The sequence below is a fragment of the Phymastichus coffea genome, unplaced genomic scaffold (assembly GCF_024137745.1).
Source record: "Phymastichus coffea isolate CEN01 unplaced genomic scaffold, Cenicafe_Pcof_1.1 PCOF00024, whole genome shotgun sequence".
Lineage (NCBI taxonomy): Eukaryota > Metazoa > Arthropoda > Insecta > Hymenoptera > Eulophidae > Phymastichus > Phymastichus coffea.
The window spans coordinates 3708054-3951846 of NW_026706835.1; the positions used below are offsets into that span (position 1 = coordinate 3708054).

General features: G+C 38.7%; 5 protein-coding genes and 1 long non-coding RNA gene across 6 annotated transcripts; 3 read left to right on the plus strand and 3 right to left on the minus strand.

The window, feature by feature from the left end:
• Positions 1 to 77000: 77000 nt before the first annotated feature.
• LOC131675496 (frizzled-5-like) lies at positions 77001 to 235625 on the minus strand. Its single transcript, XM_058954496.1, has 2 exons — positions 235216 to 235625; positions 77001 to 79328 (listed from the first exon to the last, which is right to left on the minus strand). Exon 2 carries the CDS (start codon positions 79249 to 79251, stop codon positions 77203 to 77205), a length of 2049 nt encoding a protein of 682 aa, XP_058810479.1. The 5' UTR covers positions 79252 to 79328; positions 235216 to 235625; the 3' UTR covers positions 77001 to 77202.
• LOC131675527 (piggyBac transposable element-derived protein 3-like) lies at positions 87080 to 87589 on the minus strand. Its single transcript, XM_058954540.1, has one exon. It carries the CDS (start codon positions 87587 to 87589, stop codon positions 87080 to 87082), a length of 510 nt encoding a protein of 169 aa, XP_058810523.1.
• On the plus strand, positions 155287 to 155733 carry LOC131675528 (uncharacterized). The gene has a single exon (XM_058954542.1). The coding sequence runs from the start codon at positions 155287 to 155289 to the stop codon at positions 155731 to 155733; it is 447 nt and encodes a 148-aa protein (XP_058810525.1).
• LOC131675529 (piggyBac transposable element-derived protein 4-like) lies at positions 173993 to 175679 on the plus strand. Its single transcript, XM_058954543.1, has 2 exons — positions 173993 to 174431; positions 174571 to 175679. Exons 1-2 carry the CDS (start codon positions 173993 to 173995, stop codon positions 175677 to 175679), a joined length of 1548 nt encoding a protein of 515 aa, XP_058810526.1.
• On the plus strand, positions 178015 to 178503 carry LOC131675530 (uncharacterized). The gene has a single exon (XM_058954544.1). It carries the CDS (start codon positions 178015 to 178017, stop codon positions 178501 to 178503), a length of 489 nt encoding a protein of 162 aa, XP_058810527.1.
• A 354-nt stretch (positions 235626 to 235979) lies between the features above and the next one.
• LOC131675508 (uncharacterized) lies at positions 235980 to 237003 on the minus strand. Its single transcript, XR_009303061.1, has 3 exons — positions 236543 to 237003; positions 236396 to 236452; positions 235980 to 236315 (listed from the first exon to the last, which is right to left on the minus strand). It is a non-coding gene; the product is annotated as an uncharacterized LOC131675508 (long non-coding RNA).
• Between the last annotated feature and the right edge of the window lie 6790 nt (positions 237004 to 243793).

The window sequence follows — 243793 nt, forward strand, 5'->3', positions numbered from 1 at the left end:
TGGAAACCCCGGAAATTTCGGAAAATCGCATGAGGTTATTCATGAAACAAAGGTCATAGCCTATGTAATATTCAACGAGGAACACAAAGATGACTTCTCATTCGACCTTGAACCTCATATTCAAGGTTATTTCAAGGTCAACCTTATTTTTTCATATGGGATTCCCTATTTTTTATACTAAAATCAAAAAGAGCGATCAATTTTAAGGGAAAGAACGATTCAAAGATAGCGTGACCCCTAATCCTCCTTGAAATCATGTATTTTCAAAATCATCTAGTCTTAAAGCCTGGATAGCTGAAACAGTCTGATTTCACAAAAGTTACAGTGTTTAAATTTCCTGTGATAAAAAAGGAAACTATTATTTTATCGCCTACCATTTATGCCCACACGTTTAATTTTTGAGGATAATGAGTGTGACTTTCTTTCATCCAATAAGGATTTTGTCGTACCAATATCTAAGGTTATGGCGATTGACTTCGGCAGTTAATTGACATGTAGCTTCGTCTGAGAAAACAATATTTCTTAACAAATACAAAAACAGGGTTGATTTTCACTAGAAAACAAATAAAAAGCAATTTGAAAATTTGTCTTTCTCGTATTTTTTTAGAATTTTAAAAAAAGAAGACAATTCTTTTTTCACACTACACAGTTCATCTGGATCTCATTTTTTTCGCAGTCTTCATCTTTGATTTTAGAAAATAGAAAGTCACTACTTTGAGCATAAAATATCATTAAAATTGTCAAAAACTGGAAAGTCACGTTTTTTTTCGTTAAAAGTTACGTTTTCTCCTCTTTCATGGACTGTAAAGCTAATTGTTTATTAGAAATATAAAATTATTTTGAAGGTATTTGAAAGAAGTGAAAATTTAAAAATAAAATAGAAGTGCTTTTACAAATAATAATTTAAAAAATGTTATCATTTAGATTTTTAAATCTTATTTGTTCTTGACTTCTACTGATTGGAAGTTGGAACCATATTTTACTGTTTTCATAGTAAATAGGCTCTAAGAAAAAAAATACTTGACTAATAAAAAAAAAAAAAATAAATTTGACAAATTCGTCAAATATTTCATAGTTGTTAATCTCTTTAATAGAACGTTTCGAAACGGCGATGGCGAAACTCTTTTGTCTAAATCCACAGTTTTAAAAACCTTAAGACGTTTTCAAGAAATGGGGTCTAATAAAAATCGTTCTGTTACTGGAAGACCACAAACGGCAACAAATGACGAAAAATCTTTAAACGTTTTACTGTCTTTTGTGGAAAATCCACATGAATCATCTCGATCAGTGGCTTATAACGAATCGTTTGTATATTCGTCATGTCTCTCTCTCCCCAAGAAGTCAGTAACTAATATATTTAATAATCATTATAAATTACCATATTGTTTGAATAGTTACAGCATTACGGACGTCAGCGATCTGGTAAGCGACGCGACTTGCGTACGATAATCGATGTCGACTCGCGGCGCGGACCTCGCGGAGAGACGCTTCCTTGCGAGGAGAGAGAGAGAGAGTTTCGAAAATTGATATAGTCCGTTTTCGACGATCGACGGGTTAACGTTCCTCGCGCGAGTCGTCAGGAGTATTTTCGACTTCCTTCTGGCGAGCCGAGGCCTACTGCGAACATCCAGCCTTACACGCGCCTACGTACGCTGCATACACCAGAAGAGAGGCGTTATTGCGAGTCAGCCGACCAGCGGAAGCGAATACGCAGCAGAAGCGAGCCCGCTATCGTGTGCCTTCGGTTTGCGGGTTAGAATAGGCGTACAAGCGGCTATACTGTAAGTACCAGATCTAGTGCCTGGCTTCTCTCTCTATACCGCTCTCTCCCTTTTTGCGTTAACTAAGCCGCGCGTTTACGCTCGCCTTTTCTTTTGTACACGTTGCGCCGCGGCCACGGTTGGTACCGGCAATTCCTCTCTCTCCGCGAACGTGCTGTCGCTTTTGTATACTCGTCGTGCCTGAGACGAATAAGTGCGGTTTGCCGTTCGCGAGCACCCGGCTCCTACGAGGCAATTTCGCTGTTACTTGCTTCGACGAGGTTAAGCGCTGTCGCTTCCACGTTCGAACGGTGCGCGCCGGTTCGCTGTCGCCAGTGTGCACAGCTCACAACAGAGCGAGTGCTTGGGTGACCTTAACCGCGTAGCGCGTGCGCAGTTCCGTTCGCTTCACTGTAAAACTATTGCTAGTTTGTTGCGTTGCGATTAACATTGTTTATATCGACGCGTTTCGATACTATGTATTCCTTTGTTGCTGATTAAAATTTATACGCCTCTACTTTTAATTCTATTCGAGTGCTTATTGTCCGCCGACTCCCCGTTCCTTGAATTGCGATCGTGTATGCGACTGTACACGCGCGAATCTCTCTCTTTGGACGTCGCGCATCTTCACGCGTAGCCTACGACACTCTCCGCGGGCCAAGCTTTCTGACTGAAAAGGAGGCAACTGAGCTGCTGGACCCAGGACACCCGGTGCAGGAGCACCGCGTCGCTCTGGAGAGCAACCTAATTTATTTCCCGCGATTTAGATATTATATAACTGTTCCTGTCCAGGCGAAGCTGAGCAGAAACCCCGTTATAGGCTTTACAACAGAAGATCGATCAAAAATCTGTTCTTAAAATTTTAAAGGTAAACAAGTTTCATCCTTATAAAATGAAACTTAAGCAGGAATTGAATGAGGATGATCCTGATCGTCAAGTAGAATTTTGTGAGACAATGATGCAAATGATTACTGAAAATCCAATATTTTTACAAAATATTGTTTATGCAGACGAAGCGACATTTCAATTAAATGGCGAAGTCAATCGTCACAACTTTAGTTATTGGTCCAACACCAAACCTCATTGGATGAAAGAACGTCACACTCAATATTCTAAGAAATTAAACCTTCTACATCCGCGTCGTTGTTCCTGGATATCGCTAAAAGGAGGATTAGGAGTTACGATACTTCGGACTTGAATCGTTTTCACCCGTAAATTTATCGCTCATTTGATTCTAGTATAAAAAATAGGGGTTCCCATATGAAAAAATAAGGTTGACCTTGAAATAACCTTGAAAATGAGTATCAAGGTCAAATCAGAGGTCACCGTTGAGTTCCTCGTTGAAAGTTACATAGGCTATGTCCTTTGTTTCATGACTAACCTCATGCGGTTTTCCGAATTTTCTAGTGTTTCCATACTTTTTCCTCACTCTGTATAATAGGTCCGATTCAGCTCAAAACATCGAAACTCCACATCGCACGATTATTTACCAAACGACAAGGCGCGGGAAGCGATTAGTCCAGGTAATTTGTGTGTGGCGCTTAGCTCGTCCAGGAAGTGTCTAGCGAGGCAAAATGAATTGCCATCGTTGCACATGAGCACAAGAGAGTTCGGTTTAAGTATTTCGTCCATGATTGGGCAGGCATCGGCAAGGCCGTTGCTTTTGAAAATAAGGACGAACCTGCGATAGAGTTTGTATGTGAGAAAGCGAGCTCAAGCGCTGCTCTCCCATCGGAGCGGACCGCGACAAAGGTCACGGTCACGCGCGATAAAGGTGAGCTTGTTGATGATAAGGTTTTGTTTCTTCGACGTTCGGTTGACGGTGCCAACGTACCTTCCGTTATGGTGAGGGGAGGGTCTGTGAGTAACTCACAAGGAAGGTACCCCAACCCGAACTCATCGATTTTTATATTACTTGTATATGTTGTAGTACATTAAAAAAGCAAGAGATTGGTATTTTTTATGGTCGGAAAAACATATTTAAGGGGTTAAATCCACCCTCAAAGATCACCCCTAATAACAGGTTTTTTAAATAGATTTTTTTCTAATCAATATTTTTTAGTAAAACCAAGTAGGTAATATTCCTTATCGAAAGTATAACAAATTCTGGTGATATTGACTTTTGGGGGTTGCAACCCCTATTTTTGATAGGTGACAAATTGAAAAATTGACATGAATTTTCGCAGTGGAAAAATACGAGGGGGGGGTCAATAAGTCTTTACAAATTCCAAGAGATGGCGATCATCACGCTTAAATTATGATGTTTTTGGCAAGCAATACCACTAACTAGATATCGTACAAAGTTTCAGCTCGATTCGTTAAGTCTTTTTTTTGTGGGCGATGGTTCGATGATTGAACAAAAAGTTATTGGTTTATTTGAAAAATGGAAAAAACAGAGTTTCGAGCGGTGATAAATCATTTTCATTTGAAAGGCCTTACACCAAAAGAAATACAGTTGATTTGAACGCCGTTCATGGCAAGTCTGCCCCTGTGTTTAAGACTGTTTATAACTGGGTAAATGAATTTAAACCCGGCCGTACAACAACAAAAGATGAACCTCGTTCAGGACGCCTCGTAGAAGTGAGTACTCCCGAAATGGTCAACAAAATCCACGATATGGTGTTGAGTGATGAAAGATTAAAATTGCGAGAATTAATTGAGGCCACAGGGATATCAAAGGGTACAATCATTTCAATTTTTTGTGAAAAATTGGGGATGAAAAAAATATCAGCAAGATGGGTGCCGCGTTTGCTCACTGTTGAAAAGAAACGAACCCGCGTGGTCACCTCTGAGGCATTTTTTGGCACGCATACGTCGTCATCCGGAAGACTTTTGGTGTCGACTCATAACTGTAGACGAAACATGGGTACACCACTACACTCCTGAAACCAAAGAACAGTCCAAACAATGGATTACCGCAGGAGAGCCAGCCCCAAAGAAGGCAAAGATAGTAAAGTCAGCTGGCAAGATTATGGCCACGGTTTTCTGGGATGCTTATGGAATCATTTGCATCGACTACTTGGAAAAGAGCTAGACGATCACTGGACAATATTATGCGTCATTATTAGGTTAGCTGAAAGAAAAAATCAGAAAAAAACGTCCTCACTTGAACAAAAAAAAATGCCTCTTTCTTCAAGACAATGCTCGAGTTCACACGTGTGCAGTTTCGATGGCAAAAATTAACGATTTAAAGTTCGAATTAATTGACCATCCACCATATTCGCCTAATTTGGCTTCCAGTGACTTTTTCTTATTTCCTAACCTCAAAAAATGTCTTGCCGAACAACGATTCACGTCGAATGAAGAAGTCATCGCCAAACAAATGACTATTTTGAGGGTTTTCAGAAATCATATTTTTCTGATGGCTTAGAAAAACTGGAAGGCCATTTAATAAAATGTATCGACCTCCAAGGAGATTATGTTGAAAAATAAAAAAAAACTACATACGCAAAACTTTCTTTTCTTTCTTATTGTAAAGACTTTTTGACCCCCCCTCGTAGTTTAGTTTTGAGCAGATGTTTATGTTTTGAATGAAAATAGAGGTTAATAGTTTCTTTGTTTTTAATTAAATTATAGGCATTGCAACTCCCGTTCCTTATGAAAGTAAACTGGAAAAATTTATATGAATTCCTTCTATGTTATAACTCTTTATGGTGAAAATCTTATTTTTATACAGAATCGATAAAAAGAGAAAATTATATTTAATCTATATTATTTTACATGATACTACTTTTACCTCATTTGTCTATGTACCAATTTTTTGATAGACTGCTACACACTTGCTAATATAAACTTTTCCAAAATTTAATACAATTTAGAAGGAACGGTTTTTATTTGTTAAAGTCTGAATAGTAATGATAATTATCAAAAAAATGTTTGAAATATAGGGACTTTTTACACCAGCCACAACGTATAATTGTAGCATTTTGGCAGCATTTCGCATTTTGAACTACAAGAATCCCCGAAAATGAAATCAATCAGATTATCAAGTTTTTCTGGTTTATATTTCGAGATATCCACTTTTAAACCAAGAATATTTAAAAAGATCTTAATATCTTGTTGACGAAAATTGGTTATGAATCAATAATTGAAGCTTAATAACATTATTTCTCGAATGTAAATTCATATCGTAATCCATTAAAATAACGTTATCTGAAAAACATCGAACAAAGTTTTTCCACAATGGAAATCCGTATACATCTAATGCATGGATTTTTCCTGTAGTTCCAGTTGGAATTTTCATAACATTAACGATCTCATTTTCTGGTCTAGTTTCTTCAATTACTTTCTCGCAGTGATCACTCCAAGAATCTAGCAGCAATATACTAGTAAGACCAACATTTGAATGAAAAATGTTCTTCAACCAAATTTTAAAAAGATTTTTCGTCCCTTTAGACCGTAAAACGTCATTTTTAGTTTTCCGACGATATCTCGGTCAATTTTTGAGCTAGAAAAAAATTTTTTTTTCAAATTGTATACAGTTTTTCAAACCCTACCAAGTGGTGTGATACAAAAATTGTTTGGCGCGAAATTCAAATTTTTACAGGCGTTCGAAATTTTTAAAACTCGATATTTTAAAAATAAAAAAATAATCATTTCTGGAAAAAATATATATAATGTATTTGCAGCTCAGAAATGTCTGTGAATTTTTCTAGATTTTTAAAAGTGGTGGAACGACCTCAAAAAAAAATAAAAACTAATAAAACATACATCTTTTTAACTCTAGAGCCTTGTAGGTTGAACCTACGGTAAAATAAATATCACCATTGTATTCTACGGGAAAAAATACATTAAAAACATATATAATATATTTCAATAATGATAGTGACCTATAACAAACTTATTATGCGCGTTAGGCACACTATGCACTGTAACGGGGTAGGACCGTTTAATTATTTAATTCACGCTATTATTCTAAAAGGGAGCGCGAAACTATCGATGCTCAATACGTATTCGGGAGAGCACGAGAAAGTAAGCCTCAGTCAACCAGTAATGGAAATTAACCTGTACTAGAATGAGTGGAAGCTATGAGGTATAAGCGAATCGAAGAACACTCGTTAATAATACGAATTGAATCCTTTATTATTATACCTCAAAATCTACAGCAAGTCGGCCCGCGCGTTTGTTTACATTCGCGCTCGCTCATCGGCAACACGCTTTGCCGGTACACTCGCTGCTCTTTGTTACTAGAGCCGTCACATGCACGCATTAAATGTTAGAATCGAGTTATTATTTGTATAATCGCGATCGCGAAATCAAGCTGGCCAGCTTACCTTATTTTCGCAGACGGTTGGAGAAAAACAAAGAGTAGTTGCACTGCACGAAACAGTCTATTATTGTTTTGTTCGCGGGTCACGGACGCGCGCACGGAGTGGTTTCGCCCTCGATGGCGAAACCTCACACACACACACTGCTTGGCTCTAAGCTGTTGGCAGGATGGCTCCTTGGAGGCTGCGATCCCGGGTCACTGGCTGCTGCTGCTCTGTCGCATTGTATTCGTCGAGGATGCGTAACTTGGCGGAGATAATAGCGATAGCGGGCAGACACTGTGATGGTCTATGCTTTACTGGTTCGAATTCTACCGCGTGCGTCCCGTCTGCTCGCGTGCCGAATTCCTTCGTTACGTATTTTGTCCCCCCGGGGGGTGCTGCCCTCACAGACAGCAATAAAGTTAAATGGTTAGCGCTAACTTGACGTTTACCGTCACAGCACTAAGATAAAGTTTAATAATTTTTATTCATATTTATCATTTGGTTCGAGTGAAGCTACCTTCTAGGGGCCCTAAAAAATTTTTGGAAGGTTTAGAAGCCTTAGAATTGATTTAACACGTACCTCAATAACGCACTTGAAGTTTCCCTGATCCTCCACTATTGAGGATTTCGATCGTTATTGGGTCGCTGCATATTGTTAATCAGTTTTCTTGTTCAAAAAAACCTTCTATCACTTGTATCTGATTTTTAAAATAAAAAATTATTTACTAATAATTATAATTTATCAAAAATATCTACGATTCTTCGGAAAATATTGATGAGTAGTTGTAGAATTTCAGTGAAAGAAATTTCCACACCGTTTTGTCTGTAATAATAATACGAGGTCTGTCCGAAAAGTATCAGGCCTGCGTTTATATCTTCGCGCCATAGTGTTCGAGCGACCTCTACCGGACAGAAATGTCAACAGTAAAGCCTCACGAATCTATTGGTTACTTACTGACACCTGCCGGATGTATAGTTCATGCGCAGCGAGTCTTTGTTTACAGTGCCTTTTTCGCGTTTGTCGGATTTTGATATTGTCAAAAATGACTGAAAAACAAGATCAACGCATTTGCATCAAATTTTGCTTTCAACTCGGAAAAACGAGTTCGGCAACTATTGAAATAATGCAAAAGGCCTTGGGAAGCGAGTGTACGGCAAAATACGAATAAAAGAGTGGTATAAACGGTTCAAGGATGGTCGCACTTCTGTCGATAGTGATTCTCGTTTCGGCCGACTTTCGACGACAAAAACTGCAGATAATATTGAGCGGGTGCGATTTGCAATCGAATAAGATCGTCGTATGACTGTGCGAGAACTAGAAGAAGACCTTGGGATACCAAAAACTATTATTTCAGAAATTTTAACCGAAAATTTAGAAATGAAACGCGTGTGTGCGAAATTCATCCCAAAACTGCTCACAGCAGAGTAGAAGAACATTCGCTTAGAAATCGCTCTGGACAATCTGGAAATGGTCAATAATGATGATTATGTGTTTAGAAATGTTATTACAGGTGATGAATCATGGGTTTATGGTTATGATCCTGCAACAAAACAACAATCTTCACAGTGGAAGCATTCTGAATCGCCAAGACCAAAAAAAGCATGTCAAAGTCGGAGCAATGTTAAGTCAATGTTGATTGTTTTTTTCGATTGTGAAGGTATTGTACATCATAAATATGCACCAACAGGTCAGACAATCATTAAAGAATACTACGTTCAAATTTTGAAACGTTTGCGTTATGCAGTAAGAAGAAAACGACCGCACTTTTGAGAAAGTGATGACTGGCTTCTCCATCACGATAATACGCCAGCGCATTCATCCAAACTTGTGCAGCAGTTTTTAAGCAAACACAGTATCGCATTGCTTCGACAACCTCCATACAGTCCCGACATAGCCCTTTTTGACTTTTGGCTGTTTCCAAAACTAAAAATACCACTCAAAGGACACCGATTCGATGACAAAACAACGGTTGAAAACAATGCGACGAGTGTATTTAAGGCTATCCCTAAAAGTGAGTTCCAGGACTGCTTTGAAAAGTAGAAACATCGATGGAACCGTGTTATTAAATCAAGTGGGGATTACTTTGAAGGATGCCGCCCTCCAGATGATAAAGAATAACGCTAGCACGAAAATATAAAGGTAGGCCCGATACTTTCCGGACAGACCTCGTATACGTTAACCGGTTCATCTGGGACTTGATATCGACTTTGCATTTCCCTCAACAGTCGCTGTTGCTGTTGCACGCTGGTTCCAAACCATTCCCGTGCATCTGCTTCAAATTCAGTATAGGTGAGCCACTCTTCCTTCATTACCTCGTACCAGGTAAGGGCTGGACCGACGAGCAGCTCTGATACTGATAACAGCATTTTATCCTCCGTGAGCCCGGCATCGTTCCTCAAATTGTCAAGCCTGGACAGGAAAGTGTCCACAGTCGCGTTTCCCTCTTCGGAAAACTTGCGTTTCCATCCCCGGACAATACGACCAACATCCCTTGTAGTCGACCAAGGGTTTGTGGCCTGTTGAGGTGACCACGTGCTCGGCGTATGTTATCCATTTCAGCATTAACCTCATTAGGTTGATGCTGTCCACCCTCTCCGAAAGGGAGCGTCCGACGGGGGGTCCTACCGGTGGCCCCCATGGGCCTCTGTCCGGGTCCAGCTGGGGTACTTTGAGGTAATTGCGTATCGTAATGGTAGGTGAAGGTATCTTGAAACGCAACGCTCCTACCCGTGTTTTCTTGTTGCCTTAATTCATTTGAATGACTCGCATCATCTTGCTGTGCATTCTTTTTTTCGGCATTTTCTAATATACTTATTCTAGCGCATAAGTCATCTAGCTGGCTTTTAACATTGCTGCTATTACTATATATTCTGTCTAACACCTTTGTTAGACTTGATACGTTGTCGCTTAGCGAGTCTAGCAGCTCGAGCTTCCTCTCATTCTCTCGGGAGCGGAAAATGAGGTCCTGAATCATTACGGCGAACGCAGGGGGAAGTTGAAACTGACTGCCATTATTAGCTGTTATTGTAATATTTTTATTACTATTACCGTTTCCGCCATTGTCTAATTCATCTGCAACATTTATCGCTGTTTCTTGTACCCGCGATATAACTTCTGCGTTTTGCATCAATTGAGTTAATGGGTGCTCTCTTTCCTCTTCAGATGCTGTATGCTCAGCGCAGATGAACGGTATCAGCTCTGAGCGTAGGGCTCCCCTTCTTACTGGATTGCTGTTTTGGTTGCCAACTTCGACGAAATCTGCTGCTGAGTAGTCTCCTAGCAACCAATTTTGCAATTGCCCTGCTCTCGAAAGCTTACTCCCGTTTTTTCTTAGCTCCAATCGTTCGAGATACTCGTTGATTTCCTTGTCTTGGAGCGACAATATCCAGTTTTCAATTTTCTTCTGAGTGCTGTCCATTTTTATTCATTTACAATGTCGCGCTTCGTTTTATTATTGCCAAGATTAATTTTATTTATAAATTACACAATTCCTTGAAGGACAATGCAAGTGCGAGTGCTACAATCAATGTTTCATAAACAAAAATTTAGTTTCTACTAGCCAACGATAGGCTCAATATAAGTTATTTGCTATTGCGCTGGCCGAAAAACTCTTGCTCGCTATTGCGTAATACAATAATCCTGCCTATCAGGCACACTAACTGTTTGTTAACGCGACTGTGTTGGTTAATTTCTAAATTAATACGGCGAGCTTATCTCCGCGCAATCACCAATAATCAGAGTTAGCAACTCTTGAAAGATATAACTACACTGAGACCAAAACGAAAGAAAACATTTGTGTTGTGTTTATTTCGTTTTGAATGTTGCCGGTGTTAGTCTTTTCCCTGGGTCAACGGATACAATGTTGTTATTCTTCAACAACCTTCAAAACCTATTGGTGATTGCGAGGTGACTTACAGAGAGTCGTTCGGTCGCACTCGCACACGCTTACACTAATTGTTTACAAACTATCGGCGCGGCGGGTCTTCATAAGTTAGATTACAATTTATTTCATTCCTATGTGGCATGCGTTTAAAGTGTGCACAACAACACTTTAATTGACACCTGGGTCGTTGGTTGACTGAGCGCAAGGTCAGTGTCTAATGAACGTTTAATAATAATAATATTTTTATTAATAATAATAATATTTTTATTAATAATAATGTTTTTATTAATAATAATAATATTATTATTTAATAAATAATAATAATGGATGTATAATTACGTTTATACGATGTGCACGACAATATTACGCACCGCCATTTCGTGTTATTCGCATGCATGCTCGCTTGCTACCGATTTCTTTAGATTTGCAGACGTGAGGGGAGAGCTAAGATAATACGCGTGGTCGCTTATCAAAAGCCAAAACGCGAAGCTGGCCAGCTTACCTTATACGATTGGTCGCGCTGTCAAGGGGAGCAATTCTTCAACATCGTCTCTTAGCGCGTGGCTCAGATTGCCACTTTTCCAAATTATAAACGAGGCTCTCTCTGTCATCCGGCGGCTTCCGTCGGATAGATTCAGCGGCCTTGTGGCTGGCCTCCGATGGCGTCTCGGCTAGCCACTCGAAATCGCAGCAACAACAAAAACTAAATGCCTCCTAATGTTCACGCTCCTTGCGACGTTCACACGCACACACGCCGTTAGCGATGCTAGAGGCACTCCTAGACGCTCTCACGTTGTACGCTGTTGATAAAGCTAGCGGTATTCCTCAACTTCGCGTTATTCTTCGACTCCTACACCCTGTTACTGGTGTCAAAGGCGCTCTCCCACTGGTCCTTTTCTCTTCGCGCGCGTTCCTTCCCATTTCGGACCGAGTTCCCGTTTTCGACTTCCCCGGGCCGATAGGTGCTGCTCTCGCAGGCAGTCACGCCATCGAGATGGTAGCGCAAACCGGACGTTTACCGTCACAGTGAATAGACTGTGTTGATGGAATTAAAAATAAACATTCGAAATTTCTTACCTTTTCGATAAAACAGAAATTAAGAATAAATTATTTTATGAATTTAAATTTAAAAATATTGAAGAAATTATTTAACTCCGCGAATCACGTCCGTCCAGTAAAGAAATGGAATTCAAACTGATATCTTATGTTTACAATAACTTGTACGATATATATAGAATAGATTTCATTTGATAGTATTTTTATCTTGTTTTCTTAATTGTAAGTATTCTCAACTCTTACTTTCAACGTATGAATAAAATTAAAGAATTTAATAACATAATTTCATTTGGTTCAGTGTTGATATTTATTTTCCATGCGTTAAATTAAATTTGATAATTGAAAGACCTTACTATTTAGTACACAAACGTTTTATCACACCATAATATTTTACATTACTAATAAACAAATAAATTTTATTTCCTTCATTATTATTCTATTATTATTATGATTATTCAAAATCTAATATTATGACCACTCGCGTTTGAAAAAGTTAAAATAATATTATAATAATAATTAAATTATCTACTTCTAACATTTTTAGTATAGCGACGGCCATCGAGTACTGAAAATTAGAAAATTTATTTAAAACTTTCGCATTATCTACTAATTAGATATTAATTTTTATTAATAAGAGTAGGTTTACCCTTTACAATTATTTTTTATTGATAATTTCAAAATTAAAGGATTCTATTTTTCTATTTTCTTTCAAAACATAAACATCTGCTCAAAAATAAACTATTTTTCCACTGCGAAAATTCATGTCAAGTTTTCAATTTTTTACCTATCAAAAATAGGGATTGCAACCGCCGAAAGTCACTGTCACCAAAATTTGTTATACTTTTGATAAGAAAAATTACCTACTTGGTTTTACTATATATATTGATTAGGAAAAAAGCTATTTACAAAAACCTGTTTTTGAGGGTGAACTTTGAGAGTAGATTTCACCCTTTAAATGTGTCTTTAGAATATTTTTATTATAATAATATCTATAAAGCAGTAAAAATTAAAAAATCCGCTTTTAAATAATTTTAATATCGAAAGTTCTAATTTTCATTCATAGGGATGGCTTTACCCTCTAAAAAAATTTTTTATGAAAAATGCTGGAAAACCTAAACTTATTTTTTCTATTTTCTTTATAAATACAAATATTTGGTTATAATTACACTATTTTAATAGTTTTCATTGCAGAATATGATGTCAATTTTTCAATTTTGGATGTATTAAAAATAGGGGTTGCAACCCCCAAAAGTGAAATACACCAGAGTTTATTTTACTTTATATAAGGTGTGACGGTAAACGTCAAATTAGCGCTGATAATATAACTTAATTGTTGCCTGTGAGGGCAGCACCTGCCGGGGGGACGAAATTCGTAACGAAGGAATTCGGCACGCGAGCAGACGGAACGCGCGCGATTGAAACCGAACGAGTGAAGCTTCGACTATCGTTGAGTCCGCCCGCTTTCGCTATCTCTATCGCCAATCTACGAGCCATCAACATCAACACGCTAGAGCAGCAACAGCCAGTCGTCCGTGATCGTAGCCGCCCAGGTGCCATCCAGCTACCAGTTCGAGGCCAGGACGAGAGTGTGTGTGAGGTTTCGCCATCGAGGGCGAAACCATATCCGTGCGCGCGTGTTCGCGACCGGCGACAAACAATTAAAAACTGTTCCGCGCTGTGCGGTTTGTCTGTGCTTTCTTCGATCGCCTGCAATAATAAGGTAAGCTGGCCAGCTTAATTTCGCGATCGCGGTTGCATGATTAATTATTAGTTTCCGACATTCGAAGCGTGCATGCGGCGACTCTAATAACAAAGAGCAGTGAGCGTCCCGGCAAAACGTGTTGTCGATGAGCGAGCGTCAATGTAAATAAACGCGCGGGCCGACTTTGTGTAGTATTTGAATGGTAATAAAAGGCTCCGTCCGTGTTATTAACAAGTATTTTTTGACTCGCTCTTTTCATATAGCTTCCACTCACTTTTCTCAGATTAGAGGACTTACTGGTCGACTGACGCACGTTTCCACATGCTCTCCGATTTATGTATTGAGCATAAATAATTACGCGCGTCCTTTTAGTATAATTGCGCGAATAAAATAATTAAACGGTTTTATCCCGTTACAAAGGACTATTACCCACTTTGTTTTACTAAAAAATATTGACTAGAAGTAAAGGTATTTGAAAAAAATGTTTTTGAGGGGGATCTTGGAGGGTGGATTTAACTTCTTAAATATGTTTTTCCGACCATAAAAAAATACTAATCTCTTGCTTTTTTAATGTACTACAACATATACAAGAATTATCAAAATCGGTGAGTTCGGGTTGGGGTACCTTCCTTGTCCGAAATCCCTAATAAAACGGCGGATGAATCGGACGCAGCGTTAGTCGCAGTAGAAGATAATAGATTCTTTATTAAGATCGACATAGGCGGGGAGGTCTATACAGCACTGTTAGATTCAAGTGCTCAGGTATCAGTGTTAGGGCCGAAGCACGGCTTACGGTTTAGGGACTGATTAAGGCCGCCCATGATATTCGTACAGAGCATCTCGGGTGAGAAGCCGCGAACGTGAAACGAGTTAAAGTTGAGCTTGGAAATTGGCGTTAGGACGGACTGGTTGATTACGATGGTTGTACCTACACTTAAGCATGACTTGATTTTAGGTGAGGACTTCTAGAATACATGGGACATAAATATTAGCTACGGTAATCGCGCTTGGCGAGCAGGTGATCAAGGCGATTGGTATCCGCTAGCAGAACAGGGTAATAATGAAGTAGTTGTTTTCGCAGAATGCGCAGGTTTAGGTAGGTACAAAAAGGCCCAGCGAGAGACAATCATGGCATTAGTTCGCCCGATTGTCCCTGAGCTTGGTGAATCTTCGGTAGTTACGAGAGTTATCAAGCACATCATCGACATAGGTGATGCGCGCCAGATCAATACCCTGATGCGCCGAATGTCGCCTTCTATATTAGCGTTCACGCAAGAAGAAACTATGCGGCTATGGAAGGCGAAAATAATTAGGCCTTGGAATAGTCAGTGGAGTAGCGCGCCGGTAATAGTACGTAAACAGGACGGCGGCTATAGATTTTGTCTCAATTTTAGACCGGTAAATAAGGTTAGATAGACCAATAATGACTATTATGGCGATTGAGTTGCCTATTACTATGAAATGTAGCTTCGTCCGAAAACATTACTTATCTGAAAAATTCAGGATCTTCACGAATCCTTGCTTGTGCCCAATTACGGAATTCGAGTCTGCGGCGTAGATCATCTGGCATCAAAGCTTGAGTCAAAGTTATATGATACGGATGAAATCTATGAAGCCGCAAAATTCTACCGGCTGTTGTTCTTGGGATTCCAGTACGTCTCTGAATTTCACGCAAAGGAATATGATGATCCAAATCAACCATTGCCAAAACAATGAGAATTCGTGGATCATCGTTCTTCTATCTCATAATGCGAAGACGATTTCTGCGTATTCGTGGTTGACGTCTCTCTCTTCGTTCAATGATTCGGATTCTTACGTGGTTTGGGTACCGAAGCCTCCCTGGGTAATTTTGACGGTAATACGTATCTTGCTGTAGCACGATATCGGCCTTGATATGCCCCGAGAGATAACAGAATGTCAACAATTTCGTTTCTCGAATAATCTGGCATATTTGGCCCTTTTGAGTCGCTAGACACTAAGAAATTTCCACGTGAACTATCCTGTGAAGGACTGTTCATGAGTCATCTCTTTCATAAATAATACTAAAGAAGTGTTATTTTCTGATTTAGTTGAAACTCTGTAGGCTTGTCTGGAATCATACCAGAAAAGAGAATGAAAATAATTTGTTTTCCTGCAAAATTATTTTCAAAAATTGATTCTACGGGAAAAAATATGAAAGAAACGTATGTAACGTTTTTTTGTCAGACTTCAAATGATTACCTTTCGATAGTTTGTTTAAATAACTTTTGATAAATAATTGTAAATATATGTTATATATATATACATATATATGTATTATTGTATAAATTTTCAAATTCAATACTTTAAAATTCAAACGAATTCTTACTCATTTACGCAACAACAACGAGAGTACGGACTAATTGAAAAGTATAGTAAAGTATAGTACTAAAGAATTTTCAAAAAATATAAAAATCAGATGCGTCCCTTCAAATTCTACTAGAACGAGCATCTATACACTGTTTAGATGAAGCAAACGTTACATTGTAAAATACTTGTATAACTTCGGTAATTGCAGATAAATCAATCATGTTCTGTATCCATGTGGCAAGTACAGAATCACTCACACCTCTTCCTCGCTTAAACTTAAAAAAAACTTAAATAATAACTAATAAAATTAATATAAAAGATAACTCACTTAATCCTCCCCGAGTTTTCATGCAACGCATTAAAATCTGCTTAATTGCCATATCAGACTATATTCTACATTAATATTTTTCAGACCGACGAACCGTAAAATATCCTTAGTCACGAACTTTTCATATTCTGAGGGATTCATTTTGTATTTCGATGATGCATATTTTGGAGGTAAATATGTGCTGATTCGACGTATTTAAAATGGCCGGTTACATGAAAAAACGGTAATATTTTACATGTTATTCCACATACAATTGCCAGTTTTCAGATCTCTTAGCTTCAATAAACTGTTTCACTAAACTTACGAGACCGTAATAAAGTCCCCAAAGTTTCTTAGTGGCCCTCTTACTTTCAAAATTGTAAGATTGTTTATAAATTTATTATGTACTCGTATTTTAATAAAATCTTCATTTTCTGTCATATTCAAAACATTGTTTAAACATTGTTTCTGCCAACATTTCAGGTAATAATGTATCTTCATCTGGCGTTAAGTTTAAAGTAGAATTAATTATTCACGCTAACGCTAAGTGAGCTAATGTATGTCCTCTTACGGATTGACTATAGACGTGACAAAGTAGTACTTTATCTATTGAGTTTTCTGTATAAATTTAACAAAATAAATATCAGAGGCCACTACTATTCATTTTATAACCGATTGATTTTAAAAATGAAAATAGTAAGTGTAAGCCCTCTAATCGAGTGCGTACGTGCAAAAGCTCACCCCTTTCAGAATAAACTTGCAAAATTTGCTTAGCTATCCAAAATGGCAGTTCATAAAAAGCATATGTAAAAAGCACGCAACGATCGATTTTTAGCTAGCCAAACCAATTTTTTGTCGTAGCGAAGATATCCCTGCCACTGTTCTTTTCACGCCAGACTGGATTTTACGTGCGATTGCTCCTTTTTTAAAACAATTTGTGTAATAACCATGAATCTAACACATTTCCCTTAACCATTTATAAATAATATTTAAATAACTGATTACAATGATGCTATTATTTATAATAAATAGCTACCCCATTGCTTTGTACAGGTCATTGACTTTAACATTTAATAACTTTTAAAAAAATTATTAAAATGGATCGTTTTATACAAGAAAATATTTTTTGTTTTCGGCACTTTTCATAAGTTTTTGAAAATTAAATTTTTAACAAAAACTCGTAGAGATATTAAATTAGTTATATAAAAAAAATCGAATAGTTGAGGAAAAAAAAACCATTTAGATGTGTTAATGTTATAAAATTGTCATTTTAATCACGACATATGATAGGTGAAGCCTTGTAGTATATGTAGAAAAATCGCGTATAATTTCAGATCCGTATCTGGACCTACAAATTATAGCAAAAAAATACAATTTTTTTAATTAATTAATACAATATCCAAACGACAATAAAATCTATAGTCCAAATTTATGTAAGCGTGCATTCCTGTTTTTATTACATTCTTCCGCCCCTCACACCCTCGCACTTACATACAAAGTGCATGCAGCTTCCGAACACGTAGACGCCGAGATGCCGATAAGAGAAGAGGGCCATAAAATCGCGTCTGCATTCTGTTCACATCATGACTAACGAATTTTTCCCTTTCCAACTAGAAACTAGGCATTAGAAATTATGAAATAATTTTTTTTTAATTTGAATATTTTGACTTCAACAATATATCAGAAATAATTTTGGCCTCTCAAAACCTCTTATCGAGTTTTCGCTCCGGAGCTTCTTAGTTTTAAGCAGAAAATAGGAAAATACCAAAAAAAATACGTTAATTTTAATGAATATAATTTTACCTAATAAACTTTTATTATAAGAAATTAATCTACACAGCGTAGCGTGCGAGACAATAAGCATCGCTCTATTTTTATAAAATTTTATTATTACATAATTATTAATAACTATATTTTGCGGCGAATTTAAATATAATGTTGATTGTTAATATTAAGTAGTGTATAAGCTATGTGTTGGTCGATTGTATTTATTCCGACTTCATTTAATTAATAATTACAAAATTTTAAACTAATCTTGGGTGCGAATGATACTCGAAGAGCCATCTCACGAGTTAAGACCTGTACTCTTGCGTCCGCGCCCCCGCTCCAATCAGGGCCCAAAAATCCAGCGAGGAAAATTAGAAGAAAAAAACGGACCAATTAACACATTATTGCCTACTTCACTCCTCTCGAAACCGGGAGGCTGAGAGAGGGACTCACCACCCAACCACCCACCTGATATAAAAAGGGCTGCACAAGACCCAAAGTTTCAATACCAGTGCTGAAGGAAACACAAGAATCAGCATCAGGAAGCTAAGAAGTGGATCAAACAGTCAAGCCAAAAAAAGTGAATCAAAAAAAGTCAAGCAGCTAGAAGTGAAACAAATAAAATCGACGAATTCAAAATTAAGACTCGCAAGCTTGAAAGTGTCAAACTTCAATAAAAAAGAGTAAGCAAATAAAACTTTTAATTTTTTTCGTAATTTATCTATCTCTCCTCTCTTAGAAATAGCTTGAAATTCAAACATTCTTCGGCTGGTTCGGCCTCACTCGGTAATCTCAAGTGGCTGAAACAAAGGCCTTTGTTAGACGCATTACTATAGTGTGTCTAACGCCGGCCACTATGCCTTGTCGACAGAAGAGGAGGAGGGAAAGAGGCAGACGAAGGGTAAGCATACTGCTTGCTCTCGTCACAAACTAATAACTCAAAAATTATTAATTTAAATAAAAAACATAAGCAAAATATTAAAATACATAAATACTTTGGTATATTAAGGTATATCTAGTCATTTTTGACTACTGTATTATTGTTAACATGTTAAAATTAGAATAAAATTAATTTTAATTACAGTGTTAAAATTAATAATTAAATCAAAAAGTGAAAAGAAAACATTGAAAAATTATTAAAAAAACTCAAAAAATTAAAAAAAAAAAACTTTTTTATAAGTTATTATAATTGTATTGATTTTTGATTATTGCTGTTATTAGATAAAAGAAATGTTGAATATTGAAGTTAGAAATATTACATAAAACAAAAAATATAAAAATTAAATACATAATATAATATTATATATAATATAATAATATAATTATAACAGGAGGAGGGGGAAATACGGTACAATTAGTGGAAATAGTCGCACAAAATCCCTCGATGCAGACCTAACCGCCGCCCTGTTAAGCACGTATGTGTATGTACGTGTATTTGCCTTTACATTGATACTTCGTTCCAATTTCAACTAGCTCTCTAGGATGAACTTCTACCTTTAATCATCTAACCATGCAGACTGTATACAGGAGGCGAGACAGGCCTATACCGCCCGTGTTAAAATGTTCGGCAAACCCAAGTAACAATCCCAATGTAATTAGCCGATTTTAGCGCTGCGTACGGTAGTTAGTGAACTACTAGAAGACTTATCATATGAGCGCAATTTATCGACCATGGGTTACTATAGGTGACGAAGATAACCCGCACGCGAATATCTTTTTATAAAAAGAGATAAATTAATTTTATAGAAAATGAATACTATTTTACAATAAAAAGTCTTGCAATTTTGTTCGTAAATGTACATTTTCAAAGTTATATATATATATATATATATATATATATATAAAATAAAATATATAATATATATATATATTGTAACGGGTTAAAACCGCTTAATTATTATATTCGCGCGATTATATTAAAAGGACATGCGTAATTGTCAATGCTCACTACTTATCCGGGAGAGCACGAGAAAGTATGCGTCAGTCAACCGATAATTGTTAATAACCTATACTAAAATGGGAGTGAGTGGAAGCTATAAGATATGAGAGACTCAAAGAAAACACTTGTTAGTAATATAAATTGGATCTTTTATTATCCCTCAAAATCTACAAAAGGTCGGCCCGCGCGTTTGTTTACATGAACGCTCGCTCGTCGACAACACGCTTTGCCGGTACGCTCGCTGCTCTTTGTTATTAGAGCCGTTGCATGCACGCATCGAATGTTAGCGTCAAATTATTATTCTACGCTCGCGATCGCGAAATTAAGCTGGCCAGCTTACCTTCTACTTGCAGGCGATCGGAGAAAACCACGACAAGTCGCACAGCACGGAACAGTTGTTTATTGTTTTTATTGTTCGCGGGTCGCGGATGCGCGCACGGAGTGGTTTCGCCCTCGATGGCGAAACCTCACACACACACGCACACTGCTTGGCCTTAAGCTGGTGGCTAGATGGCTCCTTGGAGGCAGCTGTCACGGCTATCTGGCACTCAGGTTACTGCTGATCTGGCGTACGGTTGGCAAGGACACGTGAATCGGCAAATGCGGTAGCGTAAGCGGACGGACACTATGGTGGTCTAGGCTTCACTGGTTCAAATTCTGTCGCGCGCGTTCCGTCTGCTCGCGTGCCGAATTCCTTCGTTACCTATTTCGTCCCCCCGGGAGGTGCTGCCCTCACAGGCAGCAATTAAACTAAATAGTCAGCGCTAATTTGACGTTTACCGTCACAATATATTATAAAATATATAATATATATATATATATATATATATATATATATATTATAAAATATATAATATATATATATATATATATATTATAAAATATATAATTTATATATATATTATAAAATATATAATTTATATATATATTATAAAATATATAATTTATATATATATTATAAAATATATAATTTATATATATATTATAAAATATATAATTTATATATATAATATATTTTGCAACGGTAGTCGATTTAATTAATCGACTCGTTCGCGATTCTGCTTCTCGCGCGTTAGTTCGAACTATTGAGAGAGAGAGGGGGCGCGCGATCTTTTGAATAAGCAGTTACGCCTCAGCTGTTTACGCGAGTTTACCGCCGATTTGTGTTTTGCACTTTGATTCGCAAAAATAATTAGTTTTCCGAACAAATACTTGCGTAGGTGCAACAGTAGTATTGCAACAGCAAGCAGCGGTGCAGAAGTAGCAGATTTGCTGCATATAAAGGCGAATTGAGGCAGTGCAGCTGATTAAGCGAGGTGCAGCGGTAGTTGATAATTTTGCAACAACAATTACGGCTGATCACCGTAATTGCACCGCATGGTAGGTGCACCTTCCGTCATATTAAGCGAAACAAAATACATTTGGTATTTTGTCTATCCGTGATAGCGTTATATTTTTTGTATTCGCGTCGTGCGTTAGTTCGCGGTAGAATTCAAATCTACTCTCTCTCTCTTTCTCACCGAACATAATTAAATTGTAAAATCCTATTTTCGTGCGTCAGTCTTTCAGCCCAACAAAGACTGTAGTGATTTTTTTATTAATTAAAGTCTGTTAAATTTATTCGCCGTTTTGGTCATTTGATTTTCCTGGTAGCTTAAGTATTTGAAACAGGCTTAGGTTTTAATCCAATTACATCTAGGGGATTAAGAAGATTAGGAGTAAAGTCGCTCACACTTAAAACTCATCAAGTGTAACAAGACACGTGACTTAAGGTGAGTTCAACTCCGATCGATAGAAGACAACTAAGATAAATCATCTGACGTTAAGGCGAATACACGTATTATCATACGTGTTTAACGGAGCGGCGGTTTGCTCTGCATTGTGGGAGTTTGTTCTTAAATAAATTTCCCATTTTCAGATAACCTCCCCCGTTACAATTTATATACAGGGTGTCCCATTTTAATTTACCACCCCCTAAAACAGGTTAATAATTTGCTCTGAGAAAAAAATGTTTCAAATAAAATTTGTTGGGTTCGAAGGGGGGCATCTTTTGGCTATTTCAGCTACGACCTTGAACATGACCTTCAAGGTCATTTGAAAGTCAAGACCAAATTTTCATATGAAATGTGCATATTTTATGGCGGATTCGGATTCTACTAAAAAAGAAAAATACTTTTTGAATGAATCATTTTTTGAAAAAATCCCAAATTTTTGTTGTAAACGGCTTTAAAAAAGGAGAAAAAATCACTCGATATCTCTACCTTAAACTGAGGTTAGAATTTTTCCCACAGTTAAGAATGATTTTGATGAATATTACTAGATTCAATGAGGGACATACTGAAGTGACCTTCACCACGAACTTGCTTAAGAGCCATCAATGTCATTTGAAGGTCATCAAGATTTTTTGAATGTCAAATGTTTATTTACAGGTAACCATTACATTTTATCCGAGGAATTTCCGTGACTAGCTGAACGAAGGGGTCTTGCCTTAAGTGGTTGGACGTGAAGGTCTTGCCTTAAGTGATCCAAAGGATACCTCTGTCTTTGTTTGAAGCTAGTAACATTCATCTAAAACATCTTATTTCTAGAACAAATTCTCTTTTCAGTTAAAGGGAGAGCTACCTACCTATTGATGATCAAAAAATGATTCAGACAAAAAGTGTTTCTCTTTTTTAGTAGAATCCGAATCCGCCATAAAATATGCACATTTCATATGAAAATTTGGTCTTGACTTTCAAATGACCTTGAAGGTCATGTTCAAGGTCGCAGCTGAAATAGCCAAAAGATGCCCCCCTTCGAACCCAACAAATTTTATTTGAAACATTTTTTTCTTAGAGCAAATTATTAACCTGTTTTAGGGGGTGATAAATTAAAATGGGACACCCTGTATATAATAACTAAATTTTTCGAAAAAGTTTTAGAAGTTTGTTTAAGTGAGATTGTTACACTCACACACAGACACACACATTGAAAGTTTGGATGAAGATATATTATTACACTTATTCTCAACTATCTACGATAAAAATTTCGTGGATAGTTGACAATGACCACATTAATCATCGTAACTATCATAAAATTTAAATATATCGAATGTTATTTATTATTACAGATTATATTCTTTAATAAAAAATCCGAAAAAAAGAGAAAGTTACCTAGAGAAAACGTCGCTGCCTCGCCTCCTGTATACAGTCTCCATGCATCTGACCAACGACACTAGTATTTAGTACGTAATCCTATTGGATTAAGTAGTAGTCTGAATCCGGGCCGAGATACATACGTTCATGTGTAAGTTTACAAATTTATCTGTAGAGAGGGAGAGAGAGAGAAAAAAAAAGATAGGGAAATATCCAAATACGCGAATTAAACGCATGGTGCGATCACATAGGTAGGATGAACGAACTCATGCACGAATATTTATGCGTGATATTTTTTATACGATCGACGCGAGTATGAATAAGTGCACCTACCCTTTGGTGCGGTTATACGGTGATCTTGGAGTTGTCCTCGCTGGCAGTTCTTCTTCGCTCTTTCTCTCTTTCTCACTCGCAACAAAACAAACTGTTTCAGTAACACAGCCGCACCTGCTGACGGTTCAGATGATACTGTTCGCGCGCGCCTCCTCTCTCTCCTAATCATTCGCTCTCGCACCTCTAGTGTTGTTGAATAGCGAACGTATCCATAGCTATAATTGATAACCATTTCATGATATAATAATATAATATTATAATAATAAAATAATAAAAGTTTTTTTCATTCAGGAAGGTAAGACCAGTGAATGTCGCGAATAACTAAGGTTGATACTTGAAGGTGCCCAGAAATTTAAGGTAAAACAAGTAAATATCTTGGTCAGTTAAGGCAAGATGAGTGAATATTCCGGTCAGCTAAGGCAAGAAATTGAGCGTGTTGACCATTAAATGACTTTCAGATGTTCTTAACGATAAAAATAATATTGAATTTAAATCTAAAAACTCTAAAGATATATAGATTTTTCAGATTTTTTAACAAAATTACAGCAAATAGCAAATCTTAATTCAGTTACCCTAAAAATATACGTATACATTTTATTATATTTTTTAGACCGGGTTAGATTTCACTCGAGGGGAGTGTGGACGTGTCTTGGATGTGAGCGCGAGTTTCGGTGATAAAGTCAAAGAGGAAAAGTGTTTGAGGAGAGAAATAGAGGTGAAAAGAGCGTGGAGGTGGAGGAGGAGTAGAGAAGAGAGAGAGAGAAGCCTGGAGAAGAGCAGGAAAAAACAGAAAGAAAGGAATAAAGAAAAAAATAAAAGTTGAGGTTAAGAGAGAAAATCAGAAAGCGGGAAAGCCAGGCAGAGAGGAGGGGCGGTAAGAAGTAAAGGCAGAGACAGAAAAGGTAAGACAGGGAATAAAGGTAGGATCACGGGTAGTTATAGAGAGACGAATTAAGGCGTACGGGATAGGATGGAAAGATTTGTGACAACAGAAAAATTAAGAGATAAAGGCGGAAGGTTGGATAAGAAAGGCCCAGAGGAGGAAAAGAAGAAAAGAGTAAAGGTGGTGAGGGGGAGAGAGAGCGGGGAGGGGCTTAGGGAGAATAATAGAGGAGAAATGAGAGAGGCAAAGAGAGGATGGGGAGGGGGGAGAAGGATTGGACAACACGTTAAGAGAAGTGGGAAAAAGTAGTGGTGCAGAAGAAATAATGGAAAGTTACGGACAGACATAAGGGAATTAAGAGAGGTATGGGAGGAGGAAAGGAAAGAATGGACAGAAATGTTTAAAGAAATAATGGGAAAAATGGAAAGAATGGAGGCAGAGGGGAAAAGAAGAGAAGAAAGGTGGGAGAAGGAAATAGGAAAAGTTAGGAAAGAACAAGAGAGAGAGAGAGAGAAGAAAGAAAGAAAGAGACGAAAGAAGAAAGGGAAAAAGCAGAACGTAGAGAAAAGAAACTGCAGGAAAAATGGGGAGAGAGGATGGACCAGTTGGAAGAGGAGTGCGTGAAACTAAAAGAAAGCATAGAAGGAGGAAACAAGAAGCAAAGAGGAACAGAAGTAGGCAATAAGGAAGAATTAGAGCATATGAGAGAAAAAATGGATAGAGAAAGTAGGATAAACAATATAATAGTAACAGACTTAGAGGGTGAGTTAAGATGGGAAAAGAAGGGAGAGACAGAGGTCTGGTTAAGGGAGGTACTAGAAAGGAAAGGAGAGATAGTGAATCTGAGAAGAATAGAAGGAACAGCGGAGAGAGATGATCGGAGAGAAAGAAGAAAAAACATGTGGCAAATTAGATGCGCGTCATGGGAACAAAAAGAAGGAATTATGAAGAGGAAAAAGAATCTGGCACAGAAAAAGATATACATAGATCAGGACTGGACGTGGAAGCAGAGAAAGATAAGAGAGGAAATAAGAAGGAAAGCGAAAGAAATAAGAAGTAAAGGTAAAGAGGTAAAGATGTGGCATAACGGGGTGAAATCAGAGGAAGAAGAATGGTGGTGGAGCGAGAGAGAGGGAAAAATGGTAGGAAAAAGGGTGGAAGGGTTTCGAAAACAATAGGGATAAAAGAGAGAGAGAGAAGAGAAGGGAGAGAGAGGGGAGAAAGGCAGGAAAAATTCTATTCTGGAACGTGGCAGGGGTGAGGAGCATGGAGAAAGACGACTGGGAATATGTTAGGGAATTCGACATAATAGGGCTAACGGAAACCTGGGTGAAGAGGCAAGGGGCAAGAACTGGTGTGGAGAAACAACTGAAAGGGTACAGTATAGAGTGGAGAGATTCAAGAAGAGAAGGAAGAAGAGGGAGAGAAATAGGGGGAGGAATAATGGCGGTAAGAGAGAGGAAAGGGATGAATAAGGTTGAATGGAAGAAAGAAAGGACAAGTGAGGTAATAGTAGGAGAAATAAAGATCGGAGGGAGGGAATACATGATAGCATCGGTGTATATGCAATATGAGAAGAAGGAAAACTATGAATACCTAAGTGAAGAGATAGAGGAGAATAGAGGAAAAACAATAATTATAGGAGGAGACTTCAACGCAAGAACAGGAAATGAAGGAAGGGAATGGGAGACAGAAGAAAACCTAGAAGAAATTAAGGCCAAGGATAAAGTGTTAAACGCAGAGGGAGAAGAAATGATAAAATGGCTAGGAGAAATGGGCTTAGTGATAACGAATGGGAGAAAAGAAGGAGATGAAGAGGGAGAAATAACATATATAGGAGCGAGAGGAATGTCAACGATAGACTATGTAGTAGGTAACGAGGAAGGTGATGAGGCGATAAAAAAGGTTCAAATAAAGGAGAGGGTAAAGTCGGACCACTTACCAATAGAGGTGGAACTGGGAGACAAAATAGCGAAATAAAGAAAAGAAGAGGAAGAAAGAATGATAGACGACTGGAGTGAAGGTATAAGGGAGTATCAGAGATGGATAGACGCAATAGAGGGAACAGATAAATGGAAAGAGATAAAAAATAGAGTGAAGAACACAGTTGTAAAAAAGAAGATAAGGAAAAAAAAGGATCAAAAAAAAGCTGGTGGAGAAAAGAATGTAAGGCAAAAAGGGACAGGGTGATGGCAGAGTTAAATAAGGTAAGAAAAGGGGAAGGAGACAGAGGCAAATACCTAGAAGCAGAGAGAGAATACAGAGAGGAAATAAGAAAAGCAAAAGAAGATGAAGGGAAAAGAGTGGCAGAAGAAATAGGAACAGATAAGATGAGAAGAAAATTCTGGGATAAAGTGAATGGCAATAGGAAGAAAAGAATTGGATTAGACGAAAATATAGGAAAAGAAGAATGGATAAAGCACTTCAAGGAACAATTGGGAGAGAAAGAACAGGAAGAAATTAAAGGGGAAGAAACTGAAGACAGCGAAGGAGAGGAAGGTGAAGAAATCAAAGAAAGAGAAGTAAAAGAGGTAATAAGAAAAATGAAAAAGAAAAAGGCGACAGGAGAAGATGGTATAGCAAATGAAGCGTGGGTGGAAGGCACGGTAGCTTGATAAAAGATATGACAAAATGCTTAAATGGAATATGGAACGGAGAAGGATATCCGGAAGAATGGAGGAAGGGAATAATAGTACCAATATATAAGAAAGGGAGGAAAGAAGAAGTAGGAAACTATAGAGGAATAACACTGATGGATACGGGATATAAAATATTTGCGGAAATACTGAGAAAAAAGCTGAAAAGAGAACTAGAAGCTAAAGAAACGCTAAGTGATAAGCAGATGGGATTTAGAAAGAAAAGAGGAACAATGGACGCGATTTTTATATTAAAAACAATAATAGGAAAGGAAATAAGGCAAAAAGGAGGAAAACTGTTCGTATTCTTTGCAGATATGAAAGCCGCTTTTGATAAAATAAGGAGGAAGAAAATATGGGAAACAATGAAAGAGAAAGGGATAAATAGAAAAATTAGGAAAAGAATAGAAGAAATATACAAGAAAACAGGGAGTAAGGTAAAAGTTGGAGGAGAAATAATCGGGGAGTTTGAGACTTACAAAGGCGTAAGGCAAGGGTGCCCTTTGAGCACTACGCTATTTAATCTTGCCTTCGCCGACCTGGAAGTGAAGATCAAGCAGGTGCAGGAAGGAGGGGTAGTGATAGGAAGGAAGAAAATATGGACATTAGGATACGCAGATGATATAGTGATGATGGCAAAGAGTAAAAGTGGAATGAAAGCAATGCTGAAAAAATTAAAAAGATACCTGGAAGAAAGGGGGTTAGAGCTAAATGTAGGAAAATCAAAGATTATGAAATGCAGGAGAGGAGGCGGAAGGGGGAAGGAAGAAGAATTCGAATGGGAAGATGAGAAGATAGAGATGGTAAAAGAGTACAACTACTTAGGATATGTGATAAGCAGAAATAACGGAAATAAAAAGCAGATAAAGAAGGTAGAAGGGAAAATAAATATGGGACTCGGAAAGTTATGGGGGCTAGGAGAAAGGCTATTTAGAGAAAACTGGGAGCTAAGGATGAACCTGTTCGATGCTCTGGCGAAAAGCGTGATTATGTATAGAGCAGAAATCTGGGGATGGAAGAGATATGAGGAAATAGAGAGACTACAATTAAAATACATAAAGTGGGTATTAAGATCAGATAGAAACACGCCAAGTTACTTAATACGATGGGAAAAAGGAAGACAAGAAATGAAAGAAACAGCATTAGAAAGAGCAATGAGGTATGAAAACAAAATAGGAGAAGAAAGAGATGGCTCAATAAAAAAAGAAGCATGGAGAGAACTAAAGAGAAGGGAAAGAAATGGAAAAGATAAAAAGGGTAAGAAGGAGGAGAGAGAGGAAAGGCTAGAAAAAAGTAAAATATACAGAGAGAGGGAAGAGGGAGATGAAATCCTCATTTCATCTCCCTCTTCCCTCTCTCTGTATATTTTTGAGGAGATTTGGGAAGATATTTGGGAAGAAATAAGAGATGAGCTAAAGAAAAAAGAAGAAAAAGAACTAGAAGAAAAACTAGAAAAATCAAGATACATAAACGAGTGGAAAGAGCTGAAAGAAGAAAAGAAAAGGTATAGGTTAAAGGAAATTCAAGGAGAGGGAAGAATAAAAGGCCTGCAAATAAGGGAAAGGTTTAGGTTAGGTAATGAAACGAGAGGAAGCAGGTATTGGGAAAAAGAAGAAAATAAGAGATGCAGAATGTGTATGAAAGAGGAAGAAAATTGGAAGCACATGGTAGAAAAATGTGAAAAAAGCAGAAAGGAAGGAAAAGAATGGGAAAAAATAATAATAGGAAGCAAAGAAAAGATAGCGTGAATGATGGAGATAAAATGGAAAAGAAGAAGAAATGAAGAGAAGAAAGAAAAAGAAAAGCAAGAAGACGAAGCTACAAGACCCTAAGGAGAGACGGAAACAGAAGACAGAGAAGCAAGAATCGTAGACACGTCTACACACACATACATACACACATATACACACAAAACACAAACATACGCGCAAACATAAACATACACATGCACACACATACACAAGACACAAGTAAAAGCAACTACACAAGCGAGAGGAAGCAGGTATTGGAGGATGGAGCAAAATGGAAAAGAAGAAGAATCGAAGAAGAGCAAGAAAAAGGTAAACTAGAAGGCAAATCATAAGATATTAAGGAAAAATAAGTGAGGTTGAGGAAAGGAAAGGCAGAGGGAGCAATAGGAAACAAGAAAAAGGTGTCAAAGCCTTAACAAGAAGAAAGATAGATGAAATGATTAGCAAGATAGAGAGCAAAAGCAAAGGAAAGGCAAATGTGAAAAGGCAAAAAAAAGTAATAAAGGAAAAGCTGAAAAGAAAACAGAAGAGCGGAAAAGGCAGATCTTGGAGAGAGAAAGAGGAAGAGACGATTAATCAGAAGAAAAATGAGAAGAAAAGAGGAACAGGCAGGAGCAGAAGACAGAGACACAAGTGTTGCAGACACACCTACAAAGGCACATATTTACACAACACATACATACACACACGCACGCGCGCACTCACACACACACACACATACACACCAAACACATACATAATCAACTACACAAACTGGATACGAGACACAAATAGAAATTTAAGAAATGTAAACCAAATGTAACATATAAGTTGTAAATAAATAAACTAACATATTTTTTAGACCGATTTTCCCAATGCAACCTTCAAGTAACTTTGATACGACCTTTAGATGACCATGTGTGATGAAACTGACAGCTGATTTTAACTGAGTTACTCCAAAAACATATGTATAATTGTTTCAAATTTTTTGGATCAATTAATCGATTTATCCTTCAAATATTTATTTAGCGATTCATGAATGAGTTGGTTGAAAATTGCATGTGTAGAGATAATAAAATATATATGCAGAAAAGTGACATCAATACATTTGAATATTAAAATTAAGAATATTAGAAAAAAATAAAATAAAAATTAAAATCGTTCGATTAAAATTAGCGCGTGCGTTGAATTTTTGCGATATTTCCCATTGTGTACCACTTAAAAGTTTAAGCTTACCCCAAACGAAAATTGCAAATTTAAAAAGCTTTTTATTTCAGGTTCCATTCATCATAGAAAACTTTTATACGGTTAGTTTTGAAGGTCTTGTAATACTTTTTTAATGTACTATGAAAAAGAATTGTTTACGATACCTGTATCTATTTTGCGCATGCGCGAAGTTGTAAAATTTTCAAAAAATAATCGGAGCAACTTTGATGGCTAGCATGATAGCCGGAAATAATAAAAATAATATCTGAGTAAACCTAAAGGCATTCGAAAGGCATTTGCTACAGCTTCAAAATGATTTATCGAATGTTATGCATAATATTTTTTTACAATACAGCAGGTGATAGTAAATTTTTAAATTTTTAAATTTAAATTTAAAAAAATTACTATTTTTTAAAAATGTATGGCTGTTAGAATGAAGATGCATACGTATAGGTGTGAATGAGAAGTATCGTGTAAAAAGTTGATCGTAGTGTGAGGTAGCCAGTCTTACACTCGAGAAAGGTCGGTAAGGTAGAAAGCGTTTTGTCCCGATGCTACAGGCTGGACTTGTTAGTGAGGCTCGACGGCCGGTAATATCTGCCTCATACGCTCGAAGTGCTGCTCGTACCGCTATGCGGACTTATATATATATATGTATATATATATATATATATTGTAACGGGGGGATAAATCTACAAAATGAGAAATTTATTTAAGAACAAACTCCCACGATGCAGAGCAAACCGCCGCTCCGTTAACACGTATGTTAATACGTGTATTCGCCTTAACGTCAGCTGATTTAACTTAGTTGTCTTCGATCAAGCAGAGTTGAACTCACCTTAAGTCACGTGCCTTGTGATACTCGATGAGTTTTAAGTGTAATCGACTTTGCTCCTAATCCACTTAATCCCCTAGCTATAATCGGATTAAAACTTAAGCCTTTTTCAATTGTTTAAACTATTAGGAAAAATTATATGACGAAATCGGCGAATAAGTTTAATAGATTTTATTAATAAAAAATCTCTACAGTCTTTGTCGGGCCGAAAGACTGACGCACGCGAATAGGATTTACAATTAAATAACTTTCGGTGAGAAAGAGAGAGAGAGAAGATACGAATATTGGCGCGATCTAACGCTCGACGCGAATACAAAAAATTAACGCTAACACAGTTGGACAAAATACCAAATGTATTTTGTCACGCGATAATTAAGGGAGGTGCACCTACCCTGCGGTGCAATTACGGAGATCAGCCGTAATTGTTGAAGCAAATTAAAGGTGCTCCTCAGATCAGAATCAGCTGTGCTGCCTCGATCGCAAATCTGCTATATAATAGCTGTTGCTTTTGCTGCTACTTCCGTGATGCTGCTACTGTCGCTGCTTCCTCGCTCACCCTTGCACACGTATCCAAAATCCAAGTAAACTTTTTATTGGCAAATCGATGAAACACTGTGCTAAACTATTTTGGTGGTACTACACAAGTAACAGCTGAGACGTAACTGCTAATTCAAAAGATCGCGCGCCCCCTCTCTCTCTCAATACTTAGAACTAACGCGCGAAAATCAGAATCGCGAACGGTTCGATAAATTGAATCGACTACCGTTGCAATATGTTCAGTGAGCGTATTTTTTGCCGCTCGTGGCTGGCCGATACCATCTACATGTGGATGGTCGAAGCATGAGACAGCCACAAATGTTTTGCATTTTGAATACCGTGTATCCTAAAAATGGTAAAAAAGCATGTTCTTAAGGAGGTTCAGGAGTGTCATGAAAATGCACAGATTTTCATGAAATTGAAAACTATGGTAGTGTATGACGTAACATTGATGTCTGATTTTTTTCAAAATTTTTGACCGCGTAGTTTTGGAGAAATTAATGCGTATAGTTAGCATTGTTTTAAATAGACTTCTCGTGTAAATGAGTAAATTGACTTCGTCTTATGGGAATAACTTGATTAGAAAAGCACATTTTGAATTTGTAAAGACGGTTTGAAAGAGAATTAATCGATGATTGTTTTTATGTGTTTAAACTCATGGCTTACCGTGATTCCGATTAAATAATAGTAATTTTAGTATAAAAATTGTCTAGCTTAATCCAAGCTCACGGTGCTAACTAATGAAGTGCGGCAACATCGCAAACACTATATAGATATATTTACCGTAGTCGGTATTGATAGGTGTTTCGATACAATCACAATATAAACAACTGGACGTTAGGATAGGTACACGCAGCTGCTCCAATCGCCTCGTGTCGTGTCACTCGCCTGCTCTGTACACGCATGCGCAGTGCAGACAACTTAAGAAAAATAAATTTCGAAGTATGCTATGTTTCCAGATCGTTACCTCCAATTCGTACTTTCATAATTCAAATAAAAACATAAAAATTGACGACTAACGCATATTAGGAGTAGATACTTCTGATGAATGTTCAATTCTCATCATTTTTACCAGTTCATACTCATCTAATTACAATAATATAGAACATTGAATTCAGTTATCTACAGTTTGCGCCACTGATTTCATCCTATGTTAAAGCATAGGCACTTTCCCCTTACCCCAACCCCCCTGGTGACTGTCCCGAACCTCTTTAAATAGAAAATAAAGTTAGAATAGTTTTGTTACAAAAAAATTTCTCGAATTTCTTTTTTTTATTTTTCTTAACAATTTAATTTGTACGAGATATATCGTATATGTGATGTGACGGTAAACGTCGAATTAGCGCTAATAATGTAACCTAATTACTGCTCGCGGGGGCAGCACCTACTGGGGAGATTAGGAACGTAACGAAGGAATTCGGCACGCGAGCAGACGGAACGCGCGCGCTTTAAATTGAACCAATGAAGCATTGTCCATCAAGGAGTTCGCCCGTGTAGAGAAGATCAACTATTGCTACCCGAGTTACCGGAGCCGAATTCCATTCGCAAAGCAGCCAGACGAGAGAGCCAGAGATTGTCGCAGCCGAGGAGCCGCGCAACTCACGAAAGTGAAAGCTTGAGCCAGCAGGCAAAAGCACCGTGCGCTGCGATAACGCTTGTGTGTGCGTGAGGTTTCGCCATCGAGGGCGAAACCACGTGTTTATAAGTTCGCGACTCGCGACACGAATATACAATAGACCTTTTCTCGAGTGCGACTTGTTGGTGTCATCTTCGAGCGCCCGCAAAACAAAGGTAAGCTGGCCAGCTTAATCTCGCGATCGCAGTTGCATGTTTAACAATTAATTTCTCGTGTTCGAAGCGTGCATGCAATAGCTCTATTAACAAAGAGCAGCGAGTGTCCCGACACTGCGTGTCGTCGATGAGCGAGCGCCGATGTCAACATAAACACGCGGGCCGATCCAATGTAACTTTTGATAGACAATAAAAGGTTCTGTTCGTGTTATTAACAAGTGCTTTCGACTCGCTTATTCCGTATCGCTTCCACTCACAGTTGTAGTTAGTTGGTTGACTGACATTTGTTTCCCTCTTGCTTTCCGACTAACGTATCGAGCATAGGCAATTACGCGTACCTTTCGGTGGAATTGCGCGGATAAAATAATTAAACGGTACCCACCCCGTTACAGTGAATAAGAAAGTATACAGGTGTAAAGTACATAAATTCAGTTTCTTATATTTATTTCTTATATATTCTTTTTAAAAATAAAAAAAGTTTAAAAAAAAAGTTTTTTATTTTATACAATTCATAGCTGTAAATTTTTTAACAGTGTTTACTTAAACAATAATTTTAAATGTCTACGAAATTTACATTTTAATATATTTGTGAACAAAACAGTACAAACATTCAAAAATCATTACTTCAACTCAATCCCTTAACAATTGCGCATTTCGAAATAATCAGTCTCAAATAATAATTTAAAAATTAAATTACTTCTACATAAGGTTTAATAAATTGCAATAAATCAGTTTTTTGCACTAATAAATATAACGTAATTTTTCTTAAATGGGAGTTTCGCCAAAATAGCCACCTCGCACTTTATTATTCCTGCGCAAATATAAGGTATGCGATTGATGAATTTTTGAAATACACTCTCTTCTATTGTTACCCATTTCTCTTGTAAAGTATACCACAACTCCCTTTTATTTCGCAACGACTTATCTCAAACGTTTCTATTTAAATAATCCCATAAATACTCCATGGGATTGTAGTCAGGGCTTTGAGAGGGCCATTCCATAACTTGAACACTATTTTGTCCTTTTTTTCTTGCAATAATTTACCTAATATTTCGACATATGTTTTGGGTCATTATCATTGCAATACAAAATTTTCTCAAATAAAACGATGACCTAATAGAATTACGTAGACTGGAGAATTTGATAGTAAACTTTTTATCCATGATCTCATCTATTTTAACTAAATCGCTTACCGATATTCCAGCAAAATAGTCTCAAACCATTGTTAAATCTCCTCTATGTTTAACTGTCGGAACTATACATAATTCACTCACTTTTTCACGAACTTTTTCCGCACATATTCGTGGCGTTTTGAAAAAAATAGTTCGAATTTAAATTCATCAGTAAAAAGAATAGCCTTTCAATTAGCAGGCATCCAATGCCTATATTTTTTTGCGCAGGCTAATCTTTTTAACTTATTCACTTTTGTTAAGAGTGGCTTTTTAGTTGATACTCTACCATTTAAGGCAGCTTCTTTAGACGTTTTATAATAAAAATAGATTATCAACATCAATAAATTCACTCCGTATCACTTCGGGATTTAGAAACTAGAAGGGAGAGTGAGCGTTTAATGTTGTTAAAATAATTTTTACAAAAGTTAAAAAAAAAATTTTTTTTGTGTTAAAACTATTCTAATTTTATTATCCATTCAAAACCACACTTTTTTCTCTTTACTATTTTTTTGTAGGCTGTATAGTATTTAAAATACAAAACATTTTAAAAAAATAGTAATTTTTTACAAAATCATCTGCCGTATCACAATAAAAATATTAAGCATAAATTATTCGATAAATTATTTTGAAGCTTTAGCAAATACCTTTCGAATGAATTTAAGTTTATTGAGATATTATTTCCAGCTGTCATGCAATCCGTTGAAATTGCTCCAAACATTTTTGAAAATTTTACAACTGCGCATGTGCAAAACAGACATACGTATCGCAAATAATTTTATTTTAAAGTACATTGAACGAGTGTTACGAGATCTTGGAAATTAGCCATACAAAAGTTTTCTGTGATTACTAACTTACTGTAAAATATAATTGCTAATGTATTTTGATCAGCAAAATTAAAATTTAAACCTAGATTAGTGCTCATTATTTTTTTTTCTATTATGCTTCCGAAAATAATGATAAAATCTCATGGAAATCTCATGAAAATTTATGATTATTTGCAACGATTACCGAAAATTGTTCGACTCGCGTAGGTTAATAAGCGGCTGAGCGGAATAGCCGCGATCGGTTCGAGAGAGAGAGAGAGGGCGCATAGGGGCAATGACCGGGAGGGGAGAGTTCGGTAGTCAGTATGACTGTGTCACTTAGTCCGGTAGCATCCAAGTTTGTGAGCGTGGAGCAGACATTGTGTTTGTTGTTTTGCGAGCGAGAGCAGAGGGTTCAGCAAACAATTGGCGATAGGTGAGCGAGTGGTGCGCGCACTGGTAAACGTGCGCGGCTGTAACAGCGGTTGGAGTTGCCTCAGCAGCAACAACGACAGCAGCGAGTCGCTCAACGGCGACAGCGGGAAAACCGGCTCATAGGCAGCGACAGCATCAAGCGTAATTGGATACGGTTGGCCACCGTATCCACAACAACTCCGCGGTAGGTGCACGTCATTACATCCATTGTTGTTAGGTGCGATCCCGCGCAGCGTGCGCGAGGAAAGTATTTACAGCGTGCGAGTGTTTAGTCCGCGACCATCGCGGAGACCTTCTCCCTCTCTCCCCGTGTATATTGTCACCTGAATTAGCGTGCGTGAGTCTCTCGGCAAATCCCCCGTGTATTTGGTTAATTTGAATAAAGCGATCAATAGTTGTTCTTAACCGAGATATTGTTTTGTCTTTCCTTTGTCCGGAGTGCATGTTATTGTTGACATTCGATTCGAATAAGCCGGTAGCATAGCACGGATCGCGCGGATACCGATAGAAGCGAATTGCAAACCGAGTTTCCAGCAGCGGCCGTAGGAGCGCTGCTAAGCAAGAGCGACAGCGCCGCCAAGTGGCGAGTTGGGGAACCCAACTCTGATTGGCGAGGGAACTCTGCGCAGGCGCACTCCCGGACAAGGTAGGTTAACGTGCTTACGGCACGTAGCTAACAAGGCGTCGTTTGACCGAAATAATACAATTAATAGGTCACAGGTTAAACGGCCGCCTGTTACATGGCGCCCAACAGATATTAGGACTCACACAAGGGGAGTTGATTTGCACGAAAGAGAGAGCGACGCACGGGAGAGAGAGACGTTTGCGCGCGTGCGTATTAAGGTGCGAGCGGGTAAAAGAACGCGTGGCTCGTTCGGCACGTGCTCTGCAGTGGGGAAAAGACGCCTCTCCGACCTAATAACATCTGCTTTTGTGAGCCGAGAGCACATAAACCCTAAGGGTCGAAGAGACGTCCAGAGTCGCCGAAACGAAATAAAAGGGGTGACAAATTGTTGTTTTTTTCGTTTTCTTTCAAGTGGTTATCCACACCTCACAACATTTAGGTGGGGGTTAGTCACCGAGCGACAATACCTGCAGAGCACGCAATTGGGGTGTGTGTAGGGTTAGATTTACTAACCCGGTGGAGCTAGCAAACAGTTAGTCTCCACCTATAGGCAGGTAGTTGCGAGTGGAAGTTCGTACTTCCTTAGGGTACGCGGCACCTGCACACACCCACGAGCCCCGTGGATTGTTGCCTTGTAAGTTAAGGCGTAGAGGAATAGTTGCCGATAAAAATCGCAACACCCCGCTCGCGCCTTGGGCGATAGGAGGCGGTAGTGGTCGAGTAGGTAAATTAACCTCAACCGTCACCTACGCCCCAGCATAGGCGATATGGAGGATACCGCCGACGCGATAACCCGTGGGCATCGGAGCTGCCTTCGACACAGCTGGATAGATACCTGACGCAACTGGAGTTGCGTACAGACGGTCCCAAGCTGATGCAGGCAGTTCGGCTAGCGTATTGGTTGTTAGGCGAATATATCGACCTGGACTTCCAAGGAGCAGCGTTGGATAGGGAGGCGGCGCAACGGAGACGAAGAAGCCGAGAGAGGTGGCTCGAGATCAGGCGACAAGAACTAGAGGCAGCTGATGCCGAAGACCTCGTCGCCAACCCGCTCATGCTGCTAGAGAGATACGAAGCAGGAGAGGCGAACTTGACACGGACTCACGCAGTCTTCGACAACCTTGAGGAAGACAGTCGGAGCGAAATGGGGGAGCGAGAGCCCGTTGAGGGAGGGAGGACCGGCGTGGCCAGAGGGCCTTCGGAGGGGGTTAGTAGTGAGCACCAGGGCTCCACCGGATCGCCAGATAGACGAAGAGCTCGACGCTTCGAAAATGAGGAGCTACAACCTCAAGAAGACGAGGAGGAACGGTGCGTGACAGAGCGATTAAAAGAAGAAATCGAGCGCAACCGTGTCGGGATCAACCGCATACTTGAGATGCTGGAAAGGCACGATCAGGTATGCGCGGTGGAGCGACCAGGTGACCGCCCTGCAAGTGGAAGTTCAGCAGTTGAGGAGCAGGGACCCAACCAATCGACGAACGGTCATACCGGAGCGGCCCAGGAGAACCGTAGACTTCCAGTCCACGTATACGTGCCACTACGATCCAGGGGTACCAGGAAGTACCCCCGAACCCCAGAGGGCGACCCCTGGCGGACCCCCAGAGGCTCCTCAAAGGCAGGCGCCTTTACGGACGGAGCAGCCTCCGCGCAGAGGACCAAGAGACGCCGACATATGTGAAGAGCAGGCGATCCCGGAAGGATTCGCCTGGTACGACGCCAATGCGGCGTCAGGGTACTATGCGACTCGGGATGCGGGTAGGATAGTTCGTGGATGGAAGCTGCGATACTCAGGTACGGCTTCAGAGTGCGTGGACACCTTCCTGTCAAGACTGGAAGATCTACGCGCGGGCTCCGGGCTAACCGACGGCGAAATTTTGTGCTCGGTATCAGAGCTCCACGAAGGTGTAGCGAGGATGTGGTACGAGCTCAATAAGTTTAAGTGGAGGAGTTACGCCGACTTCGTGGCTGGCGCTCGACGTTGGTTTGGGTCAAATGAGTTGCAGCAACAAAGATTGCTGCAAGAAGCCCAAGCCCGGTACCAGGAGAAATGAGAGTTGGTAAGAGAATATGCCTGCCACCTCCTCTTCATGTTAGCCCAACTACGCCCGCCGTTACTAGAGCAACGACAATTAGATTTGCTATACGCAAATCTCCTGCCCGCCATCCGAATGCAGCTGAGGAGGAACACGTTCTCCAACGTGGACGAATTTCACTCCCGGGCGACTGAAATCGAGACCGCTTTGCGGGACGACGAGCGCCCGAGGACCACGCTGGAGCCTACGTCTACGTTATATCCCGAGCATATGGGGGTGTCAGCAAAGGCACCACCGCCCCGGGCAGGACCCCGAACGGCGGCCATGTCCAACAAACCTCGGGGTAGGGAACAGCTGCAACCCGAGTCACCGGTCAAAACCCAGGCCAGGAAACCCGAGGACCGGTCCACAATCGCCGCAACGCAGGCGACAGACCGCATTGAAGATCTGTCGTCGCAGATTGCGACACTGCGACGCGAAATGGACCGGTACTTTAAGGAGAGGAAGGCTAACTCTCCCAAGCGGCCGAGGGGTCGGCCGCAAGAAAAGGGGAGGAATAAAACCCCCCCTGGGTCTCCTGGCCAGCGACGAGAGGGTCAGCGGAGAAAAATAGATTTCTCCCAACAAATAAAGTGCTCGTCTTGCGGCAAGCTGGGCTTTACCAGGAGGTACTGCCCGGATTGCAACAAGGGAAACGGGCAGGGAAACGGAGGACGGAGGTCTCCTCCGCGTCCCCAGTAAAGGTGACCTCTCGTCGCGGGTCGCTGGAACGTGGCAGGGGCCCGTCAGCGACCCCAGGGTTCAGGAAGGTCTCGCCAGGGATATCGGACCCCACGAGACCCGGCAGTGCGGTGGCGTTGGAAGCGACAGCGACCGTGCAGATGCCTGATCTGGGTAACCGGGCATTTTGTATCCTCGAAGGGTATGGAGGTTGAATTCAGGTGGTGGAGCATGGATATGAATGGGTCGGAGAGGAGACCGCCAGACCCAAAAGCTCCAGGAGACCACCTGACGCTCCAGAGGATGCGCCGGCGACCCAGAAACCAGCGGGTGAGAGCACGTCGACGCGAGTAGCGGCGACCCAAGGCAAGAGGAGCCGTGAAAGCCTCCGGACCAAGGAGGAAAAAGGGACGGAGAAAGCTCCCCGCAGGTATAATCCCAAGGATGAGACCAGATGGTGGCTTCAGGTGGACATAGGTGCCTACAAGTTGAGGGCACTCTACGATACCGGGGCCTCATCGACGGTAATGGGTCAACTCGTGCTTAGATTGGCATCGGACATGGGGCTGGGCCTGGATGTGACGCGTGCGGGAGAAGCAAAGCTCGCCGACGGTCGCCCATGTCCCATCTTGGGTCATGTGATTTTCCCCTTCACGGTAGGGGGAATCACGAATGATGTAAGGGTCGCTATAACGCCACTGCTGTCAGACGACTGCTATGTAGGCGCGAATTTCGTACAGGAATTCAGCGCCAACCTGAACCCTGACACGGACCAGCTGTACTTGGCGAAAGCCAAAGTGGCGGTGCCGTTGGAAGTGGCAAGTGTCACTGGTACGTCGTACCTCGCACCAGTAGGCCTGATAGAAGCCACGGAAGCACAGCGCCAAGAAGTGGCTAACCTCGTCGATGGATTAATTCCAGACGGAGGCGAGTGTTTAGGCTGTGCTGTGGGGGTCGAGCATGAGATAGACATCGGAGACGCTCGACCCTGTAAACAAAAATACTATCCGGTCTCCGACAGGGTGCGAGATGAGATGCACGCGCTGGTCAAGGCCATGCTGGACAATGACGTCATTGAGCCAGCAACCAGCGGGTGGTCAAGTCCAGTGATGATGGTGAAGAAGGCAGATGGCAAATATCGGTTCTGCGTAAACTACCAGAAGGTAAACGCGGTAACCAAGCCGGACGCTTATCCATTACCCTTCATGAGCGACATCCTGCGAAGGATCAGGGATGCTAAGTTCATCTCGACACTGGACTTGAGTAGCGCGTACCACCAGATCCCTCTAGAGAAATAGTCGCGCCCCATCACCGCGTTTACAGTCCCCGGCCTGGGGCATTTTCATTTTAAGAGAATGCCCTTCGGATTGTCATACGTGGGCGCGACCTTTCAGAGGTTGATGGACAAAGTGATCGGCCCGGACTTAGATCCTTTCGCTTTTGCTTACCTCGACGACGTAATCATTATTTCGTCGTCCATTGAGGAGCATAAGCGACACTTGGAATTGGTTTTACAACGAATCCTAGGTGCGGGCCTCACCGTGAATAAGACCAAAAGCCACTTCTGTAAGTCGGAAGTCAAGTACCTGGGGGTCCTAGTGAACCGTGATGGGGTAAGGCCAGATCCAGAGAAGATCAAGCCCATCATGGAGTACCCAATACCACGGACGATCAGACAGGTGAAGCGATTCATGGGGATGATGTCGTGGTATCGTCGCTTTATACCCGACTTCGCGACAATCGCTGAGCCGATAAACCGCCTGACGAAGAAGAGCATCCCGTTTGCTTGGCAGCAGGAACAGGAGCAGGCTTTCGAAAGGCTACGAGACGCAATGGTCTCGGCACCAATCTTGCAGTCACCAGATCCCAGCGCGCAGTTCGTGTTACAAACGGACGCGAGCGATAGTGGGATCGGCGCCGTATTGACGCAAGAAATCGATGGACAGGAGCGCGTAATCGAGTACGCAAGTCGCTCCCTAAACGGTGCGGAAAGGAATTATACAGTCTCCGAACGAGAGTGCCTGGCAGTAGTATGGGCTATCGGGAAGTTCCGGCCTTATGTTGAGGGGCACCACTTCAAGGTCATCACCGATCATAGTTGCCTTAGGTGGCTCCACAGTACGAGGAATCCTACAGGAAGGCTAGCGCGTTGGGCGTTAGCACTGTAAGGACATGTTTTCGATATAGAGTATCGAAAGGGAGACCTCAACGTGGTGCCAGACGCTTTGTCTAGGGCCTATGAGGAGGGGATGGTGGAAGTGGGTACCATGACTCGTAAGCCGGAGACTGCCGATGCCTGGTATCTACAAAAGTACAGAGAAGTATGCCAAGACCCGCATTCTCAACCTACCTGGAAGGTAGTAGGTGGGAGACTGTACCACTATAATCCGTCTGAGGAGAGCGAAGGGTCCATCGATAACGAGGAAGCCTGGAAGCTAGTGGTTCCTGCCGAGAAAAGGAATCAGGTACTCGAGGAGGTACACAATGCGCCAGCAGCGGGACATCAGGGGAGAGAACGAACGTTCTCCCGGGCTAGGCACCAGTATTTTTGGCCAAAAATGTATGAGCAGGTCAGAGAGTACGTTAGGAGTTGCCCGGTATGTCAGCAGTGCAAGGCGGAACAGAGGCCGCCTTGCGGACTGATGGGTCGTCGAGAGGTCTCGCGACCCTGGCAGGTGGTGGCCAGTGATATTACTGGCCCTTTGCCAAAGAGCACTAGAGGGTTTGAATATATTTTGGTCTTCCTAGACCTGTTCACTCGGTGGGTGGAGTGTGTACCCGTACGCAAGGCCAATGGAAGGACTATCGTGCGGGAATTGCATGAGAGGGTGGTAACCAGGTTCGGCGCGCCCGAGATATTTCTTTCGGACAACGGGACCGAATATAAAAATCAGGAGGTCGATGCCTACTTTCTGAGGAACGGCATCCGGCGCGCCCTTACTCCAGTTTACCACCCACAGGCAAACCCTACAGAGCGAGTGAACAAAACCCTCAAGGCCATGCTCATGTCTTACGTGGAGCGGGACCATAAGAGCTGGGATGAGCACCTGCCAGAGTTCAACTTCGCGTTGAACTCGGCAACTCATAGCGCGACAGGCTATAGCCCGGCTATGCTAGTCTTCGGTCAACAGCCCACTCTCCCCTCGACCTTTAGGAGAGCCCAGGATCAGTTGGCCCGGGAAGCTTCTGAGGGCCAAGAACTGACCGAATGGGGTGAGCACATGCGCCAGTTACCCAACTTATGGGAACGCGCTGGCTTTAAGTCCAGGGAGGAGGCGGACCGTCAGGCGGTCTACTATAACAGGAGGAGACGCCAAGCCGACTTTAGGGTTGGGGACTGGGTGTGGAAGCGGAACCGTATCTTATCTTCTGCAGCTCAGGGCGTTTCGGCGAAGTTGGTGCCGAAGTATGCTGGTCCATATGTTATAGAGGAGGTATGTGGGACTAATACCTACCGCCTCGGTAACCAGCAGGAAGAGTTGCCCGAGCTGGTCCACGCTAAGGATCTCAAGCCCTATTTCGGTCCATTCTCGGACCAGGACGACGAGGAACCGGAAGGCGGGGACTCAACACCATTGGAGGAAGAGGAAGGCGCAGGCGTCCCGCCAGCGAAGGTTGAGGATCCCAGCGGGGATCCAATATGCGAGCGCGTCGCGATTGCAGCCCCCGCGAACGAATGTGAGGAGTCCGTGGCGGCTCCAAAGACGCCGATCGAGGCGCCAGCTAAGCGAGGGCGTGGTAGGCCGCGCAAGAACCCTGCGAGCGAACTCCAGGCACCAGGCGGAGATGACCTGAATGGCAATGCGGCAAGGGGAAGAGGTAGGCCCCGTAGAACCACTCAGCACGTGCGGAAGGTGGTCCTACCAGCTACCCTCACAAATGGGCCATATTCGCGAGGAAAGCGCAGGGGACCGGGACGTCCTCGTAAGTTATAGCGTCGAGCGTGACGCAGCGACGGTTAGGTTAAGGGCTGAACCTGAGTTATTCCTTAACCCCCCTGTTCTCTTTTACAGATGGACAGGAAGCTGGTGATCAGCGAAGAGGCCTTCGAGACAGCCACCCGGATGCTGCTCGACCTTAGGCTGGGTCCGGACGCCGATCGGCTGATCGGCGACGTTCGCAACTTTGCCCGGGCCCAGGTCGAGGTGGCTGCCCGAGAGGGCCGCTCTCGCCAGCGGGTGGACGACTTTCTCCGGGAAGGATTGAGGCCGCAAGCAAGAAAAGCGGAAACCCGGGAATCGTCCACCCAGACCGACGGTCCGTCCGAAGAGGGCCGTCGGTCTTCGTCCACGACGGACCAGGGGGTGTAGACCCCAGAGCCGAGCAAGCCAGCGATGGCTGACGGCTCAACTCAGTGCCCCAGGTCAAAGGAGGCCTGTGGCCAGGGGCAGTGGATCTGCAACCACCCCCAGCAGCACGGGCTCGAAAATTCCTGGAGGAACGTGCGACTGGGCCTCCAGGAGGTCGAGAACGCTTGGGAGTTCATCGGGAACTCCAACACCAGGTGCATGCGCACCTGGAGGAGTTCCTCGACTTCCGAGGAGCCCGAAAGATGCTGGGGGAGTGGGCTCCGGTGGTCCGGCGGTAGAGAGCCTATGGTGAGGCCTTGCTGCGCGTTGACCGGGGGCAGGAGTCCCCAGAGGCCGCGGGCCCGCCGACGGTGTTACCACCGACGGCACCAGCGAGTAGGGCCGCGGCCAAGACTCCGGTCAAGCCCCCGACGCAGACTCAGGTCAAGAGAGTCTCGGGGGCTCCCGGTGCCGGGCAGGAGTTCACGGTCCGCGTGGACGGGTCGGTTTCCGACCCTACCGTGGTGGTGCGCACCCATGGGGGACGCACATCCGCCACGGTGGGCGGCGTGACTTTTACCGCCACCCCGGGAACCCCAGCCCAGCAGCCCCTTCCGCCGGCGGGCAACCAGGGCCAAGGATCTGTACCAGGTCCCAGCAGACAGCAGCGGAAGGGCTGCTACATTTGTGGCCATCCCGGGATTACCACCACGTCAAAGTGCTCAAACAAGGCGGAGCACTGGCGCTATCCACGTCACAAAGCGCCAGGAGGCTCCGGCAAGTGAGGAGGGAGTGTGGTGGCCCGGGCGGGGCGAATAAAGGTGTAATTTATAAGGATGGATTGTGTTAATTTCTCCCCTTCCCAATCCTGTCCGTAGGGTCGCGAGTCGGCGAAGTAGTTCGGTCCGGTAGTCCGAAGCTAGGAGGGGGCTGCAACGATTACCGAAAATCGTTCGACTCGCGTAGGTTAATAAGCGGCTGAGCGGAATAGCCGCGATCGGTTCGAGAGAGAGAGAGAGGGCGCGTAGGGGCAATGACCGGGAGGGGAGATTTCGGTAGTCAGTATGACTGTGTCACTCAGTCCGGTAGCATCCAAGTTTGTGAGCGTGAAGCAGACATTGTGTTTGTTGTTTTGCGAGCGAGAGCAGAGGGTTCAGCAAACAATTGGCGATAGGTGAGCGAGTGGTGCGCGCACTGGTAAACGTGCGCGGCTGTAACAGCGGTTGGAGTTACCTCAGCAGCAACAACGACAGCAGCGAGTCTCTCAACGGCGACAGCGGGAAAACCGGCTCATAGGCAGCGACAGCATCAAGCGTAATTGGATACGGTTGGCCACCGTATCCACAACTCCGCGGTAGGTGCACGTCATTGCATCCATTGTTGTTAGGTGCGATCCCGCGCAGCGTGCGTGAGGAAAGTATTTACAGCGTGCGAGTGTTTAGTCCGCGACCATCGCGGAGACCTTCTCCCTCTCTCCCCGTGTATATTGTCACCTGAATTAGCGTGCGTGAGTCTCTCGGCAAATCCCCCGTGTATTTGGTTAATTTGAATAAAGCGATCAATAGTTGTTCTTAACCGAGATATTGTTTTGTCTTTCCTTTGTCCGGAGTGCATGTTATTGTTGACATTCGATTCGAATAAGCCGGTAGCATAGCACGGATCGAGCGGATACCGATAGAAGCGAATTGCAAACCGAGTTTCCAGCAGCGGCCGTAGGAGCGCTGCTAAGCAAGAGCGACAGCGCCGCCAAGTGGTGAGTTGGGGAACCCAACTCGGATTGGCGAGGGAACTCTGCGTAGGCGCACTCCCGGACAAGGTAGGTTAACGTGCATACGGCACGTAGTTAACAAGGCGTCGTTTGACCGAAATAATACAATTAATAGGTCACAGGTTAAACGGCCGCCTGTTACATATTACATTATTCTTGAAATAAAATTATTTTAAAGGCTTTAAATTTACGCTCTAACACCTTCAATTGATAATAGATTTTAATTTTACATCGAAAAATTCACAAGTACACACTTGCTTTTCAAACTACAAATTACTTTTTTTATAAGTCTATTAGTTCGCAGTAATAAATTTTTTGTAAATATAAAATACTAATGATAAAATCAATATGGTATATGAATGGACATACCTTATAAAATAATTCAATATTTAAATTATTTAATTACACTACATTTTTTCATTAGTTAAGTTTACATTATGGCTATAAAATTTATTTATACGTGATCACGCTAATACAGGAATAAAAATTAAAAGAAATAAATATAATATAATATATTAACAAAAATTAATAAAAAAATCTGTGAAATTTTGAATTAGTCTTAATAGAAATCGAGTTGATAATGATCTATAGTTCGATTGTATGAAGATTGACCTGTTTTCCTGTTTCTTATATTCATACAAAAAGAACTGTCGTAAGATTTATAGTGGCGTGCATGAGCTTCTGGTAAAAAAAAATCATTTAAAATTAAAATTTTTGCAGCTCCGTTTAAAATGGTTGTAGAAGAACGCGCGCTGGCTCATTTCGAAGAGTAAAGTAATACCTTTCATATCGCACCGTTATTAAGTTAAAATTAAAAAACTGCATTTATTAAATTAAAAATTGTATTTATTAAATTAACAATTGTATTTATTAAATTAAAAATTGTATTTATTAAGTTAAAAACACATTACCATTTTTCTAATTTTTTTACATTAAATCGGTTATAACTTTTGGACGGCTTAACAAATTTTAAAAATTGAAAGTGTAAAAGTTGTACGTTTATTTCTGTTACATTTAAAATGAGTGGAACAGGATCCATTTTCATTGAGCAGATAAAAAGTTACAACTTTTTTTGTAAAACAATTCCCTTTATTCATCTTTGATTATCTCGAAAACTATGCACTGTAGAAAGAATCTCCAAAGAGAAGTAAAGGTTAATTTTCAATGTAGAATAATCATTCACTATCAAAATTGTATTTTATAAAAGAAAAATTCTTCCGTTTTTTCACCGTGGGTAAAATATTACTATCGAATGATTACAAATAAATAATATTATTTAAGTTCTATCAATTACAATTTATCAATCTTTTTTTATACACATATTTTCATAACATAGAGTTACAATAATATTTATCACAATACATCAAACTCGTGTATTTAACAGTAGTCAACGTAATTTTTTAAATACATCTGTGAAATGCATGAGTTTGATGTATTGTGATAAATATTATTGTAACTCTATGTTATGAAAATATGTGTATAAAAAGAATATTGATAAATTGTAATTCATAAAACTAAAATAATTTTATTTATTCGTAATCATTCGCTAGTCATATTTTACCCATGGTGAAAAAACGAAAAAAATTTTTTTTTACAAAATGCAATTTTGATAGTGAATGATTATTCTACATTAAAAAATAACCTTTTCTTCTCTTTGGAGTTTCTTTCTACAGTGTATAATTTCCGAGATAATCAAAGATGAATGTTAAGTGACAACTTTTAAATTCACTTAATGCTGATATATGTAATAATGTTTATGTATTAGTATTATGTATAATTGCGCCGCGCGTATTAGTCGTACGCATTTAGCGCGCGTGGGCGATTCGGCGGCCGCGTAGTAATGCAGTGACTGCGTAGTAACACTCTCGCGCTGCATTACTGTATCGCCCACGCCTAATAAAGCAGTCTCGTGCCAGAGTTAATCACGTCCAGTCGTGCCACAGTTCAATTCTCTTCAGAATTACGTACAGTTTTTATTCAGTTCTTTTGAAATTTTTGTCCTTCTTGTTTACTTTTTCTAGTTTCTTGTCAACCAGTTTTTATTATTATTTCCTAAAATCAGTATATTTATATTCTTTTTATCAGTGATTAACGTATACGCGTGACGAAATGGCGAATGCGTTAATAAACGTATTATTATATATATATATACGTATACAGCGTACGGACAGGCAAATTCCAGCAAATTACTTATTACAAGGACAACAGTTATTATAAGGACCAGCTAAAATAAAAGATTATATTTCTTGGACAAATATTCTAACAATATACACACATATATATAACTATATAAATTCAAGGACAAGTCTATTAATAATTATAACAAATAAACATTTAACAAGTAAGTAACTCAAGATTCATTATTATAAAACTGTCTTCTTCTTACTTATTTTTCTATATATTGAGTTTATTCAATTTAATGTTACAATGATTATTTACAGTATACATTTCAATTTTGTTGAGTGACGTGTCTTGTTTCTTGTTAGTGTTTTGTGTTGTATATGATGTGATTGTGTTTTGATGAGTTAGTGTTTTTTTTTTTTTGCGCTTCCTTTTCCTCTTCTTTCATCTGTCCGTATTAGGGCTTTTACACCTTTACTGCGATATCCTCCGCTCCCTCTGCTTTTACTCCTGCTTACTACGGTTCTCTCTTACCGTTTTCTTTCTTCTCTCTTTTCACTTTTCTTTTTCTTTCTCTTTTTCTTCTTCCTTTCTTCTTCTTTTCCACTTTAGTTCCCTCATCCATGCTATTTTTTCTTTGCTCCCAACCATTATTTCTTCCCACTTTTCTCCTTCTTTTCTTGTCATTTCGCATTTTTCTACTATGTGTTTCCAATCTTCCTCTTCTTTTTGGCATAATCTACATTTCCTATTTTCATCTTTTTCCCAGTATCTACACCCTCTTGTCTAGTTCCCTAACCTAAACCTCTCTCTTATCTGTAGCCCTCTTATTTTCCCTTCATTTTGTATTTCTATTAGTCTACTCTTCTTCATTTCCTCCCTTATCCCCTTCCACTCTCTTATATATCTTGATTCTTCCATCTTGTCTTCCATTTCTTTTTCTTCTTTTTTCTTCAATTCTTCTCTTACTTCTTCCCAGAACTCTTCTCTTTCATCGTCTCCTTCTTCTCTCTCTCTGTATTTTTTACTTTCCCCTAGTCTTTCTTCTCTCTCTCCTTTTTTTTCATTTCTTTCTTCTCTTTTCCTTTCGCTTCTCTTCATTTCTCTCCATGCTTCTTTCTTTATTGTTCCATCCCTCTCTTCTTTTATTTTATTTTCATATCTCATCGCTCTCTCTATTGCTTTTTCTTTTATTTCTTTTATTCCTGTTTCCCATTTTATCAGATAACTCGGTGTGTTTCTGTCCAAACCCAGTACCCATTTTATATATTTCATTTGTAGTCTTTCTATTTCCTCGTATCTTTTCCACCCCCATATTTCTGCTCCATACATTATCACGCTTTTCATTAACGCGTCAAATAACATCATCCTTAGCTTCCAATTTTCTTTAAATAATCTTTCTCCCAACCCCCATACTTTTCCTAGTCCCATATTTATTTTACCTTCTGTTTTCTTTATATGTCTCTTATTCCCATTATTTTTGTTTATTGTGAATCCCAGATAGTTATATTCTTTTACCATTTCAATTTTCTTTCCTATCCACTCAAAACTTTCTTCCTTTCCTCTTCCTCCTCCTTTCTTACATTTCATCATTTTTGACTTTTCTACATTTAATTCCAACCCTCTTTCCTCTAGGAATCTCCTTAGTTTTTTCAGCATCTCTTTCATCCCATTTTCACTTTTTGCCAACATTACTATATCATCCGCATATCCTATCGTCCAAATTTTCTTTCTTCCTATTACCACTCCTCCTTCCTGAATTTTACTCATTTTCTCTTCTAACTCCGCAAAGACAAGGTTAAATAGCGTGGTGGTCAGCGGGCACCCTTGCCTCACTTCCTTTTCTGTGTCGAATTCCCCTATTATCTCTCCTCTAATTTTTAATCTGCATCCTGTTTCTTTATATATTTCTTCTATACTTCTTATGATCCTTTTATCTATTTCTTTTTCCTTCATTATTTCCAATATCTTCTTTCTTCTTATCCTGTCAAACGCTGCTTTCATATTAGCGAAGAAGACAAACAATTTCCCACCTTTTTCCCTGATTTCTTTTCCTATTGCCGTTTTCAGCACGTATATTGCATCTGTTGTTCCTCTTTTTAGTCTGAATCCCATTTGCGTATCGCTTAGTATTCCTTTTTCTTCTATCTCTCTATCTAGTCTTTTCCTTACTATTTCTGCATATATCTTGTAACCTGTGTCCATCAGCGTTATACCCCTGTAATTGCTTACTTCTTCTTTTTTTCCTTTCTTGTAGACTGGTATTATTATTCCCTTTCTCCATTCCTTCGGGAATCCTTCTCCGTTCCATACTCCATTTAGACATTTTGTCAGGTCTTTTATTAGGCTTTCTGTCCCTGCCATCCACGCTTCATTTACAATCCCATCTTCTCCTGATGCTTTTTTCTTTTTCATTCTCTTTATCACTTCTACTACCTCCCCTACTTTTATTTCCCCTCCCTCCTCTTTTTCACCTTTTTCCCATTCTTCTCTTTCTTCTTTTTGATTGTAGTCCTTTTCTTTTTCTCCCAGCTGCTTCTTGAAGTGTTTTAGCCATTCCTCATTACTTATTTTTTTGTCTATTTTTGTTCTTTTTTTCTTTCCTCCGCTTACTTTTTCCCAAAATTTCCTTCTCGTTCTATCTTTGCTTATTTCCTCCACCACTTTCCTTCCTTCCTCTTCTTTTGCCTTTCTTATTTCCTCTCTGTATTCCCTCTTTGCTTCCAAGTATCTGCTTCTATCCCCAGTTCCTCTTCTTAGTTCTTTCAGAGCATTCATTACCTTGTCTCTTTTTACCTTATATTCTTCTCTCCACCAGCTTTTTCTTGTTCCTTTTTTACTTCTTATTTTCTTTTTTGTTACAGCGTTCTGCACTCTGATTTTTATCTCTTCCCATTTTTCCGTTCCTTCTACTGCTCCTATCCATCTGTGATACTCTTTTATTCCTTCTTCGCTCCAGTCTTCTCTTAACCTTTCTTCTTCACTGTTTTCTTCTTCTTTAACCCTGTTTTCTAGTTTCACTTCTACTGGTAGGTGATCCGATTTAGTTCTCTCTCCCATTTGCATTTTCTTCACTCTCTCTTCCCCTCCTATGTTTCCTATTATGTAGTCAATTGTTGACATCCCTCTCGCTCCTATATATGTAATTTCTGCTTCTTCATCTCCTTTTTTTTTCCCATTCATAATCACTAATCCCGTCTCTCCTAGCCATTTTACCATCTCTTCCCCTTCTGCGTTTATCATACTATCCTTTGTTTTTATTTTTCCTATCTGTCCTTCGCTGTCCCATTCTCTTCCTTCGCCTCCTGTTCTAGCGTTAAAGTCTCCTCCTATTATTAATATTTTTCCTCTATTTTTCTCTATTTCTTCGGTTAGGTACTCATAATTTTCTTTTTTCTTCTGCTGCATGTAGACTGATGCAATCGTGCATTTCTCTCTCTCTATCTCTATTTCCCCTACTATGACTTCTTCTGTCCTTTCTTCCTTCCATTTTACCTTTATTCTCCCTTGTCTTTCTCTTACTGCCATCAGTCCACCCCCTATCTCCCTACCCCCTTTTCCTTCCCTTCTCGAGTCCCTCCATTCAATGTTATACCCATTCAGATTTCTTCCTATTCCTATTTCTGCTTCTTCTCTTTTCACCCATGTCTCCGTAAGTCCTACTATATCAAAATTTCTAATATATTTCCAGTCCTCTTCTTCCAAGCTCTTTATTCCCACAACATTCCAAAATAGCATTTTTACTGTTTTCCTTCCCTTCAACTCTTCTCTCTTCTCTCCTCTCCCCCCTTTATTTCCGAAACCCCTCCCTTCCTTTCTTTGTCATTCTCTCTTCTCTCTCGTTCCACCTCCACTCTTCCTCCCCTGCTCTTAGCCCGTTGTGCCATATTTTAACTTCCTTACCCTTATTTTTCAATTCCCTTGCTTTTCTTCTTACCTCCTCTCTTATTTTCCTTTGTTTCCACGTCCAGTCGTGATCTATATATATTTTTTTCTCCCCTAATTCACTTTTATTCTTCATTATTCCCTTCTTTTGCTCCCATGAGGCACACTTTATTTGCCACATCCTCTTCCTTCTATACTCTATCCCTTCCTGTCTCTGTTTTATTTCTGGTCCGCCTATGCTCCTTAGGCTTATTATTTCCCCCTTTATTCCCATTCTATCCTTTAACCATTCCTCTGCGTCTCCTTTTTTTCCATTTTAGTTCTCTCTCCAGATCTGTAACAATTATATTATTTGCCCTACTTTCTCTATCCATCCTCTTCTTCATGTGATCTATTTCTCCCCTATTATCTACTCCTTTTACTTCTACCCTTGTCTCTCTTTCTTCCATGTATTTTTTCATCTTATTCATCTCTTCTTCCCATCCTTTCATTTTTTCTTCCCACTTCTCTTGTCTTCTTTTTTCTTCTCTTTTCTCTTTTTTCCTTTCCTCTCTATCCTTCTCTAATTCTTCTCTAAGTTTTTCCATACCTCTCTCCCATTTTGCCTCTCTTTTTTTCTCCGCCTCTTCCATTCGTCTCATCATTTCATTTAGCAGTTCCTCTTTCTCTTTCTTCCCCTCTCTTCTCAGCTCTCTCATTTCTGCTAGTACTCTTTCAAATGCATTGTCTTCTCCTTTACTCTCCCCCACCCCTATCAATGTTCTGTCCATTTCATTCCCTTCGTCCCCCTCTGTTTCACTCCCCTCGCTTTCACTTTTGTACCTTTTCGCCTGTCTCACTTCTTCCTTGTTTCCCCCTCTCATGCCCTCTTCGCTCTCTCTACCTCTCACCCTCTTTGCCTTCCTCTTATCCCCTTTACCGTCCCTCTCTCTTGCTGTTCCTAGCGTTGTAAACATCTCGTTCCTGTTTCCTATTCCTATTCCCCGCCTTGCTCCCGCCTTAACTTTCTCTCTTATTCCCTCTATCTTCGCCTTTATGCCCCTCTCCTACGCTCCTCTTTTCCCGCCTTCTGTCTTATCTAACCTAACCTATCCTTTCTCCCTTTATTTCTTTTTTCACCTTTCTTCCTTCACCCTTTATCTCGTTCTCTTTTTCTCTTCTCCGAACGCCCTTCCACTCCTCCTGCACCTTTTCTCCACTTTTCTCTTTACTTCCTGCTCTCCTTCTCTCCAGAATCGGCCTATATCCAGCACTCACACAAGACACGTCTACTCTCATCCAAGTCATAATATAACCTCTTATTTTTCTATAATGATAATAATTCTTGGAGTAATTACCATTTGACAAATTCCACGTATTCATTTTGCGTGTAACTACATATATATTGCAACGATTACCGAAAATCGTTCGACTCGCGCGAGGTTAATAAGCGGCTGAACGAGAGGAGCCGCGATCGGTTCGCGAGAGAGAGAGGGCGCGTAGGGGCAATGACCGGGAGGGGAGAGTTCAACAGGCAGTATGACTGTGTCACTCAGCCCTTCTGCATCGTAGCTAACCTTTTTCCGAGCCGTTTACGTTTTCGTTTGGTGGTGCGAAGTTAGAGGTGAGGACAGTAGTGCGGTGTGCTGGGTGCAGCAACATCAGCAATAGCAGTAACAGCAGCAGCAGCAACAGCAACAACAGCAATAGCAGCAATCGTAGCAGCAGCAACAACAGCAGTAATAACAGCGGAGTGCGGCGAGTGGCGGAGCAACAAGTTAGCGACGCGTATATCGGATACGGTTGGCCACCGTATCCTCATCGTTCTCGCGGTAGGTGCACCTTTCCTTTATTATTGTTAATAGCGTGCGATCCCGCGCAGCGTGCGCGAGGCAATTAATTGTTGCGTGCGAGCGGTTAGTTCGCGGCGATCGCGGATTTCTCTCTCTCTCCCATCTAGCGTGTGTTGTCATTCGCGCTAGCGTGCGCAAGTCTCTCGGCAAAACCCCCGTGTAATAGAATCGGTTAAATAAAGTGAACGATAGTCTTTACTTAATCTAGCCATCGTTATTTAGTCTTTCCTTTGTCCGGAGGTCGCGTCTGTTTACATTCGGTTCGAATTAGCCGGTAGTCTGTCACGGATCGCGCGGAGGTGATTAGTGGCGCCCTGCAAACCAAGTTTCCCGCAGCGGCCGCGCGAGCGCTACTAAGCAAGGGCGACAGCGCCGCCAAGCGGCGAGTTGGGGGAACCCAACTCGGAATAGCGAGGAGACTCTGCGCAGGCGCACTCCAAGACAAGGTAGGTTGATGTGCTTCGAGCATATAGATAACTAGGCGTCGTTTAGTCATCATATAGGTACGTTCCAGAGATATTATAGACTAAACGGCGGCCTGTTACATGGCGCCCAACTAATATTAGGACTCACACACTAGGGAATTTGCACAAAAAGAGAGAGCGACGCGCGGGAGAGAGAGACGTTTGCGCGCGTGCGTATTATCGTGCGAGCGGGTAAAATAACGCGTGGCTCGTTCGGTACGTGCTCTGCGGTAGGGAAAAGACGCCTCTGCGACCCAATAACACCTGCTTTTGTGAGCCGAGAGCACACTAACCCCAGGGGTCGAAGAGACGTCCGGAGTCGCTCTAACGTGAATAAAAGAGGTGACAAATCGTATTTTGGTTTACTTTTTGCTTTTTAGGTGGTTATATACACCTTAAAATATTTAAGTGGGGGTTAGTCACCGAGCGACAGTACCTGCAGAGCGCGCAATTGGGGTGTGTGTAGGGTTAGATTTACTAACCCGGTGGAGCTAGCAAACAGTTAACCTCCACGTATAGGCAGGTAGTTGCGAAGTGGAAGTTCGTACTTCCTTAGAGTACGCGGCACCTGCACACACCCACGAGCCACGTGTATTGTTGAATTGGAATTAAAGGCGTATTTGGGTAGTTGCCGATAAAAATCGCAACACCCCGCTCGCGCCTTGGGCGATAGGAGGCGGTAGTGATCGACTAGGTAAATTAACCTCAACCGTCACCTGCGCCCCAGCATAAGCGATATGGAGGATACCGCCGATGCGATAACCCGGTGGGCTTCGGAACTGCCTTCGACACAGCTGGATAGATACCTGACGCAACTGGAGTTGCGTACAGACGGTCCCAAGCTGATGCAGGCAGTTCGGCTAGCGTATTGGTTGTTAGGCGAATATATCGACCTGGACTTCTAAGGAGCGGCGTTGGATAGGGAGGCGACACAACGCAGGCGAAGGAGCCGAGAGAGGTGGCTGGAGTCCAGGCGACAGGAATTAGAAGCAGCCGATGCTGAGGATCTTGTCGCCCACCCACTCATGCTGCTATACAGGGATGAGGTGGTAGAGGCGAACCTGACGCGGACTCTCGCGGTCTACGATAACTTAGAGGAGGAGAGTCAGAGCGAGACGGGGGAGCGAGAGCCCGCAGAGGAAGGGGGGACCGGCGAGGTCAAGGGGCCCTCGGAGGGGGTCAGTAGTGAGCACAAGGGCTCCACCGGATCGCCAGATAGGCGAAGAGCTCGTCGTTTCGAGAACGCGGATCTACAACCTCAAGAAGAAGAGGAAGAGCGGTGCGTGACCGAACGACTAAAGGAAGAGATTGAGCGCAACCGAGTCGGGATTAACCGCATATTAGAGATGCTGGTAAGACACGACCAGGTATGCGCGCGGTGGAGTGACCAGGTGACCGCCCTGCAGGTGGAGGTCCAGCAGTTAAGGAACAGGGATCCCACCAATCGAGGAACGATCATACCAGAGCGGCCCAGGAGAACCGTGGACTTCCAATCCACGTACACGTGTCACTACGACCCGACGGTACCAGGAAGTACCCCGGAACCCCAGCGACCGACCCCTGGCGAACCTCGAGAGGCTCCCCAAAGGCAGGTGCCTTTACGGACGGAACAGCCACCAAGAAGAGGATCGATAGACGCCGACATAGCTGAAGAGCAGGCGATCCCGGAAGGATCCGCCTGGTACGACGCCAATGCGGCGTCGGGGTACTACGCGACTCGGGATGCGGGTAGGATAGTCCGAGGATGGAAGCTGCGATACTCAGGTACGGCTTCAGAGTGCGTAGACACCTTCTTGTCAAGACTGGAGGATCTACGCGCGGGCTCAGGGCTAACGGATGGCGAAATCTTGTGCTCGGTATCAGAGCTCCTCGAAGGTGTTGCGAGGACCTGGTACGAGCTTAACAAGTTCAAGTGGAGGAGTTACGCCTACTTCGTGGCTGGCGCACGACGTTGGTTTGGGTCAAGTGAGTTGCAGCAACAAAGATTGCTGCAAGAGGCCCAAGCCCGGTACCAGAAGAAAGGAGAGTTGGTACGGGAGTACGCCTGCCACCTCCTCTTCATGCTGGCCCAGCTACGCCCGCCGTTACCGGAGCAACGGCAATTGGATTTGTTGTACGCAACTCTCCTACCCGCCATCCGTATGCAGCTGCGGAGGAACGCGTTCTCCAACGTGGACGAATTCCACGCCCGGGCGACCGAAATCGAGACCGCTTTGCGGGACGACGAGCGCCCGAGGACCAGGCTGGAGCCTACGTCTACGTTATACCCCGAGCACATGGGGGTGTCAGCAAAAGCACCACCGCCCCGGGCAGGACCGCGAACGGCGGCCATGTCCAACAAGCCTCGGGGTAGGGAACAAGCGCAACCCGAGTCACCGGTCAAAACCCAGGCCAGGAAACCCGAGGACCGGCCCACAATTGCCGCAGCGCAGGCGACAGGCCGCATTGAAGATCTGTCGTCGCAGATTGCAACCCTGCGACGCGAGATGGACCGGTACTTCAAAGAGAGGAAGGCTAACTCTCCCAGGCGGCCGAGGGGTCGGCCGCAAGAAAAGGGGAGGAATAAAACCCCCCCTGGGTCTCCTGGCCAGCGACGAGAGGGTCAGCGGAGAAAAATAGATTTCTCCCAACCAATCAAGTGCTCGTCTTATGGCAAGCTGGGCTTTACCAGGAGGTACTGCCCGGATTGCAACAAGGGAAACGGGCAGGGAAACGGAGGACGGAGGTCCCCTCCGCGTCCCCAGTAAAGGTGACCTCTCGTCGCGGGTCGCTGGAACGTGGCAGGGGCCTGTCAGCGACCCCAGGGTTCAGGAAGGTCTCACCAGGGATATCGGACCCCACGAGACCCGGCAGTGCGGTGGCGTTGGAAGCGACAGCGACCGAGCAGATGCCTGATCTGGGTAACCGGGCATTTTGTATCCTCGAAGGGTACGGAGGCCGGGTTCAGGTGGTGGAGCAGGGGTTTGAATGGGTCGGAGAGGAGACCGTCAGACCCAAAAGCTCCAGGAGACCACCTGACACTCCAGAAGATACGCCGGCGACCTAGACACCTGCGGGGGAGAGCACGTCGATGCGAGTAGTGGCTGCCCAGGGCAAGAAGAGCCGTGAAAGTCTCCCGTCCACAGAGGAGAGAGGGACAGAGAAAGCTCCCCGTAGGTATAGACCCGAGGATGAGACCAGATGGTGGCCTCAGGTGGGGATAGGTGCCTACAAGTTGAGGGCACTCTACGATACCGGGGCCTCATCGACGGTAATGGGTCAACTCGGGCTTAGATTGGCATCGGACATGGGGCTGGGCCTGGATGTGACACGTACGGGAGAAGCAAAGCTCGCCGACGGCCGCCCATGTCCTATCTTGGGTTATGTGATTTTCCCCTTCACGGTAGAGGGAATCACGAGAGACGTAAGGGTCGCTATAACGCCACTGCTGTGTGATGACTGCTATGTGGGCGCGAATTTCGTGAGGGATATTCAGCGCCGACCTGAACCCTGACACGGACCAGCTGTACTTGGCGAAAGCCAAAGTGGCGGTACCGTTGGAAGTGGCAAGCGTCACTGGTACGTCGTGCCTCGCACCCGTAGGCCTGGTAGAAGCCACGGAAGCACAGCGTCAAGAAGTGGCTAGCCTCGTCGACGGATTAATTCCAGATGGAGGCGAGTGTTTAGGCTGTGCTGTGGGGGTCGAGCATGAGATAGACATCGGAGACGCTCGACCCTGTAAACAAAAATACTACCCGGTCTCCGACAGGGTGCGAGACGAAATGCACGCGCTGGTCAAGGCCATGCTGGACAACGACGTCATTACCAGCAACCAGCGGGTGGTCAAGTCCAGTGGTGATGGTTAAGAAGGCAGATGGCAAATATCGGTTCTGCGTAAATTACCAGAAGGTAAACGCAGTAACCAAGCCGGACGCCTATCCGTTACCCTTCATGAGCGACATCCTGCGAAGGATCAGGGATGCTAAGTTCATCTCGACACTGGACTTGAGTAGCGCGTACCACCAGATTCCTCTTAAAAAGGAGTCGCGCCCCATTACGGCGTTCACAGTCCCCGGCCTGGGGCATTTTCAGTTCAAGAGAATGCCCTTCGGATTGTCCTACGCCGGCGCGACCTTCCAGAGGTTGATGGACAGAGTGATTGGCCCGGATTTAGATCCTTTCGCTTTTGCTTACCTCGACGACGAGATTATTATCTCGCCGTCCTTTGAGGAGCATAAGCGGCACCTGGGATTGGTTTTACAACGAATCCTAGGTGCGGGCTTCACCGTGAATAAGACCAAAAGCCACTTCTGTAAGTCGGAAGTCAAGTACCTGGGGGTCCTAGTGAACCGTGATGGGGTAAGGCCAGATCCAGAGAATTTCAAGCCCATCATGGAGTGCCCAATACCACGGACGATCAGACAGGTGAAGCGATTCATGGGGATGATGTCGTGGTATCGTCGCTTTATACCCGACTTCGCGACAATCGCTGAGCCGATAAACCGCCTGACGAAGAAGAGCATCCCGTTTGCTTGGCAGCAGGAACAGGAGCAGGCTTTCGAAAGGCTACGAGACGCAATGGTCTCGGCACCAATCTTGCAGTCACCAGATCCCAGCGCGCAGTTCGTGTTACAAACGGACGCGAGCGATAGTGGGATAGGCGCGGTGTTGACGCAAGAAATCGATGGACAGAAGCGCGTAATTGAGTACGCCAGTCGCTCCCTAAACAGTGCGGAGAGGAATTATACGATCTCCGAACGAGAGTGCCTGGCAGTAGTATGGGCTATCGGGAAGTTCCGGCCATATGTTGAGGGGCACCACTTCAAAGTCATCACCGATCATAGTTGCCTTAGGTGGCTCCACAGTATGAGGAATCCTACAGGAAGGCTAGCGCGTTGGGCGTTAGCACTGCAAGGGCTTTTTTTCGATATAGAGTATCGAAAAGGAGACCTCAACGTGGTGCCAGACGCTTATCTAGGGCCTATGAGGAGGGGGTGGTAGAAGTGGGTGCCATGACTCATCAGCCGGAAACTGCCGATGCCTGGTACCTACAAAAATATAGAGAAGTATGCCAGGATCCACATTCTCAGCCTACCTCGAAGGTAGTTGGAGCGAGATTGTATCACTACAATCCGACTGAGGAGAGCGAAGGGTCCATCGACAATGAGGAAGCCTGGAAGCTAGTGGTTCCTGCCGAGAAAAGACCTCAAGTGCTCGAAGAGGTACACGATGCGCCAGCAGCGGGACACCAGGGTAGAGAACGAACGTTCTCCCGGGCTAGACACCTGTATTTCTGGCCAAGGATGTACGAGCAGGTCAGGGAGTACGTGAGGAGTTGCCCGGTATGTCAGCAGTGCAAGGCGGAACAGAGGCCGCCTTGCGGGCTGATGGGTCGTCAAGAAGTCTCGCGACCCTGGCAGGTGGTGGCCAGTGATATTACTGGTCCTTTCCCAAAGAGCTCGAGAGGGTTTGAGTACATTTTGGTCTTCTTAGACCTGTTCACTCGGTAGGTGGAGTGTGTATCCGTACGTAAGGCCAATGGAAGGACCATCGTACGGGAATTGCATGAGAGGGTGGTAACCAGGTTCGGCCCGCCCGAGATATTTCTTTCGGACAACGGGACCGAATTTAAAAACCAGGAGGTCGAATCCTACTTGTCGAGGAACGGCATCCGGCGCGCCCTTACTCCAATTTACCACCCACAGGCAAACCCTACAGAGCGAGTGAATAAAACCCTCAAGGCCATGCTCATGTCGTACGTGGAGCGGGACCATAAGAGCTGGGATGAGCACCTGCCAGAGTTCAACTTCGCGTTGAACTCGGCAACCCATAGCGCGACAGGTTATAGCCCGGCTATGCTGGTCTTCGGTAGACAGCCCACTCCCCCCTCGACCTTTAGGAGAGCCCAGGATCAGTTGGCTCGGGAAGCTTCTGAGGGCCAAGAACTGACCGAATGGGGTGAGAACATGCGCCAGTTACCCAATTTATGGGAACGCGCTGGCTCTAAGTCCAGGGAGGAGGCTGATCGTCAGGCGGTCTACTACAACCGGAGGAGACGCCAGGCCGATTTTAGGGTTGGGGACTGGGTGTGGAAGCGGAACCGTATCTTGTCTTCCGCAGCTCAGGGCGTTTCGGCGAAGTTGGCGCCGAAGTATGCTGGTCCATATGTCATTCAGGAGGTATGTGGAACTAATACCTACCGCCTCGGTAACCAGCAGGAAGAGTTGCCCGAGCTGATCCACGCCAAGGATCTCAAGCCCTATTTCGGTCCATTCTCGGATCAGGACAACGAGGAGCCAGGAGGAGGGGACTCAACACCGTTGGAGGAAGAGGAGGGCGTAGGCGACCCGCCAGCGAAGGTTGAGGAATCCAGCGAGGATCCGATATGCGAGCGCGTCGCGATTGCAGCCCCCGCGAACGAGTGTGAGGAATCCGTGGCGGCTCCAAAGATACCGATCGAGGCGCCGGCTAAGCGAGGCCGTGGTAGGCCGCGCAAGAACCCTGCGTGCGAATCTCAGGCACCAGGTGGAGATGACCTGAATGGCAATGCGGCAAGGGGAAGAGGCAGGCCCCGTAGAACCACTCAGCACGTGCGGAAGGTGGTCCTGCCAGCTACCCCCGCAAATGGGCCATATTCGCGAGGAAAGCGCAGGGGACCGGGACGTCCTCGTAAACAATAGCGTCGAGCGTGACGCAGCGACGGTTAGGTTAAGGGCTAAACCTGAGACATCCCTTAACTCCCCTCTTCTTCTTTTACAGATGGAGAGGAAGCTGGTAGTGAGTGAAGAGGCCTTCAAGACGGCCACCCAGATGTTGCTCGACCTAAGGCTGGGTCCGGACGCCGATCGGCTGATCGGCGACGTTAGAAGATTTATCCGGGCCCAGGTCGAGGTGGCCGCCAGAGAGGGCCGCTCGCGCCAGCGGGTGGACGTCTTCCTCCGGGAAGGTATGAAGGCCCAAACCAGGAGGCCTGAGACCCGGGAAGCGTCCACCTCTTCGGACGGACCGTCGGTCTAAGTCCACGACGGACCAGGGGGTGCAGACCCCAGAGCCGAACAAGCCGACGATGGCTGACGGCTCAACGCAGTGCCCCAGGCCGAAAGAGGCCTGTGGCCAGGGGCAGTGGGTCTGCAACCACCCCCGGGTCCCCCAGCAGGTTGGGCTCGAAAATTCCTGGAGGCACGTGAGGTTGGGCCTCCAGGAATTGGAAAACGCATGGGAGTTCGTCGGGGAACTTCAGCGCCGGGTGCACGCACACCTGGGGGAATTCCTCGACTTCCGCGGCGCCCAAGAGATGCTGGGGGAGTGGGCTCCTGTGGTCCGGCGGCAGAGGGTATATGGCGAGGCCCTGCTGCGCGTAGACCGGGGACCGGAGTCCCCAGCGGCCGCGGGCCCGCCGGCGGTATTACCACCGACGGCATCAGCTGATAGGGCCGCGGCCAGGACTCCGGACAGGCCCCCAACGCAGACTCAGGCCAAGAGAGTCTCGGGGGCCCCCGGCGCCGGGCAGGAGTTCACGGTCCGCGTGGACGGGTCGGTTTCCGACCCTACCGTGGTGGTGCGCACCCATGGGGGACGCACATCCGCCACGGTGGGCGGCGTGACTTTTACCGCCACCCCGGGAACCCCAGCCCAGCAACCCCTTCCGCCGGCGGGCAACCAGGGCCAAGGATCTGTACCAGGCCCCAGCAGACAGCAGCGGAAGGGCTGCTACATTTGTGGCCATCCCGGGAATACCACCACGTCAAAGTGCCCCAACAAGTCAGAGCACTGGCGCTATCCCAGGCATAAGGCGCCAGGAGGCTCCGGCAGATGAGGTAGGGGAGTGGTGGCCCGGGATGGGCGAATAAAACACCAGATTTACGAGGATGGATTGTGTCAGTTTCTCCCCTTTCCCAATCCTGTCCTTAGGGTCGCGAGTCGGGGAAGTAGTTCGGTCCGGTAGTCCGAAGCTAGGAGGGAGCTGCAACGATTACCGAAAATCGTTCGACTCGCGCGAGGTTAATAAGCGGCTGAACGAGAGGAGCCGCGATCGGTTCGCGAGAGAGAGAGGGCGCGTAGGGGCAATGACCGGGAGGGGAGAGTTCAACAGGCAGTATGACTGTGTCACTCAGTCCTCCTGCATCGTAGTTAACCTTTTTCCGAGCCGTTTACGCTTTCGTTTGGTGGTGCGAAGTTAGAGGTGAGGACAGTAGTGCGGTGTGCTGGGTGCAGCAACAGCAGCAATAGCAGTAACAGCAGCAGCAGCAACAGCAATAGCAGCAATCGTAGCAGCAGCAACAACAGCAGTAATAACAGCGGAGTGCGGCGAGTGGCGGAGCAACAAGTTAGCGACGCGTATATCGGATACGGTTGGCCACCGTATCCTCATCGTTCTCGCGGTAGGTGCACCTTCCCTTTGTTATTGTTAATAGCGTGCGATCCCGCGCAGCGTGCGCGAGGCAATTAATTGTTGCGTGCGAGCGGTTAGTTCGCGGCGATTGCGGATTTCTCTCTCTCTCCCATCTAGCGTATGTTGTCATTCGCGCTAGCGTGCGCAAGTCTCTCGGCAAAACCCCCGTGTAATAGAATCGGTTAAATAAAGTGAACGATAGTCTTTACTTAATCTAGTCATCGTTATTTAGTCTTTCCTTTGTCCGGAGGTCGCGTCTGTTTACATTCGGTTCGAATTAGCCGGTAGTCTGTCACGGATCGCGCGGAGGTGATTAGAGGCGCCCTGCAAACCAAGTTTCCCGCTGCGGCCGCGCGAGCGCTACTAAGCAAGGGCGACAGCGCCGCCAAGCGGCGAGTTGGGGGAACCCAACTCGGAGTAGCGAGGAGACTCTGCGCAGGCGCACTCCAAGACAAGGTAGGTTGATGTGCTTCGAGCACATAGATAACTAGGCGTCGTTTAGTCATCATATAGGTACGTTCCAGAGATATTATAGACTAAACGGCAGCCTGTTACAATATATATATATATATGTGAGATTAATAAATTCTTAATTATTTTGGCTTTGGCATTTTATTCTCGCGATTTATTTATTGTTATAAATACCGCTCGCGCCGACCGGTCGGATTAGCGTCATACGATCTCTACGAAAACGTCGTATAATAGCTTACGCTGACGAAGTGTTTAACAATTAAGCGCGTTGCCGGATAACATGATATGCATGTGTATAAGATAAATAGTACGTCTGCGATATTTTGATTATATTTAAAAGAACTTAATTTCAAATTGCTCGTCAAACGTAGCCACGAATATTACATGGAAAATAATTTTATTTTTTTTAGAGTTATGTAAACGTATTGATATCGAGTAATCACACGCAGTAATTTGTTTTACGGATATATAGTATATCGCCAAATTCACCATAATACCCTGTGAAGTAATCTTTACTAATTTACTTAATTACCATTTATGTCCTATAAATATACTAATGTATAAATTATATTCATCAAATAACTTGCGAGCGTTAAGTGAGCGGGACCTCATACATGCAGCAATTCACCACATCGAGTTGTAGTGTCACTCGTTTGCTAAAAGTACACTAACGACGTGTGTGTCTACCCGAAACCACGTCACAGATGGTAGCAGAGCGTGGTTGTTTGATGTTTTAACGCTCTTAATTAATTAATTATTAACATTTAATATAAAAAAAAATTTTAATTTTTGAAATAAAAAAAAAAATAAAAAAATATAATATTTACCAAATGGGTGTATAATTTATATCCATGATACCGTCCCCGAAATAAATAGTAACATTAAATAACGCGTAATAAACTACGTTACGTTAACGATTTATAAGAACGCACATTCAAAATATTAAGTTTTAGCTTATTAAGTATATATATCCTGAATCATATATATATATATATACATATATATATTTAACTATATATATCTATCTTAAATCTGTAAGCGATCCCTATGATAACGTTTTGAATACGTTAAAATATGAGGATAATATTATACGATTAGTGTAGAAATCAGGGATAAGATTGATAGTACACATTCGCATTATTTGAGAACGAAATGGCAGACCCTGCAACAATAGCAGCAGCGCAACAGCAGGCACAAGAGCAGCAACAAGCAACTCTCGTTATGCTGCAATCGGCATCAGCGAGTTTTGCTTTACAAAATTCCTTGTTAGAGATCCCAGAGTTCGATGGAAGGAATCTTCCATTAAAAGATTTTATTCAAGACATAAAAAATGGATCTGCCACAGTACCTGCTGACCAAAGACCAAACTGTGTAAAGGCCATCATAGCGAAATTAAGGGGGCCGGCTAGGGACAGTTTGTATGGCAAAACGGTTAATACTGCAGAAGAATTAACGAAAGCTTTAAAGGAAAGATTTGCACCGTGTAAGGATTTTGCTTATTATGATGCAAGATTACACGCGTTAAGAATGAAACAGGGCGACACTGTCGAAGATTTTCATGACCGAATAAATATATTGTTGAATTGTGCAGAACATGCATTAAAAGACGAATTGGGAGTACAATTTAATGAGATTATGTTGACACCATTGAACTCAGCTGTAGTAAAGATATTCGTAAACGGTTTACCTAAAGAAATAGGGGATTTAGTGGATGTCAAATGCCCTACTTCTTTGAGCGAAGCTTATAAAGAAGCCTTGAGAATTGAGGTTCGAAATAATATGAAACCTAAGTTTGAAGTTAACAAATGGACTGATTTTAACAAAAATTTGGACGTTGCTTACGTGCAAGAGCAGGGATTGGAATCAGAAGAACAGTTGCCCATTGAATTCGAAGAATTGCCTGCTGCATTTCAGCAACTCTATATTCAAAAGAGCCAGTACCAACAGAGGCAATTTCAACAAAATTCAGAGAACAGTAATAATTACCAAAATAATAATAATCAGTACTCCAATAACGGAGGATACTCTGGAAATAACTCTCAGAATAATAGATTTCAAGGTCAGAGACAATATCAGCCTAGGACTGGGAATTGGATTCCGAGATTTCAAGGCTCGCAAGGCCGCTCTTATGAACAAAATAATAGAAGATTATATAATCCGGATACAGACACATATCTGTATCCTACAGGAAGACGGTATGGTATGATTAGTTATGATCAACCAAGACTTGGATCGCCTCAAGGACAAAACGGCCAGTTGAAACAAGTTGGACAATATCAGCGAGAATTAAGACCTAATCCGCCATATAACCAACCGACAAATGCTGAGCCTTTAAACTCGCAAACGGCTCGTCCCGACATTAAGGTGACGAGCCTTGCAAAACCAACACAAGCATAGTTCTAGCACGACTGGCAGACCAGCCGAGTCAGAAAGAGGGAATGCCACCGGCACCTGTAATGACAGTGTTACAGAAACCCCTGGCTCCCAGTATGCAGGACCAGGCGTCTGCATTACCGCGAATCGGGGATCTGGCGATGGAGATTGTGAGGTCCATGAGCCGACGAGAGTAAGGTTTTGTATACCTGAAACTAATCAAAAATGGACAGTATTTATGGTAGACAATGGCGCTTCAGTAAATATAATTAAGTTTAAGACTTTAAGGTGGACAACAACTTTTAACCCGAAGAAAGCTACTTCGCTTAGTGGCATTACAGCTCATACAATACCGACATTGGGGCCGTTATGTTAAGTATAAATGGAAGAAGTACTAAATTTCATATTGTATGGGACAATTTTCCAATTCAAGAAGATAGAATGTTGGGAAGAGCATTTCTGAAAACTACAAGGGCTGTGATATCTTATCACAGCGATGCCTTAATGTTAAACAGCGATGTGATGAATCCAGTGCCGTTCTTGCCAGAGAATGTTCCAATAAACAATCTACGGAACGATCTTATCGCTATGTACCCCATCAAGTACCAAGAAATGCTGAAAGAAGGTAAAATACCTTCGCATGAAAGGGGGACCGATTCTTCTGAAAGTGATGTAAATGATGCTGACACCGACGGTGGCAAGGTGAAATATAAGATACCTGCAAGGTCACGGCAAGTTATTCAAATAAACTTGGTACGGACACATCTAGCGGAAGGTTATCTCCTCCGAATCAACGTAGGAGACGATCGAGTATATATGGGACAAGGAGTAGTGACAAATCAAAATGGAACTTGTAAAATTATGGCTGTTAATACTCATTTTGATAAGGACGTAACAATAGAAGTGGACCCAAGGGTCATACTGCCGTTCGAGCATATGAATCCCGAGGCTAGTTCGTCTTCGGAAAGTGAAGGCGAATGCACTAGTCCACAGAATGCTGAAATACAGCTCAATTAAAAATATAAGAGGTTACTTAAATTATTGAGAACAGGACATTTGGCAGCAAACAAATACAGAAGTATTAAGCGTTTGATAAAACAATACCCAAATGTATTTTTACTGCCAGGTGAGCCGCTACCATGTACAAATATTATTAAACATGAAATTCACCTGGAAAACAATGTGCCCATTAACACTAAACAATATCGACACCCGCCGGCGCATAAGCAGTTTATAGAGGAACAAATTACAAAACGACTTAAGGATGGAATTATAGAGGAGTCAAATTCTCCTTATAATTCGCCCTTATGGATTGTACCGAAGAAAGCCGGAAGCGATGGCAAACCGCGTTGGCGAATTGTGATAGACTTCCGTGAATTGAACAATAGAACTATTGGAGACGCTTTCCTCTCCCTAATATCGCAGATATCTTAGACCAGCTAGGAGGCTGTACCTATTTTTCAACTTTCGATCTTGCAAATGGCTTTCAACAAATTCCTTTGAAGGCCGAGGACAGAGCTAAAACTGCATTTTCTACTTTACGAGGATATTTTCAGTATATACGCATGCCCGAGGGTTTGGTGAACGCCCCGGCTACGTTTCAATGAATGATGGACCATTTAACGTTGACCGTTAAACGTTGAAATGTTAGTTTACCTTGATGATATAATAGTTTATGCAAAGGACCTGAACGACCACGAGGGAAAAGTCAGAAAACTATTCGAAAGATTGTCTAATGCAGGATTGGTCCTACAACCGGACAAGGTAGAATTCTTGCGTAGAGAAGTCAAATTCTTAGGACATATAATTAGCAAACGAGGCGTAGAACCGGATTCAAAATTGGTCTCTGCAGTCATGGACTTCCCATGTCCAACCGGTGTAAAAAGTATCCGATCCTTTTTGGGACTATCAGGCTACTATCGACGTTTTATTAAAGATTATTCGAAAATAGCAAAACCGCTGAGTGACCTAACTAAAAAGGACAGAGAATACGAATGGCGATCCGAACAAGAAGAAGCCTTCAATACACTAAAAGAACTCTTATGTAAAGCTCCCATACTGACGTTCCCCGATTTCGAGAAACCTTTCACTTTGACTACCGATGCTTCGGACTATGCTGTAGGAGCTATCCTATCGCAGGAAGTAGATGGTGTGGAGCGCCCGGTGGCATATTTATCGAGATTATTAAACAAATCAGAAAGAAATTATACGACGACAGAAAAGGAATGCATTTCGTGTCTATATGCCATGAATCAATTCCGCCCATACCTGATGTGCAAGAAATTCACCCTAATAGTCGATCACGAGCCATTGAATTATATGCACAATCGCAAGGACCCAGGACAAAGATTGATGAGGTGGATGTTCACCGATTTTCAGTATACCTTCAAATTTAAACCCGGTAAATTGAACTACAATGCCGATTCACTTTCCCGCAATCCAGTGGACCTGAATGTGTATTTAAAAGAAAAAGAAAAGTGTGAACAGGACCTCAATGACAATATACCTAATATACAGGTAATGATGTTCAAGAAATGGAAAGATAAATCAAAAGAACAAGAAGCCGCTAAAGAAAAGTTAGAGGAAGAAAAGAAAAGAATGCGCAAACGAGCAAACACGATTGCTGGCGAACCTAGACCGATAGATAGACCTTTAGGCTCTAAAACCAACAAACAAAGGCCGGAGTTAGAACATAGTGTGATAGCTGGGAGAACAAGGAGTAAGAATCCTGCTCCATTGACAACTGCCGCCGACCCACAGCCTAGTACATCCGGTCAAAGGTCAAAAGCAGGGACTAGATTGCCTACGAATAAAAAGGACCCTACGACACGACCTTCGGGAACTAGACCGAAGATACCGCAAGGTCAAAATTCGAGTAATATCTCGACTAACCGAGAAAGCGGAACTAGGACTGACATTTCACGGAGGCCGCTAGTGCGGAAAGATACGCCTCCAACGACGTCCAAAATAAAAAAAACATCCGAGAGTCCAAAAAATCCAGAGTCAGGTTGACACTGCAGGATCTTATGAGGCTCTAACGGACGAATCCAGTGTAGAAACCGATAGGATTACTGCTAAAAGCCCGACATTTTTTCGGAGGTCTATGATGTCGACGGGTATAGAGGAAACGGACGTTAACTCACGTAAACAAGGGAGTTCTGAAAGCGAGCCGTGGATTCCGGATTTTACTCGTACTGGAGAACAAGTTAAGGGAACAGGAGAAAACCGAAAAGTTAGAAGATTCAGCTCAAAGTATAAAGGATAAAACATTAGTTGAAAACGCTGAATCGGCTACACAACAAACGTCGCAATCCGACGAAAGTGATGGATCATTAGATATTGAAGTGACTGGTCCTCAAACGAGTGATAATACTGATAGTACCAATGACGACGACGTCTTTGAGAACAAACACGATTCTACCGAAAAGGAAATCGTGACCAACATAACTCAAAATGAACTTGCAGAATCGTGTGCTAGGTTCGAGGAGAGTTTGAGACGACACCGTAGTGCCGAAGACGTGACTTTTTATTGGGACAATAGAGATTTAGAACCGTACGAAATCAGCCACTGAATTACAGAATGTGTTAGGAGAAATGGATCCATACAGTGACGAAAACTCAGACGAAGAAATGGAAAGAAGAATAAAAAAATTAGTGGAATTGTCCCAACATGCTGTGGAATCCGAAATAGAACAAAGAAATTCTGAACCAAAGAGCGATACAATAACGTCGGACAACGACTCTGTTCATGTCAGTGAACATGAAAAATCTAACGAAAGGGACGAGCTAATCCCTTTGCAGAGACGAGAGTTATCGGTGACGCTTAATGTGAAAATTGGCGAACCTACAAGCCGAAGTACTCCATTAAATAAGGGACAAACGGGTATTAAATTTAAAGGACTCGAAAAAATACCGATATAAATAGTATAAATAGTATAAATAGCGAGACTACACAGTCCCCGGTCGAATTGAACTTTTCAAAGGCTCCAATAGATGATGATTTCTTTTTCATCCTGCCTCATGCAAAGGGACCCATAAATCAGTATAAAAGATCTAGCGATTATAAAAATCCTAGTTCCTCAAGTACAGAAGATAGCGAAACCCTTTTGGGTCCTAGGTATTTCACTTTACAAAATAACGTGAGAAACTCTCAGCAATGCTTGACTTACCAGAGAGACAATATAGTACATTTGATTTCACGGGATTGTGATAATACTACGGCAATAGCAAGATTATTAAGCGAGATAGGTGCTATTGACCTACGTAATATGAAAAATAAGAAACCTAAGATTGGACAAATTTTAACGACAAATTATAAAAAACATAAGATATATTCCATAGTGGTAAAAGACAAATATTATAACTCAACGAGCGTAGAAACTATAAAGGTCGGATTGGCCAATTTAAAGAAGCTCTTAATTCGTGATAAGGTTAATAGCTTCCGCATGTCTAGGAAAGGTGATTACACAGATGATTTGGGACCAGGTCTGTTAATGGAACTATTAATCGGAGCCTTTGAAGGTAGTCCGATAACAGTTACCGTATGTTACGGCAAAACGACTTTGCCTCCCAAAGAAGAGAGAACAAATATCGTCAAAACGTTGCATGATAGCTTAATAGGAGGACATAAGGGCGTAAACCAAACTTATCAGAAGATAAGGGCCCGATATTACTGGCAGGGCATGTTAGGAAATGTCCGAAATGTCTAGAAAAGAAAATAGACAGACATAAAACCCATGAACCGATGATTGTCACCGACACTCCTATAGAAGCTTTTGACAAAGTCTCAATAGACACGGTAGGCAAGCTGAGGACGACACCTCGTGGTAATTGTCATTTATTAACAATGCAATGCCACCTAACGAAATATGTAATCATTATACCCATAAAGGATTTAAAGGCGACTACTATAGCCGACGCACTCGCTAGACATCTGATTTGTCAATTTGGAGCCCCCAGGGCTATTTTTTCAGATCGAGGCATGAGCTTTTTGTCGGATATAGTTGAATCTTTGTTACACCTCTTTAAGGTAAATCACCTCACTACGTCCGCATATAGGCCTCAAACGAATGGCTCATTGGAACGTAGCCATGCCCCTCTTATGGACTTTATGAGGACTTATTCAGAAAACTTCGATGATTGGGATAGGTTGGTTCCATTTGCGGTTTTTACTTATAACACCAGCGTTCATGCTGCAGCGGGCTATACGCCTCATAAACTTGTATACGGACGAGTAGCCTGATTCCCAATGATGATACCACGGGAAGAAAAACTGCGTACTTATAACCAGTATTTAATAGACCTCATTAATAGATTATCGGAACTAAAATTAGCTGCCGGTACGAACCAAATAGCTGCGAAAGTACGATCTAAAAAATGATACGACAGTAAAGTAAACATGTTTAAGGGTAAGAAAGGCGATTATGCCTGGTTCTTAAATGAGCCCCGCGTAGGCAAGGCAGATAGTTATTATAAGAACCCTCTTAAAATTATTGAAATACTAGGACACAAAAATGTTATTTTGGAGTTGCCAAATGGTAAAAGAATTAGAAAGCATGTAGACAAGTTTAAGTTAAAACTATAGTATATATATATATATTTTGTTTTAATTTTTATTATTTATTTATTAATCACTATTATTTGCACTATTATTTTCATAACTGCTACTTTGTATATATTATCTTTGTATATGTTATACATGTTGAAATTCTTTTTCTTCTCTTCTTTTTGTTCCTATTTATTTATTTTTTTTTTACTTTTTTCTCCTTCTACGACGAATCTGTATTCTTGTTCTTTACATGTGATTACATCTATTTTCAGGACTATCCTACTATTTTTTTCTTCTTTCACATTAACCAATATGTGTATTCAATTCTATCTACTGTCGTTGCTATTTCTACCTTTCTTATGGACAAAAGGACAGGAAACATATACAATGGAAAAATTAGACAATAATCCTGGACTGTATTATGAACAATTGAGTCAGGTTAAAATGAAAAGAGCTGATTGGAAAGTTTATATAGCTCTCCATATCGCTTATTTAATAACGCAGTCGCGACAATCGGTAGATTTCCACTCATTTTATGACAAATGTGTTATTCACCTACACAAGGCGACCTGTGCCAATACTTTGGGAGAACAGGGACTGGACCTAAAAATGAAAACTTTAAATAGTTTGCACAAGGACGTCATTTATGCTTCTAAAACAATGGGCAGTATTGCTCCGCCCAAAATAAGGAGCCCACGTAGTATAAGAACTAAACGTCTAACGCCTTTTGGAGGCATTAGTACGCTTAGCCATAGCTTATTTGGACTAGTGACAGAGGACGAAACTAATGAGATAAATAAAAATATAGATCAGCTATTTGCAGATCAGAAAACTATGGCAAATCTAGTAGAAAAGAAAACTCATGTAATATTGACTGGCATGGACAAATTATATACTATGATGGACAAACATAGCGAAATTATAACACACCTAGAATCGCAAGTTGCGGATGTACTAAATAAAATGGAGGACGACCGGAAGCAATGGGACTACATTATGCTCTTGTATTCCTACGGAAGAGCACTAGAAGCACGTTTAGATCATTGTATCGATGAATCCAGAAGACTATTGGACATAATGTCAGAGAGGGTAGGATACATCCGGACCTACTTACTACCGATGTATTACATCAAATAACCTCTGATATCAAACACGCATATCACGACTTGGATTTTCCGATACCTTTAGAATATTTAAGAACAGAGGAGATTGTAAAAATTTCTAAGGTAGATACAATTCACAAATCAGGACGGACATTCATAGTTTTGCATCTGCCCTTAGTGGACAGAAATTCAAATAAACCTTTACAGATTGCATTCCATATTAGTTCCTCAACCACCCACATCTACCCGAAATTCAGCCTACATAAGATACAGATACCCATATCTAGCTCTGAACAATGATCTAAAACAATATATGCGTTTGGATTACGCCACTCTAAAGGAATGTATAAGTACACATTATGCATTCATTTGCCCGACCAAGGCACCGCTACTGGACATTAACCTCAACCAAGATTGTGATGCCCGAATGCTATTACAACCGTCGCAAAAAGAAATCTATAATTGCGACTTGGTAATTAGGACACAACAAACAACGCAGTGGAATTACATCGAATCTGACGGATCTTGGTTGTTTTCAGCGGTAAAACCCGAAAACTTACGTATCAGTTGTCCGGGTCTTAAAGATGAACCTGTTCGCCTGAAGGGCATTGGTATTATTAAATTAGCACCAGGGTGTATAGGACACACAATTGATGCAACGCTAATGACCGAAATGGATAGAAATGCTACAGAGCAATATATCTACAAACCGGACCTTACCCTCAATGTAACTTTCCTTTATCCTATACTAAACGAATTCCCTAATAACCCCCAAATAACATCATCTAAACGACAAGAAACAATAAAATGGGCACCTCAATTGGTCGCCTGGAAAAATAAAGAAAGAACATTAACCGAAATAATGGACAAAATGGAAACAGTGGGCGAACATAAACGTGTAACGTCTTATCATTCGAATCTAATTTACGGAGGGTTGGGAGTGAATGGAATTATATTCCTAGCTGCTACACTCTCGCTAGTTTATAAATGTTGCAAAACAAAAAAATGGGGAACATGTACTAACAATACTAATAAAAATAATAAATTGGACATGAAACAGAACCCTGCTACTATAATTACCTTCGCCAATACTCCGGAACCAACTAACGTCGCTCAACACGACTTTACTAATATGTTACCCGATTCCGAAATTCCCACCTCCTTACCCAGTCGAGAGACAAAATCGGTGCATCCGAAACAAAGTCCTGTAACAATCTAAACTACTAACTAACACAATTGGGACCATTAGTACTGGACTTTATCTCATGTATGGAAACATGACGGACGGAACTGTATTTTCTTTTTCAGCTCTAGTATTGTTCTTGGACATAATGAACAATCAGCCTGCTTCGAGTATTGAAGATCCAAGAGGCATTAGATTCTTGTACTCGGCCGACATAAAGCTGAGTGACTTACTCGTAAAACTAGAATCTGTAGGGACGATTATAGAATTCCATTCCATAGAAAGTATATCAGGACCGGATACAAAATTGGCTCTTTGCCGATATCAAGACACCAGACAGGCTGAAAAGGCTAGAAAGCTGGCGCAATATATTACTGGAACTTCTCGAGAAGAAGCCGTATATTCAGCTGACTTGAGATCTCGAATATACAAGAGGGTGATAATAAAACCAAAGACACCCATTAATAAGAAAAGATTATTTTGTAGATTGCCTTGGGCAGTCCCGGAACAAAATAGGGAGGTCGAATTTTTTGAACATTTTGTCGAATTTGGACGACTATTATATCATAGAGTAGTAAGAAACAATAGAGGACGACTTTCATTGGGGTATGTACAATACTATGATGAGAAAGATGCAACTAGAGCTTTACAATACAGTAACCCTGAGTATGGTGCACAATATGCTAAAGACCGTGAACAAGAGGTGAAGCGAACCGTATTTTGCTGGATATGTGACGATTATGTCGATGCAAAACTAGAAGATGAACACTTCTATACTTGTAAGTGGCAATACCAGAGGACATTGTGGTTAAACAAAAATAATTCTGCATCTAACGACAGATAACGTAAAGTTAACAAAAAACAACGTACATCGAACTCACTTGAACAACTGTCAGAAAGGCCTAGATACACGTCAAATATATTGGTACAAATAACAAACACCGGTGCCGCCAGCTCCTCTGATGCATCGACCGAATCACAAACAGGACACGGAAAGGACGTTGCTAAAATATACATGAAGAAACCAAATTCAGAATCTGACTGTCCAGAAGGAACGGCCACCGAACGAGATTTGGAAATGACTGATGGAGAAATCGAGACTGAGGTCAACTCAGAAGATCAAAAATACTTAGAAGATGCAGCTGCGTCATAAGAAAATATATTTTTTGAACTCCTCTCTTTTATAAACTATTTTATATATACAATTTTTATATAGTTTCGTGATCTTACGTACATTTTTATTTATCAAAATCTGTATTATTTCACTTTAAATTTTAGTATGTAAAGCGGGTAGAAGGACAATAACTATATAAACGGACTTCACGGACTGTCTTTATCACACATAATTCCATTCATTCATATACTCTCTTTAAAACTTTTATTAATGTCTCTCTCTTGTATATCTTTATCCTACTATTATTTTCTTCTACATAGACATAATCTTACAGGACATAGTCATGTCGGCGCCCAACAGGATGAACGCCTTAACAAAAGGGGTTACAGTAGCACCCTACCACCAAGAAGAAAACACCTTGGTGGTTATTTTCCCTTCGACTACCGTGGAATCTGATGTAGTCCAATACCTCCTAACCTATGGACCTATCGAACAACTTCGTCAATTTAGGTCTCGACTGGATGGACACAAATCCCTCCGTATACGCTACTGCGCCCATGCGGACTACCATTCGGCCTTAAACAACTACCTGAATGATAGTATCCAGTCCTTAAATCCGAACTCTTCCAGAGTTGTGATCAGGGAACAGGAATTCGGGCATCGGGTATTCCTCCGAATCCCGATGTACTGTTCGTGGGAACAGGTATTTAAGGACTTGGCAATCTGTGGGACTCTGGACTATATGTATTTTACGCCTATCACGACATATGGTTCGTATTTCCATTTTACCTGCAGTGTGCGATTTGTGACCAAGGGTTCTGCTGCTGAGGCTGTCCGACTATACCATAGGGTATATGGAGCCAAGTTAAAGCTAGAAAGGATTGTCCCCCTGTCCCTGCATAACAAGAACCAGTACATCTTTCATGCACAATGCAAAAGTATTGTCAAGAAGAAGGACTTCGAAGTCCATGAAATCCTATGTAACATGCAAATAGGTAGGGACTGGATAAAACATTGGCTATGCGACAAATCCTTCGAAAAACGAAGCTTTTACCTCTATCTACGTAAGTGTCAATGTGAGAACTAGATGGAACCAGAGCAGTCCGAAGAATCTGTGGGCCAAAACGTGGTATTCACCACCGTGCTGGAAAACATTTTGGACGAGCTGGCAGCAATGCCCATAAACACTACCAATCTTTAACTTTAATTTTCAGTCCTTGTAACTCTTTCCCTATCTTTATAAAAAAAAAAAATGTGTATAGTAACCATTTTAATAATACATATATATTATCCGTTCTTACCATCCTTAATCATTCATGTTTATTCATTCTTACTGGACATATGATTCCCGAGGACGGTAATCATTCTAAGGGGGGTAGGATGTTAAGTGACAACTTTTAAATTCACTTAATCCTGATATATGTCATAATGTATATGTATTAGTATTATGTATAATTACGCCGCGCGTATTAGTCGTACGCATTTAGCGCGCGTGGGCGGTTCGGCGGCCGCGTAGTAATGCAGTGACTACGTAGTAACACTCTCGCGCTGCATTACTGTATCGCCCACGCCTAATAAAGCAGTCTCGTGCCAGAGTTAATCACGTCCAGTCGTGCCACAGTTCAATTCTCTTCAGAATTACGTACAGTTTTCATTCAGTTCTTTTGAAATTTTTGTCCTTCTTGTTTACTTTTTCTAGTTTCTTGTCAACCAGTTTTTATTATTATTTCCTAAAATCAGTATATTTATATTCTTTTTATCAGTGATTAACGTATACGCGTGACGAAATGGCGAATGCGTTAATAAACGTATTATTATATATATATATACGTATACAGCGTACGGACAGGCAAATTCCAGCAAATTACTTATTGCAAGGACAACAGTTATTATAAGGACCAGCTAAAATAAAAGATTATATTTCTTGGACAAATATTCTAACAATATACACATATATATATAAATATAAATTCAAGGACAAGTCTATTAATAATTATAACAAATAAACATTTAACAAGTAAATAACTCAAGATTCATTATTATAAAACTGTCTTCTTCTTACTTATTTTTCTATAATAATAATAATTCTTGGAGTAATTACCATTTGACAAATTCCACGTATTCATTTTGCGTGTAACTACACACATATATATATATATATATATATGTAAGATTAATAAATTCTTAATTATTTTAGCTTTGGCATTTTATTCTCGCGATTCTTTTTATTTATTGTTATAAATACCGCTCGCGCCGACCGGTCAGATTAGCGTCATACGATCTCTACGAAAACGTCGTATAATAGCTTACGCTGACGAAGTGTTTAACAATTAAGCGCGTTGCCGGATAACATGATATGCATGTGTATAAGATAAATAGTACGTCTGCGATATTTTGATTATATTTAAAAGAACTTAATTTCAAATTGCTCGTCAAACGTAGCCACGAATATTACATGGAAAATAATTTTATTTTTTTTTTAGTGTTATGTAAACGTATTGATATCGAGTAATCACACGCAGTAATTTGTTTTACGGATATATAGTATATCGCCAAATTCACCATAATACCGTGTGAAGTAATCTTTACTAATTTACTTAATTACCATTTATGTCCCATAAATATACTAATGTATAAATTATATTCATCAAATAACTTGCGAGCGTTAAGTGAGCGGGGCCTCATACATGCAGCAATTCACCACATCGAGTTGTAGTGTCACTCGTTTGCTAAAAGTACACTAACGACGTGTGTGTCTACCCGAAACCACGTCACAATGAATAAACGGAATTGTTTTACAAAAAACGTTGTAACTTTTTATCCGCTCAATGAAAATGGATCCTGTTCCACTTGTCATTTTAAATGTAACAGAAATATACGTACAACTTTTACACTTTCGATTTTTAAAATTTGTTAAGCCATCTAAAAGTTATAACCTATTTAATGATAAAAAATTAGAAAAATAGTAATATGTTTTGAACTTAATAAATACAATTTTTAATTTAATAAATAAATACCGACGGGATATGACAGGTATTACTTTACTCTTCAAAATGTGCCTGCGTGCGTTCTTCTACAACCACTTTAGACGGACTTGTAAAATTTTTAATTTTAAATGATTTTTTTGGCCAGAAACTTATGTACGACACTGTATATCAATTTTCTTAGGTATTCTGATTAGTTTGGCTTAATATTCTCTAATGTATATTTTTTATAAAATAGATTACATAATACAGCGTTGTCGCTGAAAAAAATACTCCCAGAATCCCGAAATTATTTGAATAGGTAAATCGTATATTCTATCATTTCAAGATATTTTCTACAATTCAATAATAATAAAATAATAGTAATAAAAAGCTAACTAATAGTAATAAAAAATTGGTTAATATTTTCTCGGATTATGTTTTAGTTGTAAAATATATTTGAAATGAAGAAATGTTCACTTAAATTAGTTAAATGATTTTTAGATCCTAGATGCAATTATTCCAGCGGTAAAATCGATATTGAATTCGATCAAACTAGAATATTAATTTTATGATTTTTATTTGTAGAATATACTTTTATGATGATGCATTCATCGTAGAAAATAGATTATTGGTTAATGCAAATAAGATGTTTTATTACAAATGTTCAATGTCCAGATATATGATAATAATTAAAATGATTTGTAAAATGGATATTAAGTTAAAATTATAATTTAGAAACAATGTATCTATAGGTAATTAAATGGGTCCATAATTGCTTAAGGCGGAAGGTCTTTCTTGGTGCTCATAACCATTGTTACTTGAATCACCTTCCACCAGCTGGTGTCGTCATACATGTGATAATGGAGGTTGTTTTAAGACATGATGGTGAATATGATGTTGTGAGGTACTAGTAATACTGCTAGGCTGTAATAGGGTGCTCCCTGGTCCAGAAACTGTAGAATACTGTGCAACAATTGATCGATTCAAAAGTCCTTTGTTACTAGAAACATTTCCCAACCCATCACCGGTTACAGCTGCTACATTATTTGGAATATTTTGTGACTTTTGAAATAAGCGTCTCCATAATCGCCGCCACGAATCAATAGTTTTACCACTCCAAATCCATACCCCAGATGTGATTCCTACTGCTAATGCCATAAAGTATTTTAGCATTAAAATTGAGTATATAGGTTTTACGCGTTCTTCACAAGGACAAGTTAGCGAAGTGAGCCAATCTATTCTATATAATGTTTCATATAAATAGCAAGCTAGTACAGCACTTGCTGGAACCGTATATAAAACAGAAAAAATTCCAATTCTTATCATTAATTTTTCTAACTTATCTGCTTTTGCGCCTGGTTGACGTTTTATTACCGAACGTATGCGAAATAAACTAACAAATCCAGCAAATAGAAATGTTGTTCCTAATAAAAGATACACTAACAATGGCGCTATTATAAATACTTGAATGCCTTCTGATGATATTGTGCAAACACCAGCTATTGGATCACCGCCAATGTTACCAGATATAAGAGCCCATACTGTTTGAGCAGACGGCGCCATCCACGCAGCTAAATGAAAGTATTGGGAATACGATGCGATTGCCTCGTTTCCCCATTTTAAGCCTGCGGCAAGAAACCAAGTGAATGCTAGAATAACCCACCACACTGACGAAGCCATTCCAAAAAAGTAAATTAATAAAAAAATAGCTATGCACATGCCAGGTCCATGTGTACCATATCTGAGTATATTCCCATGGCATGCTATTACTTCGTGCCCGAATACACTTCTTGATAAATATCCAAGAGACACTAAAAAGTAACAAGCTGAAAGAAAAACGATAGGTCTTTCTGGGTATTTAAAACGCTGCGTATCTATTAAAAATGTGATGACTGTAGCAAGAGTACTTGTCGCACACAGGCCGCTCCACAACGTAAGCCATATTGCAGCAAAATCTTTTTCTTCGTTAGTTAAAAATGCTCCATGGCATGGTAGAGCACAATACTGAATTCCTACATCATCTAACTTCTGCGATAAAACTAAATTGGTATGTGCAGAAATTCCAAATGTATCGAAACTAGATATATCACTATTCTCTCGTATGGGTGATACAATCGATATTAGTGGAGGTCTGCATCTACATTTGCATTCACTCTCTTGACAATTTTTAAAATTTTTACTAGCTTGACATTTTGGCGACTGAATACTTTTCGATGATTTGGTAGGTTTGGGTAATGAAACTGGTGGCTGAGTGTGCATAGATATTTCAGTAGAAAGTAGTGTTTTATTATCTTGTTCCATGCAAAGATTTTCTGTATCTCCTTGATGGGGAAATCTTTCACAAGCCATTCGCTCAGGCCATGAAAATCCATACTGTTCCATTAAAGGAGAACATCCCAAGCGAGCTCGTTCACAGACACTTCGACAAGCTGGAAGTGGTTTACTATATTCAGGTAAACATATTGGAGTATACAGCGAGCATAAAAAAAACTTTAAATCTACAGAACATTTTATTTCAACAAGAGGCCAAAATTGATGAACTTCAAGTCCAGCTTCTTCTTGAGTGTCATGATTCAATTCATTAGGCATCGCCGTAAAATTATATCCTATTCCTCGACACATCGGTATAGTGATTTCTTCACATCGACTGTTCATAATATTTGATGATTCAACATGAATTATTGATTGTTCAAGGTTATTACTCGTTAATGCTAAATGAGTGTTACTATTTGCTACAATATTAGCTGTAGATGAAAACGATAACGAAGAAGTTGAAGGTAAAGATATCTGGGTATAAATATTATTAGATGATTCTGCAATGCCATTAGCACTTGTAGATGGAATTGTAATAAAAATTGAAAATAAAATAGATCTTATTTTTGTAAAAAAAAACATCTTATGTAATTAATTTATTTCTTGAAATCTTCTTTTTAATGAGCTGAATAATTACTTAGCGTACAATTTATAAATGCCTGCAACATAAAAATGAATACATAATTAAATAAGTTGAAATAATAGTATATGAAATATATTTTTGCATATTTTTAATTTTTTAATTGTAACATAATATTATTACTAAATTCAGTGCAGACTGGCAAGAAAAAACGAAACGTAATTTCTAAAAAATTATTACTAGGAATCAATCCAACAAACAAGAATTACCATATAAAATTCAAAAAATTAATTGCTGCTAGAGCAGAACAAAACATGAAAGTATTGTTAACCTTTTAAAGGGTATATCTAAACTTACAATCCTGGCGAATTATTTTAATCATACTCTTGTTTTTGGGATCGCTGATTACGAAACTAAAATTAAAATTAAATATTTGAAAATGACGATGACAATATGGCGAACCTTAAGCAAAAAAATTTTAATATATATATATATGTATATATTTTCGAATTTTCTATAAAATTCTAAATAATAAACTTCAATTATTTTAATCAAAACACTAATTGTTTGAGAAAAAAAAATATTGAAGTTTTTAAAAGACATAGTTGGTTTAAAAAATTTAATTCTCTGTCAGCATTGTTCAGAAGTAATTGTTGCCAAGTAAATTCACGACATAGAGAAAAAGAGAATTAGAATAAGTTTTACATAATTCCGCTTAAGAGTGACTTCGCTTTCGTTCGATTTTGCTTATGGTAAGTTACTTTCATTTCTAGACTTTCGTTATTTATGGTATCTAATGTTAGTTATCCGAATCGGATAAGCAAACATACGATGATAGCAGTGTTCATCGTAGTCTTGAATACATAAAAAGTATCGTGAACAATGTACACAAATTGAACAAAGTGAGACAAAAAGCATACATATAAAATTAGGAGTCTGTTACTTCAATGAAGCAAAATTAAAAAAACATACATACTTGTGTTTTGCAAGAACAGATACGCAACAATTGACAAACGAACTATCCAACGGTTGCACCGCACAGTATCGATGTCGGGTCATTCGTAGTTCGAAATTTTTACAGCACAGACGTCTGGGGAGCGTTATATCACACGAGATGGCATCGTGATGCGACCATGATGTAGAGAAGAAAGAAAGAGCTGAAAGCGGGTATCACAAATACATGGGAAGCAACTATCGCTAACGTCGAAGTGTGCTGAAATGACAATTGGTGCATGTCAAAGGCTGTCGGCTGAACGTCCGCAGATGTTAACTAGTACACGTTGAGATGGTGGTTAGTATGCAGCCCAACGGGACATTCGGTTGGTATTGACTGTGCGTGCGTTGGATTCGATGCATCTTTAAAATATAATCTTAAAAATACACTAGTGGAAAAAATTAAAGGATCAAAAAAAAATTCCAAATTTTTTGACGCTTTCAAACTGGCTGTATTTCCCTTGAAAATGGTCGTACTGGAATTAGAAAAAAAGCGTTTTCAAGTTTGAAGTTTCTAGTTTTGAGATCTCATAATCAAAAATTTTTTCAAGCAATATGTTCTGCTCAGTCCTTATGAATACCAAAAAAAATTTTTTTATGAAATTTTTTCAGTTTTTCTTTAGTCTACGAACTTGGAAAAAATTTTTCTAACTTAGCCACTCTATGGATCGGATAACTTGTTTATTCAGCTTTAATTTGCATTTTTGAAAAGTTCAATACCCCCACCTCTTGCTGAGATATTGAACTTTGAATGGAAAAGGATCTTTTTGTCTTTAACCATCAATATCTCAGCAACCGCTGATTGCACAAAAAAATGAAGGTAGGTTATGAAATCTTGAATAAATTTCCCAAAAAACTATACTACTGTTTGTGAAAAAAAAATTTTTTTTATTCTTTACATTTATTTGAAAAAAGGGTATTTTGTAACTTTTGGGATAATCAAGCGCTAAGTTGGAACTATCGAGAAAACCAGAAATGTTAAGCTTGTCTTTTACAGTTCAATATGCCCACAAAAACCCCACAAGGTTTCAATTCAATCGATCAAGCCATTTTTTTGTTTTATTCAATCAAATTTTTGATAAAAATTAAAGGATCACAATTTTGACATTAAATGATCATAATCTTGAAAAAAAGGCAAAATAAATTTTTTTTTTTAATTTTGAAACATTTTTTTTAATGACTCCAAAAAATTTTGAACTAAAACTACTGCCGGCATCAGCATTACCCGAAGCGTACCACATGGAGGTTGCCCGGTCGGATTTACGCTTCATGTGTATGTTTTTTTTAGGAGAAATGAGACCCGGAGGCTTGTCAGTTCCTCCGTAGTTAATGACTTCAAACTCATTCTCCTAAGAATGTGTGTTTGCGCGCGCGCGCGCGCGTGTGTATGTGTGTGTGTGATGAGGAAAAAAAATGTTTCAAAAAAAGCATTTCAATTCTCTTAATAACGGGTATTGCCACCCCTGTTCTCAATAACGGCTGCCAAGCGTTCAGTCATATTAATGGAGCGGGCAATCTGGGGTTGCGGAATGGTGTTCCAAATTTGCAGAAGTGCACGCTCTAATGCGGCCAAGTTGTACAAATTTGAATACTCTCTGCGCAAACGACGACCCATTATGTCCCAAACATGCTCGATGGGGTTGAGGTCTGGACTCATTGGTGGGTGCCGCAGCAATGTCATGTCATGTCGTTCTCAAAAGCGTCTGGTGATGTTGGCTATGTGTGGATGTGTGTTATCTTGCATTAGAATAATCGCCCTCTGATGTTGTCACCTGCGCAGTACAATCGGTCTCAAAATTTGGTTAATGTAGCGTTGAGCTGTTAAGTTTTCGCGTACAATCAGCAGAGATGTTCTCCAATTTCGTGAAACGCCGCCCCAGACCATGACGGATCCTGATGCCGCTGTCGATGTCTTTGTCGCTGTTGTACCCGATTTGGGAAATTACTTGCCACGATATTCGCATTGATGAAAGGTTCACGTCGAACTTGTCGGACAATCGCCCGATCATCGCGAACAGTCGTGACACGGTGGCGACCTTGTCCAAGGCGACGATTGTATTGGTTCGTCTCCCGGTATCGCGCATACGTTCGAGATATGATGGATTGACTAACACCCATCTGGATAGCAACATCACGTTGACTGTAACCTTTTTCAAGCAGAGTGATCAAACGAGAAACCTCCGGTTCTGATAAATGCTGTCTACCATGATCGAAAATCAAAATGAATTTTTGATTTTTGCAAATTTATGAATTTTTTTTCTAATGCAAAAGGAGTGGTTTTGAAAAAAAATTTTTTTTTTAGCGTTGTAAGAGTTCACGAAAATTAATGATAAGCAATTTTTAAAAAGCGTGTAGATCGAGTTCGAAATTCGATTGGGTATATCAACTTTATTTAAAATTAAATTAAAATTTTAATTCAGTTGAAGTTTATAAATTAGGAAAATCATGAAATATAATAACAGAATCGCGTTAAAAAAGGCAAAGATTATGATAATTTATGATCGTAAATCATATGTGGTGGTAGTTTTTGTTCAACATTTTTTGGAGTCATTAAAAAAATGTTTCAAAATTAAAAAAAAATTTTTTTTTGCCTTTTATTTCAAGATTATGATCATTTAATGTCAAAATTGTGATCCTTTAATTTGTTTCAAAAATTCGATTGAATAAAACAAAAAAACGGCTTGATCGATTGAATTGAAACCTTGTGGGGTTTTTGTGGGCATATTGAACTGTAAAAGACAAGCTTAACATTTCTGGTTTTCTCGATAGTTCCAACTTAGCGCTTGATTATCCCAAAAGCCACCAAATACCCTTTTTTCAAATAAATGTAAAGAATAAAAAAAATTTTTTTTTCACAAACAGTAGTATAGTTTTTTGGGAAATTTATTCAAGATTTCATAACCTACCTTCATTTTTTTGTGCAATCAGCGGTTGCTGAGATATTGATGGTTAAAGACAAAAAGATCCTTTTCCATTCAAAGTTCGATATCTCAGCAAGAGGTGGGGGTATTGAACTTTTCAAAAATGCAAATTAAAGCTGAATAAACAAGTTATCCGATCCATAGAGTGGCTGAGTTAGAAAATTTTTTTCCAAGTTCGTAGACTAAAAAAAATGGAAAAATTTCATAAAAAAATTTTTTTTGGTATTCATGAGGACTGAGCAGAACATGTTGCTTGAAAAATTTTTTGATTATGAGATCTCAAAACTAGAAACTTCAAACTTGAAAACGCTCTGTTTTAAATTCCAGTACGACCATTTTCAAGGGAAATACAGCCAGTTAAAAAGCGTCAAAAAATTTGGAATTTTTTTTTGATCCTTTAATTTTTTCCACTAGTGTATAAAGGCAGGCGCCGAACGATGATCATGACTCACACTATAAATGTCTTGCCATGCATCTACCTTCCACCCACTAATCACTCACTAAACTTTATGCTTGCTGTTCCTCTTTTATAGCGAAACTAAGTCTCCGGTGGTAAGTCTTACAACGAAGTCATTTTCAGCTTAAAATTTTTCGTTTTTGCTCTTGCGGTATCTGTGCGCTCACGGCCGAGCGGTTCGAACCCACGTGCTTTTGCTGCCACAAACGATATGCATATTATGTCCAAACTGGTCTCGTTGTTTCTCTTTATCGCTATTAAGCCTTCCTCTCTCTGGTAGGCATTAGAGTAATCCGTTCATCAACTCGCTCCTGTGATATTTTGGATTCTACGTTTGTTTTTCTACTGTGTTGAGTGAATTGTTTCAGGTCGGAGCAGCTCTTTACTATTTACTGAAATTCGTGCTTTTTACATGACCATTGGTAATATTAGTTGTCTGATGTGATTTTAATTACAATTGGCCTATTACCTCATTTTATTCAATATTAAAATTTTTTGCTTACTAACAACAATCGCACGCCTGCTACTAAAATCAAGTAGTAACATCGAGGATGAAGATAATTACTATACGTTTAACTCTTTCAAAACGCTGGACTTTTCTATAATATGGGATCGTATACTGTTGTAGCGGATGGTCTTTTTTCACCTTTTGACTTCGCTATTTTAGCTGCTTCATCATCTCAAACATCTTAAATTTAACAGGAAGTTCTTTAATTATTAGCTTGATTAAGATACTGTTGGTAGTAACTCGTTGTTGGAGTATAGTGCGTAAAAGTGTTGAACTAATTTTTATGTGGCTAATAGTTCTAGCGTAGTCATAAATTATTACTTATACATTATTAGTATTAGTAGTCATAAATTACACAGGCCGACAAAAAAGTCCTGAACCAGAAATTAAACCTTACGCTATATCCAAATCCAGCATCACAATTAACCCAACAGGTCAGGTTTTCAAGATATCCTAACTGATAAGGACAGAAAATACGATTTTAGCTATATTCGTGGTTATCTACTACCACCAATAATTTTCTTTACGGATAGCTTCGTTTTAAAGCAGAACTATCATTCGAAAAAACCCTGACTCCAAATCTTATGCATCTTTTTTTTCACTGACAAGGGGACCTTCCCTCAACCAGATCTCATCGATTTTAATAATTTTTTTATATGTTGCAGTATTCGGCAAAGTAAGAGACACATTTTTTTCTTTTTTATGCCGACATCCACTTTTAATGATAGAAAACCATCCCTAGATCTTACCCTTAAAATCATTTTCTTATTATATCTCAGTATCTAATGAATATTAATAAAGACTAAGCGTTTTAATAAAACTAAGTGGAGAATATTTGCTGTAGAAAGTCTAAGATATTAGGCGTATTAATGACCCAGGGGGTTGCAACCCTTATTTTATATTTTTTCAAAACTAGATTTTTATTCATTTTATTTCTTTGAAAATCAAGGTATGAACTCGAAACATTTGAGAAATGTATTTGAGTTTACTATATCGAATACTTAAATTAAAGTTTTTCAGAATTTTTTAAATTGCCATCCTCGAGTACCGTTAATCATCTTTACAAATGATATACTTTACGTAAGTGATAAAAAATTAATTTTTTCTTTAAAATATTTATACTTATTTAAAAATTAATGAATTATAAAGTTTATAATGTTTTTAAGGCAATATTAGAAACTTCCATAATTATTATTATCGCTGCTACAATTATTTATATAATAATAATACAGGCTGACAAAGATTGTGTGAATGTGTGTGTGAGTGTAAAGATTAATTCTTTAAAAGTAGTGAATTTATTGTTAGCATATTTCCCAAACCTCGCAAATTACCAATAATAAAAAAATATTAGCTTGACGAATTATAAAGAAATGGAGTTGTCATAAAAAAATGAAATAAATATTATTAACCCTTTAACGCTCAAATGGCCAAAATTTCAACGTCAACTTCAAGCTCGTGCCTTTCAATTATAACCCATGTGAAAAAAATATTCAGATACATATTCTTGTGTAAAAAAATCTCATTTTTCGAATAGCATTGTTAAATTTATTGAAAAATGAACGCAAACAGTTTATTTTAAACAATAAACAAAAAAAAATGCAAATTTTCAAAATTTTTTTCTTTAGAGGAATTTTTTCAACTATGTTCTCGGTACTCCAATATATCCTAACCCATCAGGATACGGGACCCGAAGGTTGTACTTCAAAAATATATCTTTAGATACTTCGATTTTGACTGTTAATCGATCCAAAATGGCGCCCGAATGCCCGAAATTATTGCAAAATCACAGAAATTTGTACTTTTGAAGTCGAATCTAAGTTTTAGCAAGCAAAGTGACTTTTGTGAGTTTTATGTCAAAAGATTGGATGCATATTAGCAAAATTAGCTCACGCAATTGATTTTCAAGATGGCGGCCACCAAGAGTCAGCTGAAATAACGTATTACATGTTTTTATAGCCACTGTATAGTCTCCAATCCTCTTTTTTTTTATCGTTTAGTAAACTCTCTGAATCATTAGATCTAAATTCATTATTAGATTATCAAAATTCAAAATGGCGTATCTAATATGGCGGACCGTAACCTGAAAAATAGCTATTTACGGAAAATAAAAAATATCGTATTCTACGTAAAATTTGAGATAAAATAACTTCAGTTCATTTTCTCGCTCAGAGTCGCCATTCTCGAGTGAAAAATTCCCAAAATATCAGAAATCGAAAATTCGCAATCGTGCTTCTAAGACGATTTAATGGCCTTACGATGGCGATCGCGCGTTCTTTGCCTCTGATTTATCAGTAATCACTAGAGTTGCCCGATTCTCACCACGAGGAGGTGAACGCTTTCGAGAATCATATTTTTTTGTTTTTTGTATATTTTTTGTATTTTTTTGTATTTTTTGTATATTTTTTGTATTTTTTGTATTTCTTTGTATTTTTTGTATATTTTTTGTATTTTTTTGTATTTTTTGTATTTTTCAAACATTTTCTTAGGTTTTTTTAATTTTTAGTTTCTTATCTTCCTTCCATTTAGGGATGAGCCGTCTTAAAGCATGTACCACAATAATACATAGAACATGTAGTGCAAAACTTTCGTGTACGAATTCCACAACCCTGATTGCCGCACAGCTTTCGGACCTCAAGTTGTTTGGTATCATGGAGTAATGATCCAGATTTCCTGCAAGACCTGCTCAAGTAATTCTTACCTATTCTCATAGCAAAATCTTTTGTACTCATTTTCACGCCATTACTCTGATTAGCAGTATTATATACAATCACAGCATTAGCTATGGAAGTTAGAATAAGTCGGATAAATATTATCCACGTCCATTTTTTAGATCGTATTATTGGTTCTATTTTATTGCAACGTTTATCATGTAAATCAACTCCACCCATGAATTTATTATAAATCAAAAAAGCTCTTGGGAAGTCAAGTTCTCTCTTTTCTTTTTGACCTTTTTAGCGACGTAGAACAGGGCCTAGTGGTGTTGCTCCAGCTGCAGTTGATAAAATAGAGACTGGTTTCGAGTCCATTACGGTCAAGAAATTCAAACCACTATTCTGATCATGTTTTACCTCATATTTTCCTCGATCGTCTTTCTTTTGGATACTATTTTGGACACAGACTCTATTTTCTCTAACTGTACCAGTAGCACACAATCCATATTTTTTCAAATGGATAAGTAAATCTGGGCTAGTGAACAAATTATCGAAGTAAATGTGCAATCGATCTCTGTTACGAAGAGTCACGGTACTGAAAACTACTTGCAGCATATTGACAACCACACGACTACCTAGAGCACATTTTGATAATACTCCATCCGTATCAGAATTTTTCCCACAGTAAATTTCAAAATCAAATAGATAGCCATTAGCACAGCAGAGGGCCCACATTTTGATTCCGAACCTCACGGGCTTACCTTTTATGAATTGTCTCAAAACTGTTCTTCCATAAAACTTTAGCATCATTTCGTCTATTGACAATGCTGTTGAAAAAATACCATAACGTATCAAATTTTTTCTAAATATATCTGTCAATTTTCTGACGTGATAGATCCTATCAGTATTATTTCTCTCTTCAGGCTTATGAAATTTGATTTTTGACTTGATCTGTTCAAATCTTTTACGGGATATTGCGGATACTACCGGTTCAGCTCTCAAATGTGAGTCCGTAGACTAGTAATCTCTCTGAAATAGTCTTTTATTGTAGGTGGTAAATATAATAATACCAATGAATACATCAAGTTCAGTCCTTGAGATTTCACAGCCATTTATTTTGTGTATTCAATGATGTGATCCTTCATTTCGAGAGTGAAGAAGCATTCAAATAAATTTGTTGGAGTACTTTTCAATATGCTTTCTTTATCCGAATTTCTGTGGAATATCTCATTTGTGAAAATCCTATTATGATTATGCTCTCCATTGAGACATTCGTACTGGTGATCATTCTCTAATTTCTTTTGTGAACTACTGTAACTTTTGTAAACATCATCGTAAAAATTGACAATAAACGTGGTCGTGGAATCATCAACTTGCTCCGAGCCTGAATCGCCTTCTGAACAATCATCAGAATTTCCATTTATTGAAATATCTGAATCAGATTCACCAGAATCTTCAGCGTTTGGTATTATATTAGCATTGATGAATTCTCCACGTTTGTCATATTCAATGGACCCTTGTGCAACTGGGTTCCGTTGACTGGATTATTCAAAATTTGCCGAACTACTATTCTCACGTCTACAATTAGATTTCCTTTTGGGTATTGTGCCTTGTGTATGAATGTAGATACAATTTTTTTAGGGAATGAAGTTATGCAAATCCATGCAGTTATCCAATCCAATGCAATCAAAAGCTATCCAATTGATTTCATGCCCAAATATTTTTCTGGAATCGATCCTCACAAACGTGGAAGAGATTGCAAATCGGAGAAAAATTCTATCACGACTATGCTTTCTGGGTCTGTGCAACTCCCATTATCGAGTCTAGGATGAGATTACCTATCAGGGACTGTGCGATACATGCGATCTTGAATACAGTTTTTTTAGGAATAAACTCATAAAAACAACATTGTCATTACAGACACTGAAGTAATTTCATGACCAGATATCTTCGATTTTCGGAATTCACAAACGTGAGATGGTTCGCGAATTTGAGAGGAAATTTATATAGGAATGACAGTCTTCAAGAGCTTTTACCTGCTTGCAGTGAGAATCGGAAAACTCCGATCGAAAACGCGTGATTGCGAAGTTTGGAGGCGAATTTTCGATTTCTGATAATTTGGGAATTTTTCACTCGAGAATGGCGACTCTGAGCGAGAAAATGAACTGAAGTTATTTTATCTCAAATTTTACGTAGAATACGATGATATTTTTTATTTTCCGTAAATAGCTATTTTTCAGGTTACGGTCCGCCATATTGGATCCGCCATTTTTAATTTTGATAAGTTAATAATGAATTTAGATCTAATGATTCAGAGAGTTTATTAAACGATCAAAAAAAGAGGATTGGAGACTATATAGTGGCTATAAAAACGTGTAAATACGTTATTTCAGCTAACTCTTGGTGGCCGCCATCTTGAAAATCAATTGCGTGAGCTAATTTTGCTAATATGCATCCAATCTTTTGATATAAAACTCAGAAAAGTCACTTTACCTGCTAAAACTTAGATTCGACTTCAAAAGTACAAATTTCTGTGATTTTGCAATAATTTCTGGCATTCGGGCGCCATTTTGGATCGATTAACAGTCAAAATCGAAGTATCTAAAGATATATTTTTAAAGTACAACCTTCGGGTCCCGTATTCTGATGGGTTAGGATACATTGGAGTACTGAGAACATTGTTGAAAAAATTCCTTAAAAGAAAAAAATTTTTTAAATTTGCATTTTATTTGGTTTATTGTTAAAAATAAACTGTTTGCGTTCATTTTTCAATAAATTTAATGATGCTATTCGAAAAATGAGATTTTTTTACACAAGAATATGTATCTGAATATTTTTTTCACATGGGTTATAATTGAAAGGCACGAGCTTGAAGTTGACGTTGAAATTGGCCATTTGAGCGTTAAAGGGTTAAATCGATGCAATAAATGACCTCAATGAAGTTAATATTTTCGAAAAGACGTTGGATTTTTATGAAGAATATAAAAATGGTGATGCTAAAATAATTGAGGACGAAGTTCAACATCATTTTCCTGATGTTGTACCAACTAATCAATGTACCAAAATTACGGAAGATATCAGTTTTGATTATAAACAGAAAACCGTAGTATATTTGAGAAGAGGAAAGGCGAAAAATTTAAATATTGAAACGGTACAAAAGATTAAAAAAAGTGTCATTGATGCATTTTGGAAGTACATTAGCAGTTGAAGGAAAAAAAGGCGCAATGTTTGGTACAGTCAGTTTCATCGAATCATATAGTTACATTATTGTAACAGTTCGGTCTAATCTGTTCTTTTTTCGATTTTCACTGCGCGATGGCAACCTGTTAAATATCCGAAAATGAGAAAAAATGCTATTAAAATTAAGGTACTCTTCACATACATGCGTAGATGTATTAAGGCACTTGATCAAAATCATTACCATATAAGAAGCGTGACGTCACACCTATATACGAAATCTGTTGTTAACTATGCAACATCTGTAATTTCAAGCTTTTACCATGAACAAAAGCACTTTTTCAGTTAAATTTAATTCACTGATCTCGAATTTAACTCTGTTATGAGTATTAATTGGGCAAGAATTAGCGAATTTAATTTACAAGTAAAAATTACATACAATGTTGCAATAACAAATGCAATGCGAATTTGAATATCACGCAGCGAAACTACCATTTTAAGAGAAGCAAGAATTTGACATGTTGATAACTAATTTTTAAAAAGTTATCAGTAATTAAAACTTAATAATTTATTTACACATTTAAAATTACTTAGCGAATTAGCGACCCAATGGTACATATAAGATTAGTGAAAACGATTGTTATCCGATCATCGATTTTATAGTTGCAAAAGAAATCATTTGCGCAGTCATTATTTAATTATTATTCAAATTCTGTTTGTTAAATTGGTAATCTTAATTTTAGATAATTTTCCGTGTATCATAAATAATTTTTTGGTGCAAAAAATTCCTATAGTTTTATTGTAAATTTTATTCTATTCGTTTAATTAACTTTACTTGTTTTTAACTTCGTAAGGCGACTTTTCCTTAAGAAGCGATTGATGTTATAAAATTCAGAGTAACTCAATTTTTTAAATTACAATATTTTCACTTCATATTTCGCGGTAAAGCTTATTTAAAGTTTGTGCAAATTTACGAAAACAGCGTTATAGGGGTAACCAAGCGTAGAAAAGAGCCTTTTTCGCAAGTATAAATTAGCTCGTCGTTGTGGTAAATGGGATTCCAATTCAACCTTGCTTATCAGTGCGAGCACTGTACTAATGAAATAAAGTCTCAGACATTTCCTGAGATCGGTATTAATTATTCAGTAGTTAGCGTTGCTTTCCTTTCCTACACGTTAGTATAAGAGCTCAAATTCTAAGACTTTCTCTTATGAGGAAAAAGCAGTCTTAAACTATCTTATCTCGAAATTATATCATTACAGCCTAGAAATTAGACTACTATATATTTTTGTTGCGACGCTGTCTGGTCTTTCCTAGATAGATGCGACAATACTTAACAGAATTTCAAACGGCTCATCGAAGTATCGAACTGTGTCAAATCAGACCATGTTCATTGCTTGATGATTGAATTTTCTTACTGTTTTCGAAATGCACTTACTCTCTATCGCAAACGACCGAGAATTGTTACCATTGTAGTTTCAACTTTGAGTAGTGAATTTCCGAAGTTTTTAGTAATGATTGTTGATGTTCGTGTATCTTTCAGGAACACCTCAATCAATACGAGTAAGCCACTGATAACTATCATTATGATTATTTCGAGTATACATAATTATATGTCACCTTCGTGCTTACTCTCGGAAATATAATTTGTAAATATATCTTAAAGTTCGAACTTAATTTATTATAAAGTAGAAAAGATTAAACGTTACACTATACAACCATATATCAGTACTAAACAACAACTTTCATCGCTTTGCTTTGTTTTAATAGAATAAACTGGTCAACTCGGCCCTGTTGTAAAAGAACAGTTATTTAGGCCAGAAAATGGGTATATAGAAACATGAAAATCTGGAAAGTGAGTAATATAAGTAATTTTTTGTTTACTATAATGAAAAAATAATGAAAATGAATTGATGACTATATTTTTTGATTATAGATCTCTATAAAATTTTATTAGAACAAGTATTTCATTCACACATAGGACCTCAGTCTATATTGTTAAGCTCACACACTCACAAAAGATAATAACAACTTTATTATAAAAGAATGATAACGAGTTTTATTTTCGAAACTCAGAAATAGGTTAACAGCAGGTATTATCAGAGTCAAGCATTAACACAACAACTGAAAAAATCATAACACCGACGAGAGAGAGGTTGCTTAGCAACGCAAACGTTCTTTTGCTCTTCAAATGAGCCACACATAACATTATCCCCCCGTCTTTCAGATTACCGTCCCGACAATCTCAAAAAAAAAGGGAACAAAAGACCGATGACGGCAAGTCTTAGTTTTCCTAACCAAAGGCCCGTCTCTTGAAAATCAGCACAGTCTTTTCAAAATCTTCTACTTCTCGAAAATGGCATCCTCATCAAGCGGGCTGTTCCTTCGCTCATGGCCAAAGGGTCCGTCTCTTGAATTGATCCATCTTGAAATTTCGATAGAATCATCTGGAATCAACTCATCCGGTCAAAGGATCCGTCTCTATCGTGATAAATTGCCAGTTGGTCAATGTGGACTATCTTTGTCTTGTGTTTTGTAGTCTTTTGGATGCAAAACACTACGTCGTTGATTTTCTTTATGATCTTGAATGGTCCCTCCCAGTTACTTTGGAGTTTTGGTGTTTTACCCTTGATGCGACGAGGATTGTAAAACCAAATTTTTTGACCATCTTGAAAATCAACTTTTCGAGCTGTTCTGTCGTAGGCTTTCTTTGTTCTTTGAGAAGAAATTCCAATGTTGAGCCTTGCAAAATGGTGAATTTTGTTGAGTGTGGTCTTGAGTTTGTGTATGTAGGTTCCGGGGGTCAATAGATCATCAGTGGGTGGAGATCCACGCATCAGGTCCAATGGAAGTCGTAAGTCAAATCCAGTAACCATCTCGGCTGGAGTAACTCCTGTTGTTGCATGTATCAAAGATCTGTAAGCTAAGAGGTATAATGAAACCCAAAGATCCCAATCTTTCTGATTATTTGTGATGTATTTAGACAAGTATTCAAGTATTGTTTTGTTTTGTCTTTTAACTTGACCATTCGATTGTGGATGTAACGATGTTGTTCTTGTTTTTCGGACACCAAGTAAGTGAGATAATTTAATTTAATAATATTCTTTAATTAATTTAGAGTCGAAATTACAACCTTGATCTGTATGAATTTCAAGAGGAACTCCATATCTACTTACGAATTCTCGAACAAATACATCCGCAATAGTTTTCGTTCTCGTATTGGAAAGAGGGAAAACTTCTACCCATTTAGTAAAACAATCTATCAAAACTAAAAGATATTTATTTCCTGAAGAAGAAATTGGGAAACGTCCTAAAATATCCATTTGAATTCTTTCAAAAGGTAAACCTACATCGTGAATTTTCATTTGACTGTGGCCTTTGTTAGAAGGACCTTTTTTGCGATACAGATGGAACAAGATCTACACCACTTTTCAACATCATTTTTATAAGAAGCCCAATAGAATCTTTTACGAATTTTTTTTAGTGTTTTATTAACTCTAAAATGACCACCAGAAGGAGAATCGTGAGCTTCTTCTAAAATCACGTCGATGTGGTTTCTGGGTACAATTAATTGAAGAATTTTGGTTTTTAAATCAGAAGAAATCCATTCTCTATATAAAACATCATCTTTAATTACTAGAGAATCCCATTGAGATATATAAATTTTTATATATTCATCTTTAGAAGAAACATCTTGCCATGATAATTTTACCCCATTCTTTTTACTTTCTAAAATAGCTCGAATAACATCGTCCTGATATTGACGATCTCTCCAAATAGTTTGAGGTATTTCTTCAAAAATAATACGTCTTACAGAATTATCTTTCTCATATTTTAACTCTACATTGAAGCAATATTTACAAGATGTATTAGGACAAGGTCGTCTAGAGAGTCCATCTGCATTGCCATGAGAAACGCCTTTGCGATGTAAAATTTTGAAATCATACTGGTCTAATCTTCCTATCCAGCGTGCTAATTGGCCATCTAAATTTTTGAAAGACAAAAGCCATGTCAATGCAGAGTGATCTGTTCTGACAAAAAAAGGTCTACCATATAAATAATAGTGAAAGTTTTGGACTGAGTCTACTACAGCTAGTAGCTCACGACGAGTAACACAATAATTTCTTTCAGCTTTAGACAAAACACGACTATAAAAACTGATCACCCTTTCTACCCCATCCTGAATTTGTGATAAAACCGCGCCTATACCATGATCAGAAACATCTGTATCCAAAATGAAAGGTAGCTCGGTACAAGGAAATGTTAGAATGGGTGGAGTTGATAAAACTTTCTTTAAATTTGAGAATGATTTCTTACAATCATCTGTCCATTCAAATTTAGTCTTCTTTTCGGTTAACCGATAAAGGGGTTTCGCAATCGACGAAAATCCCTTAATGAAACGTCTATAATAAAAACATAAACCTGTAAAAGCTTTTACTTGTTTTTTACAGACGGGTTCTGGCTAAGAAATCATAGCCTCTATCTTTTTAGGATCGGTCCTTTTTCCTTTTTCCGAAACAATATGCCCTAAATACTCGACTTTACGCTGAAAGAAAACACATTTTTTTCTATTCAGCTTCAAATTAGCATCTCGAATCCTTGTAAAGATTGTACGTAAGTTAACAAGCATATCATCGAACGTTTTTGTCATTACCATGACATCATCTAAGTAGATCAAGCAAATTTCATTTAAAAGATCACGGAGTAATTTTTCCATTAAACGTTCGAATGTAGCTGGAGCATTGCATAGTCCAAAAGCCATAACGATAAACTGCCAGAAACCATTACCTATCGAAAAAGCTGTCTTTTCTCTATCCTCTGGACGGATCTTAACCTAACAATATCCGCTCTTAAGATCCAAAGTCGAAAACCAAGAGTTACCAGCTAACTTATCTAAAGTTTGATCGATTCTAGGTAAAGGATATGAATCTTTGATTGTCTTATCGTTCAACTTTCTGAAATCAACACAAAATCTCCAAGGGCCATCTTTCTTTTGTTTTAACACTACTGGAGAACACCAAGAACTTGATGATTCCTCGATAACCCCTTGTTTGTGCATATCATTAATCATTTTATTAATTTCTACTCGTACATGAAAAGGAAGAGGACGAACCGGCTGTTTCACAGGATTGGAATCATTTAATTCAATTTTATGCTCAACCAAATTACATTTTCCGGTAACATCATTATCTTGAAAAATGTCTTGAAAATTTATTAAAAGCTGAGAGAATTTTTCTTTCTGTGAAGAATCCAAATTTCGGGAATTATCTTCAAAAACATCTTTCAAAAGATCTGGTAATTCCCCAGCCCACTCCATAATTCTGCAACACTTTTACCCATCCGTATCACTGTCGATTCTACTTGGGATACCTTTAAAAATTTTATACATCGACTCTGTAATTCCAGTCTTATTCAAAAAATCACATCCAAGTATGCAATCGTCAGTAATATCTGCAACAAAAACAATCATATAAACTGAATACTGACCTAAATCAATTCTAGCAAGTGTTTTAAACTTAAGAGGAACATTTTCACCAGTGAGATACTTCAAATTTTTTTTATTGAGAGAGATTTGATGGCAATTCGAAGTAATAAATTTAGAATTAAGAATAGTAACGTCTGAACCTGAATCAATTTTCAAAATACACGATTTTTTATTTATGCTACCTTCAAATTCAAAAGTTTCTAAATTCTGTAGAACCCTACAAACATGTAAACTCTTATAATCCGATTCACCAGTAAAATCAGTAGGGGTCTCTTTATCGGGTGTCAAACTTGCCCCTGAAAATTTGACACAAGCTAGTTTCCCTGTTCAGGACAACGAGAACGCGTGTGTCCTTTTTTATGACAACCCCAACATTCAAGATTTTTTAACCATTCTTGATGATCGAAAGATTGAGCCTGTTTGTCAGAACTTTTTGTGTCATCGTCAAATCTCTTTTGCAAAGAATTTTGATTATTATTTCAAGAATCTTGCAAACGTTGAGAAGCCAAATTCTTATTTTGTTCTTTAGTAACTTCCAAGGCTCGTGCAAGAGCTACTTTGAGAGAAGTAATACGTTCTAATTGTAGAGTTTCTCTGACCCCCGTGTGATAAATTCCATTGATGAATTGAAAACAAGCAATTTTATCCTGAACTTCTATCGAACATTCTAGGTAAGCTAATGCAGCTAATTTTTCTATATCGGATGCCAAAGTAGGTAGATCTTCACCGGGTTTTTGACGTCTATTTTGAAATAATGAATAGCTATTCGCTCCCAAATTTTCACCAAAACGTACTTCTAATTTTTCAAGAAGTAATTTTAAATTTAATGTTTCTGTATTCTTAAAGTTATTCAGCACGCTCGTTGCCGGTATTCGCAGAGAAGCGGCTAAAGCGACTACCTGTTTTTCATCACTCCAATTATTAGCTCTAGCAACCAAGTTGAATTGATTGGGATATTCAGACAAAGGGGTTGAGCCATCATAAGTGTCGGGCTTCAGACTGTAACCTAACCCTAAATCGACAGTCGTAACTGGATTTGGTGTGTGTAATTGTGTGCTCGGGTCATAACCATCTCTTGTATCGTTCACTTGTAACGTAGTGTTGTTGGTATTGTTTGGTGTCATTGTAGTATTTGGTTCGGTGTGTGACAGAGAGATCGTGTTTTGACTCATCTGGTTCAATCGCTGTTGAAGCTGGACAAACTGTTGTTTGAGGGATAGTTATTCCGACTGCAGTCCTTCGATAACGCGTCGACCCTCGATGACCTCATCGTCACGCACTTGTAGTTCTGCCGCAAGACTCTGTTCTTTCTCAATGCGTTGTTGTAATGTCGCTTTAAGTTGCTGACGATTTTGACGTTCGGTTTCTAGAATAGACTCCAACGTTTCAAGCCGTCGTCGGTATGCATCCAATTGCATCCTAGCTTCGTTGAGCTCTGAGAGCGCTTCGCGAAGGAGAGGTGGTTGGAGTACTGGCAGCGGTGGTGGGACGTCACGTACGAGCGGAGAAGCATCGGCCGCCGTCGATAAGATGTTGGGCACCATTAACGCGTCGTCAGCGGCTGCCAGCGAGGCAACAACTGCCGGCGGCGCAGCGCCACCCGTCGAGCGCACATCATCGCGCAAATCATCGGAGCACGAGTCATCAGCTGTTTGATGTTGTTGGTAATTAGCAACGGCAAAATCGGTGTCCGTGGCATTGATAGCAGTAACAGTAGAAGCTCCTTTGACATTAGCAGGAGTAGCGTCAGCAGCAGTTTGAGATCTCGTTTTTATTTGAAATGGTACTCGAGGCGGTGTTCGTGGCGTTTTTCCGGACATAGTAGTCTTCGAGAAAATCCCGGAGGGGCCCCCAAAATTGTTAAGCTCACACACTCACAAAAGATAATAACAACTTTATTATAAAAGAATGATAACGAGTTATATTTTCGAAACTCAGAAATAGGTTAACAGCAGGTATTATCAGAATTGAGCTATTAACACAACAACTGAAAAAATCATAACACCGACGACAGAGAGGTTGCTTAGCAACACAAACGTTCTTTTGCTCTTCAGATGAGCCACACATAACAATATTATTACTAGATTTCGGGAGTGGACATTGCGAAAAAAATGTAGACAAAACGATGTCAAAAAATAATATTGTTAACGTAAAAAACAATACCAACAGGAACAACAGGGAAGATTCAACCACTCGATGTGTATGGATTTCGCATCTGGATAAAATTTATACCTTTTTCAGATAAAGTGATTTTAATAGATTATGATTTAAATTTACATTTAAGAAACAACATCATAAAAATACAATCTATTGTTCATAATCAACTTTTTTCACCGAGATATAAAAATATGTTTCAATATTCCTGGTATAAAAGTGGTTACATTGAAGGAAAACCGGAAAAATTTGAAAATCCTGTTGAGTTTAGTTTTGGAGATTCTTGCGATATAAAATGCTGAATATAATGATGTAATAATATTGCTATTATACGATGTAGTTGATGTAAAAAATCATTATGTTTATAACATTTTTTGAAGATTACCATCATTGTCAACATTTTACGGAATAAGATACTTAACTATAAAAAGAAAATAATAATATAAAACTTATAAGAAATAATTTTTAATCAGTTTCATTGAAAAATATTCATCAAATATTGAATAATATTTGATGATTCACTTTCAGGAGTGACCGTTTAATTGGGGACCTGCAATGACTCGGTCGGTAGGGTGACAGACTCGCACTCGGTTGGCCCGGGTTCAATTCCCAGTCCCTGATTGAGACAACCACCACTGAAAAAAGTTTCAAGTACTTTGTTCTCAAACACATTGCAAGCCTTTGTCGCTGATTAGCACTGATTGAGCATAAATAGAGCAACGTTAAACAAAATAAACAACAATACTACTATAGTAAAAAATATATAATATGTTTAATTTTGGTATAAAGAATATTCTGTTCCGAATAAAGGACACCTGGAAAAGTGTATCAAGCTAAAAGAAGATTATGTTGAAAAATAAAAAAAATTTTTTTTCTATCTTTTTCTAAGAACTTATTGACCCACCCTCGTAATAATAAACTATTTGAAATACGGTAGTCTGGTCATTGTTAAAATAAAATGCTTGTGCAGTATTCTGTGCCACAAATTTATAATTATTAGAAAATTCTAAAACATGTAACAGTTCTCCAGGTTTCAAATTGCTTTTCTCCGACTCATGAAATTCCGCTTGTTTTTTTGGCAATAAATGAATGTTTTTAAAGTAATCAGTATTTCCATTAAAAGTTCCACGAAATCATCCGATGGAGAAATTTGAGTTAATAATGTACATCTATCGGTTGCTGTCCACGATACAAACTTCACCTCGAATATATATCTTTCACTTAATCTTACTTACAAATAATTTGTTAATTTTTCTACATTTCTGCATTTTTCGCAATCATTCAAATAACATTTTTCATCAGGACTTTGACAAGTCATTTTTTCTAAACAATCTTTATAATCCGATAATCCAAGTTCTGAATCAGCTGTTAATTTTTTTTGTCAATGACATCAATCATTAATTTATAATTTCCATGTATTGTGCATTGTAACGGGGTGGATTAGCTGATAAAATAGGGAATTTATTAACGCACAAACTCCCATAATGCAGAGCTAACTACCGCTCCATTAAAAACGTATATTCATCTCAAACCCCTACGCATCTCGATTAACATATGTGACATTCATGATAAATGTACTCAATACTTCGATAACCGAGATGGCTAATGCCCGTATCGTAATTATTTGTTTTTGCCATTTCTGGTTCGAGACTCGCCCGGAAATCTATTTTTTCTTTTTATAAAATTAATCATTTTTATTGAAATCAATTTTTAATTTTTTTTCACTCCTATTGATACTATTATTCCATTATAATCGAAATAATTGTAATATATTGTAACGGGGTGGATAGCTAGTACAATGGAAATTTATTGACGACCAAACTCCCACGATGCAGAGCTAACCGCTGCTCCGTTAAACACGTATACTTATACGTGCATTCGCCTTTATGTTTGATACTTTCGTTTTAGTGTTTTATTTCTAACTGAGTTAAACTCACCTTAAGTCACTTGACATGTGACACTCGATCTATCTTAGGTGTGAGTGACCTAATGCTTAATCCGACTAATCCCCTAAATGAAATCGGATTAAAACTTAATCTTTTATAGATCTGTAAAACTGTTAGGAAACGAAATAACGTAATACGGCGAATAAAATTAATAATGTTTAATTCAATTAAAGTACAGTCTATTACGGGCCGAAAGACTAACGCACGCGAATAGGATTTACAATGATTAATAGTAATTCTGTGAGAGAGAGAATTCGAACTTTTGCCGCGAAAACTAACACTCGGCGCGAATACAAAAAATAACGCTCGCAGTAGGCAAAATACTCTCGCTAGTATTTTGTCGCGCAATAAAAGAGAGTTGCACCTACTTTGCTGTGCAATTACGGTGATCAGACGTAATTGTTGAAGAAAAATGCAGAAGGTGTTTCTTGAATCAGAATCAGCTGTGCTGCCTCGCTCGCAAATCTACTGATTTCTCCAATGAATGTTGCTGCTGTAATGCTGCTGTTGTGATGCTGCTAATGTGATGATGCTAGCTATTACTCGCGCACGTTCAAAAATCCAGGAAAACTTTTTTAGCAAAACGGCAAAACATTATGCAAACTAATTGGCGGTACTCTCGCAAAAGCAGCTGAGGCTTAACTGACTATTTTCAAACTCTCGCGCGCCCTCTCTCACTTGGTCGTTCGAACTAACATCGTGAGTGTACCGAATCGCGAACGGATCGATTAATCGAATCGACTACCGTTGCAGCATACACAAACGGTGTGAGTACCGCTGGCACCGGCTAGAATGCTATGTTTAGGACGCAACTGAGCAAACTCACTAAAACTTACCGCTGCATCTTTGCTAAAACTTATCTCTGAATGTTTTACTGTATAAGTTAAATAAAAGTCTTTAAGGTCTAATAACAGAAGGTGTTTTTGTTTGAGTGCGACTATTGGCAGTTTTAACAGGTACGTCTTTTATTTCGGACATGACTCTATTAATAGAAGTATAGAAATCTAATTTTTTGTGTAACTTCTGCAAACCATGACCCTTCTTTTTAGAAGTTTCGGCTAAAATTCCACTCGGAAATTTGGAATCTTTTGAATTTTTCGAAATTTGAATTGCAATTAAACTCTTGGGTGATTTTATTTGTGCTCCGACTAACTAGAGTTACAGTGAGGGTACGTAAGTTTAAAAGATCATTAATTTCTAGTAAACTGAATTTATCTTTCAAATCCTGTAACATACTTTCAAGTTCTACTTCTCGTTCAGAAGAAATGGACGATGCAGTTGTTCTTGAAAAAGAAAAAGAATTATTACTATATTATCCTCATCACTTTTATATAAAGAACAATGTGGCGCATTATCATTTGCTGAAGTAGAACTGATGCTATTTTTATTAGGGATAATTTTTCTGCATATACCACATATTTTTGCAGATTCTGTAAGCAAAGGAAATGAACGTCGTATATTACCCGACAACGATCGCAAATTTTTACCTTTATGATTTTTGAAACCATAAGGATTATTACATCTATCGATATGTAATTTTTTTGTAAGTGATATTTTATAACTTATTCATATAAAGCATTAAACTCTAAACAAGATGGTTTGAATAATAATTTCGTATTTTAAGTTTTATAAACTTTTAAAGAAATTACAAGCATATAAGTTTAAATTTTCAAAATTCAATAAAGAATTGATTTTTATATAAGCTAGCATCAGTTAAAACTTGAATGTAATTAGGAATACGCCATCTGTTGAACATGAAAGGAAGTACTCGCTGATACTGTATATAGTTGAATGGTATTTTTATGTATTCAACGTGTGTAAACAACATATTTCTGCCAAATTTGGTGCATATAAGTTTCTAGGGTTATTGTTTACGAATTCAGGTTCATGTTTAAACAATTCAGAATGGTGGATGTAATATGGCGAATATTATATGGTAGATAATAATATTGAAAATTAATCATGTGTTTAGAGTTTAATTATTCCCTTTATATATTTAAGACTCAATTTTCAAAAATGAAACGAGATATTAGATCTACCACCTTGGGTTCAGCAAATCAATCCTTAGATTCATGATCAGTAACCAAAAAAGCCCCCGTATACCGAATACGATAAGAAACGATTGATTTTTCAGAAATCTTTGGTCACGTGGTTTTGGACGCCATATTGAATTTAACCCCGCACAGAAAAATATTGATATTCATATTGTTATGAAAAATAAGATTACAAATTATTGATTTTTCACATCATTTATTAAAATATTAACAGGAGACAAATATAATAATATAATATTTCTTAATCGAATCACATTGTATTGCGAAAATCAATATCTGTTCATTTTTAAAAGACGGCAATTCTCAATCAGATTGGCATTTGCTATAACTATCAATAAATCACAAGGTCAAACTTTAAATAAAATTGGTATCGATCTTCGAAGAGATATTTTTAATCATGGTCAATTATACTCGTATGTAGCTATATCTAAAGTGAGATCATGGAATTTGTTAACAATTTATCTTGGAAATCAAAGGGAAAACTCAATTGTTAAAAACTACGTATACACAGAATTATATCAATAAAAATAAGTTCATATCGATATCCGATCAAAAGAAATAAGGTTATTACAACGATACGTGTTTATTTCTTGATTTATATCCGAGATATATTAGTTTTTTTTTCAAGATTTGGAATCATTGGTCACTTTTTTGTATGAATATCAAACACTTGAATGTAGTTATTTTAATAGTGATTGTATTTATTTATAAAGTCGCTATGGTATTCTATAGATGTTAATCAAAAATATGTCTCAATGACGAATTATGGAAATAATTACAAATACTTGATTTTTCCATAACTAATCAAAATATCAACTTATAAAAATGTAAGATATTAACTGTAGACATATGCAATAACATTGTATTTCTTAAAATCGTAAATTCTTATTAAATGAATTACATTATTATAAATTTAATTTAGACGCGCGAAGCGCCCTGTGGTGTTCTAGTAGATTAGAGTTATGGTTATGGAAATGTAAATTGGACTACTTGGAAGACTAACGCTAACTTTTCGTTACAAAGAATTTAGGGACACTGTGCAAGATTTCTCCGCCATATTGGTACACAATGACGCCATCAAAGCTGTTACACAGGATTGTACCAATAGGTAGCTGCATTTTTAAACTCCCTTCATATAGCAATTAATATGGTAATTTAATATGGCATTTCAATAGATAATAACATTAAAGCAAAACTAACGTTAGGCGATGAGTGAATTATTTAACATACACATTCACATTACCTTTTGTAAAACATACAGCTGCCCTAGTAAATGGGTATGATTTTGTTCAAAATGATAAAATAATTTTAAGTTTAAAATTAGGTAGTTGGCGCAAAATTAGTAATTTTGTGCCAACGCTTATGTGTTTAATTAATGCTTTAACAAATTATTTCTTATGCATGTATCTAAGTATGTACGAGGTGTGATCAAAAAGTAAGGTGAATTTTTATTTTTCTCAAAAAATATTTATTTATTCATCAATTTTTATTTTATCTCCTTCAAAGTAATCCCCCTCGGATATAATGCACTTGTGCCAACGCTTTTTCCAATCCTCAAAGCATTTCAAAAAATCATTTTTTGTGATCTTGTTTAGTTCATCCTTCGATGCCGTCTTTATCTCCTCAATCGTGGCAAAACGCCGTCCTTTCATGGGCCTCTTCAGTTTTGGCATCGTTACTGTGTTGGTTTTAGCCAAAAATTCGCGCACAAGCAACGATGTGTGAGCAGGGGCGTTATCATGGTGCAAAAGCCAATTTTTATTTTTCCACAAATTCGGACGTTTCTGGCGGATTGCTTCGCGCAAATTGCACATAACTTGCAGGTAATATTCCTTATTTACTGTTCTACCCTGTGGCAAGAACTCATGATGCACCACGCCCCTGCAGTCAAAGAAAACTGTAAGCAAAACCTTTACATTTGATCGAACTTGGCGTGCTTTTTTTGGTCTTGGTGATCCAGAATGCCTCCACTGGGACGATTGAGTCTTAGTCTCGACGTCATAACCGTATACCCATGTTTCGTCACCTGTTATAACCCTGTTGAGTAAATCTGGATCATCGTTGACGTCATTCAGTAGCTCTTGGGCGATGCTCATGCGACGTTTCTTTTGGTCGAAATTGAGCAATTTCGGAACAAACTTCGCTGACACACGTCTCATGTCTAAAACACTCGTCAAAATTGATTGGCACGAACCAAATGAGATGCCAATATCATCAGCAATTTCTCTAATGGTAATTCGGCGATTTCCCAACACTATTTTCTTCACTTCTTCAACATTCTCATCAGTTGTTGATGTGCTGGGGCGTCCAGAACGAGGTTCGTCGTCGGTGTCTTCTCGGCCTTCTTGGAAGAGTTTATACCACTTGTAAACATTTTTTTGGCTTAAAGTAGACTCACCGTATGCCACTTTCAGCATTTCAAGTGTTTTGGAACATTTGATTCCATTTTTCACACAAAATTTAATGCAAACTCTTTGATCCATGTTTTTAGACAGCAGCAAATCGTGGAGCACGCAAAACACTTCTAACCTTGATGCCTCTCACAAACAAACCAAACATACTACAAAGCTGAAATTTGGAACGTATATTCTAGACATAACCAAATAAAAAAGTCGAAGATCGAACGGACGTAGCCCGCTAAATTTCGAAATTCACCTTACTTTTTGATCACATCTCGTATGTACATTTGTAAATGTGCATCACCTGTAGTTGAGACATTGTTCGATAATTTGTCGAACTTCAGAGCTTCGAAAAAATTGTAAAAACACCTTTAGCATTTAACAAAAATCCTCATGAGTAAAACTAAAAAAGAACGTCAATAAATATTACTTTCCTTGCGAGATATATGTCAAAACGTGAAGAAGGTAACGAAAAATATTTTTTTTTTTTTGCATTTGCCTCGATTCTAATGCATCTTAAGGGCTCAAAATCAATGTGAAAACGTTTCAAACCACTCCAAACAGGACCCCATAATTGCTTTTTAAAAACGGCTAAGAGTCCAAAGTTATACTATACAACGCAAAACTATACAAAGTTGGCTGTGGCTTTTCACTAGTAACTCGAAAACCCGGCTAATTAAGACATGAACTAATTTAGTATATTTGTGTTCGATGAAACGTAGAATCCATATTAAATGTTAAAACTACTTCAGAACTTCAAAGTTACAAAAAAAACATTATTCCAGAAAAGATGATATGAAGAGGAAAAAATCTTTATACCGGGTGTCTCATTTTAAAGGAACCACCCCGAAATTTTCTACGGATGACGTTCTACAAAAAAATTGTTCAGGCAAAAGTTGTTTGGGACAATGAGGAACACCTTTCCTAAAAAGCTGATTTGACTTTGAGATTTATTTTCAAGGGCATTTGAAGGTCAAAGTAATTTATTGAATAGGAACCTATAATTTTGATCCCGGATTCGGAAAGAGCGAGAAATTCTACGTTCAGATAAAGTATCATGTGTAGGGTACGGATAACCCCGCGTAAGGTCATGTAGGGGTCAAATTTATTATTTTCTTTATCTATGCACAGGGATGTTGGAGCAAGGGTAAGATTAATTTTTATAACCCAATAACTTGCTGGTAATATCTTGCCCCCCAACCCAATGACTGGACGGTAATATCTTGCTGCAGCACGTCAAAATTACCTAGGGAGGCTTCGGTACCCAAACCACGTGAGAATTCGAATCATTGAACGAAGAGAGAGACGTCAACCACGAATACACCCCGAGAGATAACAGAATGTCAATAATTAGGAAGTTTACACGGCGTCTAAGCTATAAAATGGAAAATAAGCTTTCGTTAATTAAATAAAAAAAATTATATGTAATCTTCAATAAATCTTGAATGAATCCTCGTATAAAGCGTTGAAAAATGGATAAAAAATGGAAAATAAGCTTCCGTTATTATTATCAAGTTTCCCTAACTTGGCTGGCTACCAAGTCGGCTACTCAAAACATCTCATTTTTTTATTTCGGATTTGGAATAAAAGTTAAACTGGTCACTCCCACATTGTCTTAATCCATTAAGGCCCTTGCCATACCTGGGCAAGATAGCGCCAAACTAACTATGCCAATCGTAAGTAAATCGAAAAAAATACCCGTGTTTTTTTTTCTGCCATTTACAATTATTTATCAAAAGTTATTTAAACAAATTATCGAAAGGTAATCATTTGAAGTCTGACAAAAAACGTTACATACGTTTCTTTCATATTTTTTCTCGTAGAATCAATTTTTGAAAATAATTTTGCAGGAAAACAAATTATTTTCATTCTCTTTTCTAGTATGATTCCAGACAAGCCTACAGAGTTTCAACTAAATCAGAAAATAACACTTCTTTAGTATTATTTATGAAAGAGGTGACTCATGAACAGTCCTTCTGAGGATAGTTCACGTGGAAATTTCTTAGTGTCTAGCTATTCAAAAAGGCCAAATACGCCAGATTATTCGAGAAACGAAATTGTTGACATTCTGTTATCTCTCGGGGCATGTCAAGGTCGATATTGTGCTGCAGCAAGATATTACCGTCAAAATTACCCAGGGAGGTTTTGGTACCTAAACCACATGAGAATTCGAATCATTGAACGAAGAGAGAGACGTCGACCACGAATACGCAGAAATCGTCGTCGCATTATGAGACAGAACAACGATGATCCACGAATTCTCGTTGTTATGGCAATGGTTGATTTGGATCATCATATTTCTTTGCGTGAAATTCAGAGACGTACTGGAATCCCAAGAACAACAGCCGGTAGAATTTTGCGGCTTCATAAATTTCATCCGTATCACATATCTTTGACTCAAGCTTTGGTGCCAGATGATCTTCACCGCAGACTCGAATTCTGTAATTGGGCACAAGCAAGGATTCGTGAAGATCCTGAATTTTTCAGATACGTAATGTTTTCGGATAAAGCTACATTTCATAGTAATGGGCAACTCAATCGCTATAATAGTCATTATCGGTCTATCCAGAACCCTCATTGGGTACGTCATATTGATAATCAGCATAGATGAAGCCTCGTAGTTTGGTGCGGTATAATAAATGGTTATCTGATAGGACCTTATTTTTCGATGGGAATGTCAACGGCGCAGCATATCTTAATTTCCTGCAGAATGAATTACCAGAATTATTGGAAGATGTGGACTTGGAAACAAGATGATGATTATGGCTTCAACAGGATGGTGCACCATATCATCGCTCACTAATAGTTCGTCACTTCTTGAACCAACGATAGCGAAGACGATGGATAAGCATTGGTAGTGACATTACTGAGTGGTGTTCAAAATCACCAGATCTAACAAGTCCAGATTTCTTTTTATAGGGCTATTTGAAAAGTGTTGTTTATGCATAGCAACCAACAACACGGCGAGATATGATGCAACGCATCATACAAGCTTGTAGAGCTATTCCGCGTCACGTTTTGTTGTCCAAAGTTGAAAACTTCGAGATAAATGTTTGTGTTACAACCTTGACCATAAATCTATCTGTAGTCATCGTCTAGTCTTCATTGGCTGGGCATTCCCACCTTGCCTTAATTGGCTGGGTAACACAGGCCGACAGAATTTGACAAAAATATTTTACCAAGAACCCGAGTATAGTTTTCCGAAGGTTTTTTGCGCGCTGAATCCGAATCCGAGGTCAGAATTACTCTGGTGGCTTCGGTTTTCGAGATATCCTAACCTTAAAGTGCAAAAAACGCGATTTTTGCCTATATTTGAGGTTATATAGCAAAGAAAAGAAATTTTTTTTCAAAAAACTGTATACATCAAATTAAAGTATGAGTTTTTTTTCTTTCAAATGCCGTTGAGTATGCTCGGATATCTTTTTTTTTTCACGAAGTTACACAAATTTGAAAATTTCAAATTTTATGAATTTAAAAAGCACCACATCATTCAGCCCAAGCTATCTAACAAGTAACCATATTAAAGAGCCACTCACCAATTTAAACCAAACTTGGAAATATGACAAAACACTAAAAAATATTGTGAGCATCGTGCTTCTATTTACAAAATGCTCTCTTACGGGTAGAAACCACCCCTGCCAACCCCTAAACAGGCTCACCCACATAACCCTGGGTAGAGCAAGTTTAATTAACTGCTTTTTGATAAAAAAAACTCATTTTCTAATCACAGGTATGCGTACTAATATGATCTAGATAGGCCTCATCCCCAAATACCTCCTCAACCCTTTAAAACCAGCCCTCCCAACCCCTAAGCAGGCACACCCACATGACGCTGGGTAGAGCAAGTTAGCCAAGTGCTTTTTATTTCAAATTTGTGTAACTTCGTGAAAAAAAAAGATATCCGAGCATACTCAACGGCATTTGAAAGAAGAAAACTCATACTTTAATTTGATGTATACAGTTTTTTGAAAAAAAAATTCTTTTCTTTGCTACATAACCTCAAATATAGGCAAAAATCGCGTTTTTTGCACTTTAAGGTTAGGATATCTCGAAAACCGGAGCCACCAGAGTAATTCTGACCTCGGATTCGGATTCAGCGCGCAAAAAACCTTCGGAAAACTATACTCGGGTTCTTGGTAAAATTTTTTGTCGGCCTGTGTAATTAATACCTTACCTTTATTGGCTGGGTTGCCAACGTCTTGTCTTGATCGGCTCAGCATTCTCACCTAGCCTAGATAGACTGGACACTCCCTCTTTGCATACATTGGTGAACGTTACTAAATGTGGCACGAACACACGTAATGATTAAATCAAAAATCTTGATAATCGAACTTTTATTTATCTTGGGTATTGGGTTATTATTATTATTATTATTATTATTATTTTTACAAGGAGATGCGGAATCGTTTTTGCGGATTCCCCTCAGTCTTTCTGACTGAGGGGTTATGTGGGATTTCCCGAAAAAAATAGGCCTACCCACTAAATTACCATCTCCTTCGTGTCCTTCCCCTAGCCAGGGACTATGTTGATATTACTTCTGACTGGAGGGTCTGTATGTGTTCATCCGTTCGTGTCGTTCCTCCATATCTCGTTACGTCCCGTCACTTCGTCTACTCAATCATCTGTCAGGCAGTTGTCCGCGTTCTTACGTCTCAGTATAGTTTCCGTATAGGTAGAGACTAAGTGCCACCATTCGGGTTCACGCAACATTACGGCCACAATGTTATCGGGGGTGATGCTGCCTACCGTTCCTTCCAGTTCCTGTCTGAGTCTTGTTCAGCGGTCACACGCGAAAAACATGTGTTCCGCGTCGTCTCGTTCATGTCAACAGTACTTACAGTTGGGTGTTCGTACTCTGTTCATATTATAAACGTACCGTCGGAAGTACCCGTGGCCCATCAAGAGCTGGGTGACGTAGAAATTTATATCATCGAATTTCCTTCCGAGCCACAGCCTCAAGTCCCGTATCAGTCGTCACGTCCAGTTACCACCTCGTTCTTCTGTCCACCGGCCTTGCCATATGTCAATTGTCCTGTCACGCTCGGCGATTGCCGCGTTCTTTCGTCCTATGTCCGCGCTGCTCCCGAAGATCCACGGGTATGACGCCAGCCAGGTAGAAGCAAGCGATTCGCAGTGCACCATGTCTCTGTACCATCATCATCGTCTTACAGTATTTCTTTGTCTTCAGGGAGTCTGCCCATATTTCCGCACCGTATAGAAGGATCGAGTGAGCTGTCGCCATTAACAGTCATCGTTTCCTCGATCTCGATTCCGTCGAATTTGCCATCAGGCGACTCAAGGATGCTATCTTCTCTGCCGCTTTCTGGGTTGTTTTCTGTATATGAGGCCAGGTCATCTTCGTATCGAGGGTTACCCCAAGGTACTTGACTTCCCTTTTGGTCTCCATCTCGCATGTCCCCACACTCATGTGCAGTATCATCTGTATACATCTTCTCGTGAGAAATATCAGTTCCTTTTTTTCTGTTGCGAGTTGTAGTCCGTGGTCTGTCATCCATCGTCCGACTGGTCTCATGGTCTGATTCAACGACAGCTGTGCCAGCTCGGGGGACCTCTCCGTAATCACCGCCGCCACGTCATCAGCGTAAGCGACAAGGGTCACTCCGAGCGGCATCCCAAGCCGAAGCAAGCTATCGTATAAGCTATTCCAGAAGTCAAGTCCCAGTATCGATCTCAGTGCCACCTCAGCGGTGACCTGTCTCGTTACTTGTCCTTCGATCGTCTCGTATGTTATCCGTCTGTTTTTTAGATAATCCCCCACAACCCGAAGCAGGTATGGCGGGATCCTCAAGTTGCTTTTCAGCGCCTCCAAGATATCCTTCCACTTGGCAGAGTTGAAAGCATTCCTAATATCGAGCGTCGCCAGCAACACTATAGGTCGCGTTGCGTGACAGTGTCTATCTAGTACCAGGAAAGTGTCGACCACCTTTTGGATCGCTCCAATCGTCGATCGACCCCTCCTGAAACCGAACTACAAATCTGATAAACCCCCTCTGGTCTGTATCGCGTCCATCAGTCTTGGTCTCAGTAATTGTTCAAAGAGTGTATCAGTCGTGTCAAGTAAATTCAACGGTTGGTAAGCCGAAGGCATGCCAGGATCGCTCCTACTTTATGGGATAAGAACGAATCTTGCCACTTTCCACCGGTCGCTGAACATTCCTATCGCCAAGCACATGTTATACAGGTCGAGGAGTATCTCCGGCCTTAGACGAGCCACAAGCCGGAGGATCTCGGACGGTACTCCGTCCGTTCCCGGTGCCTTACCCGTCTTCATCGCATTCGTTGCTCTGATGAGCTCGTCAGCGGCAAAGGCGGGGGGCATTTGTGACTCCACGTCGTCCATCACGTTTGTCTTAATCGGGTACATTGGAAACAATCCGTTAACAATCCGTCCTGCTGTTTCGGCATCTTTAAGTTCCGGTGAGACTCGGGCCCTAGTTTCCCGGTCACGATCTTGTAGCCGATTCCATAGGGATCCTCGTTCACCTCCTCGCAGAGCTTCCTCCAGCATCGCGTCTTGCTGTCCCGTATTGCTTTCGTCAGCGTCTTCCGTGCTGTTTTGTATATGACTTGGAGGTTTTCCCTTTCGAGTCCGTCCCCTTCCCTTGTCACTCGTCGCCGATTTGTCAGGCATATCTTGCGTAGCTCGGCTATCTTCACCAGTATTGTGGTTGTCTTTGTTGTATCTGCCGACGTTTCGGCATTGTGCTTCTGCACAAGATATCTATTAATTTGGCCGTCTCGTCTGTCAGTCTTTCCGCTCTTTGCCGGACCATTAGTTCGGGGGGAATTCTCTCCCCTGGAGCCGGTGCTGCCGTTAGCTCTTCCGAAAATTTTCGTCCGTCAAGTTTACGTAGATTCCATCGCGGAGGTTGGTGGGTTCTCGTTCGTCTCGTTTCCATCCGTCCCACCACTTCAAAGACGATGTACTGGTGATCGCTGGCTGTGTAGTCTTCGATCACCCGCCGTTCCCTCAGCCGTGGCAAGATTCTGTCCGACGTCATCGTGACGTCGGGGATGGAGTCGCCGACACTTGGTCGTCTGTACGTCGGCGTATGTCTCGTATTTACCACTGTTAGATCAAGCCTTGCGGCCATTTCCAGCAGTAATCGTTCGTGTCGATTCGTTTCTTTCATTCCCCACTCGATCGCCCTAGCGTTAAAATCTCCCGCAACGATGACATCCCCGGGCAGGTCCCTGATCCCGTCTTCTAAGAGTGCCGCCTTTCTTTCAAACCCCATCACGGTGCAGTTGAGTGACAGGTAGACGCTGAGATAAGTAAAAGCGCCAACTGTGACCCAGACGTAGTCGTCCTCGACACCGCGATTGGAGACTCTACATTGGGCGCCATCCCTAACCCAGATAGTAGTGGTCTTTGTCTCGTTCGTGATGTATGTCTGGGTCGTCCTTCTCTTATATGGTTCACTCAGGATCAGGATGTCTGCGTCATATTCGTCGGTTATCTGAGGTAGGAGAATATATGCAGTCCTACTTCGATTCAAGTTTCTCTGAATTATTTTGTTTGTCTTCCCGTCCGTCCTCTGCACTCCTCCAGCGCGACCCGGAACACGGCACATCTTCTGCTTCCGGCAAGGTGGACGTCCTTGTGCCCGGCCTCGGAGTACAATGAGAAGACTGGCTTGTTTTTACATTCCGTCACCTAGTGTCCGGATGTGCCACACTTGCGGCAGCATTTCGTCCTTTCCTATCCTGTGCATTCAGCTTTCACATGGCCAAAGCCCAGGCATCTGTAACATTTTGTCACCATTAGTCATTTCCGAACGCAGCAATGCACCCTGCCAATTCGGATCCGACCACACCGAAGCCACGCATCAGCTTCCCGCGATTCCAATTCGCAGACCACCATATACTGCTCAGTGCGGTTTAGACTGAAAATGTAGACTCGGAAGTCCGTGTCTCGTCCCATCTCTCGTCTGAACGCGTCCATCACGTCTTTCGGAGTCGCAGCGCAGTCCAGATCCATGATCTCCAATTGGACCTTGGAGGTCATGGCCCTGACACTGACCACTTCCCCGATCGCATCTTGGATCTGTCGTCCAAACATCTCGCGTTCGTCCGGCTTGTCTGCGCCTACCTGTAGCTTCAGAAGAAGCTCAGAGAGCTTTCGTCTTCCTCAGGGTTGTCATCTGCATGTGACTTTTCTTCGGGTCGATTGTCGTCCGTATTTTCCGTACTATATCGGAGTACGTCGTGTCTGTGCCCGACCTGATCAGAACAGCCAGTCCCCTTTTCCGGTGGGCCGGCTTACCTCTGTCAGACCGATTTCTAGCGTCCGTTTTCTTCTTTGTCTTGTCTGTTCTTTTTCGTGTTACCGTCTGCCAATCCTTGGTCGGTTCCGGCGTCGGTGGCCTCTTTTGTGGGGGCTCCGGCGTGGTTCCGGCTGGCGAACGTTTCCGTTTCGTCCGTAGCGTTTCTTCGTTATTCTCCGCTGTCGTGTCTGTATTGCTGTTGTCTTAGAGACATCTTCCCGAAATTGTATCCGATCGTTTGTGCAGCGCAATTTCTACAGTCTCGAGAATTCTCTTAATTCCCATGTACACTGTCATATTCATGTTCTTTTGTACGTTTGCTGCTATGACCATTTTAGTCGCCGTCTCTTGAATAAGCTACATCAGGGCTTTTACCCGATCGGAACCCGGGGTGGATTCCCCCTGAATAAACGTTACCACTTGAGGTATATCTATGTTTTTTTTTGTGCATATTCATATTTTTTGTTTTGTCCCGTTGTGCTATAGGTCCCTCGTGATCGCGACTCCACGATCCACGCTGGAACAACGCACGGCCCCTGAGGTCCCCCCTCCTCTACCCTGTGTGTTCAGTGTTCCCGTCTGTAGAGTGTGCGTGATTGTGAGTGCCCATAGTGGCAAATCCGGGCTTCGTTCACGGGGAAAGCCCGATTAGAGAGATCCCCTTCATTCGCTTTCGGGCGGCTCCGTTTATACGGGTCCCCGGCATTCACTCTTTCGGTAAGCCCCGTTTATAGGGTCATCGAGCATTCATTCATTCCGGTTTGCCAAGAGGTGTGTGTGTGTAAATGTTTGTGTAATGTGTGAGTGTAGGTGTGTGTAAGTAATTAAAGGTTGGGCACATCGGCAGAATACCATTATCTTTTGCGTCATTTGTGAGCCATATCTTCCTCTTGGCCGTGTCCGTTATAGCGTTGCTGCTCAGAGCATTGACGCGACGAACAACGTTTCCACCGGGCATGGTCGTAAACGTTGGAAGCTAGCATTTGACCAGTGGAGATGTAACCTCTCACTGGATCAGCCCGGCGCCTTATTATTATTATTATTATTATCCTCACTCTTGCCCCGGTGGCATAGGAGGGGGGGTTGACCGCACCCCATATATAATACCTTACCTGAACGTAGAATTTCCCGCTCTTTCCGAATCCGGAATCAAAATTATAGGTTCCTATTCAAAAAATGACTTTGACCTTCAAATGATCTTGAAAATAAATCTTAAGGGTAATCCGATTTCTGGTACAGGTGTCCCAAATAATTTTTGTCTGAGTAATTTTTTTGTAGAACGCCAACTGTAGAAAATTTCTGGGTGGTTCCTTTAAAATCGGAGACTCTGTATATCAAAGTATTCACTCAAATCTCGAATCCCCTAATCTCTAAGCGTATAACCCTGAAATTCAATTTCTTTAATCCTTAAACCTTGTGACCTGTAAATCTATAACCCAACCCAAGACCCCTCCCTAAATTCCAATTTCTTCAACTCTCGAACTCCATAATCTGCTATCCTATGACTTCAAATTCCTAAAACCAAATTTGCTCAACCCCCAAACCTTGTAAACTGCGAATCTATAACCCAAGACTCCAAAATTCCTATTTTTTAACCCTCAACCCTGTAACAGATTTCAATTTTCAATAACCCAATAGCCTAACTAGTTTCACGGTTCAAGTTTTTTAACTATTAAAACCCATACATTATGATTTTGTGAACTTATAAATTTTGTAACTGATTAGGCCGCAATAATCAAATTAGTTTCTGCGTAATTACTTAAAATATAATATTGAATATCTCTTTTTTAGTATTTAACTGGTTGCCCATTCACTCTGCATTGTTCTCATAAATTAATCGTCTTAAAAACGATACTATTATGGCGGCTTCATAGTTGGATGTATATAAATTATAAAATTTATTCAGTGATGCATATTTTTAATATTAAAGATTAGCTAGCTATAAGCGGAAGTTCCTACAATGATCCCTCGATATGAAGCGTCAATGGTTTCATAAGAAAAAAAAATGTTTATTTACATGAACGAACGGAATAACATACCGGGCTGGATTAGGAGATTAATAAATCTCGATTTAAGCGTTTGAAAAAAAAAATATGTACAAGATTTGGATGCAAGGTTTTGCAGAATAACAGTTCTGCTTTAAAGCTATTCTATCCATGTGAAAAAAATTATTAGTGATAGTACAAAATCACGAATATAACTATAAAACGTGTTTTTCGCACTTATAGATTATTTTGATAACTTAACTTGTTGGGTTAATTCTGATGTTATTAGCGTAGTCATAAGTGATATTAATTAGGTTAGGCACTACTGCGTGAATTTACTGCATCCTCTAGCTGCAGATACGTTTTACAGCACCGCCTTTTTTAAATTGTCTGAACGTTATTATTGACTTTATTGTCAGTCAACTTCTATAGTGTTGTGTCATTCACTGAAGGTCGCTGCTATTGCGTGAAAGATTACCTTACCATCTGAGGCGTGGCTTTCAATATTCTGTTGCAAATTTTTAATAGAATTTGAGGACGATTTCGATATTGATTTTTTTCTTTTAGTTGATGTGATATGAGCTTTGGTTTATGCGAATTGTATTATTGGAATAGTGTAGGTGATGTGCTATAGTTAATATTTAATTTCAATTTTCGTCGGTGGCGTTGTGTAGTATTTTATTAATCTGAACTGCTGCAATGGTCATACCATGCTGGGCTTTCTGTAAAACGACCATAAAGAGTAGAAAAGACAAATATAAAGGGCAATATATGTTTTCAAATGTAGAGATTATACCCTTATCTACATATGTGCTCTTTGACCCAAGTCTATTCATGATCTCTACATGGAGTCAGTAAAGACTTAGCAAGAAAATTAATTATGCCGGGCCCATATTGAAGAATTTGAATATTCATGTAAGTAAACCCCTCTAGTCCGAAATCATTCTTATTCTATCAGTTTTCGACGTCGTTGAGATTTATTTATCATTAATTTATTATTGAGGCAACTAACGTTAGTAACAGTGCTGGCTGGAATAACGCTGTTAATGATACTGACGTTGCTAGCACACTTATTCCAGATGGAAATAGACAAGGACCAAAAATTCAACAACCAGATTGTTACAACATAATATTGTTAGGTGTTGGCTATATTATTATACGAGAGTCGTTCAATAAATCCATGACTTCTCAGAAGATGGTGGTGTTATCGTAACGTATTTTACATTGTAAGAGAGTTCCATCTAGTATAAGTGCGTATACAAAATTGCAAGTCAGTACATTGGTTTCGATATTTTTTACAGTCATTTGAATTTAATTTTTCATTGTGTTTGTTAAAAAACAAAATCATGGAAAAAAAATTAGCTTCATGTGCTTATTAAACGTTATGGGATCCGAATAACCCACCACCCCACCCCTAAAATCATGAATTCAAACCTGCGACGAAAAATGAGGGTTCCCATTCAAAAAGTAAGGTTGACCTTGAAATGACTTCAAGAGTGGGGTGGGGGACTTTTCGGACCTCATAAATATCCTATCATCTGAACGTTCAATTTCACGTAGAATTCAAACCTGCGACGAAAAATGAAGAGTCCATTTAAAAAGTAAGATTGACCTCGAAATGACTTTGGGGGTGGGGTAGGGATCATTTGGACCTCACACATAGTACATGATTTAAATGTAAAATTTCCCGCTCTATCCGAATATGGTATAAAAAATAGCGGTTTACGTTTAAAAAAACAAACTTGATCTTCAAATAACCTTGAAAATCATTCTCAAGGTGAACACTGATCTGACAAATAGATAACCCCCACTATTCTAAACAACTTTTGTATGAACAATTTTTTCGTACAACGTGAACTTTTCGAGATATTCAGATCCGTCATTAAAAATGGGACATCCTGTATAAATTACAGTCATACATAAAAGATATCTACATTTTTGTATAACAATAATGATTTTATCAAATAATGAAAAACTGATTGTACAAGGAGTGGGTTTGTACGAATGACAAGTATCAATTCTGACTAATACACAATCGATAACTGATGCAATATCGATGGATTTAAAGAAATTTGAAAATTATATTGCAATTTATATTATTGTTCTAAAAACCAAATTAGTTCTAAAAACGCAAACCTATTCCAATTGAAAATGATTACATACAAATTTTATTTTCGCGAAATTTCGAAAAGTGATATTAGATTTTTTTATATAAAAACAATAATACTATTAATTTTTATGATAGCTTGAATAATGACGTATTGATGAGGGAACATAAAATATGTATGTATAAATTGTTTCAATATTATTTGAAATCTAAAATTGTATTCGAAAAATTACAATATCAAACTAATATGTACAGTTGTGGGGTTTTTAGAGTAACATTAACAGGTTCTATACTCCATAACATATAAGAATGTTTCCATTTGTTAATAATCATTTACATTAAAATATAAATAACAATCTTCCATTAAACTTAATGGAAAGAAATATTATTCAGAAAGACATTTTGAATGAATTATATCTAAAATTTCAATATTACAGAAACAAAACGTTTGGAGAAAACAATACACTGGCAATTGTAAATCGAAACAAAAAATATTATTAACACATATAACAAGCAGGCTAACGGTAATATTAAAAATATTAAGATGAAAATAAAGAAATAGGTGGTGAGACTAATACAATCAATTTATATGAAAATTGAAAAAATGTAAATACTGAGGAACCGATATTATCAAATATAAATACCTTTAAGCCATTACATTCGAAATAGTAGGAGTACAATATTTAAAATAATCAAAAATTAACCTTAAAATAGACGCTTTAGATAAGAGAATTACTCGTCATGAAAACAAAAACAACCTTGACAATGATAGAAAGCGAAAAAGGAAAGATCGTAAAAGTACCAAAATTAACTATGAAGCAGATGCTTTACATAAGTATGATGCTCGTTGATATTTAACAATAATATAATAGTTGAAGATAGAAAATTAGATCATTACGAAATCGAAAAATTACATGCCAATAATTTGAAAGTTAAAGAAATTACATATAACAAAATATAAAATATTGGATGAAATTGAAAAGAAACATGATGAATTAAAAAGAGATTTAAGAAAACGAAAGTAGTACAATCATTATGGTTTAAAATAATTTATCTATGATGTATCCCCCCCCCCCATATACCTTTCAAGAAAGGTGAAAATTGGCAGGTGAGTAGGCATTACACAATCGCTGCATATAATAAATATTTCAAAATATCATTTAACTAACTGCATCTGCTTTGTGATTTCGTAACAATGTATTTTTTGATAGTTGCAAATGTTATCTCTGTCCGAAGCTCTGTGTAATCAGTATTATTTCCACCTGATATAGTATACTTTTCTGTCAAATATACAAACTTTTCAATATTAATCAAGTTAATTAAATTATTGAAAAAAAATAATATTTAAATAATTATGCTTATTATTTGTTTCGTATAAATTGTTAAAAAATTTAATTAAAAATTGTTAAACACCATAGAACACCATAAAACACTAAAAAAGTTCATGGCTAACCATAGAGAGCCAGGTATTCATCGAAATCCATAAACCACTATAAAACCTATGGTGTACCATAGGAAAATTATGAATAAATCGAGATTCGTGAAACACCATATAACGCCTTAAAACAGCATGGAAGGTCATGGGAAACCACGGAGAACCAGAATTTCACCGAGATCCATAGAATACCATAAAGCTCATAGTGTACCATGGGAAACCATAGAGAACCATGAATCCATCGAGATCCGTAGAACACCATAGAACATCTAAAAACACCATGGAAACCCATGGAGTGCCATGGGGAACCATGGATCTATCAAGGATCTGGAATACTATAAAATACCATCGCGTACCATAACGAACACTAGAAAACCATGAATCCATCGACATCCGCGTAACGTAATATAATACTACAGAACCCCACAAAACATTATGGAAACCTATGGAGTATTATGCATATCTTTTATACTATAACGAGTGTGAATGATACTTGTTATGTCTCTCTCTCCCATATTCTAATTTATTAATATAAGCCAAAGGTATATTATGTCATTTTAATTTCAGTAGGCTGAAGCAAGGTAGGTGACAGAGGGAGGGAGGGAGAGAGAGAGAGACAGAGAGAGAGACAGAGAGAGAGAGAGAGAGAGAGACTATCGAACACGCGGACCGCGAGGAGGGCGCTTGATGCTCTTGGCGCGGCAGATTCGGCGATCGTTCTTCAACGCGAGCGCACGTGTTTATCTGACGATTCAATACTCGTGCCTTGAGTCTGTGAATCCTGGACAGTGCGATTTAGTGTGTGCAGTGTGATACTTTTTGAGCTAAATAATCGCGCGAGTGTGGAGTGTGTGAGCGACGGCCTCTTGCCTCCGGCGCCAGCCTACTCGGGCTTATTATTTATTTACAGTTTGTAATTCAAGCGCCTTTTGCGAGCTGACCTTCAAGGGGCAGCAATATGTAAGTACTGCTGCGTACCTCACTAATTACGGCTGATCACCGTAATTGCCCCGCAGGGTAGGTGCACCTCCCTTCATTATCGCGTGACAAAATACATTTAGTATTTTGTTAATCATAATAGCGTTATTTTTTTTGTATTCGTGCCGAACGTTAGTTCGCGGTAAAATTCGAATTTTCCCTCTCTCTGTCTCTCTCTCCGAATATTATTCATTGTAAAATCCTATTCGCTTGCGTTAGTCTTTCGGCCCAACAAAGACTGTAGTGATTTTTATTAATTAAAGTCAGTTGAATTTATTCGTTGATTGCATCATTTAATTTTCTATTTTAATAATTCCTATTAGCTTAAGTAATTGTAAAAGGATTAGGTTTTAATTCGATTACATCTAGGGGATTAAGCGCATTAGACGTAAAGTCGCTCACACTTGAAATTCATCGAGTGTCACAAGGCACTTGACTTAAGGTGAGTTCAACTCCGTTCAATAGAAGACAATTAAGCAAAATCATCTGACGTAAAGGCGAATACACGTACAATCATACGTGTTTAACGGAGCGGCGGTTCGCTCTGCATTGTGGGAGTTTGTTCGTAAATAAATTTCCCATTTTTCAGATAACCTCCCCGATACATGGCGCCCAACTGGTATTAAGACCCGTTTCCTGCGAATAGGATTGTGCATCGAAGGTAATCGACGCACGAGAGAGAGAGAGAGAGACGATTGCGCGAGCGCTTAGGAAGAATTGAGCGGGTGGTAGCGCGAGATCGTGAGTGGTACGCCCTCTGCTGGGGAAAAAACGAAATCACTTCGAACTTTTTACTTAAAAATTAAGTTGATTGTAAAAAGGGCCGAAAGCGATAATTATTAGTAGGTCGAAGTGATTTCAGGTCGTTCGGAGTAATCAGGTATTAACCCAACCCATTTCAGCCATAGTTTGGTGGATAAAGGGGGGTTGGAAGCACCTGAACGACGATAAAGGCAGAGAGCGCGACTCAAGCGTGCAGTCCAGAAAATATTAGCCAAGCGGAGCAAGCAAAGAGCAGGCTCCGACCTTAGGTAGGATATTTTTATATTAATACGTAGATAGTTTGTGGAGACTGCACGCGTTCATAATCTCGCGAGTGTGTGCCTTATAAAAAAGAGGTATTAAGGGTAGTTACACTAAATAGTGTATACCCCGCTCATACCTTGGGGGATAGGAAGCGGTAGTGATCGATTAGGTCGATAATTTCAAACCTCGACCGCATCCTACACCCGTGCGGAGGCAAGATGGCTCTGTTGTCAGCTCAAATCGACAGTTGGGGATTAGAGCTGACCTCCGCACAGCGCGAACGCTACTTGGCGGATTTAGAGCTGCGCAAGGATGAAAGTGTCATCCAGCAGGCGGCTAGGCTTGGGAGATGGTTGCTAGGAGAGTACACCGTCACAGATTTCGAAAAGACCACGCGCAGTAAAGAGGTGGCGGGGCGCAGGAGGCGCACCCGACAAGCGTGACTCGACACAGTCTGTGACGAGTTAAAAAACCACAGCGCAGATGAGAACAGCGACCATCCATCAATAGGGAGGGAATCATCAATAGGGAGGGAATATCTTTGACAGATATATCAAGACATTCGCCAGCCCAGATGAGAATTCTGAAGGTGAAGCCAGCCGCCAAGAAGAGGATGAACTCATCCACAAGGCCCTCCACACTCAGGAGCAAGAGGAGAGGGAGAGGAGACGGAGCAATCCGGATCTCCGGTTGCAGAAATCCTGCACCCGGAAGGAACCTCAGGAAGAATTATCTTTGAATGAAGCCTTCCGGGAAATAGAGTACCTGAAGGAGGGAGTCGACCGTAACCGCAAGCTGGTAGATCGAATCCTAGAAACCCTTCAGACTCTGCAAGGAATACAGGTGTGTGCGGAGCGCGAGGCACACGACATGCGCCTACGAATACGAGAGCTGGAAGACGCAATGCATGAGATGGCCAATGCTAGCCGTTCTTCTCAGCGCGACTCGGTTCAACTGCGCTCCAGACGTAATGTGGACTTTCAGGACACATTCACCTGTCACTACGATTCTGGGATTCCGGGAAGCACACCGACTCCTCTAAGACCACTACCCAGGAGAAGGGACGTCACCCCACCGGAAGCCCTCTAAAGAAGAGAAGGTGAAGAGGATCCGGAAGAGTATGGGAGATCCGCACCTGTTCGACAGAGGAGTCGAAGCGGATCATCTGGCACCGGTCCTCAACTATCCTCAGGGCTCTCCACAACCTAAGATGTTGGAAAAATTGTCCGCAGATGGAAATTGAGGTTTGCGGGCAGTAGGGCACAGAGCGTAGATACATTTCTTTCAAGGTTGGAAGATCTTCGCGTGGGCGTAGGGCTGACTGATGACGAAGTGCTTTGTTCCGTATCAGAGATCCTCGAAGGTAACGCGAGGACCTGGTACGATAACAACAAGTACCAGTGGCTTAGTTATGCAGAGTTCGTCGCTGACGCCCGGGATTGGTTCGGCACTAGTACGCAACAACAACAAAGGCTGTTGCAGGAAGCCCAGAACCGGTTCCAGGGTGAGGACGAACTAGTGTGAGACTACGTGTCCAACCTGGTGGCTCTTGTCAGTAGACTGGAACCACCAATGCCCTTTGAGAGGTTATTAGACCTACTCCATGCAAACCTCCTCCAAACACTCAAATTCAGCTGCGTCGGAGCAAGATGAAGTCGATACGCGAATTCAACAGGAGGGTGACCAAGGTACAGAACACCTTATCTTACAGTCGTCGTCCACGTGTGTTCGCCGACCCCAACTCGACGATCTTCCCTGAGCATGCTTACCAGCCAAGCAAAAGAACGGCTGGTAGTAAATCCTAAACACCTGCAATGGCCAGCGAAGGGAAGGCGCGTGCGAAGAAGAAGGGAGATCCGCAGCGTGAACAGGGCGTGAGAACCCTGTCAGGAGGCCTACCGAACAAGCGACGGTATCGGCCATGCAAGCTTCCACTTCTGATAAGAAGATGGAGGAACGTCTGGAGGGCATCGAGCGGATGCTACGGAAGTTTGCCAATGAAAAGCAAGGTAGCCTTCCAGAACAGCGTAAGAGCCGATGGCGGGGGGGGAAGGAAAAATTCTCCTTCTCCCAGGTTTCCTGGCGAGCGGCGAGAAGGACAGAGGCGAAAGATCGACTTCACCAAGCCTCTCCAGTGTTCCGCTTGTGGCAAACTGGGATTTAGTCGTAAATTCTGCCAGATTGCAACAAGGGAAACGGCAAGGAGAGCGGAGAGAAGAGGTCATCTTCGCGCCTCCAGTAGATTCGACCTCTCGCTGCGGGTCGCTGATGGGAAACAGCAAGTTGTCGGCGACCTCGAGATCCAAACAGGTCCTGGAAGGTCGTCAAGGGAGCCCGGGGCCTAGCGGTACGTTGGAGCAGAAGGCAATCGAACCCAATGCCAGCCCTCGGCAGAATAGAGGGGTGATCATTCTGGAAGGACCAGATAGCCACACATACAGGTTGTGGAGGAGGAGCAAGACTCCAGGGAAAGCCTTTCAACACAAAAAGCTCCTCTGCCGAAGGAATCCACGAGTGGAAGCAAGCCCACCATCGTTGTAGTAGCGGAAGTAAAAAAGCCGCTGAAAAGCACGACGAAGGGAGGCAAAGATACGACTCGTGGATATGATCCAGAGGATGAGACCAGGTGGTGGTTGCCAGTAGACATAGGTGACTTTAAAATTAGAGCACTCTATGATACCGGCGCCTCATTCACGGTCATGGTTCAATTAGGGCTAAGATTGGCATCGGAGATGGGACTCGGATTGAATGTGACCAGAGCGGGCAATACAAGGCTCGCTGATGGGCGCCCATACCCTATAATTGGTCACGTGATGTTTCCCTTTAAAGTAGCAGGAATTACGAAGGAAATCAAAGTCGCCATTACGCCACACAGTAGCCGATTTTGGATTCAGTCGGTCATAACTTCGGTGACAAGCCAATTCTCAACCGGATCGAATGAATCTCTTTTTAAAATACTTGTTAGTAATTGTAGTTGTCAAGTTTCTTGCTACTTTTCAGTTCTGATTCGTCGAATCGTCGTAAAACGCCAGGGAACGTCAAAAATCGTCGGAGGGTAACATCACCTTGAAGCATCTACTACACCTAGGTCATAGGTAGCACTAAAATAACTATTAGATACAAAAGTAAGTTCAAAATAAACATACCCGTATTTTTTTGTTTATCGATTTGAGCCATGAAAAAAATTATTTAAACAAATTATAAAAAAAAAAAAAAAATTTTTTTTACATAAAAAATAAATTGCAGCAATCGATTCTACGGGTAAAATCATGATAAAAACCTCCCTAACGCTTTTTCCTTAGAGCTTATTTAACCAGTGTAAAACGGCAATAAACAATTTCATGATAGAATGTGAATCTCATTCATCGCATCTCGGAACGAGTCTACGCTAACCATCTTTGACTTTGAATGAACTATTGCTTTCACATCAAAACTGAAGGAAAATAACAACACTGTTATTTTCCTACATGACTATCAATTATTTAAATGATTTTAAAAAAAATATTTCAAAAAGCAAAAGGCAACAATCTCTTTTTTAAAAAGACCAAATTGTAATCCAAAATTCACTTCGTAGAAATTTTCCGTAATAAAAATAAATGGCACTTATACGCATAGAAAAATAAATCGGAACAATTCTTTTCCTATTAAAAGGCGACTAATACACAGAGATAGGTATAAGTACAACAAGATATGAAAAGAGAAGGTGAGAGTGAGAATGAGAATGGGGGAGTGAGAGAGAAAGGCTAAGATAGAGTGAGGCAGACAGACGAAGAGAAATAGAGATTAGAGAAAGGATGAGGAAGAGGCGCATGCACAAATTGTCCGTGAATATGCAATAGCAGGTAAGTCAATAAAACCTGTATGAACATGAACAGCTTATTTTCCTCCAACCCGAAATTTCACTTGCTAATCTGGCAAGGTGTACCTGCTGATGCACTGAAAACTGTTAACCGTCATAAAAGTCGGCGACACTGAGACTAGACATCTGACTATTAACCTCCTTAGGCAGTCGCTGATTTACATGGCTTTTAATCCCTTTCGATCAACCTTCAGGTAGGCTTGCAGAGTGCAATCGTGCACCTGGAAAACACAGCTTCTGATTGGTTGCAAGTTTCGCCAATAATTACCCTCAATTTTCCACTCTTTATTTGATGATGTCTTTGCTCGTTGAGTGCCAGAAGTCGACTCTTTTCTTGTCCTTTCTCCGGAGAGAATAGTTCTATAGGAAATCAGTGTTCTGTAGCCCAGTTAATTTTAATGTACTATCATTTCAGTTTTTTAATTACAATTACACGACAGTTTAAGCTGCCATCCTCCATTAATTGAAGATCACAGACGTAAGTACGATATTTCATTAAATGTAACTAGTTTAATTATTTCATCAAATTTAATTAGTTTAAATCTTACATAATGTTCGAGTAGCTCTTATTCCAATTATTAGCGCATTAAGGCCCATGCCAAACCTGGGCAAGATAGCGCCAAACTAACTATGCCAATCGTAGCTAAATCGAAAAAAAAAATACCCGTGTTTTTTCCTTTGCCATTTGCAATTGTTTATAAAAATTTATTTTAAAAAATAAGTAAAAATTTATTTATTTTGAAAAACTGAAAGCACCATCTGATTCTACGAAGAAATTCAAGACGAAAACCTATATGACATTTTTTTGTCAGACTCTATTTTGTTAGTGTAAAATCGTTATAAACAATTGGAAATTTTTTTAAATTTCATTATTTTGAAAAACTAATTGCGCCAATCGATTCTATGGAAAAAATCACGACGAAAACCTATCGGATGTTTTTTCATCAGAATTCATTTTGCTGGTGTAAAATTGTTTTAAACATTCACTGCTCAAGAAGCAGTACTTGAGTGGAAATTTTTTTATAAGTTAGTTTGGCATGGGCCTTAATGGGTTAAATCGTAGACGTTGTACTAAAAAATATTAAAGTTATTTTAAATCGTCCTATCACTTCAGGACTTTGGAATATAACCGTAAGACTTTTCATACTTTTAATTTCGAAAGTTTTTCTACTTTTTTAAGGTTTTATGCGCATTTTTTGAGATTCGAGCAATTGATCAACATTAAAAAAAAAAAAATAATTGAATCAAATCAGTTCGCATTTTTAATGCCCTAAAACTAAAACCGCAAACACCTTGAAAACTCACCCTCCTAAAAAAAAGTTTATGTGTGGCCAGTGCACGCACGGCAGGTGTGAAACTCCGTTATTTGAATGATATTAATTTTTTCTTATCTGCTGTCCTTTGTTTGGTTTGATGTATAGTTATAAAAAATCAGTTTTTCATATATATTTCCATTGTTTAACCAATGTTTCCGTGGGCACGTCCGCGTAAAAACTACAAAAGCTGATCAGCATCGGTATTTAAACCGTTTCGTAAAAAAAGAAAGTATGAAACAGTCTCACGGATATGTTTTAAAGTCCTGAAGTTATCTGACGGTATAAATTAACTTTTAAATTTTTTTATTTTATATTTTTTTTATTTCATTTAACAGAATCATACTTAATATTTAATAGTTATAAGGCATATCATTTTATTATTTCAAGAGTTAATTATCATTTCAGGTGAAAATTTTGTTTCCTGGTGAAGATTTGTGGATCTGTATTTTCCGCAACATCATTTGAAAGTGCAGTACGAGAAAACATTCGGAGATTTGTGCGAACTGTTATGGAAGTATCCTGACAAGCAAAAGCCCGGAGAAGAGATCATAGCTGATGATGTTAGAGAAGAACTTCCTTTGATAGCTGATTTTCAACTTACTGCTAACAAAAACCACTTGAAATTATCTTTCCTAACGGAGTATAGTAAGAAGTGGCAAGAAGTTTGTCGTATTAAAGCTAAATTCATCAAAAAGTATCAGGTGACATTCATGTTCAGACCCTACAGTTTTGAGTTTCCAACTGTGCCTCCACCAGTTGAGATAAAAAACAAGGGTGGTCGCCCTAGAAAGGATTTGAAAGACCTGTCACAAAGAGGGAAGTGTAAGCGCCACGACGAAATATTTTCGCGATACAGTACCGAAGAATTGAAACGAGCTCTTGAGCGAAGAGACAAGCATTCGGAACGAGTAAATGCAACAGAGCCTGATTCTTCTCAAGATGAAAACAACAATAATGTTAAAGATTACCACCAGCCACTAGCATTGCTTCACGACGCACGACTATCGAATCTTGATTATAACAAGATAAGGGTGCACGTAAAAAAATCAACGAAGATCAAGTTCTACCTGGCTACGACAAAATAACAGAGATAAAAAAAAACCTGTTATCCGAAAGAAGAAGACATCGCGATCAATGCTGATGGAGCCAGTGTCAAATTGATTCCATTATTAGAACACACTGCGACCAGGATTATTTCAACTCTAGATGAAGAAAACTTGGAGAAGTTGACGGGTAAAAAGTTGACTCTTTTTGGCAAATGGATGGCGCGTCCGGCAGACAACGAGGCAGCGATGGTCTTCGGAAAGTAGTGATGATGGCGCGAAAAATGACAGTACAGTTTTTTTGGTAACATTTTGCCCTTTGCAACTGAAAGCTGAGTCGATTGTTGTTTGGCAAAACGATAGACCTAATTCGCCTTTTTACACTCGACCTATCGAGTTTCAGTTCACAAAAGAAACAACCGAATTAGTTCAGTCTACTTTAAAAAAGTACAACGATATATTTATTTCAAAAAAACCTCTTCGTGTAGATTTTCAAGGAAAAAAGTTACAAGTAAGCCTGAACATTAAATGCACCATGATTGATGGGAAAGAGTGTAATAGTATTGCCAAACAAAAATCTACCAGATCGTGCTACATATGCTTAGTGAAGCAAGGACAGATCAACGAACCGAAGGCGGGAGGATTAAGTAGAGAAGAAATCGCAGTTATAAAAAAAGCAAATGAAGAAAAAACATTGGAACGCAAGAAGAAAATTCAAAAAGAACTGAATGAACGTTTGTCGTTAATGGTTGATCGAGTAAAGCAAGGAGTTGGAACAACAAACACTGGCAATGTTGCGAAAGCTTTTTTTCAGAACGCTCAAACTGTTTCTGAAATCACGGGAGTGGACGAACGCGTGATAACTGTTGTTTGTGGAACTGAATTGGTGGTATACCATGCCGCCATCAGTTCATAAACTCCTGATACACGGAGGTGATATCATGCAACGGTTCGATCATCCCAGCGGTTGGTATTCTGAAAAGGCTCAGGAATCAATGAATAAATTCTTCCGTGAGGGTCGACAGCACAGAAGCCGAATGTCTGATAGACGCAAGACGAATGAGGATATTCTTCACTACTTAATGTGTGTTAAAAGCATGTGAAAAATAATGTGTGATATATTTTATAAGTTATGTTAAATATTATGAAATACATCTGTACAAATTCTTGTGATAAATAAATCTTTTTAATGGATAACCATTTTTTTGGTACGAAAATGAGATTCTTTTACTGTAAAACCTTAGATCATTTTTTTATAAAAATATCTTGTTTCTAAAAACATATTCTTTTTTCAACGTATAATCATTTTTTGTAAAAATCTTTCAAACAATTGATGACAAAATAGACTATCGTTGATTTTTAATTGATTTTACTTAATCATAACCTGTAACGGGGAAATACCGTTTAATTATATTTTTATTCGCGAGATTAAGTCGAAAGGGCGAACGTAATAATCTATGCTCAAAATGTAGTCCGGAGAGCATGCGGAGACAGGCGTCAGCCAACCAGTAATTCTAATTAACCTATAATAAAATGAGTGGAAGCTATAAGGAGTAAGCGAGTCGAAAAACACTTGTTAGTAACACGAACTGAATCTTTTATTATTACTCAAATACTACATACGGTCGGCCCGCGCGTTTGTTTACATCGACGCTCGCTCATCGACAACACGTATTGTCGGGACGCTCGCTGTTCTTTGTTATTAGAGCCGCTACATGCACGCTTCGAATGTCGGAAATTAGTTATTGAACATGCAATCGCGATCGCGAGATTAAGCTGGCCAGCTTACCTTATTATTTCAGGCGTACGGAGAAAATGACAGAGTCACACACTGCGCGGAATTGTTTTTGTTCGTTTGTCGCCGGTTGCGAATGCGCGCACACACGGCTTCGCCCTCGATGGCGAAACCTCACACACTCTCCTTCCCTCTGCAGGTGTGTGGCACCACGTCAACGACGGTCACTGTCCTGGATCACTGGCACGTATCTTTGTGTAGGCTTCCGGTATCGGCGGCACGTAAATCGGTTTTAGCGAAGCAAAAGCGAGCGAACGTGGTGATGGCTAGAGCTTCACTAGTTCGGTTTCAATCGCGCGCGTTCCGTCTGCTCGCGCGCCGAATTCCTTCGTTACGTATTTCGTCCCCCCGGTAGGTGCTGCCCTCCCAGGCAGCAATTAAGTTAGGTTATCAGCGCTAATTTGACGTTTACCGTCACAAACCATAATTATCAAATTGAAAATGATCTTGTCTTAATATTTAAGTAAAAATAAATTAATTTCAGTTACAACTGAAAGCTACAAAATTTAATTCAATGTCAAGGAGCATCATAAGTATTCATTTATTTCCTTCACGATTTTTCTATAAAATCAATCACTACAGGTTTGGTATTTCAAATAATAATTTTTCAAATAATAATAACGAATAAACTATTAATATAAATAAATTTTCTTATAGACACGTGAATTGTTGATAAGAAAAAAGGATTTTTTTCTCGGTTCACATTTTGAGAATTAATTAATTCAAAAAAGAATGAATTAATAAAATAATTGATAGTCATGTAGGAAAATAACAGTGTTGTTATTTTCCTTCAGTTTTGCTGTGAAAGCAATAGTTCATTCAAAGTCAAAAATGGTTAGACCAGACTCGTTCCGAGACGGGACGAATGAGATTCACATTCTATCGTGAAATTGTTTATTGCCATTTTACACTGGTTAAATAAGCTCTAAGGAAAAAGTGTTAGGAAGGTTTTTATCATGATTTTACCCGTAGAATCGATTGCTGCAATTTATTTTTTATATAAAAAAATTTTTTTTTTTTATAATTTGTTTAAATAATTTGTATTTTTATGGCTCAAATCAACAAACAAAAAAATACGGGTATGTTTATTTTGAACTTACTTTTGTATCTAATAGTTATGTTAGTGCTACCTATGACCTAGGTGATACATAACATGCTTCAAGGTGATGTTACCCTCCGACGATTTTTGACGTTCCCTGCGTGAATTACCAAAAGGTAAATGCGATTACCAAACCAGATGCCTACCCTTTACCATATATGAATGACATCCTAAGACGGATAAGGGATGCAAAGTTCATCTCTACTCTGGACTTGAGCAGTGCTTACCATCAAATTCCCCTAAAGGAAGAATCGCGTCCGATATCAGCGTTTACAGTACCTGGATTAGGGCACTTTCAATTCAAGAGAATGCCCTTCGGACTGTTATACGCAGGAGCGACATTCCAGAGGTTGATGGACAAGGTGATAAGCCCGGATATGGATCCATTCGCTTTTGCTTACCTTGACGATTGTGGTTTCGTCGTCTTTTGAGGAGCATAAGCGGCACGTAGAAATGGTATTAAAGAGAATTCTAGGTGTGGGCCTAACCATCAACAAAGACAAAAGTAACTTCTGCAAGACGGAAGTCAGGTACTTGGGAGTTCTTGTAAACTAGGATGGAATAAGACCGGATCCAGAGAAGATACGACCGATATTGGAATATCCAACACCCCGGACTGTCAAACAGGTGAAGCGATTCATGGGAATGACCTCGTGGTATAGCCGTTTTATAGCCGACTTTGCCATGATCGCTGAACCTATAAACCGCCTGACAAAGAAGAATGTACGTTTCTCTTGGGAGGAGGAGCAAGAACGAGCTTTCATGAAGTTGCACGAGGCGTTGACTTCCGCCCCAATACTGCAATCGCCCGATCCTAACGGTCAGTTTATACTGCAAACTGATGCCAGTGACAGTGGGATCGGGGCAGTCCTCACGCAAGATGTCGATGGAGAAGAGCGTGTGATAGAATACGCCAGCCGATCACTCAACAGCGCTGAGAGAAATTATACAGTTTCCGAAAAAGAGTGCTTGGTAGTGGTATGGGCTATTGGAAAGTTCCGGCCGTACATTGAAGGGCATCACTTCAGGGACATCACTGATCATAGTTGCCTGAAATGGCTCCACAATATGAGAAATCCTACGGGAAGACAAGCGCAATAGGCGCTAGCATTGCAAGGCAATGTCTTCGATATTGAATACCGAAGGGGGGATCTCACTGTGGTGCCAGACGCATTGTCTAGGGCCTGTGAGGAGTAAGGGTTTGAAGTAAGTGCCATAAATAGTCGTCCGGAGACTACTGACGCCTGGTATTTGCAACAATACCAGGAAGTATGCCAAGACCCACACTCTCACCCCACTTGGAAGGTAGTGGGAAGGAGGCTGTATCATTATCAGCCTGATGAGGACGGTGAAGGGTCCATCGATATCGACGAAGCGTGGAAGCTTGCGGTCCCTAGGGAGAAAAGGCACTAGGTGCTCCAGGAGGTCCATGATGCTCCTACAGCAGGACATCAAGGACGAGAGCGAACGTTCTCCAGGGGTAGGCGCTTATACTACTGGCCTAAGATGTATGATCAGGTCAGGGAATACATAAAGAGTTGCCTGGTATGTCTGTAGTGCAAGGTGGAACAAAGAGCACCTTGCGGGCTGATGGGTCGTAGACAAGTGTCACGACCCTGGCAGGTGGTGGCCGGTGATATCACTGGTCCATTTCCCAAAAGCTCTCGAGGTTTTGAGTACATCTTAGTCTTTGTAGACTTGTTTACTCGCTGGGTAGAGTGCGTTGCAATACGCAAAGTCAATAGGAGGACAATCGCAGGGGAATTACACGAGAGGATTGTCACTAGGTTTGGCGCGCCAGAGGTATTCTTGTCGGATAATGGAACCGAATTCAAGAATTAGGAGGTCGATTCATACCTCCAGATAAACGGCATCCAAAGCGCCTTCACTCCCGTGTATCATCTACAAGCAAATCCCACAGGGCGAGTAAACAGGACACTCAAAACCATGATCATGTCTTATGTAAGCCGTGATCATAAGAGCTGGGATAAACACGTGTCAGAGTTCAACTTCGCGTTGAACTCGGCAACTCATAGCGCCACTGGATATAGTCCTACGATGCTCATGTTTGGGCGTCAGCCGGTACCTCCTTTGACGTTCAGAAGAGCCCAAGATCAGCAGGCCCTTGAATGTTCGGAGGCTCAGGCTGTGGTAGATTGGACTGAAAATATGGAGAAGCTCCCTAATTTATGGGAGAGGCCAACTCCAAGTCAAAGGAGGAAGCTGCGCGTTAGGCGGCTTATTATGACAGGAAGAGAGGGCAACCCGAGTTTAAGGTCGGAGATTGGGTTTGGAAGAGGAATAGGATTCTCTCTTCGGCTGCTCAAGGCATTTCAGCCAAATTGGCGCCGAAATATGCCGGTCCGTACGTGATTGAAGAGGGTTGTGGTTCCAACACGTACAGACTAGGCAATCAGCTGGAGATCTCTTCCATGCCAAAGACTTTAAACCATACTACGGTCCGGATGAGGATGAGGAAGTCATCGATCCTCGCGGGCCGTAAAACGAGCAGTCATCGGAGGAGGCGAACGATTCCGCGAATGCGTGCGAAGATCCGGGAGGGGATTGACCAAGCGAGGGGATCGAATTATCAGCTCCCACGGTCGTAGATAATAATCCCACTGAGACGTCGGATTTGCCGGTATCTGCTCCAACCAAGAGAGGTCGAGGTCGACCTCGAAAGGTCCCAGAGACGGTCACCGGTCCAGTAAGAGGCAACAACTCTTCCATGAAGGAATCTAGAAGGAGAGGTAGGCCTTGGAGACCGTGCCCGTCGTGCAAAGGACGGTTGGGCCGATAAACCCGAACGGTAACCCACGAGGGCCAGGACGTTCCCGCAAAGAATCACGAGGGAACGCATAACTCGGTGGGATGCGGTGTTATTAGGGTTTTTCTTCGCGCAGGGAGTTTCATCCGAGATTTTTTGTTTTAGATGTTTCAGATGGACCGGAGAATCGTCGTAGAAGGGGAGACCTTCGAGGTGGTCACGCAGATGCTATTGGATCTGCAACTGGGCCCTGATGCGACGTAGTTGATAGAAGATCTGCGAAGCTTCGCCAGAGTCCAGTTGGAGGGGACCACCCGAAGGGAGCGCCACAACGCTTCGGTGGCAGACGTTTTCCAGGACTCATCGTGCGTCGCCCCGAAGAAGGCTTCCCGGAACGCTTCGACACAGTCGGAGGACCAGGACAATGTCGAGCGTCCCAAGTCCACAGTGAACCAGTGGGTGCAGATCCTCAAGTCCGGTGTACCCCAGACGTCGGACAGTGCGAGCCAGTGCCCAGGACCCAGAGAAACCTATGGGGCATCGCACTGGGTCTGCAACCACCCCTATATCCTGGAGCAGCCTACTCTCCTCCTCGACTTCAGACACGTACATCTGGGGATCAACGAGGTGGAGAGTGCCTGGCGGTTCACCCAAAATCTCCAGTGTTAGGTGCAGGAGCACCTGAGACGCTTTATGGACCGCTAGAGCGCAGAAGAACTGCTCTGGGAGTGGGCAGAGATGGCTCAGCGCCAGAGGGCCTACGGAGAGGCCCTGCTGCAGCTGGACAAGGGACAGGAGTTCCCCGCAGGGCTCCCGGCGCCGGCTCAGGAGAAGAGAGCCCCGGGAGCTACTGGCACTGGACCAATGCTCACGGTCCATGTGGACGGGCGTATGGCTCCAGATACCACAATCGTGGTCAGGTCGCAAGATGGTCGTGCGACCGCCACGGTGGGAGGCGTTACAATCACGGCCTCCCAAGGAGCCAACGTCCAGCAGCCCCCTCTGTCTGCTAAGCAGCCTATACAAGATCGGAAGGCTGCTCAATCCCGATCGCAGCTGAGGGGCTGCTACATATGTGGGGAGCCTGGGGTGACCAACTCCCAGCGATGCCCGAAGAAGGCTACACACTGGCGCTACCCGAAACATCGAGCGCCAGATGTAGCCAAGTGATGATGTAGGTCCCGGAGGGCAAATAAATTAGGCATTGAAGAAGGAAAGTTTGGGTTTATTTGGTTCCTTTCCTTCTTTACTTTTCAGGTTAATGATGGCGGCAAATCGCAGGTATTCGTCCTGCCCGGGTAGTCAGGACTTGGAGGGGGCTGCAACGGTAGTCGATTCAATTAATCGATCCGTTCGCGATTCTGCTTCTCGCGCGTTAGTTCGAACAATTAAGAGAGAGAAGGGGCGCGCGATCTTTTGAATAAGCAGTTACGCCTCAGCTGTTTACGTGTTGATACCGCCGATTTTGTTTTGCACCTGGTTTTGCCAAGTGATTATAATTTTTACTGGGACAATTACGTGCGTGTAACGAGGGCAGCGGGAGTTGATTCAGTATCTTCAACAATTACGGCTGATCACCGTAATTGCCCCGCAGGGTAGGTGCACCTCCCTTCATTATCGCGTGACAAAATACATTTAGTATTTTGTCAATCATAATAACGATATTTTTTTTTATTTTTTTTTATTCGCGCCGAGCGTTAGTTCGCGGTAAAATTCGAATTTTCTCTCTCTCTCTCTCTCTCTCTCTCTCTCCCTCTCTCTCTCGCCGAACATTATTCATTGTAAAATCCTATTCGCTTGCGTTAGTCTTTCGGCCCAACAAAGACTGTAGTGATTTTTATTAATTAAAGTCAGTTGAATTTATTCGTTGATTGCATCATTTAATTTTCTATTTTAATAATTCCTATTAGCTTAAGTAATTGTAAAAGGATTAGGTTTTAATTCGATTACATCTAGGGGATTAAGCGGATTAGACGTAAAGTTGCTCACACTTGAAATTCATCGAGTGTCACAAGGCACTTGACTTAAGGTGAGTTCAACTCCGTTCAATAGAAGACAATTAAGCAAAATCATCTGACGTAAAGGCGAATACACGTACAATCATATGTGTTTAACGGAGCGGCGGTTTGCTCTGAATTGTGGGAGTTTGTTCTTAAATAAATTTTCCTTTTTTCAGATAACCTCCCCCGTTACAGTTATTTTTTTCGAAATTTGGCGGGAGATCAAAGATAAACAAGAATTTTTAGAATTTTCAGTCTTCAATTATCGATTGAAAAAAATAGAAAAAAAATTTTATTATATTCATGATTTACACCATTTGAAAGCATTTTTAAGAGCTTTCAAATGCGCCCCCGTTCGACTCTATACGTTAATTTGCACCAAAAATGGACAATTTCAAAGTTTTAATAATTTTGTCCGAGGAGGCGGGGGTAATAGTAGGTGACCTGCAGGGTCCCAAACCCAAAGGTTGGGTATTGAATCATCGATTTATACTTGTATCATGGCACGGACGATGAAAGTATAATTTATCTTTTTGATGTTGTTTTGCAAGTAGAATTCGATGCTGCTATTTATTTTGCCATATAACTTATTCACAAATTGCTAAAAGCGATTGTTATAAAAAGTTAATCCTAAAAACCAATAGAAAATCTAGTTTTTAAATTCTAGCGTTTTGTTTACGCCTAAAAATGGCAGAGTCAATAAGGCTTTCTCTCAGCAAGAAACACGACTAATTTATGAATCGAAATCACGACTAGATGACCTAGAGAGAAAAATGAAAGTAAATAATTACTGACATATACATGAGTCAGGTAAATCAAATTGATTGAAGGATACACCAATGTCCAGTTGTCAATATTTTGCATACTTGAAAATACAAACTCTTATTAGAAGCTTTTCAGCGCAAATTTGATTGTGTATTTCACAAAAACCTAATTATAAAGTACACCTTATCCGGCCAGACCCTTTGCCAATTTACTGTATAATTATAAGGTGCGGCTTAATAGTTATTTCATGCTTACTCGCATGCGTAATGCTACCGTGAAACTTGATAAAAAGTTAAAAATTGATAATAATTCTAATAGTTCTAACAGTAATATTAAAACACAATAAGTCAACGATAGATAAAATTCAATATAAAGACGTTATAAAAAATCATGAAAGATAATAAAAAAATGAATCAAATATTCAAGGTCACATAGCAAACATAGCATTTGATGAAAACCTTTTCATTGAAAATTACTTGGGTTCTATGATTGAAATATGACAACATTGCAAACCGAAGCATTTTGGTTTCTAATATACCCAACAGAAAATCTTTTCCAACTGTTATTGTAAAGGTAAAATAAAATTATCTTAAAATTTACGAGGTTTGTCCCAAAATTATCCGAGCTACGTTCATATCTTCGTGCGGAGAAACTCAGGCGACCTCTGGAGAGTACAAACGTCACCAGTAACTCCTAACCTTCTCGTCAGTAGACCGAGATACCGATGAAACGCCTTAGTTCCCGCACGTGTATTTGCTTACAACGACTTCTTTTACGTTTGTTGCAATTCGTTTATTGCTAAAAATGACAGAACGAATCGTCAACGAATTAGCATAACATTTTACTTTAATCTTGATAAAAGTTTAGTTATGATCCTAAAACAAAACAATAATCTTCGCAGTGGAAGCTTTCGAGCCTCCGCCGAAAAAAGCTTGTCAAAGTCGAATCAACATCAAGTCAATGTTGATTGTTTTTTTGATTATAAGGGCGTTGGACTTCACGAATATCCTTCTGCAAGCCAGGCGATCAGCAAAGAGCACTACGTTGAAGTTTTCAAAAGATTGTGTGATACCCTCAGGAGTAAACGACCGCAACTTTGGGAAACCGGTGACTGGCTTCTTTATTACGACAATGCTCCAGCGCACGCATCAAGCCTTGTGTAGCATTGTTTATTAAAATACAGTGTTGCGCAGCTCCACAAGCTTTCATATAGTCTCGATATAGCTCCCTGCGACTTTTGGCTGTTTCTTCGATTGAAAATGTCGCTTAAGGGACATCCATTCGACGATAAAGAGATTGTTGAAACTAATGCAATGAATTCACTAAAGGCGATTTCGAAGTCTGACTTTCAAGAATGTTTTAGTAAGTGGAAACATTGAAATGAGGATCTTACACAGTCCTACAAAAATACCTTAACCCATTAATACCCAAGCCGAATCTGGTAGAGATAGCCTTGAAATAATTATTGGGTTCATGTTAAGCTCAAAAATAATTTACACGTGTTTTTTCTTTTTGCATTTTCAATTGTTTATAAACAGTTATTTAAACAAATTGACAAAAGTTTTAGTTTTTTGAAAAACTATTTACGGCAATCGATTCTACGGGAATAACCAAGGCGAAAACCTCTATAAGCTTTTCTTGTTAGATTCGATTTTGTTGGTGTATATTCGTTATAAATAATTTGAAACTGAGAAGTGATGCTGACAAAAACCTCTCTAACATTATTTTTTTCGACCCAACTATTTTTGTTAATCATTATGGGTAAAAGAACTACTTTCTTCAAAACAGATCCTTAAAAACAATTACGAATGATTTTCTCTGTGAGTTTTGCAAAAATAAATATCACATTTTGAACAACAATATTCAGTCAATACTGAACAATTTTCGTTGTCACACTTTCTACGTTTCCCAACCTTTATCTGATGTTCCTCTGTCGGAGTTTCAACTTTTTTCTGTCGTTTGGGTCGATGAGTATTTTCGAGTTTTTGAATTTAATATTCACAAACTTCCTCCACAATATCTTTTGAACCTTTTTTCTCATCTGGATGGAGTTTATTGTAAATAACAGTAGCATTAGCTAATAAAGCTTGAATAAGCATGAAGAGACACCACGTCTATTTTTTGCTTCGGATTGTAGGCATAAGTGCATTACAATGCTGGTCGTGTAAGTATATATACTCCACCCATGTGCCTATTATACATTGAGAAAGCTTGAGGAAAGAGAATTTTTTGTTTAATTTTATTATGCCATCTTTTCATTTCAACTTTCGGTTCATCTCCGTATTTAGTTGAGAGAACTGATACGGGTTTTGAGTCCATCACCGTTATGTAATTCAGTTTTGAATTGGCTTCATGAACTGAGGTAGTGGTTCCTTTATCAGCTTTCTTTGACATATCGATTTTTGCTTTGACGCGATTTTGACGAACAGTTCCTGTAGCCGATAATCCAATATTTCTTAAGTGAATCATGAGATCTGTAGATGTAAAGAAGTTATCAAAAAACAAATGATATTTTGCCAGATTTTCATTTTTAACCGTCTCCAGGAACCTTTGAAGTAATTTGATAACCACTCTCGATCCCAAACAAACAGAAGCTAAAGGATTTTCAGATTCAGTACCAAACTTGCCCGTATATATATCTAAATCATATATATATCCATCTGAAGAACATAGTGCCCATAGCTTTATCCCAAATCTTATAGGTTTGTTCCTAATGCATTGCTTGATGCTGAATCTTCCAAAATATTTGACCATAACTTCGTCAATTGACAAATTATAATAAAAAATCCATATCTCATACAATTTTCCCTAAATAATTCAAATAAATATCTGACTTTCCAGACTTTATCTTTTTCATCTTTGTCTTGAAATTTATAAAACCTAATGTTTTTTTTTATTTTTACAAATTTTTTCCTTGGCATAAGTTCTTTTATTATTAGACACTGCAAAAGTCGTTTGTTGAACCAATAGTCAGACTGCTTTTTCCTAGAATTGACTATAGTAATCATAATGATCACGATGAATCGGTCTAAATCATCATTGGTTAATTCAAAGTGGTTTTCGGAAGTAGCTTCTATAATAAAGTTTTTCATTGATTGAGAAAAAAAGAGTTCAAACAATTCCAAAGAACTTTTTGAGTAAAATGATGAAATAAATGAAAGATCATAGTCATCATCTGGAAGATCGTTATAATTCAAAGCGCTTATCACGCCAATCATACTTATGATTCGGATCTAGTAAATAGTTTTTCAAAAACCTAAACTTTTGTCAATTTGTTTAAATAACTTTTTATAAACAATTGGAAATGCAAAAAGAAAAAACACGTGTAAATTATTTTTGAGCTATAACATGAACTCAATAGTTATTTCAAGGCTTTCTCTACCAGATTCGGCTTGGGTATTAATGGGTTAATTTTTTGCACAAGCAAACCATATATGTTTTCCCAAAGAATTTTTGGCGCTGAAACCAAATCCGGCCTCAGAATTGCTCCAGCACGTCAGGATTTTGAGATATCTTAATCTAAAAGTGTGAAAATAGCAATTTTTACCTATATTTGAGGTTATGTAGCACGACGACATTATCTACACGTAAAAAACTACAAACGAAATATTAATGAAGAAGTCTAGTCCTTTTAAATGCCGTTGAGTTTGCTCAGTTTGCTTATTTTTTCTTTGAGATATTAAATTTCAAAGTTTTTCATTTCATGAATATTGTACCTTTCTGAACATATAACTTTAAACGTTTCGACGTCGAATTTTGTGTCAAGCGTCTTCAATCAATTACTATTCTACAACAAAATTAAGATATATACCATGGACAGGCTAACCCAACTTCAACCTAAATTACGTCATCCCCACGAACCCTTGAAGCCCTTATAAACCACCCCTGAGGAGGGGTATATCAGAGACAATGTCGATGAGATATTCATTTTTTTACAGAAAAGCAATTGATTAATCTCGTTCTAACCAGCGTTAGGTAGGTTAGCCTGCTTGGGGGTTGGTAGTGCGGTTTATGAGGGTTGTAAGGGTATCTGGAGATAGAGTACGTCAAGTAGAAAACAGATAAGCCTATATGTGGTTGAGATCTTAGGTTCCTCATACAAAAGCAGTCGATTAAACTCGCTCTACCCAGAGTTATCGTAGGTAGGTTAGCCTGTTTGAGGGTTGGCCGGAGTGGTTTTTAAGGGTTGTAAGGATTTGTGGGAATGATATAATTTAGGTTAAAGGTAGGTTAACCTGTCTATGGTATATATTTTAATTTTCTTGCAGAACAGTAGTTGATTGAAGTCGTTTGACATAAAATTCGACGTCGAAACTTTCAAAGCTGTACGTATTTTCTGAGAGGTACAATATTTATTAAATCGAAAAACTTTAAAATACAATATCTTAAAGAAAAAATAAGCTATTTAAGCAAACTCAACGGCATTTGAAAGGACTAGGCTGCTACTTTAAGATGTCGTTTATAGTTTTTTGTGTATAGAGAATGTCGTAGTGCTACATAACCTCAAATATAGGCAAAAATCGCTATTTTCACACTTTTAGGTTAGGATATCTCAAAATCCTGACGTGTTGGAGAAATTCTGAGGCCGGATTCGGTTTCAGCGCCAAAAATTCTTCGGGGAACAATGTATGGTTTGCTTGTGCAAAAATCTTGTCGGACTGTGTTATTCAATCAAATGGATACTACTTTAAAGGATGCCACCCACCGGATGAAAAAGATTAAATCAAGCGCCGAGAAATCGAGATAGGTTGGATACTTTTGGGACAGACCTCGTATAGTATCCATAAGAATTCCAAAATTTAATACCTGGAAAATTAAACGATAGTAGTGAGTTTTAGTAGTGCTTTAGCTTTTGCAAGCTTTAGAGCTAATTTTGATAGATTATCTGCAGTTAATCTGCAGTTTATTCGAATTTTCGGTTAACTATATCATAATGGATATGCATTACATACAAATGAGTAAAATAAACAATAGGGTTCAATTTGCTTAAATAAATAAAAAAAAACATACAAATGAGAAGGAATCACGAAAATATGGGCAGTTATATGTATCGGACAATGAAATGGCTGCTGTTAAACACAAAAATCTAAAAAATATCTGATATTAAAGTAGAAATCGTAAAATAGTTAAATAATATTATAAAAAATAATAATCCTAACGCTGAGGCATATAAAATGATGTACAAAGTAGAACAATCAGAATTAAAGAAATAATCAAAAATTGGCGTTGTTTCGAGAATTGTTACATTGCCGATACAATGACATGAAAAATTAGATGAGAACAGATACAATGAAGCTACTAGCAACGAAGTTGCAATGATTTTTGTTGGTGAAAATGAACAACTTTATCAAGAATGAGACGCCGTAGTCTACTTAAGATGCATTAAACTTATCATTATTCCCCATATTAGCAAACATACTAGCCAAATGATGCATCCACTAATACATCTAAACAGAATATACAGATGGATGGCATATATGAAGGCTAAGATCGGAAAATGTTATGTATCAAATATTCAATTTTATAACTATAGAATGAGTATAAGAAATGATTTCAATCCATATTTTCATCTAAGGAAAATTAGTCAACAAGCAATAATCGATGCATTTGTAAAAATGAAAAGTTCAAGATTATATTACATATAAAAAGTATTAAAATGCATTGAGAAGTGCATGTTAGAAAGGTTTGATGGATTATTTACGTAAAATAAAGAATAGGAAAATATAAAAATCTGAAAAATGATTATCTTATAGTCAAATTTTACGAAGAGACCATGATTGTTACAAGAAAATTACATCGATTTAATAACTATTGTAAGCCATTACGGCAAAACTAATTTATTCATAACAGTAACATGAAATCCAAAATGGTAAAAAATAAGTGAAAATATAGAAAAAATATGAAAATCCTATACATAGACCGGATATTGTAATAAAAGTGTTCCAACAAAAAATAGAAGAATGTTAAGATGAACTAATAAAAAAAGGAACTTTAAGATGTTTTTTTATAATAAAAACAAAATTCGGAAATGGAATAAAAGTAAACAGTATAGGCTTAAATGACAGTATCATTTTGACACCAACAAATGATTATATAACTGATATCAACAATGATATTTGAAGTATAACAGAAGGAGGTTATCAGGAATATCTGAGTTTAAATACGGCGGAAGAGAATAACAGCGAAAACTTAGATATTATACCGCGATTATGGCGTCGAGAAGCTCAGAACCTCCTAATGCCACTCTGATTAAGCATTACAAGTAACATGCTAACGTTAAAGTAGGTGCGATACTGTGTATAACATGTGAATATTTTTATCTCACGAATGAGTTAGTAACGAAATATAATTTGGTAAATTCAATTAAATTTTTAACAAATTCTTTTGTTGCTTACCAAGATCACCCGAATTCGGCCTTAACCTCTAATCTATCATATGGTAAGCTTAACGAAACTGCATACCAATTTATTGCACAATGAAAAATCGAAAAAAATAGCAAACAATAAGAAGGATAATGGCATGGACACTACATTATACGAAGAACACAGTGAAATAGGATTAAGAATTGAAAATAATCTTCTAAAATAATTACACAAAGAAACTGCCGAAACAAATAAATTATTATATGATCTGAAAATAATAGAATCACTAAACAACAGTAATAATAATATATAAATACATACGTATGCTAAAATTATTACAAAACCAAAACCAAAAGGTAAAAAAGGATCTAAACTTATTATTAAACAATACAATTATACTACTAACATAAAAAATACAGTTACCCATTACAATTATACCAATATGTACTACTATAAAACCATAAAAACAAAAAATTTATACTTTAATAAAGACATGGTATTATAAATTGTATGAATAGGAGTACACTAATACTAATATTATTATTAGTAAATAGAAAATATCTATAAACTAATAAAAAAAACAAAAGAAAATTATTTTGGGTTATTAGAATTGTAGAGTTTTTGATGTAATAAATATTAATTCACGTCTGAAGTGTACAACATGTAATAACAATAGTAAAAAATGTACCAACGAGGGTACGTGTATCAAATGTGCAGGAAATCACACAGTTGATGAGTGTTTGAATGAAAATTCGAAGTATCACAACTATGAATTTCATAATATGAAATATAGAATAAGTCATAACACAAATTATAGAACAAATGATACTGATAATTATGAAATAATAAAACATAAAATTAAAAAAATTATAGAGATGACAGACTATCCAACTCAGTCTACCTATCAACAGTATTTCACTACTAGAAATTCAAACATTATGAGTAGTTCATCAATCACTTCATTATTATCATTAAGTCCAACATCCTACAAATAAGAAATAATATGGAAGAACATATTCTCTCTAATAAACAAATTTTTGGTAACATGAACAAATGTAATAATTATACTGCACAGGATAACGAGATAACACTTTGTGTAATGCAACGATTGCCGAAAATCGTTAGGACTCGCGTGAACTGCTAAGCGTGGCTAAGCGTAATAGCCGTGATCGGTTTGGGTTAGAGAAAGATAGAGGACGCGTTAGGGGCAATGACCGGGAGGGGAGTGCTAGCGAGCCAGTATGACTGTGTCCTTAAGTCCGCCTACATCGTAGTTTAGCGAGTCAGAGGCAACAACGTGTTCTTGTCCTTCCGAGTGAGATCCAGGGAGTTTGCGTAGATAATTAGTGAGTGGCGAGGCGAGTGTGCACACTGCGAAGCGAGGTTAGTAAGTGTACTTGAAGCAAACAGCTAACAGAGCGCCGTTGAGCCGTCGTGATAAGTATATTTACTAGGGATAAGCGGCTATACGGCAGCCTGTTACAGTAAATATAAGAAGTTTGAAAGCTAATTATTACTATAAATAAAAAATATGAATGTTCGTCTATGTATTATTGTATGTACTGAATCGTAGAATGTTGAATATAAAGATTTCTTTAACGTTCAGGGTTACAAAATGTATTATAATAATAGTAAAATAAATAGATTGAATGATGTAGTTGTTTACATAAGCACTGACATCACGGAAATGTTTGAAATAATAGATACAAAAAATACAAAAATCATTAATACTGTCATTTCACTTTAAAAATTTAAAAAAATAGTTATATTAGCAGTTTATAGATCGAATCATGTACATAAAACAGAATTCTGAATTAAACGAAAAGAACTAATTAAAAATAATAAAAAATATAAAAATAATATAATAACACGTGATTTTAATTGTAACATATTAGGTGACGAAGTAATAGATCAGAAGCTCCTTCAAATATTATTTAAAAATAGTTATGGACCAGGTATTAATAATATTACGAAATTATCAATTAATAATAAAATTAGAGTTGTACAATTTTCTCTGAAAGCTCAACAAAATTGAATACAAAACACATTATTCAAAACACCTTTGAATGATCATTATCTACTAATGTTATTGTTGAGGAGTATAAAAAAATCAGTTAGCCATCAAAAGAATAAAAAAATTAATAAATACATAATACGTAGAAGAATATCAAAAAGAATAGAAGATATTAAAAAACTATGTATTTCTAAAAAGGTATGGTGGTTCGAAATTGAAAATATAAACGATCTAAATGATTCAATAAATAAATTAACTGAGACATTATAGAAGTGCATACAGAAAGTAGAAGAAAAATCGAATCCAATCAAAAAATCATGAAATCAAGAAAAAATTGGAAAAATTATACAAAATATGGAGAAATGATCCTGATAACAAGATAAAGAAAGATAATTACAAGAATTATGTTACATTACTCAATAAAGAAATAAATATAGTCAAGGTAACATATGATAAAAAGTTAATAAAAAAAACACAAACAATACTAGAAATTTATGGAGAGTAGAAAACTCGGCAAACAGAATAATAAAAATAAGTGTTTTGGTTATATCTCGATCGTCTCCGGCATGTGCGCGAGGGATTTATGATATAAGAACCGAGAAGCCTTTCGCGCAGATGTTGTGAGAGACCAGGGAAAGTATTTCACTGCGGGATTTTCTGCACGTGCCCTGGAGCCAACCGCCTAATTATGGTGGGGTCCAGCTGTGAAAGAGTCCGAGGAAATGGTTATACACTCGACGGGGCCAGTTTCGGATGACACTGACCTCGTTGGTCGCTTGCTAATGAGTAGGCGGACTTTCTGCCCTTTCTTCGGGTTTTTTTCTATTCGGTGCATTGTTCTGGCGCGGAGGCTCATTTCTCGGGAGTTAGTTGTTATCGCGTTGTAACCGGAATAACAATGGCATCTCCATCTCACTGTTAGTGCGATATACGTTTTATTCTAAGTTAGTGTTTACTCGGACGCGCCTTTACTTAAGTGTCCGTTGAAGTTTATATTTGCGTGCGCATGCGAGGATTGAGTAATCATTGAATTGTTTGAGGGCTGTACCCTCTTCTCTTCCACGAGATTCAGCCTCAGTTTCACTGTGTCATGTGCGACGTCTAGACGTAATAGTTTTGTAAGTGCATTAAGTTAAGTTCAATTATTGAAAACTTTAGTATTCGGCTTTTTCCCCACTCATCGAGTGGAGGTTTTTTATGCCTATCTTCCTTTGTTGAATAAACGTTCCCTAATTGTTTTTATCTAAATAGTTTTCTTTATTTATCCTCCAGTCCACACACTCTTACATACATATATTAATTTGTCGAGGTCAACTCACGAAACTTAATTTCAAGAACAATAAGAATATCAGCTTCATAATAAATAATAAGAAGAAAATTGCAATAATTATAATAGCCAAACGTACAACTAAATTAGCAATGTTACCGTGAAGGAATCATAATATAAATATGATCAGGGGTGATCACGACTATCAAAGAGTCTCAGGGAATTTCGGTAAAATTTTTAAACCACGCCAACAAAATGGTGGCCAAATAGAAAAAAAATTTTTTCGACTTTTTAATTTGGCTGCCATGATGTTGGAAGGAGTGGTTCAAAAATTCCACCAAAATTTCCCGAGATACTTTGATAGTCGTGATCACCCTTGAACATATTTATATTATGATTCCTTTACGGTAACATTGCAAAAAAAATCGTAAATTTGATTTTTTGCAAAAATTGTCACGTTTTCTTTTGTTTAATTGGATATAACTTTTTTATTACGCAGTCAATCATAATTTTGAACACAAATTCTGAAAGGGAATTAAAATTCACGTCGAAACACGTGTTTGCAAAATTTTTCTAAGGCCTACAACTACGAAAAAAATCGCGTCGAAAATAAAAAAAAATCAAGCTTTTTGATCGTTAATGGATTAATCTAGCTAAGGCCTTCAACACAGTGGAACATGAAATATTGTGATGCAATGCATCACTATTAAACTGGCTACCTCCTTTTACTCCGCCACGTGACCGCATAAATAATTTAGACCGCCTGCCCAAAAATCCGGTACACATTTTTTTATATAAATCGATCCACCCACGCCGGAGAAAAAGAAGTTACAAGTTAGCGACGCGGTCTGATGGCAGGTGAACACAATGAGAGTTGCCGACACGAGAGAGAAAATCAACGAGCGCACGCAGACTATTACGCATTGATATCGCCACGAAACGAAAAAACGGGGATATTCACGATCGCGCAAATGACATGCTCTGACCAATGGAAAACCGATGAGTTTTCTACTCACGAACCGATCATACGGCTGTAGAAAAACCCAAGCGAAACAATAGAAAATGCGATGAAAATGAGAGACGATCAAGCTTACACACACACGAACACACATGCTGACACTCGAGGAATACAGCGGAAAAACGAATAAAAAGACCAGGAAAACTGAGACGCCGGATTCTCACACATAACACGCATTTTCTTGTGGCACGGAGGGTTGCCTAGCCGACAGAGCCAAGCAGCCGGCAATCAGCTGTCGCTGTCTGCTCGTAGATGATGACAATGCACTGAGCGCCACGCTACTACTATGTGGTGAAAATGTTATCCACTTATACATACACAGGCATACTAGATCCGCGAGATTGGAGGGACGATCGAGCACTCCAGGAGGCGAATATAAAAATCGTTACCGAAAACCGAGCGGACGTGGACGACGGTCGCAATAGACTATATATATATATATATAGAGAGAGAGAGAGCGAAATAGAAAGAGAGGGCGAATAACTTAAGGCGTGGACTCGTAACTGACCGATACATTTTGAATTTATTGTACGCACATGCGATTGATGCGAATGATAAATCTAAATTGACACTTAATGACGAGCGAACTAGAAATTAAATGCAAATAATAATGTGAATGCAAATCCGATTGTGAGAGCGCTACAAATAGAAAATTGATCAATGATAATCACAAAAATAGCGAGATGAATGATGTATAATGTAAAACACACAGCGACGATAATTATTAACAATGACATCTTTACTATCATTAAATTTCATTGCTCAAATAAATTATTCTTTGAACATATTATATCACTTAAATAATTTACTCTTTCTACATTTAATTATGTCTAAACAATTTAATTTGAAGGTGAAATATAACATCGTTTAGTTACTAATGATCTTAATAATTATAAAACCGAGGTATATAAACTATTTGACAGCCAGCTCTGATAAAGATCAGGCTTACAAATAAAATGGTCTATATTTTATGTTATTATTTGTAGTAACTTCAAATTTTTCTGCAAATGTTCATATATATATATATATATATATATATACACACACATATATTTAAACGAATTGTATTTATTTCAAACAAAATTATGAATTGAATATTCAATAATAAATATTAATTTATTATGTTTCCGTCCTTTTTTCAAGGTAAGATTGAAACAAACATCATCTTGCATCCATTTGACAATTGCAAGCGCATTTTTAGATGCGTATGATGTTATTTTACACTTTTTGCAAATAGAACAAATTTAAATAGGCAAAATTTTGCAAAAGAAGTATAAAAATTACTTCGTATTTTGCAGGAGATAAAGTAGTTACTCTACCTTATCAAAATCTTTGATGAAAAAGTTGCTCAAAATAAAATCTTCGACAATGATGACTCAAGGTTGTTGTATGGTACATCGCTGGATTTCCATAAAATTCTATGCTAATCAGCAAGTTTTCGATTGCAGTAAAAAATGCCACGGCAGGACGGTTTAAACACGAAGTCTATTGAAGTTGCATTTTCAAGAGAAATAACAGTGATCTGTTTTGATATAAACTTATTAGGAAAGACTTTGAAATCTTATACATCAAAAACGAACTCTATCACCAGACTGCTCAAAATTATAATATGCGGCTTCAAAGATTTTCTTGCGTAACATTACGATTTCTTATTATCTAACAATAACAGTTTTCTTCTGTATATTAACGGGTTTTTCCCGTGTAAAATAAAAGTCTTTTTGTCAACCGTTTTTCCTATGTAAAATAACGGTTTTTTTTCTCAACGGTTCTTCCACGTAGTGGTTCTTATTCAACGATTTTGCCCGTGTAAAATAATGATTTCCTGTCAACAATTTTTCTTGTATAATATAACGATTTTCTTTGTTAACGGATTTTCCCGTGTACAATTGCAAGAGTGGTCAGCCTCCGTGCGCCATGGGCTGGTCTCTGCTAATTTTTCTGGGTTCTTTCTCGGTAAAGAAAGCCGGCGCTGACTTTCACAGGCCGAAGTTCGCGCTGGTTGGGGAAGGTTGATACAAAGAAACGGACACTCTAATTCAATGATATTACATATGGCGATCTCATTTATTGACGCCTTTTCACAAATATCGCTACAAGATTAAATTCGCCGCGGCGAGCGCGCTCGCTCAGCCTTTCCGCGACCAGAGTTCGCGGGATCACGCGAGCGAGATCGCTCAGCGTGCGCGATAAATCGAAATACGCAAATGTCCGTAATCGAGCGAGAGCGACAAACAGACTTTTGACCCACCGGATGCCGACGGTCCGTCGACAGAGAGGCGACGCCGGCGAAAGCGTAGGCCCGCTGGAAACGGCGCTCTGGCGACGACCGAGACTGCTGCAGGAGAGGCCGCAACACGGCCTTTGCCCCGGGGACGGCGAATGGTCGCTGCTTGTCCGGGCTCGGCTTGGACCTCCTGGCTCTCCTGACAAGTGGCAGTCGCACTCCTGGCAGCAGTTCCTCCCTGGCCGAAATGTCGTCTCGTCCAGTCTCTCCTTAGACGGCCCTAATTACTCGAGAGCTCGCGCCTAACTGCCCTTCTTCTCTCTTAATTTCTAAGCCTCGCGCCGCCGCGCTCCCACTTCTCTCGCCGTCAAAAATCAGTCAAAATCGCTCTCTCTCTCTCTCTCTCTCTCTCTCGCTCTTCTCGCTCTCACTCGCACTCACGGCGACACCTCGCCGATCGTCGCGCTCCTCTCTCCAGATCCTGCAACGACACAAGTATGTAGTCGCTATATAGCGTACACTTGATCGCTGCGTTCACGCGAGGAGAGTGCCGCACACAGGGCCAGCGAGCATCGCTATAGCCCTGTCACACAATAACGATTTTTTCTCAACGGGTTCCGTCATAAAATAACAGTTTAATCGTGTCAATGGTTTTTACAGCGTAAAATAACGGGTTTTCCTTGTATAATAATGGTTCTTCCTGAATAATTTTTCTCATGCTTTATCACAACGGTTCACTATCCGAACGGCTTTTCTTCCCACCACCACCATAATACAATCAATATAAGACAGTAGAAGCGACTGCTCCACTCAGAAGATTATCAGCTTTGAAATGACAAAATGTTTCAAGCAAACATCTTTATGAATCTTTCGTACGTATCGTATGCAAACAAAAAAGCTACAAGCTGCTATATGATTGATCGGAACTATTTTCTTTATTTTAGAAGAATTGTGTCCCACGTATAACCGAGGCTGGTGCTGATTTTGAACAGAAGACCGCATCAATTTTATATACATTCGATCATGCGATTATTGACTCAGCAGTTCACTGGAGTAATATAAGAAGACCATTCAAAAATATAATCAAAACTGCTATAATAATTAATAAGACACTAAAGAAGCATAATTCTTTTAAATTCAATGTTATATTCGAGATAGAGTATGCGATAACGAAGCATGAAGAATAGACGTTAGATCTATTTTAACGCAAAAATGGTTCTGAAATAGAAATTTTGAACAGTCGTTTGTCGATAACGTCATCAAAAGTCTCAGTACTAATATGAAGATATTCGAGAAGCAGGAATCTGGATGGATTCACCACGTTATACTAAATGTAGTTATCAATATCAGCAACTATAAGTCAATAAAGCCTGCTCTTATATTACATTACTCGAATACATTAAGAGAAAAAATGCTAAATAATTGTGCCTAATAATGACAAAAAATGATTCGACCGAGCCATATTTTTGGCATTACATCCAACGCAATCTACTCTAATCGCGTGAGTTCATACATTAAGCATCAAGACAAGTATCATTCAAAAAATGTAACGTTTATCCACTTGTTAAATTAAAAAAAAATGCTGTGTCGGTGAATGCATAGATCACGAACTTGCGAAACGGTATTTATGAAGTGTTGCCGCGACATTTGACTACTGAGAAAAAAGGATTAATATCAACCTTCTTCTAGTAGACAATTATTATATTGATTTGAATAGTTATATGAACGAAGAACATGTGCCAGGTCACCTTATTCCACATAAAATACATTACGTTCGCATAAAAAACTTATCCTGTTTCATGTATCGATAGCTGAAATTATTAGGTGTACAAATAAGTTTCCGCGGTTTTTTATAAAAAATTAGGAATTTATTGTGAAGGAAAAGTACATTACGTTTTATTCAAAGTATTTTCCATCATTTGCCACTACTTTGCCATCTTTCTGGCAACATTCGGATACCCCGTCGAAAAAACTCTTTATCTTTTGACGCTATCCACAAATCTACCCAATTTTTGGTGTCTTCATATGATGTGAAGCGCTGCTCAGACAGACCATGTGCCATCGACCGGAACAGGTGATAATCAGAAGGGGCTAAGTCTGGTGAATACGGCGGGTAGGGTAAAACTTCCCAGTTGAGTGTTTCCAAGTATGTTTTTACCGGCGCCGCAACATGTGGACGAGCATTATCGTGTAAAAGAATAATTTTGTCGTGTCTGGAGTAGTAATGGGCGCGTTTTTCCTTAAGTGCCCGACTCAATCTCATCAATTGTGTTCGGTAGAGAGTTCCAGTAATGATTTCGCTTGGTTTCAGCAATTCATAATACACAACACCAAGCTGATCCCACCAAATACACAGCATGAGTTTTTTTCCATGAATATTCGGCTTAGCTGTCGATGTTGATGGTTCGCCAGGCTTAACCCATGACTTTCTCTTCTTTGGATTATCGTAGTGAATCCATTTTTCGTCACCAGTGACTATACGGTGCAAAAAACTCTTTTTTTTATTCCTGGCAAGCAGCATTTCACTCATGTATAATCGGCGTTCAACGTCTCTCGGCTTTAGTTCATATGGAACCCAATTTCCTTGTTTTTGAATCATTCCTAACGATTTTAAACGATGTGAAATTGCTTGTTGAGTCACTTGTAGAGTAAGTGCAAGTTCTTTTTGCGTTTGGGACGAATCTTCCTCCAATAGTACTTCTAATTCCATGTCTTCGTACACTTTCGGCCTTCCACTGCGTTCTTTGTCCTTCACGTCAAACTCACCGTTCATAAACTTTTGAAATCATTCCTGACAACTTCTCTCACTTAAAGCAGCTTCACCATATGCTTCTAGAAGCAATCGATGCGCCTCAGCTGCAGATTTTTTCAAATTAAAGAAGTAAATCAAAAGTTCCCGCAAATGATGCTTATTCGGAATAAAACTTGACATTTTTGCACGAAAAAAATTACGTGATGCTGATACGGAATCACTAGTACTTTAAGGTTATGGTGTTGCCGGATGACAAAACTTGGGATATTACATTTTACATCTGACAATTTCTCCATAACCTTCTGGTGGAGCCATCTTTTGACAAACCGCAGAAACTTATTTGTACACCTAATATATCGATCGAAAACCTACATAGGCGAACATGATCTGTAATATTTTAAGAACGAAAAAATAAAAGTTCATGATGCTAATTATAAAGACATGAACATGTTTAAATTTACTTCTTGTGAAAAAGACAAGTTTTCATAGTTCAACAAATTCAAGAATGAATGTCCTGCGCCATATGGGATCACGGTGGCTTGGCGGGTAAGAGGCCAGGCTTCTGAGCAAGAGATTGTGGGTTCAAGCCCTGGATATATGAGGATTTTCAGGAATGCAATTTTCATATGTCAGTTATTGTGATTCCGGTGGTTCGGATTCCACCTTAAACTGTAAATCCAGTGGTGATGCGTCTAAAACTTTATCTTTTTATAGGGAACCAAGACTAATGCATACACGTACTTAGTTTATCTCTGCAGCGTTCCATGCAGCCGTAATTTGGAAGTTACAATAACAATAACAATAATAATATTTTGCATATGCTGATATTGAGAGTTTACTAGAACCTATACTCGATCAAGAGCGTATTTATCAGCGTCACAAATTATATTGTATTAGATTTTTGTAGTGCAGCTGTAATGAATTCTTTCATACTGTAAAAGTTACTGGCGAAAAGCCGTTGCCAATCTTAAGCCAGCTGCATGGTTTGTATGACATGATAACGACATCATAACACATCCGATTATGAGTATATCATTGGACGAGACACTCAATTATCATTTTGCCAAAATTTGTTATATATTTAAGAAGCGGTTCAATGATAAAGATATAAAAGTTCGAGATCACTGTTACTCTATAGGAAAGTATCGTGGGCTACTAATAAAACACGTACTATCGCTAATAAGGAACAATATTAATGTTCGAGCCGTTTACTCTCATAACAGACTATTGCCACTTTCACTTAGCTTTCTTCTCAAAATATGGTCCACAGATGCGCTCGCTCCGTAAAAACATCTAACTACCGATAGTAATATTTAATATCCTAACCTAACGGCCTGTAGCGCAGATGTAAATGCTCTTTTTATTGTCGAAGGACCACTTTCTCAAAAATAAATACGCCATGAAGCATATGGCTTAAGCCTCTCGATTTCCGGATTGGCATATCCTCGTCTCCAAAACTCATAAAAAAAGGGTTAGCGTAGCGTCTACCTCCAGGTAGCTCGGCCGCCTTTATTTTCATCAAGCTTTTCGCCAAAGACTTGGGACTGCAAGACACTTCCGCACGAGCAATCGACGCGATTCCTCTGCGGCTACATACCCCTGTACTTGCGATTCTTTTCTGTGTTGATTGAGCTCTGCAGCTAATCATTTCTGTCGTGCATTGGTGCGCTATTCGTACGTTACTTGTGTTATCTGTGCGCCCGTGTCTGAATCTAGCAGCGACTGTGACAAAGCTCAGTGCAGTTTCGTGGGGTGTCCTCGCTATCCGTATTCACATGAGATAGCAGCCGTCCCGAGAACCCATTACTTAGCGACGGTACCTCTCAAACCGAGTCACTCGTTCGTATCCGCCTTGGAGTAAGGGCTGTCCCCGTACTCGAGACGTTCAAGACACTAAGCAGTGTGTGTATTGGGTCTCTACACGGACAGGACCGACCTATTATAATTAAGGTAAAAGAGCTCTTAATGCGCGTGCGTAACTCAAATGCATTTGACTAGTAAATATCAATAGCGTTGCGTCTTAATCTAATTGTTTCCTGCTCACCAAATCATCATATTTTAGTATTGTCAATTTCTTAGCTTTAGTTAACTTACGGCTTTTTCCTTTCAGTTCAGAGGGGTTTTTATGCCAATTTTTCTTCTTGATTTAGAGTCACTTATTATCAAAATACCTGAATAAATCATAATATTGTTTAGCTTAACTCCGACTCATTAGTTCAACGTGCATCACATATCCAATCGCTCCTTTACTGAATTCACAAACCACACATATTGTAATCGATTTCTTATATCTAATCTCACCTTATCTTTGCTTACTAATTGCAACATAATATTTATTGATATTTGATTATAAATTAAACATGGTGCCCCGGGTAAGGATTGGATGTTAGTGCATAGGTATTGAAATAACTATAACGTCGCATATTAACAACTCTCAGAATTACTGTGAAAGTGGCAATAAACCGGCCGTCTGCGTATCTGTACGAGAGCGAGTTATCGCTTTCATTATTCATAAGTAAAGTTCCACGCTGTCTGATTATTAAAATGGCTGTGTCAATCGCACAACTTATCGAGCGAGATCGGGTTTCCGAGATTCTTGGTACGAGTGACCGATTGAGACAGAGAGAGCGCAAGACATACAATGCCAATATCGTGCATCAGTGTAATGACGAACTACAGTGAGTCTGGGATGAGTCGCGTGTGACTCACCAAAATATTATATCTAGCGAGGAGCCAAAGGTCGAGACATATCTGAACGAAAAAATCTTTCTTTCAACCCTGCTTGCAGAATTTGAAACCGCGCATTAAATCGTATATGAAACTGATAGAATCACATCGCGACCCGTAGTGAGCCTTGAGGAGGACTTCAGCTCTCTGCGCTCCAGCCAGGGGCTCACTCAAACCAATATATATGCGCCGTCGCCTGTACATGCAAAGTTTCCGCGAATTGAAATGTCGAAATTCTCCGAGAATTGTGATGATTGGGAACACTTTTGCGATTTATTCACCACGCTCGTATACGACCAGTTTAGCATGCCTGAATCGACAAAACTGATTTCGCTGCAATCGTACATGTAGGAACAAGCAGTACACATATTATAATGCATGTCACACTCTAAAGCCAAGTAGACGGATGTATGGAAGGCCTTGAATGATCGCTTTCAAAATCCGCGATTTATCGTGAATCATAAACTTTAAAATTTGATGGATATACCGAGCCTAAAAGAGGAGTCTTCTGAAGCCTTCCGATACTTCACTGATGAAGTCCAGCGTATCGTACATGTTTTATGTAATCGGAATATGCCAATTGAGTACTAGGATAAATGGATCGTGTTTTTCTTAACTTCACGACTAGACCCCGAGTCTCGGCGACTTTGAGAGTCAATGCTCAGCATTAAGGACGTAGCGATCCCACTTACTAACGATGTCGCCAATCCTCTCAAAATATTTAAAGAGTTCACCAAATTTTTGGAGCAACGGTCGCGAACACTCTGCATGCTCTTTCTTGATTCGAAACGTGCCAAAATAAAGCAGCAAACACTAAAAACCGGTGACTGGTACAAAACGTACGCATCACGTTGCATTCTCGTCAGACGTAACAGCCACGAGCGAGGTCATATGTTTTATGTGTAAAGGCCCCCATTTCCTGGCGGTGTCTGACCTTCTTACAAAAAAGGCCTTCGATCGTAGAACTGACGTGCGTACCTTCCGACTATGCTTCAATTGCCTTCAAAATCACCCCTTTAAACAATGCAAATCGAAAGGCCGCTGCCGCAACTGCCAACAAAAAACGCCACACTCTCATTATGACTCATCGCATAAACTTGGTAATCAAGGTGGTTTCGGTCAAACACAGACAGATGCTACGCCTAACTTAGGCCTGGCTCAACCTTCAAAGAATGTAAACGTGAACATTGCTAACGTCGGATTGATAAGCGGACGCTCAATCCATACTTGTCATCACTCGGACGCCCAACGCGTCATACTCTTGGCAACCGCTTAGATTGACGTTATCGGCAATAGTAGCTCGCGAGTACGTGCGTGTGCTCTTCTTGACAACGACTTCGAAGCGACCTTTATTTCTGAAGCATTATAGCAGCAATTGGGATTGCCTCAACATAAAGTCCAGACCACATTAACTGGTATCGGAGGATGCAAGGCTGGAATCGTACGCTCAGCCATTTACTTTACTTTGCAATCTCGCGCTTACCCAAGATTCCAACTCGAGATGGAAGCCTTCGTTTTACCAGACCTTAGGTCGCAGTTACCGGTTCGCAGTGTGGTTGAACTTGACTCTGCGACAATTCCAAACCTTACACTAACCGATCCACATTTTAACCTATCAGATTCAATTGATTTATTGATAGGACCAGACTTTTATGGTCAATTATTACGAGTTGGCCTTAGATATTTGCCCGATTTGAAACTAACTGCTCAAAACACTGCTCTCCATTGGGTAATTTCGAGCCCATTCGAACAGCAGACATCATCGCGGGCAGAGAACGCCCCACCTTTTTATTCAATGCACTGCAAAACTTTTAACTTAGACGACTCGATACAAGGCCTTTAGACTCTCGAAGAAGTGCTCAAGACGTTTCACAAATTGAATCCCCTCGATGAAGCGTGTGAAAGGTTGTTTGCCGACACGCATTCACGCGATCGCGATGGACGTTACACAGTGCGGTTTCCATTTTGCTCAGGATCTGCGCTTGGAAAAGGCTTATCGCGATTTCATGAATGAGTATATTAAACTCAAGCACATGGCACTGATGCCGTCAACCGAACTTAAGAACCCGCCAGTATGGTTTTCCCCACCATATGGTCGTGCAAACATCTCCAAAGTATAAGCTGAGTATTCAATGCCTCTTGTCGGACACAGGAGCAACACTGTCTCAATAATTATTTGATGAAGGGTCCACCGCTTGAACACGACCTCGGGCTGATCTTATTGAATTGGCGTCGCTATCGATACGCCTTCACCGATTCTTCCGCGTGACTCTGCGCTTAGCATTCTGTATGTTCGCTCAGCTCATCGACTCGCTCTACACGGCGGCTCTACCCTCATTATAATTAAATCATCGAATATACTAATGCAGCACGCACGGATATTACGGATGCGACCTCTTGTGAAGACTGCCATCCGAAGATGTGTCACCTACCAACGGCACAAACCTTGACTAGCTTAATAGCTCATGGGTTATTTGCCAGCACCTTGTGTGACACCAGCCAGACCATTTACTCACTGCGGTGTCGACTACGCCGGCCCAATTCAAGTACGTGCCTCCAAAGGCCGAGGAAAAGCCTCGTACAAGGGGTGCATTGTGCTTTTCGTATGCTTCGCTACAAAGGTCGTACACTTGGAACTTGCCAGTGACTTAATCATAAACACATTTATCACCGCTTTCCCACGCTTCGTAGCTTGTCAAGGAATATGCGCCCATCTGTATAGCGACAATGCATCCAATTTCGGAGACGCTGACACGGAGCTCAAGGCCATGTTCAAAGCTGCTTCCACAACCTATCACCAAGCTGCCGCTGTTTTGGCCAAGGATAAAGTAACTTGGACGTTTATCCCACCAAACATACCCCACTGTGGAGGCTTATGGGAAGCCGGAGTGAGATCCGTCAAACACAAATGAACTGTCGGCGATCACACCCTGACTTTCGAAGAGTTGACTCCGATGTTAACCCAAATCGAGGCCTGCCTTAACTCCCAACTATTGAGCCCACTGATTGCTGGCTTAGAAGACTTGGAAGGTCTATCAACCTTCCATCTCCTCACCAGCGCTACTTCGGCCTTCGTTCCCGATGAAAAGCTTCCTAACGTGCTAGAAAATCTGAAAAGTTGAATTCCTTAAAAAATATACGAGGGTGGTCCGACAAGTACTTAGCCTACAAAAGAAAAACGAAAATTTTGGAAAAGTGGCGTTTTATTTTACCACTTAGTCTCCTTTTAGTTCAATACACTTGGCCCAGCGATGCTCCAACTTCTTTAACCCGTCTGAAAAATACGTTTCCTCGAGGTCTGAAAAGTAGGCTTCCATGGCAGCGATTACCTCCTCATTCGACTCAAATTTCTGCCCGGCGAGTGACTTTTTCAAGTTTGGAAACAAAAAGAAGTCGCACGGGGCTAAATCTGGAGAATACGGTGGATGGAGTAGTCATGTCGAAAAAAGAATATTTAGAAAAAATAAATACTTTATTAGATAATAATATCACTTATATCAAAGTTAAATGAAACCCCCTGAAAAAATTACAAAGATACGTAAAAATGATTTTAAAAGATTGAAATCATAATGGTTTTCTGAATAAATATTGGCATAATAGTGATTTGACTCGAACCGACACATCTATAGCAAAATACTATTGATTACCAAAAATACATAAAGAAAATATGATACTACGACCAATAATTTCATTAATTAACAGCCCTACTCACAAACTGGCAAAACTCTTATATAGTACTCTTCAAACAGTTATAAATAAATCTAACTCTCATATTTTAAACAGTGTACAGTTAAAACAGAAATTGAAAGATATTTTTATTCCAAATGATCATGTTTTAACATCATTAGATGTAAGTTCCTTATTCACGAACATATCTTGTGATTTAGTCTTGGAGAGATTGGACAAACGTTACGAATAAATTAAAAATTGTGAGATTCCAATAGAAGAAATTCGGAGAGGTATAAAATTTTTATTTAATAATACATATTATGTGTTCAACAAAATTCATTATAAACAAATATTTGGAAGCCCGATGGGCTCCCTTATCTCTCCTTTATTGGCTGATATTGTAAAGGAAGACTTAGAGAAACACTGCCTGAACGTGTTGTGGAATAAATATCAAATTAATCCTGTTTTCTACTATAGATATGTTGATGATACTTTGATGTGCGTTCCGAAAGATAAAATTGATTTAGTTGTCGAGGCGTTCAATTCTTATCATAATAGATTACAATTTACGTTTAAAATTGAAATGAATAATTTTATTCCATTTCTCGACTTGAAATTGATTAGAAATAATAATAAATTAGAATATGACTGGTTTAGAAAAACAACACAAACTGGCAGAAATTTTTTTAACTCAGAACATACAATTCATCAAAAAGTTAAAATAGTTTCAAATTTAGTTGACCGGGTGTTTTTACTTGTTGACAAAAGATTTCGTTCACGCAATTTAAAAATAGTTACTAATATCCTGAAAAAGAATAATTATTCATCTGAATTTATCAAAAAACACATACACAAACGGATTAGCAAATATAAAAAAAGGAAGAAGAATTCTAAAAAATTAATAAATCAAAAACTAGCTGTAGTCGCTATACTAAATAATTGCAACATCTTTAAAAAATGTTCTTTTATGTTAAAAAAATATGACATTACTCCAATCCCTTTATTACAAAAATCATTATAAGAGTTCATTCGTTTAGCAAAAGACAATTCTAAATTAAATTGTTTGATTCTACTGACAGTAATAATTGTAAAATAAATAATTTAGACTAGGCGGGCTATACTGTCAAATAAATTGTTTTTATTATGTCGACGACGTTTCGGTTACATTTTTGGTAACCCTTTTCAAGTCTCTGCAACATTTAAACATATGAGGTGATTTGGTTGGGTGAATATAAGCTTTAATAATGATTTATTCAAAGTAACTAAAACTAATACAGAAGGTCACTAGTGTCAATTGTGTGACTCGGCAGAACGCGGACAAGCAGATCAGGCAGAGAGGCCGAGATCAGCGCGGGTCGCCGGTTCGAGCGAGAGTGTCGATACACCCCCAGCGAGGTATACTCATTAACGCCGAAAGCGAGGTGGAAGGGAAAAGTCCCTCTCGCGGGGCGCAGGAAAACAGTCGCTGGGACTGAGGGTAATTAGCGAGGGACGGGCGTGCGTTTTCTCAAAATAGCGGAGCAGCCGAAAGGACGGTTTATTGCGAGCTTACAAAAAAAAAGGGTCAGGCGCGTCGGCGGCCAGACGTTTTCTATTTTATTGCGCGGGACCGTCGCGGCAGTGGCTGCGAGATTTACAATGTTTGTTGAGAGAAAGTATGAACATCTGCCAAACATTTGATGAGAGAGCGCACGCCACATCACCCCCTTACCAGTGATAACGCAACGTAAAAAAAAAACAATATAATGAATTACATTAATATAAGATTACGCTGCTAAAAATAAGGTAAAATTACAATGCTAGAGAATAACATACATGAAAATGATTATAATAGTAAAAAAATAATATTAAATCTACTTAAAACTAGCTTGGAATCGATCTGGTATTCTTCTATGTCGCGTAGGAAGAGAAGCGTTATTATTATTCTCGACGTTTACATTTGAATTCGAAGGCCTTGCCTGCTGTACATTAGTCGGTGCAGGAGCGGCCTGATCGTGAAACGTAACATTTCCGCGATTATATTTTACTACAATATCATCATTGTCGTCATCGTCGTACATTTGTTTTTCTTCGGCGAGTTTTTCAACATTGTCTGCTAAAATAAAACCGGGCTTAAGTCTATCAATTGAGACGCGAACCTTTTTATTGTTAATTTCAATTACAAAAGATTTATCGTTGCGCTCGATGACTTTATATGGTCCATCATACGGCGGATCGGACGGGCCGCGTACAGCATCATGACGTATAAAAACAAAAGGTGTATGGGCTAAGTCTTAGAATACAAAGATTGGCTTCTCACCGTGCCGAAGCACGAGCGACGGCTTGACATTGTTAACGCGTTGTTTTAAATTATCAACAAAGGTCGAAGTGGGATTTTGGTGATGAAAAATTCCGCAGGCAGACGTAGACCTGAGCCATAAACGAGCTCGGCGGCAGTTGCTCCGAGGTCTTCTTTTATAGCAGTTCGAATGCCGAGAAGGACAATAGGTAAGACAGAAACCCAATCGTCGCCATCGTGACACTTAATTGCTGCTTTAAGTTGCCTATGCATTCGCTCTACCAGACCATTTGCAGGGGGATGGTAGCTTGTCGTACGAATTCTTTTAGTACCTAACAACCTACACAATTCCGCAAAAAGTTCCGATTCGAATTGGCGTCCTTGGTCGGTTGTAATTCGTGAAGGAACGCCAAAGCGAGAAATCCACGTAGAAAGCAATGCATTCGCGACAGTACTGGCTTCCATGTCTGCCATTGGTGTGACTTCGGGCCAGCGAGAAAAGCGATCGATCATTGTTAAGCAATATTTAAAACCTTGGCTATAACTCATGGTAATAATGTCAATGTGAATATGCTCGAATCGATTAGCTAATTTCTCGAATTGCTGAACGGGAGAGGAAACATGTCGAGTAACTTTGCATCGCTGGCACGAAATACACGCGCGCGTCCATTCTCTGCAATCTTTGTTCATAGACGGCCAAACGAAACGCGAAGCAACGAGCTGCTGAGTAGCACGCATGCCAGGATGAGAAAGACTGTGCAACGAATTGAATATCGCGCGACGCAAAGGTAAAGGGACATAAGGCCGTACGACGTCGCTCGTCATATCACAATATAAATGCACGTCTTGATCTGGAAAGTGTACTTTTCGCAGTTTGAAATCCGATTTTCTAGTAGATTTTTCGGCTGATAACAATTTGCGTAATTCCTCGTCGTTTTTCTGAGCGGAAGCGAGAGCGTCATGATCGACTGATTGCGAGAATGCAGATATAGCTTCAACGCGAGATAATGCATCGGCAACACAATTTTCAGAACCTTTAATATGCCTAATATCAGTAGTAAATTGAGATATGTAGTCTAAATGTCGGAATTGACGCGGAGAACATTTATCTAAATTTTGATTAAAAGCATAAGTTATCGGTTTATGATCAGTAAAAATTATAAATTCTCTGCCTTCTACCATGTGACGAAAACGTTTGACAGAGCTGTATATAGCGTAAAGTTCGCGGTCATACGCACTGTATTTGCGTTCGGTTTTCGTGAAAGACTTAGTGTAAAAGGCTAGAGGTTGCCATGCATTATCTACGAATTGTTGCAGCGCGCCGCCCATTGCAAAATCCGAAGCGTCGACTACAATGCTGATAAGCGCGCAGGGTGCGGGATGCGCGAGCATAGTTGCAGTAGCGAGAGCACTTTTTGAATTTGCAAACGCGTCGCGAGCTGTGTCAGTCCAATTGACTGGGTCTTTGCCTTTTTTCTTGCCAACCAATAAGTCGTTTAAAGGTTGCAAAATTTCAGCAGCGCGAGGTACAAATCTGCGATAAAAGTTAAACATTCCGAGATAACGGCGCAAGCTTCTCACGGTAGTGGGCAATGAAAATTCAGACACCGCTTCGACGCGCTCTTGCATTGGAGAAATGCCATCTGCGTTCACCGTATAACCGAGAAAGGTTATTTCGCTTACGCCAAAGACACATTTCGCCGGATTAATTACAACGCCGTAAGTCGATAAGCGATCAAAAAAATTTTCATGTGCTCGAGATGCTGCTCCTCGTTTTCGGATGCAATCAAAAAATCGTCGATGTACGCGAATACAAAATCAAGTCCGCGTAAAATTTCGTCGACGAAACGCTGACAAGTTTGCGCTGCATTGCGCAAGCCGAACATCATCATTAACGGCTCCAAGAGGCCAAACGGCGTGATAAGCGCTGCCTTCTCGATATCCTCTGGAACGATCGGTATTTGATGAAACGCACGTACAAGGTCGATTTTCGAAAATATCGTCTTGCCATGTAAATTGTGCGAAAAATCTTCGATGTGCAGTGGAGAGTACCTGTCGGGGATCGTGCGAGCGTTGAGCGAACGATAGTCGCCGCACGGCCGGGGGCTACCGTCCTTCTTGGCCATAATGTGCAGGGGCGTAGACCAGGGACTCTTCGAAGGGCGCATGATGCCTTGTTCCATCATCAAGTTGAACTCGGCCTTGACTTGCTTCAAGCGGTCGCCGGCGAGACGGCGATATTTGGCGTGAACAGGAGGGCCGGGCGTGGTCTTGATGTGGTGCTGCACTCGATGCTTGGTTTTGTCGGAGCGAAACACAGGCGGGCGAGTCAGATCGGGGTACTTCGCAAGTAATTTATGATACGCCGAGGTATCGATCACTGTTTTGACGACGGATGTGTCTTTACTAGCACAAAATCCGCGCGCAGATAAGCCAGTCGTGTTGTCGATCAATGTGCGATTTTTCGGATCGATGAGTAAGCCGTAGTGTGCGAGAAAGTCAATGCCGATTTAGCGGAACTCACGTCGGCAATAACGAACGACCACTTAAATTCGCGACGAAGCGATAAATTTAAGTTGAACGGTGTGCTTCCGTATGTAGAGATGCGCGATCCGTTTGCCGCAAAAACTTCGTACTCGCACTTTTCAATTTTTTCTTGAAATTTTTTATCGAGCCACTTTCGCGGGTATACGCACAAATCAGCACCAGTATCTACAAGAAATGACCTACCTGAGTTCCAGTCTTTAACGTAAAAACGGCGACTTTCTAGTCCATCAGTGATTGCTGCGTTCACTAATGGCGCGCGTCGTTTCCCGTCCACGTACACGGGTCACGACACTTAGTAGCGCGCTCCCTAAAACGCTGATGGTAAAAGCACAATCTTCCTGTAGAATCGTTGCGTCCAGAGGCAGGCGTAGCAGCACGACTTTTGGCATTCTGCTTTTGTCCACGAGTACGCGAGCGGCTGCGATTTTGTAACAACGCATTCAGCCTTAGATCAATCATCCTCTCTATTTGTTCTGCGAGCGTTGCACTGTCGGAGACTGCGTTGATGTTAACTTCATTGACTTGTTTGGACGGGCTCACCTCATGCACGGCGTCCGCAAGTTTTAAGAGCTGGTTAACGCCAGTCTCTTGTGTAGCTGCTAGCACTGTTTGCAAGTTCGATGGCAATCGAGTCTTCCATATCTGCACGACAAATGCATCGGTAGTAGACGATGTAGCGTGGGACTTCAAGCATCTGTAGAACTCGGATGGCTTTCGGTCGCCCATCTGCTCGCCCTCGAGCATTTTCTTGACGCGCGCACTGTCTGACTCACAAGGAAGGTACCCGAGGTGTACCTCACCGATTTTCTTGAAATTGTGATATGTTGTAGAACATCAAAAAATATTCGACGCGTATTTTTTTATACGTGCCCATAAGCTCATTTAAGGGGTGAAACCCACCCTTGAAGTTCACCCCTAAAAACAAATTTTTTTTAATTTCTCGAATACAATTCGTAATTTTTTACTGAAACAAAGTGGGTAACACTTGTTATTGAAAAGCACATATTTATGCATTGTTTTTAGTCATCAGACTCGTAACCCCCGTTTTTTATTAATGAAAAACTATATTTGATGACCATTTTTTTCACTATACACATTCCAAAATCTGTTAAATCTTGACAAAATTAATTGTTTTATGCACAATAATCAAAAATAAAGTTGACCTATTCCGGCATTTTCAAAAAAAAAATCCCTTGAGGGGGTGAGCTACCCCTAACATTTATACTATTATATTTCATTATTCCATTACGATATCATGGTGTAAATCTCTTGGATACTATTAAAATTGTTAAGTAGTTGATGTAGTTTGAAATTTTCTGAAATCAGCCCTTACAAATGAATTCATCCCTAAAACTCAATCTCAAGTATTATTTTTTCATTACTTGAAAATACCCTAGGACTATTCAGTGGCGTAAAACGTGTAATAATATTAGTTCACATCCTTGGTATTGAATTAGAATTCTTCACCCCACTAATGTATCAACCCCTATTTTTCAATAAAAAAATGACACCCTTTTCCATATGAAAATACTAGTTTCTTGAGTTTGACGAAAAAAATTTTGGCAGTATGCACAATATTCAAATACGAAATCGACTGTTCTCACCTTAATAAAAATAACCTATAATAAGGGGTGTACCAGCCCCACAGGAGATATTGTCGTATCTCTATGATTTTATTCTTTTTCTATGGGACTTTCAAAAGTAATAAAATATTAATGATTCAAAGCAAGAAGAACTAACTAATTATCGAATAAATACATACGAAGAATAAACGTATAAACGCTTGGAAAACAAATTAAGAGAAGTGAACAGCTTAAAATAACAAGATAAGATTAAATTTATCATTTTCTTGTTGTTGTTGTCGAGATCGGACGGTCGGAAAAACCTCAACGGTTAAATTATCGTCTTGCTATGTTTTGGATAGATAAGACCTTTTTCGACGATGCGATCACACTCTTGAACTCACAATCAGCTCGCCAAAACAACACTCGAATACTCGATATTACCTCTCATCATCAGTCTTTAGTCAGAGCTTCATCGAGCTCGTTTGAATCAGTATATTAATTGTGAGTGCAGTGTTTGTTGAATTTACAAGAAATTACATTGGAATCCAATAAATGTGCAACCAAATTTCAAACTTCAAATTTCATCAAAGTATAACATAGTATTTTGGAATTCGTACATATTAATTCTACCATATAATTTTTGGTCAATACTTATTTCCTGATTGTAAGTAAAATTTCCTTTTGCGTAAAATTTCTTAACGCGGTAATTGATAGATATTGTATACATGCCCTCGCCATTTTTCAAAAAACGCACAGAAATTGAAAGTACTCTATTTTACAGCTCTTTACAAGCCCTATGTAAAGAAACCATAAAAAATTATTTTCATCATTTTTTTTACTCTACATTTTTGAATTAAATATTTTTCCGAAGAAAAAAGCTCAAAAATTTTCATACTCACATCGTATTTGACGAAAATAATTTTTTAATTAGTGATTTAGATATAGCTTATAAAGAGTTATAAAATGCAATACTTCATATTTTTATGTGGTCTTTTTCCAGAATTGGTGAGGGATCAAAGATGGACAAGAAATTTTGGAATTTTCAATATTCAATTATCGTTCGAAGAAATTAGAAATGAAATTGATACGTAATTGTCAATGTAATGTTGATTTAAATGATATTAAAAATTATTGCCTGACTTTGTAAAAAAATATTCAAATTAATGCGCTTCGGATTTCATCATATAAAAAACAAATAATAATTATTATTTCTAGGTATTGGAAAAATGACTATTAATCCTATAAATGTTATACAATTATTATTATTATCTTTTCAAGCTATGAATATACAAGAAAGTCCCATTACTAAAGATGAATTTGCTTTGAAGGATAATATAGAAAAACTATTACTTGATTGTATAAATAACTTTGAGGATCTAGAATTCATTGTGGAATCTACATTAGCTTTTCAAGAACCATTTAAGGATACTGAAATGCATATTGTTGAAGATATTGATAAAATCTGGTCAGCGGATGTTGATGAACACTCACTAGTATGTACAGCGGATACAGAAGATCTATCTTGGGATTACAAACGAAAAGCTGTGGACTATTGGAGAAGCGGAGTTACGAAAAATCTCGCTCTGCAAACTGTGCAGCATAGATTTCGAAGAGTCCAATCAATTACACAGTTGAAACGATGGGCGCATACTTTGAATAAAGGAGGCACTTATAAAGAAAAAATTGGAAGAATCAATAAATTTGTATTAGATAATTTTCAGTCGGCTTCCGATGCCGGTTATATAATTCACGATAGAGATTTACAAAAATGGGCATTACAAGCTCAGAAAATCGTTGGACATGAAGATATAAGGTTTAAAGCGTCACGTCATTGGCTACAAAATTTTAAAAAGGCTCACAGAATAGTCAGCAGAAAGATAAATAAATTCGTAACAAAAAAGACTGTTGAAGGGAGAGAATATTTACAAAAAACAGCTGATGATTTTGTTTCAGATGTGAAAAAAATAATTAAAAGCAAAGGTTTGGAATCAATTTACAATTCAGATCAGAGTGGATTTCAAATTGAAATGCACTCGGGAAGAACACTAGCTATTGAAGGCGAAAAGCAAATTGAATGTCTTGTAGAATCTGTAAGTTCGACGACTCACAGTTACACAATTCAACCACTCATTTCAGGTGATGGGAAACTGCTTTCCCCATTATTCATTGTTTTAAAAGAAAGTAAAGGAACCTTTGGACCGGTAGTAGAATCCAAATTATTCAAGCCATCAAATGTTTACGTGATGCCTTCCGCTTCTGGCAAACTAACTTCAGGTATGATATTTATTATTGATGATTACAGTTTTTAACTTATGTCATGTGAATAAAAATGAGTTTTTTCAATGGTTACAGAACATTTCAAAACATGGCTGAAGGATGTGTATTTTCCCAATGTTGGGCATTCAAGTGTCTTATTAATTGATTCGTGGAGTGGGCATTGCCCTGATGCTGTAAAGGAAGCAGCACCTCCAAACAAAATTGTTGATGTAAAAATAATTCCAAAAGGAACAACAGGCAAAATTCAGCCACCAGATGCTTTCGGCTTCCGAGTGTGGACAAATTACGTCCGTCGCTTCGAGGACAGTATAACATTAATGAATGAGGATATAGAACTTCATAAAAGAAATAACATTATAAAACTCCAATCCTTGGTACATAATCAATTGTCATCTCCTGGATACAATAACCTATTCAAATATTCATGGTATAAAAGTGGCTACGTTGAATCAAAGCCAGATAAATTTGATAACCCCGTAGATTTTAGTTTTGGTAATGATTGTAATGAGCGTTGTGAAGTTCCTGGTTGCTCTAACTCAGCAATTGTAAGATGCTCTTGGTGTAAGAAATCATTATGCTGGAAACATTTTTTTAATGATTATCATTATTGCCAGGATTATAAAAAGTAACATTAAAACTCGAAACTATTGAAATATTAAATTTAAAATTTTTTCGTACTTTGAATCATTAATTTTTTATTACTTTTGAAAGTCCCATAGAAAAAGAATAAAATCATAAAGATACGACAATATCTCCTGTGGGGCTGGTACACCCCTTATTATAGGTTATTTTTATTAAGGTGAGAACAGTCGATTTCGTATTTGAATATTGTGCATACTGCCAAAATTTTTTTCGTCAAACTCAAGAAACTAGTATTTTCATATGGAAAAGGGTGTCATTTTTTTATTGAAAAATAGGGGTTGATACATTAGTGGGGTGAAGAATTCTAATTCAATACCAAGGATGTGAACTAATATTATTACACGTTTTACGCCACTGAATAGTCCTAGGGTATTTTCAAGTAATGAAAAAATAATACTTGAGATTGAGTTTTAGGGATGAATTCATTTGTAAGGGCTGATTTCAGAAAATTTCAAACTACATCAACTACTTAACAATTTTAATAGTATTCAAGAGATTTACACCATGATATCGTAATGGAATAATGAAATATAATAGTATAAATGTTAGGGGTAGCTCACCCCCTCAAGGGATTTTTTTTTTGAAAATGCCGGAATAGGTCAACTTTATTTTTGATTATTGTGCATAAAACAATTAATTTTGTCAAGATTTAACAGATTTTGGAATGTGTATAGTGAAAAAAATGGTCATCAAATATAGTTTTTCATTAATAAAAAACGGGGGTTACGAGTCTGATGACTAAAAATAATGCATAAATATGTGCTTTTCAATAACAAGTGTTACCCACTTTGTTTCAGTAAAAAATTACGAATTGTATTCGAGAAATTAAAAAAAATTTGTTTTTAGGGGTGAACTTCAAGGGTGGGTTTCACCCCTTAAATGAGCTTATGGGCACGTATAAAAAAATACGCGTCGAATATTTTTTGATGTTCTACAACATATCACAATTTCAAGAAAATCGGTGAGGTACACCTCGGGTACCTTCCTTGTCAGTGTAGCGCTCGATCATCTTGCTTTTCAAGTCAGTGTACCTGTTTTGGGGCGGTGGTGTCACCACGACGTCCTCCATCTTTTGCAGAGCTGCTGCTGGCAAGCTTGAAATGACGTTGGAGTACTTCTGCTGTTCGTCGGTGATGCCAGAGGTCTCGAATGTAGCTTCGAGTACCGCAAAGTACAGAGCGATACTTTTTTCGGTGAATGCAGGTGCGCGAAACCGTCAATGCACGTTCACGACGGGTGCACCGGCGGTGGTTACCGGGGCGACTTCATTGTGAACGGGTGGGGTACCGCCAGTGCCGGTGCGGGTGCCGGTGGAAGGCATGTTGCAAACTTTTTGATAACGGCACGCACACACGAAAAGAAAAAAATATATGTCACTCGAGGCACTTAATAGTTTTTTAATCACTTTTTCACCCTTTAATCACGTCGGGGTCACCAATTTGAGGTGATTTGGTTAGGTGAATATAAGCTTTAATAATGATTTATTCAAAGTAACTAAGACTAATACAGAAGGTCACTAGTGTCAATTGTGTGACTCGGCAGAACGCGGACAAGCAGATCAGGCAGAGAGGCCGAGATCAGCGCGGGTCGCCGGTTCGACCGAGAGTGTCGATACACCCCCAGCGAGGTATACTCATTAACGCCGAAAGCGAGGTGGAAGGGTCCCTCTCGCGGGGCGCGGGAAAATAGTCGCTGGGACTGAGGGTAATTAGCGAGGGACGGGCGTACGTTTTCTCAAAACAGCGGAGCAGCCGAAAGGACGGTTTATTGCGAGCTTATAAAAAAAGGGTCAGGCACGTCGGCGGCCAGACGTTTTCTATTTTATTGCGCGGGACCGTCGCGGCAGTGGCTGCGAGATTTACAATATTTGTTGAGAGAAAGTATGAACATCTGCCAAACATTTGATGAGAGAGCGCACGCCACACATATATACATAAATTTTATTACAGATCATTTTTTATGTATAGTATTTTTTTTTTTTTTTTTCTTACACAATTATATTAATGCTTACCAATCATTTTTTGGACGCGCAAATATTATCACATTGTTTTTGTTAAAAATTAACAAAGTCAGACTTAAAAAGTAATTTTCATATTTGCGACGTTATTGTGAGTGAATGAGTGACTGAAAACATTCGGACTGTAGTAGAGCAGTATCAGGCTTATGCTGCAATGTTATTATGGAGAATGACAATCAACCGGTTAGTCTACAATGGTATAGTAATACAAAGGAGAGTTTAAAGTAATTTATTGATATGATTCTTAAACACAGATTTTAGGTTTTGTGTGTCTTGTATTCTATTTACACTATTAAATTTTGTGATAAAGATCATTTCTGAAATTAAACGTTTAAAGTATGATTGTTCTACGTCTAAAATTTTAATATTTTTGTGATCGAAATTGAAATTGTGGCCTGTTTCTTTCATGTGCATAACAAGAGTTGATTTATCTCTGTTATGTATACAATCCGAAATATGTTCCTTCACTCTAGTTAATACTGTTCTACTAGATTGTCCTGTATAACACATATCACAATCTTGGCAATTTATCTTATAAACTGCACAGGATTTATACATTTTTGGGATTGGATCCTTCCCTAAATTATTAAACATTTTTGATTTATTGCAACATTTGGAGATTACATTTAGATTGAATCTATTAGCTATTTTTTTGATAGTTATATCATTATGTTTAATGTACGGTAGAACTACGAAGTCAGATTTTTTGGGCAAGTTGGTTTCTGGAGTTTCAGTATTGAAATTATTGAGTTTTTTTAATCTAATGTTTATAAATTTTTTAATGAAATGTAATGGATAGTAGTTAGCTTGTAAAAGAGAGCAAACGTGATCTAAATTTTGATAGTGAAATGATTTGTGTGACAATTTTATAGCTTTATCAACTAATGTGTAAACAGTAGCGATTTTTTGTTGAAGAGGAGTGTGGGAAAGGAAATTTAAGTACATGCCAGCATGTGTTGGCTTATGAAACCAATTGGTAATTACACAGGCCTGCAAAATAGAGAGTCGTCACTGTTATTTTACAACTTACGGTCATTTCCGAAGTAATTTTTGGCGTAAAATTAGAATCCGTCGTCAGAATTGCTTCATCACGTCAGGGTAAGAAGCACTCTTACCCTTCAAAACCCATTTTTCAAATTTAAGATATCATTTTTTTTCATCAAGATATCATCAATTGAATATTTTTTGGATAATGATTCTAGAATCATTATAAAAAAAAAACTAAGAAATATATCGTATTCTTCCAGGAAAATTGGCCGAACTTTTAAGCTCATGGTGAAACCTCAAAAATGGCAAACTTCAATTGATGATATCTTGATGAAAAAAAATGATATCTTAAATTTAAAAAATGGGTTTTGAAGAGTAAGAGTATTTCTTTAAGATGCCGTCAACCGTTTTTGAAAAGAATATAAACTCACGATGTAATCAAGCCTTGAATATGGCCAAAAAACGTGTTTTTTCGACCTTTAGGGGACGATTACTCAAAAACCTGACGTGATGGAGAAATTCTGATGACGGATTCAAATTCTACGCCAAAAATTACTTCGGAAATGACCCTCAGTTGCAAAAGAACAAAACCTTGCAGGCCTGTGAATTATTGATCTATCGTCTGTAATCGTCAAAGATAGATCTAAAAAGTTAATAGTATTGTTGTTAGGTTTTTCGACTGTAAATTGGATATTAATGTCATAACTATTTAAGTAAGATAAAATCAAGTCAATTTCGTCTTCTCGTACGCAAGCCAATCCATCATCGATGTAAATTTTCCAAAATAGAATTTCGTATGGACAACAGATTAGACAATCTTTAATTAAGTCAGTTAGAACAATGTCGGCTAGTATTGAGCTAATCGGGCTCCCCATCGCACTGCCAAACTTTTGTCTGTAAAATTGTCCATTAAACGTAAAATAATTGTTAGTCATGATAAACTCAATAATTTCGCAAAAATCTCGTAATGAGAGGTTAATTTTACACATCAAATGATGCCACCGTCTCTCAATTGCTCTTTCAACGGCTTCATAATATATATTATTGTACAAGGATACTACATCAAAGCTAACTAAACAAAAACCATGTGGGACTTTGAAATCTCAATGAACTTTTTAACCTTTTAAGGACAGGACTGGTCGATATATCGACCACCAATTTTGTCAGGCACTCCACGTGACATATTCTTTCATTTTATGCACAAATATTGTCCAAAATAAAAGTCAAATTTTAACGTAAATCCCCGTCCTTAAAAGGTTAATTTCAAGGCTATTTTTAACGTTATATGGAGATTTTGGTAAGTGTTTTTGTAAAAATTTTGAGAAAAATTTTGACAAATCATATAAAGGGCTATTTAAAGCGGAAATTATCAATCTACATGGGTTTCCTTCTTTGTGAACCTTGATTAAACCATAGCATCTAGATAGATTGCACTTGTTTTTTTTAAGTCCAAAAAATCTTTTCATCATTACCAAATAAATTAGAATTGTTGATAATTTTAGTGAATTTATCAGTTCTTGTTTCAAGTGCTTTAAGTTGATCTGATTTAATTTTTTCGTACATTTTTTCATCTTGTAAGCAAAGTTCTACTTTTTTTATGTAATCTGTTTTGTTAATAATTGTGAAAGAACCACCTTTGTCAGCTTTTGAGATCATAATATTGGAGTTATTTTTTAAAAATTCAGAACTTTTAGAAAGGATATTGTTTATAATGTTGTCTTGTAGTTTTGAATTTTTTGATTTATTATTTTTTAAAATTAGCAAAATTTCATTTCTAAATTGGTTGCTTTTTTCATTATTAATTTTCAGATTTTTATCTAATCCTTTAAAAAATTCTAAAGTTACTTTTTCATTGATGTTGGTAGTAAAATTAAAATTTCTGCCTAAATATAAAGCTTGTAATAAAAATGAGGGTATTTCAATAGAAGTGAAATTGTTTATCCTTTTCACTTTCACTTCTATTGAAATTCTATTTTGGAAAATTTACGTCGATGATGGATTGGCTTTCGTACGAGAAGACGAAATTGACTTGATTTTATCTTACTTAAATAGTTATGACATTAATATCCAATTTACAGTCGAAAAACCTAACAACAATACTATTAACTTTTTAGATCTATCTTTGACGATTACAGACGATAGATCAATAATTACCAATTGGTTTCATAAGCCAACACATGCTGGCATGTACTTAAATTTCTTTTCCCACACTCCTCATCAACAAAAAATCGCTACTGTTTACACATTAGTTGATAAAGCTATAAAATTGTCACACAAATCATTTCACTATCAAAATATAGATCACGTTTGCTCTCTTTTACAAGCTAACTACTATCCATTACATTTCATTAAAAAATTTATAAACATTAGATTAAAAAAACTCAATAATTTCAATACTGAAACTCCAGAAACCAACTTGCTCAAAAAATCTGACTTCGTAGTTCTACCGTACATTAAACATAATGATATAACTATCAAAAAAATAGCTAATAGATTCAATCTAAATGTAATCTCCAAATGTTGCAATAAATCAAAAATGTTTAATAATTTAGGGAAGGATCCAATCCCAAAAATGTATAAATCCTGTGCAGGTTATAAGATAAATTGCCAAGATTGTGATATGTGTTATACAGGACAATCTAGTAGAACAGTATTAACTAGAGTGAAGGAACATATTTCGGATTGTATACATAACAGAGATAAATCAACTCTTGTTATGCACATGAAAGAAACAGGCCACAATTTCAATTTCGATCACAAAAATATTAAAATTTTAGACGTAGAACAATCATACTTTAAACGTTTAATTTCAGAAATGATCTTTATCACAAAATTTAATAGTGTAAATAGAATACAAGACACACAAAACCTAAAATCTGTGTTTAAGAATCATATCAATAAATTACTTTAAACTCTCCTTTGTATTACTATACCATTGTAGACTAACCGGTTGATTGTCATTCTCCATAATAACATTGCAGCATAAGCCTGATACTGCTCTATTACAGTCCGAATGTTTTCAGTCACTCATTCACTCACAATAACGTCGCAAATATGAAAATTACTTTTTAAGTCTGACTTTATTAATTTTTAACAAAAACAATGTGATAATATTTGCGCGTCCAAAAAATGATTGGTAAACATTAATATAATTGTGTAAGAAAAAAAAAAAAAAAAATACTATATATCAAAAATGATCTGTAATAAAATTTATGTATATATGTTTAAATGTTGTAGAGACTTGAAAAGGGTTACCAAAAATGTAACCGAAACGTCGTCGACATAATAAAAACAATTTATTTGACAGTATAGCCCGCCTAGTCTAAATTATTTATTTAAAAGACAATTCTGATTTATTAGACAACACTGGTATTGTCTACAGTTTTAACTGCAAACAATGTTCAGTGATCGACATAGGTGAAAGTAAGCGATCCTTAAAAATTAGATTAAATGAACACAAAAAAAACATTGATTAGATACAGTAGTAGTTAAACATAGAAGAACTCTCTCACACGAATTTGACTGGGACAAAGCTACGATATTGGATTATGAAAAGAATTATAAGAAATGCAGAATATCCGAAATGTTGCAGATCGGCTTACATAAAAACACTTTAAATAGAAAAGAGGATATACAATATCTTAGTCATATTTATAAGCCTTTATTAAGATCGATGAGAAAGGGATGACAGATGAAGAATATATGTATGTGCGCGCGCGCGCATGTGTGTGTGTTTGTGTGTGTTGATTTCTTACTGTATTGTAACGTGACTAGTTACGAGCTATTGTTTTTAGCCTATAATAATTTGACTATGGGAGAAATCAGGTACACACATATATACATATAATTAGATGCCTTTAAGATTACATTTGCAACTTTATTGTTAATAATTTGTTGTTGTTTTTCTGTTAATAAAGCCTGAAGAGGTCAGCAAATGTGCTGACGAAACGTTGCTGAATATAATTAAAATTAAGTGAATTTCCAGATCTCACTACTTCCCTTCTTTCCATTATTACAAATTTTATAATTTGAACATTACTTTTAATAAAAATAAATTTAGTAGTATTTTATTGAATCATTAATTTCTATCATTTTTTAAATATTTTTGAAGAAAAAATCTTTAATGGTAATTAGTCGTATAGTTTTTTATCGATTTGATTATATCATATATGATATCCAGATGTAATCGTATTTGATACAATCAGATTTTATGAATTCTAGTGATTGTTTTAAGAATATTTTTTCCAATAGTATTTTATAACAAAGTTTTAACCCTTTGAGGCATACATTTTTCTCTCCAGGATATTTAGATGAAAATTTATATATAGGGGTTTTTGAGGTCGCTGATCATGAATCTGACATTAGATTGTTCGAATTTTGTATCTAAGATGGCGGATTCAGAATGGCGGACATAGATTTTTTTCTATATTCGCTTGAAAACTTTAAAATTCATAACTAATGAGTTTTAGGGGTCACTGATAACGAATCTGATATCAGGTTTCCTAAATGATGTATCCAAAATGGCGAATTCAAAATGGCGGACAGGCATTTATTTTCTATATTGGCCTGAATACTTCAAAATTCAATGTAAAGGCTTTTAGGGCTCGCTGATAACGAATCTGATATCAGATTTCCGAAATAATATATCCAAAATGGCGGATCCAAAAATTCGGATATCAAATTTCATTTTTAGGGACTTCATTTTCATGAAACGTAATTTCTAAGGGTTTTCGGTCGTGCTGATAACAAATCTGATAATATAATTTAGTATTCTGTTTCAAATATTCAAGTATTTTGTTTTCTGATTAGGTGAATGAATCTCTCAAAAAAAAATATATATATATATATATATGGCCCTCAGACCCATGGAGAGTACATTCAATACAAAGTGTTTGGTGCTCATACAAATCGCCAAAAGACCCTCAACCCCCGACCTACGAAAAATAAATAAAGATCGGCTCTTTGCTTCTGGAGTCATCCATATATTTGTTGACACTCATTGACTAAAAGACCGGAGTGGATTCACTATATTAGTTGAAGAGCAAATAGGCGTTTTGTATATTTGTGTTCATAATATTCTTGTTTTGCGGGCATTTTTTCCCGCCAATTAGGAATCAATTTTTACGTAGTACTCTTCAATTTTCATATTTTCTATATCAACAAATTTAGAAGAGATTTATTTTGTAACCATGGGGAGAAAAAGGCGAATTGTGAATGAAATTCCTAGTGATTCAGAGTCTGTTGATGGGTTGTGCGATTCTAATGATGAAGATGAGGTATTGGATCGCAGAGTAGATCATGTTGCCCCTTCAATCAACAATCTTCTCGAAGATGAGGCACACGAAGAAGAAATTGACGACGAAACAACCACTACAGATTCAAATAAAAGTGAAATTTGGAGATCGACGAGTATTCCAAAGACTGATTTACCTTTCAGTAGGAGTCACGGACCCATCATCCCTGACTCCGCGTCTTCTCCAAAGGATATATTTCTTTGTTTGTTCCCTGAGTCTCTATTAGATGTTATTATAGAGCAAACAAATTTGTTTATTTCTCAAAAGAAGTCAAAAGGAGATCTTATCACCAAAGATGAGTTGAAAATTTTCATAGCGATCAATATCCATATGGGTTACAAGAAGTTACCTTCGTATCGGGATTATTGGTCTAATAGCCCTCAATTCCATGATTCATATATTTCTTCACTGATGACTGTGAATCGCTTTGGATTTTTTTTTGTCTCATTTGCATATCAATAATAATTCAAAAGAACCAGCAAAAGGAGATCCAGAATACGATAAATTGTATAAACTAAGACCTCTTCTCGACACTCTTTCTGAAACATTCAGAGAATGCTGGAAACCAAGCCATCACCAAGCTATTGATGAATCAATGATCAAGTTCAAGGGGAGGAGTAGCATGAAACAATATATGCCAGCCAAGCCAACTAAACGTGGTTACAAAGATTGGACCCGAGCAGATGAATCGGGATTTGTTTGTCAATTTCAGATCTACACAGGCAAAACAGATAGTCCTGAAAAACAATTAGGAGCACGTGTGGTTCGTGATCTTACACGTGACTTTGTTGGTCATAATCACCAGGTGTATTTTGATAATTTTTTCACAGGAGTAGAGCTTCTAATATCTCTAAAACAGGATAACATCCTTGCATGTGGCACAGTACGATCTAATCGCGCGAATCTCCCCAAAAGTGATAAGTCTGATAAAAAAATGGTTATTGGAGAGTACGAATACAAGACCTCGACATCAGGACTCACATGGATAAAGTGGATGGATAAGAAACCAGTATACTTTTTATCCAATTTTCACGACCCTACCGAAGTAACTGTTGAGAATCGGAGGCAAAAAGATGGTACTCTAACTCCTGTCAACAGTCCTGTCTTGTGTTCAGACTATAACACACACATGGGATATGTATACAATGCGGATCGTGCAATATCTACTTACCAGATTGATCGTAAGTCCAAAAAATGGTGGTTTAGAATTTTTTGGCACTTCATCGATCTCTGCATATATAACGGATTCATTTTGTACAAGGAAAAACAAATCAAACCACTTTTGTCATTGAAAAAATTCCGAATGAGATTGGTAGAACAATTGGTGGTACATAAGATCCCAACTCCAAAAGGTAGGAAAAGAACGGCACCAAATACTCCAAGCCATGCAAAAATCAAAGTACCTGATGAAAAGAGACTTTCTAATGCTGCTCACATGCCACAAGTCTCAGATACATATAAAAGATGTAACCACTGTTCTACAAGAGATAAGCCACAGAAGACGAGATGGATTTGTAGTACTTGTAATGTTCCTCTGTGTCTTTTACCGGAAAGAAATTGTTTTCAAAAACATCACATATAGACAGTAATGAGTTTTGTTGCTCTGGTTGTATGAAGAACATGTTTTTATGTCTAATTTCAAAGAATACTCAGTAACAATATTACAGTACAAATTTATTGATAATGCAAAGGGGATCCTCCTACAGGAAGAATGGAGGAAAAGAGGAAATAAAAACCCTGAAAATGAAACATAAAAAATGCAGAAAATAATATATAAAAAATAAAAAATAATATAAAATATAAAAAATAAATAAAATATATAAAATATAAAAAATACAAAAAAATATAAAGTATGAAAAATACAAAAAAAAACGGAAATGGAGCTTGAACTCATCACGTCCTCGTCGTAAGCTCCGGGTAATGCCGAGAATGAGTGAAAGAAGTATCCACTATTCTGAGATATTATACTTTCAAGTCATGCAAATAAGCATGTACATCAATCATATCCTTTGGCCATCTTGGCTGCAGAATTTCAGAAAACTAGTATGATATTGATTATCACTGAGATTGAGGCACTTTAGATATGAGTTTGAGAGTATTCAAGCCAATATAAAAATATACATATCCGCCATTTTGAAAGCATTATTTCGGAAACCTGATATCAGAATCGTTATCTGCGACCCCTAAAACCCTTTAGATATGAATTTTAGAGTATTGGTATCAATATAGGAAATCTTCTTGCCCGCCATTTTAGATCCGCCATCTTAGATACACAATTTTTGAAATCTGATGTCAAATTATTATTCAGCGACCCCAAAAACCTTTGCATACCAAATTTGAAAGGGATACTCTCATTATTCGCGTCAATAATGAATTTCTCCCCAAAAATCCAATTTTTTTCTTCTTTGTTCATTTAAAAATATTAAAAAATAACCCAATATATTGATTTCAACTGCAAAATTATGTTTTTGAACTGTTAATGAACTGAAAGAATGCAAAAGACCCTGTTGAAATCCATAATGTTGTTCTAAGATGGCAAAAGAAGCAATAAATCAATTTGTCCATCAGGATGGACACTGTGCTTCAAAGGGTTAAAAGAGTCATAACTAATGGAATTTAATGTAATCGTATTCTAGGAATTCTAATAGTAATTCCTACAGTATTTTTCTAATAGTATTTAATCAAACTTTTTTTTATCGGTTTTAATGTATCATGTTTGAAGATCATATTTAATCGTATTTAATGTAATCTGATGTAAGTTAATGAAATCTTATGATTGTTTCAAGAAAGTTTTTTCAATTTTATTTTAACTAATAATTTTTATAAACACGATCACAATTTGCCGATAGTACTTCAATAAAGTCGCGGAGTTAAATTTGTAGAATACGTGAGTAAATTTCTTGACGAATACTCCTAGCATCGAACCAGAATTTTCCAAAATCCGTCGAGTTACAAACCCTTGAAGTTGTTCGTCCTTGTGGACTTCGACTAAGTGAATAATAGGCCTTCTGTTTTATAGGAAAATAAGACCAAGGACCTGATATCAAGGGTCGCTCAGATGTGGCTATAGCAATTTCTAGACAGAAAGTACTTAATACGAAAACAAGATTTTTCTACAATTGTGCAAGGTATAGACCATTAGTAGTAGCTCGCCCATTCATAGCATTGAGTAGACTACGTAGAGAGATCAATATAAAAGAATCAATCATAGTGAATAAATTCACAATAAATCACAATTAAAAATATATATATATATAATAAACTTATACTAATAATAACAGGTATAATAATAATATAATAAGTAACATGTTATCATCGCTATCTCCTCTCTCGTGTCCTTGTTACCTGGCTGTATGCAAGATTCCATTTGCCTTTCGCACGAGCATTACACAAACTCTACGAGCCTAGCGAGCTCCTTTGGTAAAGTTGAGGAGAAAATCACGGACATTGCAGCTGGACCTGGTGTTCCTGATCGACACCTCGAATTTGGTGGGCGAGACAAACTACCACGGCGAGCTGAATTTCGTGAGGAAGCTGCTGTCGGACTTAACAATGGCGCCGACAGCCATCAGGTTGTCCATAGTCACGTTCGCCAGCAAGGGCCAGCTGGTGCGTGTACGTGGACCAAGTATCGTGCGAGACCAATTGAGTCAACAAGTATCAGCTGCTCAGCGGCCAGCTCGACCAGTTCGACTACAGCGGCGGCAGCATCTACGGCTTCAGCAACGGTGGAGACCTCCCACCGGCTAGTCTGCTTAAGGACTTGGGAGTCACCATTTTCAGCTTCGGTATTCCCATGGGCAACGTGCAGGATCTGCGCGAGATCACTACCGATCCAAGCATACACAGAGCTACTTTCTCAACAGCTTCGCCGATTTTGAGGCTCTCGCGTAGAAGATCTTTCTTGTGCTGCCAACATGTTGGTCGGTTGGTGCTGTGAGCGCGTAACGGAGGACATTGAGGAGATGGCGGCGGCGGTGGCTGCTCATACATCGACACCGGTGGAGGTGGCGGCAGCTGCGGTTGCCAATAGATTGGTGAAACTGGCGGTGGCAACTGCTGTTACATCTGCAGTAGTTGCGGCGACGGCTGATGATGCATCATCAGTTGTTGCGGCGGCAGCTGCTACTGCAACGACAGTAGTTGCGGAGGCGGCGGTGACTGTTGATACATTAGCAGTGATAGTGGCGCTGGTGACTGCTGCTACTGTTGCTGATGTATCGGCGATGGTGGTGACGGCGGTGACTGCTCATGCATCTGCAGTAGTTGCGGCGACGGCTAATGATGCCTCACCAGTAGTTGCGGTGGCAGTAGTTGCAGTGGTGGTAGCAACAGTGACTGCTGCTGCTGCTGCAGCATCTCATTTTTGGCCTCGAACCAGTCGTCATCGGACACGTCACTTATAATTCTATAACAACAAAAAATTAATATATTTATTTTTTTATAAGCCCAAGTCGGCGGCCGACACGGCGTATGAACGTCTACGTACGCAAGGATTCAAAAACTGATGCGTACGTAAATCGAATAGCACGGCGCGCGCAAAAATTTTGCGTGGGCATTGCGTATGTGATGTCACTTGCCGTAACATGCTCTATTATATTGTTTTATTATAAAATTAATAAAGTATATAATATATGTACCTTCGTAAAAGCAGAGCCGTTGTATGGCCGAACACGACGACTATTACGCTGCAACTGATAGACCAAAGCATTTAAATATTTTCAATCCATTCGCTCAAATAAAATAGAACGGGTCCGTAGAGAAAGGAAGTGTAAATATCTCAAATTTTCACCTACTGCCCTGTATCCTACTGTTAGGACAATAACAAACAACCTTTTTATTTTCGTCTTATCGCTTATAACGTGGCCACTTATTCTGCTCAGTTGTCGTTAGTACTTTAGGCAGCGATCGTCAGAGCATTAGTGCAGTTTCTTCAGAATTTAATAAGTGTTTCATATTTTAGTATCTTTAGTATATTTTAGTTAATATTAGTGTAATAGTGTTTTGATATATTAGTGTATTCTGTTAGAATTCATTTATACAATGGGTGATGATGTTTTGAGCCACACTGCTACAGTCATTGCTACTAACATCAATGGCATTAATGAAGTTAATTTAAATAATTATGGTCATGATTCATTAGTGTAAAAAGTAGATTTTATTATATTGATATGTGTTGCGCGAATATGTATATTATCTTTTACACACACACTCGTGCGCTCGCATACACACAATATATATTACTTCACGATGATAAATTGTATTATTATATTTTATACAAAATTAATTTTAAACGCAGACTTGACGCAGCTATCTGTACTGTCGGGCTATGACGGATAGCGGCGCGTTTTACGTATACATACGAAGACGGTTCGAACACAATGTTGGCGGGGCTATGAATCAAATTTTTTTGGTAATAAATAATTTAAATTACGTAATGAATAGTGTTAATTAGTAAATATATTCACTTATTTCACGAAACTATTTATAAGTTTTGCTCAAATGCTATCTTTTTTACATTTATATTTTACATTTTATTCATACAAACTTTCAATTTAAAACAGACGCTACAAACAAATTACATACTAGTAAGGTTCAACTTTGTATCGCCAAAACTGATTTATTTTCATAGGTTAGCTGTAGAATGTATGATTTAAAAAACAATTTTATCCTCAGTTTCTTAGTGTCATGTCATGCGAAGCACAAAGTTTAATACATTTGCACTTGTATTGCAAGTTTGTATGAATAAAAATATGTTTTTTTATAATTTCGTATTTGTAGTAATATTTAAATATTAATTTTATAACAGTCGGCATAATTTGCATGTTGGATTTGCTTTTTACCGATGATTTATTACCTGGCTGCTAAGCGTAGCGAAGCTCCGCGCCGCTACTCGTGTTTAGACCAATCAATAGACATTTTAAAGACATAAAAAGTAGAAGCAAACCGAATGAAAATTCGTTTTTATCGGTATAAATATATAAATGTACATGTTTCCCACTTCTAATTTTCATAACCTGATTTTTAAACAACGATTGAAATGTGCAAAAAGTGATTTGCGCATATGAAACCTACACTTTTAAAGTAAAGTGCAGGTAACTCCAGTGGAGAAGGTTATAGATAATTTAATTACCTTTAAAACGAGCCATCGATCATATTAATTGGACCATGTCAATCTGAGAAAAAGTTGCAAAACTGAAAAAAAAGGCGGAAAAAGGGTAGTTTTTAAAAAGATGAAACTTTTTTCAGTGGTACTTGTGTCAATCAGCAGGAAATTGGAGCGCGGTTCGTTTTTATCTCGTACATATGGGTAATTCTTGGCTATTTCGATTGACTTGTAACCCTTAGGTTACGGATTTTTTTTTAATTTGGCACAATTGTTGTACACATAAAAGTGAGATTTTTCCCAAATTTTGAAGACGATACATTAATTATATCAAAAGTTGTAAACAATTAAAGAAAAATGATAAAAAATTTTAAAACGGCTATATTTTAAAAACTAATAAAGATATCGAAGTCGGATTTTGAAGAAAATACTTATAATGCCTTAAAATTTACTTTAAAAGTGTAGGTTTCATATGCGAAAATCACTTTTTGCACATTTCGATCGTTGTTTGAAAATCAGGTTATGAAAATTAGATGTGGGAAACATGTACATTTTTATATTTATACCGATAAAAACGAATTTTCATTCGGTTTTTTTCTACTTTTTATGTCTTTAAAATGTCTATTGATTGGCCTAAACACGAGTAGCGGCGTGGAGCTTCGCTACGCTTAGCAGCCAGGTAATCTAAAAAATTAGGATATCTAAAAAACCTGACATGCTGGACAAATTCTGACTCCAGATTCGAATTCTGCGCAAAAAATTACTTCGGAAATGACCTTCCGTCAGCCAACAACAAAACCATGCAGATCTGTGTTATTAATGCCATACTTACTAAATGGTCACTGGCATTTATTTGTCGTAAATATAAAGAAAGGAAAAATATGCGTTTTGGATCCTTATAGAATTGAAACAAATGAAGATCGAGCTAGAGAATCGTTTCAGTACTTTATTGATAATTCAAGCAGCTCATTTGATAAATTGAGAAATAAAAACTGGAAAAAAATGGAAGTTTAACAACTGTCCGTATCAATCAGTTCATGACGGTTAAAGTTGTGGATCATATATTATACACTATTTGCATTGTCTTGGATATAATGAAAATTTCAATAAAACGTTTGATGCAGAAGTATACAGACTAACGATAGCACATGATTTACTTTTATTCTCTGAAAGTATGGAAAACATATATATGTATTGTTTTTCAGAAATACCTACAAATTCAGTAAAATGACGGTATTGTAACCTTTAAAGTGAAGTATAGTGTTTAAAATACACTGATTACAAGCAAAAAAAGAAGGAAGTTAACCAAATCGAATTTAATATATTTTTATATAAGCTTTGCAAACGATATGATGTGTTGCACACAATTTGAAAAAAGTCATTTTATTAACGAAAATGGAGAATGCAATATGCATTCTTAAATAGTGGGCATAGATCGAAAAGTGGCAAAATCTTAACATAATAATATTGTCAGTAAGAATTTAATTTATTTACCAACCTGTATATATTTGTATCCTTTCAGCTAATATTAACCCATTAATACCCAAGCCGAATCTAGCTGAGATAGCCCCAAACTAACTATTACATCCATGGCGTAAGTAAAATAAATAGTTACCCGTGTTTTTTCTTTTAGCGATCTCAATTGTTTATCAAAAATTATTTAAACTAATTGCCAAAAAATTTTTCTTTTCGAAAAACTAATAGCAGTTACCAATTCTACGGGATAAATAATGACAGAAACCTCTATAACACTTTTTGTCAGAGCTCAATTTGTTGTTGTAAAATCATGATAAACAATTTCAACCTGAACGAGTAATGCCAAACCTGTTATATTTAATTTATGTAAATAATTTTTGACGCCATGGAAGCAATAGTTAGTTTGGGGCTATCTCAGCTTGATTTGGCTTGGGTATTAATGGGTTAAATATGGAAATGAAATAGTTTTATTTGAAAGCTAAATATTAAAAAAAAACAATTATTATTGAGATTGTTTTTAACTCATTAATTATTTAATAAGAAGTAGAAACTAATTTCATTCTAACATTTAACGATAGCTGTACAATTTTATATATCTGAAAAAAAAAAACGTGATGTCGTTTAGTAAAGCAACGTAATGACGTTTACTACAACAACGCGGTGGCATTTAAATCAATAACTCAATAAAACAACGCGTTGTCGTTGATAAAGTCATTAGTAATTTATGTAACTATAAATATGACCTTTATGTAATTATAAATATTTAACTTTTTCAAATGTATTTAAATTTAGAAACAAAACTATTATTTTTAAGAAATCTTATTTATGATTAATTTTTCATTCTCATTTTATTATAAGTGACATGTAAAAGTCTAATCGATATAATTACATATTTATTAATTATTTTTTATTAAAGAATAGTTATTTTTTATTAATAGAATTAATTTATTAAAGAATATTTTTTATTAAAAGAATTATAAAATAATTCATGTACTAATCTTGATATTAAATAGAGTTACGCAGCAGAGTATCTATAATTAGATAGCTGTTATAACAGTTAGTAAACCGTCGATAATCAAGTTTTTAATACAGCCACATTGGGATCAAACGTAACCTACAATAAAATATAACAATGTGTAGGTCTTAAGCCCTAGAAAATTCAAAGAAAAAGCTCACATTAAAAATATTTAATAATTATTTATGTCAGTAGAGAATAGATGTCTTACCAAAGTTTGTCAATAATAAAAGATATTGAAAAAAGATAAAAAAGATTCACAAAATTACCTATTTAAATAGTTATAAGGATGATTTGAAATCATGTGATCAATACATCTACGACGTCATTACGCTAAAAGTGCTAATAAAAAAAAATGAAATTTTATAAATGTCACATATAATGGAGATCGAAGCGGCTTTTTTGATTCAGGATCAGATTTTACTTTGTAACAAATAATCGATATGTAATTTAAAGCTATTGAACATAAAGAGTTCACACCAATAGCTGTAGGGGTGGTTTTTAAATTTTCTAAAAACGTGAAATTCAAAGGGAAGCAGGGGGAGATCTATAGGGTCGTCGACAATTTTCACACATGTATGTATGAATAAAATTCTCGCAGATAAACATTTCGGTAAAATTTGATATCACGTTTGAACGTGTAATTTCCCCCATAATTCGAATCTGCCATAAGCAACAGTAGTTTCCATTTGAAATTTTCAAGTTGAGCCAGATTTGGGCCAGTTTTTGGAATTGGACCCAAAAAACTGAGTTTCTCATTTGAAAGAACGAAAAACATTACAAAAGAAACACAGTAAATCTTTTCAAGTGCAAAAAACATGACTTTTACACATATTTGAGGTTATGTAAGATCATAAGATAAATTTTTTCGGTCAAACTCATTAATATATCTTAAAGTATGAGTCTTTCCCTTCAAAATGAATTTTGAATCGTTCAGATATCTTTTTATTTCACCGAGATATGATAATTTGAATTTAGCGTCTCGCCAACTAATGCAATTCAAGCGTATATAGATAATTATAATTGACAACTCTATTTATACCACCTAAATTACCGTATGGGCCGCTAAAAAAAAATACGTGTCCAATATTTTTCGATACTCTAATCGTATGCAAAGTTTGAAGAAAATCGGTGACGGACACCTCCCTGCCTTCCCTTGTGAGAAGAACGGTGTGCGGATTGAAACGCACTTGTTGAATTTCGAAGTCGAGAAATTTGAAAGGATAAAGGCTGGGTAGAAAGCGCACGTTAGAAGTCATGCGAAGGTCGAATAGCGTGTGTTAGCGCTTGTTGTGAGTTGCGAGCGGTCGACTCGTGCCGGTTCGTAACCCGACCGGTTAGTGTACATTCATGCAGGCTGGCTGCGCCTTCGCAACGGGGCAAACTAAAAGCCGCGCGGACCGTCGAAATTTTAATTATATTCAGCAACGTTTCGTCAGCACATTTGCTGACCTCTTCAGGCTTTATTAACAGAGAAACCACAACAAATTATTAATAATAAAGTTGCGCATGTAATCTTAAAGGCATATAATTATATGTATATGTTATCTTTTTCTTTTTTTTATTTATTAGTAAATTAAAATGTATCATTCAACGAATTCCTTACAAAAATGATAATCATTGAAAATGTATTTGAAACATAATGATCTTTTACACCAACCACACCGTATTATAGCAACATTTTTACATGCTTCTACTTCGTAATGTATATTGCAAGAATCTCCAAAACTAAAATCAACAGGGTTATCTGTTTTAGCTGGTTTTTCAGCAATGTAGCCGCTTTTATACCAAGCGTATTTAAAAATATTTGTATATCTTGGTGAAGTAAGCTGGTTATGGACAAGAGACTGCATTTTTATGATGTTATTTCTTAAATGTAGATTTATTTCATAGTCCATCAAAATTACTTGATCTGATAAACGTCGAACGAAGTTTTTCCAGATACGAAATCCATAAACATCGAGTGGTTGGATGTTCCCTGTCGTTCTTGTGGGAATTTTTTTTATATTAACAATTTTGTTTGTCGGTATCGTTTCCCTTACAGCTTTATCGCAATGTCCATTCCAAGAGTCGAGTAAAAGTACAGATTGATGTCCAACATTTGGGTAAAAAACTTCTTTCAACCAAATTTTAAAATGATCTAAAATAAAAAAATATCAACATTTTTTTATGTCATTACATTATAATAAACAAAAATATACTAACTTGTCGTTAATTTTCTAGATTTAGATCCTTCCACAAGCACATTTTCTGAATACTAAATAATGAAGATTCCACTATGGGACCGAATTGACCACTTTTTTCTTTTAATACTATAAAAAGTGGTGATAAAAGTTTCCCGGTTGCTGATATAGTCGGCTGAATTGTATAACTGTGCGTTGTAGATGAAACCGACTGTACCAGACATTGCACCTGCTTCCTTCAATTACTAATGTTCTTCCCGAGTGCATTTCTAATTGGAAACCACTCTGATCTGAATTATAAAAATTTGCAATGCCGATTTCTGGTATACATGATTTAACATCAGCTACAAAAGCATCAGCATTAGTTTGTAGTTCTTCTTTACTTTCTAATGTTTTTTTGGTGATAAATTTATTTATTTTTCTAGATACTATACTATGAGCTTTTCTAAATTTTAGTAACCAATTTTGAGAAGTCTTAAATCTTATATCTTCATGGCCAACAATTTTTTGAGCTTGCAATGCCCATTTCCGTATATCTCGATTATGCACTATCGTACCAGCTGCAATAGCGGCTTTTACATTATCAAACGTGTATTGGCAAATTTGTGCAATTTTTTCTCGGTAAGTTCCATTTTTATTAATCGTTTTCGTGCAACGTTTAAGTTGACTAATAGATGAAACTTTTTTGAATCTATGTTGTACACTATTCAGTTTTAAGTTTTTGTTTTTTCCGCTCCTCCAAAATTCTATGGCTCTTTGTTTATAATCAAATGTGATTTTTTCATCATCATTTGTGCACTGATATGTTAGTGCAAAATCAGGATCAGGAATGTGATGTTGAACTTCATCTTTGATTATTTTAGCATCAGTATCTTTAAAATCTTCATGAAAATCTAACGTCTCTTCAACAATCATATCAATATCATTAAACTTATACACGGCATATATTAATATTTCTTTCAACTTTTCTGACAATTTAATTACTTTGAAATTAATCTGGCTATCTGGTATTTGTAAACTTTGAAAATATGCTAATAATAAATTGACTACGTTCAAAGGATTGATCTTTATGTTTTAATCTAAAACAAAATCAAGATATAAATACTCTTTTTTGCAGCTGAATAATTTTACAGAGGACAAAAGAAAACCTAGTCTATAGATAGAATTCGAAAATATGTTTTTAACAGTTATATTTCACATGTTTACAAATCAAAATATTTGAATAAAATTATATATAATAAGTGACATAAATACTTACGTAGTAGACAAAAACTTTTCTTCTTGTTATATACTATATTTTCGTGTTCGGGAAATTTGTATGTTGCAACGATCGCCGAGAATCGTTTTGACTCGCGTAGGTTACTAAGCGGCTGAGCGTAACAGCCGCGATCGGTTTGAGAGAGAGAGAGGGCGCGTTAGGGGCAATGACCGGGAGGGGAGAGTTTGCTAGCCAGTATGACTGTGACATTCAGTCCGGCTGCATCACAGATATTACGAGTGAGAGACAACAGCGCGTGTGATATTCTTGAGCGAGATCCAGGAAGTTAAGTGCATCGATAGCGAGTGTGGAGTACGAGCGCGAGCACTGAGTAACGTGCGTGACCTCGACAGCTACGAGAGAAACCCCGGCAGCGTCAACAGCCGCGGCGGGACCTCAGGCGCAGAGGCAGCCCATCGACAGCCAGTTTAGACGGGTAAGGTTGGCCACCGTATCCCCGACAACTCCGCGGTAGGTGCACAGTACTGCTTATTATTATTAGCGTGCGATCCCGCACAGCGTGTGCGGCGAATTATAAAAAGCGTGCGAGCGATTAGTCCGCGGCGATCGCGATTTTCACTCTCTCTCTCCGATTGTATTGTCATCCGAATTTGCGTGCGTGAGTCTCTCGGCAACTCCCTCCCTTGTATTAGATTCGAGGAAATAAAGTGGTCAGTGATTTACACGTAGCAATCGTATTGTTTTGTCTTCCCTTTGTCCGGAAGCGGTGCTGTTGTTTACGTTTAATTCGAACGCGCCGGTAGTTTAGCACGGATCGCGTAAGTAACGTAAGAAGCGGCTCGCCAACCGAGTTATCAGCAGCGGCCGACGGAGCGCTGCTCAGCAAGCGCGCCAGCGCCCCAAGCAGAGAGTTCGAGAACCCAACTTCGATCGGTAAGAGAACTCGGCGCAGGCGCACACCGGGACAAGGTGAGTTGATGTGCTTATAGCACACAGATAACAAGGCGTCGTTTGACCATACGAATAGATATATTCAATTAGGATTGAAGGTTAAACGGCAGCCTGTTACAATGTAAATATAGAAATTTTATTTATAAATTAATTTATTTAAAAGTTTATTTATAAATCCAGCAGTAGAAAAAAACTTTAACTTTTTAAATACTTGACTTTTCTTCAACTACTATGAATAATGAAATATGTATCGGATGTCTTATTATCGTAAGGGGCGTAGATTTGATATAACTTATCTTCTTCGAGCCATTGATAAGACAAAATTGTAAATAAGATAAAGTGTACAGCAAAGTAAAGTACCAACAAAAAGTAAACTAAACCACAAGTGAAAATTGAAAAAAGTAAACAGTTTATAAGTATAGGAATTGAGACTGTAATAACTATTTATAACTATTAATATAATCAATTATTTGTTATAATTTCTTTTCTCATTGACAAATTGTAAATGATTAAAAAAGAAATAATAACTATATTAAACTTCCACTTTTGAAATTAATAATTTTTAACTGTTATTACTTGTTATTTTTCTTTATTACGAATTAACTTTATGTTTAAAAAATAATAACTATTATTTTTACTCTTTTATACACAGCTATATGTAATACAATGCAAATAATATTTTTAAAAAAACTGATACTATAACTGTTATTATTAATTTCGAAAAAACAAAATAGTTAATAATTATTTATAATTTATTTTAGTCTCAAATCTTATATTTATAAGCCGTTATTAATTATTTTTATCTTTTTTGTATTTATAGTGAAAAGAAAATAATAATTATTACATAAAATTTGTAATACTTGCAACATGAATGTTATTCAAGAAATACATTTATGTTTCGCTATTTATATAAGGTTAGCCCGTATGTGGTTCGGTAAGGGTGGTTTATAAGGGTTGGGGTTAGATAGGTTAGGGGTAGATGGATAAGAGGTATGTTATACAGCTGGGACAACTCGCTTATGGTGTAAGATTCAATTATTTCAAGAAATAACAAACGACTAAAACTGCTTTTCGCAGGATTAGGTGGGTTAGCCTGCATGTGGTTCGGTAAGGGTGGTTTATGGGGGTTTGGTGGGTTAGAGACAGGTTGGTTAGTTGAGGTAGCTCGCTCATGCATAGGATTAAATTATTTCAAGAAATAACAAACGACTAAACTTGTTTATCCCAGGTTTAGGTGGATTAACCTGCTGATAGTTTGACGGGGGTGATTTCAAGGGGGTGAAACCCCCCTTAAATATTTTTTTTTTTAATCCGGAAACACGTCAATTTAATTTTGGTATTTTCTCATTATCAGTGCGATTTTTAAATCACTCGAGCTGATTTACTATATTACATGTCGTAAGACAGTCCAAAAAATAGTGTATTTACCCGTATTAAAAAGGGGGTTGCAACCCTTCGGTATAAATGTTATGTCCTTAAAAGCGCCTTTTTATAAGAAATTTTTTAATATTGAGTTTACTGAAAAATATTCATTTGATACTGAGAAATATTAAGAAAACTGCTTTTAGGGGTTGATTTTCATGGTGGATTTCACCCCTTAAAAGCCCTTATGGGCCGATAAAAAAACACGTATCTAATTTTTTTTCAAGTACTACAACATATCCCAAAATCATTCAAATCGGTGAGGTCGGGCCAAAAAAAAGCCAAAATGACTCAAAGTTCAACATCCTAAAATACCTTTGAGTATCCTAAATTAGTGAAATTAGTGATATATTGTTATTCAGTTTATGTGTCTGTGTATTTCTGTAAACTTTTGTATTTTCATTACTAAATCTTCGTTTCCAAATTCTTTCGTAACCGTATTTTCATGGGATTATTAAACAAAATTCGTATTCATTTTTCTCCAGAACTATGTGAGTTTACCAACGAAGTAAACAACTAAATTCATGAAACTTGAAAAATTCAAGATGGAATATTTTGATGCAGAAATGAGCTATTTGAGCAAACTCAACGGTATTTGAAAGTGTTAGACTTATACTTTAAGGTGTCGTTGGTTTTTTTCTGATTAATGAGAATGCCGCGGTGCTACATAGCCTCAAAAATAGCAAAAAACCACTATTTTCGCATTTTTAGGTTAGGATATCTCAAAATCCTGACGTGATGGAGCAATTTGGACTCCGGATTCGTTTTCTACGCCAAAAATTACTTCGGAAATGACCTATGGCTTTTCTATAACAATCAAAATTCTGATTTTGCAGACCTGTGTAATTTTCGTTTTATGAAAAAAATATTTATTTATTCATCTACATTAATGTTGTCGCCTTCAAAGTAGTCCCCTTCGGATACAATACACTTATGCCAACGCTTTTTCCAATCCTCGAAACACTTTTGAAACTCGATCTTTGTAATAGCTTTTAGCTCTTTCAGCGATTCGCTTTTAATGTCATCTATGCTTGTAAAACGACGGCCTTTTAATGTTCTCTCTAATTTTTGGAAATAGAAAAAAGTCACATGGAGCCATATCTGGCGAATATGGAGGCTGAGGCATCGTTACAGTTTCGTTTTTGGCCAAAAATTCACGAACAAGCAATGAAGTGTGAGCAGGCGCATTATCGTGGTGTAAAAGCCATGAATTGTTTTGCCACAAATCCGGGCGTTTTTTTCGGATTGCTTCAAGCAAACGACGTTGAACTTGTAGGTAGTACTGCTTATTGATTGTTTGACCTTGTGGCAAGAATTCATAATGCACTATGCCATTAAAATCGAAGAACACAGTGAGCATAACCTTCACATTCGACCGTACTTGTCGAGCCTTTTTCGGTCTTGGCGATCTAGAATGCCTCCACTGGGACGATTGAGCCTTAGTTTCGACATCATATCCGTAAACCCATGTTTCGTCACCTGTTATAACACGTTTTAGTAGTTCTGCATCGTTATTGACTTCATTTAGCGACTCCTGAGCAACTTCCATTCGCCGCTGTTTTTGTTCGAAATTCAACAATTTTGGAACGAATTTTGCTGCCACACGTTTCATACCCAAAACATTCGAAAAAATTTGATGGCATGAGCCAACTGATATGCCAACATCATCAGCGACTTCTCTGATTGTGATTCAGCGATCGTTCATAACCATTTCTTTCACAAACGAAAATCGCCGAGCTCGAAAAACACGTCTAACGTTAGCGGCTGCCACTTAAAAAGTAAGCAATGAATATTGCTGAAAATTTTATCGTACTTCAGGGGCATGTGTACCAACATAATAAAAAAAATTTTATACAAGCGGACTCTCCAAACCCGCGAAATTTAAAAATTCTCGTTACTTTTTGAACACACCTCGTATACATATAATTATGTTTTTAAGATTACATGTGCAACTTTATTGTTAATAATTTGTTGTTGTTTTTCTGTTCATAAAGCCTGAAGAGGTCAACAAATGTGCTGACGAAAAGTTGCTGAATATAATTAAAATTAAATGAATTTCCATCTTTTACTATTTCCCTTCTTTCCATTATTACAAAATTTATCATTTAACAATCGTTCACATTCAAAATCGGTATTTCGACGGCCCGCGCGGCTCTTAGATTGCCCCGTTTCGAAGTATGATACGTGAACGATTGTTTTCTTTTTTATTTAATTTGAGAGCAAACATCACCGCTTACTGTCGTCGCTGCAATTGGGCCTGGACGGGTGTGCTTTCGGACTAGTGTTCCGAAGGTCACCGATTGTCGTTAATTGTTTTGGTTGTGAGGCACAAAGCCTATTAGAATAGTGTTGTTGTTAAGCGGATTATCACTGAACAGTTGACACGTCTTTGCCCGAGATTCCGGCTAATGTGCATGTTATGAGATTTGACTTTGTTGTGTAGTATTTGTTGTGAGAAAGAGGGAACTGTAGGACGCGAAGGTAAATACTTGGCGTGAATCCGCCGAGGGTACCTAGTGCGAGAAGGGATTGCGTTATTCCGTAACCTTCTCGAGTAGAGTTTTGCATAGCCCGACTAGAGGTGCATAACGTCGCACCTGAGTAATTGTAGAAAGCGTTTGTTGTGTAGAGTCAGTGTATCTGTACCGAAAGGTTTTGTCGCGTTATTGCAGGTGTAAGTCACGGATCTTGCCGGTGACTCGTGTCAGGGACGGATCATTTGTGCCGAGAGGTTTCGTGAAATATTGACGTCACGATGCCGCCACCGCGACCGATAAACTCCGTGATGCGCGAGTTCTTGAAGGATCGAGGCGTACGAGCGCTGAAGCGGCGCATCACCGCGACCCCCTCGGCTGAGCTTATGGCTCTGTTACAGAGGAGCTAGTTCAGCGTGAATGGCACGTATGAGGACCTGCAGGATCGCATGTCACAGTATATGATCGCGCGCAAAAGACCTGAGTTGAATCCGCCGTTAGCTCCTGGAGACTTCGCGTTGGGCTTCGTTCCAGGGCCGCCCTATAGTATTCTCCATGAGGAATCGCGGAAAATCGTGATGACCGGAATGGCGGATGGCGAGGGCCGATCGCGCGCGGCGTCGCGACTCGTAGAACCACGTCGCGCAGCGGAACGTAGCCGAGAGGCCGCACTTAGTTCAGGGGACAGACGGGCAGAGAGCGAAGATTTAACGTCCACGGAAGGAGCGTTAGCGATGAGCACGGTAGAGGAGCCGGCTCAAAATCCCGGTGTTTGGTATTATGGACAGGAGGGTGAGCCTGGCATCCTAAGTCAGGTGTGAGGCGCGTTTTCGCATCTACCACGTTTAGTAATGCGTCGAGAAGTCCGAGATGCCCTGTCCGGTAGCGCGAATAACCTCTATCACGTGGAGCAGGCCGCGATAGGAGTGCAGGCCGATGAGCGAGCGCGACAGGCATCCGCCGTGTAGATGGCTGCTCGAGCCTCGGAGACGCGACCATCGGGTAAAACGCTGTCCCCCTCTACTGTTGGCGTGGTAGAGTCGGAAAGAGAAGATAAACAAGAATTCTTCTCGGATGAAGAAGTGAGTGACGCCGCGATCAAAGTACCGATTAACGTCGGACAAGAGTCGAGCACGCCGATTACGGCGGGAGAGCCGACAGACCCGGCTAGAAGTGTGAAGGAAGTTTTTCGGGAAGTTTTGTGTGAGTTAGGCAAGGAAGGGCGAACGGTCCGGATTGAGGACGAAGGAATCGGATGTGGAGCAGATGACCACCGCGAAAGACGCGCGTGGCATAGGACACGAGCCAGAGCTAGGGCAGAAGAAAGTACCGAATCGTCGGGCTCGGATACGGATGATGTGCGAGCGCCGGGGAGCCGTAGAGTGGACCAGGCGAGACGTCGAGCGAGAGCGAGCATCCGCGCGCCGCGTCGATATATAGGAGGTAGGCCGGTGGATGCGGTGAGCGCGTTCCGTGCCTGGTCGCTCAAGTTTAGCGGGGAAGGTAATAATAATAAGGCGCGGACGGATTTGTAAGAGAATTAACGCGATGTCAAAGTTTTTACGGTTTAGATGACAATGAGAAATTGGAGGCAGTAGGTGTGGTACTCTCGGGGAAAGCGGCGCTGTGGTACCGAAATAACAAGCTTAATTGGCCTAACCTTGATGAGTTTTTAGAAGACTTTAACGAGGAATTCGGTAAGCATTGTAAGCGATCGGATTTATACCAGGAGCTGCGCTTACGGACGCAAGCCGAGGGGAAGTCCTTGAGTGACTACATCAATGCGTTCCAGTGTATAGTTAGGCGTTTTGACTGTCCTCTGTCGGAAAAGAGGCAGGTGTGCATCTGCAAGGAAGGGCTGTAGCCGACATTCGCGAGAGTATTGCATCAAAATCTTTCTCGTCTATGAGAGAATTGAAACGGAAAGGCTGCGAGTATGAACGGCAACGCGACCGAGAGAAGCGCTGGCGGCCACCGCCGGCTCCCGATCGCATGCTTATGGCTGACGCAGCTTATAAGGGCGCCTCGAGATCTGGGAAGAGATCTACTAACGCACCCCCGGTGGAGGCGGAGAAAAAGGTCGAAATTGCCCCGGTTGAGCAGTTGGAGAATGCTCGGTCGCATGAGCGAAATAAACGGAGGAAGAGTGCCTCCACGGACGGAGAAGTCACGGTGAACGTCTCGCGGCCGTGGCAGGGAAACACGGTTGAGCGGCGAGGCGATGGCACCGGAGGTTTGAGTGCGGAAGACGCCGCACCCTCGGCTGCTCAGGCGAACGATTCGGAATAGGCGAGACAACAGGGCGCGACGCCGCCGAGTTTGGTTCCGCAGCAGAAAGGGGAGCGGCACCGGAATGGTGGCGGGCTTGCAGGTAGTCGGCCGTTTAGTGGAGTTTCTTTTACGTACGGGGTGAGTGGGCATAGAAGTGCGCAGTGTCCGGGCCGGAGTACTGGAAGAAGTCGCAGAAGCGGCGAGAACGCGCCGCAATGTTTTAGGTGTAAGCAGCTAGGGCATTATGCTAACGCGTGTCCAGTGGCCTCGGTATCGTGTCAGATTTGTGACACCGGGTTTCGTATTTAAGGATATTCCTACGTGTGCAGGTAATTTGAAACCAAAGGGAAACCCGCAGGTGGGGGCCGGTATTCGCTCACCCACCCCTGCATAAATTGGCTCGAGCGAACATTGCTGGCGTTAAAGGCACATCGGGAACGGAAGGCGCGCAGAGCGCATGCTTTAGCGAGCGTAACTGGGAGAGGGTGGCTCGAGACAGGCGAGGCGGCGTTCGCATCCGCCAGCAACTCGCCGGGCTCAAGCACAGGCCATAGGGCAACGAGTGAAAAGAAATAGGAGTCGGATCGTGTACGCGTAGTCGGAGACGCGTGTAGTGAGCAGACCGGCTTAAGAGTGGTCTTCTGGGAAAGTCTGTCGAATAGATACGAGCAGTTGAGAGTAGCTGACTACGACAGTGAAGAGTTTTTCGAATGGGTAGAAGCGACGAGTAGGTCGCGAGATTGCCATTTGTCCGCGCTAATACCAGCGTTCGGGGGGCAGAGGTCACACAGAGGCGATGCGTTAAGTGAGGTGTCCTTGGCCAGCGTCCAGTCAGGGGACGTGGCACAAGAGGAACCGCGAGACTTAACGAGATCGGAAAAGGTGATGACATGAGAGCCTGAACGAATGGGGAAAAGAGCGTAGGTTTTGGGTAACCGCGATGCTCCGGTCGCGACGAGTTAGCCCGCGCTGTTGAGGGCGAAAATCCAAGCAGGACAAACGAAGCGCTGAATAGGGACCAAGTCGAGCGGACCGCAGATACGCCGTCCTTAACCCTCCAGCGGGTTTTGAGGTCAGGAAATGGGGCGATGAACTAGTCGAGCCAGCAGCGATGAAACCGCCGCGATGCTTCTTGAGACCGCCCGAGCTGGGTCATCGAAGGACAGTAGTCGTTGCCGAAGACGTGAGTGTACCGGGAAAGGTGGCGGAAGTACCTTTTGTTTTAGTAGAGGGGAAGGCCGAGGCAGGCTCGGGAAGCTCTATTACAGGGAAAATGAGTCATAAGGATATAGCGCATATAGCGGTAGTCGAGAACAGGTTTTTCGTCACGATTTATATCAACGGTACGAATTACTCGGCTCTGCTTGATTCGGGTGCGCAAGGGACCGTCGTAGGCCCGAGGTTAGCGAATAGGTTCAAGTCGCGACTGAACATTCCGACTATAGTAGTAAAGGGAGTCTGGAGCGAAGAACCAGGTGCGCTCGGAGATCTGAAGTTGCACCTGGAGATCGGCGGAAACTGCGGAGCCTTGACTGCATGCGTGGTGACGAGGTGTGCGCACGATTTGATACTCGGTATTGACTTTTGGAACGAGTGGATGGAAGAGCTTAGTATCGAGAGACGTGAATGGAGGCCGAAAGGCTCAAGAACGTGGATCTCGATTGCGAGTAACGAGAATGGGTAGGCGCATATATTTGCAGAATTCGCGGGATTGACTAAATTATCGTGAAACGCAGTGAGAACAAATGTTGGCACTCGTGCACAGTATTGTGCCGAAGCCCGGAGCCGCGCCGGCCGTAACGAACTTGATTAAGCATATCATAGATAAGCCTATCAAAACGCCTCTCAGGCGAATGTCGCCTCCGATCTTGAGCTTTGCGCAGAAGGAAACGATGCGGATGTGGCGCGCGGGAATCATAATACCGTCAGATAATCAGTGGAGTAGCGCACCGGTGATTGTCAAGAAGGCAGACGAAACGTATCAATTTTGCCTGGATTTCCGTCCGGTGAATAAAGTAACTAAGATCGATGCATATCCGATGCCTAATCTCGATTCGATTATAGACCGGCTACGCGACGCGGTTTTTCTCTCAAAAATTAACTTACAGTAGCATTTTGGCAGATCCCGTTAGAGGAGAGTAGCAACCAGCATACTGCGTTCACGGTACCGGGATCAGGACTGTGAAAATTTGAGAGAATGACGTTCGTTCTAGTGAATGCCTCCGCAACGTTTATGCGATTTATGGACGGTTTGTTTGGCCCGGAGTACTCGCCGAACGTATTCCGGTATATGGGCGATTTATTGGTAGTGAGTGCGAGTTTCGAGGATCATATGACTTGGTTAGGTTGAGTGTTGAGTAGGTTAGTGGAGGTAGGCCTAGAGATAAACTTAGAAAAGTCGGACTTCTTTTGTACCGAAGTTACATATCTCGGCTACCGACTAGATTGCGAGGGCCTACGCCCCGACCCGGAAAGCATTCAGCCGATTCTGGATAACCTGGTGTCAAGGAACATAGAGCAATTGCGTCGATTTTTGGGTATGGTCGGGTGGTATGCGCGATTCATCGAGAACGAAAGCGATACCAAAGTGCCGCTCACGAAATTGATCAAGAAAAATCAACCGTAGGTGTGGGGCAACGAGCAGCAGGAGGCGTTCAAGCGGTTAAAGCGAGCGCTCACGGAGGCTTCTGTGCTCCAACGGCAGGATTTTGAACGAACGTTTTATCTGCACTGCGATAGTTCTTCGTACGTGGTAGGGGCATGCTTGGTGCAGATATTTGAGAAAGGTGAACACCCGATTTGTTATGCGAGTCGCATGCTGAACCCGTATGAGCGTCGGTATGCGGTTAGCGAGATCGAGTTTTTAGCGGTTCGCTTTGCAACCAAGAAGTTTAGACTGTAAATCGAGGGGTTTCATTTCGTGGTGGTAACGGACCATAGCGCGTTGACTAGTTTATTGAGTATGCGAGACCTCGTGGGGCGACTAGAGCGATGGGTGCTTGAGTTCCAACAAATCGAGTACGTGATCGTGCACAGAAAAGATGCTTTGCACCATGTCCCAGATGCACGTGAGTTCGAGGACGCGGTGGAGGTCTGCGAGTTCTCGGCTATAGAGGATTCTTGTTACCTGCAAAGGCGCCAGGAGGTTTTCCAACGGCCTGAAAAGTACAGAAATTGGAAAGTGGAGGAAAATTTACTGTACAGGTACATGACAGACCATCTGCTCGACCTAGTTACCAATCACGAAGAGTGTTGGCGACTTGTAGTTCCGCTCAAGTATAGAGAAAGGGTGTTGTGATGTGCGCACTGGGCTCCGTCCTCAGGGTATTTTGGACAGTAAAAACCTTATGATCGCGTAGCTCGCGAGTACTACTAGCGAAGCGTCTGGTATGACGTGAAGAGCTTTGTCGACCAGTGCCAAGAATGTCAGCGATACAAAGTCGAGCAACGAGCACCACAAGAGTTGATGGTAAGGCGCTTGATTGAGCGTCCTTGGGCGGTGGTTGCGACGGTCATGGTGGAGTTGCCGAGAAGGAAGAATCGTTACTGGTATATTTTAGTTTTTCAGGATTTATTCACGAAATGGGTAGAACTTAAATCGTTGAGTTCGGCGGACGGAAAGTCGCTCGCACACGCGTTTGAGGAATTAATATTGCTGCGATGGGAAATACCGGATTATCTCGTTAGCGATAACGCGAGGGCGTATCAAAGTAAAGTTTTTCAGGATACCTTACGCGAGTATGGCGTGGAGCACGTGTTCTGTCCCCCCCTATCACTAGCAGAGTGATCCAATAGAGCGTGTGAATCGAGTTCTGAAGACTATGATTGCTATTTTTGCCGATAACGATCACAGAGGTTGGGATAAATATCTTTATGAGTTTAGGCACGCGATAAACACCGCGACTCAATACTCTACGAAGGTTTCCCCGGCATTTCTGAACTTTGGACGAAATCCACGGCCCGCGAAAAGCCTAAGGCGTGAGGTAAAGAAGAAGGTACCCATGATTAAAATGAGTCCCGAAATTTGGCAAGATCGCTTGCAGCAGTTAAACACGCTACGCGACTTAGTGAGTAAGCATATAGAAAGCGCTCATGAATGACAAAAGAGTGCGTACGATAGGAAGCGCGAGTATGCTACGTTTGGTGAAGGGGATTAGGTTTGGCGCAAGCTCCATCCGTTGTCGAATCCGGCGGTGGGCCGAAACGCCAGCCTAGAGCTTGAACTTGGAGGTCAGTATAAAATAGTCAAAAAGATTTCGGACGTCATATATGAGTTGGAAGTAAAAGATAAGCGACAGGTCCCGATGGTGCATGTTAAAGACTTAAAAAGATACGTTCCGCCACGAGTCGTGGGCCAGATACAGTAATTATAGTGTCGTTTAGAGTGAGATGTCAAGTCGTGTTATGTATTAATGCATGTTTTATTGGTTTTAGCTCTTTCTTTAATGCGTATGTAATGTAATTGTTAGTAACGGTGTTGGTTTTTTTTTTGCAGATGGAACAGCGAACGAGAAAGTCGATGTCCCCGACACCCGAGGTTGCGACCGAGCAAGTCCTATCGGTTTGGCCTCGGACAGTCAGTTGGACACGCTCAAGCTCGGAGGGGAGGTGAGCGGGACTGAGCTCGCGGATTCGTTCCCTCCGACCCTGGGGGATTGTTCCAGTAAGGCATCCTTCAAGAGTAGTGCCGCAGAAGGTGTTCCTCAAGGAGAGCCCCGGGATGAGGAGAATGAAGAGTTAGAAATCCCTATTTCACCTGTATTGACAGCCGTGGTGGACGAGCTTTCTGCGCTCCACGTTCCCCGCGTTAAGCCGAAGCTCTTGACTCCCGGTGGAGTCCGAAATACAGAAGAGAATATAGCTATGGAAGCGGACAGCGTAGCAATGGAGGACGAACTAGAGGAACTTCTACTGCGAAGTCCAGTAGCTCACTCCGCTGAGGCTGTCCCTCAGATGGAAAATATTGAGGATGTTCCCGTTAAAGAGACAAATGACCGAAGATCGGCGAAGATCCCGGTGGGAGGATTCACTTATGGGCTCCTCGAAGGCGCAAAGGCCTGCAGAGGTGGCAAAAGTTTTTGTCCTGTGAAGCCTCCGGAACATGTTCCTGGCCCATTGGAGTGGAAGCCTCTTCATCTCCAAGCCTTGGACCCGCGATTTTCTTTCCGGCGGCCACCTGCAGTACCGAATGTGTGTCCCACCAGCAAGATATTTAGAGGATGAACGCCGACGAGTAGCAGAAGCCCTGAGAGGTACGGGCCGAAGGAGACGACGCCACAGAGGTCCAGATTTTTCTTTGAAAAATTTATTCTCTCCGCTGAACGAGAGACAGACGGCTGAAGAAAGAAGAGCGGCAGCAAGAGAGAGAATGATGGCGGACGCTTCTTCGACTTCCGACTTAGAGTAGGAGTGCAGTCCATCGCACCCTAGCTCGGCCGGAAGAGTAGAAAGGACGGACAGCCAATCGAGTTCCGTGGCCATCTCATCTAAAGCTGTAAATGAAGCCAGTACTAGTTTCGGCCCTAAGTCAGAAGTGCGCGAGCAAGATAATTCTGATAGTACTCTGACGAGTTCATCGGCCTCGGAAGGAGAAAATATCTGTTTGGCTCTTAGTCCAAGAGTTAAGCGTAAAAACCGCCCATCAAAGGCTTGCCGACTGTGGCGGGTGAAGATTATGCTGAGGTGCCTAATTGTTTTATAACTAATACAGCAGTCGATGATTGATACAAAACAAACGCTGTTGAATACTAGGAAAATTGAAAAAAAGAAGTTGTTTTTAAGTTCCGTTCAAAGTATGTATAAATTAGTTACGTTAGAACGTTAGTCGAGAATATGGAAACAGCAAATTTCCGCAGGCGGATCTAGAAGAGATAATTTGCTTAAAATTTCAGAGTATACTATACAAAAAATTAAAGATGCTTTAAACCGCAAGATAACAGTTCATGATTGAGATCTTGAAAGGTGGGCTTTAGAAAATAAGCATGAATTGAATGTGCCTAAGTTTAATCTACAGCTGAACTGACAAAATTTTGTTAATGAAGTGAAATCTGAACTATCTAAAAAAAGAGTAAGTAATGTATATAGTTCTGATCAAAGTGAATTTAATTTAGAAATGCATAGTGGCAGGACATTAAATGAGAAAGGGATAAAGACAGTTGAAACGGTTGTACAATCAATATCATATACTACACATAATTATACGATACAACTCGCCTCTTTTTATGATTTTAAAAGAACAGAAGGGCGAATTCGAGTCTACTGTTGTAAATAAAAAATTATTCCAAGCACCTAATATATATTTGCAAGCAAGTGTATCAGGAAAACTGTCAAGTGAATTACTTCAACTATATATAGGAGATGTCTTTTTTCCTAATTGTGGAAAAACTACAGTTTTGTTACTAGACTCATGGAGTGAGCAATGTGAACGCACTGCACGAGAACTTATACCTCAAGATACAAATTCTGGATTGATGACAATCCCTAAGGGTACCGCAGGCAAAATTCAACCATTGGATATATTTGGTTTTAGAATTTGGAAAAACTTTGTGCGGAAAATATTTGATGCTATCATTTTCTTCGGATCGGACATAAATTTACATGAAAGAAATAATATAATAAAATTACAATTTATAACACATAATCAATTTTCTTCACCTAGATTCCAAAACGTATTCAAATGTGCTTGGTACGAGAGTGGATATTTATTTGAAAAACCTCCTAAATTCGATACTCCTGTAGAATTATTGCTTCGCAATTGAAGAAGATCTTATCGGCAAGATTTATGAAAATATAGCAATTATGAAATGTACATGGTGCAAAACACTACTATGCCTGCGGCATTTGTTTATAGAGTATCATTATTGCTCACAATATCAACAGTGACAAGAAGACGGATTTTATATACAATACAATCATTAACTTTAAAAATTTGATTGAATTTCAAGACGAATATGATGATACCATCAAACGTATTAATATTGTAGCATGGATCAAATATTATATTAATAAAATAAATAAACATACATCACTTGTCCTGAATCAACTTGTATAGGGGTAAATTTTTCTGCGGGTTACACTGTCTGCCGAAATATTTGTCAAGCGGTTGACCGACCTGGGGGTAAACCCGTCCGATAACTATTCATTGGGTTAAGCCTTATACATGAAACATCCACTCAAAAATGTAGTTTTTTCCCTGTATATCGTAGGGATTGTCCCCCCCCCCCCCCCCCCGAGTCGAAAACTATGCGGTTTTGATGTTTTTTAAGTAATAAATTTTTTCCATTTTGTTTCATCAAAAAACATTCATTATAACCAAAGTTACTGCTGTTTAACTGTTTTTAGGAGTGACTTTTGAGGGTGGTTTTTACCCCCTCGATAGCTTTTTCCGCCGATAAAAATAATACGTGTCTCTTATTTTTTTATAAAGTATAACATATCTCAATTGCAACAAAATTAATGGCGGACGGTTGGGAATGTTCCCTTGTAAAAGAATATCTGTAATATTATGGTACATAGGTTTTAATCAATTTTGTAAGTTACTAGAAAATAGTGATTGTTCTAATAATAATCGAACCATAATGCGCATCTTTTAAAGATATATTATTTATCCAGTTCAACCCTTCAAGAACAAAATAACTAATAAATAATTTCATGTTTTAAGCGAAAACAACGATAGGACCGTAATGTATTTTATAATAACTCTTAGAAGTTTTGGGATTTTTCTAAATGTTTATAATAGTTAATTATTGAATTATTATGATTTATAGTTATTAAATAATCACTATCTATCGTTAAAATTAACAAAGTCTAGTACGATTTTGTGTAATTATTTTTGTGTGAGTAATTATAAACCATAGCGGCACTCTTGCTCTCGAAAGTGGCACTCCAAGAGCCGACTCTGGAGAAAAAGGTCCAAGTTAAGAAAGGACTGCCCTATCTCTCTCTGAAAACTCATACCCTCCGAGCAATTACGAATACCAAATCGGATAAAAAAATTTTTCCTACCAATACAAAAAATTTTAATCGTCATCATGTCATGGGCTGGAAGGTGATTTTCACCAACCTCCGACTGCTTATAAAAAGCTCTGTACAAGACTACGGGGCCAGTGCTAGAGGAAACACAGTAGGATAGAAAAATTTTTTGAGAAGAATCAGTAGTGCAGTGTAGAACCAAGAAGTTAGCCAAAAACTCAACCAAGGAGTCAGTCAAGTGCATCTAGAATTGAGAGAGAGAGATAAAGGTCAAAGAGCAGAGAGTACGCAGCCTAAGTATCAAGCAATCAAATAAAATAAAAAGTAAGTGAATTTTATATGTAACTATCTTTCCTTTTTTTCTTTCTCTCTAGTTCTCCTTTCTTTCTGGAAATTCGTTAAGCGTGAGTCTAGCGAATTTCCCTTAGAGCCTCTTAAGAACACATTAAGTGAGAGTTTGGCGTGTTCAATAATAATATTCAGTTATTATTTCCCGGTTAGTAGTTTCTCTGCCCAACAATATTGCTCGTCCAGGCTCATGCGTTGCATGCAAGCCAAATAAGAGCAACCCCGACGTCACATTATAAGTAAGTCAATAATTTACATATTATATGTAAAGCGGCATTTTGCGTCATTTATAATTACATCATTTATAAATTGTCTAAAGGATGCTAGATAACTAAATGCTATGTTGCTTAAAATTTTGACATGCAATAATCATCATTGATAAGCATATTGTGATGATACGTCATCATGCGAAAAGCTCGACCTACTGGGCTCACGTGAAATCCTCTCCCGACAAGCCATATTGATCCTTCTAACTCTAGATCTCGGCTGGAACTCTCTCCGCAACCGTTCGCGCGCCGGGTCAGGCAACGTCGGCGGCTTCGCTCTCGCGAGCGGATCGCCGCGGGTCGCTCATGCTCACTTACTCTCTACTCGCGACGCGTCAATCTCTCTCTCCTCTTCTTGCCGTAGCCGCTCTGGCTCCTAATTGGCTCCCAATGACGATGCCCTGCTCAGGTATTGGTTCTGAAATAAAGCGGTGCGAGCATCGGTATCGGTTCGTAATTTCCACGACGCTCGCCAGGGCAACAGCAAAGGAGCAAGCTCCAAGAAAGAGAGAGAGAGAGAGAGAGAGAGAGAGCCAGATAGAGCCGGCTATTCTAGCCAGGGCCCCGTCACAGCCCCCCCCCCCCCCCCCCCAAGTCATCGATCTCTCCCTGACGATCGACTAACGATCATCTCGCTCTTCTCCGCTAGTGCCCAAAGCGAACGTTTGTCTGTGAAAACGTTTGTCTGTGACTGCGGCCCCTGCGGTGCAACAGCACGAGTCAGGGTTTGGGGCAGGAAAGTCCGCAAAATCCCGCTCGCCTGGCACATACAGGTGCACACGGCCTGCTCTTAATCTCTCGCCGGGGTTTCCTCCGTAGATCTTTCACGCTCCGGAATTTGCACCGACGTTGGTATCGAAGCAGTTTTATTCGAACGTCGGACAGGCTCCTGGGGCGGAGCGATTGCGCGTGGCTGGTCCCATTTGAGCTGGGTGTGATATGGAAAGATTTCCACGGTTGGCATCGCTCCATCAATGGTACGCACCCAGCATAAGCTCTAATCCAGTGCTGCGCGCTCGCTCCTCATCCGTCCTTCGCTTAGTCACCTCCTCGTTTCTACCAGAGCCTTCATCAGCGATCGTCTGAACAGGCCTTCCCGGACGTCTTCCTCCAACTATACTCTGCTGTTCTTCGGGCAACTGACGACTGCGGCCAATTGTTACGCCAGGTGAGAAAGCTAAAAAAATGCTTATTGACGCGAGTAAACAACAAAAAGATTTAAATTCCTAAAAATAGATTAACTTTCAAATTTAAAATTATATAATAGTTTACACGCGCAATATATCCGTCCTAACAGTATTCTACATGCTGCTAAAGTTAATCAGTATCTTGCGGCAATACAAGAAAATATTTTATTATCTGAATTTTTCGTTATTACTTCAAGCTGATCAGTCAGTGTTTGATCCTCGAGTGAAGCGGACATGTTTTGTGCTGCGCTCTACTCAGAAATCAAGAATCTAAATCAATCAAGGGAAGAAACATTTTTACTCAAATTAATTACTGAAGTAATAATAATCAACAGAATAAAGGCCAAATGGTCACGCAGGAAAAAGACACGATGTCTACACCTGTACAAAACAACACAGAGAAATCAACAATGGCAACTGGAAAAAAGCAAAAAAAAGGAGAGAAAGAAAAAGAAAGAAATAGCCCAGATATAAATACACCTCAAATTAAATGGCAAGCCAAACTAGCAAATTACTGGCTGAGTTAATCCGTCAATAGATTTGAAGTTCTTAAGGACAGTGAGAATGTAGAAATGAACATAGAAAAAATGATATCAAAACATCGGAAAATAAATCGCCTCCTATCTTTGACTACAATAAAATATTAGAAGAAAATATTACAAGAAAATATTAAACCGCTAGAAAAACTTCTTAACAATATAGCCAAAGATGACTATACGTTGAAAGTCTTAGGGCAAAACAAAATAAAAATAAAACGGTCAGCAGCTGCAAAATACCTGCTGATTGTAAACGCATTAGAGGAGAAAAACACTCAATTTTATATATACTAGAGAAAAGAAGATAAAGAACTAGAAGTAATATTGAGAAGTATGCATCCTTCCGTTAACACTGAAGAATTAAAAACAGCCGTTGAGGAATACAGACATAAGGTGATGAGCATCCGGAACATTAGGCATCGGGTGACGAAAATTCCACTACCACTATTTACAGTCGAAATGGAACATGACTACAACAACCAAGACATCTATAATATGAATAAACTATTAAACACTGTGATAAAGTTAGAACCGCCGAATATTAAAAGAGAGATTCCGCAGTGCCATAAATGCCAAGAATACTGTTATAAAAGTGCAATCTGTGTGAAATGTGCAAAACAACATGCAACAGAAATCTGTCCTATAAAGGAAAAAATCAAAGTGAGGTGTGCAAATTGTCAAGGTAACTGTACTTCAAGCTATAAAGGTTGTCCGATTTGCAAACAACTACAGCAAAAACTGTTTCTCAAACTAAGAGAAAAAAATTATTCCAAACAGTAAACAAGTTCAAAATAATATTGATAATAATTCAAATTTAAATACCAACAGAATCAAAACAAACATAACATATGCTCAAATGTTATCAAAACACAACAACCAAAACGTAACGGCAGAATTAAATGAAATGACTACACAGGCCGATCTAAGTAAACACTCCAACGACAACAACAACAACAACACAAATAAACTAGAACATAAGATGGAGCAGCTGATGCAAAAAATGGACACTATGCTCAATCTCTTGACCGTATTAATAAACAAATTAGCAAAATGAGCAGTTTAAAACCGCTATCTGGTATGCAAACGTTCTAATGCAAGAGAACTTGGAATTGAAATCATTTTTAATCTATGAAAATATAGACATCATATTGATATCAAAAACACACTTTACAAGCAAGAACTATCTCAGTATATCAAACTACAGCGTACATAAAATGAATCACCCACTCAATAAAGCACACGGAGGAACTGCAATAATAATCAAAACAAAAATAATCCACTATGTTAACACACTCATCAGCGAAATCTACCTACAAACAACCAATGTAATCATCGAGGATAACGACGGCCCGATAAACATCCGTGGTGGGGCTTAAAATCATCAACTCTAACATACAGAGGCTAAGTACTATACGAAATATTACAAATAAACAAATACATCCCAATATCCACTGGAGAACCAACATATTGGCCAATAGATATGTTTAAGAAATCACCGATTTGATTGACTTCGCAATAGTCAAAGGTATAAATAAAACACACATCGAAGCTTCCTTATGATTAGACCTTACATCAGATCATTCGCAGATAATAGTCACTCTGAACTCTACTGAGCACAAAAATATAAACAACGTCACAATAACAGACTGGAAAAAATATACACGCTTCACAGAGGAACGAATTAAATGTAATGTACTTCTCAACTCAACTACTGACAGAGAAAACAGTATACAAACATTCAAGTCATTTTTAACTGAAGCCATTAACCAATGCTCTACTACTGTAACGAAGAGAGAATCTCAATAAACTATAACCCTGCAGTAGAACAAAAAATCAAAGAGAAAAGACTATTGAGAAAAAGGTATCAGATTACGAGATCGAGCCAGAATAAAACTAATCTAAATAGAGTAGTTAAAGAACTGAAGAAAGTATTGTTCGTAGAAAAAAATGCAAAAATACAGAAAAAACTCAGAGCATTTAGCCCAACCGAAGCAACGGACTAATCACTGTGGAAAGCGACAAAAAGGTTAAACAGACCAACGTCATTCGTACCCCTTATACATAACAACGGTGGAACATGGGCCAGATCAGACGAAGAAAAAACGGCAACTTTTGCAAATCACCTAATATAAAAAAACCCCGGTTATAATATCGTTACAGGAAAAGTATTAAAAAGCTTCCTACAATAGCAATTCGATATACGAGGTGTGATCAAAAAGTAAGGTGAATTTTGACATTTAGCGGGCTACGTCCGTTCGATCTTCGACTTTTTTATTTGGTTATGTCGGTACACTCGTCTAGAACATACGTTCCAAATTTCAGCTTTGTAGTATGTTTGGTTTGTCTGTGAGAGGCATCAAGGTTAGAAGTGTTTTGCGTGCTCCACGATTTGCTGCTGTCTAAAAACATGGATCAAAGAGTTTGCATTAAATTTTGTGTGAAAAATGGAATCAAATGTTCCAAAACACTTGAAATGCTGAAAGTGGCATACGGTGAGTCTACTTTAAGCCAAAAAAATGTTTATAAGTGGTATAAACTCTTCCAAGAAGGCCGAGAAGACACCGACGACGAATCTCGTTCTGGGCGCCCCTGCACATCAACAACTGATGAGAATGTTGAAGAAGTGAAGAAAATAGTGTTGGGAAATTGTCGAATTACCATTAGAGAAATTGCTGATGATATTGGCATCTCATTTGGTTCGTGCCAATCAATTTTGACGAGTGTTTTAGACATGAGACGTGTGTCAGCGAAGTTTGTTCCGAAATTGCTCAATTTCGACCAAAAGAAACGTCGCATGAGCATCGCTCAAGAGCTACTGAATGACGTCAACGATGATCCAGATTTATTCAACAGGGTTATAACAGGTGACGAAAAATGGGTATACGGTTATGACGTCGAGACTAAGACTCAATCGTCCCAGTGGAGGCATTCTGGATCACCAAGACCAAAAAAAGCACGCCAAGTTCGATCAAATGTAAAGGTTTTGCTTACAGTTTTCTTTGACTGCAGGGGCGTGGTGCATCATGAGTTCTTGCCACAGGGTAGAACAGTAAATAAGGAATATTACCTGCAAGTTATGCGCAATTTGCGCGAAGCAATCCGCCAGAAACGTCCGAATTTGTGGAAAAATAAAAATTGGCTTTTGCACCATGATAACGCCCCTGCTCACAAAATTTTTCACATTTTCCATCTTATTAAGATTATCATCTTTAATGCATCGTATACATGCTTCTAGGTGTCTTATAAATTTTCTGTCAAATTTAGATTTATGTTCTTCGTATTATGATACCACTTTCTTTAAAACATCTATAGTTAAAAATCCATTAAATTTGAATATCGGTAAAAATTCTTTTGTTCAATTTATTTTTTACAACGCTGACCATAATATGGTCACTCGCTATGGGCCTAATAAATTTCACGCTATGGGTGGACTTATGGTTGGTACACCTGCATCTGAAGTTACAACTGTTTTATAAATAGAAAAATTGAAAGCCATTCCTTCTGTTACTCAAATAACAAAATCATGTTTATTTTAACTAATTTCAACTGTAAATTTTAATATATCGGGACTGTAAAAAATTAAGTTAAAGAAATAGATTTTTCGAACTCCTTAATTCATATTTCATTATTCAATTTTTTATAGTTAGAAAAGAAAATCTACTTTAAACACAAAAGGATGGCTTGGATTTCGAAGTAAATGAATTGTTTGTTGAAAATTATCCCTCTAAGATTTGCAAATGCTCTTGCAAACAACTAAAATACAAATCTGTCAGTTTTGGTAGAAACAAACGATCATAATTATGCTTTTATAACTTTTTATTAGCCACTATCTCTGAAAGCTCATACCATTATTGCCTCTGTTAATCCCGCTAATGACATTTATGGAATCCATAATGTTATTCTAAAATTAGGCGGTTTCCACACACTAATGTCATTTCTAGGTTCCATCGGATATTTTATGGAAGATTCTGGATTGAAGGAAGCTATTTGCTTGTTATTTGCCGATCTTTCAGCTAAAAAAACGCTCTCTGGCTATGCTTTTTACGTGCTATTAGGGGCCATTTTTTCAATCTTGTAGCATTAACCCATTAACGCCCAAAACCAGAGACTTTTAGACTGATTTTCGAGCCATACTTCCCAATCGGAAAATTAGATATACATCGACCAAACCTACTTTACTTTATGTTTTCGGGTCCGCTCTTTCGATTTCTGACGTCAAAATTACGTTTTTTTGCATTCCAAATCCAATATGGCGGACTTTATTAGAAAAAGTTAGGCTATTTTCAAAATTTTTTTTTTAACTTTTTTTTTCAATTACATAAAAAACTTCGATCTATTTCAAACTATGGACAAAGGTGGACAAAATAGCTATAGTTTATGGAAAAAATTTTTTTGGTCAATTCCAAATTGTTTATCATGACGAAAATGGCGGCTAATTGCCAAAATTTTACAAAATCAGTGGATTTTCGCATTATTTCATGTATGAACTTAAAATGGATGACTTTTTTATACTCAAACTGTCTCAGTTCTATTGCCTGACCTTTATAAGTAATTTCCAACAAAATATACGTTATGCCTAATGGCGGATTCAATATGGCGACCGGAAAACTGGAAAATTAACCTGTTTTTTCCACATTTCTACTCATAAAAGTTCTAAATCCTAAGTTTACATAGGTTTCTCTATGATTCGCTATATCGTAAAAGAGAATACTTTAACGGATTTTAGAAATTCAAAATGGCGGATCCAATATGGCGGATAAAATAAAAAAAATTGCATCATATTCTAGGTTTTATTTCGATTCAAAAATGTCTCTAGCGTTTTTTTGATTAGAAGCAATTATTCTCAGGAAAAAATTCTTGAAATTTCGGAATCATCAGCTACGGTCATCAGTAGTTTTCGATACTTTTGTAGACCTGCCTATGTAAAATCATATGACGTGCTTATAATTTTTATAGTTTTCATTACACTGTTAGCAAGCAATTATACCACCATTGGCCTGATTGTCTGAATTGATACTCTGCTAACATCTCAGTTATGACATTTTGGTGTACAACTTAGAGTAAATTCTTTTTCCGCTATCTCATGCCTATATAAAAAGTTACAAAATGCCTAAACGAAAAAAATCGTTTGCTGACCAACATGAACTATACGAATCTGATGATTCTGATGATGATTGTGCTGAACTCATTGACCTTCCAAACCCAGACGATTCCGGAGACTCAGATGAGGAATCTGATAATGAGGATTTTCATAGCAGCAATCTTGATGGAAATATTGAAGATCTTCTTTCTCAATACACATATAGAAAAATTTCTAAATGCTATAGAGATGATCAAATAAAATTGGAGAATGAACACGTATATTAGTGAGTAGATCGGGAAAAAATTTACAACAATGATATACAAAATGAATTATTGCTGAGTAATACAGAAAAAGCAAAAATTTGTAGATCTAGCTATGTTGAGTTATTTGAAATGTTCTTCACAGATGACATGAAAAATTACATCATCGAAGCGACTCGTGAAAATGGCTATGTTCTTTCAAAAATAGATTTGAATACTTTTTTAGGTGTAATTATTCTATCGTCATTCAATGAAAGGAAATCTCAAAGAGATTATTGGTCATCTGATCCTCTATTGTCTTGCGATATAGTTCAACAAGTCATCACACGCAATACATTTGAACAAATCAAATCTCATTTGAAATGCTCTAAGCCTGCAGATAAAAATCCCAACGATAAGGCATGGAGAGTAAGAGTTTTGATGAATAAATTTAGAAAAAATATTTAAAGATTTGGTTATTTTCAAACAGCCTTATCCATAGATGAAATGATGGCTAAATCATACGCCAGAACATCCTTGTTACAGTTCATTCGAGGAAAACCTATACGGCGTGGTTTGAAGTTTTGGGGATGCTGCACATCTGACGGATTTTTATTAGATTTTGATTTATACTGCGGTAAAGATTCAAATGCAAATCTTCTGAATAAATGTTCTCTTGGTTCTTGAGTTGTGATGAATTTACTGGTACCATTTTTCAAGAAATTATCTAGTACAGAAATTCCTCGATTCTATCTTTATTTTAACAATTTTTTTACGAATTTTGATCTTATTTTACATTTGCAAAAGCTAGGACTAAGATGCACGGGAACAATAAGAGACAATCGCGTATCCAAAGAAGCCAGAAATGTGATTGATAAAAATGCTTTAAGAGGTACATGTATTGCAAAACATGATCAGACCAGTGGAATAAACTATATAAGTATTAAGGACTCGAAACAAGTGTCAATAACATCATCGATTGCAGGTGTTAACCCAAAATTACCATCACAAAGATATAGCGCAGAGAAGAAAGCAAGAGTTGATGTACATTTTCCATGTGCCTTTCATACTTACAATAAATTTATGGGTGGTGTTGATTTACACGATAATCATTGCAACAATGTTCTACCATGCATACGTTCAAAAAAATGGACATGGGTAGTTTTGATAAGGCTTATTTAATCTGCAATAGTCAATGCACTGGTGCTGTATAACACTTGTAAATCAGAAGATAAAAAGGTAGGATCGAAAGATTTTACAATGAGTATTGCCAGACAATATCTTGAAAATGGTTAAGAAACATAGATCAAAGAAGCACGAAGTTTCGTATAAAGAACTAAAAAAAACTGTTCCACTGCAAAATGCCCGATCAGAACCGCAAAATTTTGCAACACATGTTCTCTATATTTCTGTAAAACATGCTTTGATGATAACCATGAAAAATAAGGTACGGATTATAGAATTCAGAAATTACAAGTAAGGATAAAAAGAATTATGCAAATGAAAAATTAAAAATGTAAATAATAATATAAATAAAAATACAAAAAAAAACATAAAAATAAAAAATACAAAAAAATTTAAAATAAAAAATACAAAAAATTAGAAAAGGGTCTAGCCAGGTAAGATAGTGAAATCTGCCTTTGAACGGTGAGGGAAACAGAATATACCCTTTCATTCCTCATGTATAGAAACCCCTTTTCCCAAATTTTCAGACCCCTAGACCCCAAGGGGGCCGGCTGAGACGTGACTATACGCTTTTCAGTTTTTTAACGATGTCTCGGTCAATTTTGAAGCTAGAAAAAAAACAAAAAAACCAAATTGTAGGATTTTTTGAGCCCCACAAACCTATGTGACTCAAAAAATTTTTAGCGGGAAATTCAAATTTTCACAGCCTTTTGAAAACTTTAAAAATTCGTATTAAAAAAACAAAGACCGACTCACCGCTGAAAAAAATATATCTTACGTATTTGTCACAAAAATGCCTGTGATTTTTTTCAGATTTTTAAAAGTGGTGGAACGACCTTGAAAAAAATAAAAATCTCTAAAAAACACCTTTTTTCGACTCTAGCTCCTTATAAGATATATATCAATTCTATGCTGAAATCGACTACGCCATCGTATTCTACGCAAAAAAATACATCGGAAACGTATATATATATTTTTTTTCTAGGATTTTTGCATCCCTTCAATATTTCGCCACATACCTTCGATCACTCGCCGCCAAGTGGGACACTTTTGCTTGTACATGTGGATTGGCATAAAAATCATTTTCAAAAGAGTAATTCATGTTTCCAATGTATTTATTTTTACGTAGACTAGAATGACGCAATTTCTTCATAATAAAATCTACCCAATTTTAACATTTTGAGCCTTTAAAGACTTGAACATATCGTTTTATGTATAAGTCATATAATATGTCGGAATTCGTGTCACCTTATGAATGTCAGAATCGTTCCGTGAACACCCTAAACATCAAACAAACCCGACAAACCGGCGTCTGTTTTATGCGAAACAGAGACGAAGCAAACCTTCCTACAACGAACCCGTCTGTGATTAATTACGGGGAAAGCTAGTTGATTGTTACTGTTCTGCAATAAATGTGAGTATAATTTCATTTTTGATCAATGTATTCTTGCTGTGAATACAATTTAATTTCAAATGAAGTCTGGATTGGGCTAGGTTGGATTTGCAGCTAAACATGACAGAGTTGTTATGTTTACAATTGAGAATATCGATAAAAGATTTTCTTTATTTAATAGAGAGCACCAGAAATTATTGTTTTCACTCAATTATAAGCGTGATAATGTTTCTGTCTATTTTTGTGAGAGATAAATAGAACTGTATTGGTTTAATAGGTATAGAAACCTGTGGTTGTCGCCGAAGAGGTATACGTTCTTTCTTTCTGGGTCTTCGGTTCCCAGCTTATTCATTTTTTTTTTCAAAAAAAAAATGAATAAGCTACCCAGTCGAAGACCATATGGGTTTGGTCAAAAAATGAATTTTTCGTGGACTTGGAACATAAGTTTGACAACCAAAAACAAGTATTTTTCCACTGGTAAAACTTGCCCCACTGATCTCTTTAGAATTTCCGTCTGTATCACACTCATTATTCAATATCACATGGATTACCCGAGTACATCATTAGCATAACATACACTGCTAATTTAGTAACTGACCACAACAGAATCATAATTGAAGCCCTCCATCATGTTGAACTAAATTAATATTTGGACGTAACTTTGATAAATAAATTCAATATATTGACATTCTAAATGCTTCTGTGATAATCAACAAATAATATCAACCTGTGAGCCAGCTGATTCAAATGTATTTTTCATTCTTTATCCTTTAATCTACTCTATATTATAATACTTAATACATAATATGTATGTGTGTGTGTGTGTGTGTGTGTGTATTAATCATTAATTGGATAATTGATAAAGTCGTTTATTCCAGGTCCAGACTATACCATGTCTACATCAAGTGTTAATGATAAATGTCCGAACTGCGGTTTATCGAAGAAGAAGATGGTCGGGAAAAAGACAAGAGTTGATACAGAGGATGAAGCTATTGCGCTGTCCGATTATTTTGCTAAGACAGTCGTAGTTGGAGATACTTTGTGTCAGAAATGTGGAAGCGCCGCTCGTTTTGCAAAGTCAAAACAACGAAAAGTCGAAGAAGCGCCAGCCAAAGAAAATACTCCGCAATCCAGCAGTCAAGAATCAACTGCATCTGAGTCATCACAACAAAGCAAAATTGATCCAAAGTAGTTGCCGATGGAACTTATTGGAAGCATCAGAAAAGCTCAAATAACGAATACCAACGAAGATCATTTTCAGGGCATAAAAAAGTTCCTCTGTGCAAGCCGTTCACTATATGTACGACGGATGGTTATATCGTAGATGTACTAGGACCCTTTTATGCTAAAGAAAATGATGCAAAAATTCTGGAAAAAATTTTAAACGCGAATGACAGCGATTTGAAGAAGGTGATGTGCAAAAACGATGATGTTTTTATTCTCGATCGCGGCTTTCGTGACATAGTATCGCAATTAGAAAGTGATGGGTACAGGGTTCTCATGTCAGCGTTGAAAGATAGAAATCTTAAACAACTATCCGCGGAAGATTCGAATAAATCTCGACTTGTAACGATGCTTCGATGGGTTGTGGAAGCTGTTCATAGTAATGTAGCTCAGAAGTACAAGTTCTTTCATCAGCAATTGGACAACCGTTACTTACCCGAAGCTGGTCTCTATTGCAGAATAGTTTGCTTTTTAATAAATCAATTTGGTAAATGACTTATCTCAAGAGCTGCTACAGATGACGAAGTACTGAATTATATACTTAACAGAAATTCCAATGAAAATAGCCTAGCCACAGAAGTGATTTCAGGAAAGTATAATCGAAGGAAAAGCTTATTCCAAAAGTTGACATCTGCTGACTTACAAGATTTTCCTGAAATGACGGAGCAGGATTTAGTAAAACTATACAGTGGAACGTATCAACTCAAACAAGCCATATCCTACTTAGCTGAAATGCTGGGCGAGAATAATGAGATAAATGTTAGTTATTTCAAAGAATCTGCTGATCTTCTGAAAGTACGAGTTAGATCGAGACACATCGAAAGTAAGACGTATAACTGCTACATCCAGTACAAACCCAATACTATTGGCTGTTCCGGTATAGTCCGTTTTTGCTGTGAGTGTGCTAATGGAATGAGAACAATCGGTTGCTGCTCTCACGTGGCTGCCGTTATTTATTATTTAGCGTATGCTAGATTTCAATCCTGCATTGTTAAACCTGCTGAACATCTCACAAGGATTTATGAACAAGATCATGTGGTTACTTCTATCGAAGAAGATAGCGATGATGATTAACATTCGAAGCGTGGTCACAGATTATATATAATTATATAGCTAATTTTATTTTTTTTAAATATTATATTATTGAATAATAATTTATTCGTTCCTACTTTATTCATCCTCTTATTATTTATTGAGTACACACAAACATGAACTTCAAATATAGTAAAAAAAATATGATGACGCAAACGGATTCATAGTAAAATCTCTCTACAAAGCGTCAGCGGCCAAATACATAATTTTTTTACTTCCAATGTTTTCTGGGTAAGTTCAACGATAGAACAAATTGCTCCATCGTATTCCATGTAAAAAGGAACAGTATAAGTATATATTACTTTTTTTTTAAATTACATTCTAAACTGACAATAATTTCAAACATTGCGAGTCGGTCCGATCAACTTTACTTGGCGAATTATTGAAGGGATGCAAAAATCCTAGAAAAAAATATATATATACGTTTCCGATGTGTTTTTTTGCGCAAAATACGATGGCGTAGTCGATTTCAGCATAGAATTGATATATATCTTATAAGGAGCTAGAGTCTAAAAAAGGTGTTTTTTAGAGATTTTTATTTTTTTCAAGGTCGTTCCACCACTTTTAAAAATCTGAAAAAAATCACAGGCATTTTTGTGAAAAATACGTAAGATATATTTTTTTCAGCGGTGAGTCGGTCTTTGTTTGTTTAATACGAATTTTTAAAGTTTTCAAAAGGCTGTGAAAATTTGAATTTCCCGCTAAAAATTTTTTGAGCCACATAGGTTTGTGGGGCTCAAAAAATCCTGCAATTTGTTTTTTTTTGTTTTTTTTTCTAGCTTCAAAATTGACCGAGACATCGTTAATAAACTGAAAAGCGTATAGTCACGTCTCAGCCGGCCCCCCTGGGGTCTAGGGGTCTGAAAATTTGGGAAAAGGGGTTTCTATACATGAGGAATGAAAGGGTATATTCTGTTTCCCTCACCGTTCAAAGGCAGATTTCACTATCTTACCTGGCTAGACCCTTTAAAAAGTTCGTGATTCCGAAATTTCAAGAATTTTTTCCTGACAATAATTGCTTCTAATCAAAAAAACGCTAGAGACATTTTTAAATCGAAATAAAACCTAGAATATGATGCAATTTTTTTTATACATTTATATTAAAATTTTCATTATGTCGTCCGCCATATTGGATCCGCCATTTTGAATTTCTAAAATCCGTTAAAGTATTCTCTTTTACGATATAGCGAATCATAGAGAAACCTATGTAAACTTAGGATTTAGAACTTTTATGAGTGGAAATGTGGAAAAAACAGGTTCATTTTCCACTTTTCCGGTCGCCATATTGAATCTGCCACTAGGCATAACGTATATTTTGTTGGAGATTACTTATAAAGGTCAGGCAATAGAACTGAGACAGTTTGAGTATAAAAAAGTCATCCATTTTAAGTTCATACATGAAATAATGCGAAAATCCACTGATTTTGTAAAATTTTGGCAATTAGCCGCCATTTTCGTCATGATAAACAATTTGGAATTGACCAAAAAATTTTTTTCCATAAACTATAGCTATTTTGTCCACCTTTGTCCATAGTTTGAAATAGATCGAAGTTTTTTATGTAATTGAAAAAAAAGTTAAAAAAAAAATTTTGAAAATAGCCTAACTTTTTCTAATAAAGTCCGCCATATTGGATTTAGAATGCAAAAAAACGTAATTTTGACGTCAGAAATCGAAAGAGCGGACCCGAAAACATAAAGTAAAGTAGGTTTGGTCGATGTATATCTCATTTTTCGATTGGGAAGTATGGCTCGAAAATCAGTCTAAAAATCTCTGGTTTTGGGCGTTAATGGGTTAAGTAGAAAAATATTAAACAAATGTCATTTTACTAACGATGAATTGCAATATCTTTAAAAGTTTAAAAGTTTTTAACATGAATAATACATTTAATGAAAGAGACTTTACAACAAATTGTAATCAAATTTTATCAAAATTCAAAGAACAGGTTCAACAACTGAAAGTAAATGGACGGACAGCCTAACTTTTTTTACAATATTTTAATAGTATAGCTTAAGTCATGAATTTTTACCATGCTAAGAGATCAAGTAATTTTAAATTACATTTAGAATGCATCAAACACATGATACGTACAATCCTTTTACGCAATTGGCCATGACAACTATGCTAAATCAGTTCTTCTTTATTATCAAGACATATCATTACAGTCTCCTATTGGATTCACAGCTTATGAATAATTTGTAAATGAAGGTTTCTTTACTATTCGCAGTTCAAAGATATTTTCGTGTGGTGTATGGAACGATAAGTTAATAGAGTAAGATCTTATGCGTGCGATGATGTAAATTGAAGGAATGTAGTTTAATTGAGAGTGCAGTTGCGAAATGGTTAGCATGTACTATTATTTTAACTAAAGTGTGCAAAGAGATGGAAAAATATTGCTCCTATATATATGACATATATATAAGACCAGGTCTTACCCTTGAGTGCTATGCACAACAAAGTAAAAATAAATGATAAAATAGTCACTATATCTCCGTTATTAATATTTCAACGCATTTTTCTTAATGTAACTCAAAAAAATGACATGGAATATTATTTACGATATGAATTAGCTCTATATCCGCTTTAGTTATTTGATGGAGTGGTTTGAGAAAAACTGATAAAAGGACTTTTCCTGAAAAATTTGATAACGTCGAAGACTGTTCATTTACTTCGTCTATTGCACAGGCCGACAAAATTTGACCAAAGTCCAAAACCAGACACCAGACTTGATGTACCCAAAGTATTTTGGTTCGCTGAAACCGAATCCGACCTCATAATTTAGCCTATACGTCTGGGTTCCGAGATATTCTAACCTAAACGGCTCAAAAACATGTTTTTTTGCAATATTTGATATTAAAAAAATCAAATCGAAATATTTGATACATATCCTTAACCCACAAAATCTGTACCCTGCGACCCAAGAACCCCAAAACGCTACATTCTCATTTACTTAAACCACAAATCCAGTACGTTACAACCCAATAACTCCAAGACGCTATACCTTCCCCCTTATTCAACCTACTAACCCTGTACCCTACGACCCAATAACCGCAAGATACTACCCCCCCCCCACTTACTCAACCGACAATCCCAGTATCTTACCGCTCTAAATTCCTAAACCTTTATATCAGACTTTGATTTTGGTAATGTCACCCAACCAATAGTTGACAATTGAAATGTGATCTTTAACATTATCAGAAAATTAGATGACTTCGTATATTGAACATAGTGAAAAATACTGAATTAATGGATTTTCAATTTTTCATTATAACTTTTCTAGAGTTGGATCATGAGACTTGATTTTCTTAAAATATTCAAAAATGTGGTAAATTTTTAGTTATCATAAATTAGAAATCACACTTCAGATGCGGAAAAGTATTTTCCGCTGGTTTAAATTATGATCATTGTTCAGAAAAGTTTTTCATCTTCGAGGATGCTCTGAAATAGTAAGCTGACAGTTTCAGAGATATATGAAAACACTTGTTTTTTGCATACCTTCCATGTTAGAGATCACGTTTGAGTGACAGGCTAGCGGTTCGGTGCATACGAGAGGAAGCGTATTACTACGCAGTAATATTTCAGCGGTATAGAAAAATTAATAGGATAAATTTCGCCTCTAGAATATTTAAACTATGTGATTGATTTCAATCCTTGATTTACTGGATATCACGTTTGAAGTACAGACTAAAATTTATAGCCACCGGTTTGAATAACTTTTTCAAGACTTTTCGACTTCGAAGTTACTCCGTAGTGTTAGACTTAGGAAATTTTATGTTTTTTAGCTCCTTCCCTGTTAGAGATCACGTTTGAGTGGCGGGATAATGGTTGGATGCATACGTATGATTTATATTGATATAATTGTTCACTAGCATTTTCTCTTCATAAGAAATTTATTTATAAGTGCAAGTGTGTGATTAAAAATTGTGGAAAAAGTCTCTTTAAATAACTAGTTGGCCCATCTAATTTTCTCGTGTTAGAAATCTGGCTAACTTGTCGATTCTGTGTGAATGGTGATTGTCAAAGCTCATTCTGTAAGAAAAATGACCAAAAGGTAAATTTAATTATTACGTTATCATTTATATCTGCAATAAGTTCGCGAATTTCTTGTTTTAATAAAGTAAACAAATTTTGTCATATACGAGGTGTGTTCAAAGAGTAAGGTGACTTTTCAAATTTCACGGGCAACGTACTTTCGATTATCGATTTTTTTGTTTTGTTATGTTGGTACACTCTTCCCGAACAACTGTACCAAGTTTCAAGTGTATAGCATTTTTTGTTTGGTTGTGAGAGGCGTAAAGGTTATAAGTGTTTTGCGTGCTCGGCGATTTCTTGCTATCGAAAAATATGGATTAAAGGATTTACATCAAATTTTGTGTAAAAAATAAAATAAAGTTCTCCGAAACACTTGAAATGTTGACGGTGGCATACGGTGAAACTGTTCTGAGTAAAAAAATGTTTACAAGTGGTACAAACTCTTCCAAGATGGCCGGGAAGATGCCAATGACGAGCCTCGCTCTGGACGCCCAAGCACGTCAACAACTGATGAAAACGTTCAAGCAGTGAAGAAAATTGTTCTGAAAAATCGTCGAATCACTATCAGAGAAGTTGCTGAGGATGTTGGTATATCGCTTGGCTCGTGCCATAAAATTTGTTCTAACGTTTTGGGCATGAGACGTGTGTCAGCGAAGTTTGTTCCGAAATTGCTAAATTTTGACCAGAAGAACCGTCGCATGAGCATCGCTCAAGAACTGTTGAATGACGTCAACGACGACCCAGATTTACTCAAAAGGGTCATAACTGATGACGAATCGTGGGTATATGGTTATGATATCGAAACCAAAGTCCAATCGTCCCAATGGAAGAGCCCAGATGAGCCAAGACCGAAAAAAGCACGCCAAATTCGATCAAATGTCAAAGTTTTGCTCACTGTTTTCTTCGATTACCATGACGTGGTGCATCAGGAGTTCCTACCATATGAACGTACGGTCAATAAACAGTATTATCTTGAAGTTATGCGCCGTTTGCGAGAAGCAATACGAAGAAAACGCCCAGAATTGTGGAAAAACAATTCATGGCTTTTGCATCACGATGATGCCCCTGCTCACTCATCTTTGCTTGTGAGAGATTTTTTGGCCAAAAACAACACCACAATCATGCCTCAGCCACCATATTCACCGGATTTGGCCCCACGTGACTTTTTCTTGTTCCCAAAACTAAAGAGACCTATGAAAGGACGGAGATTTGCAACGATTGAAGAGGTAAAGACTGCATCGCTGGAAGAGCTCAAGGCTATACTGAAAAGTGCTTATGAGAAGTGCTTTGAGGATTGGAAAAACCGTTGGCATAAGTGTATTGTATCTGAGGGGAATTACTTTGAAGGGGATAACATAAATATTGATAAATAAATAAATATTTTTTCTTAAAAATACAAAGTCACCTTACTTTTTGAACACACCTCGTACAATCTACTTTATAATGGTATCGTACCTATGATAAAGTAGTTCGTATACAATGAATGCACGCATATATCTATACATACGAGTATATATGCATATATGCATTCATGAATATTAGCATACAATGAATGCATGCATATATGTATACATATATATGCATATATGCATTCATTGTATACAAACTACTATTGTCATAGGTACGATACTATTATAAAGTAGATTGTATAACGATTGTAAAAAATATCCATTATTTATTTTAATCAATACTACGTATACAATTCGTATAACTCATTATATAATATTTCACTAAAAGTTTAATAAATAATTGTAAATAAAAATGTTTATTTCCTGGTAAAAAAAAAATGTTTTTTTCTAAATTTGAATATTTTACGTTGAATTCGTATTCGTTGAGTAAAAACGCATAATTTTTGTTCTTATGATTTTTTTAGTTTGACTCATAATTTTGAGTTATGAGCTGTTGAAAAAAATGTGATTTTTTTTACATAAAATTAAAAAATTCCCTAAAAAATAAATGAACCGAAATTCTGCATAGCGCATTGTAAAGAGGAGTACCATAGCTTTAACCTCAATTTTATTCTTTCTAATCCGATTATTTTTAACAGAGTTATGCCAATTTGAAAATGGACGAAAAAAATTGAAAATTTTTTTTTTTTTTATTAGTTTATAACGGGGTTTTGACCCAGCGCGGGTCACTCGTTATATAATTTACGAGGGAATTGGAAACAGCTCGGAGTAGGCCTCGTAATAGGCTGCGCAAAGCCTAACCCAGCAGCAACAGGAACGTCGTGGTGCGGCGTCCGTTACCTTAGCCCGCAGAGAGCGTCGTGCAGTCCTATGGGCACTTTGGAGCAATCACGAAATTCAGGTGCGAAAGCCGGACGGAACGGGATTGTTTACGATAGGTAAAAAGGGAGGCGCAGAGGAAGAAAACAGATATACGAGCAGCATTGAGTTTACTACAGAGAATAGTACAAAGTTAGTACGCAGCGTAAGCGGGAGAGAGAGCGGCGAAAAGCTAGCGAGAAAGACACGTATTCGAGGTGGTACTTACAATGACGTCTCGGAGACAGCCCTGGAGACGGTGTTCTCGGCCTCGCACGTGGTCCGCGAGGACGCGCAGTACGCAACTCGAATGCGGTCGAGAGGCGGGCGGCTTTGAAGGCTCGCACGCGTAGTCGCTAGAATTAGCTCGCCAAAACACTAGGCAATCTCGGCACCAAACCTTACACCGAGTGGGCACTCGCGTACTCGCCAGAAACACCAAAAGAAAAAGTCGCAGATCACGAAAGGTCGCAAGCACGTATATAGCCGCTCGTCACACGTCCACGTGCTTCGAAGTCGCCGGTACAAGAGAGACTTCTTATCGCGGGGCTTTCTCCTGCCTCACTCTCCTTCTCGTGCGCGTCGCGCTGGCGTCCCGAATTCTCTCTCTCTAGCTCGCCCTCTATTAGCGCTCTCTCTGACTTACCTTTGGCTGCCATACAAGTGAGATAATTATATGACAAATATATATATATATAAATAATTATAATTATGTGTGGGGAGAGAGAGACATAACGAGGGTCTGGCCGCTCGTTATAAGTTTATAAAAAATTAATTAAACACTATTTTTGTAAATATTTTCATCATATATTGAAGGGCTTGGTACAAGCTTCAAAACGTACTTTGAATTTTTTAGATCGGTTGATTCCTTATAGAGGTACAAAACTACAAAGTTTGACAGATTTTTGATGGGGTGGCCAAATTTATGTGAGCGGCAGTGTATATATATACCGGGTGTTCCAGACCATCCGTACAGCCATTTTAAAATCGAAAATTCGTGTTTTTGTGAAAAATGTTTCAGATGAAAGTTGTTTACGACAAAGGGGGCCTTCTATCTGTATAATTAGTTTTGACCTTGAACATCGTTTTCAAGGTCATTTGAAGGTCGAATTGTTTTTTTTAAATGGGAACCCCTATTTTTGACATCAGATTCGAAAAGAGAGGGAAATTTTACGTCCACAAAGATATTTTTTTTTCATGGCCTTGAGAAGGTCGATTTAAGATCAAATGCTTGAAAAATTGCCTAAAAGCGTTTTTTTAATTTTTAAGATATCGAAAAATGACCTCTACAAAATTTGTTCAGAACAGAATAGGCCACCCAATGCTCCAAAAACCTTTGAACTTTAACCTCATTTTCAAGGTCATTTCAAGGTCGAAGTGTTTTTTGTAATGGAAACCCCTCTTTTTGACCCCGGATTCGCACATAGCGCGAAATCCGACGTTTGGATAAGGTATTATGTTGAGTTTCGATTGATCCACGATGTTCATCGCTAAGATCATGTGAAATTTAGATCTAATATTATTCGCGAAACATTTACAAAATGTACGCCCCACGTATCTCTCCTCCCGTTGTCGGGAAAAGGAAGAGGGGTAGACCGCTGAGAGCACCGACCGTGGATGCATGAGACCCTGCGAATGAAGGACCTGGGAGACCGACGCAAAGGACCCCACCTTCAATCCCGGCGTCGAAGGCCCTGGGCAGCCGAACAGGCGCCCACCTTCGATACCCGAGGAAAGGGTTATAGATTCTGACATGCGTGACTGTTACAGGATGAAGATCACCTTCAAGCAACTCGAAGAAGCGGCAGCCGCCCTCATTAGGCTGGACCTAGGTCCCGCCGTCGAGGGAGTCGTGCACGCCGCCTTACACCTCCTCGGAGAGAAGAAGAAGGAAGAACAGCAAACACGGATGCGAGCTCATGCAAGCTCGTTATCAGTGATTATCGAGGAGGTCGCGGGCGAAGAATCACTGTGCCCCTCGACAGTGCAGGGCGTCGTGCGCGTAGAGTCGACCACGCTACCCACAGCACCAGCGGGAGCAATCCCCATGAGGCCCCCACCAACCTCTGTAGGCACGTAGACGGAGGGAGCTTTCGACGATGCGATCTGGCGCCCCAGGTTCACTGGCCAGGCATCCTCACCTGGCGAACAAACCTGGGAGGAGATAGTGGAGGGTTTAAAGGAGGTCGAACAAGGCTGGACCACCCTCAATACCCTCTAACGAGCCGTATACGCGGAATACGACGCGTATATGACTGCGGGACACCGCCCCAGTGATATAGATTACTGGAGCGAGGTGGTGTCCCGCCGGCGCCAGTTCACCCGGTCGGCGACGCACCTAATGGCCCCACCCAGCCTCCAGCCGTCGGAGCCAGACTAGCGGCTCCACGGGTCAGGTCGGAGGCAACGATACAGCGGGGTCCGCGGACGTGCGGGGTAAACCTCGTGGTAAACGTGGACAGCAGTAACGGAGATCAAGCAACTGGACCCATCCACATAAACCTTGTGGTGGGGTCCGCGAGTGAGGACCACACGGCCGAAAGACCGTTGTGGTCCGCCCCGAACAGCCGTGACGGGTTGCCGCTGACCCCCAGGGAGCGAGGCCTCCTTCGTGGTACCCTCTCCCGCGCACAGTGGGAAGGGTGCAACGTGTGCCACTACCCCGGGGTGACCCGCGCGGATCGTTGTCCCCGGGTCCGACAGCACGTCGACCTGGTCTAGGAGAGGCTGGGATGGGAGGTACGCGGGCGCCCCCCGTTGGACGCAGAAGACCGGGAGTTACCCCAGTGACCGGCCAGGTTAAAGATCCCTGCCCCCATGGGCAGGGCCACACCCACACCAACGTCCAATAAAAACGAAATATCACGGAGAACGTGACCTGTTATTATCCTGACCCTCTTACCCTCTAAAAGAATAGCGCTAATGATTCTAACGTCGAGGACCCTATAGGTCCAGACTGGAAGGGGGCTGTGACGGTAAACGTCTTATTAGCGCTAACGGCCCAACCATGCGGCTGCCCGCGTGGGCAGCACCTACCGGTTGGGGAAAATATGACAAGAGAATTCGGCACGCGACGGGACGGAACGCGCGCGATTGAAAATGAAGGAGTGCAGGATTAACTACCGATACGGAGAGCCGCGAGTGGAGAATCAGCTATCGATACGTTAGCCGGAGAGTCGAGGATCAGCACCCAATCACTAAGCTGTATGAAAGAGGTTGTCGTTATTCCCGAGCCATCCTGAGTGTCGAGACGAGCTGACCCGGATCTGCAGGAGCCGTGCTATAGCCTGAAGGAGCTGAGTGTGCGAGTGAGGAGTTTCGCCATCGAGGGCGAAACCAAAACACGCGAGTTACCTCGACGCGATAAAGACAGACTTTGCCGCAACCGGAGTGCGAATTGGTTCTCCTGGTGTTCGTGCGACTGCTAAAAAAGGTAAGCTGGCCAGCTTAATTTCGCGATCACGATATAATTGCTAAACAACTAATCCCTCGACTCGACAAAAAGCGTACATGTAACATCTCGGCAAACAAAGAGCGGCGAGCGATCCGACACTGCGTGTTGTTGTCGTGGCGTATAAACATAAATACGCGGGCCGAATTCAATGCAACATTAAGATGTAATAAAAGTTCTCGTAAGTGATATTAACAGTACATTCGAAGTGTTTATTTCGTATTAGTAGATAGTTGGTTGACTGACACCCGTTCCCTCCTGCTCTCCGATCTTCGTATTTAAACATTCAGGTAATCACGCGCGCTTTTCTATGCGATCGCGCACTTAAAATAAAAAGACGGTATTAACCCCGTTACAATATATATATATATATATATGGCAGTTTTTCTGATTAGGCCTATGTACGCAATTAATACTCAATATTTCCAATAGCAAAAATATGTAAAAGCGTATTAATTACCTCAACAATTTATATTAAAATGTGTAAATTATCCTCTCGCAATTATCTATCGTAAATAATTCGATAATCTGTCTAGTATATCGTGAGTGTGATAGCAATTAAAATGCTGCTTGATATACATATTCATATGCCGCATTAGCCACGCCTACTTACATCTATGTCTACGTTAAATAGAAAGAGATACCTTAATAGATGAAAAAAGGACGGCGTATCACACTCAACTTGCTTTATAGATAGAGACAAGCCTGTATCTTGATTAATGCGATAGAGACAGATAATGTTAAGCACAAAAATCATCGAAATCAAAATTGTATTGCGACTACGGAAATTCATGACTAGAAGAAAGAGGGATGGGAAAAACTAGCCGGAGTTTGCCGATCGCTTTAACCGAATATAGACGTATAGTTCTATTTTTTTGAATTACTTTGCAGATTTTCCTCGTGAATTTCCTAGAATTGAAGTGCCTGTGTTTAGAAGTACCATAGCTCGCTTGTGCTCACTGTGCCTGATTTAGGAATTTTATAAATATCACGCTACTATATACTGGAGGCACTAAGCTGACGATAAGAATTTTAATTTGAATGCACGTGTCAACTTTGCCCTAGTTTAATAGTGAGTACTGCACGACTTATTGTTAACCAACAATTTCATGCCTATTCATTTCGCTACACCGTAGTTTGCGTAAGTGCACCGCGCATCAGCGAAATTAGGAGTTAAGTAACTAGTGCAAGGAGGAGTACGTAATAGCGCGTCCGCGTTCAAAATTCATTGTACGTGTGCCTAATCACCTAGTTTAATTTTTATTGTTATTAGTGTTAAGCTACGTGTGCCTAATCAAAAGGCTATTTCTGTTTTATTAGTTCTATGCAATGAACCTAAACAACTTAGACTGTCATTTTCACTTAACATCGAATTTTGTTATTTCATTTTACACGATACAAATTATCCAGGTTGTTATTTAATGAATCGGCTCAATCATACACAACTCCAGTCACTTTATCTATTTCAATAGCCTGCTTCCTCTGTCTATCCGACCTTAAACGTTAGTTCAAGATTCTACAGAGAATCAAGAGAATTGGTAAATATACTGAGCTGAATCTACTCCGGCTGTTTGCTATCAAGATAAGCCACGACCAAGCCTCGAATGGAGCTAAGCTGCGGATAATTATTGCAGGTAAAAACATCCCTACATTTATTAATCCACTGATAATTTTTCGTAAGCCTAACATACCCAATTAAGTGAAAGGCCGAACTATTAAGTTACCTTATAAAACAATTCACTTATAGCATTTGTAACGGAGAATATGCGACCGTTCCCGTCTGGGTAGCTCGCGGCCGTCCGCACAAATTATTTGTTTGGGGATTCGGGAAGCAAAAGACGTTCCCACGAATAAATAACGCGTCGAGCACAACCACGTTAAACGGACAGATTCGAAGTCGGGATAAGGAGTGATACAGCGACGAATAAACACAACAGCGAATTAACACACTAATCCTTTACTTATCAACAATCGATTACAAGAAGATTACAGGTCACGGTGATCTCGCGCTTATGTACTACGAGCGGCACAATAACAAACCCGAACGCGAAGGTGAATCGGTGGCTGGTCAGCCTGCCGATTCCCTTTTTAACCCATTAACGCCGGAACAACCAAAAATCTTAACTTTACTTTGCGTTTATTTTTGAACTACTTAAACAACAAGAATATGTCTAAAAATTACTTACTTTATGTTTTTGGGGTCGCTCTGCAAGATTCTACAGTCAAAATGATGATTAGATTTCAGGAAAAATAATATGGCGACTTTTTTCGAAAAAAGTACTGAAAAATTTGTCGAGGAAAATTTAAAAATCAAATTTTCTATCAAAATAGCATGTTTTTATTCAACGAAAATGAGCAAAAGTTTGAAAAAACATTTCAAATTTATCGAAATATGACCTATAAAAATTAAAAATTCTAAAATGTACGTCTCTAAATGGCGGCGAAGTAGAAATTTCTTTTTTAACTTTTAACAGCATTTTTCTCGAAAACTAAAGACTTTAACGAAAAATTTCTCATGACAAAAAAGTCTTAAAATCCGTCAAGGAACACTATCAAATTTGATACTCAAAAAAAATTTGAGTATTTCTTGGCCAATTTTAAGACTTTTTTGTTCCTAGAAATTTTTTCGCGAAAGTCTCTCTCTCTCTCTCTCTCTACTACTCGTAGAATTAAGTTTTTAATGCTTAAAAAATGAACATAAAAAAATTTTTTCTTTTTTTGCCCATATCGAAATCAGTGGAACATTAAAAATCCAAGCAAAATCAAAAGGTGAAATGTTCCCCTTTAAAATAAGAGCGACAGAACTCATTTCTGATTTTTTTATTAAATTTTATTCTGATTTTTATTAAAAATCGTTTTATTTTTCATGGTTCATAATCTCATTTTACAATACACTTTTTCAATACAATTTTCTTAAACCAAAAAAAAAAAATAATTTTGGATGTTTCTTAAATAGCCTTTTGTTTATATTATAACCCTGTTCGAGATGTATTGTTCTTCGGCGAGCCGCTTTTTTAGAATTGCAAATAAACAAAAGTCACTGAGAACCAAATATGGTGAATACAATGGATCGTCAACTAATCCCAACTTCAATTCCTCAATTTTGGCTATTGAACTGTACAATAAGTGCACTCGTACATTGTCTGGATGAAACCAAATTTCTTTTCTTCAAATAGTAACAGGGCTGATAGCGATGTTCGCTAATCCTATGCGCGGCACTCTCCTCGCACGGATGTAGCGGCCGAGCGTGGCTATGGTTAACATAGCATTCACGCGCTCGTGTCGTTACAGGGCCTAGAGAGGGGAGAGCGTGGCTGGCGGAGAAGACGGCGCGAGAAGGAGCGAGAGCGCGAAGAGCGTGAAAGAGAGCGAGAGAGGAAGAGGAATGGGCGAGAACGCGGAAAGCGCGGCTCGCGCCGCGAGAATTAAGAGAGCGGCAGAGATTGAGGACAGTGAGAGAGTGACCGTACGCTAATCAGGTCACGGCGCGAGATACGCTAGGACACGCTCCAGGAGAAAGACACCCCAGGACGAGAGATAGAGTTTTGTGGCGAGTCTACGGTTGCTTTTCGAGCAGCCTTTCCCGGCGATCATCATCCGACGCCTGAGGAGCCGATCTCGGCCGCCAGCTGCCAACCAGCCGCCGCCGGTGATCCAACGATCTCCTCTGCCGGCAGGACTGCGGTTTCGCTGTCGCCGGCTCTCCACCAGCGAGCCGCGGGAGGAGCCACCCGGTGGGTTTGTTACCTCTCTATCCCGCGACTCTCTCTCGCGTACCAGCTCTCGCCCGGTGCAACGCCGCGAATCGAATTGTCGCGATTGTTAGTTGAGCGAATTCGCTCCTAAATGTTATACACTCGCCGCGTATGATAGTTGAGCGATTACGCTCCTAGTCGCCGCCTGCTGTCGCGTTTGGCGGATTGAGCGAACGCGCTCACCACCTTTGTACTTATATTCGTAGATGTACTTTCGTTGGCGTAAATAAACGGGATCGCCTCTTTGTACTCATACCGATTCTTTCTGTTCACCTTTCCCGTCATCGCGTTAGGTTCGCTCCCGTGGAAGTCAGCGCCGGCTTCCTTTACCGGAAAAGGACCCTTTATTAACTCGCAGGGGGCATAGCAGTGGCGCACTTGGCTATGTTTTCGAGAATAAATCCCCCCCCCCCTTTGCAAAATAAGAACGTTTTTCCTTTATTTTCTCATTTAACCGGTATAACAATGACTCGTAATACTTTCCGGTAATTGTTTGTCCTTTTTCATAATAGCCGACGAAGATAATTCCATGGGCATCTTAAAAAACAAAGGTCATAACCTTGCCGGCCGATTTCATTGTCTTCGACTTCTTTGGAACTGGTTGATCTTTTGTAATTCATAGTTTCGACTGTTCCTTCGTCTCAAGATTGTCGTGGTGTTCCAATGTTTCGTCTACATTTATAAATCGACGCAGAAGGTCGTACGTTTTACGGTAAATGCGCGCCAAGAAGGCCTCAGTGGCCAATGCACGACTGTGTCTGTTCTCGGCTGCGAGCAGATGCGGCACCCATCTTGCCAACATTTTTTTATGACCAATTTCTCATGCACAATCGAAATAACTGTACCTTTTGAAACCCCTGTGGCCTCAACTATTCTACGCAATTTTATTCTTCTATCACTTAACACCATATCGTGGATTTTTTCGATCACTTCCAGGGTACTCACGTCTACAGGATTGATGAAACGATGTTCATCTGCAGTCGATATACAGCCAGGTTTAAATTAATTTACCTAATTGTAAATAATTATAAGCATAGGAGCAAATATACCATATACTGCATCTACCTCAGCTTTGATTTCTTTCCATGTCAATCCTTTTAAAAGAAATGTTTTATCACCGCTTGAAATGCACTTTTTTCATTGTTGGAGGATAAGCGAAAATTGTTCACTTTAATCAACGATAAAAACGAAACCACTAGATGGAAATAGCTGAAATTTTGACAGCACTCTAGTACAAAGTGAAGCTTGCTGTTGCAACATAAGTTGTGATGATTTGAGCGCCATCTCTTGTACTTTTTAAGAACTTATTGGCTCATCCTTGTATTTCATTCAGTATAAAAGGAAATTTCAGAACTAAAAGCGCTTCAAAAGTTTACAAAAAATTGTCTATTCCTTCTTGTAAGAAATGATAAGTCGATGATATTAAATATTGTGATTGGTTAAAGCAGAAAACCCACGAAAATGCCATATTTTGATATCATGAAATGTTTATATTATTCATAAAAAGGTAATATCTATAAATTATAATAGAAAAGTAAATTTTTAATAAGTACTATATATCATTGAGTATAAAATGATATAATAAAAAAAAATTGAACAAAAAAAGGAAAATAAAAACGCAAAAAGTGCACCTGCAACTCGCTACACATCACTAGTGCTACATTACTTATCGAAAAGTCTAAAAAGGTATCCAGAAAACTATTCAAAAAAGCTTTTAAAAAATACTTGGGGAAATTTACAAATTATTAACAAACTATAAAATTATTTGTAATATATCGAACATATTACGCCTTAATTAAACTCGCGAGCGTCAGTAAGAAAAAATTCATCGATGGGCTCAAGGCTCGCTGGTAGTATTGTATGAGAGAAACGTTGATTCCAGAAAAATAAAGGAAATTATGCTCGGTATGGAAGGCTCCCAGCCACCACTCATGATTCGACGGATATGAGAAACTAAATCGATGAAAACGGTTTACTGAGTCTGTTGACTCATCGATCAGGTTTTTATCCTGAGCACAATAGAAGCCACAAGTCTAAACAACCTGATTTCTACGACATAACTGCAGCCAGCGAGCAACAGACACTTTGACGGGTACATGTTGGCTGTCCTGCATGAATCGATCAAGATGGAAAACCAAATGGCTGAGATGAGTTATCCGACGTCTGTCCATGCAATCTTAAAAATTCAGTTTTCGTTCCGTGTAAATACGAATCGAAAAATTTCTACAACTAAGGATTTCTGAGATAAGGATTTGGACAAATAGGAGCTATAGGCTGGCGACGACGGTAACAGTTTTTCAGCTTTGAAAAACCTTAGGAATAATACTTTTTAAAAATATTTTTTATTGTTAGTTATTAAATTAACAGAGATGGATTTCAGGAATTCGAAACACCTAACAGCAGTTCTGACTATAACGCCGCATCTCCAATAGTGCAGGTATGATCAAGTTCTGATCAAGCATATTGGACGAGATACTTAGTTTTGCATATTCATAGCGAATTTATAATTGATTGTTTTATTTGAATTTCGCTGAGATTTACTGGAAAAAGAAAATGTGTACTTAAACTAGAAAATTACAAGCATTAATTTGATTCATCATTTATGTTTCTAACTTATTCCAGCGCTTGGAAACAGAAATCTTTTAAAATCTTGCAAGCAAGCATTTTATTTATATCACCCAAGACAATAAGAGATAGATACACCTCTATCTCGCATTGAAAAACATTCCATTTGAAATAGCTTGATGTTACTTTTAAGTAGTTCGTTATGTAGTGTGCGAAGCCGAAGGCAAATATCCTAAAGGATAGATAAGAAAACGAGCCGAGGGTATTTTCCTTTAGGACTGATGAGCAGAGCGCAAGGTCTTATCAGGGTTGATAACTAGACGGTAGGTCATCAAGGACAGACGAGCAGAGAGCAAATTCTAACGAAGGCAGACGAGCACAAAGCAAGTTCTTATGGGAGCTGATGAGCCGAGCGTAAATTCGCATGAGAGCAGACGAGCAGAGGTTAAATTCTCTTTAAGGTGTACTAAGTTCAAGATCTTATGAGAGCACACAAGCAGAGAACAAGTTCGCATAAGGGGAAACTAACAGAGGGCAAGATCTTATGAGGTCAAAGCAGCAATGGGCAAATAGCAATCTTATAACGGCAGACAAGTAGAAGGCTAGTCCTTATGAAAATGAGAGTGGACAAGTTTTCATAAGGACACTGAGTAGAGCAAATGCTCTTGAAAGCAGATGACCTGAGGTCAATATATTTTTTAACAAAACAAACAGAGGTAAATATTATGATTTTTATTACGTAGTAATAAATTGATTTTCTTGATGTAGACTCTTGATTGACTTTTTGTATGTTTCTTTATCAACTACATTAATAAATAGCTTAAAATAACTTTTAGTTCGAAAGGGTAGCAATTCTTTTTGTAGCATTGGTAATTATAATTTTAAATAATTATAATATTTGATTTTAATGAGTCAGAGTCAACCCTCTCAATTTTTTCAAGTAGAATGTCATACGATCTATATTTTGCTTCCTAAATCAGTACGAAAGTGAATCATGGATCTCTAGAAGATTTATAATATTTTTATTATATTAGTCAGATTTTTGGATCAGAGGATACCTCTTTAGAAAATCAAACGAATTCCCTTGAGCTGTATTATTTTTTAGTCAAGAATAAATAATGATAACATTAAACAAGATATTCCATTTATACACTTGCAAAATCTTTTCTGATATGTTATGTTATTGAATATTTTGAATATTTATATAAAAAATTCGAAATTCGTCGCCCTTGTTATTAATAAAAATTTTAATTGTTGTATACTTTATTCATTGTATAACTCTGACATCGCGTTATCAGGATCTGAAGCAGGAGGTTGATAATCATCAGTTGTCTCGTTAACTTATGTATCAACTGCATTATCAGGTTCTATAAGATATGTTTGATCCATTATCAGGTATTCATTATGTGATATAACTTCCATTGGATGAAACTTGTGTAACATCTTTTGATATATTGCAATTCGTGAAAGTAAATAAATCCTCTCATAAAAGAAAGAATGAATCTCTAAAAAAACGTGATCCAATTGGCTCAAGTATACTTACTTTACCTTAAAATTCGAAATTAAAAAATGTTAGAGAATAAAGAATTTGATAATTGACTGAAAAAATGAGACACGTGTATCGCGCCTGATGTGCACTACCCAAAAGATTTTACGGCTTCGTGTGTACAGATGGACGTATGTGTGCACATGTGCATGCTGTGCATGCATCTGATTTATAATCTTCAGAGCATAGGCGTGCATGCATAACTGGGTAAATGTGTGTGTCCATATGTGCGACTGTGTATGAGTGCGTGCGGGTGTTCGGACCTTTGGTCAGTCAAAGTGAAATCAATTTGACCAGTTTGAGACACCACATGTGTTGGAACGCGATTTCAATGATTTACTATATAGTTATTTACATCCTGTAAATATGGAGTTACTGTAGCAGCAGGATAAGTAAGAGAGAGCGAAAACACCGAGCTACAAATTAAATATGAGAACGTAAAGTTAGATCGCAAGAAAGAGTTGTATATGTATACATGTTTGCATGACGGTAGACGACAACTTTATAAAGAGAGAAAAAAAGACTGAGAAAAATGAAATCTCAAAATGTGAAAAGAAAGAAAAACAAAGATCGTTAAAAATATGTGAAGAGTGACAAAAATAACTAGAAAAATGAGGAGCACAAACAACCTATCGAAACATAAAAAAATCACAATAAGTTTATAAAAGTTTATTCAAGTAAAACACACTTCATATACAAAATATTAGGCGATAGTAGTTTTTAGATATTTATAAAAGTTATTAAAATTTCGTTGTAAATTGTTTATTATTTATAGAATATGTATTTATATATTCTATATGTGTAATAAATATGTGTAATAAATAACTATTTGGATAATTTATATCTTCTCAATAGTATTTTCTTCAAAAAAATACTAACCAAAGTTTTGCCGCGATATGTATATGCATCGCCAGTACTATGACCTCAACATTTCCTCACAAATCTTCGAAAATATTGAATATAGAATGTTGAAAATTGATACACATACTTTGAACCATCATGAACAACTTTCTCGCTGACAGTTTTCCATAAGTAAAGATTTATGAATTTTTTTGCAATAAGAAAAGCTTGTTCCGTGCTAAGCACCGATTGCATAGTTTTAGGGGCTATCTCGCTTGACGCGAGCTCTGATCCGATTCAGCCCTTCAATTGATAAAAAATGTCAACAAAAAAATTTTAAACTAATTAACGTAATTCTCAAAAATAATGATTATTCAGTAGGTTTCATTAAAAATACATCAATAAATGTTTGTTTAAACAGAAGACGAAGAATGAGAATTCTAAAAATTCTAATTAGTATTTTATCACCATACGACGTAATAAAAGTATTTTTTTCAATTTACATCTATTGTTAAAGATTACAATATCTTTAACATTCCTTTATAGACAAAACCTCTATAATAATTTGTACAGTTAGAAAAAGATAAATTGAAATTATTGGAAAGAACTAAGATTTTATATAAGTTTCAATGTAAAAAATACACATTTGTATATATTAGTGAAAGTAAGAGATTATTCGAAATTAGTTTAAATCAACATTGAAAGAATATTGGGGGTGAAACTATCATTGTCGCACAAAAAAACTTTTTTTCGCACAACTTTAATTAAGATAGTGCTAAGATGTTAGATTACGAGAGTAATTACAAAAAACGCAGAATTTTTGAAATGCTACACATTGGCTTATCGACCAATAGCTTAAATAAGAAAGAGGACCTACATTTCCTCAATCATTCATACAAACCTCTGTTGAATTTTCTTGAAATAGATTATCGTTAAGTGGTTATCTCACGAATGGAGCAGATTATAACGACATAGTATGCAGCACTTTCCTATTAGTATGTACTTTGACTAGCAAGGCGAAAAAATTTTCTTGCTTTTTTATTGCTCAATTGTAGACGATTATATAATTGTAATATTGTGATGTTATGTATTGTTTTGATAAAATAAAAAATTTTCATGACATTTTGTGATTTGCTGTTTTTTTTTTGAATTTTTAATAAAATCTGATGAAGATGAAGTAAGTAAAATAGTTGATGAAACATCTAACCAATCAATGATGAGTTAACTTATTTTTCTCACCTGTTTCTTCTTCTTGGATAGTCATAGTTATAATTAAGTCCTAATTATGGAGGGAAATATACTATCTATGGAAGAATTTTTTTTCTCAGTGATATTTAAAAATTAACGTTTCATTTTTTCCTTATTTTAAAATCAACAAGTGGTTGAAGGATGACCGTAAGGTGATATTGACCAATCAAGTTATTCGCAATGTTCGTCTGAAAATTGTAAGAGAAAGACTTGTTGATGAGCTTTAATTTCATGACATCGCTTATTTATTTCCTCAACCATCGGCTATTATTCAGCTTATATAATTGAGCGAATCCTTTCCATTGTTCACATTCAAGATTTTTTAGTGAAACACATAAGAGAAATGAAGTTATTACATAAAGTTTCGTGAAACTTTATGTAATAGAGAGTTTTGTAGGAGTGAATACGCAGCTAAATAAATAAGACACAATATTCTTATAAAATACTTTAATGAAACTTAAATCCGTCTTTTATAAACACCACAAATCGTCAACTGACTTATATGAAGCTAATCATTACTTTTTTACTTTTTTTTTAATAAAACTGTCGTGAAGGAAACAACAATGCTCACTTGGTGATCATATTCCAAATTGATGAACATTCAAATGCGGTCAATCTATAGGCTAGTATAGCCCAGGTTTGTAAACTCTGCGAACCTACTTTTAATATTGAAACCAACTGATCACTACTATGGATATTCACATTGCTTTTTTATATACATATATATAAGCAGAGATTTTTTTATTATTAATAAGCATTATTAAGATTTTATATTCATTATTATTTTTAGATATTCTTCAGTTTACATTACTATGTAGTGTAATTCATGCCAATAAATATGGCAAATTGGTCACTCAACCTTTAATTTATTTTACTTCTCTGATATTCTTTAGTCATAAGTGAAATTATTTTACTTATTATTACGAAATATGTGACTGATGAAATTATTTTGTACAAGTGATTAATTAGAATGGTTAAAAGTAATGTTTTTTCTTATATAATTGAATAATAACCTTCATGAAATTTAAAAATAATAATAAATAGAATAATAAAAAGGGATTCTTTACATTACTTTTCAATATTTCAATTAAAACTTGTAAATAATGTTGAAGATATATTTCAACTTAATATAAATATATTACGAATTTCTCTGTTATATATAATATCCACGGCTTTATTGATAGAGTTATCTTATTTTATATTTATTAATGTGCTTGATATAATTATTCATATTATTCTAATTCTATCAAATCAATCTACATTGATATTTTTAAAGTGATCCTTTGATTATTACATAACTCTCCTAATTTCAATTGAACAGATTTGAAACAAAAGTATAATTTTAATTAGAAATAATTATGATTATAACTGATTATAATTATAATTAAAATTATGATAGAAGTAATTATAATTATTACTAAAAGCTTATACAAGAATCATGTACATCGATAAAGCTTATATCTGAATTTTGATTATAATACTTAAATATCCACACACGATACACAAAGAAGGTAAATGACCATGTGTATTAATATTTATCCTATTCTCATATGTTTTTAATAAAAAAAAGTACCACAATATATAATTAATTTAGAAAAAGAGTATTACACATTAAATTCAAATCCTGAATACATTGATAGTTCACATTAAGGCAATTATAGTTTGAAAACAAATCTTCTATGTTTATTAAAGTATAAATAAATCAATAAGTTTATTTCCTTACATCAAATTTTTTGTTTTGGCAAGCTGTTAAATGATCAAAGTAAAATACTTACAATGTTTTGGCTGACTCATTTCTGATGTATAATATGAAACTAAACAAAAACGAGTCAAATTCCTTGGATAGAACATTATAAAACCTTTTATTTATAAATTCTCATTACATCCAAACAATTATTTTATCTATAGAAGATTTTTTCACGCAAATACTATAAAATATTTTTTGTGAATTCATAATCACTACTAGGCAATTTATACAAGTCACTATGCGTTCGGCTAAAAAATTCATTAGTGTTCATCAGTAGCAAAATAATATCTAGATTTTCATGTAGGAGTCTGTTCATCAAGTAGGAAAAATGTATATTGTAATAAATAGCAAACTAAATTGTCTATAAGTTTTTTTCCAATCGAATAAACCCAATATTGATTTGATCCCTTCTAGCCTAGATTTGTACGGTCAAATATTAGACGCTTAAAGATGCTCTCACATGAAATTGTATCGTGACGAAAATCCTATCCATAAAATAAGATGAACTATATAGATGAGTGGAATCACTTTATACTAATTCCGTTTGATCTAGTATATTTTACATAAAATAAAAATTTTAGCTGTTGAATCCTAATATGCAACCAAATTTATTTGCCTTACCACAGTTTTTTTTAATAAATAATTAATAACAAAAATATTTCGATGTTTCTACCTTTTGTATTAATCAATATTTTTAATTCAAGTACATTTAAAAATTCACCCCTTGATTAATGTCATTTACTTGATTAAATAATATAAATAATTTTTAAATAGTTTTTGTTTCCACACATTTATTAACTATTGACAATCAGTTCAATTCATTTTTGCGAGTATGTGTACATTGCGCATGTGTAACGTAGTGAAGGTTATAGCATCTCATATTTGTTATCATATCTCTTTTCAATATTTATAATTTTGTAAATGTCCATGGTAGTACACTTATATAATTAGTTTAGTAGTGTTATGGCAAGAACAAATAATGATACACGCGTATGAGATGTAATTGATTAATGTTTCGACCATGAATTTTCCTTTAATTAGTAGAACGATACCTTTCCCTTAATTCGGTAAACGTTTAGATCATAGAGAATAAGCAAATGGATCCTGGCATTAATCGCTTGTGAAAATCTAAAAATAGAAATAATTTTATGAATAATAAAATTTATAATAATGGAAGGAAGGGAAAATAGTGCAAGATGGAAATTTACTTGAATTTTAATTTTATTCAGCAACGTTTCGTCAGCAAATTTGCCGACCACTTCAGGCTTTATTAAAAAAAAGAAAACGAAACTCATCAACAATGATGTTCACAAAATCAATTTGGCATGCAATTAATTATATGTATATGTGTATACCTGATATCTCCCGTAGTCAATTCTGGTAGGCTAAAACGAGTATCTTGTAGCCAGTCAAAATTCAAAATAAAAGTAAGAAATCAAGTATTACTGCGATATATATATAACACAATATTCATTTGTCATCTCCTCTTCATCAATCTTAATAAAGGATTATAGATATGACTAAGATATTTTATATCCTCTTTTCTATTTAAACTGTTTTCATGTAAGTTAATAAGTAACATTTCGGATATTCTGCGTTTCTTGAAATTATTTTCATAATCTAATATCTTAGCTTTGTCCTAGTCAAATTCATGTGAGAGAGTTCTTCTATGTGCAGAGACCACTGTTTCTGAGCTAAATTTTATTTTGTGTTCATTCAATCTGATTTTTAATGCGCGTTTGCTTTCGTCTATGTAAACTGCTGAACATTGTTTACAGTTGAAACTGTGACAATACCAGTTTTATTCATTCAATCGGATTTTTCTTTACCTAAACGAATAATCTCTTGTAATGGCTTCTGTGATAGAGAAATTGGAGTAATATTATATTTTTTTAACATGGAAGAACACTTTTTGAAGATATAATTATTCGGAATAGCAACTATTGGTATTTTTTTGTTTATTAATTTTTTAGAATTTTTATTACCTTTTTTATATTTGCTAATGCATTTTGTGTATGTTTTTTAATAAAATCAATTGGATAGTTATTCTTTTTTAAAATTATTATTATTTAAGGAATTATAAGGAAATTAAGACAATATGTTGCGTATTAATATTGAGAACTTTGGCCAGCTTTTGACAATCGGTCAGCTTCTCAACGTCATCGTCACTGGTTCGAGACTAGATTGAAGTAATTTTTTATTTTTTATACTATTTTTTCTTAGTAATCAAAATAATTGCATAAAACATTAATTACACAAATATGAATTGTTCATATTTATCTTTTATTTCATTTAACATTTTATATCATGAAATTAAATTTACGTATTTGCCAAAGTAATATATATCAATATTTTACTTTAATCGCTAATACTATAATAATTAGTTATATTCTTGACATCCTACTTCGTCTCAAACCCCTACACCTCTCGATTAACATATGTGACATTCATGATAAATGTACTCAATATTTCGATAACCGAGATGGCTAATGCCCGTATCGTATTTCTTTGTTTTTGCCATTTCTGGTTCGAGACTCGCCCGGAAATCTATTTTTTCTTTTTATAAAATTAATCACTTTTATTGAAATCAATTTTTAATTTTTTTTCACTCCTATTGATACTATTAGTCCATTATAATCGAAATAATTGTAATATATTGTAATGGGGTGGATAGCTAGTACAATGGAAATTTATTGACGACCAAACTCCCACGATGCAGAGCTAACCGGTGCTCCGTTAAACACGTATACTTATACGTACATTCACCTTTATGTTTGATATTTTCGTTTCAGTGTCTTCTTTCCAACCGAGTTGAACTCACCTTAAGTCACTTGACTTGTGACACTCGATCTAATTTAGGTGTGAGTGACCTAATTCTTAATCCGACTAATCCCCTAGATGAAATCGGATTAAAACTTAATCCTTTATAGATCTGTTAAGATATTAGAAAACGAAATGATCTAATACGGCGAATAAAATTAATAATGTTTAATTCAAAAAAACTACAGTCTTTTACGGGCCGAATGATTAACACATGCAAATAGGATTTACAATGATTAATAATAATTCTGTGAGAAGGAGAATTCGAACTTTGCCGCGAAATTTAAAGCTCGGCGAGAATACAAAAAATGACGCTCGCGATAGACAAAATTCTTTCGATAGTATTTTGTCGCGCAATAAAAGGGAGGTGCATCTACCCTGCCGTGCAGATACGGTGATCAGCCGTAATTATTGAAGCAAAATTAAAAGATACTCCTTGGATCCAAATCAGCTGCGCTGCCTCACTCGTAATATCTGATGCTGCTTGAGATGCTGCTGCTGTAAATGCTGCTGCTGCTTAGCTTTCTCGCTGCACTCACACGTATTAAAAAATATCTCAGGAAAACTTTGTAAAAACGGTGAAACACTATGCAAAATATATGGCGGTGCTATTTCAAAAGCAGTTGAGGCATAACTGAACATTTAAACTATCGCGCGCCCTCTCTCTTGTTACGACTCACGTAACGGCCGTGAATTGACAAGAATTACTCAAACGCGACTGTTTCTTTTCGGTCAACGCGTAAGCGCTTTACCACGGGTGCGAGACTCAAACGAAAGCAGGACGGCAACGTATCTAAAATACCTAGTGAATAAGTAATAATTTAATAATTTACCTGCAGTTTAACTGGTCCAGAAACTCTTACCTCAGAACCCAGAGATGGACGTGGATTAGGTATAACTCTCAAATAAGTATTATAGAAATCGATTTATAATATTTATTGATCGAATTACAGTAGGTGCGTAGTGTCACAGAGTAGAATACAGAGTCTCTGGTACAATTGTTTTGCGTTCTCTTTTATAGCACAAAATACATAAAAACTAATCGATAAAGGGTTAATCCCAGAAGGGGAGAGTGCGTCACTGAGATTAAAGTCAGCTATTAAATAACTACTGCTTTTAATTACGGTGCGGGAGAGGACAGCCACCGTGCGCCTTGGGCTGGTCTCTGCTAATTTTTCTGGGTTCTTTCTCGGTAAAGAAAGCCGGCGCTAACTTTCACAGGCCGAAGATCGCTCTGGTTCGGGAGGTTGATACAAATAATCGAACACTGTAATTTACTTATACTACATATGGCGATATCATTTATTGACGCCTTTTCACAAATATCGCTACAAGATCTACTTCACCGCAGTGAGCGCGCTCGCTCAGCCTTTTCGCGACCAGAGTTCGCGGGATCACGCGAGCGAGATAAATTTCTCACAATACGCTAATGTCTGCAATCAAGCGAGAGCTGGCGTGAGAGAGATAAACTGGCCTTAGACCCACCGGATGCCGACGGTCCGTCGGTAGAGAGGCGACGCCGGCGAAAGCGTAGACCCACCGGAAACGGTGCCCTGGCGACAATTGAGGTTGCTGCAGGAAGGGCCGCAGCACGGCCTTTGTCTTGTGGACGGCGAATGGTCGCTGCTTGTCCTGGCTCAGCTTTAAACACCTTGTTCTCCTGGCAAAGTGGCAGTCGCACTCCCGGCAGTAGTTCCTTTCCTGCCGAAATCGTGTCTTGTCCAGTCTCTCCTTAGGCGGCCCTAATTACTCGAGAGCTCGCGCTTAACTGCCCTTCCTCTCTCTTAATTTTCTAAGCCTCGCGCTACCGCGCTCCCACTTCTCTCGCCGTCAAAAATCAGTCAAAATCGCTCTCTCTCTCTCTCTCTCTCTCTCTCTCTCTCTCTCTCTCTCTCTCTCTCTCTCTCTCTCTCGCTCTTCTCGCTCTCACTCGTACTCACGGCGACACCTCACCGATCGTCGCGCTCCTCTCTCCAGATCCTGCAACGACACAAGTATGTACTCGCTATATAGCGTACACTTGGTCGCTGCGCTCGCGCGAGGTGAGTGCCGCACACAGGGCTAGCGAACATCGCTATAACCCTGTCACAACGGGAACTCCCCTTCCATAAAAAATTCAAATTTTACCGCCATAAAATAGTCTGACTTGTCCTCGACGTAACACGCCCGCCCCTGAAGACCAGCGGCGTAGGGCGCTCGCAAGTTGCACCTGCCTATTTGAAATTGCGTACATCAAGATAATATACTTATACTTTGCACATAATGAGTTACAATAAGCACTACGTACTAAACACCCAGTAATTTTACACATATATATGTTTGAATGAGAAAAACTTCGAAGCACTATAAAGTTTCTAATTATCAAAAGGCAAGAAACCACCACTCCACACTACATTTAATCTTCTTAGAAATATTTCTTCTCCTATGGTACCAGGCTTACATATACGGCATTTTTCTCCGGGTTGGAGGGCATTCTGATGGGCGGTTGACCAGCACTCCCAACAGACGAGGAAGATATTCTTCGGTCCATGGGTTAAATATTTAAAAATACACAGCTTACAAAAACGCCACACAGGTAGAGGTCGAGAACACTGTACACAGTTATCAAAAGTTAATAAGTCCGCAAAACCCACACCTCTATAAGGCAGATGTACAAATTCGGCGTATGTTCTTCCGCGTTCGATCCTTTCTCCATGAAAATATGCTACAAGATAATCTATCCATACCTGCATATCTTCTCTCATACATTCATGCTGTGGTCGAGGAACATACTCTACATACTGCAACTGGTCGTTTTCATATCTTAACTGCCAGCGTTTCATGATGATTTGAAGTTGCTTATTCATGATATCAGGTCCGGGTACTAGCGGTAGGATTAGGTCGTATCCCATCATACGAACGCAATCCTCTGATGTCTTTCGGTAGTCTTCGCAGCTGTCATAGCAAATCTGCCCTAAGACTTGAGCCTGATTTGTTGGGTTACCCGCTCTGTATGGTCGTCCCATTTTCATTGCTTCGCCGTTTAACCACAAGATGATTCCTCGTCGATACATTTCCGGTAAAACCACGTTGTCGTATGGTTCCGGACTGTTGAACAAGTTTAAGGGATCACTTATCACTTCTTCTTCTGTGATCACAAATCCGTGGTTTTCTCCATAAACTTCTTCCAACTTTTGCAAGACCCTACTCACGAACATGTTATACAATTACTTATAGAGACACAGACACAAAACTAATTGACACTATGCTGTCTTACTGGCAACTAAGTCCCTTTTATTTTACTCTACTTTTCAAACCGTGAACTTAATCATTAATCTAGCTATAAAATTCTAATTTTGTTTCTTTCCTACTGCTAGATACCACTTAATTTATTCGAATACCAGGTGTCGAATTTAGTATATTCTATGTCAACTGTATTTGGAGGAGTCTTACCAGGAAATTGCAGTATAAATTCACTCTAACAATAATTTATTTATTTATTTCTATTTTTATATAAAAATAGCCCCCAAAAAAATTTATTCACTAAGATTTAGCGAATAGTTACTGTTTTCTGAAAATAATTGATCTACTTGCCTACTCCACGCCTGAATTAATTCACTACCTCTTTGATGGAATTGGCACCTTTCATCATCATTTTCTAACGACTTCCGATGTTCGGCAAAGGGGCACTCCAAAATTAACATCAACACGTCCTCACACTGTTTGCTTAAATGTAACGCCGTGCAGTAACGACAATTACGTACTGCTAATAATGGTACTTGACACACTGCACAATATCCAAACGTAAGGCGGTTATCTGTATTAAGACTACCATAATTTATCTTGAACAGATGCTGAATGAAGATACCAGTACTTTCACTCACGGTTTGAAATAGCAAATTTTGGCTCCTGAATAAACTATCCTTTGGTACTGTAAGATATTCCGGATATTAAAATATCTCATTATTGTTTCTTAATGTAAAACGTTTGCCTCTGACTTGCTGTTGTGCCACTGTGACTCCTGGTATTACTGGAACTAGCAGTGAGTATCCCATCTTCGTTACACTTTCCTTGCATATTTCTTGAAATTTTGATGAGTTAGTATAAATTATTTCTCCGATTAATGCATACGTGTTGGTTGGCTGTAAGATCCGCACTTTGTATCCGTATTCACTTGCTCCCCAGCGATAAATATGGAACGGTTCGGGTGTCCAACAGTAGTTTTCACTCGTTTCGAACAGTCCTAGAGGGTCTCTTTGCATAACACCTTTCTTGTTAAAGAGAAAACCGTGGCAAAATCCTCTTTCACTTATGAGTTTGATGGAAACACACTGAGCGTACATTTTTCACTGGATTATATTAATTGCTTGCTCTGTTGTTTCCTATAGACTAACTAATTTCCTCTTACTCCATTCGTTTTAATAGTGATTTTTTCTAATTCCCTACCTCTTTCTTTCTACTTTTATGTTCCTGGATGATTACCATTTTACAATCCATGACCTACTCTAGTCACACTAGGAAAGCTTTATTACCCACACCTGGCCTAATACTACGGATAACGTTCCCCCGCAAAGCTAAATATTTCATATGAATGCTAAAACTGCAACTGGCTGACTGACTCCCTCAATAACAGGTATACTTATTTATTCTTTGATATTTATTGATTCTGAGCTTTCGATTCCTATTTGTTCAAATGATTCTTCCTTTAGTTCTTCATCCTGGGTTGATTCTAATAGAGTTGGTAACATATTTTCATAGTCATGAACCTTTTTAGGAGGTATGCGGGGTATCTCGTAAAACGGTGGTCCCGTAAAATCGTATCTAAACCCGGTATCGAATTTCGACATTGGTATATATGTTTCGCTTACTGTAGTGCCTCTTCTACTTTGTTTTTTGTTGACATAGCGATATACAATTAACATAATTAGAGAGCTTATAATTAAACATAAAATTGCAATGCTGATACAAATAAAGTTCCAAGTTGACAAGTCCACTATTTTTGGTTCTACTTTTGTTGTTAGGGTATTGATTGGTTTTACGGCAATTTTAGTTGTACTCTCTAACCGCTGGTCTATATTTAAAAGGGTTAGTTGAAAAGGCGGAATAATTAGATTTTTTATTACTTTATTGCCGGTCGCACCTCTATATATTTTTCCGTCGGCCTATATATTAGAAGACTTTGGGAGTTCAATTATGCCAGAAGAAAGCTTCGAAATAGATATCAATTTGTTGGTGCATTTAATTTTTAATGAATCATATTCTCTCGTGGAAAATAACCAGAGATGACTGCTAGCAGTTTTGATTAGAAAATAATCTTCATCTTGACTTAATTTAACATTACATTCATACAAAGTTTTGATTTTTGGCTTTATTAGCATGTTGAACTCATAAGATGCTTTAGTATATTCTATTAATTCGACACTACATATTCTATAATATTTTACCATGTTACATAATTCAAAGGCCATTTCACTCATAAAGAAATATGAATTATTAATTTCTGATACAACAATGTAATCATTCTGTGGTTCAATGTATGCAGCGACTGATTTGTTTGTCTCAAATTGTTGAAAAACTGGAAAAGACATCATTTTGTACACGACAAACTGTTCGGCATCTATGAACGGTAGTACTATTTCTACTATTAGTACTTTTTCATAGATCATAAAATATAACTGTGCTATATCAGCAATATTTGCTGTATTAATACTATTAGGTTTAACAATGAATTTTCTATTTCATGTATTACTGTTTGTAAGGTATGCATAGCTAATAAATATTTGTTATATTTAAAAATTTCAATCATT

Excerpts from the sequence above, each read along its gene's own strand:
- LOC131675528 (XM_058954542.1), top strand. The coding sequence starts at position 155,287 with ATGGGTTATTTGCCAGCACCTTGTGTGACACCAGCCAGACCATTTACT.
- LOC131675527 (XM_058954540.1), bottom strand. The coding sequence starts at position 87,589 with ATGATGCTAAAGTTTTATGGAAGAACAGTTTTGAGACAATTCATAAAA.
- LOC131675496 (XM_058954496.1), bottom strand. The coding sequence starts at position 79,251 with ATGTTTTTTTTTACAAAAATAAGATCTATTTTATTTTCAATTTTTATT.
- LOC131675530 (XM_058954544.1), top strand. The coding sequence starts at position 178,015 with ATGTTGGTCGGTTGGTGCTGTGAGCGCGTAACGGAGGACATTGAGGAG.
- LOC131675529 (XM_058954543.1), top strand. The coding sequence starts at position 173,993 with ATGGGGAGAAAAAGGCGAATTGTGAATGAAATTCCTAGTGATTCAGAG. Across the intron at positions 174,432-174,570 it reads AGCGATCAATATCCATATGG|AACCAGCAAAAGGAGATCCA; the intron begins GTTACAAGAAGT and ends ATAATTCAAAAG.